Here is a 268,018-nt window from a genome sequence, read left to right as displayed (position 1 = left end):
GTAAACCTGCGCATGGACGGCCTCTTTGCTTACAATCATGTCAAGTACCCGCTTTCATTCCACTTATAGGCACACGTAGTTGACTCGCGAACAACATCTGCATATGGCGACCGTTTGTCGGTGCCCGGCGCGTGGATTGACGATTCCGCGAATGATGGGAAACTTGTAGGATAGCAAGGAAAGGCGGAAAGGATGACATGCCAAAAAGAGAAAAAGAAAGACTCCTCGACGGGGAATTGAACCCCGGTCCCCTGCGAATCCTGGGATTTCCCCGGTGACAAGCAGATATCCTCACCACTAGACTATCGGGGATGTGCTGATATCCGGTACAGCGACTAGTCATACTAAGTATGGTAAGGAACTGGTGACTCCACAACATGCCTCTTGTAATTTCTTCATCCAGGGCTTCGTGCCTGCCGCCAATGCGAAATGCCTCTCGCCTATTGTCTGTAGAACCCAAGAGTCGGCCGAGTCCCTGAATTGCATGGTAGCGCAGGGGTATGATGCACGCACTTCTCATATCACGGTCTCGCCTGACAGGGCAAGATATCAGATGGGAACTTGGCGGTGGTAGCTGGGGGGAGTTCACTTCGAGTCGTTTCTCGAGAAATCTACAGAATCACTCATAGGTGCTAATTTGCTGGACGTCTGACTGCCGCAACCATCAGTGTTGGGGGTTGGTTCCACGGAGACGCGTGGGTGAGACAGTAAGGCGACGCGAGCGTCCCAGGGAAGGCCTCAAACGTTGGCCAGATTGCTGTCATGAGGACACAGAATCTTGTAGCACACATGGCCATATGCGAAACATTGATTTATGTGAGGATGAACGCGATTCTAACTGCTGCGATGCTGTGACCGAGATTGGAGTCGGCTGTCTTGAATGGGGGCTCTCTTACCGACTCACCTACCTTACGTGCGGCATGTACGCAACTCTACCACATGGGAACACCTCTGATGAGTGCATTGTAGTGAACTGTCAATTTTGAATGGCCGGAATACGAAAGGGAAAAGGTCTTCGCAGGAATGTCTCAGTCCTCCATGCTGGGTCTTCTGCAGGCTCGATGGCGTGTGGAGGTGGCTTCCAAAGTCCGAGACTCGAGGCTTCCATACTTCCACGAGCCTGTTATCTCGCAACGGGATGAATCTAGAATGGTGGATCATTGCTGCATTCTACAGCTCCCTAGTGCAGCAGAGGAAACTGGGACTCGGGCGGCCTTGCGTAACGTAGATGGCATGTTGAACCAACAAAAGTGTCTTCAGAGATACACCCTCTCTAGTCTCCCACTTTTCCCCACCCTCTCGTTCGGCCGAGTCCTGCTTTTCGAGGGCTTCATCAACGGCCCCGGCATAGCCAGCATCTCTATTTCCCGTTCAGGAAATTCATCGTGCATGATCGATCTTTGCAGTGCATTCTGCCTCGTGATGAATCTCAGCTCAGCCCTATGTGTGTCAGCAAAGGCAACCCTATGGCACGACAGAATACACTGGGTGCCTGGCCCTGTAACCTGTCAGACTGAGTTGTTTTCGCCCCCACGCCCGGGTCCATGGGCAATGAGTAAGACGCTTAAATCAGCCTCTCGAGTCCTCAAGGGATGCCTTTCTCTTCGGAAACGAATCAAAATGCGCAATTGGCCATGTCGCGCCTCTGCGATGTACAATTTCCTATTCGGGAAACTGGTCTCTTTTCTCTTGGCCCTCCAAAGTAAGTAGTGCCCCCAGCCTGCGGCTCAACGTAGATTTGCCCAAAACGGCAATCGACACTCAAGAGTATATCTTCGTGAGCTTAGCAATTCAACTTTTGCCACAGGACAGGGTGCATCGTCGAATAGACTTTTGTAGAAGAATCATTCCAAGCTGAACTAAAATTCAAGAATGAGAATCATCCACTTTTGCGGCGCGGTCTTGGTGCAGAATTGCTTGCTTATGTCTATAATTCGTTATTCATGGATATTTTCATCCCGTTTCAACACGCAAAACGAAATCAAATCTTCTGACAATGTACCAAGCCAGAGGCTGGCCTCGGCGACCGACCTTGTGCAGACGGCCCGACTGGAAGCTTGACATTCAAAGCCAACCTATCTCGTCTTCTGCCAGTCAGTTTCTCTGCCCTTTAACCAATGACAATAAGCAACTTCCCATTATTTAGGACTTTGTTGACCACTTACGTGAATCAGGCTGTACGACTCGCCTCGATGACTGCCTTTACTAGCGGCAGCAGCCCATATGAGAAGGATTCATCCAACCGAGGCTACGGATACATCGTGTCTCGGTGTAGCAAGCTGTAAGCCCGCTGCCCTGTAGGGCTGACGACCCCTGTTGCTCTTGATTATTTCCCAAAAGCGAAGTCTCATGTCGTTGGCACTCTTTCAAGTAATGCTTGTCATCTCAGTCAGAATGTGATTTGGTGACTAGTCATATCGTAGACCTCAACCTTAGGAAGCGACGAGAGCTGGTGACTGTCTATAATTCGGTATAAATACGATGGCAGTAGCTCTTGAAGTTAGATCTCGACAGCATCAAGCAGCACACCTTCACCTCAATATCAAGACCTTCAGATGAATCATTCTTGATTCTATAAATCTCTTTCTAGATCCAACCACCGCTCACGAATACTCGACAAACAATATGCCTGGTCCCATCGTTCCCGTTTCGGTCATCACTGCACTCTCGGATCCCTCCAAAATGTGCCAGTGTCCTGCAGCCTCGCCGCCATCGACTGCTACGACATGCCAAAAATGTCAACTTCCCAAAGCTGCTGCCTCTAGGGCTTAAGCAGCGGCTTGGTTTTGATACTTGTTGGAATCAATCAAGAAAGAGTTATGGGTAAGTAGTGAGCTTCATCTCTTGAAGTCGAAGTTCTAGACACTTGTGTTGACCTTGGGTAAATGGGCTAGGTCCGACCTATACCAGCGGACTACCAACTTTCGCGGGATGAGATCACGGCAGCGAAGCAAAATTCCTTTATCAATCTTAGAACAGCCCACCATCACATACACGGCCTTCCTTCTTTCGAAGCATTAAATAGGCGTACATCCCTTTTCACTACCTTGAATAGAACAATACACGATTTTTATACGTATGGAAAATGGACGATTCTTAGCTCGCCTGCATCAAGTTCCAGTCGTGTCTTGTGAACCGTTTCCAGCTGAGGCACGCAGCTCATGCACTAGGACCAAGAAGTTGTGGCCGACCACACCGTCGGACCCTTGCCCCTCAGATGTCTCCATCGTGAACCAAGTGGGTTGGTGGGACAGAAGCACCCGCCCCGCGGCCCTACCCATCTCCAGCCCACAGCACAAGCAATCTCGAGAAATGAATCTGCAATCTCTCGCCCCGTCAGCAAGCATACAAGCGATACAGCGTCATCAGCCTTGTTGGCTAAGTGGTATAGCGTCTCACTAGTAATAGTGACATGAGAAGATCGGCGGTTCGATTCCGCCACGAGGCATTTCTTTTGCTGTTCTACTCTAGTAGGCGACCTTTTGCAGCATTTCAATGGCAGGTGGGTGATAGTGGGCAAGATCCGCCTAGAGATGAATGAGAATCAAGCAGGCAGGTATTCGGTGAAGGTGGGTCTTCCATGAAGGCTATTCATATTGTTTCTTAGGCCTAAGTGAAGTGACTACTGTAAGGGGACTTATTCACGAGTGCCATGTGTAAAGGTCATGTTGAAGTGGTATTGAGATTCAATTAGGTGATCAGGTATTGAGAGATCCAGAGTCTAAACAGGGAGGTATAGAAGTGAAGAAAGACAGATGATATCGAGGCGCCTTAGAAGAACAAATCAATCTGATATCATAAAGCCCCGCCATGTTACATGAGAAAACTTCAGTTACCCACCCCATCCTCCATATCTCGTACATGGACATTACAAAAGAAAGTAAAGAGTTGCGCCATTTCTCGGCGTTGAGTCAGTTACACGTGAGAGAGACAGAAAGAAAAGAAAGCTTCAAGACAAGACGCGATAGCAGGATCACGACTTGTTCTTGCCATCCCAGAGGATGATACCGACAGACTCCTCCCAGCCGCGACCGGCCGCGATCTCCATGACGGTGCGGCCAGCATCGTCCTTGGCATCGAGATCGACACCGCCAGCCCCGACGAGAAGCTTGAGGACCTTGGCGTCGCCGTTCTCGACGGCCTGGAAGATGGCGTTCCATCCACGGTAGATCTTGTTGACGTCGGCGCCGTGACGGAGCAGCAGCTCAAGGATGTCTGTGTCGTCGCCGCGGCACCGGCGCACCGCCTTGACGATGGGCAAGTGCTCACCGGGCGCGTTGATGTCGGCGCCACCCTCCTCGATGAGGAACTTGGTGATCTCCTTGTTGTCCTCGCGGATGGCAGAGGTCAACGGGGAGAAGACGCCGCCGTTCTTGTCCTCGACGGACACGCCGGCCTTGAGGAGGAGCTTTACGCTCTCGAGCTGGTTGGCGACGACGGCACGCTCCATCAAACCCTTGAACGAGCGGATGTCCGGGACGGCGGGGAGGAGCTTCTCGAGAACCTCGGGGTAGTTGACGGACATGACGATGGGCCAGTCGCTGCCGCGGACGTTGGGGTCAGCGCCGTGGGCGATCAGCTCGTCGAGCATCTCCATGCGGCCTTCCTTGATGGCGGTCGTCAGAGGGGTGTTGCCGTCATCGCCCTTGTCGTTGGGGCTGACGCCCTGGTCGAGGAGCCAGTTGAGGGCCTCCATGTTGTTGACCCGGACGGCCATCTCGATGATGCCCTTGGGGTTGTGGAGGTCGTTGCCGGCGGCGACCAGGCGAGGGAGGAAGTGTGTGCGGAAGTGCGTGACACACTTGAACGCGGGGTACTCGGCGGAGTTGAGGTTGGGGTCGGCACCGCTGGTGAGGAGGAGCTCAAAGATGTCTGCGCGGTTGTCGCGGATGGATGTGCACAATGGTGTGTAGATGCCATCCTTCTTGATGTTGGGTGAGACGCCGGCAGACAGTAGGACGCGGACAGACTCAATGTTGTTGATACTGACAGCGAGCTCCATGTTACCGGGGGCACGCTTGTTGTCAGCACCACGGGCCAGAAGGACCTTCAGACAAGGTGCCTGGTAGGTCGCGGGCCAAAGCATGTGCTTGGGACCCGGCAGGTTAGGGTTGGCGCCGTGGTCCAAGAGAGCAGTGAGAAGGTCCACTCTTGCGGCCATGATGGTCTCGAACAGAGCAGTCTTACCTTCTCTGTTCTTGACGTTGGGGTCGGAGCCGTAGTCGAGCATGAGGTCGACCAGCTTCTTTGGTGTCGTCTTGTTCATGGACGCAATCAGGACGGTGTTGCCGTTGGCCATGATGTGGTTGGGGTCACCTCCATATGTGAGGAGGATGTGGACAAAGTCGATCTTGACATCGATGACGGCGATGGCGAGCGGGGACTCCTGCGAAGGTCCAGCAGACATGTTGGGATCCGCACCGTACTTTAGAAGCATCTTGGTGATGTCGAGAGAGTTCATCTCTACCGCTGCAAAGAGGGGAGTAATGCCATCCTTGTCGGCAGAGTTGGGATCGGCACCGAAGAGAAGAAGCAGGCGGACTGCCTCGTGATCTTGGCACAGGACGGAATCCACGAGAACGTGCTGATCCGGGCCGGTGTCGGGTGAGACACCGCGGTCCAAGAGCTGCTCGACGAGCTTGTGGTTCTTGCCCTGTACAGCAGCGATGAGGGAGGTCTTGAGTGACGGGTTACCATCGGCGTTGTGACGAGGTGTCCAGCGAGGCATCGTCATGGGGTCGGCCTTGAGGCGAACGACCTTGGTCGGGATGCTGTCGGCGATGTTCTGAAGCTCGCCGATGAGCGTCTCTGTGCCGGATGTTGAGGGTGAGATGGTGTTGTCCGAGTCGCGCAGGTTCCTCCTGTCTGAGATGCGGCTGGGTGCGTCATAGTCGCGATCCGACATGCCACGGTCTGACATACCGCGGTCTGACATTCCACGATCCGAGATGGTCATGTCGTCCCGTGCTGATCTCCTGTCCATGTTGATTCTTGTGCTGACAGGGTGGAGGTCGTAGTGACCGTGCTCTGAGATTGTGATATCGTCGCGGCCGATTCTGCGGTCGGGGATTCTGGTCGAGTGTCCATTCTCTGAGGAGCTGTGGTGACTCCTGTTGGAGATGGATGTGCGGCGACGCGGGTCTGGTGATAGCCTCACCTCCTGAAGAACGAAGTCTGCGGACATCTTTTCTACCAAGGAAGGGGGAGGGATGTGGGGTGCTTGAGAGGGGAGAGCGGGAAGGGGAGGGAGAGGAGGAGACCTCTCGTCTGAGCGATCCGGTAGTGCCGTCGGCTGGACTTCGAAGGACTTGGACTTTGATATCCGCACAGTCGAGTTGTGGTTGCTGATGCGGTCCAATGCAGCGGCGAGGCCAGCATAGCCGTTGCCGACAGCATCGTCCGTCTTTGAGTTTCCAAGAGACCACTGGAAGACGAGAGCACTCATCCTCAGCGCATCCCTTGCCTTGCGTATCGACTCCCTCATCCTCAAGATCTCCTTGTCGGCGAACATCATGCGCCAGCCGCGCTGGATCCTGCCCATGGCACCCTTCTTTTCGTACTCGAGGAACTCGAACATCATGTGGTCGAGGACCTGGAAGTCGGAGTTGGTCGAACGGAACTTCATGTCGAGCTCCTTGATCATGTCGGCGGGGAACTCCTGGTGGGTGCGAGCAGCCTCGGAAAGGCCGGCCTCGATGGACCATAGTATCCGGCAGATGTCGAGGAAGTCATTGGCGAGCTCCCTGAAGCCGTGCGGTTGGTGCTTGACGTTGGTGAGGAACTCGAGCATGCGCACCGAGATGTTGTTTCCGAGGAGCGTGGCCCTCGTGCAGAGGTCCAGGACGGACTCCTTGGCCTTTGGCTTGCCATACATGGCAGCGGTCATAGTGCCTCGTCTTGGTGCCACGTAGGGCTGTAAAGACATGAGGGGTTGTTATCTCAGACGGTGATGTTGGAGGCAGTGGCTCTGGGGTTGTTATCGAGGGTAGCCTTGTATGTTGATCCGCACACGACACTATATGGTCAGATCAATGCTACTGATAAAGGCGGAATGAAGATGAAGAAACAGAGCTCTCTCTCCACCGCTCATGGAGCAACGTGGGAGCTCAGCTGTTTATCTGTAAGTTCCGCCGCGGTGGGCAAAGCTGAACCTCACTCAAGGTGATTGCTTGTCCCAGCCAAGGTTCCTTCTCCTCCTCCGAAGAGCTCTCGGACAGGTCGAGGCCTAGTCTGTGGCCATCGATAGAGACAAGAATCAAGCGGCAAGCCACCAACCACGCCAAATGGGGCTCATTGGGAGAAGCAGGCATTGTCCCGGCTCGGAGCCATGAATCGTGATTGTACCCAAGAGAGACAAACACGGCGTCTACATTGGAGGATCAGGAAGCCGTAGTGCCAGGTACAAGGGATGTTCCAAGCACCAATTCAACGCTAGAGCAGTTAACCCCAGAGACGACCTGCGCTAGGCCGTCCGCTTTGACACAAAGGGCCGGAAATCAGACAGGAAAGCCAGTGCGGCCAGGCCATTCAAGACAAGAGACTGACATATGCCACCACTAGCTGGCATTGGGTCCCAGCGTTAGACCCCCTGGCCCGAACTCTTCAGGAGAAAAGGAAAGGGCTTTTTTTTTTTCTGCTCATGAGTCTTGGGACCGGACGAAAAGACGGGACGATGACTAGAGGAGAAAAGAAGGAAAAAGCAAGTATGACAGCATCAGTGTTGTTGCCGGGCCGGGGACTCGGGAGGGAAGATAGTGAGGCTTACACACACCCTCGCTCCCACTTCAACTCACTCCAACTCCCATATTGCTCTCTGCAATACAGTGCCCGCTTCCAATCCATGTTCATCTTAGCGCTGGTGGCGTGGGGAGCTGAGAACGGTCTCGCCACGTGAGGAGGAGTCCTGGCTGACATTCCGATGCCTCGCACACAGTGTTTCTGTGTCTCTGTGTTTCCCACCCCTCCGGGCCCTTCGTCTTGGCCTTGGGCTTGGCCCCCTCCTCCTCCTCCCCTCTCCTCCCCCCCACCCGGCAAACAGATCTAGCAGAGTTTTTCTTCTTCTTCTTCTTCTTCTCGAATCTGTCGCCTCGAGCGGGAAGCCTTGGAAGGGTTGCTTTGTGAGTTGTGACCGATCCATTTTACATAGCTTTCTGGGGAAAGCAAGCGACGACCCAGGCTCCACGAGCGGTTCGGTCGTTGCCGATCAAGCCTCCATCTTGCCATTGTCCTTTGTTTGTGCTGCACTGCTGATGGGATTGGAGAAGGGGGCGCAGATAGCCCATTGGATTCGGCAGTGTAGGGGACATGCCTGAGCCCTGAGGGGGACGTCATGTCCTTTGCAAATCTTTGGAGAAATCGGCAGTAAATCTTGCATTCGGCAAGTGCGCATTTCAGATACGGATATCTTGACCATCTGCGCTTGTCGCTCCCAATGTGACGTCTTGCCGGGGGGCGTGGCACTGGTGGGTGTTGCTTGACTCAAGTACGCTGTCAAAAGCTGCGAAGCGGTGCGGAGCCGTGAGTGTTTACGGAGTCGACGTCTCGAAGACGTCGAAAGGAGGTCTGTTCGTCCTCGGTACATGACAGGTTCTACGCGTCTGCTATCAGAATCAGATCAGTTTGCGACGGCCTAGGCCAGCTTCAGTCCAGTGTCGTTTGGATTGATCAGCGAATTGCGGGACCGCATGTTCGTGATGGCCTGAGCAAGGGGATCCAGAGGCCCAGAGAGGGCAGAGAAGGGCCATCAAATCACCGTGTCACCCATGTGTAGCGCCCTCACGAACCAGTGCGATGATACGCCGTTGTCCATCAAACCCTGCGTGCTTTGTCTTTAGCTGGATTAGCTGAAGCTGCGTCCCTGGGTTCGTTGCCAGGGTTTGTGGTCAGGGGTAATAATTAGTATGTATAATAGCAAGCGAACAGGCAGGCAAGCAACAAGCAAGAGCAGAAGGGCCAACAATCGCAAGAGAGCCCAGGAAGGAAAAAACTAGCAGCGAACCATCGCGCGTCTGCGACCCTGGGCCGCGGGGAATAAGCTGATGTGCCCCGTTCCAATGGGCACGGGACGGGCTTGCGAACTGCGAGGGGAAAGTTAACCGTGCGTCTTGATCGCCGCGATGAGAATCTGTGGTCCACACTGGCTGGGCGGGAGTCCCTGTCTCTTCCAAGACACTACGTCGGAGGAGGTGGTGTTGTTGGACCTTGGATCTTGGTGGTTGTCGTCGTGATGGTGTGTGGTGGTAGTTTACTATGTGTTTACTATCAAGAAGGGCGCAAACGCCGCGGGCGGGAGGGAGAGAGGATGGGGGGATGATGCCGGCCGCCTAACTTCCAAGACATGAGCCCCAAGACATCGTTGTTCCTTGCACAGACACTCGTGTCGTCAAGACTTTTCATTCTGCTGTGCCACTGTTCGCCAGAGAATGGGTAAGCTGTAAGACTATTCTCCACCACACACCTTGGCCAGGCCAGGTCCGCGTCGTGTCCTCATTTCGGACTTGTTGGCTAGGGCAGATGCTAAGCCCAAGGTTCATCTAGAAAAAACACGGTACGGACGCCGTACGGATACTTACGTCTTGCAGACTAATAATGAGCTGAGAAATTCGGGTTCGTAAAGGAGGAGCTGATGAGTGCATGAGTGGTGGTGGTGGAGGATGCATGGACCGGAGCTCTCTCGAATCGTGTGCCGGGACCCTACGAGCAGCCAAACAGCTAGCTACGTCTAAATTGCATTTGCATTTGCATTTCCACAAGATTGGAGAGCTGGAGAGGGCTGGAGGGGCAGGGGACTTGGGGGACTCGGCCCAGCTTTCGAGGAATGAGGTCAAAAGGAGGAGGGGTGAATGGCACCCGAAGTTTGCGCCTATGATGCAAAGTCACCCCCAAAGATGTCAAGAAGAGGCAAGCTCAAAGGCAAAGCGAAGCGGGCGCAAAAGCCACACAAAAGCCTCGTTTGCGTCCTAGGAGGATTCCCCGAACGCCTCCTTGAGTCTCTATCGGCGAGTCGGTTGCTGGTCGGAGGGTACCACACCAACGGATTTTCGACGCCAACGCCAAAAGAAGCCAAAATCACGTCGAAATCTCCTCAAGGCTCGCCCCCCGTGGTCCCCGCCCGTCCGGTCTACTCTGAGCCTCTGAGCCTATCGCTCCGACTGGCTGACTAGGCCAACTGTCACTTTGCCAGGTCAAATAGCGGCGGTATTAGACTTCGGCCGGGCCGGGTCTACGCGTCCACAAACCAACATCTACCTCGGTTTGCTGATGGCTGCTTCCATCCACGCGGCGCAAGCAATACGTATCCGTGGACTCACAGACTCGAGGAATCTAGAGAATGAGGGTGTGGTGTCGCTCGCAAGCGTCCGGGCTTATCCCAACGCAGCTTTGCCTCTGTTTGTTTGCTGACGCTACTCCCTCCTTTTACTCCCTACTGCCTGTACAGTGTAAAGTAAGGTGGAATATCCGTAGTTAACTTGCCAACTTGCAGTGCTTTTTTCTCTCTGGCGTTTGTCCTAATCACCACTGCCGACATGTTCCCACCCCAAACCATGCCGGCACGGTTACCCGCAAGCGCACCAACGCACACCAACGCATGCAATAACTTATGTCTGCGCTCGGGGGGATTTTCTAGCAGACTACACAGACGGCTGAACATTTGCAATCTCGCTGCCGTTACTAATCCTGGGCTGGGCTGTCCTCTTCTATCGAATTGCCACGTGGAATGGTCCCTGCCCCTTTTTCTTGCCTCTGCCATCTGAAAGATTTCCTTGACCTTGTGCCACACACAGGCCGCCTCTCATGGCGTAGCACTACCAAGTACGGCTTTACGCCTCTCCATGGCTTATCCCCGTACTCCAGTAGGTTATTGCTCGGGAGATGCGCATTGAAGAATCATGATCGTCTTAGAGGATGGTCAACTGCTAAATTCACTGCGGAGTATCATCTCCCGGCAACGCTCCACGTTCTTCTCCTCATCCCTCTCCACGAAAAAGAAGAATAATGAAATCTTTGTTGCTCAGGCTGCTCCATGTTCTACACCCGTTCTTGTGCCGAGCCTAAGAACAGTGCTGGATTTCCAAGGATCCACTGATCAGCTCGTGTGATATAAGGACTGAGACAGGCGCCTTCGGGAGATGCCTCGCGGTCTCAGTCCCACGGCAGCAACCTTTTCGCATTGACTCTTTCCCAAGGGTCTATCATCTGAATTGAAATGGACTGTACAGGGAGAGTGACAGAGTACAGATATTGCGGCTTGCTTTCGTTCGCCGCCTCATCCCATCCTTGCAAACCCTTCGGTCCCCTGCCCAACCCAGCCATGGCTACATGTATTCAGCCAGCGTTGCCTTTACCAACGTCGCAGGGCCAGCAGATCGCACTCAATCCGAGGCAATGGTGTGGTAGATTCATGATTTGTTCTAACGTCGTCAAGTATGTGGTAGGTACCAAGTATGTACGGAAACGCCCAAGAGACCCTTCGTGGTCACACCTCAAAATCCTACGGCGCGCTTTTCCTGCCCGCCATGTGTAACAATACAGTAAAAGAAGAAGAAAATAGAGCATAAAGGTATCTATACTCCAAGAATTACATCCGCCGCCTTCTCGCTAATCATGTACACCGCCGACGCGATGTAATACCCAGGAATCTTGGGGAACACGCTCGCGTCCACCACCCGCAGACCTTCAGTCCCTCTCACCTTGAACTTTGAGTCCAAGACAGCAGTGGCATCGCCGTCTTTGCCAATGGGGCACGTGCAGCTGGCATGGTGGCCCCAGGCTTCATTCCTGACGAACTCGGGCAAGTCCGCATCGGTGACGTTCTTCCCGGGCCAGACCTCGGTGAAGCCTCCCGTGAGGGGCACGACGCTCTCGAACATCTTGCGCGAGAGCTTCATGCCCTCCACCACGGCCTGGATGTCCTTAGCGCCCGTTGCCTCGTCCTGGAATGAGTTGAAGTCAATCTGCGGCATATCCCGCGGATCGGCTGAACGCAGCTTGACGGTTCCGGCCCGGTTGCGGCTGTGGGCTTTGAGGGTGATCCACGTCCAATGTCTCTGATCCGCGGTGCCATCGACGGAGTATCCGGGATAGTACCCAGGGAAGGCGACTGGTGCTCCCGCGATAAAGAGGTCCGGGTCTCCCTCTGCCACGGTCGACTTCTTCACGATACCCAGGCTGATGCCGTTGGAACCATAAATCCCCCTATCACCACTCGCGGCGCCGTCCTGCCACTTTTTCAAGCAGGGATCGTCGGTGCCAGGGCGAATGAAGGTGCAGCCTTCGATGATCTGAAAGTTTGTCGGCGTTTCGCCAATAACGGACGTCTCGTAACCTGTTGTGGTGATGATCAGTCAAACGGCTCTACATTGAATGATCAATTCGTCAGCAGCAAATGAGAAAACTCACGGTCTTGCAAGTTGGTGCCAACACCAGGAAGATCGACGATAGAAGGGATACCGAAAGAGGATAGCTCCTCTTTGGGGCCAACGCCACTGAGCTTGAGCAGCTGCGGGGTATTGAAGGCGCCGGCTGATATGATGACTTCGGCCGTGGCGTTTACGGATCCGGCGACGCCAGAGCCAGCAGCGCCGGATCGGGGGTCGGCGCGGTAAAGGCTCTGTCCCGTAACAAAGTCTACCCCCACGGCCCGGGGCTTCGCGCCGCTCTGGTCGAAGCGCACCTTGGTCACGAGGGTGGTGAGCTTAATGTCGAGGTGATACTTCCTAGAACCATCCGCGTTCTTCGCGTTGGCCGTGTCCAGGACGAATTCGCGCGGTCCATTGCGGACGCCCTTGTTGACAGAGATAGGGACCTGGTAGAGGCCCTCGGCAGAGTCACGGCTGGGCAGGTCGACGTTGAGATCACGAAGGAGAACCTCGCCGAGACCCTGGATCGTCGAGAAGATCAATCCCAGGAGACTCTTGCCCATGGCGGAAGCAGCGGACAGAATAACCGTAAGGAGCTTGACATCCTTGATGACAAGTCCGAGGTCCGTCACGGAGGTGGTAAGCCAGCCGTCGAACCCGTGTCCTACAATACCATTGGGCAAGTATTCAGCGTTCTCTAGGCGCTGGAAGTACTTGCGCATGTTGGACGCGCCCCAGGTGGTGTCTCCGGTCAAGGTCGCGATGCCATCCCAGTCTGACTTGTGCGGGTAGACCGTGATCAACGCGTTGTGACTGCCGCAGCCACCCAGCGTACCAGCTCTAGGATAAAGGATGCCGAGTGGCTCAGCGCCAGCCGGTGGGTTGAGTCCGACGTAGAGCTCCCCGTTCGCAAGTCGGTATGTCATCTTGGAGTCCTTCTTCTGGGCCTCGAGATCGGCAAAGTGTTGAACGTAGTAGTCCCATTTCATTGGGGCGTACTCTGTCGACTGAAGGTTCAACGCAGGGACCTGGTACGGGATCGAGTCTCCCTGGTCGTCGCCGGCGTCGATGAGAAGGACCTTCTTCCCGGCGATGGCGAGCCGGGCGGCAAGTGGGCCACCACCCGGCCCGGAACCGACAACGACGTAGTCATAAGACGCGAGGATGTCGGTAGATTGCCGTGGGACAAAGTGCTGGCTCGGGCTATCAATGTTGTATCCGCGTCAGCCAACCACATTCATACTTTGCGTACCTCGCGTCTTAAGGTTTGGGGTAGGTCAAACTCACACAGCAGAGGCCGTGGCCACGATGTAGCCGAGCAACACGTTTGTGACATGGAGACACCAACGCATCTTGGATGAGATTGGAGGCTTTCGAACTGGTTCTTGCAGAGGTCGCAGCACCAAGCAACTCAAAAAGGAACGCCCGTCGTCAGAAAGTCAGTCTTTCTCCAGGAGCGGCGCACATTCCCCTTAAGAACTTGGTCCAAGAAACCTCACTTGTCCTCCTCGACGCGATGCGCCTGATCGCGACATGGGAAAAGTCGCAACGCCCCTTGCATTTGATTAGACATGTCGCTGCCCGTCATGTACCCTCCCCATCTCGGATGTGACCTGCTTCTTTCCTATGTGACGGTGATCAATGTAGGTGATGCTATGTATGGCAACCTTCCCACTCAAGGTCCCAGAATCGCCCTTCTCGTGGTTCATTCAGCCTACCATCGTCGGCCGAAGGAACGATTAGGGAAGGACGTGGAGGTTGCCCCCCTGGTACGAGCACGGGGGAGAATCTGAGAATGATGCTGGTCATGTGGGAACACGAGCGGGAGGCCGATTAAGGTGAGGAGGATGCCAGGGGCCAGCGTCGCAGTCACGGCGGGCGCGAACTTGGCATGACTGTTGCGGGGGCTGCTTTAAATGAGATTGCGCTGTAGGATGTCTTGAATCGGGAAAGCTATCCGATGCACTTCGGAGCGCCGAGCACGAGGGCAGACGGACGGTCCTGGTTATGCGGGGGATAGCTCAGCCTTGGAGGGAGACATCGGTCCAAATTCTGAATGGGAAAAACGTAAAACATGGCCAGATATCTTCATGACTGGACTAGTTCGTCCGGGGATGACCTTATACGCGCTCCGCGGGGTGTTGTCAAAGCTCCCAATTAGCCTTATTTCTTTAGTTCATGCATCTCCCATGTGTCCATCCTCAAGGTACGATCGATGACATGTTGGATGAACCGGTCGAGTCTCGCAAACCTGCGCCTCGCATTATTCAAACATAAACAAGCGAGGAGGTTCATGGTCCCATTGAATCCGTAAAGACATGAATCAGGCCACCCCTGAGCAAATCTTTTGTTCGTTCTGCTCAGCCGTCCGCCCAGCTGAGTTGCGGTTGGGCATGCAATATGCGAGCCCGGCCTTTCATTCTGCCCTGTCCCCCGACTCCCCGTAGAAACCTGGCTCACTAAAGTCTGATCTTGGTTAGCACCACCTTTATTGCCAAAGAAACCCGGTGTCCGCCCCAAGCCTATTACAGTACAGCGTGTGAGCATCTCACGACTGTAACGGCCCCAATGCAGTGAAGGATACCACCGGCGGGAAAGCCATCAAGATCCCAAGAAACGGGCTGTTGATGATGCGGCTCGCATTGAGTTATTCAGCCAACTTCATCTTTACCACCGAAAATCTTCATTCGTCACATTTGTTGATGTGATAGCGCTTGGAAGAAGAAACTCAGAGTAATGCGTACTATAACTTGAGCACAGCGGACGCACGCAAGCAGCCTGTCACCGTTGCTGCTCGTCATCCCATAAGCGAGAGACATCAAGCAAGCGCTGTCATCCACCTATTATACGTCGCTTTGAAAGAAGCCGGGTAGCCGCACATGGTGATGTGAGCAGTAAGCCCCGTGGCGCTCTCGCCAAAGCAATTGGGCTGGATGCATAATCCGCAAGTCTAGTCGCCCAGACGTTAGCGACGAGAGCTGGGAGCGCTTCCCCGTCTCCGCGACGTCGAGGCCATCCCAAAGTGTGCCGCTTTCGTCCATCGCAAGCCATTGTTTCGTAGTGGCGGCTGAGTGGCGATCTTGCCCTATGGACTTGGTCTCATGAACGAAACTCCGGTCGCCGACATGTAATGCCCAGTTCATATACAGGATGTCTCCCTGATCCCGCATGGGCCCGGCCTTGTTGATGGGGGTTTCTTTCGCCGTTGTGACATCTGTACGCCCATGCAACGATCGGCATCAACCACACATCGCATGCCGTCGCATCGTTTTTGAGAATGAAGCAAATCATGCGGGTCGCAGTCGTCCTGCTGTTTGCTGCGACGGCACAGGCAACGGTGCCTCAATTGAACACGACTGAGATCACAAAGCTACTCGCGACGACGCCAAAATGTGCGGTAAGTCACTCTCACAGTCTCAGTCGTGGTGTTTCACAGCCATCTCATGATTTTGAGTCAGCACTTAGTTACACTCACTGACTTGATTTATTTCCTAGATGCCATGCTTCGTCGATGCGTTCCATTCTGGCAATTGTACCCTCGACGGCTTGACGGACTGCGTGTGCACCAACATCCCTCTGCAAGCCCGCGCCTCCGCATGTATACAGCAAGCTTGCGAGTTCGATGATCAAGTTTGTGAGTGGTGGTACCTAAGGCGTCGTCATGGCTCGATTCTCACTAACATTACTTTGAAGCCACCGCCCGTATCTCACAACAGTTATGTGAGGGCTATCCTTACCCTGACCGCAGAAAATTCTCCAAGGTTTTCTCCATTGGCCTACCCGTTATCACGATCCTCACGGTAGCTCTCCGATGCCTGGCCCGATTACAGGTCACGAACCGACTGTGGTGGGACGACTGGACGGCACTGATCGCCTTGGTAAGGTTCCTGGTGATGGTTCATTCGTAGCAACTGACTCACTAACGGTGGCAGGCATTTTTGATAGTCATGTCCGGCCTTGGCTACACAAGTATGCACTTTCCTTCGTGGCTCAAGAAACTGGGTGTCTAGTGCTGACTTCAGCTGCACATTAGATGCTGCAATGGGATTCGGACTTCATTATTGGGATATTGACCCGGGAAATGGCAAGACTATTTTGCAGGTACGACAACGCACGGCATATCACGAATCTTCGCAGCTAACTGAGACTCCCTTCAGATTTTCTATGTATTGCAGATGCTTTACATCTTTGTTCAGTATGTGCATCGAGACACGATCTGAGGTAGTAAAGGACTATCGCTAATTGTACACTAGAGTCTTTGCCAAAGCCTCCATTGCCTGCTTCTACTCCCGCGTGTTCACCAATCAGAAGTTCCGCCTGGCAATCAAAATCCTCATGGTGTTTCTGTTCGTCCACGGCTTCATGTTTCTGCTGTTGATGGTATTTCAATGCCTACCAATTGAGTCGATCTGGGATCGATCTATCCAAGGTCGTTGCCTCAATGTTTCGGCTATCAGTTACGGAGGCGCTGCTTGCAGTATCCTGGAGGATATTATCTTGATTGTCATCCCTATTCCAGAACTGATTAAGCTTCAACTGGGAAAGAAGAAGAGAATGGCATTGGTTTGCATGTTTGCTATTGGATCCTTGTAAGTGACGTGCCAACTATTGGAGCGGCTTTACAAATGTTAACTCAGGATTGCAGTGCTTGCGTCGCGAGTATGATCCGACTTAAATACTTGGTCTCATTCGCTAATTCATTTGACTCTACCTGTAAGGTCTCCCGGTCATCTTCGTATGAGATTGATGCTAATAGCCGCTCTAGGGGATAACGTCGACGTCGTGCTATGGTCATCCGTCGAGCTCAACCTAGCAATCATCTGCGGTAGTCTCCCGGCACTACGACCTCTTTTCAAGAAGCTGCCAGTATTCTTCACCACTATCAAATCGACAATACAAACCGGAACGCACCGAAGAAAGTCGCAAGCACGGTCTACGACAGCGATTCAAAAATCGCATCATTCCCATGCCTCACATGAATCGAGCACCCAGCCATCGCCCAGCAACTCTCCACAAAAGCCACATGCAGTCAAGCTGAGAGACTTCGGGGGCAGTTCGACAACGTGTGATAACGACACACAGTATACTCTTGAAATGACCGATGAGGAGAGCAGGGATGATTTGGAGAGACAGGACTGGGCACGAGCGTATGGGAAATAGGGGTCTGTTATTTCTGTCTGATGAAGAAGGAACGTCTCTAACGTGTAATGATCAGCGATGTATGTTTGAGCTTTGAAAAGCAAATGAGGTGAATCAGTTGAACATCTCATCAACAATCACCTATCCTGGCCCTTCGGTGAGAACAACAAAAGTCTGTGGGACAGGTGTAAAGACAACTACAACAACACAATGTACCATGCCACATTGCCAAAGTCATAATCACCCCCGAATTTAGATGAGGCTGTCGTGAATAGATGATTTGAGCAATGAAAAATGCAGCTGGCACATCGTTGTCTCTGTCTTCAGGCTTCGGTTCTCGTTATTTTGACCGTGATGCCCCGCATCATGAAGTGTGATCTCAAAAAAGGTCTTTCCTTATATCAGGCGCGAGATATCTCATGAAAACGCAGAGTAAAATCGGGAGAATTTATAGGTCATTGAGTAGGTCCCAACCCAAACTATACAGGGGCCTAAAATCAGTTTGGTTCATCTGGAAATGAATACTAATCAAAGCCCCGTGCTTTCAATGCTTGCGGGAAAATCGTTGGCTGTTCCAATGACAATAGTGGATCTTAATACTGACTCGGATTCCGAAAGAAAAAGAGGAAAACAGCTTACCATCCAGACATTTTACCGCACATCCGCCGGGGTAATTTGAATAGTGTGTCTATACTAATCAGATTCTGCTCAGAGAGCACATACCGGGAACGAAGCTGCAGCCGCCGTACCCACAACCTTGTAGAAGGGCATCAACAGCGGCATATATGTATTAGTAACCTTGTAAGTCTTCATAGATCGGTCGGGATGACTCCAGATTGATGCGAGTCGATACTAATCAGAATTGATTTAAGATCGAACTCGGTGGAGAAGACTAGACGCTCAAGTTGTGAACGACCTGCAAAGACCCAAAAAAAAGATCGATGAAAATTAGTAAATAGAATGGAACTTTGCTTAAGATTGAACACAATTTTGGTTCTCTCATAATGGGACATTACAACTACCAGGAGTGTACGTTGTCTTGTGAGGAGATCTAGATAGGCTCACGTCGCCGGGGATGCTTCTCGCGATCTCGCATGTATTTCTAATCGACTTCAATATTTCTATTATCTTCATACCACCTTGCAGGGATTTACTGATGACAGGTCCTAACGGGGGGCTCCCGGGAGTTCGGACGAATTCGAGTAGCTCACTAAGCGGGCTCAGGGCCTGGCCATACGGACTCTAAGATGGCGACTGTGCCGTATCATTATGACATGGCGCTTTCACTTAGTAGCTTACACGGTCTTGCATTGGGAGAGTCGATTCCTCTCACGGAAGACCGAATTTATAATTATTGATCATCCTCTCACGAAACAGAACATTTGAATCAAGCACCATCACCGATTCCAATGCCAACTTCACCCTGATCAACCTTCAGTCATAATAAACCAACATAGTCTCACAAGATGGACGTTCTTGCCACTCTCGACTCCAGGCTCCATTTCAAAACGGCCGATCTCAACGGTATTCAATACAGATATATCCATGCAGAGCCTGATTCGGGAAAGTCTGTTGGTACTGTTTTCCTCGTCCACGGATGGCCTGATTTGGCCTTGGGCTGGGCCAACCATATTCCCTTCCTCCTCTCCAAGGGCCTGAGCGTCGTCGCTTTGGACAAGATTGGATATGGTGGGACTGATTCACCCGAGGATGTCAAGTTTTAGTAAGTTACGACGCGTTAAGGAGTCAACCAGAGGTTGGATCGGTTAGAGCCTGCGGAAACTAATCATTTTGAACCTAAATAGTACCTGGAAGCGCGCTGCAGACGACATCGCCACACTCGCAAGCCAACTTGGTCTCTCTCGTATCATCCTCGGTGGACACGACTTTGGTGGAGCAGTGGTTTATCGGACCGCCATCTGGCATCCAGACCTCGTAGCCGCCTTCTACGTGCTCAACACGCCTTTCGCAGCTCCCACGGCCTCATTTGTGGACCTCGCATACGAGTGGCCTGGATTTAAATACCAGCAGCAATTCCGTACAGATGCCGTTGCGGACTATGTCGGGCCGGCTGATGCCCAGAACACAACGCGCATTCGACAAATCCTGAACAACGTCTACGGTGTGATTGGCCCCAATGGCGAGCAACCCAGCAACGTCACAGACATCGGATTCTACTTTGATCTGCTCGACCTTGTGACTACAGACACGCCGCTTCTCACCAAGGCGCAGATTGACTTTTATGTCGAAGAATACACCAGAAAGCCAATTAATCACACGCTCAACGAGTACCGTAACAACAAGCTGAATTGGGAAGATGAGCGGGTGCTTATCCCTGACAATACCACTTACAGCGGCAAGTTCAAGCAACCTGCGCTGTACATCGCTGCAACCCAAGATCTCACGCTGCCTCCGTCTCTATCCGAAGGAATGGAAACGTACTTTGACAATTTGAGCCGAGGTGAGATTGACGGCGGGCATTGGGCAAGGTGGCAGAAGCCTCTCGAGGTTGAAAACTATGTTGGAAACTGGTTAGAAACCTCGGTGTTTGGCAATGCTTCCTTGAACCTTACCGCAGGGCTCGGTCTTGGAGCGCCCTGCGTGTAGGTGCTAGATGAGGCGATGAACCAGCACAGGCGTCTGGCCATCATCAACCTTGCGCCTTTGTATTAGACCCGTAACAGTGCCACCTGCCATGTCTATAGAGTTCAAAAAGTCTTCTGTACATATTGAGAATAAGAGAGAAGCCAACATAGTCGTTTAGTGTTTCAAATGGCAGTGGGTAAACATTGACGCCGGGGAATTTGTAATACATTGAGCTTAGCTCCATGATGAAATTAAGAACACCAATCATATGAATGACTAACAGAGTAGACGTTGAAAGATGTTTAACTCAAAGTCAAAGTCAAGAGCTAGTCTGGCGTGTTTGGTCAATTTGCTGACTGGATGCATAGCATGCACGGTGCGTCAGTTCGCATGTGAATAACCTCGTGTGCCGATCTACGTCATTCCGTCATCCTGCAGAAGGCGGGGAACATATCTTATCGATGCTCAAGTGTGTAAATTATCCAAATTCCTCGCAATTGTCACTCCGTCACTCCATGAAACAGAGCTGAATTGACAATGCCTCATTCACCGTCGGTCGTCGAGGAAGCCTCTGTTGCCCGAACAGGTGGGGGGTCTAACATTCCACTCGTTGACCTGAGTGCCCTGAAAGACAGCACCAACCCTGAAGCAGCACTGAATGCCGGCAAGAGTCTTGTGGACGCTTTTAGAATATCGGGCTTTGCCTATGTCAAGAACCATGGAATCCCCGAGGAAATCATCAAGTCCGCCTTCCAGTGGGTTCGTCTACAAGAACGGACTTTCTCTTCATCGCTGTCCATGCTGATAATTCCATGATTAGAGTGAGAAATTCTTTTCCCTCCCTCAGGCTGAGAAGGACAAGGCGCCGCATCCACCCGAGGGATGGTGGCATCGCGGGTACTCCGGCATTGGCCGAGAAAAGGTGTCGCAGATGGTATTTGACGCCAAAGAAATCAGCGAGTTGAGGAAAATCCCAGACTTCAAGGAATCATACGAGATTGGGCGCGAGGACGATGATCACCTGCCCAACATCTGGCTCCCCGAGGAGTCGCTCCCTGGGTTTCGGTCATTTTTCAACAACTTCTACGAGGTCTGCTATCAGCTCGAACTCCACCTGCTCCGTGCTATGGCTCTCGGCATGGGCCTGGACGAAGATTTCTTTCGGGACTACCATGTGATGAAAGACAACCAGATCCGCCTCCTCCACTACCCGCCGGTCGAGGAGAAGCTCTTGCGCGCCGGCAGGGTCGAGCGGCTGGGAGCGCACTCGGACTTTGGCTCCATGACGCTCCTCTTCCAGGACGAGGTCGGCGGCCTCGAGGTAGAGGACCCCAACGAGGAGGGCCGATTCTTGCCCGTGTCGTCCATCCCTGGGACGATCGTGGTCAACATTGGCGACTTCATGCAGCGGTGGAGCAACGACACTCTGCGGTCCACTGTGCATCGTGTACGAGCGCCGCCGCTCGAGACGAACGAGAGCGGTGACCGCGTGACCCGGGCACGATATTCAATTCCGTACTTTATCGGCGCTGATCAGGAGAAGACGGTAGACTGCGTGCCGGGTTGCTACGGCCCCGGTAAGCCGAAGAAGTACGAGTCGATAAACAGCCGCGAGTACATCGAGATGCGACTGAATGCGTCGTATTAGAGCCGGAGAGATATCCTTATTATCTGTGCCTAGCAAATGAGATGATGCTTTCTTGAAGAAGTCTAGGGCCCCGTCGGCCACCCCTCGTTCCTGGTCTTGAGCGGCCGACTCCGTACAACACATGTACATGCTGTCAAGGTCACAGCAGTCACCATTGAGCACGCGGAGAACCAGGTTCTTGATCATTAATGAGTGCTATTCCTTGCAGGTTCTTGCATGCGAGATCCACTGGCAAATGCCGCGAGTCCTCAGCTGGTTGGCCTACCCGCTGACGATCCCCGGCCCCTCTTCCGGTCGTTTCTGGTGATGAGGGCCGAACATGGTAGCATTTTACACCTTTGGTCAGCGGCCTTGGCACATCGCTTGACACGTTACCATGGGCCATGGCACAGCTTAAAGCTGCAAAATTCGGGCGGAGCTGACATGAAGCTGACAACCGGCAGATGAGGAGATGCTCTCCAAGACTCCAACGGGTTGGAGAAGAGAAGCGAAGCAGAAGACCATATCCAATCCGCCCGCCCCCTCCCCGCCCGGGGATAGGGATGGTGTTGATGCGGTGAAGGGAAAATTGACTGATCACCCAAAGAATTGGAGGCGACAAGGCGTGCGCACGTCCACGACCAGGCGCTTTGCCCGGCCGCTGTGGGGTTTTCCGAGCTCGTTGAAGAAGGGGAACAGGGACCGGGGATTTTGTCGTGACTCGTGGCGGGCAAGTTCCCACCCTCTCCCGCTGCCGCTTAAGCAATTCGATTTCTCAGTCTCAGAATTACACACTCTCTCCCTTTCCTCCCGGGATTCGAGCAACAGTTACCCGGAATCTGGGTACAGCAACAGGAAACCCTGCGACGACACGACTAGTGTACAGCTTCACATCGCGAGTGCAAACCCCCCGATACCATCCGACAAATGTGTCCCGAGGGAGACGAGGACCAGACGGCCGCGGCCACGGCGCAGCAGCAGGAGACTGCGGCGAACGCAGCGGCTGGAATTCTACCGGCTGAGCACTGGGTGCAAGCGGCACGAGTCAGTTAGACACCTTTTTCCACCGCGGGGGCGTAGATTCTCTACATGCCCCCCCTTTCAACGGCGGCCGCCCGCGGGATTTTGATGATTGACAGGCCGCTAGGACGCTGCTAACGACGACGATGCCGACTCTGCGCTAGGCGACGACAACGCCAGCTCTACGGCGTCGATCACCTCTACGATCTTGCAGTACCGGAAAATTCACGGGAGGACGTTCCACGGCGAGGTTGGCGACGCCCAGTATTGGTAGTGCCTCCCGCGGGCTGAGAGAACTGAGCGTTTTGAGCGTTGCCGCTAACGGATTGTGAAAGGGGGAGCAACGATGAGCAACAGAATGAGGCTTGGGATATCAAGTGAGATGGAGACCGCCAATGACGAAAGAAGTGAGAGGTCGAAGCTGACGGTCATTAGCCATCACTTACTCACCTTGTCGATGGGCGACAAGCTTCACTTGGCACCGCTAGACAAAAGCAAGGTAGGTGACGGGCTCATCGGCGGTGGCTTGCTCATCGGCCTGAACTAACGAAACCCTAAATAGCTAAACAAAGCGCTGGATATTGGGACAGGAACAGGTGAGCGGCGCTTATGTCATTCTCGGCTCATGAAGTCAGGCTAACGGCATCGTAGGTATCTGGGCTATGTAAGTCCCTGCTCAGAAATTCGACATGAGTATGTGATGCAAGAGGCTGAACTCTGTATAGTGATTTTGCCGACGAGAACCCCGAATGTGAAGTCATTGGAACGGACATCTCCCCAATCCAACCTAGCTGGGTTCCTCCTAACCTGAAGTTGTGAGTACTCGAAGCGTCAAGATCCAGCAGCTGGTGCCGTTGATGACCCCACACAGTGAAATTGACGACTGCACGCGCGAATGGACCTTCGAACCAGAGTCCTTTGACTATGTTCACATCCGCTTCCTGGTCGGCAGCATCGCGGACTGGCCCGCGCTGTTCAAGCAGGCGTACAGGGCCCTGAAGCCGGGCGGATACCTGGAGAGTTTCGAGGTCTCGCCGGCCATTATGAGCGACGACGGGACCGTCCCGGAGACTAGCGCGCTGGGCCAGTGGGGTAAGTTCTTCGAGGAGGGCGGCCGGAAAATGGGTCGGACGTTCCGGGTCCTCGACGAGAACTTGCAGAGGACGTCGATGGAGGACGCTGGCTTTGAGAGCATCACGGAGTGGAACAATAAGGTAGATGAGAGCCCTTTGAAGGATGACCTGCGCTTTCGGTATCAGAGGAAAGACTGACATGGGAAATGATAGGCCCCCATCGGCAACTGGCCAAAGGACGAGGTGAAGAAGGAGATTGGCGAGTGGGCTCAGCTGACGCTCCTGTCGGACATTGAGGGCTACGTTCTTTTCATGGCCAACGTCATGTCGACTTGGTCCCGTGAGGAAATCCACATCTATGCGGCGCAGCTGCGTCGCGAGATCCGGTCTGGTAAGCTGCATGGGTACTACCGCCAGAGAGCAGTCTGGGGACAGAAGCCTCTGAAGACCGAGGCGTAGTCCCGCTCTTCGCTACTACCTTGATTACTCTTGATTTCATCTGAGCTAGCGAGCGTGAATAAGCATATGCAGCAGAGTTCATCGAATTGGATGCCTTCCCACCACATTGGCGTGCTCCTGTCTCATTGTGAAAGGAGTCTAGCCGCCGAGGCTCACACTTCAGAGATGAACGTGACCCGTAGGTGCGTCGGGTCGAGCCGACTCAATCAGCTTATACTATGCTCAGTAAGGCAAGGGCATCCGCATCTGGAAGGTGAATCTTCTATAAAGCACAGGATTCAGGGTGCTGAGTGAGCTGTTCGAGCTTCGAGGTGGAACTCCGCCGGTCTCGATGTTACGTGGAGGTTGACGATGGCTTCAGATATTTCAAGTTTTAGCATCGCTGAAGATGAACCGTCGCCGAAAATGAGTATAAAAGAAGGCTACTTAAGCCTGCTTACTCTGTCACCGAATTTCGTATCATCTTCAACCATCCGGGCAACTTGAACAATCACCACAACTATCTCACTCTGCTTTGCAACATCGAAGCCGGCAAAATGAAGTTCAACTTGCTCGCCCTTGCCGCTATTGTATCACTGGCCATGGCCGCGCCGGTCCGTTTCCCCTCTGGCCGTCATCTGAGTTCATAGTGCCTGTGTCTAACACGTAGTCAACGTATAGGTAGCCGACAACGCTGTCGTTGAGGGCGCTGGTGGCTCCCCAGGTGGAAAGCCCTGGAAGCGCGATGACGCTGTCGTTGACGGCGCTGGTGGCTCCCCAGGTGGAAAGCCCTGGAAGCGCGATGTCGCTGTCACTGAGGACTATCCTGGTGGAAAGGACTGGTAGTGCAACGATGCGCCATCAATGCCTCATGTTCTCTTCCATTGGACTGCGAACAGAGCCTCAGTTTGTTAGGTAGCTCATATCGCATGTGCAAAGCTTCTGACGCTCGAGGGAAATGGATAGACATACTGCAGATCAAAGCTGTATATGGCGTTCAAGCTCAGTTTTAATCCTGAGTGGTTCTACTCATATGAATGACCTAACTTCGTACGACTAAAGGTATCTCGTTTGCTCATAATATCACGTCAAGTATGAATTTCCCACACGTTGAGAATGCCAGAATCATTTCTGGCATGGTGCCCATGCAAACACCGCCCAACCACCATGTACTGCCCATTCCCAGAGAAGGCAGCCGACACCGCGAACCCAGACTCTAACCTCGCTGAGTAGACCACCTTTCCAGTCGCCAGATCCGTGGCATCAGCACCATCGTCTGACCGGTACACAACCCACCGCAGGTCAGGTGAGATCGCCAACGGGACGCCCTCGCTCCCCTTTGCCGTCTCAAGGTTGTAGCTGTTCATCGCGCCGCTCTCAGGGTCCCATATCGTCACCGTCCTGCCCCAAACCGATGCAATCACTCCCACCGGGCTCACAGCAAGCCGGAGCGGGTTCCTCCAGTCCTCCATCTCGATCTTGGCAATGTTCCGGCCAGTTTCGACATTCGTGATCCTCAGCGTCCCGTCCTTGGACGCGGTGACGAGCCTGGTGCAGTCCGCCGTCCACTCCGCGTGCGTGACTTCATCAGTGTGGCTGCGGATGACGCTGTACCCCTGCCCTTTGGCGGCCGTGACGATCTCGACACGATTGCGTACTCCCTTGATTGCCAGAAGCTGGCCGTCGGGGCTAAAGGAAAAGGCGCGGATGCCATGCCACTGCAGGATGAACTTGCGCGCATTGGGACTGTTGTCGTTGACCCATTCGACGACGTACAGGGCCGGCCTCTCGAAGTGGACCATATCGTGTGAGGTTAGAATCGGCTTAGGGAACCGGTTGACGTATTCATCGTGGTGCTCCGTCGTTACGGCGACGAGGTCCATCAGCGGGGAGAAGACCATGTTCACGCCTTTCACTTTGATGGTGCGCCTGCGCTCTCCTGAGGCGGCGTCGAAGAGACTGATGTCTTTGAAGAAGTTGGAGACGGCGAAGGAGGTCGGGTCTGTTGCGGAGGTGAAGCGGATGTCGACAGGTTCCTTTTCCAGGTTCATGGTGATCTTGCCGACGTGACGGAATGTGGCGTGGGCGGGAGCTGGTGCGAGGAGAGTCGGGTATGGGTTCACGTCTCCGTCTACGCTTGGTGCGGCGGACATGGAGTAGGTTGAAGAGCCGGCGTTGTCGGCGGTGACGGAAAGTCTCGCCATGTCTGATGCCGGAACCGTGGTCGACTGGTTGTCTATGAAGGTCCGGAGGAAGTTGAGGAACCCGGCGAGCTTCTGTGGCGATATGCTCTGGTCTGATGCGGGTTGTCGGTTCAAGATCTCCTTGATGGAGTTGATCTCCTGGAGGATCGCGCTGGTAGCATATGGAGGGGACTCGCCGGCCTCCTCTGCTCTTTGAAGATGTCGGACCCTGCTGTGTCTCAGTATCTCACCAACATCTCGTAAGCAACTGAGTGGGCAAGCTTACAGGTCTAATGCATCAACCGCCAGGCCCATTGTCCTCCTGCCCGTGGTCAAATGTGAGTTGAGGGCCGAGGCGCGGCTGGCTGCACTCCTCCACGCATCGTCACCGCGCCGAGACAGCGACCATCGGGACTTCTCAGGTCCCGTGTCAGTGACAGACCCTACGATCTGGCTGATGACCTCATTGCAGAATGCCGGGACGCATCGGATTTCGCTCAAGAGCTGGTCCTCTCCTTCGCAACTCGCTACATTGCGTCGAAGTGCGACGATGCTGTCCGAGAGTGAGAGGACTTGTTCTTGCACGGGGGAGAGCTGTGCTTCGGCTTCAGGATGGGTCGCAGTGAAGTCACGTAAAGCTGCGGTGGCCGGTGACAGACCGGCTTGCAGCTGATGGCATTCTGAATTGACACTGCTGGCGTCTGACGTGCTCATGATGGTGTGATACTTGATCGAATGTCTTGGGAGTACATGGCGTTGAGCTTCATTCCGCGGCGGCAGTTGTCGCGCTTATGAATTAGCGAAATGCTTAACTTGCCCCCCATCAGGCAGCCAAGTTTCGGACCGGCTATGCTCAAGGCTGGGAATGCCAAATGATGTCAGGGGAACTTGAGTGCAGATCTGTCGTGGCACAGTCAGCACTTGAGCTTCTCTTTGGTTTAGTGCTCTTCACTGAGATGACTTCTTAGAGACCTTGCGCCACTGTGGTGGTGTCACTACCGGTGCTAACAATTCTCCAATGAGGACCAAAGGTCATTAACTGTGCTACAGGTAGGGCTGCGTCGTCTCTCCCGTTGTTCCACCCATGCGATCCTGATCCTGCCGGTGATTCTTGCATGTTGTCATCTTTTATGTATGCCGTGACCTGGTTTCAACCATGCCACGGTGGGTGAATTAGGGATGGATGCTGCCGGCTTCTCACAAGATTATCAGGGAGTGCGGCACATTACCTTACCGCGCGCTGCCCGCGTGTTGAGATCGTCGCCTTACAAATTCAACACTAGCCATGGCAACTTCTCGTGTTCGCGCTGCTCTTGCAACAGACTATTGAAGGTGGTTACAAAGTCTCTGAATCGTACTGCGTTCTAGCTCTATTGACGACAATTTGGGGCTTTCAGTTGATGTTGGCTGAGGGCTTCTGGCACCTCCACTCTACTAAGCACGGACATAGATCTATAGGTCTGCTAGACGCCTCCCCATCCAACCAACTATCACTGGATGTCAACATCCACCAATCCCCGATAGTCTAGTGGTGAGGATATCTGCTTGTCACCGGGGAAATCCCACGATTCGCAGGGGACCGGGGTTCAATTCCCCGTCGAGGAGTCTTTTTGCTTTTGAGACCCTCATGATACCGATTTTGCTTTTTCCTATTATGCATTCACTTTTTAAGTCACTTGTGCTTCCGTTGGCTTATTTAGAAATGCAGATATAAAGTAGTTGGTTGCGTGATGAAGCTTCAAACAGAGGACGACCGATTTGACTCCATGCCTACTTCATTCGCATATCCCTAACTATGCCAGAACAAACCCTGCGCCGTTCGAGATAGTCACGTAGTTGGGTCTAGGAAGCTCCTCGTCGGTTTCCCTTGCCTCTTCCTCCAGGCCTATTTCCAAAGTCTTGTCTCCATAGTCGAAGAACCAGGTCAAGAACCCGGTATACTGTATGCCTTCTTGGCAATGGATCCAATACTTTGGTGAATGCTTCCGCTGGATTTTCAGAGCATTAGCTACCCCCTTGGTCTTGAGTCCAACGCCAGCCTCGTTGATTGGGTGCGTCATTGCAATAACCTTCGCGTCGGGGTTCATCTCCATGGCGGCTTCGACGATACCGGGGTCAACTCCGTGAGGGCTGTACAAAATGACTTCGTCTTTTCCATCCGCAGCTGCGATTTTGATGACGATGGCATGGTAAAGGTTCGGGTACTTCTTTGTCTCGTCTTCAAGCCGGAAGATGGACAACCACTCGGGAATCTCTGGCGTAGCGGGCCACGCCTGGCCACGTACAAAGTCCGGAAGAACGTGGACGTTGTGAAAGTGCTTCATTGCAGAGATCGTGGTGGCGGCGTCTTCTACGGCAAGGACTTTGAGTGATGGATCAAAGGTTCGCAGCGTCGGTTGGTGCAGGTGATCCGGATTGGTATGGGTGACGGTCACCGCATCGAGCCAGTGCTCGTCGTCTTCCTTGGAGCCCCCGACTGCCTCCTCAATCTCTCGAACTAAATCTTCGCAGGATTCGATGGTTTCTAGCACCGATTTTTCCTTGAGCGACAGCCGCAAGAAGTAGCTAATGAGCATGTCGCTGACGCCAAAGAGCCAAGGGTCTTGCAAGATATGGTAAAAGACCTTTTTACCGGTCGCTCCTGCAGGTCTGGGGATAGAGATGAGCCATGCGTTGTCGCAGTTTGCGAGGGTTACGATAGGTCGTCTGGGGGTTTGTCTCGCTGCGGCGAGTGTTGCGATGAGATTCGCGCGGTCCATGATGGGGGTTGAGAAATGGTGGTGGTAAGTACGCGACCAAAGATGAATTGGTCATTGCCGGGGGGAACGTCAATAAGTACTATGGTGATAATGATATTGATCAGCATGGCGAAGTCGAATGTGTTTGAAGCACAACAAGGGACAATTTGCATCCAACCAATGTCAACGTCTAGAATCAGCCTGTCAGATTTTAGTTTACCATGTCAGCACTCTCATGGGATTCATATCCAATGCAGTCTCTTTGAAGGATTCGCCTGTGAGTTGGTGCAATTAAATGGAATGATTCTGATAGGCAAATAAGATCACAAACGATAGAAATGTCACAACTTTGCATATGCCCAGAAATCAGGATCCGATTCACCTTGGTGGTTGCAGTTTACGACTTACGCTATTTGTATGGATTATTATAGCGCACGCTGTGAATGTCAATTCTGGTCCATTCAAGATACCTGTACTCAGTAACATTCTGGATCTTCCTTAAATTTGATTGGCTGGGTTAGCAGTCGATGACATTTCATTGTACATCTATGAAGTTGACGATTTGATACCATGATGGAAGCTCATGCCAGACATCATTTGTGGGGCGAAATAGCGCTCTAGCAGATACCGCTAGGTTCTTAGTTCAAAATGTAAGCGCCCCCTCATTCCTCCATGAATCCACGAGGCAACACGTATTACTCAGATCTGAACTTTCTCAAAATCGACGTCTTCATTACAACGTTGAATGCCCGCTCAAGTCCTCACGAAGCAGCGATCTCTTCGAATCCACTCCGTAGTCGGTAAAACCCCACCCTGACTAGGTCTGACCTTCCCATGCTGCATTAGAAAGTCTAGATCTTTAGGGTACCAAATGTGCCCCAGCCATGTGGATAGAAGCTTGGCAAGGTCTGAACTGTATCGTAAAATGACCCGTCAACTCGGGACAAACTGAGGCCACAGCTAGAGAATGTAACCAAAAATACAGAAAAGTCAACTCAGCACAAGCCAAGATGTCAACATATCTTCAAGGTCATGGTTATGTTTTAGTGACAACATCGACGGCATTGCTGACTCGGTTACGTAGTTGCTATTGGTTACAACCTCATAGCGGTCTCCACTTGCCGCTTTGTCGTCGGAACCGGATGAAAGCGGAGCACATAAAACCAAGACACCTCGCCATCTTGGCGAGTAAGGAGTCGTTCTTTTTTCCTAATCTGGTCATGGCTAGACGCGTTTCTCTTCTCATCTACAATTCTGCATCAGCACAAACCACTCAGGTTGAGTTCAACGACCTGTATCATCTTATCCCACCGGAATCACGAACTCAAATCACCTGCAATTTGGTCTGGGGGGAGGGAAGTTTCTATCAACATCACACGTAGCACAAAACCTCACCTCACCTCACAAAATCGGCTAATGCCGGGCGGATTTCAATGGCTGCTCAAGCTCACAGGCGCTCTCGCAACGGTTCGTCAACCCGCACTCGACGAGGCTGACAAACGCGTCGAAGTCTCATCGCGCTTGGCTCTTTCTACCGTCTCTTGGCGTAGGATCTAACTTTTCTCTGCTCTTGACACAGGATGCGGGACATGTCGAACAGCCCGTATCAAGTGCGACGAGGCGCGCCCGTTCTGCAAGCAGTGCGAGCGTCGTGGTGTCGAGTGTGTCGGATACCAGATACATCTGAAATGGGTTGAGATTAGCGATATCAGCCCGGATAGCCAATCTGCAAGCAAGAACGTCATCAAACCCCGAAGTTCTTTGACGATTTGTCCATCAAAAAAGTCGGCCGCGTGTAGGAAAAAAGCTATCCCCCCGACATCCGTAGCACGCAGTCTGTCAGTGGGCCCGAAACTTCATTCGTCCTCAGATGCCTTCATTTTCAGACACTGGGCCGACTCTTTGCCGGATCTTGTATATCCCAACCCTGAAGAATACGCTACCATACGGCAACCATATCTTGCCTTTGTCTGGAAGGAAAATTCCATCCTTCTTCCAGCGGTCCTGGCTGCCGGGTCCGCCCATCTTTACGCACTCGGGAAGCTCAAACATGCAGAAACTCTCGAAAGGAAACAGAGAGCACTCTCCACAATGGTGGCCTGCGTAAAGCAGCCTAGAACCATATCGAATCCCCAGTTTCAGACGTCGTTCCCAGTGTATTTGAGTGAAGAGGCGATTGCAGCATCAGCAGCGCTCGTTGGCATGGAAATCATGCAAGGGTCGCATACACCATCAATCATCCCTCTTCTTCGAGGCCTTAAAGCGCAAATGCAAGAAAGACACAATTTACGACAGAGAGTGGCCCCAAATTGGCCAATCGAAAAGGACACTCCAATGATGGCAGTGAACGTCAAGATGATGGCTTACATCGACACGTTCTGCTGCGTACCTTGCGCAACACACCCGGTCTTTGACGAGCAGGCCTGGCAAGATCTCATCCTCCCAAAATGTCAAGACTACTCTGCCGCCAATGGGCCAGACATTGTTTTCGGCTACTCGATGCGCATCTTGCCGGTGATTGGAGCAGCAGCCTCGCTGGTTGACGACTTCTTCCAAACGATGATTATGCCCGAGGACTTTGTCTCTTCTCGATGTCATCTCCTAGAAAAACTTGAATCAGCTTGCCAAGATCTTCCACCTCCTCAACATCAGCCAGATCCAAATACTGATCCATCGGCTCCGCCAACGAGTCTCAAAATCCGCGATGCCAACGCCTGCATCGCAGCCGCCCGGGCCCACAGCCTGGCAACACAAATCTTCCTGCTCCGCGCGGACGAGGGTGACTCAAGCACGTTGGCAGCCGAACGTCCCACAAAGCATCCCCTGGCTTTGGTGGAGCAGCTATCCGACGCCGTTGCCGCCGTGCCGCTCGACACGCATGCGGCGACCATGATGGTTTGGCCCGTGTTTGTGCTCGGCTGCGAGAGCATGGCGGTGAGCGCACGGCGGTATGAGGTAGAAGACCTGTTTGAGAGGATTATCGACAAGCAGAAGCTTCTCAATATCTCAGTGGCGCTCAGGATGCTGCGGGAAAATGTTTGGACGGGGGGTGTGACAAACACTGCGAGCCCTGCGAGTAATTTGTCCCCTGCAGAAGAGCCGTGTCGATATACACAGAATCAGTGGGTCAAAATGTGTTGGAAAGAGCGGCTGCAACTTTGTTCGGCATAGGAAAACTACATGTACCTTACGAGTTTGCAATGACCGCAAATCTCACGACTGTGCGTGCAATCTACGACGCAGTAACTACATGTACTCGTACGAGAGATGAGATAGAAGATGGGAGGCAAGATTGGACTTTTGGATAATGATGATGATTCTATCTATATTCTACACATTTTGATCGCTCGAGGTTCTAAGTACAGATGTTTGATAAATAAAGGCTATTTGACAAGAATGTAACTGGTGACTGGTTCACAGTACAGTATTCGACATAGGAAAAGGGGGTATCTTTCCGGTTTCCGTAGTACAGAGGGGATAAAAAAATTAAGACATCTTCTTCGCTTGCTCCTCCAAAGTTTGAATAAGTTTGCTTCTCTGCCGAATCTTTTTGCCCCACTTATAAAAGATAAAGGGGACGGGCATGAGCACGACCTCGGCGACACCGACCGTAATGCCCGCAATGCGCGGTGTCAGGGCGGCGTACATGCTCTTGCCGACGAGCACCAACACGGCGCCCAGAATAGATCTGAAGACGAGGTTACCGGCTGAGGCGGAGGTCGCGTACATGCCAAAGACTTTTGAGATGTAGCTGGTTCCGTAAATGAAGACGAGGCCGAAGCCGTAGCCGAAGGGGACACCAGATAGGACACTCCAGTAAAAGGGGATGTCGATGGGTAGGGAAGTCAGAGCGAATGAGAGCTGGCCGACGGGCTCGAGGACCGCACCGATGCAGATGAGAAGGACGACTGCCTCTGGCTCCTGTTGGCCAGTCTCCGGGTTCTTGGGTTGGCGATTGACCAGCTTTCTGAGAAGCGGCTCGGTGGCTAGGACTAGCGCGATACCGACAAAGACGCCGAGGAAGGCGAGACCAGAAATGGCGACGCTCCAGCCGCGCTCGGTGGTGTAGACAATAGGAAATGCGACGTAGGCCAACTGGACGATGGCGTAAATGACAGATATGTAAATGTTCCAGAACATGAGCACGGGCTCAGTGAAAGATAGGATGAAGGGACGGGACACGGCCGTCCTGATCCTGCGGAAGATAGGAACGGTGTCGTCAAAGTCGGACCAGTATCTGTGGTCTTCCTCTTCTTGCCGCTTTGCAGCAGCCTTCTTTCTCAGAAGTGTAGGCCGGTACGTCTCTGGGACGGTCATGATGAAGAGAGCTCCGACGGCTGTTGAGATCAATGACATCCAGTTGAGTGATCTCCAGCCGAAGGCTTCAACGAGAAATCCACCCTGTCATTATTGTTAGTGACCTGGGCCGAGGAACTTGAGTGATTGGAACTTACCATGAGAGGCCCGAGGACGGGACCGTTGAGGGGTCCAAATGAGTACACTGACATAGCCAGCGGCAAGTATTTGGGGTTCGTGATGTCCATGATGGAGCCGCCAACGTTGGAAAGCATGACACTTCCCGCGACAGCACTGGAGTTCGTGTGAGCAACTGATCTTATAAGTGAAGGAACAATGTGAAGGCGGCTTACCCTAAGAAACGTGCCACGATGACCATCGTGAAGTTGGTTGCCAGTGCGGCGAGAGGAATCAGTCCCAAGAATACTGTCAGGCCGCCAATGTACATTGGTCTTCGGCCAAAGGTCTCACTCAGAGGTGCCATGATAAGGGCACCAAGGGCAAGACCGACGAGGTAAAGAGAGATACCAAGGAGAGGTAGTGAAGGGTTGGTGACGTTGAGCTCTTGGCTCATCTGGGTGATACCACTGGAGTAGGCCGTCGAGTAGATGCCCGTAGCCAGTGTCGTCAAGGCAAACATGGCGACGACGAGCACACGGTAGGCCGTCGACCAGTTCTTTGGGTCATCCGGGTCTCCATCCCAAAAGTCGACACGGAAGGCCTTGAGGGCTGTGGGCGGGCCCTCGTCGTCTTCATTTTCTGGCTTCTCGTCATACTTCTTAAAGTCCTCGACATCAAAGTCAAAGTCTGGCACGTAAAAGGACCATCGTGGAGGGAGGGCAGTCTTCTCGTTGAAGACACCCTCGATATACTCGTTGGCGACGGGGTAGTATGATAACCTGCTTAGCCGCGGCAAGCGGGAGAAGCGGTCTGACGGTGGTGGTTCAAGTCCAAGAGGTTGGAAGCGTTGGCTTCTTCGCATCCATGAGCTCCTGGCATTGATGAAGGAGTGCCTACCAGGAGGCGGCGGTGGTCTCGGTGGGAGAGGAGCGAATCTGGTCTGCTTCTGTCCACCTGGAGGGTAGAACTGTAGCCTGGCGGGGTCAGGCACTTGGAGAGAGTCCGACATGGTGATGGATCATTACTGCTAGCTTCCAGACTGGTAGCGGTGAGTGAAGGAGAGGGAATGGAGGTTTTCCTGTCAATGATGGGCCTCATTGAGTGATAACTGCAAGAGGCAGGGAAAGGAGCCCGCCGAGGACGGGGACCGACCCTATCAGGACCATGAAGTCCAAGGGGCGAGAACCACATCATTCTCGCTTGCTGTGCTACGCATGTCTTGGATAATTGACGGGCAGCGTCTAAGAAGCAACGCAGGCCTTACATCCCACGCCCCCCCTCCCCACATGGCATACGTCGTTGTAGCCGCCAGCTCGGGGTGGCTGATGATGAACACAGCTCATCATCATGCTTGGGGACCCCAGGGCCGGTGATCGACTAGGATCACCTTGGGTGCGGATCGGCGGCACCGCAGCGATAACCCAGGAATTATTAATTTCTCTGAGGACTCCTGAATCAACGAGACGCGACGGGGGAGGGATGGGATGGTGCCCACAACGGACGACCGCAGCGGGCAAGCCGCAAAGATGATGTGCCAAAAGGAAAGCCTTTCGGGTGGCCCATGCCCCCCTATCCCGGCAACTACGCGTCAAACCCCACGTGCCGTTACGGGTTGGCGTTATATCAAACTGTTTTAAGGACTTTCGACCCGAATGTGTGTGGGTGGAGTACGTACCCTCCGTTGGATCGAGTCAATGCGACGCTGGTGAGGTTCCTAGTGGGATAAGACTAGGAAGCCCCTGTCGGTCGATTGGTCCGTACTCAAGGAATATTCCCTGGCTATGCACGGGCGATCATCCTGCAGGGGCTCAAGTAGAGATGGCAGGGTCAACGTCCGTCGTCTGCCAATGATAGGAGGAAGGGCGACTGGACGACAGGATCTGAGGGAACCAAGGTGCGGCGTCTAGAACTTGTTGTGTGAAAGAGATTGCAGGTGCCAACTCCAGTCGAGGCGGACAAGCGGGGTTCTGCTTCTCTCTTTCTCTTACTCACTTGCCGTTCTGGGTTCTGGGCAGCAAAGGCAAAACAAACTCATGGAGATTTTTGACTTGTGACAGTGGGTGGGTGTGGGTTGTGTCAGTCCCAGATCTCTGGCAAGAGAGGCAAGCACGGCACTCATTCATCCACCCGCTCACGCCGTGTGGCACATATGCTCCGCAGAAGAAACTCTGGGTTTGGGATCTTTTCCTTTGCTGAGACTTGAGGGGATTATGGAATATGTACTACCTAGCCTTATGTCGGCATCACGGCACGGCAAAAGAGTGCCTGGCGAGGTATCACTGGGCCGGTGGATGAAGTATCAGGATATGTGCAACGACACATTTGTACGTTGATGTGAGGTGTTTGCAAACAAGGAGGCCCAAAGTCGAGACTTTTCAAACATCGATCAATCGATCTTCACCTCCTCAGGGAGGATTGATGATCTCGCCATTACCCTGCATTAGTGTGGCGACAAATGCAACATGCCCTACGTAGCACCACCGAGATGTACGATAAACTGGATTCAATGTTTATGCCAAGCGTGAATAATTTCTAAGAAACAGATGTACATGGAATGAAGTCATCTCGAGTACACTTAGTTCCATTTTATACTTTGTATCGAAATGAGATGGCAAAATGAGATGCCTGCAGTCTATATTCTCGTTCCGGAGTATGGCACATCGTTTTGGGAAGAGAGGTATGTTTGAACTTGAGAGATAATACGAGATATGATCATCGAATTGTGGTATCGAACATAAGAAATGAAGTCTATGGAGTCCCCGAAAACCGCTAGTTTTGCCTAATAATCCCGAATCCGAACAAGATATTTACAATGAAGATTGGACGCCTTATGAGCAATTTGAACTCTGTCCGTTAACGTCTGTGAAGTCCTCCCTGATATCCGACAACGCCCTGCCTCAAAACACTAGAAAGCTTTTCTCAATACAAAAGTCGACAACCAAGTGGCTGTTTATTTTGTCTTGAAAGCCTGGCCAATGGCGCCACCAGGGTGGTTCTTTGCAAAGACTGATGATACCGATGAGTACATCTCCTTTGAAGCAACATACGCCAAGGCATCGCCCATGGCAATGGCCATGGTCGTAGAAGTGGTAGGCGCAGAGACGCCAAAGGTATCCTTCTCAGACTCGGGGATGGGAGCAGGGAGGAGGATGAGATCAGGGCGGGCCTTTGCGATCTCGCATGTCTCCATGCTGGTGGGTGAAGTGAGGAGGATGAGAGGGCACTTCTTGTTGAGGTGAGGCAGGAGGAGCATGAGCTCGGGGGTCTTGCCGGAGAAGGTGATCATGATGAGGGTGTCGTACTCTCCCACAATGCCCAGGTCACCGTGGAGGGCCTCAGTGGGGTGAAGGAAGACGGCGGGGAGACCCAAGCTGCTGAAGGTGGCAGTGAGCTTCTTCGCAATCCAGCCAGACTTGCCGACGCCGATGAAGACGACCTTGCCGCGGTGATCGCGGTGGCGGACAAGAGCATCAACGGAGCGGTAGAAGCCGTCGCGGCAGACGCGCTCGGAGGAGTAGAGCTGAGTAAGGGCCATGAGGGCGTTTGCCTCAGTGCGGAGGACGTGGATGGCGCCATCGAGCCGGTCTTCGTATGATGATGAGGCCCTGCGGTCCTCGTGGGTGACGTCGCGGAGAGGAGATCTGGGCATGGGTGACTTGGGGCCGCGAATCTCATATGATTTGGCGAGGTTGACGTTGAGCTCTACGGGGCCGCGGCTGCGCATGCCCATAGCAGATCCAGAGCGAGGAGGAACCATTTTGAAATATGTGTGGTGGAAAAGGGAGAAAAGGTTGAAAGAAGCGGGTGAGGCTCGATGTTTCTGTTGCTTGGAAGAAGTGAAGCAGTGAAATGGAGCCCGGCTCTGATTTGTTTTAATCAACTCTGTTGATGTTTGATGAGAAGAAGAAAGGCGGTTGGAAAGTGAAGCTGATGATCTTGCTGATGATAGACCCGTGATGGAGAGAGGAAGATCCGCTCTTTAATACTGATCAAAGGTGCTCGATCCATCGGATACCTTGGAGCCATCGATATCTCCAGTATATTCAGTCTAGTGTAACTTGTAAGCCTAGAAAAAAAGAGGAGTTTGGTCGTTGGGCGTAAAGCGGATCCTCAATTTGATGCACAGGGAGGTCCCTGGCTCGAGCCTATCATGGGCGATCTGCCGTCAAAGTTCATGACAGAGGGTGGGCGTCCTTTTCCACAGCGAAGCGGTATCCAAGGTGAACCATGCTTCACCGTGTCGGGGGGGTACAAGCTCACAGAGAGCCCTTTCATTTACTCTGGACATGCACGTTTGGCCGCGGTAAGAAGGCGTGGGAAGGGTGACGAAGTCGCAGTCTCAAAATAGCCCACAATAAACAACGGGCCAAGACTGGTAAACCCCCCTCCCCTTAATCCAATAGGAAACCTGACGCGAGGGTTCGTGCGCCTCCGAAGAGCAGGCATATGCCAGACTTTGCATAATGTAAGCCACCTCATCCCGCGAGAATGCTGTTATCAGTTCCCACCTCGGTTCATCGGTGGTATGTCTTGATTTGTTCCGGGACGGGATGGGGGGTTTGTCAAGCCACACCGACGCGACGGGACGACGTGGATATCCCGTGGACCGTCCATAGTGTATTATTCGTAGATATCAAAGAGAAAAGCTGGTCGAGCCTGGGTTCTGGGCCTCGGTGTACCTGCATGCTGGCAAGGGTCAGAAGAGGACATCTGCAGGTCTTGGCCATCTCCCCCAAACTCACTTCATCTCCGTCTAACCAGGACAAGAGATCGTCCCCTCTGATCAATCTGATGGGCGTCCGTGGCGTCCTGATTCGGGCGAGAAGCTGGGCCAAACTTTAATGTTTATCAATCCACGCTAGACGCATCTCTCCGTAGATTGCTTTTTTCGGTTTCTAAACGCCCCCCTCGTTAATTCCTGTCATTCTACGTACAGCTGTCGTGATCCCCTTCGAGCTGCGCCTGGTACGCCATGGCCCCCTCCCGCCAAGATAGCCGCCTGTTGGACATAGATTTAGACGCTGGGTGGCTAGGCTGGACACGTGCTGGCCGCCGTTGGTAGCACGGCAAGGTGTCTGACTCTGACATACGGTCCCCTTGCATCGCATCCAATGTTGTCCAGGCTCCCTGACGTGCCGAACCTCATCTGAAGAAGCTTTCAGATGACGCTGTCGTACTCAAGGTGAGTTTCTTGCTTATTTGGCTTCTTCTAGAAGGAAAACTACGTGTTGAAACCGTTCCTGTCTCAATCATCAGGCCTACTGGGCATAAGGAAACTCGCTCTCAGCCGCACTAAGGAAAAGACGACGCAATATCGATGGAGTCAACGTCATCCACAATTGCGATGACAAGGCGATTACGGATACCTATTCATTGAAACGGAATATATTTTGAAGAGGGTCTTTTTCTTTGTGTGCGCGCGCTAACGAGCGTCTTGCCGTCCTCCCCGGTGGCACCGCAATATGGGAGATGGAGGGGCTCCTTCGCCTCTTCGGGAAGTGGATGGGCGGAAAGGGTCACACCAGCGAAAGGAGTGGGCGGATGGCGTCTAGGCGCATCGGGGCTTAAGCTGTCTTTGGGCAGCTTTAACCGATAAATGGCGCCCAGAAAGCTGCAGACGCAAGCTGACATGGCAGAGCCTCCTTTCGAGGTGACATTTTACTTTCTTGGAGTCCCTGAACTTTACAGAGCACTCTCACCAGCCACAGAAGAAGGGTGGGGGCCCTGGAGGAGAGAGAGAACAAGAGTGAGTCAGTTTCATGCCCCTGTCCAGTCATCGTTGATCGACTCCTTTCTGGCCAAGTCGGGGCTGGGTTCAAGGGTGACATTCGGTCCTTAGTCCCTGGGTCCTCTTGGTGGCCAAGACACACCACACGTCTTCGAGGCTTTCGAGCACTACCATTAACTTTCTACTCACACACTTGGCTTGACCCGACCTTCTGGTCGGGAGCTGCCGTCTGTGCTGTTCTCTGCTAGATCTGGTGGCAGGGGAGCCTTGATAGCCTGCCCCCCTCCCTACTTTCCCTTCCCCTCCCACCCGAGAGTCAGACAAATTGCACAAGTTGCAGGTAGTGGCGAGGAAAACTCCAGTGCTCAAAGTCAATGGCGAGGAACTCGGATTCGTGAGTACTCAGTAAAGTGGTTTTTGCATGTGCTCGGCTATGATCACCATTCTCTCACACCTTAGCTAGTCTTGGCTCTCAGTTACCCCAACTTACCTGTACAACGGACCAATTTTTAGTCCAGCAGAGAGGTTTATCTGAAGGAGCCGTTTTCTTGGATCTGCACCCCATGGTCTCTTCATCTGTTCTTTTGCTCGCAAATCGGTTCAACGTAGCACTTTCTGGAGGGGGTTGTCTCGCAGTCTACGAGGGCTGAGGCGACCCCGACTCTATTTCCTTTCTTGGCAAATGTAGTCGACACTGTGAATGTGCCCTCCACGCCTCACCTTCAGGCTTCATCAAGAAAGTCAACCGAAACCAGGAACATACTACCTATTGACACGAACCATTAGTGTCTATTCTGGGAATCAGATCGGACAAGCGCGAAAAAGCCACGTCCACTTCACCTCGTCTCAAAACGGCTGTCGCATGTCACCCAAGATGGCAGCTATTGCAGACAGGATGATGGAATGACTGGCTGGTGCTGAGGTGCCTGGTTGGGGTTGGGGGTTTGGTTCGGACGGCGCCCGGCGCCCGGACTTGCGCCCATCACGGCTTTTCCGGACTCATGACGAACGGGTGCTTGTTAACGCGCGCCTTGCCGACCCTCACCCAACTGTGAAACCCGTGAGAAAATCATCGGCAGTTGTTGGCTGTCGTCCTCACCGGCCGTGATAAGAGCCTCAGTCTCAACTCTCTCACGGCATCCCCCCCCTCCCAACTGGCAACAGGATCCAAAACGGGGATTCAGATAAAATTGGAGAGATGGCTCTGCACCTGTGTAAGACCCAGCATGTGCAGAGGCCCAATGATGTCCTGACGGGACGGCTGCGGAACGTTATCGATGGCCCGGGCTCCTTTCTCTCTCCACTGATGAAGCTGCAGCAGTATGCAACTTTGAGTTTCTGCATACATTCACTCTCTACTGAGAGGTTCTCGTCTCCCCCAACACGGCTAGGTCGGCCGTACCCTGCTTGTACTGTGCTGACAACAGTGCAGCAGGACCTGGTCGTTGCGTCTTCCTGAATCCTCCTTCCTTATTCCTTCTCGTCCATGTCAAGCATGTCTGAAAGTCTTGACCACTCTCAACTACCGAGATGGGTGGTGGAGTATTGTCTTGTCTCTCAATTCCGGGGCAACGGGTCGACTCCGGCCGTTCGACTCTTGTCCCCAAAACTCCAAAACTTCAAGTCTCCATCCAGTCTATCTGTCTCCAGGACCGTCCCAGATGGCCGCCCCGTCATACAGACATCAATATGCTATCGACCGCTAACAGTCTAGCGCATGCAGGTGCCATCTGGTTCTCGCCAAACTCTGTTTGAATGAATTGTGAGTGCAAGTAAGGAAAGACGCGCCTCCCGCGGGCTGGTGGGGGGTTGCTTTACCATTCAAGTGTTTACTGTAGCATTGAACTTTACAGTCACCACCAGTATTTGCTTGTTGGGCCCCTTTTTTGCGCAAGCTACATTGATTGCCGTCCACAACCACGTCATTGCCCGCCACTACGGGACTCAACGTAGTAAAAAGCAATCATTGATGTTCATCTGACGTGGCTTCCTTAACCATAGAACCTTAATCATAACGGGATTGACGCGGCTGAGTGCTACTCTGATAGAAATTTTCTTCCTTGATTTGCGCTCAGCCCTTCGGTGAATCCAGAGAGTCGGGAAGTGGGCGCGCTTGGGGGGAACGGAGCGAGCACAGCCAGCGGCGCGGCGGTGAACAGCCCAAAGCTAGATGGCACTCTTTGACTCTCTCACTCCCTCACCTTGCACCGCGGCTCACAAACTGCATGATTATGTGATAACTGGGCATTGGGCAAAAGGCGGCTCAGTTACCAATTTCACGCAAGAGGTTCCACAACACGCAAGCAAGCAAGGACGGCCCCTTGAGTACGCGGATGTTGTGGACAACAATCCTGTTCCCAGCCCAAGGGCCAACCCACCGGCTGTGGCTCGAGCTTGCCGCGCGCTCGTTCGGGAACAGACTTGACGGAAGTTCAGAACACTGGATTGAACCCCCAGCAATCTGTTTGTTATCGGCAACGCAGGGGAAGGGATAGCATCATTGTCGACGAACTGATTCGCCGCTTTCTTTCCATATCACTATCGGATATCCAGCCGGGTACAGTAGGAGACATGGTGCTGCGACGAGCCCCTACATTGTAGATATCCCAGACTACCTGATGGAGTACAGAGTTGTCTGGGCCTGCCAGTGCGTGTGCGCAAACATCTGAGGCTCCGGCAAACACCGGCCGGATCTTCATGCAAGATTGGATTTTCAATCATTTTGAGTTTTTCGTTTATTTCTCCGACTAATATAAGCCAAGTAGATGTTCATATTATTTTCTCTCTCAGACACCGCAGCTAAGGAACCTCAAACAAGGTTGAAATTGATAATTTTTCAATATGGACAGCATTGGCAGTAATCAATTCGGTATCAGCGATCCGAAGACCTCGTCAAACGTCCCGAAGATGCTAGCCATATAGGCTACTCATGAGCACTAAGCTGTTGGTGCGTCCCCTTGCTGCAAGCCATACCGCCAACTAAGACGAAGGGGTCTTCAGATAATGCGCGATTGCGCAACACAGCAGTGCAATACTAATCCACAATCGCGACGCAATGCGACGTTGAGCCTGCAGCCTTACGACGACGTTGATACAAAGAACAAGTGTCCGCGCTCGTCCTCGCCGACCGTCACCGGCGAAGGGGGACGAACGTACGAGCGGCATTGAATTCTGTGCGATGATCAAACTCGCTGATTGCCGCTCACCCGCGCCCCGCGGCCGAAGAACCAAAACTTGAACCATGCCCTGCCGCCCGCCCCTTGAAAAGCCCGAGCGAGAAAAAAGAAGAATGATGTGATGAAGGGTATCCAGAATTCCTTAACTTTGTTGTCCTTCCCAAAGAAATTCTAGAACTTGGGAGTCTCGTCTTGGTGCCCAGAATTGGGTGATCTCGCTCCAGGAGAACACGGACCCTTACCTTGTCTTTCTTGCTTAGCAAGATTAAAGGGCGACGATCTGAGCATCACACAGGGGAGGGGGTCAAGTGTGGGGTCTACGGTCTACCTACCATTACGGCGTAAAAAGCTGTCTTTACACGTATCTGGCATTTTCGGACTTTCATTTATCTACCTACACCACAGACCAAGTACTACGTAGCATCTTGACGGATGCACTGACGGAGAAGACCCCCGTCCTACCCTCGCCTACCGTAGCTGCGTGCCCATGGGGGTGGATGGAGGGGTGGGTTATCGACTGCGCAGAAAAGGAGACAGCTCCAAAATTCAGGGACCAGAAAGATTGTTGGCTGGGAAGGGAGGCATCAACGGAAGAGGCAATGATTTGCACGTTTCATCGTATTCGAATATTGGGAATAAGAACTGTTTACAATCTTACTTTGGATGTAAAATGCTTCCGGGCAGTCTGGGCGGGGTGATGGAAATTGCCTCGCTTGAAATCTATGTGATTGTATTGTAGGAGGTAAATCAATGCTATGAAAGATCCAGATGCCAATTTTCACAGCCCACGCCATTCACCGGGCCAAGAAGTTACACAGTCAGACACTACAGATACTAACTAAGATAGGGTAGCTCATGCCTTGACATCAGCATCGGCATCTTCGATCTCCAGACGGGTGCCGTATACGGTTACACCCCGGCCAGCATCATGCCTCGTCTTCTCAAACTCCTCAAACTTGAGAGGAGCGCTCTTGGGATCCAGCACAAACTGCCGGTGCCAAGGTCCGACGAACAGTCCGTCGGGGTCAACCTCATCGCGGACACGACGCCACTGGACCATGTCATCACCGTACCACTCAGCAAACTCCTCGTTCTTGACGCTGAAGTTCTTAGCCCAGTGCGGCTTGCCACCGAGGTCACGCATCAACCACTCGAAGCCCTGCATCCAGCGCTTCAGGCCGGGCGGGTCGAGGTCGTAGGGTCGGTACATTGTCGCGTTGAGGTTGAGCGTGGGACCGTCCTTGACGGTGCTGTCGAGGAAGGGTCTGTTGCGCTGCTCAGCGCTGGTGTGGACGGTGGCGTCGCAGACGCGGACCTCGACGGGCGAGTGCACGTAGAGGCCCTCAGCAGAGAAGGGAATGCCGTGGTCGACGTAGTCGGGGTCGCCCGGCTTGAGCTTGTTGAGCCAGGATCCGAGACGCATCAGGGCCTCGGGCCCGCGGTGGAGCGGGATGGCCCACTCGTTGACGAATTGGCTGTAGAGACAGTTCATCCACAAAGCCTTATCCATGGGTTGGACGGCTGATGAGGTGTAGCCATCATTGAAGCCGTATTGCATGCCGAACACGAACCTGTAGGACGTCAGTTAGTCCGTTGAGTCCGTCGACGACGTCGGATGAGGTGTATCAAGGAAGGGGCTTCAGCTTACCATTCAACCCAGGGCAGGATGCGAGGGATGTAACGCGATAGGTAAAGGAGGTTGTGGTATATGTGATAACCGAGAGCTCCATCGTAGTAGCCGACTGGCGGATCTCGGTTCTTCTCCTTTCCGGACTCGAGGTCTTCCTTTGTGACAATGTCTGCCTTCCAGACCACGGCCCTCCTGGTATAAGGCAGCCACCACACCCGAACAAAGTCGGACTGAGTCCACAGCTTGTTGTCCTGCTTCCAGGCGTCGAGCATCTTGTAGTCGGCCTGGATCGTCTGCTGCCAGTGCAAGCTAAAAGCCGGCACGGCACGGAAGCTGACCTCGGTAATGATGCCGAGGGCGCCGAGCGACAGCGTGGCGCCGCGGAAGAGATCCGGGTTCTCGTCCGGCGAGCATGAGACCGTCTCACCGTTGGCAAGGACGATCTTGAGGGAGGAAATGGCCTCCGAAAGCAGACCGTATTTCAGGGTGCTGCCGCGGGTTCCTGTGCTGATGACGCCGGCGATGCTCTGCTCGTTGACGCTACCCAGCACAGGGAATGAGAGGCCATGCTTATTCAGCTCCTCAGTGAGCTGCCATAGCCGGATGCCGGCTTGCATGACAACGAGACCAGTCTCTTCTGTCAAGGTGCATTAGCATAGCTCTCATGAGATTACGCGGATGAGTGAATGAGATATGACATGAGGGTCTGTGCTTACTATCGACAGATAACACTTTCTTGAATCCATCGAGGTTGACCAGCCAGTTACTCGTGCACGTGAGGTCCGAAGGTGAGTGTGCATGGCCAACCGTGGTGATGCGCCGTCTGCACCGGCGCGCAAGCTTGACAGCCTTCTCAACCTCCTGCTGCGACTGAGGCTGAATGAAGAGCTCCGGCAGCGATGAGAAGGTGCGCGCCCAGGTGGTGTGGAAGTGAGCCGACTTGGCCCGGAACGGGATGCCATCGGCGGCGGCATCATCGATGATGCCGCGAATGTGAGGGTCCAGGGACGCAACGGCGGCCATTGTGAGTGTCGGAGCCTGCTCTCGTCGACGATGATAATTAACAACTATTACACCGGGCTCGGAAGAAGCAAAGTCGAACTACAGACGACCCTGATGATGATCCAAGGTTGAGGGGCTTTTGTTAAGTGCCGCCCGCCTCTCTCGTTGGCAAAGATTATGAGGGAAAACCCAAGAGTGAATTGGACAACGCACCCTGAAAGCCGAGTGTTTTGGAAATTTTGAGGCTAATGACGGTTTATATGACAAAACAAGTTTAGCGTCCGCAATGGAGCACACCGCATCTTCTGGGTTTCTGACTTTCTGTGGTGCTTTCTGGTGCGACCGTACGACTGGCGCCAGGGATCGGGGGGATCTGTTTGTGGATGACGAGTCAAGGAGGGTGGCTTGAAACGGGAAGTCTCAGAGGAACATGGATACTGGGGGTTCCGCCACACTTATGCCGGCCGGCGAGGCCCGGTAGGAGAAAAATTGCAGTTGGCAAGGATTCTTGCATTTGGGGGTCCTCCCACCCATGATCTCTCTTCTCTCTCTCTTTTGCGGCTTTGCCCAACCTGTCGTTCTGCTGTCACTCTGTCACTTTTGTCTATCAAGTTGTGGCAAGTTGAGACGAGGTGACACGTGCAATCGGTCCAAATTCACTTGGTAAAATAGCTCGCGCCCAAGGGCTTGGCCCAAGATGGACCACGCATAAACCCCACCACGCAACATAGCTTCGTAAGTATTGACGAGTTGATACTCTAATACCTTACCTATGTATCGGCACTGAGTCGAGTACCCTTTGAGCGTACGCGGCTTGAGCCTAGCCCTGGGAGAATCCGAGCTCACGGTTTCTGGGTACGCTAATAGAAGCGGACGGAGAAGAGCGGTCTCAAATGCCCACATAACAGTTATGGTTAATAACGAATTCTTCCTAGTCCAGGAGCCTGGCAAGCAGCGAGGCCCCCCATGCGGGCTTTTTAGACCAGACTTCTGGACCGATCCTGTTGTGACCCTCTCATATCAAGTAGCAAACACCTCACCGGCTCAGCCCTTTCTTCTCACTTCCCGTCTTAAGGCTAGACAGTTTCCTGACAAGTCCCTCTTCTTTCCCGCCCCTCTTCCCGAACTTTTACTCCCTGAGCATATCGAACCATTCTCACTAGCTCTCATCTCATTCTCATATCACCTTTCCTCCAGGAGTCATGGCTACCACAACAAGCCTCAACCCGGCCTCCCGGCCTTCCATCGCCTCTGTCCTGCCACCTGTCTTCCTAGGTACAGCAACCTTCAACACCCAGCATGTAAAGGACCCGCTGCAGATGCCGTACAGGCAAATCGTCTCAAGGGCGCTAGAGCTCGGCGTCAACGGCTTCGACACATCGCCGTACTACGGCCCCTCAGAAGTCCTGCTCGGTGACGCCCTGGCCGCCCACACCGCAGCCACCAACATCCCCAGAGAGTCCTACGTGCTGGTCACAAAGGCAGGCCGCATCGCCGGCAACGAGTTTGACTACTCGCCGGCGTACGTGCGCTACTCTGTCCTCCGCTCCCTCAGCCGCCTCAACACGACGTACCTCGACCTCGTGTACATGCACGACGTCGAGTTCGTCTCCCCCGCAGAAGTCCTTGCTGCCGTCCAGACGTTAAGACAGCTTCGCGATGAGGGCAAGATCCGCTATGTCGGTATCAGTGGTTTCCCCGTCCATGTTCTCTGCAGTCTCGCCGAGATGATCCTCGCTGAGACGGGTGAGGCTCTCGATGCAATCCTGAGCTACGGCCACTTCACCATCCAGAACCCCACGCTCGGCCTCGCAGAGGTTGTCGCCGGACCCGACCACACCGACGAGCAGAGCCCGCTGCGGAGATTCCGCAACGCCGGCGTGCAGGTCGTGCTGAACGCAAGCATGCTCGGTATGGGTCTCCTCACATCCACAGGCGTTCCCGCGCGCACGGAGACGGCGGAGGGCAAGGCCGGCGTTATCGCGTCGTGGCACCCCGCGCCGGACGACCTGCGCTCGGCATGCCAGAAGCTCTCGGCCATCGCCAGCGATGCCGGCGAGCGTCTGGAAACCGTGGCGCTTCACTGGTCAATGGAGGAGTACGCCCGCGTCGGCGCCGCAGCTGGTCTCGGCGTGCAATTGCCGGGCCAGAGCGGCGACGTGCGCGTCGGAGGCAGCGTGATGGGCGTCACCAGCACCGCGGAGCTCGAGCAAACTGTCGAGTCGTGGAAGCTTGTGCTCCAGGGTCTCGCTGCTGGCAGCGAGGCTTCGGCGCGGTATGAGAAGCTCAAGGCTCTCGTGGAGCAGAAGATGTGGCCCGAGTTGGGCGTGTGGAAGGGCTACAGCTGGGCGAGCCCCGATGAGGGCTTCCAGAACGAGAGGAGCGCGGATAAGTTTGGCTTGATCCCGGAGGAGGATGAACTGATGACCAACTTCATGACTAGAATTTCCAGCAATTTGTGAGCGATTAGCGTTACTTGCATGTCTCAATACCTGATAGAAATAGACACATTCGACAAAGTAATCTGCAATGCAATTCCTCACACAGCGATAAACATCTGATTGGTCAATATGCCTTGGCACACCAGCCCCCATGGCGATGCAGGCTACGGAATCGTTATGAGGCGCACCATAGCTGCGACGAATAATTGGACTGGAGTTGTCAGACTGCGGCACAGCCTGCCTTGGGCACACTTCGAGGCATTCTGCCAGCTGCTTTCGGGGGCCATAGAAATCATAAGGCGAGATCTCCCCGCCCACAGCCTGATCGTATCTTCGCCATTCTCTCCTTTTCAAGTACGCGGGTCGCTGCTGTCATCGATCGTTTCAGTACTGCCCTGAGTACTGACGACGGCTGAAAGATGGCAGAAGCCTTCGGTCTTGTGGCGAGCGTCTTCGCAACTATTCAGATCGCGGATAGAGTAGTATCAATCTGCAAGCACTACATCGAGAACGTCCGGGATGCACCCTCCGATCTACGCACGATCCTCGTCGAATGTTCCTCGGTGGGGGCAGTCTTGCAGAACGTCGAGTTCCTCCTCAAATTCGAAGAACCATACTCGGCTTTGCGAAGAGCTTTGGACGGAGATGCAGGGCCTGTTGCAGAATGCCATGGCGCCATCGAACAGCTGGAGAAGTTGATCGCCTCTGACCAAAACCAGGCACAAGGGCCCCCTGATTCGACGAGAAGGAAAGTGCAGGTCACTCTGAGGAACTTGGCATGGCCGTTGAAAGAGACGAAGGCCAGAAAACTGCTCCAAGACGTTGCACGGTGCAAAAATACAATCAGTCTCGCTTTAACCGCAACATCCAGGTAAGTGAAAATGCTGTGTCTTATATAAAAACCACGAGTAGCCCGCGAGAATTTTGAGACTTATTTTCGCCTAGTCATGACATCAAGCTCATACGCGAGGGAACTTCACGCATCCAGCAAGTTCTGACTGGTATGTTCCACTCGACCTCTTAAGCGATGGCCACTGTTACCATACTGATCGTCACATTAATGGTTAGAAAACCAACGAAACGATGTGTACAAGTGGCTCAGACATACTGACCCGTCATCAATTCACTACCGAGCTTGCACAAATCACGAACCTGGAACGTGCGAATGGATGTCACGTACTCCAGAGTGGGCCCAGTTCAGTCAAGGAGATGTACGATGCCTGTGGATTCATGGCATCCCGGGAGCCGGCAAAACTATCTTGGCTTCACAACTCGCTGAGAAAATCGAAGAGAATTGCCGACAGTCTACTTCAAGTGACTCTGTGTCGATTGGAATTCACTACTACTGCTACTTTGGGCACAATCAGGACGAGTCAGCTCCATTTTTGAGATGGGTCCTTGAGCGTATGTGTAGGAAGGTAGATCAGGTCCCAGACCATCTTTGGAAATTGTTCAAGGATGGCAAGGATCCTAGCCTCAGCGACCTGCTCACTGCTCTTGAGGCTGTCTCACGCTACTTCAGCAGTGTTCACATCACGATTGACGCTGTTGACGAAAGCAGTCCCCGAGAAGAGCTTCTCAAGGTCTTGCGAGATCTCGCCACCGACTTGAGATTCTCAAACATCCGGCTCTTAGTGACAAGTCGCGAATATCTGGACATTGAAAAAGTCATGGAAGAGGTTTCGACGGGAATTTCTATGAGGAACAAGTACCTCGATGCTGATATTCGTCTGTATACTGAATCTCGACTCGCTATCAACGACAAGTTGAAGGACTGGACAGAAGATGTACGCCAAGAGGCTCTAGAGGCCTTGTGTATTGGCGCAAAAGGAATGTAAGTATGTCACTTACAACCGCTATCGTCTATGCGAGACTAATCGCTCCGCAGGTTTCGTTGGATCGTGTGCCAGCTCGACTCTTTGCGACGAATCAAAGGGAGCAAGGCAGCTATCATGAACGAACTGAGAAATCTTCCAAAAACCCTCGATGAAGCATACGACAAAATTCTCGAGGCCATACCCGAAGAAGATCTTCAAATTGTGGTTTCGGCCCTTGATTGGATCTGCTTCAACAACAAAGTTTTTGGGCGTAAATGGATCGACTCCAACGTATTGATAGAGGCAATCCAAAAAGACTTGTCACGGCAAAGCCGGTGTGCAAAAGACTACCGCTACGATGTCGACTTCCTTCGCGAATTATGCGGCTGTCTCGTAACTGTCACGGCAGATGTCGAATTTGACTTTTGTGGCGGATTAGAAATCTCATTCTCGCATTACACTGTCATGGAATATTTGGCCACGTCGATCCGTTTTAGTCCTGAATGCTGTTTTCGCCTTGACAAGTCCACAGCCCTAAGCGAACGAGCAAGCATTATTTCCTCGGAAGCATTTCAGTACAAGATCGGCGAGACAAGGACTCTTGAGAACCATCGAACTTCTCCGACCCTTACATGGCAGTTCGACTTTGGAACGTATTGCAGTCTCGCAGTCATGAAAATGATTCGTGATTGTGAAGACGTTCTCCTACAGAATGAGGAACTTGCTATCATGCTTACGACTTCACACCACTCAAGAACACATCCTTTTGACACGATTCATAATATGGAACTCATAGAAGACGGGGAACCAGTCGTGGAGATATTCCTTGGTTGGCACTCGGATATAGTATTCTATGCACCACCGCAGCCTGAGGTTCGCATTTTGATCGGCTTCTTGTACCTGCAAGCTTTCAAGCTAGCGGACTCCATGCTACGCAAAGAGGGTTGTGCAGGGAATCTCTTGCAGACTATAGTACACATGGGTTACCGATTTGATTTTGAGGAGTCGATACAAAATTTCCATCTTCCTCTTATGAGTTTTCTTGCGGCCACTGGTTCGGAAAGCTTCATGGGTGAAGCATTGCACCACCTCTTAACGAACTGGCACGAAGCTATCGACTTTCGCTGTCTTCTCCTGGACTTCGTTGCTTTACATGGCCATGAGGAGTATAGAGAATACCCCTTATCCGCGCTTCCAGCCTGCATTGAGATGTGCAGACTTGAGGAACTGCTAGATCTGGGTGCGGAAACAGATGCACCAGACTTTGTAGTCACGCCACTGCAAGTCGCCGTCGCTTGTTTGGATCAGGACGGAGTGGAAATTCTGCTCGAGGGCGGAGCGAATCCAGACGCTAGAGGGAATCCAGCTGCAATGAATCGGCCAGAGCATACTATATTACGTGCGTGCGATTATCTCAGTGGTATGACCCCACTCCAAATATGTCGATATAAGACCCAAAAGCCATGTCTAAAGGCTTTACTCGACTGTGGAGGAATTTTCAAGGGATTCGTCAACGACCGCCTGGAAAACATCGAGGAGATCTCGGGCCGAATCGAGGCTATGCTACTCAAATACGGTGCTACATAAGCCAAGTTCAGCTCCAACTTGATGGGTGACATCCATATTGGTTGACGAACTTGATGATGGCAGATACTCTTGACTCCCCTAGTAAACACCCGGCAAAATCTTCCATCTAACTACCTTCTTATACTTCTCCCAGTCCTCGCCATACTTGTCCGAGCAAGCAACATCGTCCCGCCCTTCGCGATGAATAAGCAGGATGGCAAAGTACAGCACGTAAAAGTACGTAAAGATCATGCCCCAGCCACGAGCAGCGCCCTGAACGACCTCACGACCGTCAAGCATTGTAATAGCACCAGACACAGCGCTGCCAGCAGTGAGGATCTGGTAACCAGAAACGGCAGTCGGCAAGCTGAACGGCGAAGCCTGAAGCCAGTCGCCAAAATAGTTGATATGTCGGGATCTGCCCCACCATCCACCAGTAAGCAGTCTAGTACCGCGTTTCGTCTGGATGAAGGGCAAATCTTTGACGCTCGGGTGATCAGGCTGCGTGCGGAAGACCTTCTTCTGGTTATTCGCAGAGCGGAAGATATACAGGCCAGTCGCGAAGACGGCAAAGATGCTGGCGACGCCAGCCCAGCCGAGGTGGACGGGGTAGACGGAGAGGTAGCGGGTCTGGGTGGAGTAGAGAAAGGGCACCCAGACGATGTCACCGAACGTCAGCATGAAGCCCAGGCCATCGGTGGTGATATCCATCATGGTGAGCAAGCCGGCCTCCATGAACTGGCCCTCGAGAACATAGTAGCCCTGCACGGCGGTGGTGAGAATGATGCTGTCGGAGAGGTGGCCGTATGTGCGGTACTGCTTTGCGCAGAAGGCAAGGTTGAGAATGACCCAGCCAGTTAGGCCGGGGCGCATCTCCAGCCAGGCTTTGAGGTCGATCTCGCCGAAGAAGGGCAGGGTGATGCGGGGGTTGAGTTCACGGCCGATGTAGATGTCGTAGATGAGGCTGCCGGTGTTGCCGCCGACGGCCAGCTCACGTAGCTCTGGGTTGCCGGGTTTCACGCTGAAGCTAGCGACGTAGACGTAGACGGTGATGATGTAGGCGAGGATGGTGTTGGCGGTCAGGAGCTGGAGATAGTTGTCTGAGATGTAGGTCCAGACGACGAAGTCTGCGCCTTGGAGGTAGGTGCCGATAGCCAGGCCGGCGAGCTGGAAGACTGTGGCGTTGAAAGCTGTTCCTGGGTTAGATGGATCCATTGAATGTTTGAATTGAGAAACCTTACAGTTGAAGCGATACTTCAATGGGCGACCAGATTGAACCAACTTGGTACCGAGCATCTCTTGAGCAGGGAGAACGCGGTACAAGACCAAGCTCACAAAGTAATAGGCGATGCTCCAGCCGAAAGCTTCCCAGCTACAGAAGCCCCAGATTCCATCTGCGGGCCATGGCGTCTCGAGCTTGAGCTTCTCCAAGGTCAACGTGCGAGGGCTTAAAGTGGATGGTGCGGGACATCCGGTCTTGTCATTGCAGACGAAGAAGAAGGTCCACAAGAGGACTGGAAGTCCAAAGACGATGGCAAAGGCGCCGGGACTGGGTGAACATCAAAAAGTCAGCGATTGGGTATGAGAAGCGGCTGTAGAACGCGGAACTTACGGGCCTCCAAACTCATAGTTGTGCTTCTTTGGAGCCATGGTTGTTTAGAATTGTCCCTGACTCAGCACGATGAATTTTATCAGTGTTGACCCGTACTTAAGAGATAGATATCTCAGCTGGCTTCAGAATAGAGAGTGAAACGCCGGCTTCCACTTGACGTGACGCGGTGGCATGAGAAGAGCAAACACAACACGCGTAATGGGGATACCCCTTTCTGTTGGGGCAGCACAGCACCAATCAGCAGAAATTTGCGGCGTGGGTCGTGCTTCCAGTTGTAATTTCCAGTTGCCGAGGCGCTAATCCACGGTGGGCGACGCCGAGCTTTCCTGTGCTCCGGTGCCGGTCGGCTCCACATCTCCGGTGCCCGTGTTTTCCGTGATTCCCTCATTTTCGGACACGGAATACACATGTGTTGAATGCAAGGAGTCTCAATGAGCAGTTCAATTGTTTTTCAAAAGGTGAGGTTAGGGCTCAGTAGACATTATCTTCATTACTCATAAGCTAACTCAACCAAATTGTTGGCTACATCTACATCCACCGTGACCGCGACGCTGCTACATCTGTTAGGCGGTTTGTTCACCATTGGCTCAACAGCACTTAGTAGATCTTCTTCTCATCGTTGTGAGAGCATGTCTTGCCGTGGCTGGTGTGCTCAGCCAGAGCCTTCCAGCGACGCATCTGCTGGAGAACACCAGCGCGGCCCCGAAGGATCGGGGTAGTGTTGGCGCGAGGGGGGACACCCTCAAGAGAGTTGGCAAGGGTAGCAAGAGCGCGACCAGCAGCCTTGGTGTTGACGGTGATGGCATCCCAGTTGATGTTGTCAATCGTGTCGCAGGCCTGGTGGTAGCAAGGATCATTCTCGCCCTCACCAGTGAAGATGGACGCGACCGGGATGCCAAGCTCGACGAAGCCGGCGTAGTCAGAGCGGCCGTCAAACTCGGCGGAGATGGTCTCCTTGCCGTTGGCCTCGAGGTAGTCGGCGATAAGCTGAGGACCAATACCGCTGTTGTTGTAGGAGGCGAGCTCGTAGATGGGGTTGGGGGAGCCGATCATGTCGTAGTTGAAGTAGTACTTGATCTTGTCGGCATCCTCGGAGCTGAGGTGCTCGGTGTAGTAGTAGGATCCAACCAGGCCGGCCTCCTCAGCGGCCCACCAGGCAAAACGGATCTTGTGGGGGAAGCCGCTGTACTTTTTGACGGAGCCCATCAGCTCAAGGAGGGCGGCAGTGCCAGAACCATCGTCGTTGATGCCGGGACCCTCAAGAACACTGTCGAGATGGGCGCCGAGCATGATGACCTTGTTCGGGTCACCCTCCTTAGTCTCGGAGATGACGTTCCAGGTCTCACGCTCCTCGAAGATGGCATCCACGATGAGGGTGACGATCACCTCCTCGCCGGCGGTGAGAAGGGCCTTCCACGCCTCTCCAGTCTCGAGGGTGATGATACCCAGGGGGACGAGGAGACCAATGTTCTCAGCACTGAGAGTGGGCTTGGTGATATCGTCACCAGGGACCTGGTTGTACAGGATCACACCGAGGGCACCAGCAGCCTTCGCGTTCTTGATCTTGTCAGAGACGGCGCATACGCCGCGCTTGATCAAGGCAAGCTTGCCGGTGGCATCGATGCCCGTGAAGGCCTCTGGGAGACATCCGGAACCATTCACGTCGTCGACGGGGGTATCGATGAGAGGAGCCGTGATACCACCCGGCAGGGGAGTGGCGGTGTTGTACTCGGCACTGATGACAATGACATCGCCGTCGGGTCCGGTCACGGAGATGGCGTTGGTCTGCTCAAAGGTGTGGTTGAAGGGCTGGAGGTAGGTATCCATCTGCTTGGCGAAGCGAGTCTGGGCGCGCTCCAGGACGAAGTCGACTGAGGCCTTGTAGCCCGGTGTGCCAAAGGCGCGGGTGCCGCCATTGTCGCGAGCGATCTTGTTCAGGTTCCAGAGAACACGCTCAAGCCTGTTTAAGCCTTGGTCAGCCAGAGCTGCACATCACAGGAGATCGTGGTAGCATGGAATTGACTCACTCAACGGTCTTGATGTCAGCCTCAATCTTGTCAGGAGTGAGGGGATCGGTGGCCAAGGTGGATGTGGCCAGCGCCAGAGCGGCTGCGGAGAGGTAGGTGGTCTTCATCTTGGCGGATGATCTGGTGATGCACTCAGCGAGACCAGGAAAGAGACCGCGAGAAGAACAGGGCGGGTTGAGCTCTCAGAATCTCAGAGACGCGCTCAGGGGCATTGCCCGCTTCTTTATAATGATCATAGCATGCAAACACCGCATGTTGAGTTGCTTTTTCACCCTGGCTTTTCATGTCGAATGGCGCGCTGCGCGGCGACATTGCGAGGTCTTGCCTAGAGTCAGAGCTCAAGCTTCTGGTTAAGCTTGGCATGCATTTGGACCTTGCCGATTGCATGGGTTCTGGGGCGGGGAACATGAAGGCATATCGAATCAGCGGGCCCAATTGATGCAACTGATAAGCAGAACTCGAGCCCAGCAAGTTCTGTCAGCAAAGCCGGGCTCGCCTAGCCTGATTGTTCTGCTAGCCTTGGTCATGCAATAACGGGTGAGTGTTACCGCAAGTAGTTTGCCGTTGGAAAAGAAGGCGAGAGGCATAGAAGAAGCACTTTCGATGCTGCTGCACCCGAGGGCCAAGACGCGGGTCACAACATCTTGGCTCGAATATTCGCACGCCGCGATGTAACCCCAAAGGGCAGGTGCCAAGACTTTTTCATATCGCGGGGTGGCGGGTTGGGACCAACTGTTGCTCAGCACCGCGTCAGTTGGATAAAGGACCTGCCCATCTTGCTCTTCTGCCGATGCCAGGGTTCTCGTTTGGTGGTTCAGTAACACGGTTCTTGGGCCTAAAGTTTCTTCCGTAATCTTGTCCGCCTTCTCGGCTTCCGTCCGGGATGTGGCCACGGCGCACGACAACGCTGCTTCGCGTGGCTTGCGGGGTTGGGGATAATGGGGACTTTTGGAAGCTGATGTCTTGGACGGTCGGCCTTAACGTGCTGCACCTGCTCTCTTGGGGTTCATTCCAGCTTGTTGCCAAGACATTAAACGAGCTTTTGATCGGCAAGCCGGCTCTGTCAGACGTGATGAATGGCAGAGTATCTGAGCGTCGGGGAGTTTACCATTTGCAAACAACAGGGGAAGATAACGCGATAATGACTTTTCAGGCCTACTTATGGCTGAAATATCGTCATGGTCGTGCCTCGTTGGGGGGTTAGACTGGAGAACTAGGAAAAGTTCATCAGTTGCGGACTCTCCTTTATAAGACTCTATGTGTTGAAGTCTAACTCTGGAAAAAGCATATTCAACTTGATAATAGGTAGATTTGCCCCATTAGTGACCACATCTAGGAGTTCAACAACCCAAGTTAAGTACCTTCTCAAGAGTCTCAATTTCGATAGTCTTGTCTTACTAGAGACATCGAGACTCTTGGAATGACACGTTCATTTGGGCAGTAACTGCACGGCTTTAGAAGAAGGGATAGGGTCTAGCCAGTACCGTGGCTGGCTGCAATGTTAGGCAAGAGAGTCCGTAGAAGTTCTCCATCTACACTTGTCCCCAGTGCCAGTTTTCCGGGCCGTCCTGCATTATGCATAGAATGTTGATCTAGATGTACCTTGCTCAATACTAAGCTGCAGAGTCAGCCACATGGCGTCCTGAAAAGTCTCCAAAATCATCACACATTCAATACTTCCATAAATGCCTTCTTACATAGCCTTCTTCAACAGAAACTAGCATTCGTCAGCACCCGATCGATGGCACAGGGCCGGGTCACGCGCTTGCTTCCCTATGGGGCTGACAAGCTTGACCTCGTCACCCTAGTCAACAAATAAGCTTAACAATAAACTTTGGAGTTAGCACTGCATTACTAAAACCTTGGGCACTTGATCAGGAGCTTATTCCCCGCTGCCTCCAAACCTGTGTGACTCTCATTGCAATAACTTATCATAACTTCTGATTGCTTGATGGATTGCGACAGTTTTGTTCTCCTCAGGATGGTACTGCACGTCATGACTCGCTACGCAGTTGCTTTCGAAAACTCTACAGAATTTGGCTACTTTCCAATTACCTCAATCATCAATCAATGAGATTCGCACGTTGATGAAATCGAAAGCAAAGCCAGGACGGCTTACTTGTGGTTGGTTCTTGCCGTGATTTGAATTTGTGGATAAAACCGAATATCAGACGCGCGCATTTCGATCTCTGAGCAGCCTCCGCCCGTTGGCCTTTTTCGGCAGATCTAAATCCAAGTAGATCGACTCCTCATCTTCCACCACTTCGATCAGACCAGGGCACTTTACTCGTCCTCCAGAGCCGGTGTGATGTGATCCCTCCCTGCGACCTGCCAGCCTGGACTTGCTACATGAGATTCGCGCTGATAACTGTGGCGCAAATCTGGTACCGTTGTTCGGCGGTCTTTCGGTATTATTCCCAGCGAGTCGAAAAGCTACGGCAGTCCATTTTGTTCATTACTCGTTATCAACCTGCAGATTAACCTGCAGTCTGGATGTAGAATGCGGCAGTGACAGCGTTTGGAGAGACCATCCACCGTCATCATCAATAAAAGGAGCGGAAGAAGGAGGTCCCGATTGAAAGAAGAAAGTGAGATCCAGTTCAGATATCGTTCAGAAGCTGAATATGCAAACATTTCTGAAATCCGCGTTATACAGTTTAATCGTGCCGAAGTCGACAAAGTACTTAATCAGCGGCCAGACATAACAACGCGAACCGTTGGGTCTGGTATCCCAGTCCGAACATACCGGTTACATGTTCGCATAACAATCAATCGGATCTTGAAGGTGCGAAGGGCAGAAGTAAATGGGTGAATAGATGGTGAGACCCGAGGCTCTGAGGCTCGTACATAATGTCTCCTGACAAGAACTACCTTACGTCTTATGTCAAAGACAACTTCGCTGTGGGGGTAATTTTACAGCATGAGATACACAAGTCTAAAACACTTACATGGATGCAAGAGGTTGACTATCAGCAGTAGTTCAGTGGTAAATATGTGCCTTGCTCACACTGTCACATTCAAATTTCCGAATCCAAAATCCCCATAGTAATAGTAGTAGAACAGATCATAAGCGTAGCTCAGTTTCGAAGATGAAGCAGACGCACTATCGAGGACGAAAGAAGATATTTGAGCATTTCACAAGCCCGCGCACGTCGTCGACATGTAGGTAAGAGAGCCTGACACCAGACCTAGACGCCCTTTAACTAAAGCTAAGTTGACGGCCAAGCCAATGAGTGTCATGTGGCTGTTCAGCTTACTGCATTCTGACTATTCGTGAGCAAGATGTCACATTCCTGTTCGGGGAGAAATACATTAACAACGGCAGAGGGTAGGATGACCAAAAGACGACACGGAGGCAACTCTTGCGTTGTTCAATTCGGCTTCCTAATAGCTCATAGCACAATTCATACATTATTAGTATCCCTATTACAGGGTAGTTAGTTCGAACCGTAGTTAATAAAGAGATTAATTAAATTATATAAATATTTACGTAGTAAGTATAAAAAGGAGGTTCTAATTATAAATTAAACTAGCTATAATAATTATAAATAGGGCCCCTAATTAGCCCCTATATAGTTAGCTATATACCGTAATTAAATTAAATTTCTAATCCGATACTAACTTTTTTTTTTTTATTAATTTAATTATTATAATTAGAAATATAATTTAACCTCGGGCCCGTTTATTAAGCTATTTCCTTTTCCCCCTTTTTTTTATTCTTTTTATATAACATATCCCTTTATTTATATAATAACTTTTTTATTACTTATAAATTACTTTAACCTCTTATTTAGTATTATTTTTATAAAAATATTTACGAGGTTATTTTTATTATTAATTTAATAAATCTCGAGTATCTCGCGCCTTTTATATAATTACCTAAGGGCTATAATATTAATTATAAGCCTCTTTTTTTTTATTATTCTTAATTTAACGAGGTATTTATATAACGAATATAAATCGGTATAAATAACTATTAAAATAAATAAAAAGCTAAGTTAATTAATAATTTTCCTTAGTATTATTAAAATTATATAAGAGAAGTTAATACTGTTAACTATATTATAAACCTTTAATACTAATATACTTCTTGTTACTTATTTATTTTTAATTAATAAGTAATAAATTATATTACTATATATAGTAAATTTATTCTTACTTATACTCTTATTAACTAGGATAATAATATACTTTAATTACGAAATAAGGTCGTTATTATTTATAAATAACCTATTAATAAAGATATAAAGCTTACTAATTATAAAGTTAATTAAGTAATAAATAAGGCCTCGATTAAGATTTATTTATTACTATTTAAGCCGCTTATTAAGTATTTTAATATCTCGTTTAGTTAAATCTATAGTTTATATTATTTTAATATAATTAAAAGTCGTTTTAAGTTAATAAATACTTATAATATATACCTCTTATATAAGCTTAGTTTTATACCGCTTTTTAATATTAGTTATATTTAAATTAACGAGGTTAATTTTCTTACCCTATCTCTTTTATTAAAAAATAATAGTTTCCTTTTTAATTATAAAAATCCTATTATTAAATACTAAAAAAGTATTTATTATAAAGACCTCTTTTAGCTTCGCTACGAAGCCCGCTTTTTAAAGCTCCTTATCCTCCTTTTTTATAAAATTAATATTAAATAGGCCTAATATATTATTAATCTATATTTTAACGATTTTAAATTAGTCACTTTTATACTCCGAAATTAATAAATATAGGTTATATATAAAAATAATTATTAATAGTTAATTAATATAAAAATTATAATAAGTAGCTTATTAATAAGTACCCGATTCTATAAGCTTATATAGTAGCTTAAGTACTTTAATAATTATACTTTTTAGGTACTTATTAGCTATTTCTTTTAGTAAATAAGCTAGGATTTTCTTTATAAGCCCTATAGCTAATTAAATATAGGCTTAGGTAATATTATAGCTCTAAATCTTATATTCCTTTTTTTATAATAATACTATTAGTATTATTATTAATTATTAACTATAGCGCTATATAATAAATAATTATATAAGTAGCGTCGCTTTTTTAATATTACTATACCCCTAAATTACGTATTTAGATTTTTTATATAACTAGGGTATTCCTTTTTTTTTAATTTTACGAACTATTCGTAATTTAAATATATAGAAATTTATATACTTCTCTAAGTTATAAAGGATAAATTAATAAACCCCTCGATTATAAAGAGTATCTATTTTAATAAGATCTAATCCCTTATATAGCTTTTTAATAGTTATAATTACGCTTTTTTTACGTAATTTAATTACTAACTTAAAATCGGCTTTTGTTTTATTATATAAAAAGTATTAATTACCTTGTTATTAATAATAAATTATTATATTAGGGCTTACTATCGTAGTCTTTCGTAACGTTTTATTAATAATATTAGTATTTTTTTAATAATTTCTTTTTCTTTATTATTTATTAATATTATTACGACGATTTTATTAAAAATAATTTCTTATACTTTTATTACGGGTTATATAGTTTTCCCTAGCTCTTTTTCTTTTTATAAGTTAAAAATTACTTTATTAGGATTTATATAATACGGTTTAATTACTATAATTAATACTTTAAATAACTAGTTACGATCTCTTATAATTATATAAGAGCGCTTATTAATAAAAATTAATTTATATAGCCTAGCCTATTATTAAATAATTTCGTACTATACTTATATATCTAAATTTAGTAATATATTTAAATTACCCCCTATATTAAGCCTATTATACGTAGTTATTACTTTATTAACTTACTTTTTTATACTTACCTCGCATAATACTTATATTATTTTTTTAATTACTTAGGCTCGTTAGCTTATATTTAATAATAATAATAAGGCTAAGATTATTTTTAAATATATTCTAAATACTAATAGTATTAATATAAGCTTATTAAGCCCTATAGTATTATTATAGTATTTAAGTACTATTTAGAAATATTCGTTATTAATAGAATTGGGATTTTCTTTTTTAATAATTCTAAACGCCCTTTTTAGCTACTAATATACCCTTTTTACTTTTTTAATATTATAATACGCTTTAACGAGTATAACTTTTAACTATATACTATAGGCCGTCGCATTTTTTTTAAATTTTATTAACTTAAAACTAATATTAATATTAATTTTAATACTATTTAGCGATCCCTAGTATATATCGATTTATCCTTTTTATAAGGCTATTTATACTATTTTTATTTATAAATCCTAAAAGAATTACCCTATTTAAAAAAATATAGCTACGTTAATTATATATAGGACTAGCTAACTATTTAAATAAAAAATATTAATAACGATTTCCTAATTAAAATCAAGCTTATTACGTAATTTAAATTTAAATTTGCATAGGCTTTGCGTATTTATTTAGTATTAGTAATATATTTTTATTAACTACTTTAGCGTCTCTATTTTAATATTATTATTATTTAATTACTTTAAAAAGTTATATAGCCTCGTAATTAACGAGTACCCGAATTTCTAATATAGTTATCTAAGCTTATTTTTCGTTAAGTAATTAATTAACTTCGTATTATTAATAAGTTTTATAAATATATACCCCTATTATTATTTAACTATTTCGAAATACTTATTACTAAAGATTCTATTCCTCGTATTATTAAATATAATACTTAGTTAATTTATATTTTTTAAATATAAAAAAAATAGAATATTAATAAGTAAAATATAAAAAGTTATTATTCTAAAATACGTCTCTATTTTTACCGTACTTAGGGTAATAATTTCTTTATTTAAACCAAAATTAATTCTTATAATACCCGTTATTAACGTATTAAGCGTTATTAATGCGATTTTTTATAGTACTTAGAATTACCCTTTTCTTCTTATTAATTATTATAATACCTTAGTATTTAAAATAATTTTATAAAAATTATTTAAGCCGTATTTTTCGCTTATATAAAATACTTATACGAACTTAGTATTTAAATAATCTAAGTAATATAAAAAGGACCCCTCTAGCTACCCTTAGATTTACTTAGTATTTTATTTTTTCTTTTTAAATATTAAAAAAGGTAGTATCTTTTTTTTAAATATTAAAAAAATAGACTTTAGCCTTATTAAATTTGCTTTTTTAGCTACTTCTATATTTATTATTTAAAGGACCTTCCCTTATTATTTATAAATAAAAGCTTACTTATTAAGAACTTTTATTACCCTTTATTTATTTAGCCTCGTATATCCTTTAGAAACTAATAAAATAAAAAAAGAGTAATTAATATTATTAATTTCGTTATAATTTAATTCGTTAATATAGGGGATAAGATCTTTTTTATTTTTTAAATTTTTTATAGGGAGTAAATACTTTAAGCTACTATTTTAATTACTATTATTAAGTTCTATACCCCTAGATCTATTTTTATATATAATAAAAAATTAATTAAATTAATAAGGGCTAGTTTTACTATTTACTACCCTTAACTTTTTATATTATTTATATAATTTAGTACGCTCTTTTTTAAAATAATTATTTAATTAATATTTTTTTTTTATAAATATAATATTATTTTTTTTATTATTTTATTTACGAATTAAATCTCGGTCTATTTAATAAATCTAGGCCTCCTTATTAATAATTATTATATCTAGCCTCTTTTCTTTTCTTATTATATATTTAATTAATTTAATATTATTAATAAGGGCCGTTATATATTTAGAAATAAGTTTAATATAATATTTTTATTTTAATATTAAAACTAAATCTTAGTTTTAAATAGAGCGTTTTATAATTTTTAAGTACTTAGTATAGGGTTATTTTTATTTTTAATACGTACTAAATTATAGTATAAAAATATTTAATTTTTTACTTATTTATTCCCTTATTTAACTAAGTTTTCGTTAGCTTATTAATTTAATTAATAAGCTTTTTAAGGATTTTTATTTATAATTTACTTTTTATTATTTTAGTTATAAATACGAAAGAAATTATTTATAACTCGGATAGGAGCTTTAAATTTTTATTATAAATTTTAAAACGGCTTTATATTACGTTAATTATATTAAAAAAGTCGTTTTAATTAAAATTACGTACTACTTCGTAATAATAATTAGAGGCTTTATTATAAATACGATATTAATTACTAAATAGTATTAGTATTCCCTAATTCTAACTTTTTTATAATAATTATAAAATATTATTAAGGTTTTTTATAAAACCTTATACTTCTCCTTAAAATATAATTTCTTTTTTAAAAAAATCTTTTTAAAGTTTATAAATTACTTCGTATTTATTACTATATTTTTAGTATTTATATATAATCCTTATATCGTTACGTATTATTAATAACTTTAGGTCGTTTACTTTTTTTTATATTAACTAATTAGTACCGAATTTCGTATTAGTAATAGTAACGAGCTATAAATCAAAATAAGTAAAATTATTAATTATTATACTTTTAGTACTATATTTTATTTCTATATATCCTTTTATAATAATAAATTATTATTAGTAATTATAAAAAGAAAATTTACGTTATTTACCCTTTTTTTAAATTTATTAAAATAATTATACGCCCTATTAACTTATACTTAGTTCTATAGTACGAATTCCTTTTTTATAATTATTATTATTAAGATTTTATATAGTTTTTATAATTATAACTACGCTAGTAATACCCCTTATTTATAAAAAGATTTATTAATTATTTTTATAATTCCTAAGCTTATACTCGCGAACTATTTATTTAGTTAGTAACTAAGGTCGTTTATAATTTTATAAAATAGGGATTACCCCTATAGCCCCTTTTTTTTATAAACCTTAGTTAAATAAATTAATATTACGTTAATTTACTTACCGTTAAGTTAATCCGCAATTCTATATATTTACGTTCCTTAATAATCCGGATTAATATTTACCTATTTATAAGGGATTAGGATTCTATTTAGGATCGGGTTTTATCCTTTTTTTTTTAACTTATTAAAAGTCGTACTCTAGCTTATACTTATATTAATAGTTATTAATATATTTAATTTTAATAAAAATATATTTAATCCGCGTATTAATTATAATAAATCCGTACTTTTATTACTTAACGAATTTATTAAAGTTTAGGAAATTTCCGCTTTTTTTTACTATTTTATTACTACTCTTATTTTTATTATTTTTAATAATTATTACTACCTTTTTAAATTACTAATTATCGTACTTACTAAGATCTTTTTTTTTATTTAATATAAAAAAATAAGTTTTAGTAGTTCCTTTTTTTAATAATAGTAGTAAACGTTTATATTATTATAAAAAAATATGATAATTAATCTTAAGATTTTTATTAATTACTAATCTTTACTATTTTATATATTTCTAACTTCCTAAGCCTCGTACTCTTTATAATTTCTAAATAGCCTCCTTTTTTAACTTATTTTTTTTAAAATAATATTTTATAAAAATAGTTAAAAATAAACGCCGGGCGGCTCGTAAAAGAGCTATATAAACTATTAAAAACTATATAAATTATTAAATATAGTTAACGAAATTAAGCCCTCTTTTTTATAAAATTATAAACTTTAAAAACTTATTAAAAATACTTATTTATTACTTATACATAATAAGGTTAGATATTTTAAAAATCTTATTTTTTATAGCCTCTTAGTACCTTATTTTATATTTTTTAAATAGTTTTTTTTATAACTTAATTATAATTAAGTAATTATTACTTATTAATAATCCTTTTTATTACTTAGTTAATTTCTTAAAATTAGTAATTTTATATTAAGAGCTAATATAAAAAGAAGCCCTTTAATAGCCCTTTAGAGGATTCTTTTTTTTTTCTTTTTAAATCCTTATTTTTTTAACCTTTTTTTAAGTTAATAATAACTCTAATAAGAGGTTATAGAACTATTTTAAAATAATTACCTTTTTTTAAGTTAATTTTTAAAATCCGTAATACTTTTAACTTAATACTATTAGGACCTCTAAATCCCCTCTTCTCTTATTAAACCGTCCCCTATATTATATTCTTAAATAATACTTAAAGAGTAGTTAAGGGAGTTATAAAGAGGTTATTTAAATTATAAACTTAAAATCGTATTTATAAAATCCTTATAATAATAAACTTTTTTATATATTATAAATCTCTTAACTTAATAACTCCTATATAGGTTCTTATTATACTAACTAAAAATATTTATATTTAAAAATCCCTTTTTTAATTACGTAGTACTTTTTTATATTATATTATCGAGCTCGCTTATTATACTAATTAATTAAGTAAGTAATTACTACGTAAGTATTTTTTTTTACTAATTTAACTAATTAATTTTTAATTACGGGCCGGCTATAAAAAAGTTATTTAATAAAAAAGCTATTTAAAATAATAATAAAAAACTAGTTACTTAAGTAGTTTTATTAATTAACGTAGTTTAATATAATAAACGTTAACCTCTCATAAGTAATAAAAAGTTATAATTATTTAATTCTATATAATATTTAAAAATCGCTTCCTTTTTTATTTATTTTTATAAAGTTAATTAATACGAATCTCTTATTTTATATAGTATTAAGAAGTTATCTTTTTTATATAGTAAAATACCTTATTAATTTATAATAATAAAATTTAATTACTAATTAATATTAATATCCTTATTATAAAATAGTTAGTTCGAACTATAATTAATAAAGAGATTAATTAAACTATATAAATATTTACGTAGTAAGTATAAAAAGGAGGTTCTAATTATAAGTTAGGCTAGCTACGATAATTATAAATAGGGCCCCTAATTAGCCCCTACGTAGTCGGCTATATACCGCGGTCGAATTAGACTTCTAATCCGATATGTATCGTATTAGTTAGTATCTGCTCGTTCCAATTTCTTTATTGCATTCTCCCTCTCAATTGGGCCCCTAAATTTCAAGGACTTTATCAACGCGTACGAATCTCCTCAACTTCAAAAGACTCATCTTCAGGCTGGATTATTTGATCTTTAGCTATTTGAGAGATTTTCTCGAAACGAAAATGTTTCCTCGGCATTGCCTGCAGATTTACAAGCATCATGAACCGGCATAGTGACACCGCAGATCCCCCCGCAATCCAAACCCACGGCACACGGCATCACGGAAGCCGTGCAAAAGTTTGTTGCGCTCTGTCGACACAGTAGTAGCAAGATCTAACCTTGCTTATTCGTCTTTGTTGTTCTCTTTTAATTAAAACACGGGTGGCATTGGCGTTTTGACTTGCGACGATGGCTCGGCTGATTAATTGGTGGAAACCCCGCCTCCAAAGTGGGATGCGGGTTTTCCCCATTTTCATTGGCAATGCCCCTTGCCAGAGTTAATAAAGTCGAGCCGTGGCACTCGCTCGTGTGGTTCCGTTGTTTCCTTTTTGCGCTGCCCTCTTAGTTCCCGTGATGAGATTCTAGGGGGGTGGGATGAGGAGGCAACGTCGTTGTGCCAAGGAGTTTGCTGGCTGACTACGCTGGCTTGGTGTCTTGGATTGAGAGGAGTGGTCCCCATTGGAGACGAAAAGGAGAAGAAAGGATGAACTGTTCTTGAGTCGGTGTGTTGATGATATATAGCGCGGTGGTTCCCGTGTAAGAGCAAGTTTCTGGATTTAAAGTGCTCAGCTCCAGGCAGGCAGTGTCAGTCGTTACGCAACTTGCTCTTTGTCGCAGCCGTCGATCTTTTGCTTTTGTCCATCAGACGTTCGTTCGAAATATTCGAAACATGCAGATCGCTGCTTGCTTCCTAGGCCTTGCGGCTCTGGTCGCTGGTCACGGATACGTCGACAATGCTACCATTGGTGGCACCTACTACCAGGTTTGTCATGACATATCTTCATGCTATGGATAATGGTTGCTAACTCATTTTCAACAGTTCTACCAGGTACATTAGACTATCAAAGCCACAAATGTTCTATTGTAAATCTAACAACAGACACGTACCTAGCCTTACCAAGACCCATACACGAGCCCTACTGTAAGTCTAAGCTCTAGCTTCATCCCCCATGCGAGGATATCACAACTCACACAAGTTTCAAATAGCCCCAGAGAATCTCTCGCCCGGTCCAAGGCAACGGCCCAGTCGAGAGCGTCGACTTGATCGATGTCCAGTGCGGAGGATACACAGCCGGCGGCATCTCGGGCTCGACGCCCGCGGCCCTGCACGCTACTGCTGCAGCGGGATCGACCGTCACCCTGCGATGGACTCTCTGGCCCGATTCTCACGTCGGTCCTGTGATCACCTACATGGCACGATGCCCCGATTCCGGTTGTCAGGCATGGCAGCCTGGCACTTCGTAAGTAAAGAGTAATACGTAAATGTGTCTAGGTACCGTGTCTAACCTCTGAGACAGTGCTGTGTGGTTCAAGGTCAAGGAGGGTGGACGCACCGGAACCACCAACACTTGGGCCGATGTATGTTGGACCTGCGATGTCAAAGTCGATTAGTTGGCACTAACATCTGTTAGACCCCCCTCATGGTTGCCAACTCCGGCTACCAGTACACAATCCCGTCCTGCTTGAAGTCGGGCTACTACCTCGTTCGCCACGAGATCATTGCTCTGCACGCCGCCTACTCGTACCCTGGCGCACAATTCTACCCCGGATGCCATCAACTCCAGGTCACTGGTTCCGGCACCAAGACTGCGACTTCGCTGGTTGCCATCCCCGGCGCGTACAAGTCCACTGATCCTGGTATCACCTACGATGCCTACAAGGGTATGCTGTACAATGTCTCTTGGATTCTTGACTCTTGACAATTGCTGACCTTTGACTTTCTCTGAAGCTCAAACTTACACTATTCCCGGCCCGGCTGTGTTCACCTGCTAAGCACCTTCCGATCGCTGTTGACAGTAGCAAGGACTGAGCTCGTCCATTCATTTAAATTCGTGTACATACTGAGACAAGTGAGAGAGTATATACCTTTGAACACGATCGACGAGCTTGATGTTAGGCTCGATCCATCATCCACGTCAGATGCATCAACTCAACTGGGAACATGTCATTTGACGAAAGCTCACAGGGCACCACCCGTGCATTAAATTTCAGTCTCAAGCGTGGCTCAAATCCAAAACCCAGTTCAATCAATGAAGACTGCCGAGGGTGACTAGGAGTGCCATGTGCCAATCATTCTTCTTTGTTCCCAAGGACAGATTTATTGCTATGACTTTCGGATATGCCATCGGTGTTGATGTTGCGCGTTGCATCAGCATAAAGCAACAACGTCCTGTCTACATACTTGGTCAAAAACCTGTGAGTTTTGCACTTCAGCACATAATCAATCGACCGAAGTTGTTTGCCTCACTGTTTGCCATGAAACAATGAGAAAAATCCAGCTTCAAGGGGGATTGTTGGCGGGGACGGTTCGGCTGAAGCTTTGATATAGGCACTGAGGGCGGTTCCGTCAACCAACTATCACTGGGTGTCAACATCCACCAATCCCCGATAGTCTAGTGGTGAGAATATCTGCTTGTCACCGGGGAAATCCCACGATATAATTCGCCGTCGAGGAGTCTTTCTTTTGCTTTTTTTGACCATGTGGGCAGTTTTTTTGTTTTCGGGTTGATTTTGTGTTGATTAAAAAAGTCGTGTGGCCAGGCCCTTTTGTGGTTCTGCTGGAAATGAGGATCGGGGGTCCGGGCCACTTTACAGTCCAGGGGTATGCCATGTAGGGATCCTTGTAACTCGTGTGGAAATGAGCAGTCGTTTATCTCTTGGTTTCTTGGCACAAAGGCTTAAAGCAGAACATGGGTCAATTGCGACCTCGAAGATTTTGGAGTCACGAAGAAAGGTAACAATGAAGTTCATCCAGTATGTGATTGGATTCGTATGTATCTCGCCTCAAGACATCTTGAGAACGACAAAGGAAATTATATACAGGAACAAATTTGCGCCCGGCTGACTACTTTGCAGACACGGCTCAACTCATTACAAGAAAGTCCAGCACAAAACAATCCGCGTCAGCGTTCCCACCAAGGAAAAGAGACTAGCACCCCCGGGTGGGTATCACCGACTCGAAAGAGAGCGGCCGAGAAAACTCGCAAGTGCGAGACGCTTAGCAAGCAGCACCGCTGCCGCTGGGGATGTTGGAGCACTTGGTGGACTTCTTGCCACCGGTGACGCTGACGCCGCTCCACTTCCAGTTGCTGCAGGCACCGGAAGCGCAGAGGATGTAGACGTTGGTGCCGGAGGAGGCGACGGAGCCGGTGATCTTGGAGAGGGTGAGGCCGGTGATGGGGACGCCGTTGGTGGGGGTGCCGGTGGGGGAGCCGTTCTCGTAGTCCTGCTCGATGACGATACCGTACTTAGCAATGTTGGAGAGGGTGATGCCGGAGTAGGTGACGCCGGAGACGGAACCAGTGGCGCCGGAGACAGTCTTGATGCGGACACCGTTGTCGGAGTTGACGATCTTAGAGTTGGAGATGGTGACGGTCTTGACGGTGTTGTCGGAGCGGCCGCCGACGGAGCCAATGGACAGACCGTGGCCACCGGAGCAGGTACCGCCGGTGAAGGTGATGTTGGTGCCGGAGTTGATGGCGAGGCAGTCGTCCTGGTTCTTGACGTTGGCGCCGGAAATGTAGACACCGGTGGAGGAGCCGACGTCGAAGGCGTCGGTGTTGTGGCCGCCGGCGGAGTCACCAGCGGAGTTGTCAATGGTGACATCGTAGACGCCGAGGGTGGTGGCGCTGTTGATGGAGAAGGCCTGGACGGGGGTGTTCAGGACGTTGAGACCCTTGATGTTGGAGCTCTTGAGGCTGTGGGCGTAGAAGAACTTGGGCTTGGTCTTGCCGCCGTTGCTTCCCTTGGAGTCCCACCAGCGGGAGCCCTGGCAGTCGATGGAGTGGCCAGAGGCACCGTTGATGTTGATGTTGGTACCGGAGAAGGAGATGAGGGGTCCCTCCCACTCCTTGTAGCCGAAGGTGGTCTTGCCCTGGAAGGTGACCTTTTACGGTGTCAGCTTAGGTGTTATTCAGTAGCCAGAATATTCAAACTTACAGTGGTGCCGGACTTAAGACCGGTCATGTCGAGGGTGGTACCGGCAGGGACGACGATGCCGTTGAGGATGATGCTGGTGCAGCTAGCCTTGCCCTTGATGGCGGCAGCGGCATCGGTGAAGGTGCAGCTGGCGCGAGCATCGAGGGGAGCAGCGATAGCAGTGGCGGCCAAGGCGCCGAGGGCGAGAAGTGAAGAAACCATTTTGTTGGAAGGAATTTGTTTTGGTAGTAGAGAGTGAGTGACTTGATACACAGTATCAGAATGCTTGTTAAAAAATAAGACGAAAGAATGAATGAGCCAAGACTCTAGAATGGTAAACTGGATGAGATCTGCGGGAGTGATGTCTTGGAAGCTTCTTGGCAATCTGGGGAGGAACTGCAGGATGGTTTATATCCAAATCGACGGGATCTCTTGGCACAGCCTTGCCAAGGCCTGTCAACGAACTGCTCCTGTTTACCATCCTCCTCTGCTCTCTTCCTGTCCAGTACGGATACCTTGTTCCACGTACCGACTGCACAGTCAGTCGTCTGGACGCATCATGGGAACAGGGAAACACTGGCCGAGTCAGTTAGATGGAAGATGGAGCTCGACCGGGCCCCAGGCCAGAAGCAACGCGAGTGCCGGGGATGGCCCTTGCTCGTCATAGTCCCATGCAGGCAGGCAAACCCCACCGATAACTCCTGAATTTCTGGAATCGCACTAGATTCCGCCCAACAGTGCCATCTCCGCGATTGACATAGACGAGCACCACTGCCACCATGAGCTCCGCGTCTGTGGACTACTTTCGTACGCCGCCAAGGCTAAGGCTTGTTGAAGCAGGGTCGTCCGGCCCTTGCACCGATCGAATCTAGGCACTCTATTCAATAGGTGGTTGTATCAATCCTGGATCTCAAGTTGCCGAGTTCCGTGCCGTTCTTCCAGCCGCAACTTTCAACTGGGGCTTTTCGTCCCATTGTGGTAAACATCGAACCTCCCAGCATTTGGGGGGGCATCATACAAAAGGAGGAGGGGACGGGAGCCGCGAAAGGGGGATTGCCTAGGAGCACTGGACGCGTAACGGACCAATTGTTCCCCAGGGATGCCAGTACCGGGGCGGCTGGTTGGTGGAAAGTTTATGGTCAGACAATGTGAGCTTTAAATTGAACAGAGTTCGACTGATATTGCGTGCCCTCAGGGTTAGCTTGGTTGAATCGTTGGTAATGTGATGGTCATGGCCTCCCGAACACGTATAGCTGAAGGGACTTATGGGAGTGGGGTGGGGGGTTGATCACATCACGGTACGGCAGTCGGTTGCAATAGAATTGACTTTCGGGGAGCGTCTACCAAAAAGCCACGAGAATTGGTGCTGCCCTGGAACATTTCTGCCTATTCTGCCCATGATTGGCGGGAAAGTTCAGAGTTTCGGGCCCATCCTCAACTGTTTTGCTGCCCTCCAAACTTCCTCAAGATGGCCTAGTCATGTTAGCGCTGGCCCGTCACGCGTGCAGAATGTGCAGAATATTGCCAGAACCGGGTCCCCGTCGACGAGCTAATTTGAGTCTTGACCATGAAATGTTTAGCATCCAACACCTTCGGCTGCTCGTGCCTTTTCGCTTGACGGCGCAACGTAACTGATGCAGGTGTTTAACTCACTTTGACTTGGCAGATTTTCTCCTTCCCCCCTCTCACGATCCTGAAAGGGAATTAGAGTTTGCGCCTTTCTTCGTGTTGACCATGTTGGATGGCGGATGAAACACAAGTCATCTGAACGGCAGCTAGGGAGTTGACAGTCCTTGAATTTGCACCAGTCAAAACTCTGAATCTTCAATTTCAACGTCGCATCATGTTTGGTTTTTCCGTCCGACTTGCCGGCTCTCTTTCTACATGGCACCCTCAAGTCTCAGCCGCATATCATCATTCAATAGCAAACATGACATCGACATGACTCTTGAATAGCCGGCAAGCGGCACAAGTCTCTAGAGGCAAGACAACGTCCATCTAGATGCTTCAGCGGCTCCATCCTAATGATGAGTTGATGGGGCGCGCGTCCTATCTAGCTGGAATCGTTTACCCCAAAAATAATATGGAACTCGGCACTGACATGTATGCAGGTGGGTGAAGAAAGATAGGACCAACATACGAACAGAGTGCGATAAACTGGGGCGCGAGCGCCCAAATGCTCTTTATTTCCGACTCAATGCGACGCATCAGTTGTCTCTTGTTTCAACGGGCCTTTTTACATCAGAAAACTGGAAATCTCTGTCAATTTCGTACTACACCTCTCCTTTTTTAACTTTGAGAATTTCACAACGGACCGAAAAGTGACGATCACAGATTGGCAGAAAAGGTTCCAACGTGGAAGTTCCAACAACACTACAACCCATTCATCGCAGGAGTGCAGAAAGAAGAATTAAGGGGCCCAGAACTTCGCCTCTCATTGCGGAGCCCGGCGAGAAATGGGCATGATGGCAAATGGGATTATGGGACCACACGGATGATACAGCACACGTGCACTCATGGGAGACCGGATGATGGGTACTGCGGAATCCGGTATCCGATCGAGTTAGTACGGGACCCGTTTGCCTATTTCCTAATCTCTTGCAATATTCAATGTGCCCCCTGTTCAAGCAACTACATGCAGACTAGCCTGCTGAGAACCTCTAGACTCTCAGCGGTCTAGATCGTCGGGCCCAATTCAACTTCCAAGCAAGCAACTCCTTTTCTGGTGCGAAGTGCAGCCAGCGCACTCTCCGTCATGAGTCGATGCCCCAGAGACATGAAGCCATCGTATATCTACGAAAGGAAGGAGCTTCGGAACTGCCGGTACTATTGAAGCTGTCTTGTCCTTCTTGGACACAATGTCTCGGTACTCGACCGGTAGATGTCAGCAACTTTCTTTTGCAGAAGACATAGCTCCGTACATACGCGGAGAAGTGAAAGGCGATGGAAATCTCTGGTGGATCACAACTCCAATGAGCAAGGGATAATGCCGAGGACCACAACGCCTTGCCCACGGGGGGCTTGACAACAAACGGGTTGACAAGGGTACTCTAGCCGTCAGTATTTCGCCGACGGACTTAGTAGAGACCTGACTGATGGATGGATCCCACAACAGCTGATTTCTGATTCATTACGGGACGGAAACAAATGGAGCGTATGCACTCGACAATTTCCCCGTGGGTTAGACCGTTAGAAGCGGTGTAATTATCACGGGGAGCGGGTTCCAATTGTCCGCCGAAGCTTCCAATCTCTCTTTGGGAATGATTACTCTCCGAGCAATAGCACTTACTAACCCTCTATTTACAGAATCTCGTATTTACTCTCTCAACCAAAGTTCCCAAACCAAATGTCATCACTAGGCCGAACCCCTTTCTCGACCCCAGGCAACCCGCAGAGCCTTACTTCCTCTTCGCTCGCCACCTTCCACTCCTTGGCCGTCTCGACTCTCGCTGCAATCATCATTACCATGCCCGCCTCTGCGTGCCATGCGTTGTGGCAGTGGAACGTCCACACGCCCGGATTGTCCAGCACGACTCTGACGACTGCCCACCCGTAGCCTTGGACTGTTACGGTGTCCCTTCTGAGCGGGTTCTCCAGAACACCCGAAGCCGCGAGTTCTGCTTCCAACTCGGCCATGTCTTCGGGTGGGTAGCCCGTTGGGGACTGCTTCAGTACGAAGAACTTGTGCCCATGGATATGGAACGGGTGTGCGCCGTCGTCAAAGTTGCTGATGATGATGTTGACCGTTTGGATGCCCTGCGTCTGGTACACGAACTCATTCTCTGGATTGAAGGTAATGTCGTTTACGCCGGTTGTAGACGGCAACAACGTGTCATTGTCGCTTTTCGCGGCGTCCATGAAGCGATACAGAGCCGGCGAGGTGACGTTGGCGTGCCACGTCGAGGCGTTGAAGAAGCCCCGCGATAGACGCCATGCTCCTATTTCGAAGTTGGCGCGGAGGTACATTGTGGCTGTGACATTGGGTGCTGGAATTGCATCGACAGGTCTGAGTAAAGTTGTGTTCATGTCTCGACAGTCGACATCTATAGCTTCGTCCCAGCTCTTGCTTTGTGGTTCGCTGAGCTCCGATGCCGATTCATACGTCTTCTCTTTGCTAGAGAGTCCTGGTGTGGCATACCGGATGATCCCCTTCACTCCTGAATCGAGCCAGGGATTTTCTCGTGCGAAGCAGTGCGTGGTCATCCTAGCTCGCAACCAGAATGAGTTGGCAGTGGTGAGATTGGTCTCAATGACCACACTGTAGCGCTGTGCCGGAAGGATATTGAGGCGGTGGAAGGGTTCAGGGCGGACATCAGTCCCATCGACCTCGGTGATGTAGAGCGGATGCTCGTCGATTTCGATCTGAAATTCGGCAAAGGCACCAGTGTTTATGAACCTCAGGCGATGTCGCTCATTTGGAGCCAGGCTAAAGGTTTCCAACGAGGATATACGAGATTTCTCGTTCTGGCAACTCCATCCGTCAAAGTTAGCACAATCGCGATAGTTGCGCCCGTTGATGAGGCCACTCGACGGCACAGGCTCTTCATTCTCTTGGTCTGATTGAAGATAGTCCATCAACAACTCGGCCGATGTGTTGTGATAGTGGTCCGAGATCATGACAACCCGATCAGTCGAGTATTGGTCTCTGGTTCCCTGGTTTTTTCTCGGGTGGACGACGAGCGGCCCGACGAGTCCATCAGAAGCTTGGTTGCTGTGATGTGCGTGGTGCCAATACGTTCCTGACTGGTTCTCGACCGTGAACCTGTACGTGAACGTCGCGTTGGGTGCAATAGGGCACTGCGTCACGCCGACGGTGCCGTCCATGGAGTTCGTGCCGTTTTGATACATGCCGTGAAAATGAATGGCTGTGGCATTGACGGCTTCGTTGCGGACGTGGACAACAATAGTGTCTCCCTCGTTGCACTCAATGAGAGGCCCGGGAAACTGGTTGTTGATGAGCATCATCGGCCGAAAGATCCCATCAGGGTTGAAGATCGCATCGCTGATGGTCCAGTAGTGCTCTCTGATGCTTGGCGCGGCGTTGAAGTCCCACGAAGAGCCCAAAACATATTCCGACGAGTCCCTCAATTGTGGCGATGATGGTATCGGTTCTTTGACCACATAGACCGCCGTTTGAGAACGATGCGGTGCAGTCGCAGGGTAAAGCTGATCTGATGCATAAAAAATGAAGAAGAATATGAAAACGCCAAAGAAGCCTGTAGAGACTCGACTCAGTAAAGAGCCCTCTGATTGACTCCTCAGCAGTTGCGGTCTCTCATCATCATCTTGGGTAGGAAGAAATGGCGATTTCTCGCCATTGTCCTCCGTAGCTGAACTATAAGACGAAGATTCCAGATGGTCCAAGTTGAAATCGGTGGAGATCGTTAGAGATGGACTCAAAAGCCTCTTTTGATCGCTTCCTCGCTCAACGTCGTCCATGGCGTGAATCTCATTGCGTCTTGACGAATGGACGGAATAACGCAACGCAAAGAAGAGATTCAAATTCAGACAAGAGGTTGAAAATGCGAACAAAATGCCGCTCACGAGCCGAACTGCCGTTCAAGGCAGGTAAGTTTTCGGAAAATGGGGTGGCGTAGCATTCTGTTTTGTTTCTGCCCGCTCGTTGCCGCCCTCTCGGGAAGCCGGCATGCCTGTCCTCTTACACGTGCGTTGGAAATGGCCCAATCAGACCTCACACTTTGACAACCTGCGTCTGCAATTGGAGTTCGGACGGTCCAAGTCGACTGAGGGGAAATGGATTCAATGCCATCCACTAGATCGAAAAGTACTGACAGGCTCCTTTTTTCGTCCCATCCATCTGTTCGTTTAATGGATCGACGAGCGTTCCCGTGCGCAGGGGTGGCGATGCTGTCAGCCTGTCAGGGATGTGACCTTCCCCATTCCTCGTCTCGATACTACAGAGTCACCGACACGGAGGTGCCCGACAGCAAATCATAGAGAATATGAAATAATCAAGGAGTCCCGGCCTTGAGGCTCTTGGTTTACTTTGTGCTCGCCACGTCGTTTTTTTAACCGCTCGTTTGAAGGCCTTTTCAGCTTCATCATCTTCCACGATGCATTACGCAGTTGCCGCAGCTATCTTCGCGGCCGGCGCCCATGCCGCTGCCGTAGCGCCTCTCTGTGCTCGAGCGACCTCTTCAAGCTCTTCTGGAGGTTGGGAGACTCGGTACACTGCCACCGGCACCGCTGCTGTCGCTGCTGCTGCTGCCACAGCCAAGACTAGCAGCCCAACCAGCAACGTCAAAGGCAAGGCTTTCGACCGCTTTGTCATTATCTGGAATGAGAATACCGATTACGATAAGGCTATCGGTGATCGTTAGTGCTTCCTTGAGCCCTTGATCCCCTCAGAATCTGACCTGTCGCAGCCAACTTTGCCTGGCTTGCCAAGAAGGGCATCACGCTGTCCAACAACTTTGCCGTCACTCATCCTTCTGAGCCCAACTACTTTGCATCGGTTTCTGGAGATTATCTGGGCATGAATAACGATAACTTCAATCGCGCCGATCGCAATGTTTCTACTGTGTTTGATCTCCTGGACACACAAGGAATCTCATGGGCGGCCTACCAGGAAGACATGCCGTTCTCAGGTTTCGAAGGCATGGCATGGGTGAACCAACAAAACGGAGCTAACGATTATGTCCGCAAACATAACCCGCCAATCTTCTTTGACAGCGTCACTAGTTCGGAGCAGCGCCTGTCCCAGGTCAAGAACCTGTCCATGGTCTACCCGGAGCGATCACAGTTCCACAAAGACCTCAAGGCCAATAAACTACCCCAATGGTTATTTTGCACGCCGAACATGACTTCGGACGGTCACGATGCGTCTGTCACTACTGCAGGTGCTTGGAACAGGAAGTTCCTTGAGCCACTGCTGGAGGATAAGAACTTCATGAACAACACATTGGTTTTGGTCACTTGGGACGAGAATGAGACGTACACGCAAAAGAACCGCATTCTTGGCATTCTTTTAGGAGACTCAATCCCTAAAGAGCTCGTTGGCACCACGGACTCGAACTTCTATAACCATTATTCTGAGCTTGCTACAGTTGAGGCCAACTGGGACCTCCCGACCCTCGGAAGGTGGGATGTCGGCGCCAACGTCTACAAGTTTGTCGCAGACAAGACCAAGAGCGTCATTCGTCAGTGGAGCAACACCTCGACAGTGCCCGACCGCTACTTCAACCAGTCGTATGCTGGTTTCTTCAACAGCAAAACCGCGAAGCAGTACCCAAAGCCCAACTTGGCTCTGGACGAGAATGCAGCTGGCAGGAAGATTCTCGAGTCCATCAAGGCGACCTGGAAAGACAGCAAAGCTCCTACGTACTACGAGGATACTGTTCAGGTTTCGGACGGACTTAACCCGCCTCCTGGCTACAAGGCATAAAGTCTCGGGACAAAGCACCGAGTAGATACTAGCATTGTAATGATAAATTTATTATTACGACTTTGAATGAATATGCTCTAAGTAATTAAGTTATAATACAATTACAGTCTAGATATATAGGTCTTATAGGATTTACTTCTAGTAAGAAGTCTTGTTGAAGCCTATTCTTTCTTATAACCTTACTAATTTTCTTTACTAGTTCTCTTTAGCACTTTTCTTTTCTTACTCTTTATCATTATCTCTATTATAATTCTCTAAAGTGTACGTCCTCGAAAATGTGTCCATGTATCCAAGATGATAGACTATAGAGACGCCAGAGGTACCTGGAACGACAGAAGCAACAGTCGCGACAGTGATAGAGATAACAAGAACAACGCCGCTCAGTGAGAGGGCAACGGGAATGGCATCGGACTTGGCCGAGCAAAACCAACCACTCAGTATCTAAAATTCGTCACCCGGATGGTACACGGCATGCAGAATCAGCCCTCGTGTGATGTCGACGAGTCGTTCCACAAGGATGTTCATTGACAACGGCCCGAGTAGGGGAAATGTCGAGTGGAGAAGAGATCGTCAAAGGCTATCCCTGCATTAGGAGCCCAAAATGTCCTTCCTGGTCGGGAAGGTGAGAAATTTGTCTCGATTCATTGGCCCAAGATTGAGGGGTTATATTCTCCGGACTCCACACACGTGGTCGCTCTTGGCATCGCCTCTGGGCGAAAGCTTGTGTCCTGACAGATGTTTCTTGCTCCCCCACACCCCTCTTCGACTTCGATGCCGACTATTTCTCCACTAAGGGAAACATTTGGGTATCACGGCATCTCTCAGCCGACTTTTTGGTTGTGTTGTGGCTATGCTGTATCGTCCACTAAGAAGCGCAGAAACGGCGCGTGGACAGAACCGTTGATGAATGGGAGACTGAGCCATGTGTGAGGGGCAAAATGCAGCCCGTCCTTTGCCGGTCTATCATTCCCAGGATTCTGCTCCCGTTTCTCTACAGCTTGATCCTTCTGGATTGGAACCTCTCAACTCTATGTTTCGATCGCCGGAGTTCAATGCGAAGTTGCCCTAAATCTCATCTGTTTCACTCAAATCAACAACCCAGTTCACCATTCCTAGCAGCCTTGATTCAGCCCGACAAGCCCCTTTCAAAGTGTTGGGTGGTGAACCCCTCGCTCAAATAAACTCCCCAACTCGCAGAACACATACATCGCCTCCACGATGGTCTCTCACAAGCTTTCTCGTTTCCTCTCAGACTTCACGCTCGGCTTCTCAGATGGCCTTACAGTACCATTCGCCTTGACCGCCGGTCTCAGTTCCCTTGGCCGCAGCGAGACGGTCATCTACGCCGGTCTCGCGGAGATATGCGCGGGATGCATCAGCATGGGAATTGGTGGCTATTTGGCAGCGCGGGACTCTTCACATAATGACTCGTCAACGGTGCAACCATCACCGGTAGATGAAGAAGAACAGGGCATGCTGTCGTCGGCAGGAAGACACAGCGAGGACGAAATCGATGACGAGAAGAGCCTGACAGGCGGAGCGATAGACGGAGAGGAAACAGTGCTCCGATATCTCCAGCCACTGGGCTTACCTGAGACAACCGTCGCGATGGTGATTGGGGCCGTGAGGTCCCGGCCGGGAGGGTTAAGCTGGGCTTCGGAGAGAATCAATGGCACCCAAGCTAGCCGACTCCACGCTCTTGTTGAAATTGAAAACGTCGACAAGAGCCATCTGCTGATATCGCCAATCTTTTCGGGCCTGTCAATCGCTATCGGATATCTTTGTGGTGGGATTATGCCCCTGTTGCCGTACTTCTTCGCCTCGAGCGTCGGTCACGGGCTTCTGTGGAGTATCATCGTCTGTCTCATTGCCTTGTTCATCTTTGGAGCCGGAAAGAGCTGGTTATTGGGCGATAGGAAGACATCACGGACACGATGTCTATGGGAAGGACTTCAGATGACGTTGTTCGGATGTTGCGCCGCGGGGGCTGCGGTGTTATGTGTACGGTTGGTTGACCAGAAGTGGACGTGAGGTGGCATATCGATAGAAGAGAGTTGCACGTTGATGTAACCACATTCTTCAGCAATGAGGTGATCGAGCATATGTCGCAAAAACGACGCCGTTAATTGCAGGCAGCAATCAACGCCACATATACCCTACTACAGCATGCAAAAGCCCGTTGGAAATACTGATTAGAAGTTCTGGCTATGCCTTGCCCTGAAGTCATTGTTGAATACTACGATTAGAACTGCTGCGCAATCCGAGGCAGAGGACCGTCTGGATTTGTTAATGGCCAAGTGAGGGTGATTAGTGAACACGAATTGAAGGAGTGGCGGGGCTGACGGATGCGGCATGGGTTGATCACTAATCTTTAGTAATGGGCGATGCCTTGATACAGCTTGAAAATGCTCACAGCTTACGCTTCCAACTTCCAAGCTATTCTGATAAACTTGGGATCATCCGCTTTAAGATATTCTGAGAAAGCTCGGAGTCTCAGCCAAGAAGGCCCCTTACTTGATAGGACAAGGTGAACGAAAGAACAGGTGCTGTAGCGTAGGACGAAATCAGTTCCTCAGCATCCCACGAGGAATATCTTAGAAAGAGGCAGCTATCAATACATTAGACACGAGTAATTCTGAAACCCAGTTGTTTACGTCGAACATCAAAGATTCAGCATCCATGATCGAATTGAATTTATTAAATCGGATGAAGATTTTTTGAGGTACAGGAATGCAATTCCAAAATATACGCTCAAGTTTTGAATCTTGGAACAGGCGCCAGTGATGGTTTTGTACTCGTCTGAACATCCCAATGTTACATTCTCCATCTAGGCTACCAAAATTGGATGAATCGTGCTATGGTGACAATGCTTGCCATGAACGACATGAAGTAACCTAAATCCTTTAAGGGTGAACCAATAAACTCGTCGTCTTACTTGTGAGAAGCTCGCTAACGGGAACTTTATGATCTTGACTGGCTCAGATGATCTTATCGGAATGACAAAGCCCGTAACGCTCCGGAACAGACCTCGAGACTTTCAGACGAGTATCAATAATAAGTAATTGAACAGACTCTTGATATAGTTTGATGCTTTGTAATGATGCAGGTGAGCGCTGAGCCCGCATATTTGGCGGCGCGCACTACTAATCCCAATATCATTCTTAGCTCGTAGCCGTGTTTCTGGATTAGTGAACAGTACACACGCCCAGACTTTTGATACTGCGACAGGAACTCTGCCGTTCCCGAAACTGCAGTCCATCCGAACCACGATTATCAATCTGTTCAGACGCTATGCTCGGCCCCGAAATTGAGTGGAGATGAACCCTGAGAGTGGTGTTCTGCAACACTTCGATTCCCTTCGAAGATAGGCTACTCCACAAGGCGTGCGAGCATGAGATGTGATGCTGCATTTGTCAGTTCATCAGAAACTATGAACGTGTCAACTCGAACGATGGATCTACACAAGTTATTTAAGATGTCTTCTTTGGCCTCGTTCTGCTGTTGGAGTGAATCCTCATCACATCTCAACTTCCACAGCCTCCATCTCAACATCGACTAACTCAACTACAACCGCAACCCTTCTCTTTTTATAACCTCAACTTCCAAAATGTCTTCCGGACTCACTTACCTCATCACCGGCGCCAACCGTGGAATCGGAAAGGGCTTCACCACCCTCCTCCTACAGCGCCCCTCAACAACAATCATCGTCGGCGTCCGCGACCCAGCCGCTGCAGCCTCAAAGGCCCTCTACGACCTCCCCAAGGCCGAAGGCTCCAAGATCATCGTCGTCAAGATCGACTCCTCAGTCGAGTCCGACCCCGCCGCCGCTGTAGCAACAATCCAAAAGGAGCACGGCATCACGGCCCTCGACGTCGTCATCGCCAACGCCGGCATCTCCCACACCTCGGCCGACGTCGCCGCCACCTCCACCAAGGTCGCCCTGGACCACTTCGCCGTCAACTCGGTCGCGCCCCTCGTCCTCTTCGGCGCCACTAAGCCCTTGCTCAAGGAGAGCAAGTCCAAGAACCCCATCTTTGTCGCAATCTCCTCCGTGATCGGCAGCAACGGCCTCGCCGAGACGATTTTCCAGATCCCCAGTCCCGTCAGCCCATACGGTGCGTCAAAGGCTGCGCTCAACTGGTTCGTGCGCCGGTTGCACTTTGAGGAGCCGTGGTTGACTGCCTTTGTCTTCCACCCTGGTCTGGTCGAGACGGATATGGCTGCTGGTTTGGCGGCTCAGACCGGCGCTGACCTTAGTGCTTTCGGTGCCATTCCTGTCAAAAAGAGTGTGGATGATATGGTTGCTACTATTGACAAGGCTACCAGAGAGATCAGCGGATCGTTCAAGAACCACGATGGCACTGATTTGCCTTGGTAAACGTTATTGTTAGCCTAAATTACGAAAAGTCTCGGCCTCTGAGGAGGAGGAGGAGGAGGAGCCTGATGACATAAAGCGCATTAGATAGCAGGAGTGTCTGTAGAACTTTAGTCTAGCTTCCAAGTTTCATAGAATTTCAAGACCTGTTTTGTTTACGATTACCTTTGCTACGAGCCTCAGTGTCCCATGTCTAACGTTGATACGGATGAAATTGATGATAGACTCAGCATTCGAAGCTTTGTCACGGTGGTCACTAGATCGATTCCGTGTTTCTTAGTTCCATGTTTTACTGCTGTCTTGAAGAGGTTTCCCCAGTCTCACTGTGACTTAGGTATTTACTGCTTTTGTTATTGATGACCTTACCTCAACCTTTGCCCCCACCATCTTTTTATTCCTTGGTTGATATATCTTGAAGACGCCTCGAAAAGGGGTTACAAGAATTCTATGAGCCGGCTGGTATGCTTTCCTGTCGCCTCTCTACTTGAGGGGACCTAGATGGACCGATTGCTAAGAAGGCAAGTGGAAGCGAATTGGATGCCGACGTTGTGGGCGGCAGCTGTACAAAAGGCGGCGACGGAAACAAGGTTTGATTTTGCGTTGACGGAGCGTTATTTGAAGAAGTAGTTCACGCTAGGATGCTAAAAGGAGCAGACTTGTGTCAAGCTTGTGTTCGACTAGACAAGGTACTAGTATCTGCATGTATTCAAAGACAGAAATCACTCTAGAAGATGGAAGGAATCTCTCGAGTGCACCGTAATACCGCTCGGCCTTCTTCACAGAGACCGTGTAGAGCGGCGTCTGTACTTGCCCTTAGAGGCATAGAATGTGTCAACCCAAGCCTTCATCTGATCAACCTCAGCAGTGATGACCTCCTGCATATCCTCATTGACAGCGCCGTTTCTCACAAGCAAATCGTTGCAGTGGCGGGATCCCGGGATGAGGTGGACCGGCGCGCCGGGGCGGGACTTGAGCGGGCCGCCGGGACGGAGCTCGCTGGACACGGAGGCGGAGCGCCAAGGGTCGAACTCGCTATGGAAACGTTAGTCACGCTTTCCCTAATTTCTGGGTACGATGGAATGGCTTACCCGTTGGACCACATGAGGCGCGTGGTGTTAGTGAAGAACCAGCCGTCCGTCGCCTTGTTCAGGTCTGCGGCGGTCTTGCCTGCGTTGGAGGCGTAGGTAAACTCGCCTTGCCTGGGGAAGAAGAGGTCGCATTGGCTCTGGTAGTACTCCGGTGTAACGAAGCGCGAGACGATTGAGGGACGATCCTTGGGAGCACCGCTATTCACAGTTAGTCATGAAGCTCTCTTGCACTTCAACGAGTATCATTGAGCCGTAAACGTACGTCTGCCAGTAGAAGAAGGGCTCATTGCAGGTCATCCAGTACCAGGTCCGGCCGAACGGGTTCTCGGCGCTCCAGTCGGTGTAGATGGGGCTCGTGGCGTTGAAGCTGTCGAAGCAGGCGACGTTCATGGGGTCTGACCACTCCTCGATGCCGTAGGATGCGCAAGCTGCATAGAGTCAGTCACCGACAAGACACACACACACTTCAGGAGGGCTGCTACTTACTTCCCGGGAGGTAGTTAGTGCTCCACCAGTTGGCATAGTTGTTCAGAGCCTTTGTAAGGCCGACGCCGTCTGCGCTGTACGTCGCGTTGGGTGCCGAGAAGTTACCAATGGCGCCTTGGACGGTATCGCACATTTCGTAGAAGGCAGAGTATCCCGAGTACAGCTGAATGGATTGCCAGTAGCCAAGGGGTCCTACGAGAGCCCTATAGACATCACAGATGTGAGAATCGGATCCAAAGTCTCCATTACAACCAAGGCTTCAACTTACGAGGCAAAGTCCTCCTTGTGAGCAAGGTCCTGGAGGCCAAACTTCTTCTTCAGAGAGTAGATCTCATCATCACTGCCGGTGAGCAAGACGTTGTCCACGTGGTCGACGATCCGCTCAAAGTCACGACTGCAGTTCTTGGGCATGCCGTTCTGGATGGGGAGGAAGTAGCTCCAGTAGTCGTAGGTCGCTTCGACAGGGCCACTGCTGGAGTGGTAGGCCCAGAAGGTTCCCGGAGCGAGCTTTGCGATGGCTGCGGCCAGGACGCCGGAGTATGATCCGCCGGTATACACCCAGGGCTACGGGTCGTCAGTTTTGTCGGTCTACTTGACAAAGGCCTGGGCTCGATACTCACTGCTTGGGGGGCGTTGCTGCTGCCGTTCTTGTCGAAAGGCAGCTGGACGTTGCGGGCAAGGTTGGCAAAGTCGAGGACAGCATTCGTCATGGTATGCTGCTGGAGGTTCTTGGTGTCTTGGACCGCGTACGGCAGGGAGGTTCCCCAGTTGCGGTCTGCGCAGCATTAGTCTTCTTGGCTCTGCTCCAGTGTCTGTGGCAAGTTCCATACGCTCAACCATAACGACGGCACCGCCGATTGCCTTGGCAATAGCTCCTGTGATGGCCCGATCCGTGAGGTATCCGGTGTAGGGGGCAGCCTCTGATTCTCCAGGCGTGAAGAACACCACCTACAATTCATGTCAGTGAGATGGTCACAGCATCAGGCGAGACAAGTCGTACCGGAGAACCAGGTCCCTCCCAGTACGTGGAGTTCCACCAGTATCTCTGCTGGAAGGTCCCGAGAGATGGGTCATTGTGGTCAATGAGCTGCTCAAAGAAACCGGCTTCTCTCTTAGAGAGGATTCCTTCCTCTTCATCTTCAGCCCTCAGAGGAGGCTGGATGGGTTGGAAGGCGAAATGGGCCTGGGCCACCGCGAGGCAGCTGAGCAAGGCGAGTGAGACCTTCATGGTGACGGAGAGCCGAGGATCTTCAGAACACAGAACGACTGGCTTGGCACGCTCGTCAACCAAGAAGGAATTCCAGCTCCATGATCACGGCCGCGGGGGAGCTGCATCTTTTAAGAGAAGCGTTGTACATGGGTCCAGGGCGCAGACCCCGTATCTCACGGTAATACGAAGCGATGATCGGGTCCGCTTAAGCAGCATGCCATGCAACAGCGCATGCCTTGACATTGTCGACATTCACAGTATTGCAACAGTGAACAGGAACAAGCTTTCCAAGTGTTGGCGGGAAAGGTACTAGCCCCGGTGCGACCCCGGCATCGCACGGGGCCCAAGGGCCAAATGCGACGAGGTCTCCATAATGAGACCGGGGGGTTGTAGGCGGGTTGACAACGGCTTTACGGTCTCTGATAGGCATTTGCAGGTGATGAGAACTTCGTTGCGTGGGCCGACAGGTTAGCCGGAAGCGGAAGGTGAGCGTTGGGAGATGGCGATGGCCCCAGGTCGGGTGGCACGCCTCGGCACTCCGGCAGGAACTATTGTCTCCGGTCCAAGAGCCGACCTGCGACAATGGGAAGGTGTTTTGGGGTTCTGGATGAATTCATAGGAGTTGGTTTTGAGTGATCGGCTCTTGTGCAGAAAAGTCTCGGATGGTGAGCCCCTCAGCTCGGCTTAAGAGGCAAACATCTTTCCCGTGGAAACGTCGAGACGTTCTGCCATTGAGAAGTATGTACTTGGGGGGAAGAAATACCGCACAGATCTCATCGATAATGAATTGAAATGGTTAGATAGACTGAAGGCCGCTGCCGACGATCGACTCAGGGAATGTTACGTTGCTGCAGGCGGGCTTGAAGGGTTGCGCTCACCACCACCCCACGGATGATTTTACTTGGGTACCTCGCCATTCACCACACAACTTATCAGTGAATCAGGGATTTGTAGATAACCAGATAAAGAGACTATCGCGTTCGGGAAGCGGGTATGCTATGTTATGTGGTTGGTTGCGTAGAGACTGAGTACTGTAGGTACATGAAGAGTGCGTACAAGTCGTCGAGTTAAGGGTGTAAGCAGCTACAACTTAGAGCTTGTAAAGGCGCCCGGCAATGTAAAACCCGGTGTAAAGTACTCTGTAGTGCAGTATGTATGTAGTGTAATAAAGTTCAAGTTGGTAGAGACATGGAAGAGGACTGAAAAGGAGGCTTCCTGGCTCTGGCGCGACCGTGCTGGTAATGAACCCACCCAACCAATCAAACGCCCCAAAAGGTAATCAACCGCTTTTAGCCTCACAATCCAGGCCACCAGGGAATTCACCGTCGGAAGCTCCACAATCCAATCCAAAGCTCCGACGACATTTCAAGATCCAGAATCCCAATTGACCATCGACGATAGCCTCATTCGCCCATTACAGCCCCAAATCGTCGTCACAATGGCCGGAGACTCAGCACCAAGGGGTCCGTATCCCCATAATCTCCCCCATGCTATCAACCCACCCGCAATGGCTGACATCCCTCCCCAGAAGCGACCCGCGAGGAGATGCGGGAGGCGAAGCTCCCCCTCCCCTACCGCGACAGCTGCGCCGGTCTCCTCATCCCCCTCAACCGCTGCCGTGTCGACACTTGGTACCTTCCGTGGAAGTGCAATGTTAGTCTTTCTCGCCCCTACCATCCGCCCCTATCCGGCCTCCCTCTCGACCTCTCAATCGACCCGTCCGATCAATCCGAGAACACAGTTTGTCGCTAACCTAGAATCCAATCGAAACAGGACGAGCGCCACAGCTACGAGAAGTGCCAATACGACGAGTTCAAGAAGCGTGTCGCCAAAATGAACGAGCTCCGCGCGGAGAAGGGAACGAGAAGCAATTAGAGTGGCGGCAACGGGACGAGACGAACGAAACGAGCCTGGGACGGCGAGCGTCTGTGTACATAACCTGTTATTTGAGGATCGGGGGGCCAGAAAAGGGCAGCATGGGATGAACCTTGCCGCGAGGGTCATAGATCGAGCCGAATTCACGTCTTTTTGCGATTCCAATTATCAATGATGATGAGGAAAGTTTACTGTGGTACGAGGGATCGACATGGCGAAGAGCGCTGCATCTGCGAGGAGAGCACATCACGAGAAGTCAGTGTCTTGAAGTGCGGAAGTGGAAGGGGCAATCGCCATCATGCGCCCTGGCAGTGGGAGAAGCACACAACAGAGTTACAGACGAATATCCTACGAGGGCTCGTGAGCACGGGGTACTCTAAAGACAAAGCTAAGCAACTGGCCATTCAAACCCAGATTGCCGGCCAGAAAAGAAACGACAGGGTAGGAGAACTAAGGCTTTTGGTTTTATTGCGCTAAATTCCAAGACTCTACAGTGACTCAGGCCGATGTATCAAGATGCCTTCGCCCGATCCAGAAAGTCCAGCAGTCGCTTCTTAAGCACAACGCCCAGGACCTTCGATGTCTCCGGCTCAAGGATGATGATGTACCTAGGGCCCAACTTCCCGAACATCTCCAAAACGTGCTCCATCGGGGCCTCGGCGCAGACTGTGAGCGGCGTTCGGTCAACCAACTCAGTCATGACGCCAGTCCGCAAATCAAGTTCCTCCGCTTCGCCGCCAGTCAGCACCGCATATTCTACTTCTGCCTCGGGCAGATAGCCGAACAGCAGTCCAGCGTCACTGACAAGAACGAGGCCCGCATCCATGAGTCCCCTGGCCTTCAGCTTCCGCAGCTTCTCCGCCAGCACATCCCTACGGACGCGGTACTGGCTGCCCACCCACAGAGTAATCTCCTCCATTGTCCCGGCCGGAGGAACCAGCTCACGGGCGGTGGCTTCGCGCTTCCGCACCACCTCGTGAGCTTGCTCCGCATCAAGAAAGGGGTGGCCCAGCAGGTGCTGCGAGAGATCGTACACTGATTCCCCCGAGATCGCGTCCGCCACCCATTTGGCGGTCAGGATGGCACACATAAAGGCTGGCACGTACGTCACCTCGCCAGTCAGCTCAAACATGATAACAGCCAAGCTCACAGTCATCCTGCTCACGCCCGCGAGGAAGGCCGCCGCGCCGACCATTGCGAAAATACCGGGTGAGATCCCACCAACGAACTGACCCACCAATCGTCCAAAAAGAGCGCCGCCGTCGAGAGCGGGGATGATGATGCCAGAGGGGACTTTACATCCAAAGGTGATGATAGTCAGGAGCAACTTGATGACCGTGCCGCTTGCAAGCTGCAGCATGTACGATCTCTTGTCGTTGCTTCCCTCCTGCTGACATATCCAGTTACCGTCTGGCTCCTTACAGTCAATTAGTAGCCTCGAGAGTGCCACGTCGCCCGTGTCGCGGATGAGCACGTTTGGGTACTGCAGCAGAGCGGTGGCCAATACGACACAACATAGCTCGAGCACGGGATGCTTCTTGACGATGTCGTATCTGCGGAAACGGTTGGACCAAAGAAAGTTGGCCTTGCAGAATACTCCGCCGAACACGCCGCCAAAGACACCCAGCATCACAAACACCAAGTAGTGCACCGGGTCATAGTCGACCCCGTAGCTCGTCTCGAAGAGCACCAGCTTTCCGGTTCCCGTGGGATTCAGCGCTTTGAGAGCAATGGCCGCGATGAGCGAACACAGGAACGCGCGCCACAATACGCGTCGTGGAAAATACGTGCTGATTTCCTAATTAATGGGTTTCGTCAACATCATCAACCCCAGTCCGATTGGAACCACGAGACCAGACACATCAAAACAATCAACAACATACCTCGTAGCTGAACAGCACACCGCCAATCGGCGCACCAAAAGCGACGGACAGGCCAGAAGAGCATGCCACGCTCAGCATCTCCCGCATCTTGCGCGGGTTGTCCCTGTACTTGGGGAACCGGTTGGCCACCAGCCACCCGACGCACGTCGAGATGTGGACAAAAGGACCCTCTTTGCCCAGACACATGCCCGTCGACACGGCAAAGGTTGCGCCCACGGCTTTCACGACCAGGACCTTGAAGTCTAGGAAGTGGGGAATCACGAAGCCCGATAGAATCGTCTTGATCTCGGGGATCCCGCTGCCGGCGGCCATGTACATCGTCTTGCCCTCCGTCATGGCACCTGCTGTGACGGCAGTATCGGCGTCGACGGAGGGTAGGGAGGCTTTGGTGGTCATGGTGACGTTTCCCGCGACGATGCCGAAGAGGAGGGCGAACAGCACGTAGACTGCATAGCTAGCGACGTACCCTCTTCCTTCGCCCTCATCCACCCAAGGTTTCCAAGCATCGCAAACCTCCGTCTCTCCCACCCCCCAACAACACCGTCCACGGTCCAAGAACAAATTCGTCCTGCAGTACCCCTCCTTCCAATCGCTCACCGCCGCCACGGAGACGTCGACGATGAAGGCAACGAGGGCCGTGAGCGCGCCGATGGCCGCGGCGGCGATCCAACCCTGGCACTGGTCGAACCAGCGCGCTGCGGTGCCGCGGATACCTGAGCGTGCGCGGAGGCGACGGGCGCGGGAGGAGTCCTTTGTCAAATCGCGGAGCCAGTCGATGGTGGTGTAGTCGTTGTAGGGCAGGCGGTCGCCTAGAGGGGGCGATTGGCCTAGGGCTTGGTCTGCTTTGGAGAGTGAGGGTTGGTGCGATGGTGTTGAGCTGGACTGTCTGGTTTGGGATGTTGGGAGGAGGGGGCTATTCTCGTTGGTTTCACCGTCGTCTGAGACCATTTTCTCGTTAGTGTTGTGTCTTATCTATCTGCGGTGAGAATGTTTGTCAAGAGCACCGGCAGGAGGGCGAGAAGTCATCGATATTCCAACATTTGGATTCTAAGGTCTAAGGGGGCAGAGGTACTCTAGATATGAATATTTCTACAAACGCCATTTCCATCCATATCTCAACTCTCCCAATAGATTCAGTGAACATCGTCCCGATCCTGCAGCCCGCGGAGAAACAGATCGGCGCGAACGCACATGGTCGAAAGTCTGGAGATAAGATTGGGCGGTAGATAAGGTCGTAGGTCTGGCCTCGTTAGCCCGCCCGTTGCTTTTTGGCGCTGCCCGCTTCCCCCAAACTCCAACCCCAGCATTCGCCCTACCGCGCTCAAGGTAGTTGCCGGAGATCTCCAAATGTGGCGAGGGTGAGTGCCGAGTGTCGTCTCCGCGGGATAATCCTCACGTCGCGATCCCAAATCTCTCGAGACTCACCCCCCCCCCCCCTCTGCTCACTTGCGGTAGACTTGGCGAAGTGGAAGAATGCGAACGATGCCTGCCAGCTAAACTTTTTCTTCTTTTCTTGGGTTGATGCTTCATCTTATATACAATAAACAAAGGAACGGGAGGCCATGCGAATGGGGGTATCTGTTCTAAATGTACAACGAAACAGACGAAATGAAAATGTGCAATTAAATGAGAAATGAAACATTGCCAATCTGTAAAGGGGGCAAAACAAATGAGTGTGAAGCGCTGATGATAGCGCCGATATTTCTCCCACCAAAAACTCCAAAGCAATGAATGAGAATCAAACGCCGTCCAGTGCCAGCACCTTTGGGACAAAATGTACTCCATAAGAAACCTGATTTTACACAAGTTTTTTTCTCTGCGTCTTTTTTTCACGCTTAGTCCTTTTTTTGTCTCAAGTCTCGAGACAAAAACGTATGAATCCCCCCCTGTCAAGGGCGAGCTCAGCAAACAACCTTGACCATGGGCTCCCAAGGCTTCGCCGTGTTCCAGAGATACGTCTCCGGCGGCGCCCCGTCGTCCGAGGTGAGCAGGTACTTCACGTACGCCGGCGGCACGACGGAGGGAATCGGCGGGAGGAAGTCCATCTTTTCTTCCTCGGCGACGTCGTCGACCATTTCGTCGTCCGACATGTCGTAGTCGAAGTCGTAGTCGCAGTCGTAGCTCAGATCGAAGCCGAGGTCAAAGTTGAAGTTGTAGTAAAAGTCGCAGACGTCCTTTTCGTCGCGGCGGACGAGTTGCTGGTCTTCCTTTTGAGAGTAGGAGTATGAATGGTTGGCGAGGATGGAGGCGAGGATGCTTGCGTCGAGGTCTGGTGTTTTTTCCTCTGGCGTCGCTGCTGCTGCTGCCGCCTCTGCGATGATGCCGGCGCTCTCGAGGCTTGACATGAAAGTCTCGACGTTCTCCTTGTAGACCTCTGGCCGGAGGACGTGCGCCTCGTTGATGATGACCTGGAACCGTACGGTCTGAATGTCGATCACGACGCGGTCGACCATTGAGGGGAACCCGTAGCTGCTTCCCGCGCCGAGAACCCAAGACTCGCGGGTGCGGTCGCCGGAGCTGGCGCCGTCGTACCAGACGGCCGTGCCGGTGTGCGAGGTGTCGACGAGGACGAGGCGGTGTGAGGCGTCAAAGGTGATGTGGCAGTGGGCTGGGGCGATACCGGGCAGGGACGGGAGGAGGATGTCTGCAAGAGCAGGGTCGGTGCCGAGGACGAAGCCTGGGTTGGATTTGGGGGGCGATGTGAAGGTTAGGGAGAGGGCTGGGCGGGGTTTGGTGAGAGATGCCTCGAGGCTTGAGAAGGAGGATTTGGTGAGGAGGGAGGGATCGATTGTTGGTGTTGTGGGCGGGAGTTGGTTTGGGTTTGGTGTTTGGATGATGGGTTCGTAGGATGAGGGGATCGTGGAGACGGTCCGGGTTGCATTTTGGGGCATGCGGATTGCTTCGAGGGCTGGCTGGTTTGTGGATGAGGGAAGCAGCCAGGCGATTACGTTGGAGGATTCCATTTTGAAGGTTGTTTGTGGTGTTTTTGTGCCGTTGGTGTGGTGATGGTTAAAGATTGTAAGTGATTGTATAGTGCAGTCGATGAAGTGAAGCTGACGTTTGTCGAGATAATGAAAGTGTGAGATGAAGTATTACTGAATGAAGGTTGGGCGATGAGATGAGTAAGATAGATATGCTCTTATTAGTGACCTTGAAAGTAGCCGGTATTATCGAGGTCCTCGAAATGAGTGGTTTAGTATTTGTCAGATGAGCTGCTGATTCTTGTTTTGGTGAGATGCAAGAGAAAAGCAGTGAGACGAAGAAGTCACTTGATCCTCTTATATCACTCGAGAGTGAGTGTGTGGTTGTTTGAGGGACCTGCCAGTTGGCGATGTTTTCGTATCCTGGCTGCATGGAGCACTCCACTGGACGAGGGCAGCGTGTTGGCCACAACAAGAAACAAGAAACAATGAGGCCTCGACGAACCGCTAGGCCGTCGCATTAGTCTGGTGGATCACTTGATCCATGGAACCGAAAGTAAACAAAAGAGGGGGGTGAAGAGAAGCCTCATAGCTTAGAGGTGGCCGACTTCCCATGATGTGCCTGGCATTTAGCATGGGGGGGACTGAAACGGGATGGGAAGTCTGGAGACTTCGGGAGGAGGCGACAAGTGGTTGCAGCAGGGACGGGAGAGTGTAAGCCAATGGTTCCCGCGCCACCCGCACGGGCTGGTGGGCATGGCATCTCAAATCGGTGATGGGAGGTTGCTGATTGTACTGGATTGAGACGGGAAGAGGCGAAAAGAAACGAAACGGGTTGCATGGGTGATGATGGGGGCGTTGCTGCGGATGTGACTCACGTTTTGACAGCACATCCAGAAACGCGAACCACCAATGCAAGTGGCCTGTCGAGATTTTTTGGTTCGATGCGCGTTCGCGTTGGTTGTTTCGGCGAGGAGCGTCAAAGCATCTGACGAGCTAATTGGTTCGGTAAGTTGGCCAATCTGAATTCGTGGCTTTCATCACTTCAACTCTAACAATTCTATTCTTCTTCACTTGAAAGAAAACAATGGACGGATTGCATAGAGCTCTGAGATGTAGGCAGGTCATCAGCGACATTCGCGATGTTGGTGCTTGGTACCCTGCAAGTAAGGGCAAGTAAGGTAGCCGTAGGAAAAGTCGTCAAAGAGGAACCTCCGATGGTCCAGGAGGGCAAAAGAGCAAGAATGCAGTGCGGCCAATCGAACAACACGCATGTAAGAGTTCGAGTCTGAATTTGGCGACTCTATTTTGAGATTTCATTCCGACTTCCACCACAGTCACTACTTAAGGTACGACTCTATCTTGCTAGTTGTCTTGTTATCCTATCACAGCGATGCACCTCAAGAAGTCGAGTACCTAGTATATGACCGCAGTAGTGACCAGGGGCAGTGGTGGTCGCCCATTTACAGATTCAACTCCACATATAGAAAAGACACGTTTGATGAGATTCAGGTCAACCCCAGCCACATAGCTGCTTTTGAGGTTGTGATGGCTCCCAGGGATGCGGCCGGGATGGAAACATAATGGACGGGAGCCAGGCTGGGATACACCAGAGCCGCACCGATGCAATGCAGGAACCCGCGACACACCGGAAAATAGGATATCGGGTGGGAGCCTTTGTACTTGCACTTTGATGGCCTTTTGGAATAGTAGACGGGACGCATCCCCGTTAACGAGCTCAGGTCGGAGCCGACGACGGATGGTTCGTTGGTGATGGAGAGCTTTGTCTGAAGCACCGCGCGGTTGATTTTTAATGCTGACACAGACATCCTGGGCTTTGGCGGAAACGGAGCACTTGATTGGCTCAAATGTCCGGTCTCGTTCTGAGCCGTCACATTTCAATAAAGGGCCAGAGATTGAGGAAAATAGATTAATGGAGATATGAAATGAACAGATTTTATTAAGTATGCGGAAGAAGACAAGAGTAGATTTCGAGACGTTTTTTTTGGCCCAGGGATAGTATTCCAGAGTAAGGTGATGCTGGATTTAAATCAACCCGACCTTCAGTGCCAGAGTCATCCAGTGCACTTGACAGTGAGGTGCGATTCTTGAATTTGCCGATACCAGGATTTGATGATGTAATCAGGAGAGCCCCACAGACTGCGTGCAAAAAGCTCAGCGCGGAAAAGAGCCGACCCCGCTAAAGAAACCCTGAAATCCAAGTTGGAGACCGCTGAAGTGGACTCAATCCGCTCGAATCTGACCTAAGCAAGGAGGATTACACCAAACACCCCGAAGTCTCCGCGCGCGCGAGATCACCCACCTCTTTGGAGTAGGTACCTCGAGGCCCATAGCCGTCGGATCGCTGGAACCTCGGCGAAGTGCGGTCGAGGGCCGACCTTGCGTGCCCGCCCACTAACTTTAGGAACTTCCGCCTGTGGAGGTACCTAGCCGGCGCAGATTGCCATGGCAGATGCACCCGTGCTGTCATCATCTTCCTGCATGACTAATGCCAGACACAACCACCACCTGCCCACCACCACCACAACCACCGCATTCCACCACCCCTCGCCGTTCGGAGCGGAACCGGTCACCGATTTAATGTTCTTGCCGCTCACGCCGCTGTTCCGCCGTTGAATCTCTCTCTCTCCCGCTCTTGACATCTGGCTTCTTTTCAACCACGTTCTGATTTACTTCCTCCGCCAGTATACCCTGTGGACGATTGTAACCCCTTTGGAATTGACCGTCTCACGTCCCAACGTTACCTGTTCTGCACAGCGCACCAATTCCCTACCCCCACTTCCGCGACTTTCCATCACCAAAAACCCCCCGCCATGCCCGACTTCGAAGGCAAGCCAGACGGCGCGGGAGCGCCCAATGACTGGCGCGAAGATACTCACCAGCTCCCTTCCTTCTATTCTCCGAAACAGAAGACAGTCGACGGCCCATCCGACCATGCCTCGGGCACCGCGCACCCAGAGCCCGAGCAACTAAGCCTCTCCAACCCCGCCGCCGCAGCAGCCCCCGCAACAGCCGACGACGACGCCGCATCGACAACCTCGGCCACCCAGATCCCGCCACCCTCCCTCCTCTCGCCAGCCTTCACACCGCCCGCGACACCGGGGACATCAACCCCCCTCACAGCCGAGGCGGCTCCGCGCGGCGTCCCCGTCGACAGCTCCGTTCCCTCGGGCGGCTGCGGCACGAAGCGCCCCCGCCTCCTCGAGACCCTCCCCGAGGTGCAGTGCATCGTGCGCGCGCGCATCCCCACCGTCAACGGCACCGAAATGTTCCTGCACTTGTATACCAACAACGTCGACAACAAGGAGCACCTGGCCATCGTCTTTGGACCCCACATCCGCAGCCAGTCGCTCGATGCGCCGCGGCCGGGCGAGACCGAGATGGATCGCATGATTCGCGGTGCGTACACGGGTCGTTTGTTCCCCGGACGGTCGACGAGCGGTATGCCGGGCGGCGTGGCGACGCCTGTTGGCGAGGAACCGCCCGCGCAGCGCGGGCCTGCGCTGGTGAGGATTCACTCCGAGTGTTACACGGGTGAGACGGCGTGGTCTGCGCGGTGCGACTGCGGCGAGCAGCTCGATGAGGCGGCAAGGCTGATGAGTCTACCCGGGAACACGAATGGTGGTATCATTATTTACCTGCGCCAGGAAGGGCGCGGTATTGGTCTCGGGGAGAAGCTGAAGGCATATAACCTCCAGGACCTCGGCTCGGATACCGTCGAGGCGAACTTGCTGCTGCGTCACCCTGCGGATGCGCGGAGTTACGGGTTGGCGACGGCGATGCTGCAGGATCTTGGGCAGAGCGAGGTGCGCCTGCTGACGAATAATCCTGATAAGATTAGGGCGGTGGAGGGCCCCAATCGCGAGGTGAGGGTTACGGAGCGCGTTGCGATGGTGCCGCTTTCGTGGAAGGGACGAGGCGGGTTCCGGAGCAACGAGGTTGAGGGGTACTTGAAGACAAAGGTAAGTCTCTGTTGTGTTTGGTTGTGTTTGGATTGCTGGAACTAACAGAACTACAGATTGAAAAGATGGGACATATGCTTGACATGGGTGGCATGCCCCATTGAGGAACGATCAAAGTGCAGTGGGGTCGCATATTTTCCTGATGATTAGTGATTGGTGTCGAACGAAAAGGAGGTGACGAACGTGGTTGAGAATCATCAAGCATATGGTAGAAAACGGCGTACGGGTTGTTTTGATACGAATACCTGGGACATTGGCGTACTTGGCATACTTGTCCGCTGGGAGCCCCAACGACTGGGAATGTTCATAGCATCGTTGGATAACTGGACTCATGGCAATTTACGGAAAAAGATCATTGAGGCGGCGGCTAGTTTTATCTGGCATTGAAGTGTGCATCTGCCAGATACACTTACCTACCTAGCACTTAAGCTTGAGTTGTATCTGTCTACCCAAGGTACATACTTTGGTGCAAGTTACCTAGTGGTTGAACAGAAATGTCGAAATGACGGCTTGCTGCAATCTTGATCCCAGGAAGGCTTGGGAGTGCAGTGGTCAAAATTATCGCAGTATATTTGAGCGCAATATCGGGATTGTCACTGAGATGCAGATGAAGATAAAGCGCGGGCCGGCTCCCCTCCAAAAGTCGCTCCGGGACCCCTATATAGTGATGTACCGGTACGGCGGTGGGTGCACTGACCCGCCGACAGGAAGCTCCAACCAACGTCACACCCAACTCGCCATACGCAAACTCTCACTTATTCGCATCCCAGCTTCAACCCAGATGCTCCCCAGAGCTTCCACCACCAGCCCACCATGTCGCGCAGAGTAGCAAAAGGAGACTACATTGAGACCGTACGCCCTCCATCCCCTCAAAATCACCCCCTTCAACACAATCCACGCACCGAGTTTACCGACTAACTCCCGAGTAAAACAACAGGACACAGGCAACAAGGTCGCCCGCAAAGCGACCCTCGTCGGCACCCAGAATATCATGCTAGGCGGCAAGACGGTAATCCAACCAGAGGTCATGATCCGCGGTGACCTCGCCCGCTCAGCACAGCCCTCTGCCGGCGGCGCCCCGGCCAACAGCACGGCCGTCGCGATCGGGAGATACTGCTTCCTCTCCAGGGGCGCGCTCCTCCGGCCTCCAGGACGGATGTACAAAGGGTACGTTCTCCCCAAACCCACCACCGCAATAGCCGCAAACACCATCGGACCCTATGCTGACTTTCCTACGTTTCTAGAGCCTTCACATATATGCCCCTCCGCATGGGCGACCACGTCTTCGTTGGCGCAAACGTCGTCATCCAGGCCGCCTCGATCGGGAACCACATCCACATTGGCCGCGACAGCGTCATTGGCGAGTTCGCCATCGTCAAGGACTACGTACGCATACTCGAAGGCACCGTCGTGCCGCCCAACATGGTGATCCCGAGCTTCAGCGTCGTCGCGGGCCAGCCGGCGCGCGTGGTGGGCGAGGTACCCGAGGGCGGGCACGAGGAGTTTGAGTTGAGGGAGCTGTATAAGACGGTGGGGAATAATCCGCAGCCTTTGACTGCGTGAGGTCGGGTCGGTGATTTAGTGCCTCGGGGGGTGGGAGGGGGGAGAGATGCGTGTGATAGTAGAAGCTGGTTGACAGCTTGGCATTTGCTTGCGCGATAGAGACGGAGTTTGGCGCAGGTCGAGCTTTGAGCTCAAATGATACCCTTTCTTTTTCGCAGTGAGGACTTTGTTCCTGTCTCGTTCTGACTTCTACGTGTGGCAACATTCCTTGACTTCGCGCGTTAGGGAACTTTTCAATGGTTGGCCGATGCTCCGTCGGAGCTCTTCATCACAGAGGCTTCTGGCAAGGCATGTTCGGTGCAAAGTTGCTGCAGCTATGAGCTATCACACACATAGAAACAACCTCAAAGAAAACATCTGACAGAGGAAGATACACTTCAGCACAGCGGGACCCCTTAAGCCCCATGCAACAACCCATCCCGAACGCCGCTGCTCACCCAACTTTCAAGACTTCAAGGCTCACCCGGCCATATCGAATCAGCCAACTCCCTCACAAGCTTCAACTTGTTCACCATATCCTGATGCGAGACCGAATTTCCCAAATGATGACTCGCAAATCCACACTGCGGACTAACCCCAATCCTCTTCAACGCCTCCTCGCGCGTCTGCCCCGCCCCCTGCGCAACATAATCCGCCGCTTGGAATACCCTCTCCCTCAGCTTCCCAACATCCTCGAGCGCAGGGAACTTTGACGTGATGACGCCCAGCACGACGTTCTTGTGCGCCGGCAGCTCCTTCAGCGGTCCGAACCCGCCCGCGCGGTCGGTGTCGTACTCGAGGAAGTAGGTGTCGGCGTTGATCTCGTTGAAGAGGCGCGAGGCGATGCGGTCGTAGCCGCCCTCGGAGAAGTGGCGCGAGTAGGCAAAGTTGCCGCGGCAGAGGTGGATGCCGAGGTGCATGTCTGCGGGGCGGGAGGTGATGCAGTCGTTGTAGAGTTTGATGTAGGATTGGAGGAGGGCGTCTGAGTCCTCGCCTGCTTCTTTGAAGCCTTGGAGCATCTTTTCTGAACAGAAGTCTGGGAAAACACGGTTTCTGTCAGCGAAGGATGTGGGATAGGCAACGGCGCGTCACTTACACGCCAGGTTGGGGTCATCAATCGTCACATTGCGGACACCGTGCTCATAAAGAACCTCAAGCTCGGTGCGGTAGGCTTTGGCGATATCGGCAAAGTACTCTTCGTCGTTGGCGTAGACGTCCTTGGGATAGGCGTGGCCCTTTTGGTAGCGGAGATGATACCACTCGGGCGCGGGCAAGGTCAACTTGGCCTCCTTGACGCTTTCAGGAGGGATGTTGCTCTTGAGGAACTCCCACTCTCTCAGGTAGGTGCTTCCCTTGTGCTTGATCTTGCCGGTGCAGACAATGGACTCGCCGGGCTTGTGATCGCTCTCAACTGGGTGTCACATAGCGTCAGCCTCCCCAATCTCGAGGGTATCGGGTATCCCGTGGGCCAAAACTTACTAAACGCCGCAATGTCCGGCACGTACATGCGAAATATGTCCCAGCTCGGCGTGTCGACCTCCTCGAACCCCTCCAGTCCGGGGAAGAAGTTGCCCCAGAACTGGTGGCGGCGGTACTCGCCGTCGTTGATGGCGTGGAAGCCGAGGTCCAGCTGCGTCCGGACGATCTCGCGCACGCCCTCCTCCTCGAGGCGGTTGAGCTCCTGGTCGTCTGCAATCTCTACGGCCTTTTTCCCGTCCAAGGCGACGCGCTTGTCAGTGAGGGCCTTGGGCCGCAGGAGCGAGCCCATGTGTTCGGCGCGGAAGGGCGGTTTCTGGTGGTTCTTGGACGTCATGGTTTCTATTTTGCGTAGACAAACAGAACGTTATTGGTATTGCAGTGGAGTAGAGCACGAGAAGAACCCTCTGGCCACGGCGTATATATAGACTTTGGTACTCGCGACAAAGCGTGGGGTTACGAAAGGGGATAGGCCTTCGGCATTGCGAGATCCAATGGCCTAGCTAGGTAACTTTCCTAGGTTGGCCAGCCACTCGACCCAGGTCTCGCGAGGGCGTTCACTCTGGTGTAAGACTACCCGAAGCAAACAGACTTGCGCTTTCTTGGACCTGGACCCCCGTCAGGACGATGTCATCCGGTGCCACCATCACCACTTCCCCCAAGCTGCCCATCCACCAAGATTCCCCGCTTTCCCCGCCCTTTGTCATAGCTTAGTCGAGGGGGTCTGATCATAAGTTGCTGGACGGCAGATGAGTAGAGCGGCATCGGAATCGGTTATCAATCGTTGGCCGCTTAGGTAAATGCGAGTGTTTTGGAATTGGTGCCTGGTTTTTGCTGGGTTGAAGTCATTCTCGAGATTGATTTGCTTCTTCTCGGCACAGTCAAGGCTAGGTACCTATGCGCCGTAAGAGCGCAGCGGTGGAGACGCTGAATGATTGTCGTTCGAGGAAAAGAAACTTGCATATGGCTTGCATTCATTTCAAGATCATAAGTCTTCCGACATAAAATAAAGTAATGCCTGGTATGTAAGTGCTGACTAGACTCTTGTGTAGCTCAAGTGCATCGCCGATTCGTCGGCTGCCGTGCTTCTAGCTATTCGCGGTGTTATCGAGATTGGTACTGGCAGTTTCCCAATCACTGGCCCCAAGACATGATCCGCTTATGGTCAGTTCACGAATCGATAAAAACCCGTGTCTGTCACATGCACTTAACGCCCTTCGAGAGTCTCAGACAACAAAACTAGAGGTACCAAGAGATGTCATGGGAGGGAGGTGTGAAGATCCGGAGCTTCGAACTCGGAGCTTTTATCGTTATCTTATCTCAGGAGCTCTGGTGGAGCACTGTGGCGAAGGCCGCCCGTTCCCGTGGCGGGGCAAACGGACCAGGACCCCGCGGTGACATGTCGCCCCCATCCAGGTCAGGTAACCTCGGAGCTGCATCTCATTGAATGGCAAGATTTCCATAATTGCATCCATCATTAATCCTCTTCTGCTCCAGTCTCTTCAGCCATAGTGTTGGATTGAATCCGGGACTGAGATCCTTCCATCAGCAAACTATCAGCCTATCTCATCCGGGGCAGCTTCATCGCTTCGTCTGAACTTGAAACTTGCCTCGGCCGGGACTATTCCGTGAAACATCGCCCTCTAGGCCATAACCTGTATTTCGTTCGACGACATAGTCACTTCGCATCAATTCATCGAGACGACTTCCGCATCTGCGATAAAATTCTGACAGCCTCTGCTGTAATACAAGCAACGATGGCCACCTCCGTCAATGATCTCCCAAACGAGATCCTAAGCCAGATATTCTCCCACCTGGACCGACCTGCGCCATCAGACTCGAAACTCCATGATCAACCAAGCTCTTTCATGCTGCAGAACCTCTTCTTTGACCGCGATCTCAAGACTACTTCTCTCGTTTGCAAGCGATGGCGAGGTGCCGTGCTCCCTCTGTTGTTCCGCCATGTGGTCTGGACATTCGACCGTTTCGAGTTACCGCTCATGGAAGAGACGGGAAACCCTGCGTCCGCGATCGAGTTTTTGTCATTCCTCCGGGCGAACAATTTGACCAACTATGTCGAAACACTTTCAATGTTTGTCGAAGATGCCATGGGCGGCGTATCGGACGGCACCAGCAGTGCCACTCTTATGGAGACAGGCTTTGCGAACAAGGCCTCGTACAGCGAAGACTACAACTGGCTCTGGACGACAATCTTTGAACATATTGATCCCACCCGACTTACAATGATTGCGTCACCACGGGTGCTGGCCCAGATGCTATCGCGTATGCTCTTCCTTGGGGATGCGTGGAACTTTTCCATGCCTCGGCATGTTCTTTCGCTATCACGCAAAGACAAAAGGACAAAAGAGACGCAACTCGAGGCACCGGTGACAGCATCATCAACAAGTCAGGCATCTAGTTCTGAACTCACACATCAGAAGCGTGTTCCATGTGGCTTATTCACCATCCGCCCATGGCAGGCTCTCTTACTGAACGAAGGATCCTCGACGCGAGTCTACAAGACGTACGAATTCTACCTCAAACGCCCACCTTCCATCCTCGGCGCTCTTCTGGGCGCAGAAGAGTTCCCCAATGACGAATCCATGATCCCCTCCTCGATCCGCGACCTCTCCTACGTCGGCATCTTCCCCCTATCGAGCCACTTCAACACCCTTGTCCAAAACGTCCCGCGCCTCGACCGCCTCTTCGTCCAGCTCGTCCCCCGAAACGACATCCTCTCCGACCACGAAGAAATGCGCAACGTCGACCTCGCCGATCTCTGGATGGAGCGCAACACGGCCTACTCGATGCTGTTCCGCGAGCTCTTCAACCCGAGCCCGGACAGCCCCTGGCTCGAGCTGAGCGTCTTTGAGAGCGGCGACGCGGCGGACAAGGAGGCGTGGGATATGGCGGTGCAGTTTGTGCAGTTTAGCGGCGTGCAGGGGTGGCGGGTCGCGGGCGAGGGCGTCTTTGCGAGGGAAGGGGACGAGGACGACGTCGGTGCGATCCTCGGCATGTCTCAGTCAGTGGCGCCAGCGGGATCGTCAAGATCACAAACATTGTCTGGGTGATGTTTACTAATGCGGCAGGTGCGAGAAAAGACTCCCGGGTAGACTCAGACGGATGGCGTTCAACGGAGTTGCTTCGTTGCCAGTGTCTAGCGTTACGCTTTACATGAGAGACGCAAACGCGCCGTAGAGGGGCGTTTGTGGGGCATATGTAGGAAGATCAGGACATTCCTTGGGCCAGCCGTATCAAGCAGTTTATGACGATTCTGCCACGACCTAGGGCTATGGCAGGCTAGACACACGAGGTATGATGGTGGGAACTTCACATGCTAGGATGTGGGAAGATATCGTAGGGACATGAACCATGGCGCAATCACCAACTGCAAATTCGAAATTACCACCGACATTTCAAAAGTCCCAGGCTTACATTGGCCCATCGAAAGACCATGCTCCCAGCGTTGTCCTCTTTTGTGTCTTCTAGAGAGGATGTACAATGCGAGACCCTCAATCACCTTCTCAGCAAATATCACGCCGACCCCTGGCTATGTAGTTTAGATCGGATCTAAGGCCTCGTATCACCACCCAACAACGCCGAAGCAAATGTTTGATGTCTCGGTCTATCGGAACAAAATCGATAGCCAATGACACTCATCCTCGAGTATCGAGCAAGCGGTGCGGTCGGTGGAGAACATTGGACCATCTCCATCATCAAACGTTTCTCCACAAGCTACCATACGGCATACACGTGGGGAGTTTCAGACGTAAAGTCAAAATCCGAGCAGCGAGCTTCCATCTTTGAACTGAGGTTGAGTTCCGAGGTGGGGCCAAGGTGAGGCTTAAACCAACGACTGACAGCTCGCACCTTGGTAAGCAGGTAAGGAAAGGCAAGCTCTCGGTGAGCTCGGTGTACTCCACATCATGTGATTTTGCCACTCGGACGACCCAAGCTCGTCTGACGAAAAGCGGGCGCAAAGGCATCTCTCAGCCAATCATTAGCCGCAATACCTGCAGACAAAGCCAATTGGCGCCTCCTCTCAGTGGCTGGAAGGACCCGGTGTGGACGGTGCGGCATAGTCGGGGGAAGGAGGCACTGGACCCAGACCAAAAAGAAAGTCGCACCGGACGGGAAGCTTCTTCCCCAAAATCATCGACCTATCGAACGATATACGCACGAGCACTACATCATTACCTACCTTACATCCGCCCTCTCCTCTCCCCTCCCCTCCTCATCTCCTCCTCTTCGTCCTCCTCGTCACCATCTAACCCCCTCTTTAGCTGCGGCCACCTCCCTTTATTCATTTCTCGCATTCCTTCGCCCTTCATACCATTTACGACTGCGGCGAAGACTGGGCGCAGATCAAATCCCGACCCTGACAAAAACCGACGACTTGGTGGCCGAGCTTCCGGACGAACTTCAAATTCTTCTTTTCCTCATCCCTCGAATCAACAATCGATACGTGCATTGGATTGCCATCTCGAGGCTCTCAATGTCAACGCCTCTTGCATTCCGACGAACGTGAGCGCCTTCCACAACAAATACTCGACCCACGACGATTGAATTTCTTCAAGAACACATCGACCCGAATACGCTTCTCGTCAACATGGTCCTCTCTCACACTACGAACCACACCTACTCCCACCCCTTCCCGACCGTGACACTCGCCTACTTCCTCCGCTACTCTTCGCCCAAACTCAACCCGTTCTCCACCCATGTCCTCAGCACCGACACCATCGACAGTCGCCTCGACCCGGTGACGGGCCGGCTGCACACCACCCGCATCCACCTCAAGAAGTCTCGCATGCCTGCGCCCGTCTTCAAGCTTCTCCCTACATCCATCACCGGCGGCGGCTCCAGCGAGAAAGTGAGCTATGTTCTTGAGAACTCAGTCATTGACATGCGCGAGGGTTGGATGCGTACCGAGAGCAAGAACCTCAGCTTCATGAATGTGCTCTCCGTTGTGGAGAAGCAGGACTTCCGCCTTCCCACCGATGCGGCTGACGCGAACACCGACGTCACAACCACATATGTCTACAAGTCGCGTCTCGGCGAAAGGCTTCGCGGCGGCAAGAAGGACCAGATGCAATCTGCCGTCGAGCAGCCGGAGCAAAAGGAGGGTCGCTGGATGCCGGGCTGGATGAGCGGACTCGGGGCGCGCGGCGTTCAACGCAGTATTGAGAGCATCGCTTCGAGCAAGACACAGGATCAGATGGGCAAGAGCCGTGAGGGCATGCGCGTCGTCCTGGAGAGACTTAGAAAGAATGGCGTCGTGGGCGTGCTGGAGATGATGAGACGGGAACGCCAGTTGGCCTGATGGCCGTGCCCGGCTCGACGAATGCGCATCTCGGAACGTGACCTGGGCTGGAGGGGAGAGAACACCCATGTATACCATTCACCAAGGGTCATTGACGACATTGCCCGGTCCGCGGGTCACGTTCGGAGGCTGCTGTACCCCTATCACACCACTTGTTGTACATTATTCTATGACCATAGCGTGGCGTCTTTATGGCTTTTTTTTATGGCGGTTTTTTATGGCGGTCGGGAGGACACGGCAAATATGGAATGGACTGCGACGGATACGGAAAATTCTTGGACTCCTGTCATGCCGTCCCTGTATGACATCCCCTCTCTTGGATTTGGCACTTACGTAGTCAAAAATAACATGTAAAAACTTTGAAATATTTATAAGCTGGGCCAACCCGATCTGTGCAAGTTTTTCTCAGCTGCAGAGTTGTATGTTGGCTCACGGTCCTACATAATGCCATGGATAGCTTGTTTTTTTGTGACCATTTGTCTGCGTATTCTGTTTTGTATTCACTTTGATGGGTATCACCGTTTATTCAGGCTCAGCAAGTCAATCATCTGACCAACATCGACCTTGCCTTGATCATGTCTTCTTTACTCTACAAGTTTACAGTATAGTACACTTCTATACAAAGAGTCGTGTCCAGCGTTCACTTTTGCGCCTTCTTCGCTTCAGCGTTGGCAGCCTCCTCGTCAGCCATCATGGCCTCGATATCCCCAGACACAAGCCAATCCCTGACCTCGTCCACAATCTTATCCAGCGACTCGCCCCCCGCAATCACATCGGGCAGATTATGCACATCGATCCCCGCCCGGTGGTCCGTCACGCGGTCCTGGTTATAGTTGTACGTCCGGATCTTGTCCCCGCGCGTAATCTTGTGCTTGGACAGCACAGAGTTCCTCAGTTGGGCGGCGGCCTCCTCGCGCGCCTCGCGCCGCTGCAGAGCCACCCGCGACCGGATCAGCTTCCACGCGTCGTCCCGGTTCCGCGACTGCGACCGCGAGTCCTGCATGCTGACGACGGTGCCCGTGGGGATATGCGTCATGCGGATCGCGGACTCGGTCTTGTTGACGTGTTGCCCGCCCGCGCCGCGCGCCCGCATCGTCTCGATCTTGACCTCGGACGGGTCGATGAAGAAGTCGCTCTCCGGGTTGTTGATGTCTTCCATGTCGCCGCCGTTGTCGCCCTGAAACGAAGGGAGGACCCAGACCGCCACGGCGCTCGTGTGCACGCGGCCCTTGCTTTCCGTCGCCGGGATCCGCTGGACGCGGTGCATGCCCGCCTCCCCGCGGAAGAGGTCGTACGCGCCCGGGTCCTGGACCTCGATGACGGCTTCCTGGAGGGGGCTCTCGCCCGCCGCAGAGGAGGAGTCGCCCGCCGCGTCAGCCATGTCGTACTTTATAACGTTTGCACGCAAGCCCTTTCTTGCGCAGTAGCCCTTGTACATCTTGAACAGCGTGTCGGCGAAGAAGCGGCCCTCAAGACCGCCGGGACCGGGGCGGAGCTCTAGGAGGCAGGGCATGTGCGCGTAGGGGTCCTTGGGCGTGAGCGAGGCGGAGAGCTTGCGCGAGAGGGAGCTGAGCTGGCCGTTTGTAGCTTGGAGTTCCTCGGCGGCCATTTCGCGGAGCTCTTTATCCTTGGAAAAGAGAAGGCCGTCGAGCTCGGCGATGGAGGATTGTGCCTTTTCCCATTCTCGGAGGGCGGTTACGACGCTCGAGAGCTCGCCTACGCGGCGGGCCGTTTTGGAGTCGTAGTCTGCTTCGAGGGCCGCGGCGAGGGCGTCGTGTTCTTTTGCGATGTTGCGGGCTCGTTGGAGGAGGGCTGGTGGGAGGGTTGCTGTTGCGTCTGGGGTTTGACGACGTATTAGCTAGGGGATCGTAGAGGTTCAGAGTCGACGTGGATTGAGAGCTTACCGGAGCTAGCATGGCGGATGAATTGGGTCGCTCTGGGCTTCAGAAGCCCTCCCAGGCAGCGACGACACACCCATGGTGCTGCGAGCATACTCGGACAGCGAGGTGGACTGGTGAGAGAGCAATTGGGGGGGATTGGGTGACTTTTTGGAGGTGGTCGAAAAAAGTTTGGGACGTCCCAGAGCTTCGGTACAAAGTTCCGCGCCAGTGACATCAATTCCCTTGCAGTCCAAAAAAATAGTGCATTATGTAATACTCTGCATTTCATCTCATCAAACAACTCAACATGAATGTTTCTTCGCACCCAAGTTTTTGTCGGCTTTTCCCCTGTTATTCATCTTGATTCTTATTGAATCCCATCTCTACTGAGATTTATCTTAGCTTTTATCATAGACTTCAGTCTCATCTCACACAGTTCACCGCCAGATAACCACTGCATACGCTCGTTTCTTAATATCATTAACTCGTATTATTCATACCGTCCTTTGACGTTTAGCACTTTGGCTTGTATCGTCCAAAGATGCAAGCCACTCACGCACACGGCCCTTGTCCTCTCCGCCCGAGGGCATAACATATTGATCCAAAGGTTTCTGGACCGTACGGGAGCCTGTCAAGACCCCTTCTCTCTCCAGGTATGCTCGCTTGGCCGCCAGCGGATAGACTAGGTACATCTCGGCCATGCCTGGCTCCATCAAACTTCGGCAAGCGATCTCCAGCCCATCAGGCACAAGTCTATCCTCAAAATTGAACCATACGTCGGCTACAGCCTTCTTCATGATGAAGTCTCGAGGAGGGATCAAGAGCCCTTGGCTTTTCAGGTATGCCCGTTTCTTCGGCAGGGAGAATCTCATGCACACTTCGTCCATTCTCGTCTCGCTGAATTCCGTTGCAATGGTCTTTAGTCCAAAGGGTACCAGTTCGGGCCCAAAATTGTCCCTCACGTCGGTCATGGCCAGCTGAATAGGGTCGCGCATTTCCTTTTCTATGCTCTTCATTATGCCCGTGCACTGATCGAGGATGCGGGTGACCCGGTCACATGTCACCTCCATCAACTCTTGCCGCTGCTTCGACTTGGTCCGCCGCGGTGTAAGCCGGACCGGATGGATTGCGACGGCGTCCAGCGCCGGGCCCATTGAGGCTATTGTCTTCGCCCTCTTTGTCGTGTGTTCACCGTCGGCGGCAGCAGAAGCAGCTGTCATGGCCTGTGTTCTCTTCACACCAGCGATGGACTTCTGCAATTCGGCTTGGCTGCGGTGGAACTTTTGGACGCCTCGCTCAATCGCCATGCGTCGAGATGCGGCGGGCGATGGTAGTGCTGGCCAGTCGCTCAGAAGTGGTACGCGACGGTTCCCGTCCTTGTCGTATTTGGTGTCGCTGTCTTCTTCTTGCGCATCGTCGGAGGACGAATCCTCCTCAGTGAAGTACTCGTCGGACGATGCATCCATCATCTGCCCCTTGAGTATGCCAGTCACCTTGATTGCCGCCGCGGCAGCTGCGCCTGCAATCGCCGTATAAATGACTGGTGTTTCTTCGCCTGAGTCTGTATCTGGATACATTGCTGTGGTATCTTAGCAATCTATTCGCTTTATTCAAAGTAGGCAGATCGTGGCTAGTTTAAGTGCGAACTTAGCTTCCCCTGACAGAACTCTGCGTGAGTGAGGGCGAGTCGCGTGGACCTCGCAAAACATTCACCGCGTTATGGAGTTGCCCAATCATGAATACTGAATCGTATTATGTAAACGTCATCCAATCTATTGATCTGCTCGATGGTTCCCGTTCCGCAAGATTGAGTTTACAGAGTTCACATATATCCTTGCCACCGCACCACTATTTCAACGGCTTTCGATGGAGGCTGAATGAGTTTCAACTCAGCATTCCCCGAGTTCGTCGGGTTTCTTCAACACCAACAGTTCATGCTCATGACTCTGTGTTCATCACGCGCCATTAATGCTTTTCTCTCCCTCTTCCCAAAAGGGCTCTCGTATATCCGTATATCCAAGCCGTGCTTATCCCTTCACTTTGCCCTGCCAACGTCCATGATGGAGGTTTCCCCAGAACTTCTAGTCCCAGGTATGCAACCTCACGAAAGACCATAAAGCCCCTGCTTCGTGCCCAAGTCATTTCGGCACGAGCAGCATTATAGCGAAGGATCAAGCCCATGCAGCTTCAGTGCGGACTCAGGTTCATGGCCGGATGGTATTACATATCCGTGCTAAGAATTTGTATGCCCACGCAACTCGGCTGAGCCACATCCTATCTCCGAGTCAAGCAAGCTTAGGACATAGTCGTAACCTACCGACAACCTTCCGGATATCCGCCTCGTATGGCTTGAAAGGTCTTTTCGTTTACCAAAACATTTTGTTTACTGAATCCAGTTTCGTTTCTGATTCCCGAACTCCGTCGTCGTTTGGACAAGCTAAGCTGTAAATACTCTGCCTGTCCTATCAATGTATTCCTAAGCCTCAGCATCAACTACCCTAATTCCCGAAGACCTTTTTCTACTCGTTCCCCGAACGTGGCTGGCGGGACGTCAAGCTAGCTTGAATGGCGGGCCTTTGCTCACTTAGACACCGGTCACGGCATGCATGATCCGACCTTTGTGGGAATGTTTGTTTCCTCAAATCATAGTTGTCGACTCATTAGCCGACTGATGTCGTCTAAAGTCTCACTTCTGTCTTGAACACCTGACTCCGCTTAAGACATATCATATCCCAGTTTAGTATGAGCGTAAGCCTCCTCCATCGGGGCCAAGGGTGTTACAGTTTTGAGGACGATGAGACCAACATCTCCTCCTTGAAATTGTGACTATCATCCGGAATCATGGTTATAATGGTAGGTCTGTCTTTGTTTCTGGAAAGAATCTCAAGACAACATTATTATTTCTGAAGCTTGTGTTACTCATCAAACCCGACTGTTTGAACTATCATTGAATAAGCAGGGTCCCCGCAACATGGTCGATAATGAGTTCAGGAGATTGACCACATTGAGAGGATTGAGAGAATACTTGATTAACCAGTCTTCAATTCAGGGGTGTCGCATGGTCAGGAACTTCGCGCTCGCCTTTGCGGAGTTTTTTGAAGCCCGGATCGGCTCGAAGTCGGGCATTTTAAGCGGCTGAATCCTTCCCACAGACTAAGTTATAGCGTTGAGAATTAAACAGGTCTGCGAACCACTCATGTTCTTGAATAGCACCAGCACTCCCGTATATGCGGAACTCCCTGTGAGGATTATTTGGGCCAAGCTCTTCTCAGTAAGCGTCAGGCAGAAGCGACGCTAAAAGTGGCTTGACCAGAGTCAGGTGGATATTGTGCTGCTCGTATTCAATTCAGGGCTGAAAGTTCACCCTCCTATGACGCAGCCCTAGCGAGTGAAGATCATCCCTTCAACTGGGGATTTAAGAACTCAGCTAAGTCGCCCCTAAGTAAGTCCCAGAAGCAGTCTATAAGCCTCATTCAGCCCTACAATTCCGCATTCGTTCCTCACAAGATTCAACGGTTTCTAGTTCCGAAGCTGTACTTTCGCTAAACATCACAATGAAGTGCTCTACCATCATCGCCGCCTCCTCCTTGGCCCTCGTGTCAGCAGGAAACTGCAGCCTCCCCCAAATCAACCTGGGTCACTTCTCCTTCCCTCATACCAACATGTTCGTCGCCTGGTCGCCCTACACACCGACCACGATCCAAGAGCTCGACGACGTTTGCGTCAAGGCGGGCGCCATCAAGGGTACTGCTACGTGGACCGCCGTCCGCACCGCGAGCACTTACACGTCGGGACCCATTTGCGGCAACCCATTCAACATCACGAGCGATGAGACGGGCGTCACGTACCGCAACCTCGAACTGGCTTGCAGCGACGACAACAGCGAAGGACTGGCGACGCAGGTCACTGCTATTGTGGACGCGACGTCCCAGACTACTGTTCAGACATGCACGCCTGTGCTGGTGGACGGTCAGCCGTTCCGCTTGGGCGATGGTTGCTCCAACTATCGCGGCAGCTCTCTGTCTTTCGACTTTGCTTGTTCTTTATAAAGCTGAAGACAGTGGCTTTTGGGTCAGCTGCTGAGTTTCAGGTATAACTATGCGCATTATTGGGACAATCATGAAAAATTAGAAAAGTTGGGCTCAGCCTGTTAGACACAAGCCCCAGCTTGGCATGAGGTTTCCACTTTCTCGTACCAACATAGACCTCGAACCATAAAAGCCGATCAAGCCTATATCAGAGTCAAATCACTAAAGTTTTAATTTTCTGATAATTTGTCTGCATGTGATACGCAAGGTGATAGACATAGGATGCCAACTTGGAGCTCAACTCATTGTCAATGAATATCACACAAGCACAGTACCTTAGGTATTCGAGATACGCCAGCCAACGTTTGCCACTTCTCTCGAGTTCCTATAAGGCAGCTAATAAACATCTAATTCATTTCTCATGCGGCACAGTAAGGGGTCTAAACCACTTGCCTGAGCCAATTTCTGGGCATGCTCGATATACACTTGGTGACTGAGAACGGCCACTAATCATCGTTGGACAACCATGTGGAGTCCCTAACAGGTCTGCCCTGTTACGTTAGTTCAGTGCCAAGTGGCAGAGCTTATACGCCTTAGGGCGGCTCTCCGCGTTTAGTTAATCAAGCTAAAGCTTATTGGCACTGAAACCCTCCAAATCGCAACGCCCTTCCACTGACATCCGTCCCACACATTGACTTGGCCTCCACATTTTGCCGGTCTTAACCTGCCTCTTCGGCGTGACCAGTCGTGATACCAGCTCAATTCGTCATAACTTGGCGGAGCTTGCAGCTTGATTAAGAAAGTATTGGATCAACCGAGTTTAAAGCTGTGGGCGATAGGACTAGTGTTCATCATCTGTCCCTGCTTGGCGACCCCCACCGTCACGAGCTTCGATCGAAAGGCGTGACAAGATATCTAGAAACCAGCACTGTTGCATGAGTCAAATCAAGTCGATAATCTCAACTTATATAAACCACATCTAGGGGTTCAACCATACTTATCCGCCCCCGGCTGGTGACCACCCTTCATCAAACGATTACTGTTTACTCCGGTTTTCCGCAAGATCCTCCCAAGCCCCCCACCCCCGCCTAGACACTCACAATGGGTTACGTCCTCTACGTCGCCAACAAGCGCTACTCCAGCTGGTCCATGAGACCCTGGGTCCTCCTCAAAGCCCTCAACGTCCCCTTCGAAGAGCGCCTTCAGACTTTCGTCGCCGGTCTTCGCCAACCCGCGTTCCTGAGCTTCTCTCCCTCAGGCAAAGTCCCCACCCTCCAGGACGGCGACACCACCGTCTGGGACTCCCTCGCCATTGTGGAATACATCGCCGAAGACCACCCGGCCGCCTGGCCGCAAGACAAAGTCGCCCGCGCCTTCGCCCGTAGCGCCGCCGCTGAGATGCACACCGGCTTCGAGGCCATCCGCGACCAGTGCTCCATGAACGTGGCGCTGCGCATCGACCTCGGCGGGCCGCCCGACGCGGCGTTGCAGCGCGACCTTGACCGGCTCGAGGAACTCTGGGTCGAGGGTTTGACGCGCTTTGGCGGGCCGTACCTCGCGGGTGCGGGATTCAGCGCCGCGGACGCCTTCTTTGCGCCTGTTGCGACGAGGATCCAGACTTTTGGGTTGAAGGTTTCGGAGCCTGCGATGAAGTATGTGGAGACGCTGTTGGAGCATCCTGCTGTTAATCAGTGGGTTGTGGAGGGTATTGCGGAGACGGCGAGGGAGCCGTACCATGAGAAGGACGTGCTGAGAGGCCGGAAGGTCTTGAAGGACTTGACTCAGACTCAATGATTTACATGCTGGAATTGGCGATGATGGTTAGGGTTTCTTGTTACATGGCGCAAGGTGGCTATTCGGGTAGGCAGCGAGAATTCGTTCAGCCTAAGCAGCGGTTCTACCGTTACATTCAACGAACCTGGCTAAAACTACATAACGTAAGGGGTGTCGGCGGGGATTTGTGCCGTTGACGGCAGTCCTTTGGCGTTGAGAAGTCTGCGCTTGCAGTCGTTGTTCTGATATCCATTGGTACAATATGGTGGGCGAGCAAATAGTGTCACTAGCCACCACAGGTGGCAGAGGCGGGTTAGCGGGAGCTGCCTATCCGCAGTAACCATGTCGAAACATGCCACGGAGATCATGTCCGTCGATTGCAGTCTTCACGCTAGTAAAAATTTAAACCCCACACTTTAAAGGCTTAACTTAGGATACCAGGGTCATTCAAGATACGGGTTGGGAGAACGAACAGCTCGAAGTTGTTGTTCTGAGCAACAAGATGGCACGGAAGGATGGCTCTTTGCAAGTCGGCAACGGTTGGCATGGCTTAGCCCAAGACGACGCAGAGCTCGCATGATTCAAAGTCCTTCATCAAGCACAATACACTCGCCAAACGTTGATATCGTAAGATGAAGAAGTTGGAGATACGAGCGCTGTATGAGGCATGGTGGTTGTGCAGGTGAGACCCTCGGCTTCGCGTAGCCTGAAGGATTCGAATCCCGACGTTCGCAGCTGCGGTAAGCGACGTGAACTTATCAAGGGGGACCCTGAGCCAAGAGGAGATTACCATTGCGGCGGGTCTAGCTTGGCCAGCTTGGCTGTGCAACGGCCATTGACGAAGGTGATAGGTATAAGGCACTGGCAGTCTGTCCGGGAGTCGATTCTCGAACCTATCGAAAAGATCGAGGTTTTAAGAACTGAAGAATGAGATAATTCGCGGGAGAAAGGCCAGCCAATCTCAAAGAATTGCGAGGTATCCTATACGGACGAGGCATTGTTTAGGAAAACTGCCATCTCGTCATATGTGCGTGAGCGTGCACTTGCATTTGTTGTGAGGAGCGTCAAATGGCTGCGACTTTTCAACTTCGGGATCTGGAATGGCACTTTTTTCGCGCGCAGCGGCACAGCCTATGATCGCGCGCATCCGTAGCTTCATAATTGGTTAACCGAGCGGTATTTTTCAACAACCAATAATCGTATCAGCCCTGATGGTCTAGCGGTATGATTCTCCCTTAGGGTCTTCTCGGCACGTTTGGGAGAGGTCCCAGGTTCGAATCCTGGTTAGGGCCCAATTCTTTTGTTTTTGCCAATACAAACTGTTGACTAGGTTAGATGGACTCACAACTGTTCGCTGGCGTATACTTGGCACGGATATAACCATTTTGTTAACTGGGTGGTGACCGGATGGACCAGCCCACTGACCTCATTTTGTGTTAGTGGTGTTGGGGTTTTTTGGGCTGTGCTTGTAAAGGAATGGGAGCATAGCAAGGAGGATCAAAGATATCAGCCCTACCTGCTGGGCGGTCGAATGTGAAAATGTGATTGAACGAAAGTAAGATCAAGATAGGGAAGACATGTTAATGGCTCAATATTGCCTCCAGTTCAAGCTTCAAGTTCAAACATGAGAGTCCGGACTTAGAGTTCCTTAGGCTCTGATGGCCAGAGGTGTAGAGGATATGCTTCGGAGGCCTGCTGGAGGCCTACCATCAACTGCCAGAGATTGAACTCTGAGTAAACGTTCGAAGATAATTCTCGCTTGCTTGCTGGAGAGAGATATAATAAATCATGAATTGCCCCTTCAATATGTTCCAAACATGTCAAGGAGAAGCAACCGAGATAGTTGTAAATCGTTCTTGATAACCCAAACCTACACGCAGTCCGACGATCATTCTTGCAATGACAACAATCAAGATAGAACTAGGAAGAGATACAATTTCAGCTCCCAAATTCGGCGACATGTTTCGCCTTGCGGAGAAAGGAGACAGAAACCTCGACCACCGCCACGTAGATCTCATGAAGGCCGAATCCCAGACCAAGAAGATCACCAACTACATCCGCCGCAGCGTCAAAGTCTTTGTGCGTCTGCGCGATACCGTTACTGAGCTCTTGAAAGAAGCCTTGGGCCTAGCGATCAAAGCGGGCAGGATAATGCTCGAGTTTGCCAAGGAGCATCCCGTCTTTGTTACCATCATCGCCATTGGCGTGTTGGTTATCGTTGCCCCTTGGGTTATTGAGGCCCTTGGCTTTGGCGAACTTGGACCTATTGCCGGTAAGTCTTGTAATCTCATGCTCTCGTTTCGTTTTCATCGATCAAATTCTTACCAATTTCAATCTAGACACCTTTGCCTCCTCGTGGCAGGCGCGATATGCCGGATACGTTCCCAAGGGGTCTCTCTTCTCCTTCCTCCAGTGGCTGGGAATGACTTGGAAATGACTCCTGGGGTTACTTGGGAAGGGATTTCGATTACGGGCCAAGCTTTAACGCTTGAAGCCAGGCATATTAATGACTGTGGAAAGGACAAGGTATGGCGACATGTCGCTGGGGCGTGTAGTTCTGGGCCAAGTTTTCTGCAAGTCTGTTAGGCCAACGGCTAGCATCCCAATTGAATCCTATTGCCTCGCAGCTCATTTTCACTGCACTACTTGTGCTCGTTCATAGCCAACCGTCTGTCAGAGCGAGTAGCTCGCGGTCCTGAAGTATATGCAAAGTATTGTATCATTGTCAAATTTTCCCTGACCCTCAAAACGCCCGAAAAGTCGACCCACGGGGAATCATAAGACACAGAGAGCAAAGCTTATCTATTACAAAGCCCTCCCTTCTTATGCCTCCTCCGTCGAAATGCCCGTAAACGCCTCCTTTTCACCATCTGCGCCCGCCTCATTATCCGTCACGGGCTCCGTCGTCTTCCACACATCGTTCCTCAACGCCTTGTCCTCCTCATCCTCGACCTCGCCAAACTTGGTGACGCTGAACTCGGGCATGGCACGCCGTTCCTTGGAGAGGATGCCGCCGCTCTTACCGGCTCTGCGTCTGCGCTCCTGCTCTGCGTCGCGCTGGATCGCCGCCTTCTCGCCCGCGGCGTCGAGCATCGTGCCCTCCAGGCTGAGGTACCCGTGGTCGCCGCTGACGCCGACGTCAAACGCCTTGATGCGGAAGCGCACGCGGCCCTTGACCTTGTCCCCGGCGCCGTCGACCCAGAAGCCCGTAGTGTGGATCTGGCGCACGGCACCATGCTCGTCCTCGGCGGCGGCCTCGGTGTTCTCGACGTCAAAGGGGTCGGCCACGTAGGAGGCGGCCTCGGCTGAGCCGGCGTGCACCCAGCGCCATTCGGGGGGGAGACGGCTGGACTCGATGCTGGCGTTGAACTTGCCCCAGCAGACGACGCCGACGTGGCCCTCGTTCTCAAGGTTGATGCTGCCTTCCATCCAGGCGCCGCGGCGAGGGACAAAGAGGTCGACGTCGACGGTCACGTAGCCGAAGCCGACGGCGTACTCGTCGACGGAGGTAAGGTCGCAGTGCTCCGAGTCGCTCTTGGCGGCGTAGCGGCGGCCGGGCTGCTCCGAGACGGCGACGTTGCGGAAGGCGAGGAGGACGCCCTTGAGCTCCGGGACGTAGCGGTTCACGAGGGGCTCGAGGTGCTGCGTCGCGGCGGCGGTGCAGGGTGTGTCCCAGCCTATGGGGTAGATAGGGAGGTATAGCGAGACGGTCTGGGTGTAGAAGGGGAACTGGGGCTTGGAGGGCGCGTCGGGGGGTTGGTGGACTCGGCCTGTTGATTTCGTCTTTGCGGGGGAGTCGACGTCCATGGCATCGGCATCTGCGTCGGCGACGGTTTCGGGGGACGCTGCTTGCTTGCTCTTCTTTTCCTTGTTTTCGCTCGCTGGCGGCTCTGCGGCATCTTCGACTGCTTGCGCTGACTCCTTCTGTTCTGACTTGCGCTTCTTCTTTTTGTCCTTCTTCTCCTTGCGCTCGGCATCCGAACCGTCTTGTTCGGCGGACTCGCCTACTGACTTTCTGTGCTTGTCCTTCTTGGACTTCTTCTTTGCGGATGATGGCTCGCCATTGGTATTGCTCGTCGCGGCGGCGTCCATTGAGAGGTCCTGTGAAGCCTGAGGAGATTCTTCTTCTTCTTCGTCGTTGGCGTCGTTCTTGGCTACACCGAGGCTCTTTGTGCGCTTGTGCTTGCGCTCTTCGACGGCATCGTCGCCCTCCTCGCGCAGGCGCTTCTTCTCCTTCTTATCCTTTTTGTTCCTCTTGTCGGACTTGTGCCCATTGGTCGCTGGTGAGTCGGTAGACGCCATATTTGCGGTTTGGAGGGTTGCTCGGCGGTTCGTGGTTGGGGTGTTGTCGTCGTTGAATCTCGCCCGGCGGGTCGCGAGGTAGCTGCGATCCCGATTGTCGAACCAAAAAAAAAAAAAGTTGAACTTCAAAAAAATTTCTAGGGAAACTTCACCGATCGGTGGTGGGGTTGCCCGTCTCCCGCGTGTGGGTCCGTTGTCCTCTCAGAAAACACCGTGCCGACAGGGATACCTAACATGGTGGGGCCTTGAGGAGTACGTACCCGGCCTGGTCGGAGTCGGGAATCTCGCTGGGCTTCAATGGCGTGCCTCATCCGAACATTTCGCTTCTAGTTGAATCCGGGATCACTAGAGACAAAGTTTCATTCTACCGGAGGTCGGAGACACAATATGGTTGCTTGTGGTGGAGAAGCCCGGTTCCTAAGACCGCTTACATTCGGCTTGTTCACAGCCTGTTGTCTCTTTGAGGGAGTGTGAATGAGCGAGATGAACGGCGTGGGGCTTGACGGCTCTCGCATCCGTTCCCCTCATTGCTTCCCCCAATGCCCCTCCATCTCATAAGCGCACCTTGAGATGGCGTCAGACTCGAGGGGTCGAAGCACAGCTTGCATGTGTCTAGTAGTTTCAGTGGGGTGAACCATTGAGCCGTTATCGCTCTGTGTTTTGTAATACACTTGAAGCTATAAGAACCAAACATCCGGCCACAGGCACTCACTTCCAAGACTTGGAGACCCTTTACAACAACCATATATCTTCTACACTAATAAATCGTATTCGTTCATAACACGACATCATGGCTACCTTCAAAGCATCCAAGATCTTGGTGTTCGGCGCGACTGGCCAGATTGGTGTTTTCATCACAGCGGCATTGCTAGATGCCAGCCCCTCTTTTGACCAAATCACCATCTTCACATCGCCGACCACAGTGGAGAGGAAAGCAGACTTGCTCGATGGCTGGAAGAAGAAGGGACTGAAGATCATCGCCGGCGATGTCGACGACACGGAGCAAATCAAGGCGGCTTACAAGGATGCCGATACCGTTATATCTGCGCTGGGTAGAAATGTGATTGAGAAGCAAATCGATCTCATTAAATTGGCCGAGGAGACCGACTCTGTCAAATGGTTCTTCCCCTCCGAGTACGGAACAGATATCGAATACGGTCCCAAGAGCCCCAATGAGAAGCCTCACCAGGCCAAGCTCAAGGTGCGCAAGTACATCCGCGAGAGTGTTCAGAGACTCAAGTACACGTACCTGGTAACGGGCCCTTACGTCGACATGTTCTTGACTTTGCCGTCGATTGCGCAAGAGGCTGGCGGGTTTGACACAGCTGCCCGTAAGGCAGTCCTGATTGAAGACGGCGAAGGGAAGACTGGTCTTATCACCATGAAAGAGTACGTTTCCAATTCCACACGCTTACCCGTGTCCCCCAGTACTGACTTGAGTGTTCAAAGCGTTGGTACAACATTGGTGGCATCGCTTCGTCACCCCGAGGCATCCTTCAACCGAGCTCTCAAAGTTCAGTCCTTCGTGGCGACCGGCAAGGAAATTGTGGCCGAGTACGAGAAGCAGACTGGAGAGAAGTGGGAAATCGTCTATTCGTCGCTGGAGACCTTGAAGAAAGCTGAGGAGAAGGCGTGGGCTGAGGGCATCCCTTACGCCACCATCTTTACCTTGCGACGCATCTGGGCTGAGGGCGGCACTTTGTACGACAAGACTGACAATGAGAGGATCGGGCTTGGACCAAACGACGTTGAGAGCTTAGAGATCGCTGTCAAGAGATCACTGGGTAAGATTCAATAAGTTTCGAGCGTGGAAGAGACTACAATTAATTTTAAACACTTTTATCCAACAGTTTCTAAATCCAAATTGTGAAGGTTAAGAAAAGATTAATTCCCGAGAGGCTTATGTTTACCAGATCATGTATCATGCTGGACAAACCGAATGTTACTTCTTAAAGATACATTAGTATAATCGGTTCATTGGGAAAGAGATCGATCAAAAACCACCTCATGATTTCAACATTGGCATCGACTGCTTCATAAGATGTGGACTCATCAGCCTGGAGGCATAGGTAGCTTTCTGCGATGAATGATCAGGTACCTGAGAGTGCAGCGAATAACGGCGCTAGGAAATGTACCTTAGTTACTGAACCGGATCCCGGCCCGCTCGCGGATCCTGGAACAGCGCGGCGTGCCAAAGACTGTGGCTGCTAGCGGCGCTGAAATGCGTAACAGCGACGTGTGGCAGCTGTGGCAGCTGTGGCATGTGGGCAGCTTCCCCATGACCACCGGCGACTTCCCCAGCTTTCCCAACTTCGCTTTGTCGTCCCGATTGCCCCCCTCTCGAACGAGGCAGGTTCCTTGTTCTCAACTGATTCAACTTGCCCCAAACACAAACCACCGTCTTCACACAATCCCGAGCTCACTTTAGACGACACACACAACCTCGCAGCATCCAGCGTCGTTCGCCAACATGGCTCCTTCGGGTCTTCGACAGTGCATGCACGATGTCAGCCTATACTTGCTTGTCTTAATTTCTGTCTCGACTTTGGGCCCCCTGCAGTTCGGCTTCCACCTTGTATGTCATTGCATCATTCCGCTCCAACGTCGTTTTGCTTAACCACGAAACGTGACTTGCTGACCCGCTGTGCCTCTCTTCCAGGCCGAGCTCAACGCCCCTCAAGATGTCCTTACCTGTCGAAAGAAGTCGATTGCGGCCAAGGGAGTGAAGCTCACATGGGTGCACTCGAAGGCGCCGGACCCCGAGCCCTGGCTCCCCGAATGTATTCCCATGTCCGACGCCGTGTTCGCGACTGTCTCCTCCATCTTCACTGTCGGTGGCCTGCTCGGTGCTCTTTGTGCCGGCCCCTTGTCTTCGAAGCGCGGCCGACGTCCTGCTATGCGAGTCACGTCCATTTTATACATTATCGGTGCCATCATCGAAACCCTCGCTGGAGGTGCTGCTGCTCTGGCAATCGGCCGATTCTTCACGGGTATGGCGGCTGGCGCGTCTACCGTCATTGTTCCGCTGTACATCAGTGAAATCGCGCCGCCAAAGGAGCGTGGTCTGTTTGGTGCCATGACTCAGGTCTCCATCAACGTGGGCATTCTTGCCGTCCAAACTCTGGGCTTCTTCCTGAGCTACGGGAAGGCTTGGCGCTGGATCTTGGCTGCCGGCGTCTTCATTGCGTTGGCACAGGCTTCCGGCCTCATGTTGATTCCTGAGAGCCCGGCGTGGCTGGCTGCCAACGGCGACGTCCCGAAGGCTCGCCGTACTCTGCAGCGTATCCGTGGCAAGGACTTCGACATTAGAGAGGAAGTCGAGAGCTGGGATGGGGAAGTGAACGCTGAGCAAGAGGGTCTCTTGGCCCAGAGCGACGACGTGCCGCCAGTGTCTCCTGGCCTGCCCAAGCACACCTCGCCTGTCCATCTTGGATTCTTCGACGTGATCAAAGACCCGCTTCACCGACCCGCTATCGCCGCTATTATCGGCATCATGTTTGCCCAGCAGCTGTGTGGCATCAACTCTGTCATCATGTACTCGGTATCTCTCCTGAACGACTTGTTGCCCGTCAGCTCCGCGCTACTGACGATTTTGATTTCTGTCATCAATCTCATTACGACTGCGGCTTGCTCTCCGCTGCCGGACAAGCTCGGAAGAAAGACCTGCATCCTGATCTCCATCATTGGACAGGGAATCAGCTCGCTGGTTCTTGCTCTTTCTATCCAGTTTGGGGTCAAGATCCTGTCAGCCGTGTCAGTCGTGTCATTTGTAGCATTTTTCGCCGTTGGCCTTGGTCCGGTTCCTTTCATCCTCGCGTCCGAAATGGTTGGACAAGAGGCTGTTGGCGCCGTCCAGTCTTGGTCCCTGGGATCCAACTACGTCGCGACCTTCTTGGTTGCTCAGTTCTTTCCGATCGTCAATAATGCCTTCAACAATTGGCTCGGAGGAGCTGGCTGGGTGTACTTCCTCTTCGCCGGCTTCGCTGCACTTTTTGCCCTGTTTGTTTCGGTGAAGGTGCCCGAAACCCGGGGCAAGAAGGACGCAGACGAAGTCTGGGGACGCACTAGACGGCTCGACTAAGACAGTGTCTTGCTTCTTGTAGTGTTTCAATGGTTTGAATAGAGCGATAAAAGGTACGGCGTTGGGAATGGGTGTCAATAGCATGGGTATTATTAATAGATCCATCAGTTTTGGAACAAGCGTCTGCTTCTGACAGTTTGCTCGAGCTGCAAAATGCCAGCTTTGACACCATCCACGATGAAAACCTGGCTGCCCTTCTCTGGACCATAGACGTCGTTGGCTGAGCTGCGAATGATCTCCTCGAGCCCGGCCATACCTGCACATCCCATAACCACACACCGCACATCTCCGCTACTTAGCAGCTTCTTGGTCGCTTGCTCCAGCTTGATCCTGACTTCAGCCGGGCTGACGTGGTGGAAGTCTCCAGCTGTCAAGCCAGTCGACGCAACGCCCCCGAACTTGACATTCTCTGCCTGATCAGATTGACCCAGGTAGCCCTTCACGCCTTGGCTGAGGTGCTTCTCCCAGAACTCGCCAGTCGTGACAACACCCCATTTGGATGCGAGAGAAGGGTCAGAGCTGTGAGGCAAGAGTGAAGTTGCAGTCAGGATGCTGGCCTCGAAGATACCGGTGACGGCCAGCGAGGAGTGGAACTGCTGAGAAAGCTGCTCAACCAAGGTGTGGACACTATAGCATGCGACGAGCACGCCGTCGAAGTCTTGGAGCTTGCCACTCTTGGCAAGATCGTTCATGACGACCTCGGTACTCAGTTTGATGTCGGCATCATCGTTGATGCTTGCTGGACTGGCAGGTGGTGCTGTGTATGTGTGAATTTCGAGCGACTAACACAGAAAGAGGGACGTCAGCCCTCGATCATTTGTGGTTGTGACTTGGCCGCCGTGTCCAGCCTGTTGGTTCATTTTGACTTACATCGTGCAAGGGCATTGCTTGTATGGCTTTCTCCATGCCCCTCGTCATATCCTCTGAAGAGTTGGCGTTGATCACGAGGATCTTGATATTCCGACGAAGGAGACGGGTTGCCATGATTGCCTTATGACTGTGCAGAAAATATGACTAGAGAGGTTGTTCCTTACGAGATGGTCGACACTTTGTGAGAATGAACGTCAAATAAACTGTGCTACTCACCCCTCAAGCGCGTGAATCATCGTGGTCCCGCCGACCAGCGGCCTTCAACGAGTGGAGATTCTCCCGTCAAGGTGGGGCTGCCGGTCCGGTGACGCTGGGTTCCAGTGCACCGAATGAGCCGACTACGGCTCCTCCAGGTCCTTCAGCACCACTTCTTTCAGTGACAGTGCACTGGAGTCCACTGTCATGGACCGTGACGACCGCTGGCTGCGGGGTATCACGTGACACGCACATACGTACTCAGCCACGACCTGGCTGACGATCCAGTGGCAGGACAGCTGGGAGGCAGTGGACTTGGCCCAACCCCACTATCGACGACACAGACGTAACAGCTTCCCGGACGCTCTCCCAACCACACCTCACCTCACCTCACCTCTCCCCCAAATCGAAAGAAGCTCCAATCTCGAAAGCCTGCAGCTTCTGCTTTCACAATGGCAGCCGAGGCCCCCATCGGTAAGATGCAATGCCCCTGATACTGCAGCTACGGCTGCATAGCTATGCCTGTGACCGCTTTCCCCAGCAGTTGATGCTCTCTGTTCGGGAGGTGGCTGACGCAAGATCCACAGTCCTCGACGGAGGAACAGGTTTCCTCAAGGTCGGCTACGCAGCGCAGAACTTCCCCGAATTTCAATACCCATCCATTGTCGGCCGACCGATCCTGAGAACCGAAGAAAAGGGCGAGGACAATGACTTGGTTATCAAGGATATCATGTGCGGTGACGAAGCCGCCGCCGCCCGGACGATGCTTCAGATCAGCTACCCCATGGAGAACGGTATCGTCAAGAAGTGGGACGACATGCAGCATCTCTGGGATTACACCTTTTTCGAAAAGATGAAGGTCGACCCGCGCGGCCGCAAGATCTTGTTGACCGAGCCCCCGATGAACCCGCTGCGGAACCGTGAGCAGATGTGCGAGGTCATGTTTGACCGCTACGGATTCGGCGGCGTCTATGTTGCCATCCAGGCCGTATTGGCCCTGTACGCCCAAGGTATGTTGACCACACTAGCTACGATCGACTTGGATGAGAGAGAGAGAGAGAGAGAGAGAGAGAGCGCGAGAATATGCAACGAGGCTGACCTTGGATGCTCCCTACAGGTCTCAGCTCCGGTGTCGTCGTCGACTCGGGAGACGGCGTGACCCACATCGTGCCCGTTTACGAGTCGGTCGTCCTGAACCACCTTACCCGCAGACTAGATGTCGCGGGCCGAGACGTCACGCGCAACCTCATTGCGCTCCTCCTGCGCCGCGGCTACGCGCTCAACCGAACGGCCGATTTCGAGACTGTCCGTCAGATCAAGGAGAAGCTCTGCTACGTCTCGTACGACTTGGAGCTGGACAAGCGCCTAAGCGAGGACACAACGGTGCTGGTGGAGAGCTACACGCTGCCCGACGGCCGTGTCATTAGAGTGGGCAGCGAGCGATTCGAGGCGCCAGAGTGCATGTTCCAGCCTCACCTGGTGGACTGCGAACAGCCCGGTATTGCCGAATTCCTGTTCAACACGATCCAGGCGGCCGATGTGGACGTGAGATCATCGCTGTACAAGGCCATTGTGCTGTCAGGCGGCAGCAGCATGTACCCTGGTCTCCCGTCACGTCTGGAGAAGGAGTTGAAGCAGCTGTGGCTGACGCGGGTGCTTGGCGGTAACCCGGAGAGATTAAACAAGTTCAAGGTCCGGATAGAAGACCCACCTCGCCGGAGACACATGGTCTTCCTCGGTGGTGCGGTGCTGGCCAACATTATGGCAGACAAGGAGGGTATGTGGGTGACCAAGGAGGAGTGGGATGAACAGGGACCGCGCGTGCTTGAGAAGCTCGGCCCGCGATAGATGAATGGTCTGCCAAGGTGATGGATGTGATGGCCGCGTTGGTAGTAGACGTAGCATGCATGTGGCAGGTTTTAGAGCCTCGTTTTGTTTTCTAACGAAAAAAGTTGATGAACTCTATTATGACACTGGCGTACAGAAAGTCTTTTCTGGTCAAAGGAGAGCTATCTTTGAGTGTTTTGGACAAGGTGTTGATCTCTTTCTATGCTTAAGCTTCCATCGATGAACCGGGAGGCCAACACCGTGTAAGATAACACAACCTCAACACTGTGCCACCAGGCAGCGGCTTCCCGCTACCAGAGAGAGCGATGCGCGTACCTCTACGGAGTACGCCCAAGTCGATGGGAAGCCACGCCGCCTCGTCTGTTGCTTGCCGGTGAAACGTCACTTCAACTCACTCTTTGCTCTCTTCTGGAACTTCAACCTCTCACTCGCTTGCACTCTATCAATCATCCTTCATCCGCCAGCTCGTATATTCTTGGGCCCCTTCTCCGTGATCTATCTCCAGTTCTACCTCTTCCTCAACCTTGCGGCACTTTCGGCCCAGGGGGGGGTTTTCTCCGCACTTCAAATCGTCATCGCTTGTGATCGCACACAGTAAACACCACAGAATCCAGAGACTTTGCGACTCGTGCCCGACGCGCGACGCCGATCATCGCATCGCGTACCTACTCTCACTTGCCTGGCCACCAGGGCGGGCGCGCATCGCCATTCAACGCGGACTGATAGCCTGTCATTGACCCTGTCGCGAATATCGCATTGGTCTTCTTCACTTCGGCAACTCGCGAAAGGATCCGCGAAGCATCTAAGAAGATCCCAGCCAGCCCACTTGCTCAGCTCAGCGGCGAAAAAGTCCGCCGTGTGGGCGCATCTCTACGCAAGCCCGATCTCCGAATTTGAGAGGGGGAACAGGACTTCCAAACCAAAAGAGTCGTTGACCCCCGCGCGCGCACACAGGTTCGCGCCTTCATCGGCCACCCCCAGACAACGTCGTTCTGGATAAGCTCGCCCACGACTCGATTTGGGGTTTGACATATTCCTTTTTGTCGTGTTCAGCGCGGGGCCGTTAGTTTCGGGGCACTACACCCGTCTCCTGCGGCACAGGACCGTCGCTACTCTGAGATAACCATAGCACACACCCACCCACCACATTTACGCGCAGACGCATACGCGAGCACACCTTTGACACCTTTGCGGAATCGGGATCTTGCGCCATTCATCCACTCTTGCGCCGCGCACGAGTCTCTCTCTGGCTGGTCTGGCGCGGACGCCTGTCCCTGAGCTGGAGCTGGTTTTTTGGACGGACTGTGGACTCGACGTCTTTTTGCTGCTCGATCACTTACCTGACCCTGCTCGCGCCGCCGCCGACACAACCTTGACTTATTTGGAGACCCAAAGCCGGAGCTACGGTGTCCCTTTCCTAGCTCAGATTCAGACTTTCGCCGGAACGATATCCACTGACAAGTGTGCGTGCCCCATTTTCGCCACGTTTCGGCGGAGATTTCCTTGGGACACACGAAAGCAAAGTCCTGGTTCCTGGGATAGGGCACTTGTGGTTCAGTCTCACAGGCGGGGGCAGAGACTATTGTGACTGTGAGGTAACTTGGATGAGAGAGGCGAGCCTCACCTTACGGTTGTCGAATTGAGAGTTCCGACTTGAGCCAAGCAAGCACGAACCCGCAAGGCACTCTTTGAAGCGAAAAAAGGACTCCACGAGTTAACTGGGGTTACTTTGAGGGGAGGATACCTAATCGGATACTTTGGAACCTCGAATTTGCGACTCCAATACGGATATTAAAGTCAGCAGCGAACCACCACCCCGACGGATGATGAGTCTGACAAACCCGCCATCCGTTGCATCGGGTCCTGGCTCGGTGCGGACAGGCACGCTCAAGAGAAGCGTCCAGGCAGCGTTTGAAGGTGAGTCTTGATGTTTGCTTGTCGGTTACGTTCATCATACACTTCTGCAAACGCTCTCGTCCGTAACTGCCGTTCACTTTTTGCCCCCTTGGCTTCCCAATTTTTGCCCTTTTTTTGCGGCTTGCCTGACTCGAGTTGAATGTCAATGTGTCGTTCCGGAAGGCAACCCGAGAGTCAAGCGACAAACATCAGGTGCAACAAGTGAGCGAGCATAGCAGCGGCAAAAGACAAAAATTTGGATGAGGAGTGAAGCTAAAGGCAGCAAGCACACTTGACACTTCAGACTCAAAGTGAGAGAAGAGAGACAGAGAGTTTGCACACACGCAGAACACGCAGAGAGTACCTATTGTACATTTCTTGTTCATCCCGCTGCTTCGCTTCCACCATCCATCCGTTGCGGCTGTCACCGCGGCCGCCGCCGTCGCCTGCTCGTACCCTATTTGCAAACCCCGTTTCTTTTAATGTATAATCTTATCCACATTTTCTCCTCTTGTCGATCGTCGACCACCACCCCGGGTGTTCCATCCGTCTTGTGTATCGAATCGTATCTGGTCGAATGCACCCCTCCCACTCGCAATCCTGCACGTCTCTTCCTGCACTGCACACACACTCTCTCACTCACTCCTCCACTCACTCTCACTCTCATTCACCACACGCCATACGCCATACACCACACATTCACTTCCACATCCGCGGTCCTAGGCATTGCGCAGTAGTTAGTTTCACGCTCACTCCTCCGCAAGACCCTTTGGATCTTTGAGGAAACGAAGCTCTCGGGAATCGGGGCCATCATTCAGCGGCAGCTCGCCTGTTATTGCTCTTCCACATTTTCGCCTTCGCCCCATTTTCCGAGAATTTTCATACACACCCATTCAGAGACATATCCCAGCACATATCCTCACTGCGTCTCCAAATTCAATCCAATCCAATCCTAATCCTCCTCGACCTCCACCCATCCTATCCCATCCTACCGGGTATCCCGCCGTGAGAAATACAACCTATACATAACTTTCGGGGGTCCTGCATCTGCCGTCTCCTCATTTTTCCCTTTCCCCACCGCTACCTTGCATCTCACACGATCATTGAGCACTCAGCCGAGAGGAAAAGGGTTCCGGCGCAACTTCGCGAGCTGTGCCGTGCGTGCTCTGTGTGTGTGTGTCCAGTGTGTGTTTCGACGGGTGGCAGGCTGCATTCTTCCGCCGGCGCCGCTTCTCTGCCTATTTGCTCTTTAAAGCTTAGAGCCACCCCGCGAACTCCAGCCCACACTGCCTACTGCCTGCCGCAGTCAGCCCCAGACCCAGACCCCGAAGCCTGAACCTGCTGCTCTTGGATCGGCGGTGAGCTTTGCCTGCTTTTGGAGGTGTTCTTCCTGGCGATTGTCACCACGTGTGTTGCTGCTTCCCGAAAGCCTCACCTGATATTCCATCCCTCCTGGTGTATTCGGGATCAAGAGACATGTGTTGTCTGTAGAGCGAGTGCATATTGTGTTTACTCCCTAAATCCTCTCGTCGCTCGCATCGCCTGTCTCATTTCCTTTTTTTTTTTCACAAAAAGGACCTCTCTCACAATCACATATTTTTTCTCAAACATGTGGAGGGGAATAGGCTACGGCGGCCTGCACAGTCATAGCTCTTGTATATGGCATCCTCTCCCAATTTCATCTCTGCTTTTGCTTCTCACTCACTTTCAACCCCGCTGACACATTTTTCACAGATCCAGCAGACCGCGGCCTCGGCCACATCAATTATCAGCCCAAGGTCCGGGTTATCGAGCGATATAAGGTCGTCGGATTCATTAGCTCCGGAACCTATGGCCGCGTCTACAAAGCCCTTGGCCGCCAGGGCCAAACCGGCGAGTTTGCCATCAAGAAGTTCAAGCCCGACAAGGAGGGTGAACAGATTTCGTATACGGGCATTTCTCAGTCTGCCATCCGCGAGATGTCTTTGTGCAGTGAGCTGAAGCATGCCAATGTCATCAAGCTCATCGAAATCATCCTGGAAGACAAGTGCATCTTTATGGTCTTTGAGTATGCCGAGCACGATCTGTTGCAAATCATTCACCACCACACGCAAAACCCTCGCCATCCCATCCCGCCACAGACGGTCAAGAGCATCATGTTCCAGCTCCTCAACGGTTGCCAGTACCTACACGCCAACTGGGTCCTGCACCGCGATCTCAAGCCCGCCAATATCATGGTCACCTCAGCTGGGGAAGTCAAGATTGGCGATCTAGGTCTGGCCCGCCGCTTCGACAAGCCCCTGCACTCCCTCTTCAGCGGCGATAAGGTTGTCGTGACGATCTGGTACCGCGCGCCTGAGCTCATACTCGGGAGTCGTCACTACACCCCCGCCATCGACATGTGGGCCATCGGCTGCATCTTTGCGGAGCTGCTCTCGCTGCGGCCCATCTTCAAGGGCGAGGAGGCCAAGATGGACAGCAAGAAGACGGTGCCCTTCCAGCGGAACCAGATGCAGAAGATTGTCGACATCATGGGCCTGCCGTCCAAGGAGCGCTGGCCGCTGCTGTCCGCCATGCCAGAGTATCCGCAGCTCGCTACGCTGCAGCCGCCCATGACGCCGCATCACCACGGCCACCACGGTCACCACCGCGGACACGGGTACGGTCACCACCCTCCCGCGCCGAGCGGCTCGAATTTGGAAAAGTGGTATTACAGCACTATATCGCAGGGGGCCTCGAGCAGCGCGACGTCGGCGCCGCAAGGTGGAAACGGGGGCGGCGCGCCGCTGGCGAGCTTGGGGGCTGAGGGGTATAAGTTACTCGCGAGCCTGTTGGAGTACGACCCCGTGGAGAGGTTGACTGCGGCCAAGGCGCTGCAGCACCCGTTCTTTTCGACGGGTGATCGGTTGAACGCGCACTGTTTTGAGGGGTTGAAGAATGAGTACCCGCATCGGAGGGTCAGTCAGGATGATAACGATATCCGGACGAGTAGTCTGCCTGGCACCAAGAGGAGTGGGTTGCCTGATGATTCGCTCGCTAGGCCTACGAAGAAGTTGAGGGAGATTTGAAGGTGGCTTGTTGTGTGTTTTGATCTTGGTGTATGTGGTATGGATCAAGGCATTGGCATGGTACGGCGTTTCCACTGGTGTCATGTGAAAGATATAGACAGTGGTACAATGGCGTTTTTTTTGAGGTTGGGCTTTTTGGGGGATGGGGTTTGCATGAATACCACCATTACACGATTGATAGAGAAATAATTCCAAAGTTTTGAACATGGAGAATGAGTGAATTTTTTTCCCTATGTGCTTTGTGATGGCCCTCTGGGTGAGATTTGGTGTTTCTGGAACTGGGAGGCCTGTGGCTAACGGTTGAGAGATGCAATGGACAGATTTGATGGTGGGGTAGGAGAATGGCGTCGATGGGCTATGCATGGTTAAGGGCGGAAGAGATTGAGTCTTATAGGATTGGTAAAGTGGTCATTGAAACGAGAATTCCGGATACGTTGTCTCTTCCCTACGATATCTACCATGACTCGCAGTAGTCATTCAAGTATTGTTTGATGAATCCCGTCGTTCCGCTACTATTGAACTGTCAGATGAGGAGTACTTTTAAACCCCAGGATAAGTACAAGAAGTCTCTGTAATTCATGTAGCTTCAATCTCCTTCATCCATCACGGCTAGCCATAGGGATGACGAATGGGTATATCTAGACATTTCTGTCTGAGTAGGGTGAACTTGACTCTTGGCAAGTCAAAGGCGGGAAAACCGTCTCATCACGGATTCGCAGGTGGACTACGATCATGGGAAGCGTAGTGGGTGTAGACGCTGTTGATCTGGGAATAAAGACCTTTGCGCTTGAGTTCCGAGAAATTGTTGGATGGGAGAGTGATTTAAGGATTCGAGAATTGTTGCTTGTTGCCAGCTGGGAATATATAAATGGGAATGTCAATGGGGATTACTATTTGCGAGAAAGATCTCGAATAAGATACAATGCCACCAAGAAACCTCTATTATCGATTAATGTATTTGGTAATAGTAGTCAAAGGTAAACCTGTGTATAGCAGCATACCGGGCATGGAACTGTCATGTTTTCGTGGCCCCAGTCGTGGTGTTCGTGGTGATAGTTCGGTCAGAAAGTTTCTCCACTTCCACTGCACGAGCATCGGTTAAGAGGACGTGGGCGAGGCTACCAGACAAATGGATATCTCCGATGAAGAACCTTGGCCGCCAAAGAGCTGCTGGTGGGAGGAGGAATGGGCTTCATGGCTCTTCATGGCAAATTAGACGGGGAAAGATAGCCACCCCGCAAGTGGCAATATCGTGCACTCAGAAAAAAAGTGTCTGAAAAGAGCATACCGACGTTGAATGGGGGTCGTGATAACTGCTACGCACCTCCAGATTCATCAACCCGAACGCTGATGAAGTATGGCTACTGGCGGAGGGCGATGGAAGTCGCGGTGACACTCAGACGAACAAAGACACTCACCCCGCAAGTGGTAACGTCATGGACTGAAAGTAGGGGGGACCATCGGGATACGTGTTTTTGATGCATTTCATATTTGAGAGAATCATGAACCCATTCCCCCGTATCACGCCGCGTAGACTCTAGTTGTTTTTGCGTGGCCGACATAAACCCAGCCGGACCGACGCATGGGGATGATGCAAAAGCCGCATTTGTTTCATCAAATAAGATGCACACAGCCAGAGTTGGAACAAACTCCCCATTTCGGAAAAAATGAAAGGACATCCCCCCAAGCGGAAGAAGAAACAACCACATTGGCCCAAGACGACATTTTGAATTGTTCTTTTTTGATTGTTCCACCAACGCCGCCCCACGGTCTCTTGCGGATGATCCGGGGAATTCCCCTCGTTTTGTTGGCCTGACCCCAGGCAACAAGGGCGAACCGCTTATTCCTTCTTCTTCTTGGCACCCTTGACCTTCGCCGTTCCGCGCAGGGTCTTCTGGCGGTTCTTGCGCTGCTTGCCTGTAGAGCGCGAGTAGTGTTAGTTATCAATGCTTGATGTGGGAGGGTGGTATCAGATTCGCCACCGCGACCTGTATCACGACAAAGTTTCGGGACAGACGAAAGAAGTCTTGTCCCGATACCCAGCGATGCGATAATGCTGCGGTGGCAAAGTGCTGACTGGAGGCTCGACGTACGCTGCTGTCTGCTGGCCTTCTCGATCTTGCTGGCGAAGCCAACGCGGACCAGTCTGTAGTGGGGCTCGAACTTCTTCATGGCCTCGGGGGAGTCGTAGACGAGGGCGAAACCAGTGGTCTTGCCGCCACCGAACTGGGTGCGGAGACCGAAGACGTTGATCTGGTCCTTAGTGGCCTTGTACAAGGAGCCGAGCTTCTCGCGGAGCTCATCCTTGGAGATGTTGGCGCGGCCGGGGTGGAGGATATCACTTTGAGAAAACCGTCAGCATGCAGTTCCTCTGTCTCTCGAAATTCCCATTGACAAAGTCCCATCGAGTCCATCCATCGCGCGCGCGTCCGTCCGTTTCCCAATCCGAGTCTCGATTCAGTCGTTGTCGATATATCGCAGTGTCGATTGTTGGTGTTCCTCCTCTCCTCCTCCCATTCGATATATCCTTTCGTACGCGCGCAATTCTCTCTCGGGGAAAAATGATGATAAATCTGGAGGGGCAAACTCACACGACCATCTGCTTACGGCCAAGCAGGGGGTTACGGATGAACTTGCGAGTTCGCAGGGTGACGGGGGTGTCGACGTCCGCCATCTTGTCGGTCGGGGGGCTGATCTGTCTGTCGAGATGGGTTGGCGCTGAGACAGAAGAGTCGAAAGGTGTGATATCGTCAAATTCGAGAGGTTTGTGACGGGGCTACAGACGTGAATTTTCCTGGGCGGGGATTGGTGTCGCTTAATGGGTGGGCAAGCCCTAGAAAGTGCCTCAGGATCCGCCGCACCTGCCTGGGTCGAAAAATGGAAAGTCACGTGGGGTCAGTGGACGCACGGGCCAGTATGTTTTTCGGAATTGGTCATGTGATGTTTGGCTTCCCAGGCACGGTGTTTGCACCGTGGTCGACGTTCCTCTGAGTCAGCATCCAACCCTTGCGCATTTTGTGCACTGCAAACCAGAGATCAAGAGCATTTCCAACTTCAAGCTCCGACTATCACCGTCTTTTCAATAACCCATGTCTCTGGGATTTTGCTGATGGAACCTGCAGGATCCTTTGTCCTCGGAAATTAGTTCCTCATGCAAAATCTCATATCTTGGCCAGACGATCATCTCTCTCCGGAAAAGACAAATCGGACCATCATCCAGAACTGAGGCTCTACACTACACCGAATCAGGCAACATACGATATTTATCAGAGTTTCACATCACCAACCCCAATCATGGCCGGAACCCAACGCATATCAGAGTCCGTGGACCGCTTCTGTTACCAGTATCTTCAACTGGAGCCAACACTTGAGTATCCTACCGCGGAGATCATTCGTGAAGCCTCCGCCCAAGATACCATTTACAAGAAACTCTTCTCGGATGAAGCACCACGTTATAGCCCTCCTGCAAGATATCGTCTCCGGGTTCTAAAGGAACTGGTCGCCAGGATAGAGTCCAGCATCGAAGATTGGGACCAACATGTAAGTCTTGACTCCCTGTAAACGGCGCCGTGGCATGACGTTCTGCTGCCAGCTACCGGCATATTCTAACTATGACCAGGAAGTTTCCGAGGATCTCATGACGGTCTTGTCCGAATCTCTCGCGACTCCAGTCCCATCTGAGGTGTCCTCTGCCCAGCAGAAATCTTACGTCACGTATCACCTGAGTGGTCTTGAGCAGAGCCCCCGGTCACAGCACTCGCCTTCCCCTGACATCACACTGCTTGAGGCCCGCTCGCTGATCTCTGCCTCTGGCACCACGGGTCTCCGAACTTGGGAAGCCGCGCTGCATCTAGGGCAGTTCCTGTGTGAAGACCCAAATCTCGTCAAGGGAAAGCGAGTTCTCGAACTCGGTGCAGGTACTGGATACCTGGCGATCCTCTGCGTCAAACATCTCGGCGCCACGCACGTTGTCGCTTCCGATGGATCTGATGATGTGATCAATAACCTACCAGAGAGCTTCTTCCTCAACGAACTGCAAGAAAGTACGCTTATCAGACCAATGGAATTGCGATGGGGACATGCTCTCGTGGGGACAGAGGACCAGAAGTGGAACAACGGCGAGAGCGTTGACGTTGTGATCGGAGCAGATATCACCTATGACCAGAGCATCATCCCGGCCCTCATCGCAACCGTCGAGGAACTATTTGCCCTATTTCCTGCCGTGCAGGTTTTGATATCCGCGACGCAGCGGAACGAGGTCACGTTCGAGGCCTTTTGTAGCCTTTGCCGTCAGCGTGAGATGGGCTTGAGCTACATCGAGTTTCCTATACCACCGAGGGAACAGCAAAAAGGACCGTTCTATAACGACAGCGTACCTATTCGGATTTGCCGACTCTCAGCACCGCCAACCACCAGGGCGCTGTGGTGAGGCGGCATGTCAGGCGAGGCGTGATACCTTGACCATGAACACACCGCATTTCTATCAGCTTTGGCCATTGATCATGATCAAATAATCACACATCAAACGGAGACCCGTTTATTTTTACACGGACTTTGTCGAACACGAAAAGGCACGCGCGCAGTCTGGTATAACATAAAGTTCAGAGCGCCATGTCGGTTTTCTCTTTTTGTGGCGAGTTTGCCTTCGCACCCCACCATTGAATACGTTGCTTAGTGAGCAGCATCATAACAAGCAGGCCGTAGTGTAAGGTGCAGTAAATACCCGTAAACAATCAGGAGAGTTCACGGGCAAAAGTAGCTCGCTGTAATACTTCGGGGTTGCATTCCACCACGCAGCCTGTAGGGAGGGCCAACAAGGGTCTGCGATGACTTGCGTGGCTACTACGCAGGTCACAAACAAAATCAGGGTCCAAGCCGAGCTCCGGAGCAGGCGATTCGTCGTCTCACTAACAGCAAGCCCCCCGAAAACCTAGGATGTGCAGATACCTACTGCGAAGAGGGAAGTGGTGAGTTGACCTTGGATCAGGCGCCTCGAATACCTAGCGAATAACACTCGTCCTTGGGACAAACGACGAAGAGTCGGAACTGTACTCAGGCCACGGCTAAGACCGAAGTCACAACTATGAAGATGCACCCCAAGTTTACAATCATCATGCCACCATGAACAAGATTCATTGGGAATTCTGGGGACCAGTCGATTATCATGTTATTGCCTGTCAACCTCATGCACACCCCAGTGCCAGCTTCCCCGCATTCTGGGTCCAAGAACGAATGGTCTGATGCTTCGGCAGTCTCAGGACGCGGAGAGAGTTGGAAGGCACCGGATGCGTTCTGAGATGAGGGGTCACCTTGTTCGATGGCCACCCTCGGTCTGCACCCCAGAAACTCAATTCGACGCGGAAAGCTTTGTTGAGTACATAGAAATGGACTTTACGTAAGGCTCAGGCGCTTCGCTGGCAACCGGGAACGGACATGACGCTCCGGCTGGTTCGTGAACAACGAAACGACCTTTTGATGGGCCAGCTGGACGTCATCTTGTCGATTTCCAGATATGTGGCTGAAAGTACGATCAGAAAAATGAAGGATGGCAAACACCACGCAAGCAAGCTCAGTCACAGTGACGTTAGGGGTTGGTCGTGTGGCTCGCACGAAGGAGCTGACCCCTGCACATCGGCCAAAATGCCAAAAGCCTTGGGGCGCTTCATAATTGGGCGGACTGGCATTTTCCAGAGCACAAGCGTATTGCCAATACACCGAGACTCTGGTCTGGCCCTTGATGATTCCTCACTTGCAAGGTATTCAGAGAACGGGGAGTGAGCATGGCCTCCTGGAGGTCAATACAGCGAAGCGGGAACGAAGAAATGCGGAGACGAGCAGGGCACCGTGAAGCGGTTGAAACGAGGCTATGAAGTCATCGCATCCGCCGAGGATGAGCATCAAAATGTCTCGGCTCGAAAGGGCCGGCGCTGGCCCTACGAGAAAAGATCGGTCAGTTGATTGTGTGCTAGTACTCAGGAGGGTGTGGTCCGCGACTTGTCAAAACATGCTTGGATCGACCGCCAGCCGCTATTCCTTCTGTTGGGACCCGAAAGCCGCCTTCTCTGCAAGGTACGAACCCCGTGCCTCCAGGCTCTTGGTCTTGTGGTTGCGGTTAGGTTGCGTACGCTGTCCGTCGATCGCAGAGCCTGGACTGTCAGAGCTACCTGGCGCCAACCGATCATTTGACGATGAAGCAAACCCCAAGACTTGGTCGAGCTACGTATACAGGCGCCAGTAAACCGAACTGAGAAGGTGAAGTTCTCTCCGGACGTATGTCCGGTTGCATACCCACTTTCGACCTCGGTGTTGAACCACCACAACCCCATGGTACCCATCCCATGCACCCACACACGAGGTTGATTTACCTCCGACCTGTCAGAAGTTCAGAACCGAAGTATCTTATCGCCCCCGAGCCGCGCGGTGTGTACACCTTTCAGACACTCACCGTTCAGCCGTTTTTCTTGGGGGCCGTCATATTTCCCGCCAGTCTCGACCCTGGGCTGTATTTGAGATCATAGACCAACCATATGGCTGAACGAAGGCGTTCCGCTCAAGGGATCTCCCGCGACACGAAGTGTGAGCTTTCATCTAAAATGAGAGCAAGAAACCGGATCCTACCCTTGCGCTTGCGGGAAGACCTAACACCTTCCAGCATTGGCCACACTCTGTCTGTTCGGAAACGTGTGCCGGCCGGGGAGCTTCCATTCAAAGCGAGTGCTAGCGGGCCCATGAGCCATGGGCAATACCTAACCTGGGGCCACCAAAGAAACAACAGAAAAAGAAATTGCCCGACGAATACCTCATCGGGGTAAAACCAGGCTGGAAAACGTGGGATTGAAATTCGTACCTATGTGAGACCCCAAGCGGTGTTGAGCCACATGGGCTTTTCTAAGGCACGTACGTCACTTGTGCTCAGAATCATTTCGTTAGGGATGAGACCTATCCAGAGTTACCTACATAATGCCACCAGCCTCATCAGCGTCAAGCCCCCTCTCGACACAGAGTTCACATACAAGTCATCTATACCAGACCTCGACGAGACATTGTTGATTATCGCCAGTCTGACCTGCATTGCTATGTATCACTGTGATATAACTTGGATCACCCCCGAACGACCCTCGGAAAACCAGCAAAAACTTGAACACGGACCACAATTCCTGCATCAACAGCGACAATCACGAGAACAAGAGGCCGTCTCCGCAGACACGAGAACGCATAGCCACCGGCCTGCGCAGCATCAGCAACAGCATAAACAACGCAATCATCAGCTCAGCTTCGTGAACTTCCTAGTCTCCAAAAGCCGCGGGCAAGAGCTGAAAGAGACCCGGTTACCGTTTGCCAGAGACTTTCTGGCATCACATCATCGGGACGGCAACAACATTGCTAGCGAACACACGAGCGGCCAGCTGAGGTCGATTTCGCTTCCAGAGGTTCTCGCACCTAATCAGCAAAGTCTGTTATCGTCTCTCCCGACCGCATCGTCGGTATCACAATCTTCCCAAGTCGGCACTAGCAGCGCCACGCCGACACGACCCTGCGTATCATCATCACGTCGCCCCTTTGGGTAGGAAACTCGTACCAGGGCGCCAACAACCAGCAAAAAGGACAACCCAAAGATAGCGCTATCGTCTCCGGCGGGCTGCGCTACGGAAAACAGAACAAGGCCTAGCCACAACGTGGACCAACTAGTCGCGGCGTTTCTCGCCCCTGAGCTGCATGAACCAGACGCACGCCGTGGCCGTTCTTATTCTTGTCGGAATAGCGCAACATTGAACAGGTTTATTGCACCACCGACAGCGAACCGGCCTCCACCCTCTCCCCTCCCAGCCTGGGACTGAGTGACAGACCGACCGGTGGCAGCGTCTACGACTTTTGACGCAGCCAGCACGCAACTTGTCAGTCTCTTTTCGCTCCCAGCGGTGCCTCTTCGTATTACGCTGTTGTTCCCACTCTGTTCAGCATCACATCCGGGCTGGACCGGGTCTATTAATTGGACCAGGGGCTGTGGAGAGTATCTCCCTCCACACCCATTTCCCAGACATCCATACCCCCGTCCCATCCCGTCTTACGCTATCGGCCGCCATTGTTAGGTAGTCGGGCTCCCCTCATTATCGGTATCAGTATCATCACGCACAAATCAGAGGCAGAGACAGACGCACACATCACCGAGACACACTCACACACAACCCAAAAGTTGTCTGTCCAGGGGTTACCTACACCTCCCCTTCCCCAAAAAGCATAACTACCAACTCCAACAAGAGGAGAGGGGAAAAAAAAAGTTTCCGGATCCCCTCTGTCACGGACGACGAAAAACACCGCCAACCACTTTCAAGCTAGCAAAGTTTTTAGTTGGTTGGGCTTTGACTCTGCGGCGACAAACCTGAACCGGTCTACCCAAGGCATCGTGGGTTCTCAAAAAGGTTTCCAGACCACCTCTCGGTTGTCGGCCGGCGCCATTACACTCCCCTACGCACTTGGCAACCAAGCTCGCGCACACATATTCTGTCTTAATTTTTTTTTTTTCCAATTATTCTTTTACTCCTGAATCTTGGTCTTGACTACCGAGTTCATTACCCACCCCCATTATTACCCTGTTTTTCTCTGCAACGCGGGTACTCCGTACGTCGTATATTAGCAGTGGGACTTGTATACACAACCTGAACCGGGACCTGAACATTGTCAACCACATCCCGGCTGGTGGTTAAACGCCGTGTGGCTTGCAGTTTTATTTGGCGCCATTGGACGTGCCATTTCCACGAGGGAGTCCAAGCTTTGATTGCTGTACCTGAGTCTTGCCATATCCTGGAATACCTTATTACACGGCCACACACAGAGAGACGAGATCGGAGACCGGCGACAACGCGATTCTTACTGAGAGTCTCCAGAGTTCTCCTCTTTCCGCATCGCCCACGACTCCGCTTATCACTTCCGGGTCATCCACAAGTGCCTATTAATAAAATACAACCAAGAAGACCAAAAGGCCATCATCAGCTTCGACTGCCGGGGAAGCTACCTAGCTGGCTGCGTTATCCTGCATCTGTCTGCATCGAGTCTGCATCGGACGTGCACACCGCAAACTGCAAAAGGAGGAGAGAGGCACATAATAAACCACACCGTCCACTCACACGCCTATCGCAAGAGAAACAAAACAAGCACACCTTACCACACCTTACATACATATTACTTGATCTTCCATTCCCCCCTTGCCCTCTACATTTCCCCAGAAGAGGCCCTCAATCTCTGACCAAACATCTGCCCGACAACGGCCACGCCCTCTTGTCCTGCTGCATCTACTCCTCTTTTTCACATTTATTACCGACAGCTGAGGGGGGCTTTTCGAGACCGTTTACCAGCGACCCCCGCAAGCTCCAACGCACGCCCGCCCGCCTTCTCCTCTTCTCGCACGCCAACGGGGGTTCGATTGAAAGGAGACAAAGGACGCCGGATCCACCATTGATCGACACCATCGACAGGGCAGTAGCTCCAGGAGTCGCAGAAGGCTCAAAGTACCTCATTTGGTATTAGTACTCGACACCTGCTCACTCACACTCGAACGATTTGGCCCCAAACCACGAGTCAACTACTCTTCCCGTCTCTCAGCCATAACGCCAACCTGAACCGACGCCTTTTTTCTGTTCCTTATCGAAGGCGAAAAGAAAAATCATAAACAAACCAACAGTGCCAGCACTCTATATAAGTCTTATTGAGAACCGTTGCGGTGTTCACTCGGCCACATCACATTGACGACATCGGATCGACTTATCCACCTCCGTCACTACGAGAGCATCACTCATCAAGGCACGCACACACTCACACTTAACCAAGCACCTTTCGATATCACTTCCGAACATTGTCTTCGCCTGGGTTCTTCAAAAAGCCCATATACTCGTCTTATCCACACCCTCAAACACACATATTTCCGATGGGCTCGTCAATAGCCCAAAGACACATTACTTGCACACTATCATTACCATATCCACCAACATCAAAAATGGCCGCCGCAACCACTGTATCCTCGCAGGAGGAAACCTCCAACTTTGCCCTCCAGCAATATCTAGTTCTTCAATCTCAACATGAGGAGCTCCGCCAGCACCTGGACACGATCCGCCCCATGACGACCTCCAACACCTCGCTCTCCTCATCACCGTCCGTGTCCCCGACGCGTAGCACCTGCTCGCCCTTTGGCCAGTACCCCAACGGCGGCGGCGGTAAGAGGCACCACAGCCGAAGCCGTCGCTCGTCGCTATCGAGCCCCAAGACCCGCCGCAGCAGCTCACTCGCGCCCATCGCGGACGAGACCACCATCTGGGCGGTCGCCGAGGAAGAGCAGCGCCTCTTTGACGTCAACGAGGGCATGAAGCGGGCTCTGATGGAGCTCCTCAACTGCGAGCAGGTGCGGAGCGACAGCTCGTTTCGCATGTGGGTGCAGTGCCGTCTTATGGACACGGAAAAGGAACTTCGTTCTGAGAGACGACGCAAGAGCGCGCCATGAGCTTTCTAATCAGATGCATCTCACGCTCTCATCTTTTTGCGGATCGACACAAAAAGCGCAGCATATTTTGAGCCTTTTTGGTCCTACCTCTTTTTCAACCTACCTAATTATGCACCGGATTCTTCTTTTTCATGAGGCGTTGGATTTGACAAGGAGATTAACCATCTCGTCGAATGGCGTTGAGAGGGGATTTGTGTGGGAATTTCAACATTTTGCCGAGGACAGGCATGACATGGATTATGGCACGACATGGGTCGTTTTGCCCATCACAGAGAGGGAAAAGCTGGGTTTGCATACAGGCGAAGATGCTCTTCTCATCTCGCCTGTCGGATATTTGGTGTTTTACTGGCGAAGGCTTGTTGGAATACACCACAGCCAATCTGCCTTTTTTCACTTCTGGTTTCCTTTTTCTTTCATCGGTGGTTGCAGGAATATCACACACAAACAGCCATCTGGTCCATAGAGTTTGTAATGACTGAAACGACACCAATTACCAACTTTTACCATACCTTTCACTCCATCCTTGACATTTGATATCATGTCTGAATCGGCCTGGTTAGACTCGTGATGAATGCATAGCTTAGTGGTGCTGAGGTGGTGTTGAAGTGGTCTGAGCATGACGGGACCCGGGAGATCACCATGATGCATGCGGAGTTGGAGGTGCATGTCTAGTATTATAACTCACCTACCTTTGGGAGCTCCATGATGTGGAAATGATCACCATTGCTCTGCTGCGGTGCCGAAATAAGAGAATGGACGAATCCAAAAACATCAGACTTTCCCACAAAGCCTATTCGTACGCCCAATCGGCCAAGGTCCAAAAGCTCTCAAACTGCTGAAAACCGGGGCACGCAATCCGCACAAGATTCTAAACATTGTGACATTGTCCCTGCCATCCTCTAATTCGCCGATCTTCTTTACCGTGCAAATGAAGTATAGTTTGGACGCACGCACTATGTGACGAGAGAGCTGCTGCCGTTGGCGTTGCCTCGCGGACTGGCCCGCACCGCACCTACATCACTTTGACTGCAAACATCTTTTTTCAAGCTGGAAAAAAGCCAACACGCACCTCACGCACGAAGCTGCAACCCCCACCACCGAACGCCCGCCCGCCTGAGCCTAGCGGAAAGCTTCGCATTTGGGATACCTCTTGTTGTTCTTGGCGAAGAGAGACGATTCGAATTCACCGATCTTTCTGTGTTTGGTCAATCCGCTGCGCCCAGGGCAAAATCCACTTTGGAAAGCTCCGTTCAGACCAAACCTGCCTACGGCTAGACAGACGACGACGACAACGACGGCGACGCGATCGAGAGGAGGCTCCTACTGCCACCATGTCAGTGCTTCTGGAAACCAGCTCTGGCGATATCGTGATTGACCTGCTGGTCGATTACGCGCCCAAGCTTTGCGAAAAGTAAGACGCGATTCACCGCCAGCGCTACAACGCTCTTGCTCAGCTAACCAAAGACCTCTAGCTTCCTGAAGCTTTGCAAAGTCAAATATTACAACTTTTCACCAGTCCACTCTGTTCAGAAGAACTTTTCCTTCCAGACCGGCGATCCTCTTGGACCCTTATCGAAACAGTCCGATGGAGGCACCTCTATTTGGGGCCTGCTGTCGGGCGACAGCTCCAAGAAGATGTTCCCGGCCTTCTTCCACCCGAAATTGAAGCATCTCGAGCGAGGCACCGTCAGCATGGCGACGGCGCCCCTGGATTCCGACCCGGATACGCGCGTGGCGGCTTCTCAGTTCATCATCACCTTGGGCGATGAGACGGACTACTTGGATGGCAAGGCCGCTGTCTTTGGCAAGGTCGTGGAGGGCTTCGACGTGTTGGAGAAGATCAACGAGGCCATCGTAGACGACAAGGGGCACCCCCTTATCGACATTCGAATCAAGCACACCATCGTTCTCGACGACCCGTACCCCGATCCCCCCGAGCTGCGAGAGCCTAGCGCCTCGCCTCCTCCGACCAAGTCACAACTCGATACTGTTCGGATCGCGGACGAGGCTGCGCTACACGAAGACGATGATCTAGATGAGGAGGCGATCGAGAAGCGGCGGAGGGACCGCGAGGCACGGGCCCAGGCTCTCACTCTGGAAATGATGGGTGACCTGCCGTTTGCCGAGGTCGCTCCCCCTGAAAACGTCCTATTCGTCTGCAAGCTCAACCCCGTCACGACGGACGCCGATCTGGAGCTCATCTTTGGCCGATTCGGCAAGATTCTGAGTTGCGAGGTCATTCGTGATGCCAAGACAGGCGACAGTCTCCAGTATGCCTTTATCGAATATGCTGACAAGGCGTCCTGCGAGGCTGCCTATGCCAAGATGCAGGATGTCCTGATTGACGACCGGCGTATCCACGTGGACTTCTCGCAGAGTGTGAGCAAGCTGCAACAGGTCTGGAGAGACGATACAAACCAGAAGCGCAGAAAACACGCGTCCAGGGGTGGATTCGGAGGTGTTGACGAGCTCGAAAAGAGGCGGCAATACCGTGACGAATACGAGCGAAATGGAGATGATTACGATCTGGTGTACGGAGACGAGGAGATGAAGGGTCGCCACCAGCGCGCCAAAGACCGTCGTCCCGAGTCAGATAAGCAGCAGCAGCCTGAGCAAGACAGAGATCAACGGGAAAGAGATCGACCCAGATCGGAACAGGTGCGGAGACGCAGTCGAAGCCCCGGACGCTCAAGGGCCATGGATAGGGACAGAAGAGGAGATGGAGATCGATACCGATCCGATGATCGCGGTTCCGGCCGACGGCACGATCAATACGAACGGCGACGTGACGATAGGGATTCGGGTCGCAGAGACCGCAGAGACTGGGACAATCGGAATCGAGGTAGGGATCGAGACTCGGACAGACGAAGATAGTAACAGCAGCAGCAGCAGCAACAGCAACTGCAAGACGCGCATCTCATTTTCTTCTCGTCTCCGACAATGCTCTTTCAAAACTATACCCAGCCGCCGTTGACCAGACCGCACTTTGCAGCAGTCCGGTCAGCCACAGATGTAGACCCCAAGAAATACAAAAACAATTGACACCACTATCGCCACTGCCGCCCGCGTAAGGCTCGTGTTTCATGAACAACAACAATATCTCGTTGACCTGTCGAGATGCACCGCGGCAACCTGCCTGTAAGCCACCCCTTCGCATCTCGTCGTCGACCAGGGAAGTCCGGATGTGGGGAACGAGGGAAGGGAGAGAGATTGCCCTAGCAAAGGCCGTGGGGCTTGACTACACAACTTGATGTCGCACATGGCGAACGGCTTGCCCCAAGTAGGATTGGTCTCATCGTTTCTCGCCGTTGCAAACATGGCTATCGAGCCCTGTTCCTTTTCCACACTCGCAAGGGGCCATGTAAGTAAGCGGCCGGAAGCACCGCGGAAGTGGGGACCGACACACATCCTTGGTGTTGCCGAGGGGAGCTTGCATCAGCCTGCTGCGTTTGGTGAAGCTGTCATCTGTCAGTTGTCATATCTTCAAGGTGGTTCCTGTGCTATGGGAGAAGCTGCAACGGAGCGGCATTGAGAGACGCACCATGGGCCATGGACCGCCATCTCAAATGAAGTCCGCAGCCGCCTCGTGCGAGGTCGGCATTGTGCGACAACGTCTTCGACCTGTCAGGACAATCTCCGATCACATCCTCGCATCCCTCAGAGTTCAGCTCTACGAAGAAGACCATCTAGAATCCTAGAACGAGGTTGCCTTCGGGACGAGAGCTGATGAACTTAAGTTCGCGGTAATTCGTAAAGTTGCTTCCGAACCTGACCGATTTCCTTTATCGTTCGCATTTCGTCGTCGTTCTCGTTGCCGCTGCCGCCTGCAACCTCATCGCGGCGTCTAATAGATGCGGTCTCCTGGTGTAGGGCCTCGCAAGTTCCCCCCTTCAAGGCGTCCTGTATCATCAGTTGCTAATGTCGCACAGGATCACGAGAGTGACAGCACGTCGAGTCTCGCTGCAGAGCTGCTGCAGTTATTTCTGTCCGTTCTGGCCCGCTAGGCATCAACTCCCCAATCCTGTGCGACCGCGTCTCTCTTCGCCTCAGTGCGAGCGAGACATGAATATCAAAGCTCGTCAGTTGTGCTACTCCGTGGGGCTCAATGGGCCGGTCGATGATGCTGAGGTTGAGGCGGAGGAGGCCGATTGTCTTCCCAATGCAGAATCTCGTTGCAGCCAAACCACGGAACGGCAACTTTGTTAGCACAGTACGTCGAGAAAGGGCACTTGGACAAACTGGAAAGGGCCCAAACCAACGGATCTGATATTCTCCATCGCCAATGTGTTAATTGTGGAGGCAGCCCGGCTCGGCTCGTCTCGTCTCGTCTCGTTCTCCTGCGCCTCCTTCGCCTCCTTCAGTGCCTGGCCATGGTGGCTGCTCTCCATCGCTGACGACCTCAATCAATCTGCTCCGGACGTGGCCGGCCCCCTAGTATGGGCTGTCAGATGATATTGTGTCCCTAGAAGCCGGTCCAATCGCTTACGTCCTGTGTCCCTGTTGCAAACGGCTGCCCGCATATGGATGGGAGAGGGAAAAAGAAAAACTGGTTCTGGCTATGACTGGCAGCTCCCCCAAAAGTACAGATGCAGCGCCCCGAAGATGGCTGCAAAAAATTTCCGTTGTCAGCGAAGCCGTCGAGCCATGTGCGTTCTGCTTGCTGCCTCCCGTCCCAGAAGCAGGCACGCACAAGAAATGCCCGGTAACAGGTGAAAGGTGAAGAGAGGATCTGCATCACGACAGCCTGATCGCCGGCATGACGGCCTCACCTTGTTGGGCGAGGCTTTTGTTGCTGCATATGATATCAGTCTTGACGCTGTGCTACGCTGCCAACAACATCTCAGTCGACTCTCGATACGAACTGCTCTCCTAGAGTTTCAGCGAGGGCAGCTCGTTTCTCTTGTCTTGGAATTGCGGCGTAGGCTTTTCTATGAGAGCCAGACGAGAGTGATCCAGAGGCCTGCGCGCTTCCAGACCATCATCAACGAGGCGAGGACATGTCTCAAACACTGTGAGGGTTTCTCTGGCAATAAGCTCATGCGGAAACACAAGTACTGCCTGGATCTTGAGACTTTGCACCTCGTTGACCTTGCACGCCGTGAGATGATGGCAGGACAAGACTTTGCAGCGGCGACAAATATGTGCTTCACGATTCCAGTCCCACCAGCATGTCAAAAATCAACGGCAAGAAGAAAAAGAAGCTTCTTACACGGATCGAAAATCATCCCTGAGAAACGCATCATTACGGACGTTAGGATCACGATGGAGAATAGGATCCGTCGGCTTCAAGCATGGGCTTAGCATCCATGACAGAATCCTTTTCTCCTAGTTGCTAAAGCGCCATTGGGAACGACGACGCCACGCTGGGCGAGTTTTAGTTACTTAAACTCCTGCAGCTGGACATCTACCCCTGATTCAAATGCACGGGGATATCGGACGACGTAGTATTGCAGCCTTCTTCCTTCCTCAAACCCTCATCACCAATACCGTCAACGGTGAGGGACCGACCGTCCTCTGATGCGGGGGCCTTTCGCGGCAAGCAGGCGGAGGAGAGTGCATCACGTCAAGAGAAGGCAAAGGCATGGCACACATGCCTAGCTATTCGTACAGGATTCACGCCAACGGGCATGCATCACCAGCTGGCCGCCCACGGGCGAAGCAACAACGGCAAAGCAGGTGCGGAAGGGAAAGAGAACCACACACACCGACACATTACTACGCATACACGCGCACATCCCACCATCGCTCTGTGCCTCAGCGGCCCGTTTGCTATTTCTGTCCCTTCCTTGTTTTCCTCCAACCCCCCCCCCCCCTTCGCGTGCCGTGTATCGAAGCTCTTCCCGCTATCTTTATCCAAAAGCAGAGGCGCGGCCGCGGCCGGAACTGCAACGTTGTGGAGGGGGAGGGCGAGAGGGGGGCAGCCAAATCCCGGTCGCCAAGTCGCGGACGATCAGGTTGCAGCACAAGCGAGGGCGAGGGGCCGAGAAACGTGTAGGAAGGCACCTCATCTGCCACAAGGAAGAGTGCGAGGCTTGGGGAAGGGGAGACTGCTGCTGCTGCACACCGAGGCTGGCTCAAGAAATTTCCAGAGCTACTCCGTACAACGGCGCAACAGCAACAGATGGTCTTGTTTGGCAGCTCCCCCATCCCAATTCGGAGCCAGGTGTGCGCCCCCTTCGCCCCTCCTGGGCCTGTCGAGGCAACCTTGGGCGGCCGTCTTTGGCGGCCATATTCATGCATCTCGTTTGCCCATGTAAGAGTACTTTGCAGTGGAAGCAAGGCAAACACCGTGACCGCCGCCAGCTATTTTGGAGGGGGCATCTCTTGTGAATCCTCCTCCGGCCGTATCTCTTCGCCGGCTGAGGGCTCGGTTTGCCTGATAGAAATTCTTCGCGGAACCTCCCGGCACCGGGCTGGCAAATCATGGCTCAAGTTTGTTGCTTGTAAATGATGTATGCAGATGACGGGCTTTGCAGCATTGGCCCCCCATGAGTCCATTTCTCCAAGATGCTCATTTCTTACAGGATTCTCTATCTCGACCGGCCAGGGAGATGTTTGGCGAACGAAACCGATGCACGTACCATGCAGCATGAAGCATGCAGCAGCAACACCGTTGATTTTCCTGCTTTTCTTGCTTTTTTTCTCTCTTCGTCTTGCTTTCGGTTCGGCCTTTGAGTCTTTCTTGGCCCCCCTCTCCTTGAATATTTTTTCTTCTTCTTCTTCAGCGAGTTGGCGGTGTCACACTTTGACCGGGCGCCAAGTGGTAGCAGCCCAGTAGGTCCAGTACTGCTTGATGGTTTGTGCTGGGGGTTGACGTCGCTGTTGGTTTCTGGCTGGAGAGATCTTCGGCCAGTTCTCTGTCCTTTCTGTATTTGGCTTTCTCGGTTCTATCATACTGAACTGTGTGTGTGTGTGTGTGTGTGTGTGTGTGTGTGTTGCAGCAAAGGCCGCTTCCGCTGTGTGACACAGGGGACAGCGACACCCACCACAAGCGTATTCACTGTCAATGGCTTGCGTCACGTAACCTTCAGCTTTGTGCATTTTGTGTCTCTCGCTCTCTTCCTATCACTTTTGTACATGAACCGGGGGAAAAGTGTGACTTGCCCTGATACAACCCAATCTCTCGCTGGTGATGGCTCTGCTCTTTTCCATCCGTTAGTTATCGTGGTAGGGTCACACGATCAAGCGTCCATGGTTTGAACCCTCCAAGTGGGACCGAGATGGCCGTTTTGCCCGACGAAAGGTCGAGCCAAAAAAAAGTGTTTGTCGTGTCGGTTTCTTCGGTGTCATTTTGGAAAAGATACCATTCCCATTTCAGAAGTCTTTTTGCCTAAAGCAGATGCTACTTCTATGCTTCTGTGCTTCCTCCTTTCCCGTATCCCACTTTTGTTTCTGTTGACGACTGGTGAAGTCTAGAATCTTTGGAAGATAGAGTGGTTGTTGTGGGGAAACGAACAGCCTGGCTGTTGTTCCCATGATACATGTACCTCGTCATCGTGGGAGGATCATCCGTCCAATACATGTTGTCTTCTCCGTTGGACGCGCTTGCACCGAGCGTTTATACAAGTCTCGGTTACCATACGACAACTCGGCAGTTTTCTTCAGCAATGGAAATTGCGCGCGTGGGGGGTACATTGAGGAATTGAGTGTTCTCACGGGGTTGGGACACCTGCCTCCTCCCATCACCTCTAAAATTGTTGTCTCGATCCCCAGCAATAGGCCTAGGATGGGAACTCTCCTTACGCGATGGTGGCGATAACATAGGAACAGCAGTCTCGCTTCCCCAAGGCAAGACGAATATCAAACGTCAGTCTGATTGGATGTGCAGGGGTTTCCAAGTCATCTTTACGGCTGAGAAGAAGATGATGCAGTCTCAAAAGGTCTAAGACCGTTCTTCTCACACTGTCATTTCCTCTTCTCTGAAGTTGCCAATGAGCTGTGCTGCAAATGGAACGAGGTCCTTCGGGTCTAGCTTGGCCTAGCCCCCGAGAACCCCAGACCCTTTTTTCTCCTCATTAAGAGTTCCAAGATACACCCAAGATGAGATCGACTTTCCCTCCCGGCTGGCCCTACAAGATCTTCCAACGCAGGACTGGGGGCCCCCCCTGCTCAATTAACCTGTCCGCCCCTCGTCCTCCTACCTCTCCGCCGTCGCCGCCCCTCTTCCGTTTGCTCTCCACGTTCCGTCCCTCCAGCCCCAAAGTACCTCCCCCCCGAATCTGCGTTATGGAAGAAGAACTGGAGACAGGAGTGGAGGGGTGTTGATTGTATGTAGACGCTCTCTCTTTCTCTCTACCTCGCTGGGTGTATCCATCCCCCCACCCACCCCAGTAGGCCATGCTTGTTTGTCACTGACTACCAGAGCCGAAGTGAGGTCTCCTTCTCCCCCGTTCTAATGTACGTCTTTCTGTGGCTTCCCGCGCCGTCGGTGCTACTGCAGCACCACATGAGTCTCTTTTTTTCACTCTCATCTGTTTATGTAGGTAAATCAACACTACATCTGCTTCTCTGTTGCTTCGGTCTAGTTCAAGGGACCCCAAAAAAAAAAAAACATGCTGTAGCAGCCTTGTCTTCCTTCGCCCGTCCGATGACAGATGTCGTGTCTGTGTGGTCCGCAAGCTTCCATGGGGGGAACGAGAAGAGGGGGGAAAGGTATACGCGCCAATGTAAAAGGAGAGAGAGGTGAGAGGGGGGCGTGTATGGAACAAATGACCTGATTTTCATATCCATGGGAAATCAACTCTGTGTAAAGAGAATATTCAAGATGTGGAAAATGCCTCTGATGGATGTATTCTGGACAGACAGTCGGAGGGTGTGGATACGTTTGAAGGCATGGTGCAAACACAGGAACAACCAAGCTATCTCTCCTGCGTTGCCGAATCAAAAGATGCGTTCTCCAAGACCAGGATGCGTATAACACTCGCTGGCTGCAGCTGCTTCACGCCTGTTTTCTCGTCGGTGTTGTTTTATTTATCTTTTCTTTTTTAATCCGGGGGGTTTTTATCAATCTTTTCTCCCCATCTTCCCTCATAAGCTGGCCTGGCTCATGTCATTGCCTCTTCTCATTGACTTATTTTGTTTTTTCCGGACTTCCATGCGGAACACTGAATAAGTCTCGAACCTTTTTTCGCCCTGACAGATCTCTACACCTGGGGGAGGCATTCCATCAGCGGACTTGTCTCAACACTTTCCTCTTTCTTCAAGAAAGTAACGTCTCACAAAGAGGCGTGAGGAGAAAACAAGAACAAGATCTACCCTCATCCAGCAACTCACCTCTTATTTCCTCCTTTCTCCTCTTTCTCTTTCTCTGTTTCTGCCTCTACCTCTGCCTCCTACACATATCAACCAGGTCCCATCCCAGTTAGTCTCGAATGAAATCAGACTTGCTGAAGAAGGGGAAAAGCAAAGCACGACGTCCCCCATCCTTTTCTGAAACGAGACAAGGACTTTGACGCCTGGTCACGACAGCATCAGCATCAGTATCAGCAGCATCGAGAAAAAAGAGGCTTATTGTCCCCCTCATCGACGAATGCGAAGCACAGCATCCCTCCAATCCCACATCTCTCCAAAGAAAAGACTGACCACACACACCGAAACAAGAAACAAACAAGAAAAGCCCAGTCCAGCCCCTCGCTTCCTGTGACAAGCGCGCCAAATCTTGCCCACGCTACCAGACATTGCTACACGATCGAAGCCCACCACCCCAATCGTCATCGTCATCGTCTATTACACTACCTTACCTTCTCGCTACGTCTTTAAGCCTTGTTTTAGAGCAAGATCATCCGAGAACGAAGTAATATTTGGTGCGAATACAACAACGATGGTCAGCCCAGCATACTACGCAGACGGAAGACGATATAGCCGCGTCGACCCGACATACGTCTACCCGGAACGGCAGCAACGACATCACTCGCATTCTTCTGAAGCGCGGACATCTAATATGACGGAGCGAGAGACTGACACGGATACACCCCCCCGCAAGCGTATTGCCGTTGCTGTAAGTTCCTTTCCTTTTCCTTTGTCATTCCACTCCTTTCTCATTAGCTTGGATATGCTTTACATCTCTTGTTTGTCTCTTCTCTTTCACGTATGTTTCTATATCAAAAACGAGCCAGTCCTCGAAAGGTTCAACTTGAACGCTGGAAGCCGTACAAACTAGGGGAACTTGCATACCCGTTGTTTGATGTAACAAAGATGGGGAAAGGAGAAAAAAGAAAGATCTGACAAGATTGACAGTGTGGCCGTTGCCGGAAGCGCAAGATTCGCTGCAGCGGAGATACGGGCAACGGACTTCCATGCCAGAACTGCAAGGCCGCCGGCGCCGAATCCTGCATGTTCTTACGAGTAAGTCGAACAATGCCTATGGGGGTCTCGATGCTGCCTGCCCCCTTGGAGTCCTGGACTAACACGGAATTTCCAAAGGTCGCCTCAACAGAAGCTCCCTGGGTATCTACAGATCAAACATTCACATACGATCTCAAAGCCGCAAGAGTATACGCCCACACCGCCATGGCCTCACCCCTGAACTCGTCCCCGCCTCACCACTACACTTCCGACATCCACGACGGCCTTCCCCGCTACTCATCAACATCAGCCAGCTACTACGGCGGAAAATACTACGCCTCGCCCGCGACTATGCCGAGTTGGTCTGCCACGCCGGGCTACTCAGAGGACGCCGTGGACTACAGCCCCGCCGCGGTGGCCTCCATGGGATACCCGTACTCTTACCAGCAGCCCTCGGACACGAGCTATTACTACCGCGTAAACCCCACCGCAAAGGTCGCCGCAGCGGCACCAAGCGCGGGTGACTTATACGTCAACACGGCGGACGCCGTAGCAGCGGCGGGATACGCCTATGGCAGCAACGCCGGCACCGTCACCCAGCTTCCTCACCGGCCCGCTACAAACGTGGCAGCGGCAGCAGCAGCAGCAGCCGCGGTGCAGCAGAGCGAGGGCCAGAATTTCTCCTTCACCGGCGTCGCCGCTTCTTTGCCCCCCGCCGGTGGCGACCGTCGACTACCCGACCCGGCTACGCGCCAACCCGTCGCCAACGCAAACGTCCTAGCCTACCGTACAGAAGGCGCCGCTGCTGCTACATCCTCAACGGCATCGGCGTCGACAAAGTCCTCAGGTAGCCCGACGTCTCAGCCATCCCCAATCTCAGACGTGACGACAAGCTACACAACTTCGGGCCCCAGCGGATCAGGAAGCTTCGAGACGTCGCCCGTATCAGCGTACCCTCCGCCATCGCACACCGTTCCGTCTATGACGCATCAGCAGCAGCGTATCTCCAACGCTGAGATGGCAGGATACCCGCCCTCCACGACCACGAGCGGCGGCAATGAGCCCATCTTCAGTGCTTCGGAATCGAGTCTCCGGTCCGCGTCTGATTCCGACTTAAGCTACAAGTACACAGACTCTTCCACTGCACCGTCAGGGGTAGGCAGGGACGGCAGCGGTCGTCGCGGAAGCGGCGAGACCACGAGTTCCACTTCCTCTTCGTCGTCCACCACGCCTGTGGGCGGAGGCGGCTCGCTCTCCAACGGGCAGCAGTATACAGTCACCACGCCGTCGCCGGGCATGTACGCCTCCGTGGGTCACCATGGACGGCATCATATCGGGCAGTACATGCTCTCCGAGGAGGTCGCGGCCGAGCAGCACCATCACCAGCATCATCACGATCATCACCATGGTCACGGTCATAGCCACCACCACAGCAGTCATCATCACCACTCGGGTCGCAGGTCTGCGGGTGGCTTGTCCGCTTCCTAGGATGAAACCTTGCGCTCCGGTCGGCCGGCTGGGGCGCTTGATGCTCACTTATTGGTGGTGCCAGCAAAGGAATCGGGGGCCCCCTTTTCCGCCATGGCAATTACTGCTTGCTGCCACATTCTTTTCGCAATCACTTTTGTTTTATTCGCCCACTCCTTTTATTGCACTTTTCGATTCTAAGAACAACTGCGATGCTGTCGGCGCTCATTCTCGCCAAATGAGGACACATCCCGTGACACTAACCAGTGAGAGAGGGGATCCCAGCTCGGTGAAAGCGGAATACGAGCCCAGGGTATGAAAGGTGAAGAAACGTACGTCACCGAGTTCCCCAGATCCGGCATTCATATTCCTAGATGCTATTCTGGGGTGTGAGAGAACCTGCAGCGTAAGCCGTGGCGGACTTTCGACTTCCTGGGTTCCTGCACGCCTTTTCATCAACACGAAACATACCGGCATGCATACTCCAATGATGAATGGGAAGTGCAGGTTGTCGTTGAGGAAACAAAACCGCCTCCTGGCCGTATACTGTCGAAGCAGAGTACGCCACAGCCTTGTTCCCCCTCTCGTACGTCGTCGAAACACAAGACGCCATTGCAGGGGAGAAGCTTTCGTTTTCAGGCAGGGGCGGTACATCGCCCACCCTCTATTCTTCTCCAGCAGGAAGCGAGACGTGGCTTGCCCTTTTGTACGAAGTCCAGGCACCGGATTTGGGGGTTCCTTTCTTCCCCGGTGGAGAGGGTGTGGTCCGCTGCATGCGTGTGGCCCAGCCTTGCTTGGCTTTATCATCGACGGTACCCAACGACAACGACAACGTCTACGCCGCCAACGTACATACCGTTACCGGAGGCCAAGAGAACCGAGAAAGGTTCCATCTCTGCAGGCAATGGGAGGCCCAAGAATGAAGCCGTTGGAAAATACTACCCAATGTGGCCTTGCGTCCATCAATGACATCTCAGAACACACTCCGTTCGTGTCTTTCGGTGTGGCGTGGTGGCTGTCATCGAGAACGAGAGGGGGGAGGCAGGAAGCCGAATAGGATCTCACCTCGAGATCCCGGCGGCATGATGCGGCTGCCCGAACCCGGGACGCCCGCCCCTGACACCCGTCCAGTCCCGTCCCGTTTCCTCCCTCCATTTCCCGCCTCGCAGGTTCCAAGTCAGATTTCCCCAATATTGGACCAATACCTCTCGACCGGAGTTATGAGCCCCCTCCCCTCTTCACAACCCCCCCCCCCCCCCCCCCCCCCCCCCCCCCCCCCCCCCCCCCCCCCCCCACCTCCTCTCCCCCCCCCCCACCCCCCCCCCCTCCCCCCCCCAGTCACATTTCCCCCCCCCCCCCCCTTCCCCCCCCCCCCCCCCCCCCCCCCCCCCCCCCCCCCCCCCCCCTTTCGTGTTCCCAGAGAGCATTAGTTAACTTCTTCTCGCTCGTCTCTCCTTCAATAGTACCCAGCCTCGTGTCCGGCCGGCTAGGGTCACTGTCGAGGGATTTGGGTTCCGATAGGAGAGCAAAGTCTGTGGTCTCGTTGGGTTGTGTCTATGTTTTTGGTTATTGATCCTGCAATTCACGCCTACACGCATGTCATCATCCTCTCTCTCTCTCTCTCTCTACTTTTACACATCCATCATTCATTACCTTTCCCCCCTAGTCACTTCTTCAATTTTCATGATCTTTGTACCTCATCGCACGTGCGTGGTCTACGTTAGGTAATCGTGTACCAGTCTGCATATCTTCCTTTGATGTCCTGTGTTTTCTCGCTCATCTGCTACGGTTTGACTGAAACGGTGTAATAACTGAATGTTGGGGGAAAGCATTCGGGTGACGGAACGGATGGACGTTTACAAGATCTCCGGGGAAGGTGTCTCGTGACAGGAACCTCATGGAAACGGCGATACAAAAAAGAATGGCAGTATGAATTAGTGGACATTGATACCTGGACAAGAGGGGCTAAGGGGTATGGGGTCAGGGAGCTTTGGGGCATGGTACTTCATAAAAAAATTGAGGTTTATCAGGGGGGCATTGTTTGGTCTTATCATGTTGCCTGCAGGCATCATGGGGCATTGGGCTGGCTGAATTCTTTTTCTGTTACTCTTGACTTCCCTTTTCTAGTTCCCAGCCACAGCAAGCCGTATTACAGGTGCAGCTTAGGCATGGGGTGAGTATAATTAATCAAATCACCAAAAACGGTGCGGTCCCTCAAAAAATCGCCAGGTTAATCACGCTGAAAAAATAATTCGTATGCCCTGCTCGTGAGCCCCCCATGTCCAGCGCGTGATTGTTCTCAGTGCGATATACCGAGGCTCCTGTGGCATGGGCTGTCTAATCGGAGATAGAGAAGAGTCATTGAGGTCAAGAAGCATTCATCCATACTGGCGTCAGAGACAAGGCCCCTGTTAGGATCGGACTAACGCCTTACACGATGGGCAGGAATCGAGCAAAAATCAAATAACCTCTCTCATGATGCTTTTCTTCGTGGTCTTCTTGTATGGATATTGGGTATGAACAACTTGCTCCCCCCTCGTCTCAAACACGGAGGGAAACATGGATAGTGTGTGCGCTGGCACCTCTGCAAAAAATCCCCTTTTACAACTTTTCCTCCGGCTTCTCCTCAATCTCGCAAAACGCCTTGAACGTGACAAACTCGTCATCGTCGTCACCCTCGGACTGCAACACCAACTCCGCCGTCGATCCGACAAAGAAGACGTTACCCTCGCTAATCTTCTGCACTGTCGGGCCAACGGAAATGGTGCCCTTGCCAGAAGTACAGATGATGATGCTGGGACCCTCAATGGGCTCAAAGGTGACCTTGGCCCCGTCGCCATTGAGCAGCGACCGGACGACGCTGAATTCCTCAATCGGCGGATCGTACAAGATGACGGCAGAGCCAGAGCTGTAGGCGGCGCGGTTGAGGGTGGCGTAGGGGTACTCGGATGGAGACATCTTTTGCTCGTCAATAGGCGCGTAGTTGTAGGTGAGCATGTCGACGAGGGTGGGCACATCCTTGAACTTGGGGGTGAAGCCGGCGCGGACGACGTTGTCTGAGGCGGCCATGCATTCGATAATGTCGCCCGAGAGGTACGCGTGGATGTCGTCGGCGACAAGGAACATGGCCTCGCCGGGCTCCATCTTGACGTAGTTTAGGAAGAAGAGGACGAAGAGCCCAATGTCTGCGCCGAATTCGGCGTGATTACGGAGGATCAGCTCCGAGAGGGTCTCGCCGTCTGTCGTGGCAACGCCGCCGCCGGCAAAATCGCTGCCTTCTGACTTGGCGAGGGCGACAAGCTTCTCCGTCTGCTTCTCAATCTCTTCGGGTGTGGCGGACAGAAGGGCGGCAAAGGCATGCTGCAGGGCCATCTTATTCCGGTCCCTAGTCTCGGGGTTCTCGGTCTCCTCCTCACCCTTGACTGTATTGATGAATTCGTCGGCCTTGTCTTCGACGACCAGGCTCTTCAAGGGAGGAACCGTCGCGAGGAAGTGTGAGATCTCGGAAAGGGGTCGGAATCCACAGAGACCCTCGAATGGGGTGATGGCGATAGCCATCTCGGGTTTGTGGTTGTCATCGGGGTAGTTCTTGGGGTCGCGAGCGTGCAGCTGTTCGGCAAGCTTCTTATTGGGGTGGGCCTGTATCGAGAGGGCCTTGTTGATGGAGAGGACCTTGAAGAGGAAAGGAAGCTTCGAGTCGTACTTGGAGGAGATAGGTGCGGAGAGAAGTTGCTGGTTGTCTTGGACGAGTTCGAGAAGGGTGCGACCAGACTGCAGGTCTTTTGAGGGGTTTGAGGGGTGGGTGCCCATCCAGAGCTGCAAATACCAGTTAGCAATGTGATTCTGGGGCTTAATACAGAAACAAGGTTGAGCTCACCTCTGCGTAAGGCTTCTCCGATTCAATGCTGAAGCCCTCAGCTGGCGTTGTCGCCGCAAAGCGCGCAGCTGCTGAGTCCCCTCCCTTCTTTCCCCATTCATAGGAGTTCACTCCGCATTGAAGCTTGAACAGAGGGACCTGTAGGACCATTGCGACTGAAGTGATGGAGCCAAATCAGCTCAAAGCAATTGAAAGAAGGCGATGAACAAAGGTTTCAAGGGAGAGGAAAGACGCGACGACAATGGCGTACTAATAAAGTTGGGAGTGCGTATGCTCACCCCACCATTAGATTTGACGTCAGGGAGAGCTTCACTTGGGGGGACCCCGCAGAATGGAGCCAATACCTCCGGACCCCTCCAAACGATCATCCCGTGAGGTCGGAGCACGGGCCCCGGGCAAGTGGTCGGGCCGCATGGCGGAGGGCCGTTTGAGGAATCCCCGACTTGATTGGCTATGGCTGGCCAAAAGTACGAGGTATCTTATCGATTGACCCACTTCGGTTGTATACAATGCCGCGGCGGATCGCAGCGGCACATTGGAGCAGTCGCGTTAATGAACCAATGAAGCTCTCAGCACTCCGCTTTCCTGCGCGTCACCCGATACCGCCCGCATTCTGCCATCAGCATCTCCATGATCCTTCCCCCAACTCCAAACACCTTGATTGCCATGGCATTCAGAGACCTGGCCAATTCAAAAGCTTAAATCATTGCCTTTTTTCTTTTTGGTCGCGTCATGGGCTAAGGTTTCTTGGTCGATTTCTTTTCTTGTTTCCTTACATAGCGTCTTTGCGCCTAGATACCCCAGCAACACCAGAGAGAAAGAGCTCAAGGCAAGCTCTACCGAGCTTTGGAACTGAACGTGACCCCCGACCTGCCTGCGACAGCTGGCGGAGCAACAGCCAAGTGAACGTTACGCTTTCCCTGTAAGTGCCTTCATGCTCGCCTTCCCTGCTTGCGCTTAGCTACCTTGCCTCCACCTACTTGTCTCGACTTCCTCCTCCCGCATTTCTATACTCTTCCTCTTCCACCTTATCATCTCTACACCCCACTTATGCATCTCCATCGTCAGCTCGATCCGGAACTGATATCAACATGCCACAGAAACGAAACGCCGAAGCTGAGCACCCGCCTCGCAGTGGTCGGAGACGGAAACCTACCGCTGCCGAACCGAATCCCGGGAGCACATCCTCGAGCATACCTACGAGCACATCTTCTGCCTCGGCTGCCCGAGACGAGTCCACCTAGAAGAAGCGCGACTCGCCCAAGGTCCAGCCCAGCCCTTTGGAATCATTGCAAGCCAAGATGTCTCAGCGAAACCGAAGCGGCCGCGGCTCAAACCGCAACAATGGCAGCGGCCATGGCGAAGAGGTGCAGCTATGGGAATCTGCGAAGGAAAAGTTCCACGAGGTTGTGAACGGTGTCAACCAAGAAAATGACAACTTGGCCGAGCTATTGAAGCTTGACAAGAAGGCAGCCATGGCCAGCATGGACGGTGGAAACCCATCAGGCAGCGATCTTAACAAGATGGAGCAGAACTGCCGTTCTGGTGTCAAGCTGTCGGAGAACAACTCGAACAACATCAAGAACCTCATTGAACAGCTTAAAATTCTCAAGGCTGTGCAGCAGGCCAAGGAAGCAGCAGAGGCTCCAGCGACAACCGGCGCTTCATCACGGACCGGGAGCTCGACCCGCAATCGGGACGCTGCCGCGGCAGCACTCTACGACTTTGACGGAGCCGGTGACTCTCCGGTGCCTAGCCCCATCGGCGGAAGCTCGCGCAAGTACGGCGACCGGGGTAGCAACCGCGACAGTATGCCTCCCAAGGCAGATAGCGTCGAGCCACAGGGTTCCACGGGCTCCAACACGGCAGGTTCATCGTCAGGCGCCTTGGGGTCAAGCGCTTCCTCTGCCGCTCGAAGCAAGATATCGTTCTCCAAAGGAGACAAGGTAGCGTTCAAACGGAAGAAAGATGAGCCGCAGCAGGGTGAGGCACCGTATGATTGGATACTAGGTGAGGTGGTCGGCGTCATTGGCGAAGGCAAGAGCCGGCGGTACAAGTGCTTGGATGTGGAGCCGGAGGACAACGTCAAGCCGAAGGAGTACAAGACCTTTGCGTCGGGCATGATACCGATCCCGGCGGAGAACCAGACACACAATCTCGCTAAGCTGGAGGGGGGCAGGATGGTCCTCGGGCTCTACCCACAGACAACGGCATTTTACGCAGCAGACGTTGTCGGCACGGAGCCGGACGGCAAGACGGTCAACCTCAAGTTTCATGGCGAAAACGACTCATCGACTACGCATCAGGTGGAGCGGCGCTACGTGCTGGAGTACCGGCCCTGAACCCAAGAGGACAAGGTCCCCGAGATGTAGATGTACCAGATGATCCAGATCTGGTGATGCGGAGAAGTAGAGGGCCAAACGCTCAAGTTGGGAAGTGCATGACGTTAGCGAAGTGTTAGCGAAGTGTTAGCGAGAGCCATGAGCGGGCGTTCGCTTAAAGTATTGAGTTGAGAGTGTGTGTATTGGCCGAGAGATCAACGGCCCGGACATGGGATATCTGGTGTGTCTATCGCCAGGTCTCATTAAACAAACAAAAGGGGACATGACATGGCGGGTCGAAACGGAACTTAACATGCTTACTATGCATCCAAAGCAGGGGTAGCAGCTAGCGGGTATCCGTACCAGTGACAGGCTGGCAGTATTAGTAGTACGGATAGAAATGACTATGAACGTTTGCATGCTTTGAGTCTCTGCGCTGTGCCGAGTGTATTACGTAAGATACAGACGAGTCATCTCTTGTTTGGTGGCTTTTGAGTCTGTCACTCGTGATATGCGACTCGGATGTTTACATGCACCGATATGCGAGGCAAGGAGACGCTGCAATCAAACTATCAGAGCCTTCAGAGGTTGGCTTCAGAATGTCAAATTTCGCCCCTGACTCCGGCATGGCACGTGCATAGATATTTTATTCGAATGCCGTGACTTGGCCATGGCAGATATGGAGTGAGGTGGTGGTGTACCACAGTATGTATCCGTACCTGCAGGTCGCTAAATACGCCTATTGGCTAGAGCAACAGCCATGGTAACAAGGGGCTTGGGGTATGGAGGTATGTAGTCTCATCATGTCATTGACGGGAGAGATAGAAAGGTATCCCATTTTGTTGTTAGGAAAAGGAACGAATGGGGCTACGGATTGACCCGAGTTGAAGAGAAAACACCAGATCGCAAGTCGAACAATCAGAGATGACAAGGAAAGAGAGGAGAGAGAGGCAACCTGAAGGACACAGGGGGGGAAAAGAAGACTCCTTGGGGCCCTTGCTGTTTGGGATCCACCTCGAAAAAAGGTACACGAGCAGGCTGATTGGCTCCGGGGCGGCTTGCATGTCTCCGTTTGGACTGGAGATGTTCTGGTGTGGGAGCGGGAGCGGGTACGTACCTGCGTTTGAATCTCCGAGAATTGGTGTACTTTTTTATTCGTACCTTGCCAAAGATGGATAGACCAGGGGGCAATATCCATGGAGGGAGACGCAGAGACTCAAAGAGAGACAGAGAGAGGAAGAGAGGGAAAGAGACAGAGGCCATCATGTTCCACAATAAAAAGCTTTGGAAAAGGTATGGAGTGATGGAGTCTGCGTTTGTTATTGTTGACGATGACTGATGTGGATTACGGTTGAGAGAGTTGCTGGACGGAGTTGTCATGTCATGTGCAATTTGCATGCGCCCCGGAGCGAGCGCTGCATTGCTCGAGATTCAATATTTCCATCTAAACGTGATTGCGAATATCCATACATCCATACGGATTACTTCGTACAGATGCGGCCCCTCTCGCTTCCACTGAGTCCCCCGCTTCGCTTCAGAGAGCGTTCAAGTTACGAACCCGAGGCAACTTTCAAGTGTTGAATTGCTGATGTAACCACCCATGGTGAGTGGGATGGTTCCATAGTAGACGATGAGGTGAGAAGTGTTTGATGGTCTGTGGTTCGGTCTGTGGTTCTGCCCGCCTGACCAGTCACTACCAACCAGCTGGTGGGCAAACGGTTGAAACGCATGAGAAGCCGAGCCGCATATGCCCATTGCCATTGCCCATGTCGTAGGGATTTCAGACAATAGCCAAAGACGGCTCTTCGCTGGTTTCTGTCAGATAATTCGGAAAGGAGACAGGCTGTACGTACGCTCATGCCTCATATCTGGAGTCAGCAGCCAATATTCTGTAGCATGGCAGGTTGCAGGTATTCCCGTACCCATGAAGCACGGATGGTTTAAAGTATCTGTACTAAAGTATCTGACATGAAGGTACCTACCTGACCTTACTCTGTACGTTTCCTTACATGAGTGAGCGCACTCACTTCGTTTCGGATGACGGCTAGCATTAATCACAGCCCAAATATAGCTGTCCATTGGCCCGTTTCGATACCGTCTTGGCGTCGTTGCTCCCTCCCTGCTTCTGCATCTGTCTCCCAGCCATCCTTCAGTGTTCACACACACACACACGTCTCGGTTCCTGTACGGTGTGGTGTACTCCAACGTCCCACGCAACGCCCGAGCGAACGAAAGGCTGCCCGGTCGCTACAAAGTGGAAAGTGGAAAGTGCCCAACTCCATTCGACCCCCAACCTCCGATCCCCGACCAGGTAGTCAGGTACACCGCACAGCGCCTGCACCAACAACTATTACCACCACTGCCCAAAGTACCTTACTCCAGCAAGTCGCAAAGTTGCTCGTGTTTTTTTTTTTTTTGTGATAGCTTCTGCCATTCACCACACACTCCTTCTCTTCCGCAACTCTGCTTCGCTCAACCCCGGAACCTTCTCCCACCACCCCGACGACCGCTGCGTCTTGGGATTCAATCGCGCGCGACACTCTCCGAACCGTCAATCTCGCCCGTCGTCCCCCAAGTTTTGGAGGCGAAGAAATCCAGAGTCAACGATCTATCATACGTTGCGACGACGTCCCCTTAAAGCCCGACACCGCACCACCGGTGGCCACCCCTCCCACCCACGACAACAACAACGCCGACCGACCGACTCGACCCCTACCGCCACGAAACCCACGATAACGATCCCCCGGCAGTCACAATGGGTGGTCAACTCTCAAAGATGATGGGCAAGATCTTCGGATCAAAGGAGATGCGCCTGCTGATGCTGGGTCTCGACGCCGCTGGCAAGACCACCATCCTCTACAAGCTCAAGCTCGGCCAGGACGTCACCACCATTCCCACCGTCGGCTTCAACGTCGAGACCGTCACCTACAAGAACGTCAAGTTCAACGTCTGGGACGTCGGTGGTCAGGACAAGATCCGTCCCCTCTGGAGACATTACTTTAGCGGTGAGTTCTTCCCGCCCTGTCTTCTCCTCTCCTCTATCATGCCCCTCCACCCTCCAAGGGTAGTCTGTTCTTTATGTGATTCAGTTGTGCTGACGATACCATTACCCTCGCACAGGAACTCAGGGTCTTATTTTCGTCATTGACTCGTCGGATCGCGCGAGAATCGAGGAGGCCAAGTCGGAATTGCACAGAATCATCAACGACCGCGAAATGAAGGACAGCTTGCTGCTGGTCTTTGCCAACAAGCAGGACGTCAACGGAGGTAAGTCTAAACAAACCGCACCCTCGAATCCAGCGGGTGGCCGTACTGCCCATCGGCTCGGGTTCTGCCCCGCTGGCCCTCTTCATCAGGACACGTTTGGAAGGCTGACCATGCGTCACTGCAATCACAGCCATGAAGCCGCAAGAAGTCACCGAGGCCCTGAACCTCTCAAAACTGAAAGACAAGGTCTGGTACGTTGTGCCCAGTTGCGCGACGACGGGCGAGGGCCTGCTCGAGGGCCTGGCCTGGCTGTCCAACAACGTCAAGGCACCGCCTGCCCCGGCCAAGAAGTAGATGACGAGACGACCGGCGAATGCCTCTCTCGAACACCAATCCGACTCTTTCACGATTCACCGACTCACCGATAACTCCAAGCCCACCGCCTGTCTACCCTCCCTCGCCTTCCCCGATCCGTGTTCCCATCGAAAGAACGCGTACCGAGGCACTCAGCGATCCCGAACCGAGTTCGACGGGGGGAGGGGGACGTTCTAGATCCCCAACAAACGTCCAAGCACCCACCGCGGCCCGGGTAATGGATACAGGAAAAGATCTCATTGCAAGGACGCGCTGCCAGGGACCTACTTCGAAAAACAGAGCGACTCATCCCTCATAATCCATTTTTCGGCAGCAAGGGAATTCCGCTAACCACGCCGAGACCTTTTCTTGTTCTACTTCTTTTACTAAACCAAACCTCTTGATGTAACGTTTTTTAACTACGCTGATATGGAGAAAGAGGCGGAGAGAAAGGGGGGAATAGGAGGAAGAGCCAAAAAGGAGGGAGAAAGGGGCGGCTTTTCCAACATATCATCATACGTTTTTCTCTCTTCCCCTCGGGCTGCTGGCTTATACTCTTCTGTCGCCCCCCCTTCCAACATTTTCGTTTCTCTGGTTTCTCTGTTCCAATGTTGTTCTGAAATACCCGAGCTTTAGAAGGTGAAAGAAAAGAACGTAGGGATTTTTTTTTGGGGGGCGGGGCCTAAAAGGCAGGTAGTGAGTGTTCTTTCTCTCTTCCCTTTTTATTTTTTATTTTTGTGTTCTCTTATCTTCATAAGCTGTATTCAAATGATGTACAAGAAACTGTCCAAAAATGCCCGTCTGCGGTTCCCATCCTCGTCCATTTCATCCTTCCCGTGAAGTAGGTCTCCCTCGGCATTTGTGTGCCATAACCGTGAGGCATGTGGACTGTCTATGCGGTTCATACTAGCCCAGCCAGCTGGGCGAATCGGTCTTATTCGTCATTCATTATCATCATTCGTCAGGGGGCCCAAGGGAGGGAGGCTAAGCTTTTTCGCTCCCTCATCTCCTCCCCCACCCGCTTTGACATTGTGTCCAGCCGCACGAGGCTATTACCATCGTTGGCATCTCCGCCCGACATCTGTCTGGCGCCTCAGCCACGGTTCCTGCCGCTTGTATCGTGCAAGTCTTAGCCCCCCGTGAGGCGCGCTAGTCGGATTTTCTCCGAGGAAGTTCAGGGGGTGGGACAGGACGCTACCAGCACCCCGAGGACCCGGCCGACAGCCGGCCGGCTTCAGCGTATAGGTCAAGGTCTCGCTAGGTAAGAAAGAGAATGATTCGTCAGGTGAGTTACGTCTTCCGCCGCCATTGGGTCGACTCATCTGCCCACGAAGACACCGACGACGAAGGCGACGACCAACGCCCCGACGCCGGCTTTGCGGTTCATCGCGCCGGCGCCGGCGGCGGCGTTGTTCGCGGGCGCGACCATGATGGGTCTGTGCCAGCCGCAGTGGGTCGAGGTGCCTTGGGTCGCGCAGGAGTAGTACGTCGTCTGGTAGTATCCCATTTCGGCGAGGTTCGGCTCCGGACGGGGGGTCACGCCGGGCGCCGGGGGGATGAGGGAGGCGTAGTCTCGGGGGCCGGAGTCTGTGGGCGTTTCTACTGCTGCTGCGGCGGCGGCGACGGCTGCGGCTGCGGTAGCTTCGGCGGGAATTGTGGTTTGAGGAGTGTTTGTTGGCTGCGGAGGGGGCGATGGTAAGGAGGTTTGGGTGTGAGGTTTCTTGTGGAGGCGGGCTGGGCCTAGGCGGAGGGGTCGGCCTGATGCGCAGGGCGATGTGGAGTTGCGGTGCCCTGATGGGAAGGGGGAGGACGAGTTTGAGGGGGGGAATTTGGGGGTGAGGGTTGTGTAGATTGGTGATGGTGCTGGTGATTGTGATTGAGGCTGGTTCGGGCTCGGGCGTGGAGAGGCGGGGATGCCTGTTGGGAGGAGGGCCGCGCCGGTGGTGGGGAGGAAGGGCTGGATTGGAGGTTGTTGTGTGTCTGTTGAGGATGTTGATGTTGGTGGTGGGGTTGTGGGTGTTGCTGGTGTTGCTGGGAGGGCTGCTGTTGAGGTTGCGAGGAGGATGAGGGAGAGGATGAGATGGGAGAGGGGATGCATCGTGAGTTTCGTTGTTCCTGGATGTACTGGGTTTAGAAGGCGGATGGGATATTAGCTGGATGGGGGTTTGAGGTGAGTGAGACCGGCTCTCTTTTTGATATAAGTCTGGTAAGAAATGAACAGGAATTGCGCCTTGAGGCTATTCGGTGTTTAGGAAGTATGTGTAAGGTTAGAAGAGAATGATGGAATGCTTAGTTGAACAATGGGTGGTTGAACATTGAAGTGTCAACGTCAATGAGACAAGGAAACAAGGCGTTGTAAATTTCGACCGGCCACGTTTGTGCCTTTATCACTTTCTTCGTCATTGTGGTCACTGAGTTTGGGGGCGAGAAGCACCTGGAACATTTTGATTGACGGTGAGTCGTGACGCGGAAAACCAAAGAGTGGTGGATGGATGGTAGGTGGTGGTGGTGGATTGGATGTTTCTGTCCTGCGCTTGGTATGCGGGAGCAGTCACTGGGATTCGCGTTCCAGAGGATGGATGGATGAATTGGGGTGGGTGTGTCACTGGACTAAAGCGCGTTTGGCATGTTGGTGGGGTGTCAGTCAGGCACCTTTTCCCCCGTGCCTTTTCTAGAAGGCGGATGGACAAATTTACGTGTTTCTTGTTTGGTGATTGCGTGGTATTGGTGGTTTGCGTGGTGTCTCGTGATTTTTTTATTCGCGTGCATGTTTGAAGGTGTTGGTGTTGGATGAGGAATGATTGGGTGGGAGGTCACTGCACGGTTTTTGGGGAGGGGAGGATTCGCTAGTGCGATGGGTTACTGTTCTTGCTCTATTGGAAGTGATTACTTTGGATTGGAGACGGCTCTAATGCAGCTACATGTAGCATCTGGGTCACTGTGGACGAACCGGTTCAGGATGGGTTTCTTGGGCAGGTGCCCGATATCTTCACCTCTCGTCCGCTCAGGATGAGTACCTCTCCGAATACGGGACGGGAGAGTGGCCCCCACCGGCGACGGAAAGATGGGGCCGACCGGGCCCGGGCCCACACGGATCATGGGTCCCGTTCCGTCTTGGGAGAAGAAGGCCAATGTACCTCAATCACTTCAGCGCACCTACTAGGACTCGGTAGTTGAAAAGACGAGAGTAGCACGTGAGAGGACGCTGGAGAATCAGAGAATCCGAGCATATCTGAGAGCGACCGCACATTACACCACGATGTGTTACGCGAATCGCGGAAAGTACGGCGTTATCTTCCATCTTTACACATGCACCAGGTCAAGGTAAACGAGAAAGAGCTCACAGAAGATTCGTATTGTAATTTCTTGGCGCAAGTTCCACTTCAAACACAATGCGAAACACAATGCGAAAGTTGGCGCGACTTCGTCGCCTGCTGGATCTAAAAGCCCACGCTGCAAGGCAGGTAGCCCTCAATTCCTGGCCCATCCGTTCTCTCCCTTGAATGATTTCACAACCCCAAAATTAAAGACCAATTTCTGCTGGATGCTCTAGTGGCTTCAGACTCCAAAATATTCACAATAATTAATTAAGGTAGAAGATCTAAAAAGACAAAAGAGTTCACCCCCCCGGTGGCGAACGGGGGCTACGTCTCTGGCGCACATGCTGGGATTTTTATCGACTTGAACTCGGGACCTCTGAGCCTTCACCGATTAGGCTGTTCGTGGACTTCAACCACTCCACCACCCAGCCAGTTTTGACCTGACCCCCAAGGGGGCGCCTGCTGGCTGGTGACAGGAGTGGCGTGGAGGGGGGGTATATACCCTTCTCGTTTAGTCAGTTGGGAAGGTAGGGTGCTCACGTGAATCGTTTGATGCCTTGGAATAAACATAGGATGAAATCGCCTACCGACTACGAGATGCGAATTCTTCTTAGCCTCACTATCTCATCCTGCCTGAACCCCCGGATGCTACCAATTCTACATCAAGCCCTTTCCAAGAGGTCAAATGCATCGCGAATGACACTGTTGTCGTAACTGAATATTTCAATGTCCTCAATAGTCTCTGGATGTCCCGAGAAGAAGAATCGGTGATTAGTACAGATACTCGAACGACATAGATCCAAGGAGGAATATCCTTACGTGGGACGTTGCCGTCAAAGTACTGTCTCTGCTCCTCGGAAACACGAGTGGGGTCCCACTGGTGCATCGAAGACGCGGTCTGCGTTGCGGCGACGCGCTTTACCCGCAGCTGGTTGAACATGTCCAGTCGGGTTGAGATGTCGTCTTTCGATGTCACGTTTGAGAGAAGCACGCCTAGCGCTCCGGCGTCTTCGATCGCCATGGCTGCACCCTGAGCGCGCACTATATGAAAATAGGGATTGTCAGCCATCATCGAGACCCTGGCTTGATACTGGAGTTACTGGATTCTGTGGTGATATAGTAGGATCCTGCTTACCTGGGGGCATGGGATGTGCGGCGTCTCCTATGAGGACCACTCGGCCTCGGACGAGCCTGTCGAGCGGCTTTCGGGTGAAGACCTTCCATTGTCCGACGCCTCTTGCATTGCTATGAATCATGAGATTGGTTAATGAGACCTGTTTCTGTTGCTGGAATTTCTTGGAAGCTTGAAACTTACATGCAGACGGATTGTACAGGCCTCGGATACTCTTCGACGACTTTGTAGACAAAGTCTTCTCTCGCCGAAATGTCGTTGCCTTGATAATGAGAGGTGAGCAGAGAGCTCTCTCATGGAAGTTTGGCCTGAGTCGCTTACCTTCTGAATCAATGGCAAGGTCAGGATGGTATAGCAAGCCGATGTTTTGAAGCGAGCCTCTGTAGTGCGTGAACCTGTCAGCTCCTGGGAAATACAGGGGGCAAGCGGCGGAGTTGACTAGGGTGACGCCTACCCTCGACATCCGTAGATAATGGCACTTCGCATGGTCCCATAGCTGATGCGAATCGAAGTCAAACCATCTTTAAAAAGAGCTACGACATCCGGGTCGTCACGGAGGTCCTCTACTGGAGCCATCAATCGGAGCATCGACATGTAGTGCTGTGCTTGCGGGGCGTTGTCCACGACCTTTGAGATGAAGGAAGACTGGGACCAAAATTAGTCGTTACAAAAGGCTCTGCATTTCTGGCTTTCATCTGCTTCAGAGTCAGATGAGTGAGACTTACTCGTATGCCGTCGGCCGCGATGAGTATGTCCTTTTGCACACTCGTGCCATCTTCAAAGTGAATGGTGCCATCGGTGTCGATATCAGACACCTTGACGCCAAGGTGCAAGCGAGCAACGCTCTTCCTCATCGGTGTCGGCTCCGTGGCTAAAAGCTTGAGCTCGTTATGGAGATCAACGCGGTGAAAGAATAGCCAGGGGGCGCCGTATCTGGGTGTGTAATCCGTGCATGTTATCATTCGCGTTTTGTCAATGTTGTTGGGGTCGTCGTAGTAGATGTACTTTTCCATGCGAATTAGAATTCAGATAATTAAAGGATCTCTTCATTGTATAAGTGGACTTGAGGCGTAGTGATAGAACATACCTTCTCCGCGATGGTGGCCCTGGCCCGCTCGAAGTCAAACCCGTAGTAGTCGAGCACTCTCGTGGAGTTGGGAGGTGTCGAGATCGCAGCCCCTACCTCGCTCTTGAACTGAGACCTTTCATAGATCTTCAAAGGTTTTAGTGATTTCTTAATGAAGGAGAGGTAAGGTCTAGCCTAAAGGGCTTACCTCGACATCGTGGCCACTCTCCAGTAGGGTGATGGCGGCCATCAAGCCTCCAATTCCCGCTCCAATGATGCCAATCTGAAGCCTCTCGCTCTTTTCTGTCGGGTGGAGGGCCTTTCGAGGCGGGAGCCTCCATCGTTCATCTCGCGTATTGCAATAAGACGTCATGCTGGTGAAAGGTACGAGTACTTTTGGCGGGTATGAGTAACTCAAGAACCCACACACCAGGATTTCCTTAGGAGATGGGGTAGTTCATAGAAAGCTTGACCTGAAGTTTATTCAGGAGTTATAATCACTAAAAATTTCTCGAAGGATTATAACGTTGACACGTTGACGTAAGAATGTTGCTTACCTTCAACTAGGAGGGGTCATCCGGAGGTGGAGAGCCGAGCCGGCGATCTTAGCACGGAGGCTAGCTAGCTGGTTCGGCTCAGCTGCACCACCTTCCGCAGATGCCGTTAGCGTCACTTTGCATAACTGATCCGATATGTATGAAATTCGGTGAAGGGGAGGAGAAGTAGCGACAGAGGGATGAAGGTGCTACGTGTTTCGTTTAAGCCGCTGCTTAACGAGTGGATTGATGAGCAGCCCCAAGGTTGTATCGCGTGTCTCTCATTCAACTCGATTGTGAGGGGGAATGCAGTCACCACAATAACAATGTCTCCCATTTTGGCTTCTATGATATGCTTCTCGGATGGACCGTTCATGACGCTGATCAGTAAAAGTATGCATCAACTTGTTCCAGAACGCGACACAAGGAACAGAAGCATTCCAAGGAGAAGCGGCCTAGGAGGAAGAGGCATAGGTGGGAATGTACACGTAGTTCTTACATAAATAGTCAAACAGTGCCCAGAGAGCTGTTGATAACAAGGCAAAATCTTGGACTCAGAATCGGCTGGTGGAGTGAAGCCGATCGGTGTCCCACCCACGGTAGTCTGCTGAGTTGCCAACTGCCGCCTTCAGCTAGGAGACGAGAAGGAGGTATTGATACGGACTTCCTGCTGAATGACGCCACACCTCATCAACAAATGCAAGTTGCTCTTTCACTTTGCCTTCTTTCTCCCCCGGCGACATCTCATGGACCGGACGCCTTCCCAAGACCATCCAACAAGTAATAAACCTCCTCAACACCGCCCGGCATTCTCAAGCCTCTCCAATTTCCCTCAATAATCCTCCGCGATAGCCTCATCACACCCGCCATGTCCTCGAGCGCCACATTATCCTCTTCCGTTCCGGTACCACGCAGCACAAGGCGAACGTTCCTGTCCAATACCTGATACTCTGGCACATCCTCCTCTCCGTCCAGCACCAACACAGCAGCCGCGCCAATACCACATCTCGGCACCGGACGATACTGCTCTATCGCTGCTTTCTCCCGCAAAGAAATATTCCTCCCCGCTCGCCAAAGGAGAACAGTAGCATCCCGAAGAGCAACGCAATAGACCCCACTCAACGTTCCAGGCTCAAGCTGCCTCGCCGTACGAAGAACCTTACCCGCTCTCCAAACCGCGCTCCGGTCCTCCGGGCTTTCCTCAACCCCATTTATCGAACCCTCGCCGTGAACGTGTTGCGACAGTGGGGGTGATAAACCAGTACCACGGAACTCATCCCCGTCGAGCGACGTCGAGATATACATATGAAGAACTTCATACATCATCTCCGCACCAGGAGACACCGCCCACCCCGTCGCTCGTAAAGAGGAATGAAAAAGTTTGAGAATCGAACCCAGCTCCATCCGCCGTGAGGATAAAATCATGGCGCTCCATTTTCCGTGGCCGCTGATAGCCTTCAGCTGGCGGCATTCTTCGACAAGCACCCAGAGACCAGCATAGAAGCCTAGAGTGGCGAAAGTCTTGTCCACCTTACTGTGGTGATGGGATCTAGCAACCAGCGTCGGATCACCCATCAAGTCCTTCAAAGACAGTGACGGCGATGGCGAGGAGGAGACAGAAGAAGAGAAAGGAGGTCTCGTTGGACCCGGCATCAGCCGTACCATCTCCTCCCTCCACTTCGCCGCAGACTCCGCCCTCCACAACCCTTCCGGCGCAGGGAGCGGAAGCCTCATGTCTCCGTACCTCGCCATCCCCCTAATCCCATGCACTATCCCGACATGGCTATCCATGATGTACGTAGCATACACCAACCTCCTTCTTCCTTCACGGACAGACCACCTCCGCCAGACGTCTTCAAGAGCCCCTTCATCCAGATCACAAAGATTCTGGAGTTGAAAGAGGGCCTGATCAGTCTCCATAGCCCCTTGGATATGCCCTCCGTTCTTCATCATCACCTGCATACATCCAGAACAGGCTTCCGCGAACGCAACCTTGCGCTGATCACCACTGAAGAAGGCGACGTGCTGCTGCAGGAAGAAGGCCTGGGATAGACTGATGTCGCAGAGGTTCGCGTTGTTTTTCTCCCACTATCAATCTCATTAGTGAGTGAACAACGACAGGAAGAGCATATTTTTATCCCTCCTCTAAGATGAACAGAGACACAGGAGAAGGCTGAGGAAGATACTCACACACCGAAAAGAAGAAACCCTCACGACATCCTGCATTGCGTAACCGAAACTCCTTGCCACAACCGAACCAGTCCTGATGGCGCCAACGGCAATCAACGCACCCAACAATTCCGGTCTCTGCTGATCAGGACGTAGTGTAGGGAAGTGTACCACGTCGATGATCCCGTACTTCGCTGTCGCCGCCGAGGAACAATGTACTGATGATGCTCTCCCCCAGCAGTCGCGAGCATACACCTCCAAAAGCGCATTGAGCGCCTCCACCGACGGGAAAGCAGCCAGAACAGGTCCAGCGTTTGCACGGGATGTGTTGTCGAGGATCATACCGACAATAGCGTTCCGCGCCACTGGCGAGATGGATAAACCGACAACATCGCTGCCATTTCCAACACTGAAGCTACCGAAGCAAGGCGTCTTTGATGTCCAGGATGTTCTCCCTGCCTTCAAACTCTCCTCGTCCGCCGCGAGGTGCGGTCTTTCCATTTCGCTGTTCTCATCACTCGACGGCTCCCAAGATCCAGTCCTATGGCTTTCCGGCGTCATGGGTGGCGATATGGACATACCGGCTAAGCCGTTCTGCTCTTGCTCCTGTTCCTTCTCCTGTGTCTGTCTCGAACTATCAGATGCGATGGCATCCAGCCCCTCCAGCCCAGCCGCATCGAACCGAGTCTGCAGGTACGACAAATCCGACATCGCGATGTTCCACTCCGCGCCAAAGGGAAAGTCATCCATAGTCATCATCGCCGGCGCCGTCTCGTCGAGGGTCCCTTGACTATCCAGTCGCGTTTGCGTGTAACTTTCCGATCCACCTTGGACCTCGTCCAAAAAATCAGAACCAGAACCAGAATCGGGGCCACCAACGCAGTTCTCCCCCTCAACCTCACACAAGCCTCCCCGTCCAATACACCTCGCACAAGGCTTTCTCTCAGAACACTTTACCTTGGCAGCTTTGCACGCCTTACACGCCGATCTAACCCTCTCGCCCCCATCAACCTCCCTCGACAACTCATCAGCCCCGTTCCTCTCCCCTTCCACAACAATCAACGCCGTCTCAGACTCAGACCGACTACCACCGCCATCATGAGCGTTTGTCTCATGCCTCCTCAAAACATCCAATCTGCCAAACCCCTTCCCGCAGACCCTACACGTATACGGCCTCTGCTTAGTATGCACAGATCTGACATGGCGCGCAAGATGCTCCGTACGATGATAGCGGCGTCGACATCTGGAACACTGGTAGAGAGCCTGTTCCTCACCCCCTACTTCCCTGCCAGTTATCATCGTTTATCTTTTTCGAAATCGGCAAGGAAAATGGTCCAGTCTAGTTGGGATATAGACTCCTGTCGTTGGCTGATTGACGGAGTACAAGGTTCGCAAACGTGAAAGTTTATGAGAATGCCAAGAATAAGCTTATTCGTCGTCGTCAAAAAGCAAAAAGTCAAGACGAACCACGAAGCTCAGGGATCCTTCACTTCACGGGTGGCACGCACAGGTTCATCAGCTCAACGCAAGTCGGCGAAACAACCGGCCCCAACCACCGACCACCAACGGACTGATTTCCCCAGGCTCGGCCATCGGCTACCCTCAAACTCCGTGGTCCGTCCATTTCGGACCCGATCCGCAGCCCATACAGCGGGACTCGTCGCATACAGCTGACAAGACGCCCACATTGAGTGATTTACACGCAACAATGCAGGCGACAGCGTCCGACGCGATGTTACAGCGGCAAGCACACCCGTAGATCTACACCCTACTAGTCCGGAATTCCACAAAACCTGTTTCGATCAAACGGGTCACTTGCACGATTGCACCGCAGCTCATGCAAGAACGGCGTGAATGGATAGCGGACGTTGACTTTTGCACAATATGTTCCATTGATGCAGAGTACCCTGCCGGGTACGGGTATCCTTATTTCTCAAAGCAAAGAGAAAGCTAGTAAACATGTCGAGAGAACTTCTCGACCCCCTATTACATACACATGCAGACGCCCTGCCACACTATCTGCCTAACGCTTCCTACCAGACAACATTTCCTAGAACCTTGCCGATGACTTGCGTGGCCCCTTCCCCTTTGCGGCGGATCTCGTGGGCATTGAGCTCGACGGAACGGATCTACCCGCAGTCGCCGTCTTGGCCGTGCCTCTCGCTGCCGGCACACTCTTCGTCCGCGGGTTGTTCTTGGGGGGCTTGCTTTTCTGCGGCCAGCCGGATCCATGCGGAAGACTACTGCTGTTGTTTTCCTCATAGTCCTCGTCAACATCGTCTTCCGCGTAATTTTCCTCCAGCGGCGAGCTAGGCGGGCTCGAGGATAATGTAACTACCTGCGATCCAGGAGGAACCACAAATGGAGAGGCTGTGCGGACCCGCTCACGTAGTCGACGGGGCTTGATGTCCTCCACCTCGACGAGTGATGAGGGCACTGACTTAGTCGGCTTGAGATCTGGCAAGTCTGGTGACTCAGAGAGAGTCACTCCCTCTGGCTGGCTCGATTTGGGGAACAGTTTCTTCCGTGCTTTCCCAACTTCATTGGGCGACTCATATTCTTCTACCTCATTTTCACCGTCTTCATTAGCCTCGTCGATTTGGCGCATGGCGGCTTCGTATTCTTCATCGCGAGAAACAATGGACTTCCGTGACTCTGCCACCGACAATACCTGGGACTTGGATGGGCTCTGTGTGGTCTTCTGCGAATTTCGCTGCGAGGCCGTTTTGAACAGGCTCTCCAGTGACGGAAGAGAAGACTTCTCGCCCGAGTTCGGCTCAGGTGTGTCATTACCTCTGGTTGGCGTGCGGACCTGGGCTCTCGGAGTCGATGCGTCCACAGAAGGGGACCCATGACCAGCGTCGCTCATCAGCTGGGTGTCGTCGTCTCCCATATGAAAGCTAAAGTCATCCGGGTCGAGTTGCCGACCACTGCGAATGCTACTCACAGATGACGGCGGCGGAATGACCTCTTCAGCGGCAAGTTTAGTAGCCGCATCTCCACTATTATCCGGCGCTGGCGCAACGTTTTCCGCAACGCTGTCTTGGGACAGCGGGGACTTTGAAATGACTCGGGGTGTATTGGCAGCTTGCAGCTGGTCGAGCAACTGGCGGGATGGGCTGCTTGTTTTGTGACGAATGACTGACGGTGACGCATCTTTGCGAAGGCCTGCTTCTTCGATCATGATGCTGATCTCATGGCGACGATCCGACGAGATGGAGAGGGCATTGGCATTGGAGTTCTGAGAGTCGTCGTCTGTTGTCGGCACTGTACTATTGTTTTTCGATTGGCCTTTGGCCCGGGGGGTGGGCACGTCGCCTTCGTTCATACTGTCGTCATTACCATTCAAGTGTGTATCGAGTTGAATAGACTCATCGCCGTCCGCGGATGCATCAAGACGGGGGTCACTACCCACGACGACTTGAGGCTGTTGTTCGTCCGTATTAGCCCTGGCTCGACTTCCCTTTGCATCGACTTTTGACTGACTTCCAACTTCACCCACCTCGGACTGACCGGAAATTTCTCCATCAACCTGAGACGGCTGGCTTTGGCCGTCGTATATGGTTTCGTGAATGACGCTGTCTGTAGGGCCACTTTCGCCCTCCGAGGCACCGGATTTTTCGTTTCCGGCCTGTTTTGTGTCATCTTCCAGAGGAAACTGTACAATCTTGGGCTCGATCAGTTCTAGATAATTCACGCGTCGATGTCCTTCTTCGAGTTCGTTTTCTGCATCCTCATCATCCTCGTCATCATCGGGGGCTTCAAAGCGATCGTAAACTCTCTCCCCAGTCTCTTCATCGTAGGTCTTCTCGGTCCGATCGACGCCTCGATCACGATGAGCCAATATGAATTCAAGATCGGATGCGTCCTCATCATAGATCCTGACGAGAACGCCGGTCAAGCTCACCACTTGGGGTTGCCAGTTGGTTTGTGATGACAAGACCAGTTGCTTCCAAGTGACAACCATGCCTAGTTTGGCTTCTCCTGGGCGAAGGTCCGGAAGAGTGGACAGATCGGATGGAAGTGAAGGGAGATCGTCAATATCCGTCGCCTGGCTTTCCTCAGCTGGTTTCTTGGTTGCTGGTGGATCGTCAGACGGATCGTCATAGTTGAGTGTCGTGTCTCCCTCTTGAGCAGACTCAACCGCGTCGGAGAAGGTCACACCAAAACTGTCATCGGTTACGCGACGCTTCTTCGACGATTGAGAGTCGGCATTTTCTTGATATTGAGCTTGATCGCGCTGTACGCGCTTACGCTTGCCCCCGCGCTTATTCTTCGAACCGAACCATTCTTCCACCTGCTGTTGGGGGTCCCAACGCTGGACAAAAGGAAAGGGCGGTTCGGAAAGCTCGACCCCGTCGTGGCAGCATTCTACGGCTCGGTAAGCGATTTTCTCGCGCCATGCTTCGGGATCTTCCTGTACCGATTCTTGGGTCTGTGCGGATTCGCTAGGCTGAGAAGCCCCTTCTGACAGACGAGCGTTGGTGTGAGGCCGGACACCCTTCATCAAATCTTGACGAATCTTGTCTTCGTCATCCTTGTTCTTCGGGTTCTTGAGCCCCAAAGATCCCATGAGCATGCGGCGGGCAGCTCCAACGTTGGGCTTCATGCGCCGCTGAGAGGCAGCTTCTTGCGCGACAGGGCTCTGTGAGACCTCCATCATGTCGGCATCAGCAGTTGATGTTTCAACATCTTGAGGTGCAGAGTCGGGTATCTGAAGGGACTTCTCTTGGCTAGTCTCAGCTGGGCCGTCGGATGCAATAGCGTTCAGTAAGGCTTGCTTTCTTGCCAAGAATACTGCCTGCATCTCAGACATCTCCGCTGGAGAGAACTCTTCGCTATTCTGAGCCGACGGGGACCTCTTCTGGCCGGCCATTTTCTTGGCAAGTTTGCGCCTCGCATTTCTTTTTTGCGTCTTGCTCAATCCCTGACCAGGAGGCACATTGGGCTGATCTTGCTGTGTCTGGGCTGCGGCGACTGGTGCTGCTTGTTGCAGCTCCAGGATTTCGTTGGATTCAAAACGGATCCGTTGGGTAGAGAGGGTCTTGCTGGGAAGCTCCTCAGGTTCGGAATCCGAGCTAGAATCTTCGCTGCTGCTGTCGTCTGAAGATGAATCTGACGACGAATCGGATGAGACCTCGACGATCGCGGCCTGTTTTGCGGACAACCGGTCTTTTGCAGATGCCACACTTGACTCATCGCTGGATGAATTGTCGGAGCTCGATTCGTCGTCTGAGCTCGAGGCTTCTTCGTCGGCCGAGTCTGAATTGTCTTCATCCGCAATAGGCCCCCCGCCTCCCGGTTGACTTGATTCGCTGTCGGAATCGTCATCGGAAGAAGAGGCAACTGTATCATTTTCGGAAGCGTTGCCCATCTCCTCATCAGACTCAGATGTTGCGCCGTCGGAACCTGATTCGGAGTCCGGAGTTGAGATTTCGTCACTGCCAATCGAAGCACGATCGGCGTATGCATTATGATTTAGGGTCTCTGAAGCTTCATCGCTATCCTCATCCTCTTCCTCCTCTTCATCCTGGTCATGGGATGTGGCGTGAGAGGATCGAGCAAGTGGGCTCGATTCCCGGAGAACGAGCTCACGCCCCGCGTTCGAGTTCGCGTGTCGGATTGGACTGCTGGACAGACTCCTCGCCTGATGGTCCAAAGTCTGCTGGAGGTTGAGACGGGATTCGAATGTCTTGTTCAGTTTGCGATATACTCTAGCGAAGTTCGCGCCGTATCTCAAAAGCGCCCTTTCGATCGTCGAGACCTGAGCGCTAGGGAACGCGGCTCTCAGTGCAGCAATCTTGTCGAGCGTGTCTAAGTTTAGCTGGAACCTATTTGACCTTCCTCCAGATCTGACTAGCGCATTGCTCGCTGACGGTACTGGAGAGTTATCAGACGTCTCCAACGAGTGCCTGCTGCTAGCGGTTCCACTGGATGCTCTCCTGTCTCTAATTTTTCGCAGCTCTTCGAGAATATCGCCTTCTCTAACGGCGGCATTGTCTTCTCGAAGCATACGAAGCTCATCCTGAATATCATCATTATCTGAGTCCAGGCCCTCATCGTCATCGTCGGCGGCGGCAGGCTCAAAATCGTCCTCATCTGTTTCAGAGTCGCTGCCTACATCTGCATCGTAGAACCGCGTGCGGAGCTGGACGCTCGAGGGATCCTCCTGTGCTCTTGTGGATTCGTACTCCAGCATCGGCCGCTCTGCCTCGGCCTCAGAAGGGGAGTCTTCATCTTCGCTGATGTATGTGATTCGAGCCTTCTTTCTCGGAGGAAGACTGACAGTAGGGCGGTCTCGGGGGGCTCTGAGCCAGGGGCGCCCGAAGGCGAGGCCGTCGACAAGGTGCTTTCCGTCGGCGGAAATCTGGTGTCGCCCGCTGAGTCGCCGTCTTTTCAGGTCGCCGGTCAGGAGGGGGCGAATACTAGTAAGTGTTAGCTATCGAAAGGCACTTGAGAGTCGATAAATTCGTGAACCTACATGACTTGATCATCGTCCTTAAGTACCTTGGAGACAAGGTGATAGTGGACGCATTCGAAGCCGTCGCCAGAGGCATCCTTAAGCTCAACGGCGTAGTCCTCCAGGCCCCATTCGCCGCTCTCGAGGGGAACGACATCGTTGACCAGGGCGAGGAGCTTCGAGATGGTGAGGTCATCGTTGGCGGTGACGTTCCAGAGAAGCTTGACATCGGGCACGGCATGGCGCCGAACCACAAGGCGCAGACGCAAGTCCTTCTCCATCTTCGCCAAGTCGATTGATATCCTGCGCTACGTCTGATCTATTCCATGGAGGGTAGAGCTCGCCGACTGCGTTGTAATGTGATGGGAGTCGATGAAGAAAATGAATGTGGAAATATTACTAAAGGGTGATGCTGGCAAGAAGAAGGGTCGGACGGTGTGAAAGGGACCTCAATCAGAGAGCTCTGTAAAGAAGGCAACCGCCCAGGATTGAAAGGGCCTTCTAGGTTGAGTTGACGCGCATGGGGAAAGAGAGCTCCAGACCGCGACTGACGCAAAATTCTGGAAGGTGGGGCCGGGCCGTTGCGGCGGCTCCAGGGGCGTGTGGAGCCCAAGCTACGGGATGCCTTAGTCAGCAGACCTCTCACCTCTCCAGGCTCCCGACCTCATTCACTCACTCACTCACCTTGCTTGATTCAGCCCGAATGATCACCACCACCACCATCCGTGCATGCAGATAGGTAAGTAACCCCACTTGGCCGAAAATCTTCCCTGACCAAAGTCTGTTGGTAAGAACAGCAAAAAGCGAAGATGCGGCCAGTGTGGATTGAACACACGACCTTCAGATTGATTGAATGAAGTTCTCCGAGCTCTCTTTCGAGCGACCCGCTTCAGTCTGACGCTCTCCCAACTGAGCTATGTCCGCCGTTCATCTTCGGGTGTGGGTCTGATCTTTGGGTCTACTTCATTCCACTGGCGAGCCGTTTCACTACCACGCACCGCTGGTACTGAGAGTTCTTCTGATGAAGAGACTGAAATAAGTAAACCAAGGTTCTCTTCAACTTTCTCCAGTCTGTTAAGAGGTATACTATATGAGACCTATAGAAACTAATATCTTCAGGACATAAGTATCAAGAGAGAGACAGTGGGACTTCGCAGGAGCAGCTGGTTGTTGAGTATATCAAAAAGAGTCCACCACCGGTATGTCTACATCTCTTGGCGGTTATCGTAGTGCTCATGCTGGAATCGTATGCGGACTCGAACTCGTAGCTAGTCGAATAGGCTGAAAGGGTAATCGATTGTTGAATAATTCCACCACCCAGCCGGTTTGTCCTGACCCCCCGACCTAAAGGGGCGCCTGCTGTTGCTGGTGACAGGAATGGGATTGAGGGGGTATATATGCTCTGTTTGTGGCATATTGTGTAGACATGGGTGACGACCATGAGATGATTCACTGTGGCTAGGTAGAGTGAGACCCTGGCTGTCCAGACAGGCAATCATGCACTGGCCCTAACGATTTGAGGAAGGTACCACCTGCCAATTTGTGAAAAACAACGCGAGCGGTTTGAGGCTCGCAGTGTGTGGAATGACTAGAACCTCACCTATGTTGCGCTGTCGACTTGCACTGCTTATAGCGGCATGCTGCTCGCACAACGGTAGAAGCTTCTTGGTAATCATAACGCCTATCAAATACAACATGGTATCGTGAAGTGATTGAATTCCAATAATTGCTTTCCAACACAATCATGTTCCCGAGAATGAAAACAAGGGTGAGAATACGGAGTCCAGGATTGGACATCAGTCTGCGTATAATCTGTGGTCAGGCTTACACCAAGCTATAACACTCCACACGTACACCCCGTGACTTCAGGGCGTCCATCGTCAACCTTGGATCCGAGTTGATCACTTCCCTTGTCTTCCGACTGCGATATCGAGCAAAGTTCCACGGGTCATTGCCCGTCCTTACAGCCTCAAGCCTCTCCCAGTCTGCCGGGTCTTCGCCGAGTCTCGGGTCCTCCTTTGTCGTCTTCTCCGCGGTTGTTGAGAAGAAATGCATAGAGTCAAAGAACCCTGACTCCCTGGCCATACGTACCCTCCAACCCTCTGGTAAGGGACCGAGCAGTGCCTCTGTATCCATTAGGCCATGAGTGTACGTCGCTCCTACGACCCTGTACCGTTGGTCCTCTGAACTTGACGCCGGATCCGGTCGTATGAGCAACGGCGATGGACAACCCAGCAGGACTACAAGCTTGTCTCCAATCTCTGGCCGTGCATGAGATGTACCCATGTATCCCGTGTCCGTTTTGATGAAGTACCGGTGCCGCACGCGGATGAAGTTGAGCGACTCATGGGAGACTGCATCGCCTTTGGCATTGATGAACTCCTTGCCGTACAGGTCTGCCGCTTCGGGTACCGTGAGAAGACTGTTGCACTGCGGCCACCTCTCAATCATATATCCCAAACCAAGAAGAGTGACGAAGGCGTCTATGGCCCTCTCGTTTGTCGGTGCGTATTGCTCTGTTGAGAGTGCTTCTGCTTCCCAAGTTTTCACGGCGGCGAGAAGACCGTCGGAGTCAGGGGGTGACTTTTGACCTACGAACGATACGGTACCGCAATGGACTCCTGCGGCATCCAGGGTCTTGTCGTCATTTACGCCATTTCCGGACTTGAAGCTGACTTCTGCCGCTGAAGCTCCGGCTGCGTAAAAGATATCGGCATACGGAAGCCGTACGGCTCTATCGACGGGGACGGACCAATCTGGAATCCAGGTAGGCCCATCAATTTCGCGAGCGTCGATGTTGCAACGGTCAAGGAAGTCCAGCCTCTCCAGACACTCGAGATATGCCTTACAGAACTGGCCATACACCTTCTCAACTGGCAGAGAATAATCCGGCGTGATGCGCTCCCTGATCGCCGCCGGAGCAGCCCCCAATGCTCCGTAGATCTTATCTCGGGGGTTCGCGCACCCCTTCCAGTTCAGAGTCTGCAGCTCTCGAAAGAACGGCTGGTTGGAGAATGGCAGCATCACCTCGACAGCGTCAAGAATCAGCCCGCGCACCTCGTTGCTCGGAAGGAACTTCTTGTCGCTGGCACAAAAGATTGCGCGACGGAACAGAGAGAGCGAGATGCTGTCGGGGCCGCATAGCATGAAAGAGCGCTCATCAGCTAGACGAACCTCTTGCCATACCCAAAGACGCTCGAACCAGGAACGCTGCAACAGGTTCGTGATAGACCGCCAGGTCTGCTCGTCGTATGGAAGCGGCACCGAAGCGCGAGCCAGCTCCGGGTTACTGCAACCGGGCGGATTCGTCCTCCACGCCCCGCGCTCGGTGTAGACGGCCTGCTCGCCGAGATGCCGCAGAGCAGCCATGGCGATCTTGCTGTCCTCCCTCTCCGGCCCCAGCCAGACGACGACGTGACTTGCACGGCGGTAGATGTCGCACATGATGTGGACCTGCCTATTGCGCTCCTCGAGATCGGTCTGATTGATGCACAGCGCGTCGATCCACATGCGCCTTGGAATATCGCGGTATCGCAGGTGACGAAGAGCCGCGGCGAGGTTCGGCCTGATGCTGAGGCTCGACGAGGCCGCGCCCGTGGACGGGGCTGTTGGTTCTAGGACGAGAGCATCTTCTTCGCTGCCTTCAGGGGCCCAGACGTACGATAGACCTTCATACTCGAGTTTGTTGTCGTCGAAGCTCACGTTTGGGTCGACGCCCGTCACGGGGTGCAGCCAGGATGTCTCGTAGGGCTCTTCTGGTTTGTAATCCTTGATGCGCTCGAAGATGAAGCGACCATCGAGACAGACCCGGACGATCCAGTCTGATGGAAGGGTCTTTTGGATTTCATCGCGACTTGGGGGCAATCTGATTGCGGAAGGCCGCCGCGGTGCTAGAGCGACATGGTGAAACTTGATGCGGATTCTCTCTTGGAAAGTACCGGGCAGAAGCTCGACTACGCGGATTTCCTTTGCGGTCCAGTCAAGGTCTCGATACTGGTATCTTGGTTTATCAACTGGACTCTCCATCTTGAAAGAATTCGGACAAGGTCTGGCCGGTGGAATTGCGTGATCAAGAAAAGACCCGAGAGCTTAGGCGACAGCAAGGAGAAATAGTTGATCGCTTGGCTGGCCTCAAGCAGCACAGAGTATTGTATGCGGCATGCTGTGATCAATCACGACAACGAGGCAGGCTGCCCTTCAGTAAAGAGGGGGTAGATACACTTTGCATGCCCTCTCATGCAGCTAGCAGCGATCCTTCGCAGCCTGCATATCACCACCTCAATTCGAGATGGTTTGGCCAATGGATGGCTTCCCCCAAAGTCTTGTTTTGGTAACTAAGATATCAGTCAACTGCGCAACGTTGGGCTGGAGCATTCTAGCGCACCATGCATCGTTCGGTAGCGACTGCTGCAGTAAGCACTATGCACTGATGCAGCCACAACAGTTGGCACAAGGCAGGCTTCAGTCACCGGATCAAAGTCTCCAGCGAGATGTGTGCATTGGCGGCCTCTAAAGACACTGCGAATCTCTACTAAGACCTATGGCCTCAACTGTTGTTTATCATTGACGAGCAACTACTGTAAACTCATTCTTCTACTCCAGAAGATCTGTCTTCGTGTAAGTTGAGACTGCCCAGACCACGTATTTGTCTGCCTGTTGGGTGGTTGGTCACATGTAATGGCGCCGAATCTGACGCCCGTTTACATTCGTTGTCAAAATAGAAAAAGTTATCGATGCCTTCGTGTCTCTCCGATCCTTTTCCCAGACAGTCGGAACTGCCTGAGGTGCGGGCTCCCTCTTTTGTCGAATTTGCTATCAAGGCCTCCAAGCAACAAGCCATCGAGACATGATCGGATCCGCGTTCTCAAACAATGATGCCTCACGCGGGGGATGACTTACACCAACGCAAGCCATGTCACCTCGGGCGACGCAGAAAAGCTTGGCAAAGAGATCACGAGAACGAGAAGCGTATTCTCAATACGCGCATGGTCAAGCTATCAATTTCCATTTCACCAGTCTCCATAGTGCCGATCTAAGACAAGCATTCACAGGAGCGGGCTCGTTATTCTATCCACAGAACCCTGAAGCTAGGCTAGTAGCCAGCCCGCCGCCAAATGCGGACCGAAGATGAGATTTCAACAACTACACAAGTTGGAGACAGTAATGAGTGATACAGTGCACCGTCCTCGACAGCTTCATTCTCGTCTTCTGAATGAGGCTAAAAAGGGGAGGCTAGTGCCGGCGGGGCAGTTCCGAGGGTTCTTAAGCCAAGCGGAAGTAGCGGCCCGGATGGAGCTTCGTGTCATGCCAGTGCAGCATGCGTTTTTCGCAACCGTAAAGCCGGAAGCCCGGTTGCCGGCAGGTTGTGGCACTGAACGGCTCCATAAGTACGGAGCACTCCATACGGATAGAATGTATCTTATTACCTGAAAGTAAGTTTAATTGCCAACTCCTGTATGTTGTGAAACAGACCCAGATCCAGCTACTGTATATGATAACTTGCGATGGAACTTCGGAACATGCCCGCGCTGAGCAGATTTGCACCAGACGGATTGGTCTTCGGCGTTCTGAGCCTCCTGCTGAGAATGGAGTCAGTTGCGGCTCATTGCTATCTGTAAAAATTGAAGAGTATTCAGACGATCTTCCAGCAACACGTCTTTCAAGTTGGATCAGACCACCAATCGCAATCTTTCGTCCTGAAGCGCTCAGCCCTAGCCTAAGGCTTTTCACACTGAGAGCCCTAACCTTGGCTTTCTTGGGCTGATTACCGCGTACTGACAAGCATTTTGACTCTGGGCTGGTCCGCATCACTCAAAATTAGCCCTGACTCGTTACCGGGCTGCCTAACAGGGGCTCAGCGTCCAGCAGGAGTCAGGGCTGCAATTTCAGGGGCATCTCATAATGACCCGCCTGTGTCATGGTCTACCTGCCGTACCGAGTACAGTGGCACCCCACTGTACCTCCAGGAGAATGAGTTAGCTGAGCAGCCCATCCGTACGGGCACGGGGGTCATAGTCAGCGCTAGCACACAAAGTCAATGAGTTTGCAGTACAAGCGGGCAATGACTACTGGAGCAGTAATCGACAAATTGTTACAATTTTCATGGCGTACTTTTCTACCCAATTCCGGCAATGCTTTCCACTAGGATTGTAATGCATTTGTATCTAAAGTTTAAATCCCACTTTTCAACCCTAGTTCACCTCCAAACGAGGTCCTCGTACAAGGTAAGAGGCAATTCCCTGTAGCCGAGCATGTGGTCTACATTGAGGACCCATGAGACTTACATATAGTAGATTAACCTTTCACACACCTGCGATAAATGACTTTAACGTTGTATGCTCAACTGATGTCCACGCCCATTGACAAGTCCCATGCATCAGTCAAGGGTGTACCACTGCGATCTTTCGGCGGGAGTTTGCCGTAATAGCCGATATCGCCGTCACGATCTCTGTTCATACGGTTGCGTACGTGGCAGAGGATGAGATTGGGATACCAGTGTAATACTTCCGGAGCTCGCGGGGTCCTCTTGTATCCGAGTTGACCGCCTCCCCCCCCCCCCCCCCCCCCCCCCCCCCCCCTCCCTCCTTCTCATTTATCGACGAATATCGGCGCCTAAGGCGCGGTGAGTGGTAGACGGTGAGATTGGTGCGGCAGGCGGCTTTTGCCCAGCCCGCGCGGGTCCCTTTTTGTGCCGCGCTTGCCCCCCCCCCCCCCCCCCCCCCCTTCTCGGGTGATATTATAGCCGCAAAATTGAATGATTCGTGCGCTCGACTAGGTCTACTGTTGCAATATGCAAAAGTGATTTTGGTTGGGTGAGAATAGCCTGAGAAGCCATCATTAATCTAGGCTCCTTGCTGGGCCCATCAGCGAGCCTTCATGTCCTTGGCGTCAAGGAGTTGACGACAGTCTAGCGACATAAGTATGTTTGATCAGTATTCAGGTATTTGCCCCCACGGAAAAACTACAAGAAGGCGCAGGCTCCAGTATCAACATTAGAGATGTCCATCGCCCAAGCAGCTTTCCATGCCACTTCGCTAGAGACAATTTTTCAAACCAAAGGTGAGCAGCGCCGATGGTGCATCAAATTTGCCGGGTCCATGAAGCTGATGGTATGATACCAGAAACAACTAGCCCGCAATGAAGTTCACTGCCGCCATCTGTCTTGTTGCAGGCTATGCCAGCCTCGCTGCTGCTGCCGGTTGCCAGGTCGAGCTCCTTAACATTAACCAAGCAGTTGTTGGCACTGGTTGCGTGCAAATGAACTACTACGCCAACATCTACGACTCCACCAGACGCGCAGGCTACACTGTCAACGCTAACAGCAACTGCGGCCTTAGCTTCGGCAACATTCAAGTTATCCCCGATGGGTACTCTTTGCGTCAAGCAGGCTACTGTTAAGTGGAGAGGCGTCGGCATTAATCTCGATGATTCTCATGGAGAAGGTTCTTGGGTATTATATAATAAAGACATCAATTCTAGTAAAGCATTGTTTCGTTGTATGCAATCCCATCAATCTACAGTGTGTTGGCTTATCGTTGTCATCAACTCATGTCAAGATCGCTTTGCTGGCTATCAAGTTGACGGAACGAGTGCACATAGCACAACGGTTCCTACTCGCCTTCATTAATGATTGCCATAGAATGAAGATTCCAGAAGGAATAATCGACGCTGTAGAGACAAGTCCTGTCCTCTGCTTTCTTGTCCGATCTTGCCGACGCTACTAGTAACATATGCATCGGTAGTTAACTATCTAGAAGTGGGTTGCACATCGTTAGACGCTAAAGTACTTCCCGGCACTGAAACTCAAAATCCCGTCATAGTAGACTTCTTTGAACTTAATTATGACATAAAATATTGAATCCGATTTAAGCTTAACTTTAGCTTCCTTGAACCAAATTCACCACTATCTTACCCCAAACAAACGCATATGAGACTTGAGTCTATGTCGGGATAATTACTACTAGACAGTCCGAGATCAACACTGCCGAATTAAATCCGCCTACCTACCTTATGCTCACTATTATGCGCAAACATCTTTTTTCATGGCCCAACATGTAAGGTGATGCATACTCTTTCTCAGGCTTAACGGATGTCATCCTAGTAACGTGATTGATGGGCGGCTTGGAAGGCTGGGTCATCATCTTGTCTTGGCTCGTCGTACGCATCTTTCACGGTTTGCCATCCCACTTCACAAGATCCACTCAATACTCAAAATCGGGACACTTTGCGGGATACCGTCTTATTGCGAACTTCATAGTTGCGAGAATTTCCCTGCTCGTCTCAGTGAAATGTGTTTGCGCTTAGTGCCTGGAGCTATCATTGAACTAGAGCAGCGTTTTGGGCACTGATTGTATTGCAGCTTCTCTTCGTTGGTTCATTGCTACCGGTTCTCTCTTGCTAAGACTTCAAGGCCGCTCTCAAGAGAAAGGCCAGCGGGCATACTTCTGTACGCCAGGCTGCAACATCCCTACTTGTTTATCGCCATAGTAAAGGATCTTGGCTCAGGCGTCTGGGGACATCGTATCCTAGCTTCATGTTGTTTAAGGTCTTCTCTGGTTCGAATTATGATGACACATGATTATATGTATTCACTTCTACATAGTGTCACCCGGGCATGGACTTGCGAGCTCAAGACCTTGAGATAGTAGGTCACCTGCAGCCGTTTGGTTTGGTTGGGAAGCCTGGCTTGACTGCGGGTAACTCTCAGAGGACTGCAGGTGTGCATGACTCTTGCCCCGGTTACGGCACGGTCGAGCAAATAGAGTGTTCCTCTTCCGCAAATGCATCTTGCTGAAGTGGCTCCTCTGCATTGGTATCGTCATTAGTGAAGAGTTCATAGAAGAGGCCACTGGAGCTGAATAGGACAATGTCTCCGGATGGATGCTTGAAAGGGCGCGGAGAACTCACCATGTTATCCAGCCGGCTGAACAGCCTGCCACATAATGCGTAGGGGCATGGAATGCTTGGTTTGTGAGAACGAAGATGACGCCTATAGTCCTTGGGGTATGTGAATCCAATACCGGATGACGCACAGTCGGGGCGCGGACAGAAGAAAGTCTTGGCGTGTGTTGAATGGTGCTTCCGAAGGTCACAGGCACGCTCAAACGCAGCGAGGGATCGGCATGCAGCGTAGCTGCACCGCCAGTCACCATTTTCATCTTGAAAGCCTATCTGGTAAACGTCCTGAGGGACCCAGCTGTCGTCGACGTCCGTTGGTTCGGAGCTGTTCGTCTCGCTCGGACTGGGGTAAATATCGCTAGTAGGAGCGTCAAACCAGTCGTCAGACAGAGCAGTCATGCTCTCGTTCCAACCCGCGGTGTACGTCGTGGGTGATGTATCGAAAGAGAAATCTAGCCCTGGGTCCAAGTCACCCCCTGGCGTGGTCGGAAGTTGATGAGTGATGTCGTGAGTCCCTCCAACTGTATCGTAAGTGGTGGCGAGGTTGCTGCTAGTAAGACTGTGGTGCGTGGCTGTATGCATTACGTTCATCAGACCAGATGTTTCTACGTTGACCAAGCTTTGCGGCTCAGGCAGTGTGTCCAGGCCAGACGCCATGGTAGTCTGAAAATCGAAGTGTCGGTCAGATGCATCATCTCTCTGTACTCGAGTAAGTCTCGCCGTTACGAGTAAGATCAGCAGTACGTACGATTGTATCCGGAAACTCTCCATCATTGAAAGAGAATGTAGCAGCAAAGTAGTGGTATGCGTTTAGAAATGACGCGTCGAACATGGTGAAATAGAAGATTTTGTCCCGTGGAAGATCCGTATCAACGTGGAAAGTTGCTTATACAGCACGGCGTAGTAACAAGAGGCTGGTTTACTTGGAGGCACTCGATAAGATAAATGTGCAACGGCATTTTGGTTGAAGATCTCTCTTAGTTCCTTGGTTTGCGAGTCATTGCAAGCAGGGCCTTTTGTTGATGAGCATGGAGGAATAATCACGAGGGCCAGGTTTCGCGGCATTCCCGTCAGATGAGTCGCGTGCCGTAAACGAAATACAGCTGTAACTTAAGACTGGCAATTGATAGGATGAGCGGCCTCCGTCAAGGGGTTCCGAGATCGAGTAAACAATTGGTTGGCTTGGTTCAATCTAATTATCAAGTACTTGAAGTATCCGTATCTACGAGCCGTAATCGGGGTTATGGAAACCCGCCCCTATGGTTCAACAACGATGGAAGATGATCGGCGAGAATAAGCTTTGCTGGCGTCAAACCATGATGTTGAGTCAATTTGCTGCCTAATTTAATTAAATAACCTAAGCTCTCAATCCATCTACTGCGGTGCCTAGCGTCAAATACCACGTTACAAAATCCTCAGCCATGAGCTTTGCAAATGTATGGTAATTCTAGGGTATTAGACTGACTGCCCAGATCCAGGTTACTTTCTGCCTTCTCACGTTGAGGCTGTTAGTGGGAATCCCGTATATCTCTCATCATGGGAGACACGGGCTGAAGTCCGCAGATAAAGAACATTGATGAAAGCCTGAACACCGTGGGGCATCTCGCCATCACACTAAAGAGCTAAAGAATGCTCTGATTCTTTTGCGACCTCTCTTCCATCATATTGGAGTTACTTGGGGCTTGTGCTCTCTGGCATAGAGAGAAGGACGCTTTTAGGGGTATCAGGGGTCTAGCCTTGATAATCCTCCTTTCGAGAGGACTTGATGCGACTTTTGGCCTTTCGTTTCTTAGTTAAGGATGACCGCAGAACTTTTGACATGCGGTCACCTCCGCCGATCTCGTAGAATAATTTCTATGGCGTAGGTTCACCTGTAACTTTGTGGTTAATGTGGAGAAATGACTATAGTAGACAATCCTGTCACCGCTGCGGTTCGAGGATTTACGAGTTGCTACGGGAGGTAGGCTAGCCACCTGCTTCAGCGAATCCGGACACCAGTTTTTGCTGTTCGAAACCAACCTGATAGTCGTTCTACCGCGTCATTCCGCGAGACCACGCTGGCCGGTTCTAATTATCATGTGGCGATTGATGATGCAATCGAGTAAGTAAACACACTGGCCCGTCCCGAACTGTCGAGGAGACGGCGTGTCGCAAGGTGAGGGGTACTGCACGCCTAAGTATGGCAGGTCGCAACAGAGCTCCTAAGCCAGAACTACCTAGATGGGTGAAGCGTAGAAACAGTGCTTCTTAAAGTTGAAAAGCATGGCAAAATACAACGCAGAGAGGTGTTCCGTGACTCGAAGCCAACAGAACCTCTAAAGGTCATTTTAGTGGCTTCAAGGGATACGCAGAGCTTATGGAGTATATGCAGGGCAACAATGCCAGAAGCTCGTCTTGTGACGTGATCAGATTGGTAGATTGTGGATGGCCGTGCCATCAACGCTATACACATTAGCCTGTCGTCTTTTCCACCTATGACGCTCTGGAAACATGTTTGAAGCAAATAGAAAGGAGAAGCTTCAAGCAAAGAAAGACACCGAGTTGTACGAGTTATTATCGATGCTTCAAGTTTGTTAGTGGAAGTGCTGTGTGCCCTGTGCCTTGATGTGTGTGGAGGAATAGTCACTTAGTAATAATGCTGCTACTCTGAGAGTTGCCGTGAACAAAAAGGCGATCAAAAGCTGGGGAATCAAAAGACCTTAATGATTTCGACCCTTGCACTTGATCAATGCGCCCGGCAAGCGGAAACTGATGGATCAGCGACGCGGGTGTCTCCAGCTGCTTCATGAAGGTGGGCCGACGGAGTGCTGGCCGCCAGTATCGCGCGAATCATGAACGAATCCGACCGGGAATAATCCACTGAGTACACCTCTTCAACGTTGCGGCCGATGCAACTGACAAGGGTACGATTTGCTTCTTGTTCATAGACAGACTACAAGTCTTCAAAATGTATATAAATCTTTGGCCGACAACGAAAAGGACAGCCAGTCAATCCAATTCAAATCATCACTCGTTCTCATTCATTACTTCTACGTCCAAAAGAACACCATGTCGCCCAAGTCGAATCCCCATGTTCTCATCATCGGTGCCGGGCTAAGCGGCCTCACACTTGCTCAGATACTCCGCAAGAACAACATCTCTTTCTCCATCTTTGAAAGGGACAGCAGAGCCGATGCTAGAGCTCAAGGATGGGCCATCGCCTTACACGGCCCTCTACTAGCTGAACTATCGGCGTCGATGCCCGCAGACCTTGGCCCCATCGAACAAACCAACCATCTGAGCCCTCTCGACCATATTCCGGCACAGTTCGTATTCTACGACGTCAGCAAGCCCTCGTGGCGAGTTGGTGTCACGGACGATGAGACTGGGAAAATTGTTCGTGCCAACCGTCAGCGTCTCCGTGACTGGCTTCTACAACATCTGCCGGTGCAGTTCAATAAACGTCTAGTACGACTCGAGGAGCAAGACGACAAGGTGGTGGCACACTTTGAAGATGGAAGCTCGGAGACCGGAAACATCCTTGTTGGGGCTGAGGGAAGTCGGAGCTTGGTGCGTCAGCACATCTTGGGCGGGCAAGATGTCATGACGCCGCTCCCTGTGGGCTCGCTAGTTGGCGAAATTGAACTCGAGGTTAATGAAATGAAGCATCAGCTTGAACTGGGTCATTCTGCCTACATCGTCTTGGACTCATCGCCCGAGAACCGATGGCAAGCAAGCCTTTTCGCCGCCATGAACAAGATCAGCCCGGATAAGAAGACGGGGTACTTCTACTTCATCCTTCACTGGATCGACCAGGAAGCTGCCAAGAGCACAGAAGAGAAGCCATTTTGGACCGTTACCGCCTCACGAGAGGAGTTAATGGCATTCGCGAAAGAAAACACGAAGAATTATCCCGACAGTCTGCGCGTGTTAGTCGACAAGGTGCCTGTTGAGAGATACAAGAAGCCGGGGATTGTGCTTCAGAGTGTGCAATTGACAGTCGATCAACTGCCTGCTGGCAGGATCACTCTGGCCGGGGATGCCGCTCACTCGATGACGCCATGTAAGTATGCAATCATGGATTGAAGGGAATTCAAAGCTAATCCAATCCCCATAGTCCGAGGAGAGGCCGGTGTTTGTGCACTGACAGATGGCTTGAGGCTGGGCGACGCCATCACAAGCATCCACAACGCTGGGGGACAGGGTCCTGATGTGGTGAAGTACATCGGCGAGTATCGCGACGACATGATTGCCAGAGGAGCAAGAGCTATCAGTGTGTCCAATCCGGTGCTGGAGGATCATTCCAAAGACGCTGAATATGAGTTTTACACGTGTGGAAAGAAGGTCTTGCCGCTCTCTGAAGAGACTATCACCATTTGATGTCTAGTTGCCACTCCCGTCTATATTTTTCCTTCTCTATTAGTCTTCTATTCAGATTTTCTCTCACTGGACCTCACATACATGAGTCGTAAAACACCTTGTTTCAAATCGATCCTCAAGTTTGTGTCTTACTTTGGCCATGTATCCTGCGTTTATCGGCATGTTTTGATGAGATGATAGAATGTTACACTACTTAAGCATTTCGTTCCATTAGTACAGTACACTCAGCACAAGACTTTCCCCATTGTCACAATAATCAAGATACAACAAAGGTAGTTTACCCGCAGATCCTAAATGCGCTATCTTGTAATAATAGGCAGGCAGGACTGAGAGGGTGTCAACAGCATGGTGTTACACATCATCCAGCCGAGCTCCCGCCTGCTTGTTATTTGAAGCGCATGAAAAACGGAAGGAGTGGTTTCACTGTTGTAACTCTTTCTTCAATTCAACCATGGTGTTAAGGCACCACAAGGAGCCTAAGTAGCGGGTATCTTGCCGCAACTATTTTGTCCCCCTCAGATAAGAGTTGTAGATACGACCTGCAACTCTGCGGCAAGTGGGCGCGCTATAGGCACATAGTCAAGGCGACCCTAATGCTAGCTGGATACTTCATTTAGGGCAGTTGGCCACATTGGAAGACCCAGGACCGTTTCTCGTGCAAGACTGTCCTTCCTTCCCGTCACAGCTGCCTGAAGAGCAAAACAAGCGGACGCCGCTGATGTTCTCCTGACATTCTCCCTTGGCCGTGCATTTACCCTCCTGAGCCTATTTGACGATCCGACACGCAAATTAGTGGACTGATTTAGAGAGAGCTGGCTGGTTTGACGACATACCAGAGCAGTGGTTGCAAAACCAAGCACCGCAGCGATGAGAAGCTTGTTGACCTGCATTTTGATGTCTGATTAGGCGGAGTGGTGGTGCGGGTAGTTAACGTTAGCCGCTGCGGTGCTCGGGAATTCCAGTGGGTTCTTATATGCTCTGTTGACGAGGAACATGATCTGCATTGCGAGAGAGTTACAGCTCGGAAAGTATGGACGGCTTTGTGTTTGAGGCTTTGATCACTCTGGTGTACCACTCAATCTATTTCAGACACGACCACCTGGTTAGAGTTCATAAATATTGGAGCATAGCCACAGGCCTTCATTCCCGACGAAATAGACAACTCGTTGATTAACTCGTTGATCAACCAGTTTTTCGAGCCTAAGAAGGAAACAAATTTTGATTACCTTTCAGTTATTGCAATACAGAATCCCAGACGAAGCGTTAGTAGTTACATCACAGCTAATCAATCAACATAACCAGCGTAAACCTTCGCAGCCCAAGCTTTCTCTTATGACTAGCTGTACTCTATAGAACTCTGCCGCCATCAATGCTCCCGTGTTCAACAAATGTGTAAGACTCTAGAACAGAGCTACTAACACCAGTCACGAGATTCACATTCGATACCCATAGCGAGACTTCCCTCTCGCAGGAATCGTCTCCAACAAACTTATGGCCCACTCTCAAAAGGTAAACAACCCGAACCTTCTTCAACTGCTTGAGGAAAATACCGTGCATCTCTTTGATCAATCTCTTCCACCACTCCTTCGGATACGTAGCACGCAGGTTGTCGGCAATCAGCATTACATCGTCCTGTAGCCGATAGACACGCCAGTCTCCCGAACCCACGTTGTCATTCGTAAAGAAGCCTGTAGGGGGTACAGGGATGCTACCGGGGCCTTTGGAGCCTCTGACTGAGCCGAAGTCGTGTCCAACGGTTGTCTTGATGAGCATGACCGACATTCTCTGTGCAGTGGTGAACGGAACGATTGAGCTTCTCTCGAGGCGAGGAGGCTCAATAGTGTCTATCTCTTGTGCCTGCAGTGAATAGATCAGCAAGAAAGTTTCTCCTCGGGAACTAAGTTGGCCTGGACGATGAGACTCGGGAAAACAGTGTTCAAGAATAATAGGATATAGATAAACGGGGAAACTGAAGCCATACCTTAACTCCATGCTGGTAAAGCACAAGCCGGGACTTGTGCAGAGAACGCAACAGCTCAATCTGACGATCCATGCTAGCCGCCGCGATGTACGCCTTCATGAAAACCAGCTCGATAATGGCGATACTCCGCAGTGTCACATAATCCTTCAGCCTCATAGTCGTCGAACTCTTCAACACCACCGCGATATAAATGAGCGAGAAGAAGTTGACAAACGGCGTATCAGACCACACAAACCGCCCCGCTCGTCGCAGGGCGAGGATAAACCGCAACCAGCTTCGACGGCACGAGAAGACAGACACGACGAAGCAGAAGCCAAATGTACAGGCGACGAAGACGTTGAGAACCATGTCGGACAGGAAGAGGTTCATGGCGATGGCGGAGGCAAGTGATGCGCTCAGGAGGAGAAGGCCCGTGTTTGTGAAGTACAGCTCGGCGAGGTCGCCATCATTGTCGTTGGAGAGAATTGAGGTGTACCCGTCTAGGAGAACCGAGCGAGAGTTTGAAATTCCAGGTTGAGTCTTGCGGCGGAAGGGCGCCAGCCTGATGACGATCGTAACGAGATTGAGAAGTTCTTTAATGAGAACGGTCAGGCAACTGTGCAGAAGCAAAGCGCTCGCGAAGTTGATATCTTCATCCCAGGTGACCATATCGTCTTGGTTTAGAATTGCTGTTTTCGCGAGGTTGAGAGATAGAAGGAGTGAGACCAGGCTGGATGATGATGATGAGCAGCAGGCTGCCGAAAGCCGAGGGATTCCCATCCTTGCACAGCCTGCCTCGAAGCGAATAGATGAGGCGTCACTCTAAGACACATTTGTGAGCTTCTATGTCCACTGTTGTTCCTCTTGGCTGAAGTAAAGCAGTCCGAAGTTGGTGAGGATATTTTAAGTGTATGCTCTTGGGAATTGAAACCCAGACAATTTGACAAGAAGAGGATGGCAACCACTTCATAATCATGACTTAGAGGTTTTTCTAGTCTGTCTTATACGTTTCAGCTGGCTTGTCTTTACGAATTCACATGAGTGAGCCCCATTGCAGACAGAATCTCGCCTGCAACCTACAAGTTCTCATTCCCAGAAGACATTGAGACCTCCACAACCCCGGCAGTTCAACATGTTTCCGCTGTATCTGGCTCTAGAACGCACTGAATCTCCCATCCCCAGTCTTGTAGCCTTTTCCCCATCATTTCATTTGAACCCTTTGGCCAATCAATGTATGGTAGGATGAACCTACTGTGTAGATGAACTTCGGTTTTCCGCTCGAGGCGATCTAGGAGCAACTGCATTATAGAGCTCTTGTCGCCCTTGCCTTGTGTATCTACTAATTACTTCCTGAACTGGATCGACGTCTCGTTGCATTTAGTCAAAGAAAAAAAAAGAAAAAAAAAGAATAGAACGTCTAAGTGGTCATTGGCATTGTGTAAGGTTCTCTCTGCGGTTTGTTTGTCATTAGCTCGACAGCCATGTATGGTGAGTATTTCAGAAAAGGAACCCACTGATGTATCATCTCCTCGTGATGAACGTAGGCTGGCTTTTTGTTCAGAGAACGGAACGACCGGCTTCGTTGCACTTCACCGAAGCTAGTGTGTTAGAGTTCAAGGCCACAAATAGCTCATCTCTTTCAGCGCTCGGTGGTGATCCATATAACCAATGACAAAGGCATTTAAATCATCTTGCATCTATGTCAGGTGCAGCATGTCGTCAACCTCGAGAAGAAGCTGTACGTATCGCAATATCTTTCTCAAACGACGTCATGTTGCAAGTCGGTTCGGATTCGTTTCTTACCACCTTCTCTAATGAACAATCCTTGCAATGGGGTGCTAATCGACCCCTCCGCCAATCTATCTTAACGAGAATACGAAGTCTTCAAAAACCTTGGCAAAGTGGCTACGCGTCTGCCGTTATCCCCTAATACCCCGGGTCGAATCTTTATTCGACTTCCAAAATAAACATCGTCACTCACTGAGAGAACCTGCCCTCGCCGGACTCAAAACAGTCTTTACCGTCGCAGGAACCGCATTACAGCCGTCGCGATGCTGTTTTCTCTGCTCTTGAGTGCCTCACTGGCACAGGCATCCCTGCACTCTCTAACTTCCTTCTGCGGAACCCCGGACCCCAGCGATCAGCAAATCGCCAAATCGCTAGCAGGCAGAGACGTGAGCAGCGGGAGCAGCATTCTCGCAGCCAACATTTCCGTTCCGGTTTATCTCCATTCAATTGCCCCCAATGAAACAGCTCTCTTGAGTGTATGAGCATACTCATGTATTGATGATAGGCTGCCGAACTGACCAGACTCCAGCAAGCCACCCTCGAAGCGCAATTCCAAGTCCTACACGACACCTTCACCAAATACGGCATCACAATGACCCTAAGCGGCACCTCGCGCACCGTGAACGCAAGCTGGTCAACAGTCACGAACCCAACCGACGAACTCGCCATGAAATCCGCGCTCCGCAAAGGCACCTACCAAGCCCTCAACATCTACGTGCAAGCCATCCACCCGACCCTGGGCCGCTGCTTCTACCCGGAAGCCGACGCCTTCCCCGGGTCCGAGACGTTCATCCTGGACGGGTGCCAGATCGACGCCAACACGGTCCCCGGCGCGGACTCGCCTACGGGAAACGACCGCGGGTACATGGCGGTCCACGAGGTCGGACACTGGTTCGGGCTGCCGCATACTTTCCAGGGGGGATGTACCGGGACGGACTATGTGGATGATACGCCCGCGCAGGCTACGCCGTCTTGGAATTGTACGGTTGGGCAGGATACGTGTCCCGGTTTGCCGGGCGTGGATCCTCTTTACAACTTTATGAATTATCAAGCAGAGTAAGTCTTGTCACCTGGAGATATGTCGGCCAAGTTGCGCGGTGGACTGACGAGATCTGTAGTAACTGTTGGAACGAGTTTACGCCTGGACAAGTGCAGCGAATGCATGAGCAGTGGGCGACATTTAGGGCGAACAGCACAGTCTCAAAGTGAAAAGGCTATCCTTCAGCCCTACACTTGAAAGAACATCAGCTTAATTAGAGACATCTTGCACTTGATTCGATACTTGCATATCCCCACGGACCTGCCACGGATGCACTTGTTGAGGGGGATCGCGAGTATCCGCGGCATCATATCAACCTCAACGACGCGCCATCAGGTCGTCCGCAAGCCAAAAAAATCATCCGATAGCATCTTAGACCAAAAAGAAATCCAAACATGGTGCAAAAAGGCAAAAGAAACTCCTCGACGGGGAATTGAACCCCGGTCCCCTGCGAATCGTGGGATTTCCCCGGTGACAAGCAGATATCCTCACCACTAGACTATCGGGGATTGGTGGATGTGGGCATCCAGTGATAGTTGGTTGGGTGGAGAGGCGACAAGCTGCTATATATAGTGTAACCAGAGGATGGGCCCACAGGCTTCAGCGCACGAGCATGCAGCGACCTGTCTACCGCCCCTCAGAAATCTTGCGCATGACAGAAGGGTAACGAATTGCTTCCTGATGGATGTAACGGAAAGTGCGTTCTCTACTGAAAGCCAATATGGACTCTTGATAGGATTAGACATGCTCTTGGTGTTGTAAACAGGATTGTGCATCCCACAACCCTTACCTTTTGCCAATAAGTCCGGTCAGCACACACACCTCATCCTTCAAAAGCCCACCAGTCCCACGACGAGCCAAATATAAATGGCGGGGTTCATGGTAAAGCTCATCTGTCAAGAGAAAGAGGTGGCTTACATCGCCGGAGATGGTGGCCCGCATGCGGCACCTATTGGACCCGTCAAACGCTACCAAAGAATCAACCATGTATGAGGCGACCGAGGCCCCGACGTGCCTTGCACATTCTCTTGCTCGGTGATTTGGAAGTTCTCCTGCAAAGCCAGGCAAGAATGCCAAACGCATCAAGTCTGCCTCGCGGCCATTAACCGGCCGCAATAGCCACGACAGGGAACCTGAAGCCTCTGTGGCCATCAACCGTCACTGCTAAACTGCGGACCAACAAGTCCAAGCAAGTCGGAGTACGCCTCGCCGGTGCAGGTAGAATCAATCATGTGAGAGCCAGGCCAGGGTTCAGACTGCCATGCTGGCCACCTTCCTGTTCATCCGGTTCGGCTTCCAACAGTGTCAAGACTATGAATCATGAGCAAACATCCGACATCCGCGTCGCTAGCGCCAACACCACGACCGTCGCCTCACCGCATCATGTCCAACGTAGGCGACAAGCGCATTCACGCCCGACCCTCCTCGTGGCCAAGTAGGCCAAGCAAGCTAAACGGTCAAAAGGAACAGAAGAGGACTCCGACTGACAATCGCTAGCGCGATAATGGCAAGCAAGCTCGGCAGACCGCGGCTGTAGGCGGTGTAAGCGAGGTCAATAGCGTGCGCTGGGGAACGATGGACGCTCTGTCGTGATACCTACACTGCAGCAATGCAGCATTGCAGTAGGTAGTCCAACGTTGGCATGCGACGTAAGCGCCCATACTCAAAACCATGAACGTGGGTGATTGGCTCGAAGAACGCCATGCGGCCGCCGCGGTCCACTGCCGCGATAGTCATGAGAGACTGCGAAAATTGGAGAAAGTGCTTTGTCGATTATCTGCAGATGTGCTACGGCAGGCTGTGCCTTAGTCCGCCTGCGTGCTGCTAGAAGCGGGAAGACTTTCTGTCTGTGTGACATGAACTAGCCGTCTGGTGTGCCTGTGAAGAGGGGGTTGGGACCGCAGAATCGCGTGGTGGTTGTGACGGCCTCATGGGCGAGCCCCTCTTAAGAAATCGCCAGCCATCTGATTCAGAACAATGTATCTCGGAAAGAGTCCGAGCAACGCAGAAGACGTAGAGGAGAGAAAAGTACTGTCCAAATGCCATCGGAGCCGCTTCGGCGTGCAAATTCGGGTTCAGAAAACTGGTGTGCTACTCTGCGCGACCTCATCTGCGCCGCACGTAGCGTCGAGAGCTCTTGTGGAGGGAACATCGGTCTCTGGACAGCTTGCATACCCATCCGTGGTGTATTCGAAGTTCCAGAAAACGGTGAGAAATGCAGGATTGCGGCACGTCTCTCGGCCACGTTTTGAACCTCAATCTTGTAAGTCGAGAACACTGCAGTTTCCAGAAGCTTTGCTGTCAACGCAGGCAGTGCTGTATTTGACAATGTGAATTGGATGCTTGACGTCGATCAGACGGTCACAAACACAAGGTACCGCTCTCTTGGGTCAACCGGCCGGAAGAAAGAAGACCACGGCCCAACGATCCCCCAGCAAAGAAAAAGCTGATTCGGCAGACTGCGCCTCGTTTGTCAAGCCGACTTTCCAAATATGATTGTCTCGAGGGGCTGGCATCAAGATCAATGATTCAGACTCAATTCCGACCTGCCGCCTTCGTCGCTTCAAAGGCACCGCGCAGCACGATGGAACTGTTAGGGGTTTCCAAAGTCGCATTCAGTCCCTGTAGTTCAGGAGGTACTGATTGCTATCATTCAAGGATGTGATGCTCGGTTTGATCGCCGACACACTGGCGAAAATATGGACGAACCCCAAATGTAGGGCTTCGCGAAAAGGGTGATCCTCCGCGTACAAGTGGGTTTGTTGGGTCGTCTGGGGATGAATTCCTGGAGACCAACAGAGTTGAGCAACAGGGACAGCTGGGAACCTGAAGGGATTCGCAGAGGCTGTGGTCAGTGCGCTGTGCTCTGAAACGTAGGCTAAGGCTTAGTGGCCGTTTGAAACGGGAAGTTTCCCCTCGCTTGGAGGCCCCGAGGGAACGAATCTCAGCTCGTCATCTTTCTGTCGCCCGCAACGCGACACTCCGGAGGAATTGGCTTTGGCTTCTCTGACAAGTCACGCCTGATCAGACAATCTGCGGGCGGCGCGGAAAATTTGAGACGCCTTCGAACACGAGGACTTCATCCCATGTCAATGTTTGCGATCGGCTCAGGGGCTTAGATTGCGTGCAAGGCTGCCGGTAGTGCTTGTCTTGGCCCGACCATGTCGTTGGTCTTTGTCCCTTACCGGCCAGCCAAAGTCCTGGTTGATGGATTGGAGCCTTGATCAAGTCCCAATATGTGGAAACTTTCACTGAACTCATGTGGAAAGTCTTCGTGCCTGAAGCCATCGTGAGAGCGGTTGCTGTAAGCCTCGAAAGCTGATGATGATTGCGACATTTGTGATTCAGGTGTTCGTACGTGAAGCTTATTTCCCAACGGAGATTCCGCAGCCCTGTTCCCACAATTTCGCATTCAAAGTTCAGACCTGAGGGAAGTGTGTATTGAATCTTCAGGACACGGAGCTCCGTGTGCGCCCGTCGTCAGCTTCAAGGACGAGGCTGCTCCGAGCTTGAGTCGTGCACAAGGAACCGTTGAATAGGCACCGGTGGCCGGCACCGTCAGATTCTACATTCCGGAGAGCGACTTTCCTACTCGATTGCCCCTGAGAAATCTAGCCGAATCTGTAACACTGGAGCTGCCCAAAGTCGGTAGCACTGGAAATGTCACCGGCGTGGCATTGCAGATCCCCAAACATTGTGACGTGACTGTACGAGGTTTCAGGTTCGCGATGTTGGTTCGTCGAGCTGTAAAGGAGTTGCCATGATACCATGGAGGAGTTGGATCAAAGATCTCGTCAGGAGAAGGGAGTTCCAGTCGCGTCTGAATTAAAGTGCTGTCGTGATGTGATGGCACGGAGGAGATCAGTGGAGCAACGGCCCTGTCCGCCACTGTCCCCGTGGTGAACAGTGCGCTTTTGCGAGGTTGCAAGGAAACGAAACGTTCTGGATGCAGGGAGAAGGGCGCCGAGAAACGGGAGAAACGGCCGGTTGAGTCGGAACTTACGGACGGTGGAGCTCATAAACGGCAGAACCTTCGTAGAGTCCTCCGGGGTTTACCAAAGGTGAGGCCGAGGAGTTCTCGGAACGAGATGACTCCAGATAGCCAAACGAGATTGGCAAGTCTTTTCGCGACTGCCACGTTTTTGCGTCCATGTGTATTTTCGGCCTGCAGACCGAAAAGTGATTGCTTCCCAAAAATAAAGAGACCTGCCTTTGGTCAGAAGCCCGCTTATTGAGCCAGTAAGCAACAGGGTGGACCTCTCAAGATCTCGGTCCTCCGAGTAGCCGTGCTATATTTCGAGTGTCTGCTTAGCGGAAGCATGGCAGCCGACCCCCGCCACCGTCAGCCAGTCATCGTGGCTCGAATGCGGATTAGCGGCGGGCAGAAGAGGCGCACGAGGATGGAGTCGTGAGGGGTTGAATAGACCGCCTAGCCGCGCCCACCCGCGATGGTCGAACAGCCTCGAGGAAGAACGGAATGGTGAGGTGACATTATAGACGTTCAAATGACAGACCCGACTCCTGTGAGGGTACCAAAGGCGACCCTGGCACGCCTCGAGCGCCACATTGAAGAGAACCGGTGGGTTGCAGTAAAATAAATGAGGTATTTTGACGACGCGAGAATGAAATGGAACGACAAGTACGAATTCTGTATGCGTATTAGCGGACGTCTTAGTGGGACTCGAGGCTTTTCGAGACAGCTACAGCCTACATGGAGAGCGAAGGTTTGCAAAACAGGCGACAGAGTTGGCACCATGTCGGCTATCTTGGACCCAGTCCCATAGGATCTTGGAGGGGTTCAAAGATTCCACAAAGCCAAGAACGGGCTCGGAGACAACCAAGAGTCTTGGCTTCTGGAGACCCGCGCGCTTTGCAACGTATTACGACGTGCTTCAAGAGCCAAGAGGGTAACCAAGAATGACTGTCAGCGACTCGCTGGCAGACGCCATCTGCTCTCTGGATGACAGCGCCGTCCAAGTGACTCAGCCGCGCCGTCTATTTTGTTGAAATTCCTTTCTCTGATGAGTGGGACTAAACCCGCGCATCACCGCGCCAGGGTCAGCACTTGGTTCGTGATCTTCGGAAGATGAGATTGCCGCGGCGTTGGTAAGTTCTGACTTGTGGCTGTGTGGCACGTAGGATTGTCACTCTGCTCTCGGTGTTGTGTTCTATGATTCCAGACGCAGTCAGACGGGTGGGACTTGAGCCATGCGATGCCATGCCATGCGATGTCATGGACTCGAGGTCGCCAGGCTCACCGTGCAGGGTCCTGGTATTCCACAACTTGTGGCCGCCTTCTACGAGGCCAAGATCAGCATAGGCCGGCCGAACTCAGGTTGACCGCAGGAAGAAATGACTGCCCGTGACGGTGTACGATGTGTGGACGTGCAGCACTGCAGAGAACGTGGTGTGCCCTGGCCGTAGACTCATCCGCAGTAGAGGCAGAAGAAACGGTCGGAATTGTGAAAAGTGACGGTTGACGGAAGAAGCTGCAAAGGGCCGGCAAACAGGCCCCTCCCAGCCACTGGCAACCCCACCACTTTCTCTCCTGCCGTCTCCAGGTCCGTTGGTCAGCTGCCTTGGTGCCTTGCGACCTTAGACGCGCATTGCGCCAGGCATCTCCGCAGTCTGCCCATGTACGTACCACTATCCTTGAGTGTACGTACCTCTCAGACTTCTGCCATGCTCCGTCCTCCTCCTCCGCGACCTGCCGTTTTCTTTCCATTCTCCTTGGCCTCGACCCCCTTCGTCTCATGTCCCACCAGGAAGAGGACAACCTTCTTTTCTGCCTCGAGGGATTTGTCCAAGGACCCTTGTCTATCCATTCTGTCGGCCTGCCTTGCGAGAAACCGACTCTCTTCCCCCTTCTGGGTGGCACAGGAAGATGACACACATTTCCATCTTCATCGCGAAAGATACCCTCCCGCCTCGCGTTCTACCTCCAAGAGTCTAAGTACCTTATTATTAAAGAAAGTTAATTCTTTCTGAGTTATAAGTATAAGAATATAGTTTTAATAAAATAATATAATACCTACTTAGTACTTAAATTAAGATACTTTTTTAAGCTTATTATAAAAAAAAAATAATTATATTACTAATTACTTATTATTAAGGTTCGTAATATTATAGTTTTAATTATAATAGCTTTATTTATAATAAATAAAAAGTTTAATTATAAGTCCTTTAAAAGCCTCTTTTTAAAAGTTATAAAAGTTTTTAAGTTAAGTTAAAATACTTACTAAAATATTAATAACTAAACTAACCTTATAATAACGGCTTTAATAAAAAAACTAAAAAATAAACTAAGAAATAATACTAAAATTCTCGCTAACGTTAAGTACGATTTATAAAGAATAGTAACGTAATTATAAAATATTAATAATATATTTTATATTAAAAAAATTATTATTAATATTAATAAAATAAATAGGGCCGTATTAATATAATACCTTAGTTTTTTTTTATAACTCGAGGATTATAACTTTAAATAGTATTAAAAGTTTATTAAAAAGCTTTTTTAAATATTTTAATATATTTATTACTATTTTTATAATAATAAAACTTTTAATACTTATATATAAGCATAGGTTACTTATTTTTAAATAATAATATTAGCTTATTAATAAGCTATTAAAACTACGATTCTAGCGATTTTTTAATAAGAGAGAGGGTAGAATAAAAAAAAGGATAGGTAAGAAAAGGGTTAAGGTTAAATAGTGCGGAATTCGAGGGTAGGGTAGCGTTTATATGTACTGCGGTAATCCTCTAGTAATGCAAAACGATGGAGTTAAACAGTGACCTCCAAGAGTCAAAGCCACCTACCTACCTTGGATCAAAGGATGCCCTCGATGGTAACGGCAGGGTAACCCTTCAAGACGGCAGCGACATGAACCTCCAAGCATGGACCAGGGGCAATGGCACGGTAGGTAGCATCAGCAACACAAACTGAGCATTGGTACATTCTCAATGGGTTGCGTCCGTGATTCCTTGCCTCTATCCGGTCTGTCTTTCTCGCTCTCTCTTCAGTGTCTCCATCCTGCTGCACTCATTCATCATGGACTAGATCCAGATGCCATCATGTACCCTGGCCAGGAGTCCCAAAGGCACGATCCCCCCTTGCTCCGCCTTGCATTCTGAGAAGGAAGCCTACCTTGTCAGACCCGAACCCCAAGTCTTAGTGCGCCTCCTTCGGGTGTGTGTGTGTGTGCAAGTGTGGTGTGGATAGATGGATCTCTACCCTCACCTTCACACTGAGATGGGTGGCAGGGTTCGGTCGTCCGTCCGTCTCATCCACAACAACTCTCTTTAGTCTTTTCTCCCCCTTCCTACCAAGCTTTCGAGCAACGAGCAACAGACTTTGATGATATAAAGTCCATCTCCCAGTTCCGTCCCGTCTTCTCCATCTCCCGGCCCGTCTCACAGCATAAACCTTCCTCATCTCTTCGACGATTTCCTTGTTTCCAACTCTCGATTCGAATCACTGCTTCTCAGAAAACATTGTTCATCCATCCTCATCTGTCTCCCAATTTCATATTTAGTAGTACCCGTCACCCACGTTAGCTCTGCATCTCTGTCTCGGTCAAAGAAGCACCACCTCAACCACCCCAACCCCATCGCAGCGCGTTTAAGCGCCGTACCTATTCTCAGCTCAAGGAATTGCTCCACACACCAATCCCGTCCCCCCGGTCTTGTCTCTAAACGGCCCGCCGCATTCCCCATTCCCTGACCGGAGCCGACGCAACCAGCCTGTTTCCCTCCAAGGAAGCGATCTAAGAAAAGAAATCACTCCAATCTCTTATTCCGGCCCTCGTGCGCGTGTCGTGCATATTTTCGGTGTGGTGGCCTGGTTGCTACTGCATATATCTTTTACTCTCCTCCCGCCTACTACTCGCGTTTACACATCTAATCATCCTTCCAACACCCGCGGATCACCACCCTCTTCTCCACCTCCTCCTCCTCCAACAGCCACCCAGTCAACAGCCAACATGCTCGCCAAGACATTCCTGTTGCTGGCCTCCCTGGCTCTCGTCTCCGCCGCCCCGGCCAAGAGACAATCCGGCTGCGTCTCCAAACCTACGGCTCCGACCCTCCCCGTCAACGGCAATGGTATGTAAACCAACAACACCAACTTCAAGCTAAGAAGAAAAGCATCACTAACACCCACACCTCAAGGCGTCGAACTCCCCTCCCCGGCAGCAGACCTGGTCCTCAAGCACATCGCCCTAGGCCACGGCATCCAAAACTACACCTGCACCTCCGTCAACGCAACCGCCATCACCGCAACGGCAACCGGCGCCCTTGCAGGCCTCTACGACGCTCAACCCCTCTACCCCGCCACCGGTCCCGCATCCCTCGCCTCCGTCGACATCTTCAACGGCCTCACCACAAACGCAGTCTGGTCCACCCCTCTCCCCCTCACCTCCGACGGCACCTCCAAATTCGGCGCCTCCGCCACCTCGCCCTTCCCGGCCAAAGCCGACCTCGTCATGCCCGGCATCGCGCCCATGAAGCAGCTCGGCGTCCACTTCTTCGACAACACGGGCGTGCCCACCTTCCAGGTCGGCGAGGACTTGTTCAGGGGCGCAAAGCTCAACGGCACAAAGGCCCCGGCCTCCGCTGACGTCGGCCCGGAGAAGTCTGGCTCCGTCGACTGGCTTTTGCTTGGCGACAAGGGCGGCAGCAAGGGTGTCACTGCCGTCTACCGCGTCGTCACTGCCGGCGGCGTCGCGCACCAGTGTACCACCCCCGGTGCCACCGATAGCGTTCCGTACGCGGCGTACTACTGGTTCTACGGTCCCAAGGCATGAAAAGAGAGCCTTGAATCTCTCACTGGGATGACTCTCCAGGACGAGTCTGGCGTTTAAAAAACTAAATCGGGGTTACAACGGCGTTCAACGGTTCTCGGATACCGAGGATTCTTTTTCACAGAACCCGGAACAAACTTTTCTTCTTCATCATTCCCTCACCAAATTCATATTTGGATTATATACCCCCAGCACGGACGGATCACGGGTTCGGGTACACTTAAGACATAATGTGGCTATTGACTTACTCCACTCGAGGAGGGAAAGCATCGCAGATAGATGTTGGGGCTTCATATGCTATCACTCTCACTTTTTATTTCAACTGTATCTACTTTGGCGTTTGACGGTATATAGTCTCATCGGGGGCAAACAAACTACTTATTTACATCTCACACCTCTCTGGTTACGAATCGTATTGTGCAGTGACAGCCATTTGGACTCCGACCCGCTCGCTCTGCGTTACTGCTTCTTCCTATCATGGTCATGACGTAAACTTGCTTGACGATAGCATGCTGTCAACTTGTCAAGAGTCCAGGACATACCAGCAGAACCTGAGAAAAGCCCGCCTGATATTCTCAATTGGAACTTGCATGAGTATGCCACCATCTAGGCCACCAGTGCACCATTCCACATAACCGAGATGGGTAGAAGCGTTCAATCCCTGCGGACACATCACACACGAACAAAGATCAAGAACCGACAAGTAGCCGCCCAAGGGGCGATAGCACTACAAGCGCGACATCGCATGATAGGGAATTAAGTAAATTTGGGGGCTGCTGTCATCTTTGTCGTGTTCATTCAACCCCTCGGGCGATCCAGTCTCCCAGTGTTTCGACTTTGTCCTCCTCTTTTCTTCTTCCTTCTCCTCTCTCCTCCAGATGGAAGAGCGGCCGTCATCAACATCAATTCCACCGTCTTCTAACGCTGATCTCTCTCCTGCTCCCCACCTGACGTGTAAAATCGCGGAAAGACATCACATCCAAAACAAAATTCTGAAATTGCCCGCCAGAGTCTGCAAACCAAACACCGATTTTGCTAGTCGTTCATGCGCGATTCCGCGCAGCGCACCAATCCATGAAGAACTCTCGACGGCTTTATCTCCGGTGATCGAGGCCGCCAGCAAGGTCCGCCTCCAGGCCGCCTCCTTGGCCGCCGTACTCCTGAGGCCGAGGGTCCGAAGAGCTCCATCCCTGGTTGCCTCCGGTGGGAATTGGCACTTGGCCGCCACCCTGCTGTCCAGCAGCCTGCGTGCCGGCCTGGGTAGCTCCGGGGACGGTGCGAACCAACTGGCGGAAACGGTAGACCTCATCCAGGATCATCTTACGCATGTCGCCAACATCTTCAACGACCTCAAAGTCGAAGTTGAATGTCGTGGGGCAGTCGGGCTCGTCGGAAGCATCATGCCAGATGTGCAGGTAGGGGTGCTCAAGAGCTTGCTCGACGCTGATACGGCTCGAGGGGTCAAAGGCAAGCATGCGATCGAGGAGGTCGAGGGCGTCAGGGTTGGCCTGAGGGAACAGGCTGGGGAAGGTTTTCTTAGGCATGAAAGGAAGGTTACGGACGTATTCCTGGGCGCGGGGCGAGCCGATGCGGGACAAAGTCTCTTCGTTGGGGGTTCCGAGAATGTGCAGGATTTGGTTCAGCTGGTCGACGTAGTCACGACCCTTGAAGAAGGGACGGCCTCCGAGAAGCTCGGCCAAAATGCAGCCAACGGACCAAACATCAACTATCGCGTGGTTAGCATCTCACTCAAATGCAGTTATGCAACGCCTTCTGGGATACGTACTAGCTTTGGTGTAGCTTTGGAAGCTCAGCATGATCTCGGGAGCACGGTACCATCTGGTAGCAACATATTCCGTCATGTAACCAGCATTCTCCTCAGGATCGACGGAGAAGCCACGCGCCAGACCGAAATCGCAAATCTTGAGCTCGCAATCGGCGTTGACGAGCAGGTTACCGGGCTTCAGATCACGGTGCAGGACGTTGGCGGAGTGGATGTACTTGAGACCACAGAGGATCTGGTAGATGAAGGACTGGAAATGGGCGTCGGTCAGCGGCTGGCCGGATCGGATGATGGCTGCCAAATCGCATTCCATGAGCTCTGTAGCAGAACAAAAGAGTTAGCACAGCTGATTCGACCGGGGCGGCGGATGCACGCGATAGAAAGCGTACCCTCGTAGAGATATGTCTCGTTGAAGTTATCGGGTCGGGGGATGTCCATATCGTAGAGGCAGGTAATCTGTCAAAGCGGGCAAGTCAGCTTTCATTTTCTGGCGTGGGCGGTGGTGCAGCCGCGTGGCGATGAGGCTGCGCGGGGTTCTTGGGACAGCTTCGAAAGCGGGCATAGGGGAAGACTCACGTTGCGGTGTCCCCTGAAGTGCTGGAGCAGCTTGATTTCGCGCAAGGCGCGCTTGGCCAGGATCTTCTTGCTGAACACATTTGTGACCTTCTTGATGGCGACGCCCTCCTGGGTCTGGTTGTTCACGGCGGCGCTGTGTGAGGGGAGTATTCGTCAGCTTCTTGGCCAAATGGCGGGGCAGCGGTGGTGGCAGCAGCATCAGCATCAGCGCCAGCAGCGCAGACAGCGACAGCCGATGGGATGAGGGGAAGAGCAGGTTAAAGGTCGCACGCACCAGACAATGCCGTAAGCTCCCTGACCGAGCTCCTTGGTTACGGTGTATCGCTCGTCGACGATGAAGTCCTGGTTGAAGACCTTGAAGACCTTGCGTCCTTGCAAATCAGCCATGTTTGCGAGGTTTGTGTGCTGTTCGTTTGGGGGAGGTTTTCGAGTTGGTGTTGGGGTTGGAGCTGTTGTTTTTTCGAGCTTGGAGGATTGGCGTGTCGGGCTTGTCGAGAAATCGAGGGGTATCTTTGGCGAGTCAATCGAGGCAAAGGTGGGGAAGCAAGCAAGGAATGCGATGCGATGCGACAGTTGCGGAACAGACAGGGTAGCGGGATCAACCGAAAAGAACGGCTCGTCCAAGCAGTGACAACAGCAGCAGCAGCAGTGACAACGCTCGACGCGAGTGGGCGAGGGGGATAGCAGGCTGTATTATAAAGGTAGGCAGAGCAGCGTCTGTTGTTTTCTTCGGAATCTGTCCTCGGTGAAATATGCTGGATGACAATGCGGTGTCGCCGGAACAATTCTCGTCTTTGTCCCGCAGTGGAGGGGTGAGTTGGGATGAGATGTGAAAGGAAGAAAGACGGGAGGAGAGGAAGCGAGCAGAGGGAGGAAGGTCCAAAGATATTGTGCGATTCCTCAGGTACCTAAGGTACGGTAGGTAAGGAAAGTAAGGCCAGGTTAGTTAATGGGCAGGAGCAAGAGATAAAGTAGAGGTACCACACCACAAAGTGTACCTTTCACCTTACGTCTTAGGATAGGACGACGGGGAAATGGCCTTGAGGGGAATTGGGGAGGGGATGATGGGACTGGACAGGATCAAATGGGATGGCCAGACCGGGAGACAGCGCCTTATGGGATGGAGCATTCACAGTTTGAGGCAAGAAAAGGCGATAAAATGGTCAAAGGCACGAGCCGAGGGGGAGGGTTCCATTTGGGAGGGACTGTCATGGACCTGACATTTGGATAGTGGACTTAAATGGACCTGACCTTCTGGGTCCTTGAACAGGGACAGAAAGCAACAAGGGAAAAGGCAGATGGAAAGGGGGGGCAAGGCAAGCAAGCAGCTGTATTGACACACTCCATTTCATTGAAGACAAGTGGGATCTGTGGGCTGGCTTGACTTGAGGATTGTAACTGGACATTGGATGCTTGAGTCCTGACACCTGGAGATGATGAGACTTGGCCCAAGGCTGAGTGCAGTGAAGTATTGGTAGACTACCTACGAATACCTAGTACCCTGGATGATAATAATAAGTGTGTGGATGTATCCGTACTTCTTCTTGGTACCTTGTTCAGATTGATGGTAGGATATTAGCAGGAGAATGGATGGAAGAGAGGGGTGAGAGGGGTATGGGTACTGCGTAGTGGGCTGAAGCTCCCCCCCATCCCGTGCTCTTGTGTCTCTGCCTTACGAGGAAGCCCCGACCACGTCGCAGCACTCAAGGTACTGGTGCTACAGTAGTACCTGGTGCCTAGCTACCTTACTTGAGTAAAGTATCCGTAGTTAGTCGGCTGTCTTGAATCTAGTCTAACCAATATCAAGCAAATGGATACATCAAGAGCTCAAGATCTTGAGCTTCCTGCGTGGGAACATGGAAAAACTGCAAGGCAAGGTACAAGGTACAAGCTGCTGCTGACGTTAGGCCGGAAGCGACTTGGCGTGAAGGGACGTGTGGACCCACACTACGATCCCCAGTCCCGCACTTGATTTGCTGGCTGGGTCTTTGTGAGGCCTCTCATTGGCTCCATCCTCAGATGAAAGGCTCCATTTACCTCGGGCCAGTAACCGCTGAGCATCGTGACTGGACTTTTGGAGATGCAGCTTTTCGCAACCGCGCGACAAATCATCGCCATGGATCGTACAGACCACCCTCACTCAAATCCTCGGTTGAGAATTGAATATGGGTCCAAGGCTGGCCTGGCGGCTTTTTACACGGGCAGAAACGACCTCATTTTCGCAGATATATGCAGCGTGAGTACCTGCACCAATGACCGGCTCTAACACATCAATCAAGATTCTGCAATGGGGAAGAGAGTTTGGGACACGAATACTGCAATTTCTTTGCTTGATGCCTGGATGCCGCATCCCAACACAAAAGGAACAAAATTTGGTCTTTGGATTGCAGTGGCAGCTCAGCGCCGGCTGAAGAGCCCCAGGACTTTGGACCTGTAAAGTGAGACACTTTTGACTGTCAGACCTTCGTCCTGGCCCGCATTTGGCCCAGATGTGAGCACCGTCAAAACTTTGAACTGAAGGCCGATTCAGCCGCGCCTCATCCACAATCATATAGGTCGGAACGAGACGAACCAAGCAACTGCACCCAAGGCAGGTTGCTGAAAATGCGAGCTTTAGGCTACTCCTCTCTTCCATGGTCAAAATGCGCCATTGCATTATCATGTAAGCTTAGAGGCGTCAGCGTCAGACACATTAAAGATTCCTCATTCGCAGGATCCCGAAATATCGCACATCATCCAACATCACAGCCCTCGAGGGATCTAACGTAAGCAGCTCGTCTACCGTCTTTTGCGCAGTCATCCTCGACGGCGTAGGTAAGCTACCTCCCGTTATCAGGCAGCACTACCATAGCAACCCAGGTACATCGATGTGTACTGGACAAATAGGGCTGAAGGATCTCTGATCCATACCACGAACATCTGCTCAGACAGTGCTGGTTTCCAAATATTTCTTTCCCTTGGGCCACCTGGTGCTCTGCCATCTTCGTATGCGATGCCAAGGCTCAAGTGCCTAGCTGCTGCCGCCGCCAATAACGCTAGCTTGCGTGTAGCCGACATCTCGAATCCTATTTCGCTTGGGCGAGGATATTCTGCCAGCAGCTCCCGCTATCCCGCCCCCAAGTGTGGCTGCGGCAGGCCCTACCTCCGAGCCTGGAGGCTAGCTGCCCATACCTACCCACTTACCTACCTACTTACCTACTTACCCACCTATAACTACTACTTCGTCGACCTCGCCGTCGCTACCGCTACCGCTATTACTAATTAAAACTATTCCTAACGTTAATATATTATAAAAAAAGAATAATTATAAAATTAACGATCTTTTTATTTACTAATATATAGCTAATTATAATAATTACGGCTATATAAAGTACGACTACTTACTTTATAACTAATAATTCCTTACCCTATTTAATATTAAAATAGTACTTAACGAGGCTATTTACGAGGCTAGTTTTATAATCCGAATTATTTAATATAAGCTCTTTATTAAAATACTAACTACCGTTACTTATTATTATAATTATAGCCCGCGTTACGATTAAAAATAGTAATATTTCGTAAAGTTAACTTATTTAAATAAGTATTATAAATCCTTAACCTTATCTATAAACTATTATTAATAAATTACTATTAGCTTTTTAAGTAGTAATTAGCTCTTTTATCCTATTATTAATAACTTTTATAACTATTATAACTACTTATTTAATAATACTAACGCTTTTATATATTATTACTATACGCTACTATATAATAAAAAAGACTAAATCGTTAACTAATAAAATAAGAGTATTTAACTTATTTAAATCTTTTTAAGCTTATAATTAAAAAATAGCAATTATAATAGTATTATTACCCGTAATATACTTAATATATTAGCTACTTACTACTATAACGAATTAGGTAATAGGACCCCTATTAAGTAGTTATTTAACTAATTATATAATTTAATAAAGTACTAATACCGCTTTTAATATAATAACGCGAGCTATATTATAAGCTTATTTATCGTACTTATTATTACGATTTCCTTATTTTAATAATACCCGGATATTCTATTAATAAATTCTATATATAAAACTAACCGATTTAATATACCGTTATTTAATATTTATAAAGTAACTAATAATAATTATACTTTTTAAGTTACGAGCTACTTTTTATTTAATAAAAAGGAAGCTAATTATTATTAAGTTATTAACTAGCTATTAGTATTACTCCGGGCCTACGAAATTCCCTTTTTATAAGTTATATATACGGATTATAAAATTACTCTATTTAATACCTTTAATAATAATACCTAATTTAAAATAATATTATATGTACTTTATTATTAATACGTTAATCTTAACGTACTAGCCCAGACCTAGTATTACTTTAGCCTAGCTACGAGGGACGAGACTAGTATAATTATATATAACCTTTATTTTTAGTAATTCCTTATAAATTAAAATAATCTCTTCTATAGCTAATTAATAGCTATATATTACGACTAATTATTCGAATTTTAAATTACTAAGTACTTTATAATAATAATTAATTATATTATTAATACTTAGCTTAAGCCGTAGTATAAGAAACTCGTACTTACTTAGGTTAACCGAATTAAGTACTTTAGTTACTTAATTACGTTAATTATTAAATCCTTATATACGAATATTAAAATACGAGTCTATTATTATATAAGCGACTTTAAAGCTATATTTAATAAATTAGTTATTTTTTAAATAAGTTAAGTAGCTATAATTAGTACTTATTAAACCCGTTACTAAACTAAAATATTAAGTATTATTATGAGGTTATTTTAAAAAAAAGTACGTTTATATATATATTATAATACCCTTAAATAACTTTTATAAAAACTTAGTACGCTAAGTAAATAGCTAAATTTAGGTTTATTAAAAAAACTATTAAAAAAGTGCGTATACTATTTAATTCGAACTACTTATAAGCTACCTTATTACTATATTCTTTAGTAATATATTAAAAATAGTACTTTAATATTATTAAAAGAGATTTATTTATATTAGTTTTAATAATACTTAGAGCTTATTATTAATAATAATACTTCTATTTTTTTACTTAATCTTTTATAAATCTAAAATAAGGGTCGCTTATAGGGCTTTATAATAAATATTATAATAGTTATAATAAGTAAGTTAAAAAAGCTAGCTATTAATTAAAATACTTTTTTTAAATAAGAGCCCTTTATGTTTAAGTATAAAGAAGTTACTAAACGTATAAAAATAGTACTTATATTAGCACTACTATTATTAATAATATTTTTAATACTAAGTAGGGCTACTTTTACTTAATAAGGCCTTAAAATTATATATAATTTTAATATATACAAGCTTAGTATAGAGATATAATAAAAGTACTAATAAGCTATTACTAATAAAGTAATTAATATAGTTAATAATAATACGATTAATTTTATAAAAGCTCCTTAGTTATTAACGTTTATAAAATTACGATCCTAATTAATTAGTAATCTTACGTAGTTAGATATATTATAAAATCTAGCTAACGAGGATTATATTTATAATATTAATTTTATAATAAAAAGTAAAATAAATAAACTTATTAATAAGTACGAGGCTAAAATAGAGTATAAGGCTAAAATAGAAGAAGTTATTAAATTACGGGCTATAGGCTATATAAAGTAATTAATAATTAATTAAGTAGTTAATTAAGTAGTTAATTAGGCTACTTCGTTAATTATATTAAATTAGGCTAATTCGTTAATTATTATACTTTTTACTAAAATAATTTAATTAATTATAAGTTAATTAACGGCCTTTAATTAGTTTAATTTATTTAAATACTAACTATGTAGAACCTAGCTTATGTATATACCCAAGACCGGCGGTCGTGTGGCGGCCGTAGCTATACTTAGTAGTAGAATAGCGGGAGCTGCTGGCAGGATATCCTCGCCCTTTCGCTTAGGCACCTCGACCCCTCGAGCTCTCTTCAACGGCGTCTACGGCTCCATCCTCATCTGGCCGTCTTGCCGTTGTCCTGCACTTGGGACCTACATTGGCTGGCAACTGCATGGAATCTAATCTTCTATATGCATCTTGTAGCTGTGGAATCAATCAAACCAAAGACACGCTTAAATGCTCCTCTTTTCTCTGCCTTTCCTTCTCTAATAATGCAGCATGATCAATCGGGCAGCGCGGCAAGCTGTTCCCAATGGCCTACCCATCCCTCTTGCCCCTGTCCTGGCGCCTTGTCGTGGACAAGATGATCGTCAACGACAAACCCATATTTGGCACCCAGCCAGTCAGATCTCTGCTGGAACGCGTGACGCCGCTCCCAAGTCGTGTTTCGCGGCGCGTCGCCGGCCCTTTATCCTCATCCATCTGGCTCCAGTGCTGTCTCCACCGCGGTCGCAAACCCGCGATCCTTCTATGCTTTAGGGTCGACATTGGGGAAGACGTGCTTTAAAAAGTTGGTCGAGAACCGCGTGCACTGCTCATAGGCCTTTGCGAAGCCCTCGTCGCCACCGTAGTAAGGGTCGTTGACCACCTCCGACCTCGGTCCTCCTGAAAATTCGCCAAATAACATCACCTTGGCCTTTGAATCGGTGTGGCCTCGTTGTTGTAGGTTTTGGAGGTCTCGTAGGTTGGATCGGTCCATAGCGAAGACGTAGTCGAACTTGTTAAAGTCTGAGGGCGACACCTAAACATTGTGAAAGCGTGACGGTCAGCAAGTCTGTTCTCTCTTCAGACCCGCCCGGGCGCACCCTGTGAGAGAGGGAGCACCATCGTACCTTGCGACCAGCGTGGTAGTAATCCGTTATGCCGTGGTCTTCGAGCGTCGCCATAGTTCTGTCATCTGGAGGATCGCCGACATGGTAGGCCGCTATCGTTGCGCAGAAAGACCGCGTCAGCTTTGCTTTGCGCACGAGAAGTGGTAGAGGAATTGGGTTCATCATGACGTATCCGCCATAATTCGTACCTGTGCCGCAAGAATCCACCTTTGAGATGAGGCCCTTGTACTGAGGCTTTTGCGCAAAGTTGCGAAACACGCCTTCTGCCATTGTCGAGCGGCAAATGTTGCCGAGGCAGACAAAGAGGACTGATACCGGTTGTTCCGTCATGATTTCTCTGTAGTTGTCTAGGGGCAGTGTGATGTGAAGGAGAGTGGAAGTTGTCGCGCCTTTAGCCAAGGTGGACTTTGTTCAGGTCCGACTGCCCCGCGGCCGCCAATGTGGGATGGAGGGGCACTGGTGTACCGTGTCTGAGTAATCAGACCTCGCACGGCAGGCGCTGTAGGTGGGTCCGCCACTTCGTCACCGACTTCTTCGCGGAGCCAACGATTCCGTCTTATCATCAACCACCTCTCCAATCCCGACTTACATATATATCGCTCGCTACCAGACTTCGCATGCTTTGCTATTCGCCTCTAACCCAACTTAACTTTGCACTTGTCTGCAAGTAAGATCGAAAGAGTCTGGCAGCTCGCCGTCACCCAACTTTATGCTTTCTAACCCCCAGTACGAGAGAATACGATGTTACCCACGCGAAGCTGGGCTAGAGTCGTGGCACCACTGAGAAAGGTTTTCTCATATCACAGATTGAAGTAGTTCTGTGGCTCGACAGCTATGCCGAGGAAACAAAGTTGGGATGGCTCCAATTCGAGAGCCGAACTCTGCAGTCTACGGTCGAACCAGCAACAAGACAGGCACCCGCTTCGGCCGTGCACCCGTCTAAGTTATTGAGCTCGAATTATCGTTCAGCATGCGTGGCTGCAATCAACTGTGAAAACGGTGACCACCTCAAGTGGACGTCGAGAATAGAGGTGAACCTCCACGGCCGCTGTGAGGGCGGCTTGCGAGGAACGAAACAACATCCCACGTGCTAACGGCTTCGGATTCGATACCTCATCTCGCCGCCAATCTTCTGCCCGGCACTCCGTTTGCATTCCTATGCTCTACAATCGCTGAGCAACCCATCGGGTCGGGCACCTGCCAAGCTCACGACAGATTTCAAACTGCTAGGTACTCGGATTGGGGCAAGTTGGTAACTGGAACGGGAGTGTATGGAGCAACGACCAGCTTGAGACTGTCGCTACGGTTTGACATTTGCCAATCCTCCTGAGTATGAGGAGTCTCGAGGCCCGGAACAATCAGTTGCTTGCCCATCTAGCATCATATCTCTGAGTAACGCGTTTCCTACAAGCGCACGACAACGTGAGAGAATCCTCGTGGCGCCTCCCATTCGCCACAAGGATGAAGGCTTTTTCCAGCTGAAGGTCAAATGGCATTCTATCAGGAGAAGAAACTGCTCAAGGCAGACACTGCTTGGGCAAACACGATGAAGCTAGCGGCTCACAATGCGTGAATGTCCGCTAGAGGTAGACGCTCCACGTTGGTCGATTGGTGGATAAGAGTGTGCAATCAGAGTCTGCGAGGCTAATGAAAAGGATGAGGAAACCAATTTCGCGTGGCCAATAGACCCGGAACGCACGGCCTCGGTCATCCGGTTGATAGCTACGCCTCCGAAAACACCACGTCGGTTGTTCTTCACGTCTGATCATGCTTGACTCATGATCCCCCAATCTTACGTTTGGGGTCGATTACATTTCTCTCCACGAAAGGCCGCTGGCTCGATAGCTGAAAAGTGCGACTGGACGAGATAACTCGCAGAGACTGGCAAGCATTCGTCCGATATTCTGGTCGAGGCACGGGAGGGCACGGGAACACAGGCCACACACCATGCGAGAAGCGTCGGACGGCTAATGCAGGTGTTTCTCAGTGCATTCCCTGCACCCACGAATGGAGCACTTCGATTGGCCAAGCGTCTGATCTTCCTCTTTCCGACCTGCAGGTGACAGGGGCCTGCGGGAAGCTTAGTTGATGCCGGATGAGCTTAACCAACTTCCCCTGAGCCTGCATTCCTCGGAGCGAAGACCCAGGCAACTGGTCGTCAACGTCATGTATCTGAGACCTTGAGGGCGCATTCGTCGGGAAAGATGAACAGCTACTCGGAAAAAGTCCAGACTCCAGCGATTTCACAAGAGAGCATCTCAAACCTCAAGCTGTTCAGCTCCTTCAGCCTCCAGGGCCCTCGCATGCGCTTCGGTTTCCGCGCGCAGACGTTTGCGGAAGATCGACCACAGCTCGGAACCGGAGGATGGAGGATTGATGCTACCGACTGACCCAGAATCCCCTCTAGCCGCCTTTGTTCACGGTCAGAGGGAAGACTAGCACCTGCGCCACGACTACTAGACAACACTGCAAAACGAGCCAGTCCGAGCGGTGCATTTGGTGAGGGCTCCAGCGGCTTCACGCCAAGTGAGCTGTGGCGGCCGATCATCTCTAGACTGACAGTAGACGTTCTGCCACAGAACGGATGACAAGGCTCGAGTGAGCAGCTGTCTGAGGGGGTTTGGCCCGCTCGGTTGAATCCCTCACCAATAATTCCCATCACTGTCCCATAATCCCCATCCGTCGTCTTGCCTGATCCGGGGTGCGAGACAGCTATGGCGCGCCGGCGTAGACCGCGTCTTGGCTACGTTTGGAGCTCTCGGCGGTTTACCTCTATGAGCTTGTGCCATTCCGGCGACCGGTTGCTGTTGATGCCACAGTCTTGGCGTCTCTTCCGATGCTCTTTATAAGACCACTTTGTCCTCTCTCGCGATCGGTCCGCTACTTTATTCTACTTTGCCTTTGCTCCTACACGCCTTAGCAGCTACTTCATCACACCTCGACATCCCGAATTTACTTCGATCCAACCTCGGCCCCGAACCATCACAGCCAACCGCCAAGATGAAGTACACCGTTGTCGTATCTCTCCTTGCCGCCCTTGTGGCCGCCGAGACCATCGATCAGCTCGTTGCCGAGATTCCCACTTGCGCGGTCACTTGCATCCGTGATGGTGCCCAGTCTGTCAACTGCGATATCACAGACTTTGCCTGCTCTTGCGGAAAGGTCGAACAGCTTACAGCCAAGGTCGTGCCCTGCCTTGCTTCCTCCGGCTGCAGCTCGACAGATCAAGCCAGTATGTGATCCCACAAAGCATGAGGAAGGCATTCAGGTTTTTGAACAACAGAGCTAACACATCTCCAGCGGTACTTCAGCTCGCCTCTCAGATCTGCGCCCAGGTCGCCGCAGGAGGCACATCTTCCGGCACCGCCTCTGCTGGCTCCGTCACCGCTGCCGCGACTACGGCTTCCGGCACATCAACCTCCTCCCGCAGCGGCACCGCAACAGGAGCTGCCGTCACCACTACAACGTCACCGGCCGCCGCTGTTCGGGCTCAGGTCGCTGGCTGGGCTGGAGCCATCGCCGCTGCCGCTGCGTTCGCTCTCTAAATTCGCCTTTCTCACCTACCAGTTGTGGCTTTGATTTAAACAACATCTTTACTTCATCCCTTGTAATTGATATACCCAATGCAAGAGGAAAGATTGTGGATTGCGGAGTTTAGCGGGAAAAAGAGAAATAGCCAGCACACCTGACGATGGAAGTCTTGATGTAGTTGTACGCGCATGCATATCTAGTTCTATCAGCTGATTAGTGGCAATGTAAACCCGAACCCGAAGAAACATTGATATCCCAGATTGAATCATCTACGATTCCGTCTTTGCCCCCGTCTCTATCGTCATCTAATGTCAATACCGTCCAAGTCTATTGGGTATCACGAATCCCACCATCTCCGTTCGTCTTATCCAAGTCCGAATTTGCCCAAGGCACTTCCGTCACCGCCATCCGCACCGTCCAGCCATCCATGCAAGTCATCCATGGCAGCAAACTGCGCAGCATACCTCATCCCCTCGCGCCGCCTCTTCTCAACCATCTTCCAGTCCCACGCGCCGTCGTCCGCGACATCGCTCAGATCAACACTCTCGTCCCCGACACCGTTCTCGCCGCCCTGCCATCCGCCCTCGGTCGGCCTGTGCGGCAGCAGCTCGCTCGCCTCGAGAGCGACGGCCGGGTGCACCGTCAACCGCCCAATCTTGAAGACGTACTTGCTCACGCCCGTGGCGTAAATCTTCTTCTCCCAGTCCGCGCTGTTGCTGCTCGCGTCGCCGCTGGCGTTCCTCCGGACCCGCGCGGTGCCGAATTTCGGATCGAGCCACTCTGTCGGCCGCGCGGTGCCCTTGGGGACAAAGTGCGTGACAATGTACAGCCACTTGCGGTCCCACGAGAGGATGCGGGACCACATCTCGTAGGGGGCGTAGGCCGTGATCTCGCGGCGGAAAGAGCAGTGCACGGCGCCGAGCATGATGCCGAGCGGGCCGCGGGCGGGTTTTGAGGTTTTGGGGTCGAGGACGAGTTTTGTTGTCGCGTTGTGGGTGAGTTGGCGGAAGCCGGGGCGGAGGAGGTAGGTGCAGAGGTGGGTGCGGGAGACGTCGAGGTCGGAGAAGTAGGTTGAGTTGGACTTGTGGATGTTGTAGTCTATCTCGGTGATGGGGGCGTGGGATTGGGAGATCATGGGGCGGAAGAGGGAGCGCGGGCCGAGGCGGGGGGATTTGCGGATGAAGAGGTGGTAGATTATCGCGTGCCATACCCGGTACTGTTTGTGAAGGTGTTAGTCTTTTGGCTGTTCTTGTCTTCTGTCTGTAGACAAGAGAGAGGTTGAACATACGGTCCAGACAAAGGGCATGTTCTTGAGGTTCAGCAGAGCAAAGATGAGCATGAGTATGCGGCTGAATTTGCCCGGGCCGGTGAAGAAGCTGGCGAGGACGATGCGCCAGTGAATCTTGTAGGCGGCGTACGCCAGACCGCTGGCGCCGGCGAGGCGGATGAGGCGGACGACGCGGACGGGGACGCGATCGAAGTCGGCCTCGGTGCGCGAGGCCTTTGCGATTGCGGACGCCATCTTGTGTATCTGGTTTGCTGGTGTTGTCTTCTCCTTGAGTGACTGAGACCTTCAGGAGGCGGACGTCTTCTTATCCGCGACGACCGGTGCTTCCCGTCGCCGTCTGGTCGGAGAAGAAGACGGTGAAGATGGGAATATGCGCTGGCGGAGCGCGCCGAGGAGGAGGACGACGAGGACGAAGGCCCAGAGGGGGAGGGAACGGAGGTGGCACCAGAGGGTGGTTGAGCATTGGGCGAGGAGAGAGGTCGCCATGGGTTGGTGATGGGATTTAAATTTCGAAAGGAAATGTAAAGTACTCCGTACGGATATGGATTGCGCGCTTGTCTACCGGGTCCACGGAGCTCGTTTTGCGGGCCTCGCACCCACCCCCCGGTCGCTTTGGTTGGGATCGTTTGTTGGTGTTGTTGGGGTCGGAGCGCGAGCGCAAATTATCGTCGATTGGCAGCGATAAGTGACGGAGGACCCCCACTCCCCAAACGGGGTTCGGTGTTTTTTTCTTAGTGCCAGCGTGCCTGTTTGCCCTGGCGTCACAGCGTGGGATGCGTGCTGCACTGTCATGGAAAGTCTGGGCGAAGCTGCTGGACCTCGGCTCAGCCTTTTAGGTTGTTTGTCACCCCCCCTGAAAAGTTCGATTTCGTGAAATTTCTTCTAGAGCCAAGAGAGAAGCCTGACTGTAGTCGGCCTCGGTCGAATCAACAAGGTTTGTGCCATCGGAGAGTCGGGCTGAATTGGCATTTGATTGCTGACTCGGATCCCTCGGTATTGAAGCTTCTTCATGCCCATCATCTACAGTACACTTTCTGAAATTTTGGAGTTCGTCCACTACGGCAGAGGTGCAGAGCCATACTATCATTGTCTAACTCGAAAGCGCACATATGCTCATTTATCCAGGCAAAGGGCTCGCCGGCGCAGTTCCTACTGGAACATCCCGTTGACTGTCTACCTACCCACGCATGCGCTACCTTAAGGTGAGGATTTGTCGGCTCCGAGATTGCAAGATCCGGCCGGGATACGTGGACCAGTAGTCGGCTCGGGTTGTGAATGGCTGGCGATGACCCATTCGCGGCCTTGCGATCCTATGTCATCGCGCCATCCTACTCACATATGCTAAGCTCCTTTACATGACCATATGACATCGTGTAGCACTATTGAACTTCCCATTCGGATACTCAATTCCATGTTTCCATAGTCTTTCTTGCGAAAGAATTAGGGCTACGAATAGGATCATAGGATGCGCTTGAGGTATGTAAGACATTGGTTCAAGTTGGGAGACTACGGAGTGCACTCACTGCGTAACTACACCACTCCCAATGTGCCAGGGATGATTGAATGATCCTTGCCATGTTTCATCACTAATGCAGTCATGTCCAGATTCGCCGAACTCGAAAACCTTTGCGAGTTCGACTAAATAGGAAATTCACTGCATTTTTAACCCATCTGAGGGATGCGAGACAGAAACAGAGGCCCAATCCCCAGGCTACATGATCTTGTGGAAGACATGACTACCATTCCATCAACATGAATGACAGCGTATGTGGCTTTCTTTTCGATCATGACTGCTCTTGTTGATGATGGAACTTACTGACACGTAGCACCGTCATGTCAGGTTCTCTCAAGCGCCATTATGAACGGCTCCAGAGGCATGGAAGTGCATCAATAAGTGAATATCGCCAAGTTCATAACTTAGGCTAGTTGTGAACCCGCAACCTTTATCTAGAACGAATCTTACATGTACGACCAGCACCACCCCTAAGGGAGTTTAGAGGCAAGTAATGTGAACATGAAGTCTGCCTAGGAGGCCAGAATCCAATTTGACCTCAGCTCTCAAGTCAGATCGCATAGTGACTGGCCGCTGCAACATCAATCTTGATAAGTGGACGATACCAATGAGGCCCAAGGGTCGATTTCAATGCATTAAAGACTAGCAGGAACTATTCCCAAGACATCTCACAGGCTCGTCTCAACAAGTTGTATGCCCAACTGACCGCTTGCCCGCCTGTCAGAACAATCCCATCCTCTCCCTCGCCCCGTCGTCATCCTCAACTTAAGCAAAGCCAGTAGCGATAACCCAGCTCACGTCCGCATTGAAAGAAGTAGCAGAGTCAAAAGTGTGAACACCGCCGTTCCTCGCAGCGTATCCCAGGTTGTTGTAGTGACGGAAGTAGGTGGTAGGGTAGCTCCACGCACGGAACGAGCTGCCGGTGCCGCTGATTCCAGACTGCGTGCAGAAGGTAGCATCCTCCTTGAACTGCTTGGTGCCATCGTTGGCGTTGACGGCCAGCTCAAAGTTGTAGTGGCGGATGAAGCTGCCCGGCGTGTCCTTGGACTCGAATGAGTAGCACCCGCTGTTGCCGAGGCCGGTGCGGACGGTCCAGCTGGCCTGCTGCTTCAGGGCCGTGGTGCTGGACGAGGTGACGACCTGGGTATTGACGGTCGAGCCGGTGTGCGCGAGGTAGCGGTCGGTGTAGCCGGAGGTCGTGGCGCGCAGGGAGATGGAGTTGCCGACGGTGAGGGCGGTACCGCTGTTCAGGGAAGTGGTGGCGTACTTTGCCGCGACAATGTTGGCCTGGACAGAGTTCTCCGTCGCGTCGGAGGGGTAGCCCGAGGTCATGACGCCCTCGTAAAAGGTGCCCTGGGCGCTGACGCTGTTGTCGCCGCCGATGCCGAGGATGATGGCGCCCTCCTTGCTCATGGGGTTGTAGCCCGACGCGTTAGGCCGCACGCCGCTGTAGTACGTGGTCAAGCCTCCCGAGGCGGCGTTGGCGCCGCGGAGGGCCCAGAGGTTGGGACCGCCCTTGACGACGGCGGTGAAGAAGCGGTCCGTGATGGACGGGTCGCCCGCGTTGTTCTTGGGGTTGACGCCGGAGAAGAGGCCGTTCTCGAGATCCGCCATCAACCAGGGTCCGCTGCCGGCACCAGTGCCCCAGCCGGTGCTGTCGCCAAAGTAGATGGCCTCCATGTGGCCGTTGCCCGTGTCGGTGCTGCTGGTCTCGGCGTTGCCGTAGTCGAAGCAGCAGCCGCCGTTGTAGTGAGTTCCGTCGAGGACGGCGTACATGCCCTCGGACACGTCGCCGATGGCGGTGCCGACGGCGGCGTTGTTGCGGTAGCCGGTGCCGGGGGAGATGAAGACGCCGTAGGCCTTTTGGCCGTTGAGAGTGACGGGGGCGCCGATGGCACTGGCGAGGTTGTCGTTCCCGTTGACGTCGGGGCCGCTGAAGGCGCCGCCGGGGGCTTGGGTCAGGTGGTTGCCCTTGCCGGACTGGTCGTAGATGACCGAGATGAGGCAGGTCGTTCCGGAGCAGAAGGTGTCCTGAGCGGCCGCGTTGGCGACGCCGCCGGCGGAGAGGGGCGCAATGTTGGTCGTGGCACCGTCGGAGCCGCGCTTCACCTGATAGAGGGAGCCGGTGTAGGCGCTGTAGAGGGCGCGGGTGGTGCTGTGGGCGGCGATGCAGGGGTTGCCGCCGGAGGCGTAGATGTCACAGGGACCGGCGGAGACGAGGGAGCCTGTGGCCACGAGGGCGAGGCCGAGGGCGTAGCCGCGCTCGCGGATTGGCTTGGACAACATGGCGAAGAAGGAGGGACGACCTTGGATTTGCTGACGGAGAACGGGAGGGGAGTTGTCACTGACGAGGGGAATGCCTGTGAGATCCTGGGGAGACAACTCTCATGATCCGACGACTCGGGGTCATCGTGTGTCTTTTAAACACCGTGAGGTGCTTCACGATGGCACGTTCCTTGTGATCCATCTTCATCTCATTTCGTTGACAATGTCTGTGATATTGGATGAAGGGTCGCACGAGAACCCCAAGCGTCAAGAATTCCCTCCAATGAGCAGAGAGCGCATGTCAAATGCCGCGCTATTACGACCTTCCGAACTGGTGTTATACGTGCGCTTCGAGTCGTAGTGGGATTCGATGGCATGCGTTTGGGTCGTTTCTCCGATGAAGACTCTGGTGCTGGCGGGCAGCGGGGAGGGTGGCCAGATTGGTTCTAGAGTGCGGGGGAATAGTGCGGATGGCCGGCACTGGAGAGTGGTAAGTCTAGAAATGAAGCGATGGACCGATGGAGAGGCATATGGTGCGGCTGTCCGGTAAAGGTCAGAGCGACATCTCTTCTCCCACGTCCTGCGCGGTATACGTCAGGGGAGGGGGCTTGATGGAATCGTGGTATAATCGGAGCTAGTAAAGGTAAGCATTTGCCCAGTCACCTTAGTTGCGGGACATCAACAACCTCCCCGGAACGTTCGACCTGCTTTAGTCTCTGATCTTGGCTTTTGCTTGGCTGTTGCGTCCCGCTCCGCGTCCTCCACACGCGCCTCGGCATCAGGTACCAAGCCCTCAACTGCCATTCATCTTCGCGGTAGTCGTTTTGAAGGTCCAGATGTCATCCATGGCCCTGGTCTCCCCATCATGTTGCCAAGTTCATGCCAAGTTGTTGCCAAGTGAGTAGGCCAATGTGCCCCAGAAACTCGTCAAGTCTTGGCTTTGGGGAAAGAAGAAAGGCCGCGCGGACAAACCCCAGAACCCCAGATGCGACCCCAGACTCGGAGACAGGGGTGGAAAAAGACAAGACGAACCATTTTACCCCGCCGTCGGCCCGTATTCTGGGCAGGGGTTAGGTTCACGTGAGCTCCCTCCCTTGTATGTTTAGCTCACGCTACCTGACGTGTCTAACCTGGAAGCATCTGAAAGTTGGAGCGTTTATTTCACGAACCAAGGAACCCCTCGGTGTTTCCAGCGTGTCCTTGACGCACGAAAGAGGCTTGTTAATAAGCGCTTCCTGGAGAAGCGTAACGGTTCCAAGCGAGCCAACGAACGATCAGTTTTTTGCGACTTGGAGTGACAGATCATGAAGCTATTGACCTTCCTTGCGTCAACGGCTTTCTCAGTAGGATTGATGGATGGTTTCTAGTAGTGGAGAAGGATCACTTAGACTGATCCCCATGCCCACGTCCCGGCGCCATGGGGCGAATGCCGAGGGGCTCTTTACCCCGCGTCCGTTAAGCTATCCAATAACCTCACATCGCAACTTTGATCACTAGACTACTTAGCCGCTACTGTTCCCATGTCTCACCATTGAGCAGCATCATTAAGAATTCTTGCTGCCTAGTGACAAATTGGCAATCGCAGAGAGCAATGCAAACGTTTAGATTCAAGCGTGAGATCGGCAAGAGAAGCACGCCGGAATATGATGGGACGAGGCCAGTGATGCCATGCGCTGAGCTATGCCTGCGCTGATCTCCCGTCTGAATGTTCTTGGCAGGAGCCGAGCCAATCATAGATGCATTGAGAAGACTTCGACAGCTGAAATCCAGCAAAGCGTTGGCGAGACCACCCTTTCGACAAGTTTACTGAACTAGGGACCCGGGAAGGATCGAAAAGATCCGTTTGAATATGCGCTCCATCCCAAGTCTGTAGCATTGACATCCGCAGTGGGTAAAGGATGCAGGTTGAATCAGAGTATCATTGAACAACCAGTTACCAGGAACACGTACCGCCCCGAGGACAGGTTCTAGTGTCGCTTAGCAGACATTGAAGTCACAGAAGATTTCCTTTAATGATCTAGGTTCTATCATATTCTTCGGGCCAGACCTCTCGATGCCTTGGGGTAAAGCTGCTGAAACATGACGCTCTTGACAACAGTTCATGCCCTTACCCGCCTCTACGGATGCTCTCTATTGGTTTATCGCCCCTGACCCTTGACCCTTGACCCCATATCTCAGAACGTAGTCCAGCCCTGAGGTCTCTTCGCCCGTGCCTCTCCGTACCTCAACCAAAACGCCGCCGACTCCACTGAAGCCATCCAACACAGGGCCGTCAACATCTGTCTCCTCCGTCCTGTCCTCCAGCTCTCATTCTGGAGAAGCCAGCGCTCGATCAGGCAACCAACGCCTTGCACCATGAACACAGTCCACAGGCCCACAGCCTGTACCCACGCATACTCGTCCAGCGTCAAGACGACCCCGCACCAGGCATGCCAAACTCCGCTGAGACCAAAAGCCGCGAGGACACCGGCAGCCTTGCCGGCATCTTTCCCAAACAGACGTGTGAAGAGGGCTCTGGCGGGAACGTACCCTAGGTGTTGAAGGAATGGCTGTGCCCCATGGTGCCAATGAATGGCCCAGAAGCTAGAGAAGCTATCTGCTGCCCACGGCTGGAAGAAGAGCTTGTTGGGGCAGTGGGGATGGAAGATGAAGTGAATGCCCTCTAGTCCATACTGAATAGCAAGCAGGCCACACATGACCTTTAGTTCCGTAACGGGGAATAGATATGTCAGAGGGACCACGAGCAGCGGACCGTAGGTCCAGGCCGCGCTTTTTGGGATGCTCTTTCGCTTCGATTCATCCACGGCGATATTGAAAGACGCATACCTAGTCTCCGACCCAAGCCGCCAGACATACGAAGCAACAGGCCTCCAGCTCGTCAGCCCGTAGACCACTTCCTCTTTCCCATCCCGTGGGACAGGCGGCTTCCTCGCTCGCGCGATTGTCAAGTCCCAGCACTTGCACGCGTAGAAAAACGTCGGTATGCGCAGGCAGACCTGGGCAATCACGTCGTCAGTCGGCATGAGCAGCGGGAGCGCCATGACGTAGGCGCCCGCTGCCAGGCCCGTCGCCCGCGTCACGAAGACTGCATGCTCTTTGGGGAAGAATCGAAAGGGCTCGAGGCCACGTCCCTTCTTCCGTGCGAGGCGCGCTTGGAGTCTCCAGTCTTCGATGGCGGTGAGAGCAAGGCCGATGAGGGAGGTGAAGTAGAGGACGATGCTCGTGGTGAGGTGAACGAGGAACGATGTGCTCGGGTTGGTGATGAATTCGGAGTTGTATAAGGAGCCAGTTGTCAGAATAGCCGATCCTAGGAAAATGACAATGTACCAAGCCAGCATGTCCCCCATCATGAAATTCCGGAGAAAAGAAATGAGCGAAAGTGCATGAAGTTGAAGATCCCGTTCTGGTCACATCAATGACGCGGGTCTCGTCAAGTAAATAACAGGTGGCTAAGTGCGTTACTTTAGGCGGCCAAGTGTAAGCGCTAGTGACTATTATGATAGTAGTACACGCGTTAGAAGGGTATACTCTCTACTACGATATCTGACAAGGATGAAGGCGGTAATTTGAACAGGCCAGAGGTTCCACAACATTGTACCTGACGGAGAATTGGATGTTAGGATGAGGAGGTAGCGAGGAAGTTAAATATCTACATGGGTGTAGCCAAGTTCTGGTATTACTTAGTACAAGCATTTTGGTGTCTATCGAACATTCTGGCATGAACTTTTCTGACGAGCTATTCAAGTTCCAATGTACTTACTCAACGTTAAGTTCAGTTTCAACTTTCATCGGAACCAAGCTCCCGAGGATTTCAACTTTACAAAACATTCGTCATGGTAGTTTTCACATGGTAGATCAGTGGGTTCAAGATTGATAAGGGGCGGGCAGTTTTACACGTCTCAACGGCTGAGCCCTATCTCATCAACTACAGAATATCGTCAGTAAAATGATTTGTATAAATTTAGAGTACGGAAGAATAAAACGTTGCTTCGAGCCTGTTCCTGCTATACTGTTATATTAAGTTCCGTAATGGAAGGAATTTGAAGAAAATTTGGTTGGAAGTTATTGTGCACACGCCATTCGCAATTGATAGGATAATTAGCATTTTGGGTAGAATTGATAGCACGCACTGAGGTAGCTGAATGGCTTTATGCAGTATAACTGAGTTGTCTGCGTCCTTCAGACTTGACTATCAACAATAGCAGAGGACTACTTGAGCTCATCCTCGCGTCTTTGGAGCAACAGCACCAGAGTTGAGGTGTTTGTTTGTTTTGCCGCAGCTGGTGTGTCATTTTCAGGTCCAATATCACACACAACATGATACATTCAGCTTACGAACATGCTTCCATTGTCATGGAAATACGTTCGGCAGAAATTATATTCTTACAGAGCGAAGCATATAACGAAACGTATATGTCCCCCAGCCAAGTTCGCCGCCTGTCCCTACTGGTGCCCACTGAGCAAGATCATAGTCACTCTTCTCAACCTCTTGGAATCCAGCCTTTTCGTAAAGTTTGTAACTTGAGGGCGAGGCATGAATCCAGCATGCAAGATTCTGTGAGTCGACTTCCTCAAGTCCATGCTGGACCAGCCTGGTCCCGATGCCCCGACCTTGGAACTCGGGATGCGTCGCCAAGGCTTGCAGAACCATGTACTTGCTCCCTCCCATGTGTTGAGATTCCCATGAAGTCATCTCTTTGTGCATGATTCCACCCAACACTCGCGCAGGGTCTCGAGGAGCATCATCGGCAGGGCGTGCTTTCTCCTTGCGATGGTTTGGATCAGAGGGTGCCTCAGAGGACTTGTTCTCCTCCAGGTTCTTCCGTTCTAGTTCCTTCGCAACCCAACACGACCAGCCGAGGATGTTTCCATTCCCCTCGACTGCTTTGAAGATCTTGGTAGTAGAGGGGTTCGATAGCCAGTGAAGGATCGACTTGCGCATAAGGTTTTGGTGGGCGCCTTCTTCACGACCCACAAGCATTAAGTTCGAAAACGGGTCGGATGTGAACGCGGCAGTATGGATCGTGACGAGGTCATCGATGTCACTGGGTTCCACCGCACATATTGATACGTTGTATTGGGGTTCTTTAGAATCTTGATCGCTCATGGTGGTAAAAGCTCCGTGCTCCAGTGGTATGAGAAACTCAGCGAGGGTAGTATCCAGTGTGTACATCCAACAGTCGAATTCAAAAGCGTGCAGTTGGGAAAAAAGAAGGTCAAGATGCGGGGTAGCTGTGCAGTAGGCAGCAGGCTCAACGCAAAGAACCCCGGTCACATAAGCCCTGAGGTAGAATTATGCCATTCAAGATTAGAACCAATGTACCTATTACCTATCTGTTGATAAATGCAAGATTCAAGTCGCCTCACTCGCATAACATTCAGCACAGTCTGAAATCTGAGGATCATCAACAATGCGTTCATTGTAGCCCTTGAACTCCTGATCCTTTTTCAAGCAATCATTTCGTGGAACTTATGACAGCTTTACAGGACCTTCGGAGTTGACGCAGACCTAATCGGATAAGCTCGCTGGGTCGCTCAGGTATATTCTGATATGCCAACGTACTCTGCACTCGACTTCTTCCACACTCGAGCTGGTGATAGCAGCAAATGCCACTGAAAATTTAGCTTGATCGCAGAGAGATGCTTCAGGGCATAAAAGGGGGTTTCCCGTAGTACTGAAATATTCATCTCTTGGTGGGTTGAGGGGAAGAGTGATCGCAGCAAGCGATTTGTAACGAGAGGAGACATGAGCCTTTCTGCATGTGTTCACTGGAAATATGACAACTCCATATGATTTCATAATCGGGCCTGGCTTCTCTTTGAACCACTGCCATTGGTTTCCTGTCTTCAGTTTGCAACTTTACACAAGGTTTGGTGCTAGGTTATCGGGCCGACGTGACTATCAATAACTAAAGTGAGTACGCTTGGCAAAATTTGTCACTGCCAAAACCAACCCACCGGGAGTGTCGTGCAGTCGCGACAGTTGTGGTAAGTTCCGCGAAATGTTCAAGCCTACCAGGGTCTGCAAGTCGAATCAACTTGACAACTAGAATAGCCTGACAATGGCACATGCTGCGAAGTCCTAGCCTCGCGCGATGTAATGACAGAAGCCCATCGTGATGTTCCCGAGGCTAAGAAGAACCATCAATCGTCAACCCCGACCTACCTAGAGAGGAGGCATCGAGAGAAGTCATCCGTCCACAACATCAGACTTGCTCAGATGATTAGTGAGCCGATAGGTCAAGTATATCATCATTGCTGCCACCAAAAAACATAATTGAGGTTTGGCGTTACCTAATAGAGGGACTTGGTCTGCGAAAACAAAGGGGCTTGTGGGGTCATCGAGCACGAATGATGCAGAAGACCGAACCTTGAACTTGTTAATGTGCATTTGCCTCTGGACTACTGCAGGAACCGGTAGCGTAGATTGATTCTCAAAAGATCTGGTGAAGCCTGGTCGGACCATACGTTCATTGTTACACTGCACCGAAAGAAAAAGGAGAAAAACTAGCAATGGTACCTGACCAGAATTGCCAAAAATATAGATAGCGTGGTGGCTTGCCATGCAACTACGATGAATCTGGTCTAGCTTCGGTCAACATCAACACAGCTGGACAAGCTACCTTACTCGATGAAAGCAACCAGCTGCTATTGTGGCAGCTTCCACAGACCATTGAATCCGAGTCGTCATCCCGATTTCCGAGGGCTTCTGTTGCACGGTCGCTGACGCGTGTTCATCACTGGGACGACGACGGCCCGTCGAGCATCAAAGCCACAAGAAGACCCCGACTCTTGGCTTCGCTGGGCGCCATCGGCAGCCAGCTCGCCGTGCACGCTGACATGCTTGGCACGGATGCCAATACCTCGGATTCTGCACAAACAATGTTTACTTGCTGTCACTCAACGCGGGCAAACAACGAATATGGGCCTTCACGTTGCGGCCGCAAGCCCAACATATGACCCTAAAGCTTAGTAACGCGCATAGATAGGCGGCTGCGAAAAGCCGTTTTAGGATTTTGAGGGTAGTTTCTCGCCTTGACCGGTCAGAGTTACACGGAGTCTCATCGTCGAGAAGTGGATGTGTGCATAATCGTATCTGCACCGTTTAGGTAGAGCAGGCGAGACTCACAAGTGACTCCACCCTCTCTCGCGGTTGATCTGATGATTCCCACCTTTGCCCTCAGTCGGCCATTCTCCTCATAGAACCTCAGCTCACCTGAAAGATGCTAATTGATGCAGCGTCTGTCTAACGGCTAGCTAATGGGGTCATATCATGCTCGGTCAACCTAGACTAAGTCTAGCTTACAGGAACAAGGATCAAAGCGCTACAGGAGATCCCGAGTTACCCGCTCTGGCGTTTTCGGGACGAATTGGGACAAAGCCATCCATTTAGAGCCGCTTCACAGTTGGTTCGATCAATGAATCAGGGATAGGGCAACAAAGGAAAAGTTTCCAGATCCCAATAGAGCAACTCTTGAAACATTCCACTTTCTTTGTGGGATCGACATACCCGCTGCCCCAGACTGCCGTTACTCGCGAATCGCGAACGCAGTAAGCGGGACGGTGCTTCAGGAGAGTGACGATGTGGACCTCACTTACACTGGCCTTTCTCGACTCCGGTCAGGTTGCCGACACTATGGATTGGACTGCACGGAGATCGGTCTCACCGTTCACTAAGAGCTCTGACCTCTGGTAACCTGAACTACGGATACGATGGACCACACTTCTGGGAGGTGCTCAGAGCTTGTACGAGGCGCCAGTCGGCCAACGGGTGCCGCAATACGCTCCAAAGAAGAAATGTCAGCTCAATGTGGTCTAAACCCGCGATGTCAAAATACGCCGCCACATATGGCCGCAACAACGGTATATAACCAGCACTCTTCTCTAGGTTCATGTTGTTATTCTCTCTTCATCCCAGCAGCTTCGATCACTTCTCACCTTGAGCATCACATTCTCTTCTGAGCCAGAGTATCTCCTTCAACAACATTCATTCAAAGTTTCTGCTTCCAGCTCAACGCGAGCCTCGTATCATCAACATGCGTTACTCCTTGAACATCATCGCCCTCGCGGCTCTCGCGTCGGCCGCGCCCACCACCACCGCGCCCATGGACTTCGATGCCATCATCGGTGCCGCTGCACCCACCCTGACTGGACCTCCTGCCCTGGCCACTGGCCAGACTGGCGTCTACGACGCGGCTGCTGCATCTTCATCCGCCGCCGCCGCTGTCACCGGTGTCGCTTCTGCCAGTGCCACTCAGTCCGTCGCGGCTCGTGGCCTTGACAAGCGCACTTTCTGCTTCTTTGGCTTCTGCTGGGGATCTCCCTCCACCACTTCGTCCGCCAAGACTACTTCGATCTGCACTACTTCCACCACTCCCGCTGCCGTGACCACTCCCAAGACTACCGCTCCTGTCACAACTTCGGCCGTGACCACTGCCACTGCCGCCACCATCACCACTGCTCCTACCGCGCCTTCGACCTGCACCCCGGTCAGCTGGACCAACACCTTCGCGTTCACCACTGCTTCTGGTTGCGCCGAGCCTTTCGAGGTCGGCACTTACTGCGGTTTCATTAACCCTGAGGACCCTTGCGCTGTCCAGCCCGATGGATACGGTACTAAGGTCCAGCCCGACACTGTCGAGGCTTTCCAGTCTTTCGCTCAGTTCCACAAGGAGGCTCAGTCGGCCGCCAACCCTTCCGGATACGCCAACACCTTCAAGGACCTGAGCGCTGCTGTAAACGCCAACAGCTACCTCGGCCTCTACACCCTCAAGAGCTACGACGTCGCCGCCTGCGCTGCCAAGTGTGACGCCACCAACCTGTGCACCGGTATCAACATCTACGTCGAGCGTGACCCCTCCATCAACCCCTCCGGCTGCTCTTGCACCAACCCTGCCTCCATCTCCAACTACAAGTGCACTCTCTGGGGCTCCGGCGTCGACAAGGCTGCTGCTGTCAACACTGGCCAGACTCGTGATGGCTTCCAGGTCGTGATCACCGGCTCCAACGGCTACGAGAAGACCAACACCACCACTCCCACCACTCCCTCTGGCTGGACCAACCCCCAGGGCTGCGGCGGTGTCGTCCACTCTCACCCCAGCACCTGCATGGGACAGAAGTTCTTCCCCGGTCCCTTTGATGCCAGCCTCTGCGCTACCTACGCCGCTGCCCAGAACGTCCAGAACTCCAAGTCTGTCGGCCTCGGCTCCTGGGCCAGCTTCCTCGGCTACAGCCCTCTGAAGTGCAACTTCTTCAACGCCTTCATGGTCAAGCAAAACGGTATCGCTAAGGGTACCTACTGCAGTCTCTTCACTCAGCAGTACAATCCTTCTGCTGCTTCTTACACTCCTTCTTTCTCCGCTGGCTTCTCCTGGAGCATTGAGAGCTCCTGGTCCTTCTGCTCCAAATAAGCGGGGTTTCCGACAGATTCGCCTGTTATTCACTCATTGATCTAGAACATGGTGTCGGTTGTAGACTTTGCATAGTCCGGATTGTTAGTCACTACGTTCGTTGATACTGTACATTTAAAGATCATGGCAACTAGAGTGGGGGATTTCTATCACATATTTAATTTAATTAACCTTCGTTCTGCAAATCTGTCTCACTCTTGCTCCGCAATGTGCCATTAGCTTTGGGGACAAGCCAGACTCACTAGCAAAAGCCTGTTCGATCTCTCACATCAGAGTGAACTAATTGTAGGCACCAAACTCAAAGCAGTATGTGTACGAGTCTCTTAGCACGACACTTAAATACGTAGATAAAGGCACATCACGCTCTGGTGATATAAAAGGGAGAGTAGAGCCCCCTACCTTCAACAAAAAGTGTCTCGAGTGTCACACGATGCGGGGTTCATTGAAGCGGATCGACATGCAAGTTTCTTAACAACCAGTTTTATATACACCCTATCTAGTGTAGCCGGCAAACCGACTGCAATCAACACTTCAATGTTCTCTTACCACGTAATACAGAATCCGTCGCGTAACGAAAGATCGTATCATAGGATCCGCAATGATACGTAACTCTCTTTGACGTAAATTGGAAGACTTTCCATTGAGCATGAGCAATCCTCGTATACTTCCAGGTCTCATCGACCAGATTAATACTCGATGAGTATGTCCAAGACGAACACTTACTGCAAAACTGCGAGTATTAAACCTTTAATCTTCTTCTATAGCATTTTGGCTCATTGCAGTCAATAAATCTGAGCTCTTGGTACGACTCAATACCAACCTGCCAATTCTGCAAACTTGGCCCCTGGGCCTGCCATGCCACTGCTGACGACATGGGTGAACACCCACCTTGGATTCACACTCAATAATATCGAAGCCTTTATGCCCGTAGCCTTTATCATCAAAGAAGCCATTCCCGAGAAACCCATCGCGGAAACTTGGGTGACCGTGGTGACGGGAGCAGGAGGCGATCTCAAGGATGCTGGCGGCGTCTTTCCTGATGTTGCCATTTGAGACGACAATGGCAACAGAATAGGACGATACCGCACCAAGCTAGGCGACAAGAGAGCCCAGAGCAGCGCGCGAGCCGTCAAGATACCGAATAATGAGAACAACGGGCAGATATCCGATCCCCAATATGTCATGTTGAGTCACGATACCGACGCAACATGCATTGCGATGGTCCAAGTTTCCAACGGCCGACTCAGTGGGACGGTCTTTGGAGACACTTGATACAAATGCGACCAAGCATGGTACTACAGCCAACGGAAGTCCAAGTGTGATAACCTCATGACCAAGTGTGTATGGTTGGACTCAGATCACTCCCATCCCAACTTCAACGCCAGGGCTATGAGTTTTCACCTCAGAGACATGCTGCCTTCGCCTGACAAGTAGAAATTGTACAATAGCGAGTTGTACTACCTGTGTAAAAGCACACCTCGGTACTCTTATTGGCGGCATCTCATACCAGACGGCGTTTTCCCATTCTTCTACCCAGTCTTGAAGTACAACAAGGACACCGTCAATCCGAAACTAGAAGGCACAGATGAAAATTCTATCGAAGCACTGGATCGCTTCAAGTACAATAAGGACGTATACAAACAGCAGGGTGAATCGGAAAGGGAGTGTCGAATGAAGAGAACTCGTTCTACACGCTTGTGCAAGAGACAAGGCTCGGACATGGATCCTGACAACCAAGTCTTGACTGGAATACCGGGTCAGACGGCCCGGGAGGTCTGCGAACACCCCAACTCAGTCGGGTATGACATTGTCTCGTTCGTCGATAGGAAAAACTGCGATCTCACAAAAAGGAATTTCTACGATCTTTGTGCCGGTAGCATCACGACTAATTGTTTCGACGTCAACAATACGACTGTCATTGGAGCTTAGGGTCTCACAGGGAGGAGCAGAAACACCTCCAAAAGGCAAATCGCAAAGCTTTACAAAACACGAGCTCACTGGAAATGAATGTTCGTACATGTTGTTTTTGGGCTTTCCGTCAACTTGTGAAGCGTTGTGGGCATTCTTGGGTGATATGGGAAGATATGCGTTTCTAGTTCGATGTTACCATACCCAGTTGAACAAAATCTGAGTCATACACACGCTTACTACTTGTCCATGTCACTAGATGTCTGATTCAGGAAGACATGGAGGTTAGAGATCACGCAAACTCGTATGCATGTAATAGGGGTACACTCCGGCAGCAGCTTGGGACTCGGAGCAAGTATACATGCCCATCCTCCTGCTGTCTATCCGTTCCCACCTTCCTCTTCCGGCAATCGAGCCGGCACGGAGATCGAAACCCTCACAGTTCTCCCCACCTCTCGGCTCTCGGGCCTCGCCTTGGCGGACGAGTTCCTCAAAGTATTGTACGTGACGAGCAGCATTGGTACCTGTTTGATATCAATGGCCCGCGATAATTGCTAAATAGTGACTGAAACGAAGGAAGAGGTAAAGCAAGGTAGCGAGTGTTCAACGAGATCGAACTAGGTGTCACGAGTTTGCGGGCGGTGCAGTCAGTTGGCCTCTCTAGAACGCATAGTATCGTTCGAGGGCGAGCGATTCGAGAGTTAACGAGCTTCATCGCAAGTGCATAAGCCAATTTTGGTGGTTGGATATTCTCTATATGCCGACTGTCATGAACGTAGTAACTCCCGCATGGTCTAAAACAAAGCGATTGGATTCGTTGAGTTGGCAGTCCGTTGCTGCGCCACGTCCCAATGTTCCATAACGCAAGTCCCGTTGAATCTGAAAACGTCCACCACGGCAAACGGCTGCCCTCCACCCACGAGATCCATGCGGTAGTGAATAAATGCGATGTTGTCCTGGAAGTTCTTGTTCATGATTGTGTAGTTGACCGTGTTCGGGGAAATGAAAGGCTCGAGGACGGCAAGAGAGTTCGCGCGGCCGGAGAGAGCGCCAGGGTTGTGCTGGATGTAGTCCTCGGCGACGTGGTTCAGGAGGGCCTTGGTTGCGTTTCTTTCTTCGTAGAAGGCTTGCATGAATTCTCCGAGAATGACCTTTTGCTGTTCTGGTGTTGCCGGGCGAGGAGGGCAGTACGGCGCGGAGCCTTGACGCGGGGCGAGGGCACTTGTTGTCCAGGCGAGGGCGCTGACGCCGAGAGCGAGTAATGAAGATGTACGCATCGTGCTGTGTTTTTGTGTGTTGCGATCTTTTGACGTGTTTTGTTTTTCCGTGTGGTAGATGCGTAGAGCGATGTCTTCGAGGGCGTCGATCGGAATGATCTTATACACGAGGCGGGCTGCAGAGGAAAGAAATGCCGATAATCAGATAGATTAAATGGCTCTTGGTAGGAGAAATAGCAGGTTGCAACACTGATAGGAGTTCATCCAAACTGCGCCATGTGCCTCAATGCTAAGAACTTTATTACTATAGACCCTTGTTGATCCCTGCTCAATACCATTGGCAAGGACCAGAACTGGGAAGTCGCAGTTGGATTAGGGAATGACCAATGGTTGAGTGAGCGTTTTACTCATGACATCCTATTTGTAAAGCCGACGGGATTACTTGAATTTCGAATACTCAGTGTCATTCTGGTGCTGCCTCGAAGGAAACGATTATCTTGAGAGAACATCGACCCCTCAATCGCTCAGAACTCAGAATTGTGTTGCAATAGTGTCCGATCGTATACTTCAATCCTGCAAGATTGACTATTCGAACGATCTGAAGTGCAACAGACGAAGCATGAGCTCGATTCTGGAAGCATTAAAGAATGGGGTCCCCTGGTGACGATCCTCAGCCCATCGGCACAGTGCCGAGCAAGGCCCGCGGTAGCGCATGGTTTCTAGGTTTCGGGAGTGGATACCGAGGCAGATGTTCCTGGACTAAGTCATCTATATCTTTCTTGACACCGGTTGACTAATCTGATGTGATGACAAAAAGTGCGGGAAACTGGCATCAAATTGATTCCGATAGGCGGTGTTCGCACCTATATCGAGACCGCAGAGAAATCCTACCTCACTAAAGGTACCCAGTAAACAAAGCTGCATGCATATGACACTAAGACGGCCCAAGTTCTAACGTGGGCTATCTGCAACATGCATGAAGACCACATCACCAACATCGCCGGGATTCTCATTGTCAGAATATCACAAAGCAAAACCCAAAAGGGCGTCCCGAAAGCTACTCACGCGCGGTTGTGACTCGAAATATGTCGACTGGCTCCGCGACGGCCACTTTCGAAACACAGGCAAGGAGCAATGCAACATAGACGCTTCCCACGCCGAGAGCGCCCAAGACGAACACCAGATCGGAACACTTGACCGCAGCTGTGCCATACGCACAAGGGAACTGGCTGTAACTGTCACCGCGGTGGAATTTCCAACTTCCGACTCTTTTATTGCGATTGTGAACCAGCTCCGGGTCATTTAAGTCTCCACTCCGGTTCTCGAGTCAGCATCGGCGTTTGCAACGTGACCGGGCCTGAGCACGCAGCCATTGACACGGCATCTTAAAGGCCGAAACGAGTCAACAGAAGCAGGCAGTCGCTCGATAGCTCGTTTCAGGGGCTTCCGTCTTGTGAAAGTGGAGTGACATATTGCTAAATACTAAGCAAACAGTATATCGAATCGTGTCTTTAGCTGATGAAGACATTCTCTGACGGGCTGACGGCGCATGGATGGGAGGAAAGCCAGTTCTCGACGCCTTCGACGTCTTTCTTCCGAGAAATTCATGAAACATATCAGCCGATCAATGCTCAGTACCTTACTACTGACTTATCAGCATTGAATGATTATAGAAACACTCACCATTGTCCTCTGAATTGCCCAAAAGCTCGTCGAGCAGGTTAGAGCAACTCTCTATATGCTCATCCCAGAAGGCACTGGTTAAAGGGCTTGGCATCACTGCACTGTCAATCAATCCGATCAAGCATTCATTTGAGGCCCAACGTTCAGTTGAGGCCCAAGAAGGAATGATGCGCAAAAGTGGCCGAACTTGGAGTGAACTAGGAAACTTGGCTCTGACCCCCGCAAGCATCAGGAGACGTCATGCATCGAATGTTTTCTAGGTCTCAATTACTGTTTCCAGATTGATTGACGAGTCCAGCTTCTCTTGTAAACAGGATATTGTTCGCATGTGCTGACAGGGATTCATTCTGAGGCTGGTGTGCGACGATTTCGTCATCTGGTCTTGGTGTTGGTGAAGCTGAAGGCATTGTGTAAGTGAGAATGAACAGATCCATTTTGTACGACAATGCTGGCTGCCCCTCCCTTCGGAATTGAAAGCGCATGTTTGGGCTTAGCCTGGCCAGGTTTCCTTGCAACATTGATCTCGAATTGGATGCGATTAGTCTCGCAGCATCTATGAGGTAGGACGTAAGGGATGAATGTGACCGTTTTCCTGTAAGGGGTGACATGCTGGTGACTACACCTGTCTGCTCTTGGCATTCCAGAAAGAAGTTCTCCCGGCAAAACTCAATAAAGAGCAATGATTTTGCTGCTTCGCTCATCTGAAATTCATTGAAGGACTATCCGGCTCCGAATTCCGCAATATCCGAGCGGCCTGATTTAGCTTCCGCTTGGGGCTGAACTATTGATGTGACGGCGGTGGGATCTACGACAGCGACAACTAAGCTAACCATATATGTTCATTGAGACAAACGCGATAAGTTACCAACAACGCGTCTGTTCTAATCATGAAAGGGGTGAGCCACAACCCTTGGGCGATACTCTGGAACGCAGCGCTGGCATACAAGGGATGAACACTCCCTCGGAGGAAATCTCTCAAAACCTCACCCAAAGCCTTTTCTCTTTCCCAATGGGGATCCTTTCTAAAGGCCGCTTGAATCGCAAGTCTACACACAATAACCACATCATGGGCATCATCGGAGGGTACCCGAAACGGCGCTTCGGCCGCTTCGGCCGCTTCGCCAATGCAGCTGCAGTGGGCGTCTTTTTCCTATTCTTGTGGATATTCCGTGAGCAGCTGGGCCTCGATCGTGTCGGCATGGATTCGAGCATGGTGCCATGGATTCCGCGATTGGCCCATCAGGACATCTTTGACTTCGAGCCGGTCAATTCAGACGTCATCCGGGGGGTTTGCGACAGGACAGAGTGGGATGCAGGGAAGGCGATGCAAGTTGTGTTCACATGCGACAACAATGTCGGTGGGATTGGAAACATCCGTAACTCGATCTTGAACTGTGTGCGATACACGATGCTGGCTGGAGGCTCATTGGTCATGCCACGCATCTTCAAGCGCAACGACTCGGACATCTCTCACATCCGGACGGGGCGGCGGCAGGAGATGGAGTACCTCTTCGACAGGCAACACTTCATCGACTCGCTGCACCTCTCGTGCCCACAGTTGCGCCTCTACAACGACACCGACGAGGTCTACGAATCCCTTGGACCAGCGCGAACATGGTCTCTCGGCCTCTTCCCAGAATCCCTCGTCGATGAGGAGCACATCGCCAGCACGGGCATCGAGCGCCCGCAAAAGTGGCGGTCGCAACTATACCGGTGGCTGGAAGACATCAACAACACCACCGACGCCGCGCCGACCGGACGCCTCACAGAGGGCCCGATGATGGTGGACCTCGGCCGGTCGTACCTCACGTACCCGATCCACAGCGACGGCGAGGTCTTCGCAAACACCTTTGGCACCATCCTGGAGTTCCGCGCGGATGTCCGGCAGCTCGCGAGCGCCACGATCCTCAGCATCAACAAACGTTTCTTCGGCGCGCACTTGCGCACCGAGAAAGATGCTCTAGACAACTGGAATCCAGCGGACCCGACGTGGGAGTGGTCCGAGTACAGCAAGCAGACGAACGCATTCTTTGACCAGGCGAGTCGGGCGGGTCTATCAGTCATGTACGTCGCGTCTGGAAATGAGACACAGGTGGCAATGCTCGAGGAAGACGCTGTGCCGCGCGGGGTGCGGGTCGTGACGAAGCAGGACCTGCTGACGGGGAAGAACCGCAAGAGGCTAGATGCGTTGACGTGGGACCAGAAAGGAATGATTGACTTTCTGGTCATGTTGGGAGCGGCGCAGTTTGGAGGCGTGGGACATTCGAGTTTTGCATGGAACGTCGCGCTGAAGAGGCATCTCTTTTCCAAGGAGATTCCCAAGGAGAAGGACTCGTTCTTGAAGGGGCCGCAGATGCTCAGTGACGATATGAGTCAGATTTATGGCGTGCCGGGGAAATATCCCGAGTATGCGTCTTGTTTGTGGCCATGATATTTTTGCAGGTAAGGTGTTAGTCGAAAGAAAATGACTATTTACTGTTCACCCTTGGATGAAGCTGTATTCTCACATTACCTAAGCGCCAGCATGTCCACAAACAGGAGGCCAGGGGGAGACTTTTTGATCATCATCCTGGAGGCTTACTAAGCTGCAGGATGCGCGGGGTTTCTTGAGTGAACAAGCACTCTCTCCCGATCACTCTTTTACACCACCCATCACCCGGATGCCAAGACGAATGCCAAGATGGAGGCTATTCCGGACCCCAGAGATCTCCCACCGGACCCACGCCTTCCGGGCCAACAGCCTCGATATTCCCGTGACAACATCATCACCTCTCTTGCGAATTTCTACCAAAGTCTGCCGCACATCGACCCCTCTCTAGTTCGTCGCGCCCCGTCGGGGGGTTGGCCAGAAATTACCCCTGAGTCGCTCGCGGCCTCGGGAATGACACATCTGAACGAGCGAGTGGTAGACTTAATCAAGCATCTACCCTACATTGATGGCAACCCCCTTTGGATCACTCCGGAAACGTTCCCCATCAACTACCTTACCGCCGTTTCTTTGATACCAACCGTTGGAGTGTTCAAGCCCAAATGGCTGCATGCTCTGTCCCACGACCTTCAGTCGTTTGAAGACTTTCCAGCTTGGGTGATCGCCCTCACTATGAGTGTCAACAGGGACGGTGACATATGGATACTGGACACGATGGATGGCACAGTGACCAAGTACATCATCACGGGCGCTGTTTACCCCGAACCGGCAGGGAGATATGAAAAGGGCGACCCTAGGATGTGGAGAGAGACACTGTGCGATGATATCACTCTTTCACTGGAAGCGTGGCTAGAAGAAATCATCGACAAGTACAAGACATTTCAGTACTTTGGCCTTCCCCGTTATGACCACCCAGGTGTCCTGTCGCAAGGCCACTGGGCCGAAGAAACAAAAGTAAGCTGCCGCGCACCTAGTTTCGATGAAACCGACTAACTTTTCTACAAGGCACTTCGAGAAATTGTGGTCGAAAACGGGTGGCCAGAAGACTACAATGGCGAGGAGGGCCGCAGGCAACTAGCGGAATGGTTGAAGAAGGCAGCAATCTAGTGTAAGGATCAATCAAGCAGCATAGGCACGTTGCGAGAAGAGGTACGAACAGCAGAGTTTGTCAAGTTGTATTAGAATCTACAGTCAAGATCTAAACATATCAGATACCAGTATACATAGGAATATCAGAGTCAAACGACCGTCCAGGTTGGCTCGGAGGAACGGCTTGGACGACGCTGTGTTCATGGACGGATGTTGCCTCAGGTGCCGGCGCTTCCGCGGGCGAGTTAGCCGCCCTCTCAGCCTTGTCCCTGAACTTTCTAGCGACATCCTTCAGCTTCTCAATCTCTCGTGAGCAACTACTATCTGTGCACTCATCGAAGCCAAGGTGATCGCGCAGCTCCTCTGGAGTTGCCACCCTGGTAGAGTTAACGCCCTCCACCACTAAGCCTGCTGGCTCAACCCAACGCTTCTGTGCCGGACCATTCGGCCAGGTAGCTCTCAGAGCTGCCTCTGCGGCGTGCGTATCAAAATATTCATCCTCGTTGAGGAGAGCGTAGCCGGGGTGCTTCACTCCGTTGATCGTCGGCACACAGATATTGTCCGCGATACCATAATCGTCAGAGTCATCAGGGAGACCATCAAAGTCGAGCTCCCAAACGAGACGTGAAAGTGCCACCTTTGTCAAATGCCACTCGATGGGCACTCGGGCATCTGGGTTGATGACGGTGGTGGTCTGATGCATATCACTGGCCACAGGCGGCTGACGGCACTTGTCGAAGATCTTTCCGGCTTCTCGGTTATCGACCAGGTCGAGATAGCGCACCATCTGTCCATCTACCGAGGGCGGCTTTGCACTGAGCAATCTCCGTACCTCTGTATCACTATCCTTGATCATGGAGGTGAGCAAGCTGTACCCATCGTTCACAGGTGCCATGACCGCTGGCGGGTATTCGTCTGGAGAGCATCCGTTAGGCGCATTGATGACGGGATCCCAGAGGGCTGTCGACCGCTGTTGGTTGAAGACTCCTGTGATTGGGCGTTTCTTGTCGTCGATCTTGCGGTAAGGGCAGGTGATGGTCTTGTACTGGGGGTAGTTGTCCACAATGGACTTGTAGTTCTTGCAAGCCTCCGGATAGACGCCCCCATTACCATTGCAAGGAATCTTGTAGCCGTTGCCTGGAAGCTTGCTCGTCGAGACGACAATTTCACTGGTTCGATGAGATGTCATGTAACGCTTTTGTCTCTTGCAGGGTCTCCCATCATCCGCACGCTTGGCGTTTGAAGGACACGAAGAGGTCTTTGCCGGTGACTGTTGAATATTAGCATTTGGCTGCGTGTGAGAACCAAAAGAAAGATGGTGAAAGAAACATACATGAGTAGACTTTGGCGGTCGTGACACTGTCTTGGATGGCTTGTTGAACGAAACGGAGTGTTCCTTGCCGAAAACCTTGAATACCGCTTTGCCTTCTTTCTCAATGCCATCGGTACAAAGTTGAATCAGGGCTGGAGTCGCGGCGATCTCGGCAATATCCAGAATTTCGCCTAGAATCAGTCAGGTTAAAATGCGAAATGCAGGGGCGAAATGAAAGAGTCATGGAAGTCGTGGGACATACCAATGATCGGGATCGCAGCCTCAATCAACTCCAAGGGTGCTAAGAGAGCAGGAATAGCGAGTCGACAGAAAGCCTTGGCTGCAATGTCGAGAGCTGCTTGTTCAGCCGCTTCTTCGGCCAACTCCTCGGCCTTTTCTTTGGCTTCCTCCTCCAGCTCTTCTTTCGTTGGAGCTGATTCAAAGCCCTTGCAGCAGTAACTCTGAATACCACCAGTGCACGTCTGGTCGCCATTCTTGCTGTGGTTGTTCGTATCCTGGAGGACCTCGGTCTCTTCATCATCACAGCCACCCATGCATGACAGACCCAAACCGCGATAGCCGCGCCACTTGCAAGTGCCCATAGTCGTGCCGTCATCGCAACAGAGCGTGCGATACTTATTCTTGTCGCAGCGATCACTGGTTGAGAGCATGCCGGGCTGCCCATTCATCTGGGTGACCGGATTAGTGCCCTTCTTGCAGCTCGCTCCGCAATCTGTCGTGTAACATGAAACTCCGGCGGCCAGTCCTTGAGCCATTTCCTGGGCGTCTTCTTGCTGACCAGTGGTGACACCGGAAGCGGGAGCCAATCCATTGTCTTCTCCCTGGTCCCTTTGATCCATGGCCCAGACCTAAATCACCGAGTCAGCTTGGCAATTACTTTGGGCAGAATATAAGTATTACTTACCATTGTGCCTCCCAAGCAGCGGGAGTTGGCAAACTTGCGCTTCTGTTCAAAGGTGTCGTCGTCGTCGTAAGAGACCCACTGGTTGTCATCCCAGGTAATCCATTTCACCATGGCGTCCTTGTCCCATACGGGCTTTACGCCGTTGTAGTCAATGACACCATTGATCTCTTGCAGGGTCAAGATGCCCGATGCATTCGAACATTGCCCTGCCAAGGCACCACCAGAGAATTGGCACACGCCGTTGGGCTTATTGCAAGAGGGATCAGAAAGCGTGAAGCTGCGTCCGTACCACCCGAGGCCAAGTATGACCTTGGCAGGCTTCACGCCAGCTCTCCATAGGAGATCGAGGCCCATGTCGATCTCAGTAACATTAGTATGAGGTGCAAGGTAAGGTCCGACGAACTTGGACGCAGCGTCCCAAGTTCCGTGCACTTCCAAGTTATGTTAGTCCAAGGTTGAGTAATGTTGTGTTGGAGATTGAGTGAGACTCACAGTCATAAGCCATGAAGTTGAACCAATCGACATCTGCTGCAATAGATGCAAGATCAAAGTGCTGAAGATACCAGTATGACGTCGGCAGCGTCATTGAAATTCCGTAGCGTGAGCCTGGCAGAGGTCAGTCGAGCCGAAATGTCATTAAACTAGATAGGAATCGCACCAAAAGCAGCCCTGAGCTCTTTCGTAAGAAGAGCGTAGTTCTTCTTGTCTGCTGTGACGCCGCCTCTGTCGTCGGCTTGAGGGTATTCCCAGTCAAGATCAACACCGTCGAAACCATACTGCAAGTTCATAGATATCAGTCTTAGGAAACAATCCATCCAATGACGCTATTCAGACTGGACTGTTGATGGTATCTTACGTGCTCCATGAAGTCAATCAGGCCAGAGATGAACTTCTGCCTGTTACCAGATGTGCTCGTCATGTCGCTGAAGGCTGTCCTGGTAGCTCCGGGGTCGGTGAATGACCATCCACCAACAGAGATCCAGGCCTCTAATCCGGCGTTGTTCTTCTTCAGTGCTGTGAATCGGCTGTAAAGCTTGCCAGTCTCGGTGTCCATGGGAGCAATCTGGAAAGTCTGTGGGTCAAAGAATGCAAAAGCAAAGTTGATGTGAGAGAATCCGTTGAGGTTGAGGTCCTCCGGCGAAACTGCTTGGCAACTGCGAGTGTTGGACCATCCCTCATAGTAACCAATTGTGCGCTTAGAGACAGAATTGCCTGAACAGGATGGTCTTGTGACATTTCCACAACCGCCGAAATCCTTTTGGCAGCCTTTACCGCAGAAATCACTTGTAGAACCACAGAACCTGGTTTATTGATCAGAGAATGCATGCTTGATATGGGGTAGTAAAGGTTCATCAATTCTATCACTTACCCAAACTCAGAACAGCAGACACTCAAGGGGCATTCCTGAGAGCCTTCTTTGCCGTATTGTCCACATTGAGCTTTGGCATCACAATTTGATGTGCAATTGCCCTTGCCACACTCTGTTGGAGAGTAGCCGCAAAGCCCATTGGTACCACAGCAAGCCGCATTCTCACATGGAGTGTCTGCATTGCATGTGCCAGTCGGAAGGGCTCGTCCGGTAAGAAGGTGTTCAAGAGAAGGAATTGAATAAGGAGTGATAGGCGCGACGTGATTGTTAGAGTCTAAAGGAACGGCTGAGATGAGGAAAGGAATGGCTGCCATAAAGGCGTAAAGAAGAGTGAGTGAAAACATCCCCGCGGCCTTGAACGACTCTTTGGAGTCTGGAATGATGGGTGACTTCGAAGCAAACCAGTTTCTAGAGCAGAACGGCAGCTCCCAAGACACAAATATTGCAATCGTGTTAACCCAAACTCAGCTCTTGGCAGTCGAGAAGCGGCGTGTTGTTCATCAACAGGCAACAACAGCGTGCTCGCTTGCTGGCTCCTGATCCACCCCGGGCTGCAGGGGTTATGGTCGCATTTCGACTCGGGCCATTTGATGCAGAGTGAAATTAAGCTGATGCTATGGGTACATGAAGCGCCGAATACCGCCCATTTCAGATAGATTTATGGATTGCAGGTTGCTAAAAGCTCACCCTTGAACACCCTCAACATGTCGATCCAGGCTCTGATGATCAGACTGTCTCGGCGGCTTCGACCGGCTTGGCAGGAATCCCTCGTCAGCCTGACTTGAGTTGGTATCAAATGACCCTCTTTTGACTGAATTATCATCTCACCTGCTTCCGAAGCCATCCCAAATTCAAGACCAACGGCCGCAGGGAGTAAGCAGGTTGGTTGCATAGAGTTGGCGATGTCACCCTTCAAGCCTTGTTGGGCGGAGAATGTCATCTAACCCCCGGCCCCTGTCACAAAAAAGCTTACCTGGACTTGGCTACTCTTGGCCATTCTTGGCTCCCCTCGGCACAAAAATGCCGCTGACATGAACCACTTTTTGAGTCCAGATGACTGCTGTGCCGTAGGCTACTGAACGGCATCGGGCCGCTGTGCTTACTTGGAGGCAAGAAAGATTGAGACAACTCCTTTTCCTTGCAGTTTGGACTAGCAGGCAGACCTATCAAAACGCGTCGCAGCTCGCGTAAAGGAAGAAAGATGCGATTGCCGACTCAGTTGCGGGACATCCGACTCCGGCAAGGATTTCAACCCTGCAGAATGAGCTCCCGTCGCGTGCAGTTCTTCAATCTCCTCGGCTTCAATATCACACGGCCAAGATAGAGCGTTCCTTGCAGGCCCCATACTTAGAAGCTGCAGCCTGCAGCCTAATGCAACTTCCCTGAGCACTTTGGTACCACTGCTGTCAGACCAATTTCCGGTCTACTAGTGCCAAATCTGATGCCGACAACATCAATGAGAGACTCGTACTAGCTGATCATCTGTCGGTGTCTTTCTCTTCCAGTCAATTGTGAATGAGTCCAAGGTCCATATACCGAAGGCTTCGCACATGAGATGAGCCGCAGCACCAATCCCGTGTCTGTCCATTCCTTACCAGCACAGAGCCCGCCGCTCTGAGCAATTTACTTCATCATGGAGAGGCACTCATTGTGGCTTCTGTTCGTTGCACTTAGTTTTCTGCAAACATGTCACTCATTCAACCTTTACCCAGCTATCAACGGCGATAAGCTCGCCAAGTCACTGAACGTCACATCAGACTGCATCGCAGCGCTGTAAGTACTTACGTTGAACTCGAGACCTCTCATAGATGCATCAGCTCATGAGTGAGATAGAAATCAAACTATTCCAGAATGCGATCAGACGTTACTACAGATGACGATGAACGTAGAGAACTACTGGTGGACTGATGACAACCTCACGGCTGTCTGCGACTCAGGCTGTGCTGAAGCCGTTGGATCGTGGAACTACAATGTCTCTGATCCTTGCTTCGAGCAGTCTTTCACTGCATATGGAAAGCTTGTGCCCATTTGGACAGTCACTGAGCGAGTTGTTGACAATCTCATCTTTGCCTGTTTGCCGTCTCGGTTAGTCTCATTGCTTGAAGCCATCTCTGGAAGATCATGCTGATTTTTTAAAGATCCGACAACTACACATACTGTCTCACAGAATCTCAGGAGTGGGTTGGAGCCGATGTGTTGCGGGTCGACTGTGATGCCAATCCCTCAGATCCAACTTGCGGCGGCAACTCCACGGACATCCCCGAGGCGAATGTTCGCCTAGCCAACCTGTACGAAGACGATATTGTGAGTTGGACTTCTGTGATGTCATCGTACGACTCACTGACATGACATCAAGTTATGCAATGACTGTTTCATAAATCAGCTTTACACTCGCATCTCGTCCATCTTCGTGCCGGATACCGACTACTCAGAATATCTCGCAGATCAGATTTTTGATATCTCAGACGTTTGCAACAAAACTATTCCCGACTTCACTGTGGCACTGCCTTGGGATTATCAGACTGCATCGACCCTGTCTTCCGTAAACGTGGGATCTTCAACGAGTGTCGTGGCCACTGCCACCTCCACTGCCGCTGCTACGACCACATGTGTTGGTCAGACCCTTGGCTCTGCCGCTGCATCAAAGAGAAATAATGCTTTGGACTGGATCAAGAGGTCCACGCCTGGGTTGGAGCCTAGGCAGGCATCGTCGTGCGATGACTTATCGTCTCAGTATGGCGTCAGCACTGGCGCACTTCAGTGGTTCACCAACAGTGAAACCTGCGCTGTCTCAGGCTCGGTGTGTCTTCCTCAGCGGTGCACATTACAGAAAGTTGGAAGCAACGAAACGTGGTGAGTATCACGAACCAATCTTTTCCATTCTATGCTACTTTCAGAGCTAATGATCATCCTCAAAGTGCGAGTATTGCGGCATCCATCGGCGGTGACACTACTATCATCCAGTTTAAGAAGTGGAATACGTACATCCTTGGACTTTGTGATAGTCTTACAGAAGGCCAGTGGGTATGCATAAGGTAAGGAGGGTTTCGATCTACTTTATAACAATTGCGAAATGGACTGACCAATATTCCCGGATAGTTCCCCTGGAGTCAACGCTACATACACGTTGCCTGCGCCACCCTTAGGCACAGAGGCCAATGCCGGAAATCAACAACGAGGAGGCGCTGGTGGCATCGTATCGGCCACGACGACCGCGACAGACATTGTCAACCCTGTGTCAGGAGGAACAGCCCCTAGCCCAACCCAAGACGGGCTTGTCACCAACGTAAGACGAACCATTGATGATATTCAACATGAAGATGCGAGACTAACTCTTAGATTTCCAGTGCAATAATTACGCAAGTGCTACTGCTGGAGACGGATGCGAGGCGTTTGCCACGCGCAACTCGATTGCGCCAACACAGCTCTATGCATGGAACCCAGTCCTCGGAACTGCTGGTTCCGAATGCTCAACCGCTCTGTGGGCTAGTGAGTATTACTGCATCGGCACGTGGAAGCCGACCCAGACTTCTGCCGTAACTGCGCCAGGTCCAACCCAGACTGGAATCACGTCTAGCTGCAACAAGTACGCAGAGGCTATCTCCGGTGACGTCTGTACCGTCTTTGCCTCTCGAAACAACATTACCACCGCTCAGCTGTACGCTTGGAATAGCGTGCTGGGAGCCAACGGAGAGAACTGCGCTGGCTCCATGTGGGCGAACGAGTACTACTGTGTTGGTGTCTCTGGATCATCATCCGTAGCGACCACGACACAGGCGACGACTGCCACGGCTGCAGTCTCGACGACTGCTTCTCAAGTCACAGCTCCTGGCCCGACTCAGACCGGCATCGTCTCGAGCTGTTCCAAATTTGCCAAGGCTCCCTCCGGAGTAGTCTGCGGCGACTTTGCGAGCAGCAATAGTATTTCAACCGATCAGTTGTATGCATGGAATACAGTTCTCGGTTCCAATGGAGAGAACTGTGCGTCTTCAATGTGGGCCAACGAGTACTACTGCGTCGGCATCACTGTGGCCGCCCCAGGCCCGACGCAAGATGGCATCAACTCTAACTGCGCTCGATATGCCGAAGCACCTTCGGGAGCGACCTGCACCACGTTCTCAAGCGCTAATGGAGTTACTTTGGCTCAATTGTATGCTTGGAATCCGGTCTTGGGAACAAATGGGGAGAATTGCGCCACGAAGATGTGGGCGCAGGAGTATTACTGCATCAGTGTTACTAAGTAGAACGCCATTCGACCTGTTCACCGAAGGCACCTTAATACGCAAGACCAGATGTCTTCAGTCAACGCTGAGATTAAGGTTCCACTTGAATGCTGGACCTAAAACTTTATCAAAGCTGATGTGATATTGCTGAAAGGGCAGGAAGCTCAAGCAGCTGTAGCTCGTGGTAATACTGCAGTACATCAACATCTGTGCTAATTCTCTGGAAGTAATGAAACTAGTCTTGCAGAAAGATAAGGTGAGCAGAGGACATTAAAGTATCATCCATGACCTGCATGATAATTCACAAATACGATATCTTCTTTTCTTTTCTTTCCTTTTCTTTGTCTTATCTATCAGAACTTCACATTCTTTGAATCTCCCACAATCTTCGAGCTACAGGGCTCTTCATCTTATGTCCCCATGTCTTCATAGTCTCTCTGATTCCCAAATAGACATTCTACCTTGATCCATAAATTAGACAACAAAGGAGTAATCTACACAAAGATCAATGATTAATACCAGTTCTTGTCTAATTTGAGACTTCTATGTTTGAGAAGCCAGAGGCTGCCAAGCTTTAAGTCAATTGCTAAGAGCACTTGGAGGTGGTACACACACCCCACAAATGTGACTTCGACATGGTGAAAGTAGATAAAGCCTCACTTTTCATGTCATGCAAGTTCAGAAAAATCATTGGTCCACATGTCGTCGCATTCTTGGCTTGCATTTACTGTTAGTAGGTGGCGACAGGCTTTAAGCGCCGACACGTACGTTCCAACGAAAGAGGTGCATTCTCGGGCTGGTGAAAGGCCAGACATCCTGCCTACATCAGGCATCAATGGCGCAGCAGGTCGCATGTTCTCAGCCAGAATAACGGGCACGGGAAGATCAATAGGTAGAGTTTTGCAGCAAAGCCCCCAATCCTAAGTCGGATTGAATTTTAAAGAAGGTGTGGCCTGACAATTTTCTTTTGGAACGCCGCACGTTGAGACGGAAGCTGCAGGAGGCCAACCATCTGCTGCAAGTTGCAGCAATCTGTGTCTCAGTACGCTATGAGACTACAAAACTACAATAACGCCTCGAGTTTGCGTCTTGGAATCTTTCCCATCTGCCTATCCTGATACCCAACGCTCAACCTCTGCTACTCTACAATCATCGCTATTCTCTCACGAAAGAGAAAAAACATGTCGGAACAGCAAGACGTCTACCGCATGTGCAGAGCACTATTCAAGGGGAAATCCAAAAAGCTGAAGAAGACGAGGATTCGCGAAATTCTCATTGAAAACCAGAGCGCTTTGCATCGCCTTTTCACAAGCTATGGCGAGGTGAGGCTTACCGCAATAATCCAGTCTCTCCTCAAATCTGGGGCTTTCGAATCGGACAGCCATGCCAAAGCTCTGTTCCCCGACATATTTCAGACTACCCCGCAACAGGATGCGCATAGGGAAGCATCTGAAGCCGACGCAGCAAAGTCTGTTGCTGACATCTTGGGTGGTATGAACCATCTCGAAGACATGGAGTCACCCGAGACAGTGGCGACAACGGCACCAACGTCGTCAGCGTGGGGCTACGAGGTTCCGCCTATGCCGGTTCCGGATGATGAATCCCCAATGCAAGATGCTGCCGCTTCAGAGACACATCTTGAGACGAACGGCATTGACGAAAGTATGTTGTAGCTCGTAGCGTATTATATGCAAACACTGACGTTCAAATCGCTACAGCGCCATCTCAGGTACATGCCAAGATCCCTTCCCTCTATCCAACATATCTTCCATTCACCACTCAACATTCCATTCTTACGGCTTCGCAGAGGCTGCTTGAAGAGTGTTGCTTCGATTTCGCAAAGAATCGATTCCCCGACGTGCTCCAACGCAAAGGCTGGGAATGTGCGTCTGCGGTCGAGTTGACGAATTGGACCAAAGTCTTCAATGCGGAGGTCCTCACGCTTCCTCCACAGCTCATCACCGTGACAGATAAAACCATAAATGAGGTCTTTGCGCCGACCCATAAGTTGCGACACACAGCCGTTCATAGATTGCCAACGACAGCCCGCGAAGTTATCCGACTGATCCGAGCAGGAGTAGAACTGACGGAGACTCTGCAAGACTTCACACGGGCATCTCAGCTAGAGGATCTGATTCTTGAGGTCGACGAGAAGATCAAAACGATGGAGCTCACGAAAAACGTTTTGGAGGATCGTGCTGCCGCTCAGCTCGAGGATATCCGCCGGCAGCGAGAAGACCTTGATAGACAAGAACGCGAGTTTATCGAGAACATGATCAAGGAGGACCAGGAACACAAAGCTCTCATTGGCAGCCTTCTTGAGACTGCTGTTGCTGAGATTCTGGAAAAGAAGAACGCCAAAAACCAGGTCTCCGATGAGGACGAGACTGATGGCCAGGATGTCTACCTCGAAGCTGGCGAGGGCACAAACAGGGATTCCGAAAGTTTGGAAAACAAGGATGACTCCAAAGATAGCAATGGGCTGTGGCGGAAACTGACAGATGCTTGGTCCGGAATGACTTTTGGTCCGAACAAAAAGTTTCTCTTTGGGGGTTTCTAGGGGTACGAAGAGTCGAATTAAGACCACTTTGAGGCTTCTACTCGGGCTTGTTGGCAGTATGTTTTGCCGAGAAAATAATGATTGATCATCAAGCCAGAGACTGCAATCTTCAGCATGGGCGGAGAAGGATGTACGTGTGTATTTAGTTTATTATGTTTTCTCTTGCTACATGTATTGAGGATATCGAGGTTGTGATTATCAGCTGAACTATTCCACCGCGGCCATCAAGTCTTTGGGTCCGGCTAGTTCTCAGATAGAAGTGACGGGTAGCGACGCAAGGCCTCCGAGGATGTCGTTCGCGCCTTACGGTGGGTGAGTGCTTTTGGACCTCGCGCTCACCGAGACCGCCGGCTGGCCGGAGGAAGAGTCTCGGAGGACCGACCCCGCACTAGGCCAAATCAAGAGTGATGCGGGGCTGTCAGGAACCAATCAAAAGAGTCAATCTCAAGATCCAAAGGTCAATGCCCGTGCTTCCTCAGATCGACCTTTGGGACCCCTCATTGATGCTGTGTTCCCCGTTTGCGGAATGCAAAAGATAAAGATAAAACCAAGACCGATAGCCAGATGGAACCAAAGATTCTCTGATACTGCAATTCTACGGTACAAAAGATACCCGGATGCCACAGCCGGCCGTACATAAGCGGATGTCACGTGTGACGGACAGCAAGTAGCGGCCCCGCCGTCGCCACCTTCCCGACCCCCCCGGCTTTTCAAATTTTCGTTCGGTCCAGAAGGAAGGAAAAAAAACAGAATGGCGAAGGGCGTGGGGCAATCACGCAAAAGGCGCTTGCCATGCCGCTTTGTTAGCCGGCTCCTACTGCCTTACCTTAGTCGAGTGGTCCCTTCATCTAGCCGCCGCTCATTGTCACTGCCTTAACCTTTTTCTTTGACTGAACATACTTGCCGCGTTTCTGTTCCTAATACAATTCTGTCATTGGAATCCCCGGCCGACGACATGCCAAACATGAACGAGGAGCAGCCTCTGCTGGTTGAGGACCCCATCTGCGAGGAAGACATCTCGAAGCACTTGCTCGACTTTGATCCCAACGGCGACCCTGAGAACCCCAGGGAATGGCCCGCACCTTTCAAGTGGACTCTGGTCGCATTGCTGGCTCTCACCGCGTTCACCGTGTACGACAACCATCAAACCTGATGTGTATTGCATCAAACATCTCGCGACCACATTTGAGCTGACATATGGCACAGCACTTTCACCTGTATCTCAGTCGTCCCTGTAGCCGCCCGCATCATCCAAGACCTGGACCAAAATGAAGGCACAAACTCACCGGCGAGCGCTCTGCTCGTCACAATCTGGGAGCTCGGTGAAGCCGCCGGCCCTCTCCTCATCGCGCCCCTTTCCGAGATCTACGGACGCTACCCCGTCATGAACGCCGCCAACATCCTCTTCATCATCGCCACCGTCCTCGCCGCTATCAGCACGAGCACCCCGCTCCTCATCGGCGCCCGTTGCCTCACCGGTCTCGCGGTCGCTTCTAATGTGTTGAACCCGGCCATCATTGGCGACATGTTCGTTCCGGACAACCGCGGCTCGGCGATGAGCATAGTATCTCTCGCCCCGCTCATCGGCGGTGCGGTCGGCCCCATGATTAGCGGCGCGATTGCGCAGACCCTCGGCTGGAGACAGGTTCTCTGGATGAGCGCTGGTTTGGCGACCGTGTGTGAGATCTTGTTCCTCACTTGCTTCCGAGAGACGTATAAGATGACCATTTTGAGACGACGTGCCGCGAAGCATGCGGACGAGCACGGGGCACCGCTTCACCCTGCCGGAGTTGATGACCACAAGAGCCTTATCAAGCTATGGGAGTCGATCAAGCGGCCTTTCTATGTCTTGCTCAGGTCAAATGTTCTGATGGGACTGTCGTTCTTTGGGTGCATAACTTTCGCCTACTTTTACGTCATGTCCATCAGCTTGCCTGTCATTCTCCAAGATGTGTATGGTTTCTCGCCTGCCCTCACTGGTCTCTCATTCATGTCCTTCAGTAAGTCCTACTATGAGCTTTTGCACGATGCGTTTGTGTTCTAACGGTCACAGGTATCGGTTCATTCATCAGCGTCATCGTCAGCAACTTCAGCCTGGATAGGATCTACGTGAAGCTTCGCGGCAACGACCCCGTCGGACGTCCCGAGTACCGCCTCCCGCTCGTCATCATCGGCGCATTCACACTGCCCCTCTCCATCACCGCCTACGGCTGGATTGCGGAACTTCACCTTCCTGTCGGCCTTCTTCTCCTGTCGGTCGCGATGCTCGGCTTCACTCTTCTCATGGCCTCCCTTCCTCTCTCCGCCTACGTTGTCGACGCCACAGGCCTGTACTCTGCTTCCGCCATGACTGGTGTCATCGTGACGAGATGCCTAGCTGGAACTTTCCTACCCCTTGCGAGCGGACCTATGGTGCAGTCTTTCGGTTATGGTTGGGGTTTCACTATGCTGGGAGCTTTCAGCATCTGCCTGGCGCCCATCCCGGTGGTTATCATGAGATACGGTCATGTTTGGCGCCAAAAGTCCGAATACACGAGAGATGCCTGAAGACGTCATGAGTTACGATACAACTATCATTAAAGCATATTGCCGGGAAGAAAAAGTGATTTACAACGCGTTATTGCTATATACAGTTTGGGAGGGGGTTTCTACTTAACTTAGATTCGGCGTTATCGAGAGGCATATTTTAACAGCTTTGTGAATAGAATGAATTAATAGTCAATCATCATACAGAAGCATTGTCAGGCTTGTTTTTGTTCCCACTCTTGGAAGGCCTCAATGGCTTCTGCTACCGAGTCCCGCCCCATCAACTCCATCCGATAATCCTCATCCATTAACCGCCACCCCGTCGGCGACAACCCGTCTGTCAGCGGTGCACCCGTCATCTCCGCATCGCGAGCCTCCTGCTCCGGCCCATCACGAACATGATACCATTTCCGATTCGAAGTCGCGCCCTGCACGTTCAGCGTCGTCCGGTCTTTCCGAAGCGTCTCATACAGCTTCAAGATCTCGGGAATCTGTGGTACCATGTTTTCTATCCCCAAGGAGCTCTTCAAGAGGCCCAGAAGCCTCCCAATCACGGCGCCGTCTTCGACAGCCATGGCTGCGCCCTGAGCTTGGTACGGGAGACTTGGATGGCACGAGTCGCCCAGGAGAGCGAAGCAGCCCTTGGTCCACGTCTTTAACTTGGGGTGTGTGCACAGCTTCCACTTTTGCACTCTCGGTATCAACGAGATGAGCTTTGTCAATCTACGAAAAAGATTAGTAGCCACACGGGATGCGTGGAATCTCACCTGGTAGCTTCTCAAGCAGCTAGAAACTTACGTATCATCCCATCCGCGATAGCTTTCCCTCATCTCTTCGATGTCACCCTGCACGCGCTTCTCTCCCGGTTCCATTTTATCCGGCCTGATGAGCACGAGGTTAAACTCCCGCCCGCCTCTGACGGGGTAGAACACGGTGTGTTTGTCGGGTCCCATCCACACGGTAGCTTGCTTCCGCGCACAAAGATCGTCGACCCGGGGATCATTCAGAGCTTTGAGGTAGTCAAACGGAAACGTAGCGCGATACGCCAGATCCCCCGTCTCAACAGGCGGCGAAGCCGTTCCAAGAAGCTGATCACGACAAATAGACCAGAGCCCTAGCGTCCATCATCAGCAAGCACAACGTCCCAGCCTGCACATCATACTCACCATCAGCACCAATAATCACATCCCCGCCGATATCATCCCCGTCCTCGAGATACACCCTCTTTTCGTCAATATCAATCCTCTCCACATCCATATCGAGACACAGATCCACGCCAATCTCCTTGCACGTCTGCCACAGGATGTAATGCAAATCGGCCCGGTGCACAACCATCCACAGATCGCCGTACCGGGCCTGCGCGTCCTTGGCCGAGAGCGTGTGCAGGTGCGCGCCGTCTGCGTACCTGCGGTACTCCATCCCGTCGATGACGACCCCGCATTGGAGGAGTTTGTCGAGGTAGCCTAGTTGTCTTGCGATTCTAGTCCCGTTGGGTGGGAGCTGAAGACCTGCGCCGATCTAGATAAATGTTAATTCAGATAAACGAGTGTATCACTGAATGCGGGAATGGGAATCGTGAATGGCACTTCGGTGAGCTTACCGGGACCAGTCTATTCGCCCTCTCGAGAACAACCACCTCAAACCCCTCTCTTCTACAGGCTATGGCGCAAGCGAGGCCGCCGAGACCTGCGCCGATGATGAGGACTCTCATGTTGGCATTTGGCCCTGGACGAGTAAGATTGCAGTTAGTTGGACCGGTGGCGATCACCTTGGATCATTTTGTTATCATTTAGATTCACAAACTGTCCTGTCCCATCACGTCCGTAGCCCACCCCCACTACTTAAAGGGTCTTCGGCCTGAACCTGCATCATGCAGGAAACCCCGCGCCGGATCTCTGCCGCGCCCCACTACCGAACCGCTGAGTGTCATTCGCGCCGAACTCTGAGGGGCAAGTCATGCAGCGAGAAACAGTTTCTACGGAGTAAGAATCTCTTGAAAACCACCAATTTTTCGAAGGCTGGCGAAGTATCACCGGTAGACATCGCTTTCGGAGAAATATGATTGGATAGGGCCTACCCTCGACGGCCTCGCGGGTTCTTACTTGCGGCCCGAGTCTGCTCACTCTGCCGCCCGACCTTGGATAACTGTTTCGCTGTTCCTTGAATAAGCAAGTTAAAAAGGCAACAAAATGCCCCCACGCTTTTATCCTCCTGCGGTTCAGAACTTCAATCGGAACGTTGGAGCTTGGTCTGGTAATCGGAATACCCGAATCTTCGCTTTCGGGGCGGGGTTTCCCGAAGATGCCCATTACGTCGAAATAAGAAAGTACGGTAAATCCCCTCCAGTAAGGGAATCAACACCTTCTGCCATCATCCCTTCGTCGGCACGAGCATCGGTGTCCTCGATTACTCATTCAACCTAGGTAAACCACCCCGGATTTCCCACTCTACTTTCTCGGTGACCTCTGGACTGGCATATCTCCGTGTCCGACATCTCCATGGGGACGTGGCAAAAACTCATCCGAACATGAATAGACTCCAAGATCCCCAACCCCGCGAGATCCGCCACGTCCTGCCCCAAAGGTGATGATTTTGGTGCCTTTTCCTAATGACTCCCAAAAGCACAAATTCCCCGAAATCGCCGAACCGGTCTTTAGTTTTTTCATCTCAATATTCCATGTGCTGCTCAGCGGCCAGCCGCACGCTGCCGTGCACGGGTACAGGGCATTCACGCCGCGCCGCGAACAATGTACAGATTGCCATAAAGGTCATGAGGCCCGTGATAGACCACCCGAGTCTGCCGACGGCATCTTCGGTCGCCAGGGGGGCGGGGGGCGGAAGAGAAAATAATCAGTTAACGACCGCCCAAGATGCATCAAAGACGAGCGATCCGCAAGGTTCCGAACTGAAGTAAAGTAGTTTGCTGGAATCGAATATAAAAGCACGGTGCCGCGGCGTCGTGGAGTTGCGATTGCTTTGTGGAGAAAGGCAGTCCTTTTCCGATGTTCCTCGAGCTTATCGGGAATGGTGTCAAGTGTGCAACGATGGAATTCCAGGCCCTCGTGAGATATGAACACCAAGGGAGTGTATTTTACGGCAATCTCGTACGAACTAGTGAGTTTGGCTACACTATTGAGCGACTGAATGGGAATCTAGATGTCGGACTAGAGAGAACAAACATCAGAGACACGGCGGTAAAAGTGAGTGTGAGAGAACTCGCGGCTAGCTAGTCTGTGGTTTTTTCCTTCCAAAATCGCAAAGACCAATGCTGATTCGACCCATTCCGCAATGTAGCTGCTTTGCCCGTTGGAAAGAACGCCCATCATCATGTGCCTGGGGTTAAACTATGCTCGATACGCGATAGAATCAAATGTGAGTGAAGATGCACATTTGAAGTCTTTTGCGAGGTTCTCTAAACCAATGGCCCACAGCTTCCCGTATGCGCCTTTCCCATCATCTTCACAAAGCCGCCCGACGCCCTCGCAGGCCCCCACAATCCCATCATCGTCCACCATGACGCGCAGGACAAGCTAGACTACGAGGGTGAACTCTGCGTCATAATTGGTCGGGACGTCAAGAACGCGACTCTCGACAACGCCCTGGACTATGTCCTCGGGTACGCCGCAGGGAACGACGTGACCGCCCGCAACTTCCAGATCCCCGGCGCCTCGGGCGGCCAGTACTCCTACTGCAAGTCCTTTGATGGTTTCGCTCCTATCGGGCCGGCCGTCTGGTCGCCGAGTGTCATTCCGGATCCGCATGCGTTGCGGTTCCGCACCAGGGTCAACGGGAAGGTCGTCCAGGAGACGGAGACTTCTGATATGATTTGGTCGGTGGCGCAGGTTATCGTGCATCTTTCGCGAGGGACGACGTTGAGGAAGGGGACTGTGATTATGATGGGCACGCCTGGGGGCGTTGGGTACTCGCGCGGTGTGTTTTTGAAACATGGGGATGTTGTTGCAGTTGAGATTGATGGTCTCGGGAGGATCCAGAACGAGATTGTGTTTGAGGGAGCCCATGTAGCGTAAGCGGAGCGCTTGTCGTCTAAGACCGGGAAGCCGGGATGATATTCTGTGGTCAAAGGAGGGCTTCTTGAACTTTTAATGTTTTCATTGAAGGCCGACTCCTTTCTTGAATTCAGCTAGCCATTCAGGGATGTCTGCAGCCGTTTGATTCCACGGGTCATCACTGGCAAATGTGAGTCAGTTTGCGTGATCTTACAGTGTCATGCAGGGCAGTACTTACTCATCGAAAATTACCCATCTTGCATGGTATCTAAGCTCATCATCTGAAGGGATATGCATGTTAGGGTTCTGAGGCGAAATGGTGGTCGCAACGAATCGTGATAGTTCCCCTTCCAAACGAGCATATCTGTTGGGGTCGTTCAAGAAGAACGGCATATCAGTGCCTCTTGAACGCTCAGATCGTCTAAGTGAGTGTCCAGATCCTTCAAAGATTGACTTGGCCGTTTGCAACCGCGTGTATAAGTCACTGGGCTTCCTTGACATAGATTCAAAACTGAAGTCTGTGGAGGTGTAATCTTGATCGTCAACGGGGTCGCAATAGCTTGAAGACATCTGTGTGTGAGCTGATCCGAATTGAATGGTTGCTCGTGCTTTGCCAGCCGACATTGGTATAAGCCTCTCTGCATCTCCCGTCAACTGGTTCAGCTCAGCTAGCCCTGTAAAGAAGCTGCTGAGTTGGCTATCAGACGTGTTAGCCATGGAATCTAGACATGGTACTAGTTCCCCATAGGAGTCTCCTGCAAAGGCCTCGACCCTCTGTCGTAGTGGTGCCAGCCACGATGTTGACTTCCACATGAGGCGGACTATAAATCCAGCAAATCTTCTCGAAGGGTTCGTCGATGCCGACTCTATTCTGTTCAGAATGACGCAAGCTTCCTGCTGAAGATCGTCATCAGAGGGCGTGAGACCTAGAACGAGGTGCTCTCTGAGATGCCTGCACAGCTGAGCCTCTAGTTCGCAGTCCTCAAAGATGTCCGCCTTGCCAATTATCTGGAGTTGAGTCGCGCGAAGTTTGGCTAGTTGATAGCATTGGTTCATGGGACGTAGGCGCGCCTTTTCAGATAATTCCGTATCATTCATCAACAAGTCTCGAAGCCAGGATGACGCATTCGGCGTGCCGCTGGGCCTGAAAAACTCGGAGGCGTACAAGATGGTACAAGCCTCGTAGATGACCTCATCGTCCGAGGGCAGTCGTTCGTGTTCCTCAAAGTAGTTACGAACAAAGTATTCTACTTCAAGCTTGAGGAGTTCGTATGCGCTCGGTGCGGAACCAGCCGGCGAAACACTTGCGCAGTAGGGCACCGGCGCACTTTGCTCAAACTGGATTACGCCTTGGGGAATGGTGAGTTTTGGAGGTTTAAAGACTGGGCAGGTTTCACTTACAAGGAGGCACCGCGTTATCGACTTTTGCAAGAATTTGGGGCTCAAAACCCCAATCCCCTTTCCAATTTGACATAGTGTTCCCGTCGTCTCGATAGTGATCCGCAATATGGTCCCCGCGCGTCGCCCATGAATCAAAGGTGGTTCCACAGAAGCCACATCTTGATCGAATCTTGTCCGTGGTAACCTTCCAAGTCTCTGCGGTTTTAGACATCTGACTTGTCTTGTGTACAAGTTTCAAATGTTGCCGGAGATGGTCTTTTCGGTAGTACGTACGCTCTTTGACCGGTCGTTCCGAGCAGGCTGCTTGGTGGTGGTCGTCAAGGTGCTGTTGGGTTGGGTTGGCCTCGTCGCAGAAGACGCAAATCACCCCTTTCTCAGGGTGTTGTGTGGTCGACCCGTGCGGAGAACACACCCATTCCTCAAGTGAGAGATGAAGGGACTTTTCGTGTCTTTGCCAGTCGTACTTTGTCTTGAAGGTTTCGGCGCAGAAGGTGCATTGGTAGGTATTGATCTGTCGAAGGCTCAACCTGTTCCCCCTTTGTTCTTTTAGCATTGCTCGTCTTCTCCGACGGTTCGAGTCCTTCCGGAGTGCCTCCATAGGGGTCGGAGATTTTCTAGAGCCATGGGAGTATGCCGAAGCATTGGAATGCGATCCCCCACTTGACTGAGATGTGCCAACGCTACTAATGCTCGAGGCGTTCTCCCAAGATCCTGCCGAAGACCGAGAGCGGCCCAAGAGTCCCGGACGTTTTGATGATGCAGCGACTGCGCGAGAAATATCGGCAGCTAAAGCAGGCTCGCTATCTGGTGGAGAGTGCTCCCATCGTTGCATCGGGTTCATTTGTTCGAATGCCATGGGCGTCGGTCGTCGAACGGGCACGTCTATGGGACTAGAACCAGCCTCGGTCCTGGCCGGTGTGGAGGCCCCGCCTGGGCGAATCTTCCTGCGCCGACGAGTATTGGCGAACCAGTTTATTAGTTGCTGCTTGCTCAACCCTGTTTGCTTCAGTAATCGCTCGGCCTGATCCGGGGTCGGATACGGATGTCGCTCGTGGTTTTCGAACCATGTTTTCAGGACTCTGATGTTTGCTGATGTGAAGCGACTGCCCACTTTCGTTCCGCCCTCCGTGGTATTCGGCGTGTCTTGCGGTGGCTCACGTTCGTCGAAGAGTGGGACACCACCAGACACGCTTGAAGATGCAGATATCCGTCCGTCCTCAGATGGTGTTCCATTCACTGCATCGTCGGGTTTTCTCGAGTCTTTGGGAAACATATCGGAAAACGCTTCGTCGGAAAGGAATAGGCTGAGGTCGAAATCATCGTCCACCTCATTGGACCGCGCATTTGCCAGAACATTGTCGGCCATTAACAATGACTTTTCCATCGCTTCTTCCCGTTGAATGACTTGAAATAGTCACAGCGAGCGCAGATATGAAGGTTCTCTAGTCTTGACAGTAATGCCTCAACGTGACGCAGTGAAGTTAGCCGATGTTGGTCGAGAGTGGGGGTTTGAAGCAACGGGGATGCATTGATCACAGTGAGGTGGGGAGGTTGTCAAAGAAGGGCGGTGATACGGGGCGCTAATCATGCAGGCAAGATCCCAACGCCATTCCGTCGGCGCCTTACTCATCTCGGACTTTGCTGACCAAATCCTGTTGTACTTACCCCAAACGTGATTGCCTTTGGTTCAAATGGAACAGATGATAATTTATGCAATGGGCCTAGATGGCTTGAGAAAAGGAATAAGACGACGATTAATGAGACAAAACGAGCAAAGCAATCAGCAGATGGCTGAAATTCCGTGCTTTCAACGGCAAAAGAGAACAAGTTGCATGTGCTGAAGTCTATTGTTATCTTTCTTCTTACGAATGGTAATCGACAATTTACACCACAAATCGCTCAACAACGAGAGCAATGAACAAACATTACACAAGGAATAGACAAAATATGAGCCAGGACTTACTGAGGCATCGGAAACAAGACAGAATAATACTGAGTAAAGCGAGAGACAGCCGTGACAGAGACAGAGGCAGGCTGTCTGCTTTATAAACCTCGCTTGCATTCGCATCACTCGTGGTTTCCTCATGGGTTTTCGGGCCTTATTCATGCTCATTCCCTACCCCAACTCAGATGCACTCCATATTTCCACCCCCTAGCGCGATTGAGGGTATTATAACCCTTGCTCACGATGGACCTCGTTAATGCCGCAGCCCTAACGATCCACAACTCTACAAACATCTAACACCTGCTATCAACCGCGTCGATGGTTTAGTGGTAAAATTCTCCGTTGCCATCAAGCAGCGTCGGGGAGCCGGGGGTTCGATTCCCCCTCGACGCAGCTTTTTGCCTCGTATTGTCACGAGTCAGTGTGCCAGTATAGGAGATGATTTTATGTCGAGTCTTTGCTTCATCGACATAATCCTAGCTAGACTGGCGATAGACGTTAGTCCTAGCTGACCATAGGAGTAGACTGAGGATTGCAAGCATTGACTGGACGATAGAGGTCTTCAAGAATGGATAGTATGCCATCTCGAACTCCAGTCGGCTTGGCCATTACATGCTGTTAGTGCAAGTAGCTCCTGTATATGCTCTGTGCATCCAACTAGTAATTAACGGCTATACGTTGACGCTTTCGATCGGCAAGGATCAGCTGCGTCGCAACACTTCTTCAATATGCATCGAATAAGCCGACTAACATTGCGTCATTATCAATATGCTCATTTAGAATGAGAATGCTCAATACAGTGATAAGCGAAATACTTGTAAAGTCAATCATGTACTCGTTATGTACCGTGACGCAACTATGCTTCTTGAATGTGAGAAGCCTCAAAGATGTATCTCACTCCAATTTGGTCAGGACTGTCTTCTTCCTTCCTGCTTCTAATTTGAAAACACTGCCCGACTGCGATATTTGGGTTAAAGGAGTATTAATATCTGTTGTAAAATAACTTTGACGCTGTTGAACCTTGACAATCGTCGAAGCCCAGGGGTTCATCTTATCTTGCCTGGGCAACCCATGTCATGGCGCTATGGCGATCCTATCACACCACTGTCACCTGCCGGTTTTGGTGACTTTGCCCCACCGGACGTGCATCCCGCCGGTTGCCGGACTCCCGCTCTTCCATTACACTCTCTTAAACCACGCCCGTCCCACCTTCTGAATGTCGCCGTCACCAACTCTTTGCTCATTTTGTCTCTGTGGTAAGGCATTGAAGGTGTGTGCTTGGCCATCAAGTAGTCAAGAAAATTTCCTGACGAAGCAATGGGCACAATCAACAACCAGACCGGTGGCGGTTGGGGCTTGCTCAAGGGACTCCTCCTCCTCGGGTCCCTTGCATCCTGGGCTTGCGGAGAGCAGTTCCACGTCCAGCGCGCGGCGCAATACCAAGAGCTGGATGTGCGGAGCCCCAGAATCGGGCATGTCTTGGCTCACATGGATCGCATCGCATACGACGCAGATGTCACGCCTAGTGCGACCGCGCCGCCAGCCTCTACGAGAACACCACTGCTTGACACCTTTCAAGTGGCCGAGCCTGTCCTGGAGCCTACAGGGCAGGCAGTTACGGTCACGTTGATGGAGCACCAATTTGCCAACAGCTACGGTACACCTTTCGTTGGAGACTATTCGCCCCCAGACTTCGATTTTGATCACGTCGTGCTCAACTTCACCGTCGAGGTTAGGGGCAGGCAATTCGATCGCTGGGGCTCCGTGTACTTGGGCGATGTCAACATCTTCGCGACCTCCACCGCCGAGCCCACGTCATACGGCATCACCTGGACCTGGTTGAAGGATTCCACGCCGTATCTGTCACTCTGGAAAGAGCCACAGACTCTCATATTCCAACTTGACAATGTCATTACAGACGTCTACACAGGCCTGCTCAACTCCACTCTCACGGCCACCTTCTTCAAGAGTCCCGTTCGGACCGGAGGACAAGCGCCAGCAGACCTCGTCCTGCCAGTTTCTGCCAACAAGAGTCCAGTCACTGCCAGCTTTTGGACGTACCCTGAAGAGAACGCCACTGCTTCTGTCCAATTTCCTCGTAACGTCAACCGGGCCGTCTTCTCCACGTCTGTCAAGGGACAAGGGAACGAGGAGTTTTGGTGGAGTAACGTCCCGCAGTCAGCCGTAGATGCTTTCGTGCCGGATGTGGGTAGCTATCCGGGATATTCGCCTTTCCGAGAGGTCCAGGTCCTTATCGACGGTCAATTGGCGGGCGTGCACTGGCCCTTTCCAGACATCTTCACAGGCGGTGTGGTGCCCCAACTCCATCGCCCGATTGTGGGTATCAACGCGTTCGACTTGCGAGATCACGAGATTGACATCACCCCGTGGCTGCCCCTTCTTTGTGACGGGAATAACCACACAATTGGCATCAAAGTTGTCGGGCTAGTGGATGACGGCAAGTCAAGCGCCAGCCTCACAAATACCACGGGTAGTAGTTGGTACCTTGTAGGCAAGGTCTTCCTATGGCTTGACGACGAAGGAAGCATCACGACGGGCGTCATTTCTAAGAAGACAAACCCTGAGCCCTCTATTGCATTCTCACAGACGCTCAAGCAAAACGCTACCGGCTTCAACTCGACCCTGGATTATTCCTTATCGGTGCAACGCGATTTCACGATCACCTCGTTCCTCACTACGCAGAAGGGTAACGGCACAGCAACTTGGAAGCAGAGCCTCTCATACTCCAACGTTGGAGGCCTGTACGCCAACGGTTACGGAGGCATCAATACGTTCTCGACCATTGGCGAGGAGACGTCAAAAGTTCCTGGTTGGGACTACAAGACAACCTTTTCGTACCCGCTCTACTGCAACACAACCACCTCGTATCTCCCGGCAGGAAATTTGACTCTATGGGCACAGCTGGATCAAGGTCTCAAGCTTCACGTCCAGGGAAACACCGTCTACCCGACCGGCCTTGAAGCCTTTGAGGGTGAGGGATCGAAGTGGGTCGGCAGCGTCATTGATACGGACAGGAATGGAACCGCGAACTATTCCAGATACGCAGACAATACCGTTACCTCGGGAGCCGGGCGTACACACCAGATTTTCCATCTCAGGGGACTGGATAGTGATGGGACTTACGAGACGCCGGGGACAGAGCTCTACTTCCGGGATGTGACTGCGTACAACAACTCTGTGATAGCCGACAAAGAAGTCATTGCAGGCAAAGTTGTGACGGGGCGCGCTTAGGAGTGATCTCGGGGTTCATTTGACATCATATTCGAATTCGAAACACGTGTAATAATTCAAATAATATTTCTGGAAATAGGCTTGAACAAATATTGTAACCAGTGCACGGCTTGAGTTATGTATACTCATTGGAAGGGGTCTGGAATCCCTAAGAGTTGCTCAAGCGTTGAAGGTATGGTGCACCGTCGTTATTGATGAGATTCTCAAAGTCAATTGTTCAAGCACATTAAATAGTCCCGCGTCATCCACGGGCCGCGCGGGAGAATCAGGTGCAACGGCTGTTATCACCCGGATTGCGGCACATTGTCTTGCAGACGAGACGAATTTGGCAGCAGCTAAAACCCGAAACTTATCTAGCAAATCAATATAAAACATTACGCCTATGGTAATGTTATCAAGAAGTGGGCAGACACACTTTGATGGGAGCCTCGGTTGTGCCTCTTTGAGGTAATCGTTTATCTCCGCATTTTTCCAGAGATGGAACTCAATCGCAATTACCAACCCATCTTCTGGTCTTAATACCCTCCAAAAACATGCCTTGCTAGACCTTTGAGGCTTTGCTTTCGACTCTATGGAAGGCTCGCAAGCACAACAGTTGAGCAACCTAAGGTAAGATCAAATGCAAGAAATCTCAACTGATGAAGGAAATCGGGTGTAGTATGAGACCTAGCGAGATGCAGCGTCAGCTCGGGATTTACGTGATACTTCTCACATCAACTTCAATCTTCATCATCTATCTTTCTTTTCATTGCCACAAGTCACCTAAAAAAAAAAAACTTCTCAGAACTTACAAGATGTCTTACACTAAGGCCAATCACAACGCCAGCTACCCGGCCATATCTGCCTCTAATCCCGCCAACTCCGCTGCGGGTAAAGTCGTCCTCATCACCGGAGCTGGATCAGGCATCGGACAGGCAGCGGCCACCTCCTTTGCCCCCGCCGGTGCCAAGGCCCTGATTCTCATCGGCCGCCGCACGGAACCCCTGACGAAGACAGCAGCAATCATCTCTCAAAAGGGCCCTGACGTGCAAGTTCGCCTTCACGGAGCCGACATCAACGATGTCAAGACCTTGAAGTCTGTCATGGCTGAGACTGTGTCTACCTTTGGACAAATTGGCATCGCCATTCACGCCGCTGGCGTGCTCCTGGCTCTCGGCCCAATCTCGACAATGCCTGTCGAAGAACTTTGGAAAGCGCTGGAAGTCAAAATCAAGGGTACTTTGAACGTGGCGCAGTCTCTATTAGCAATTGGTACCTCGGAGAAGAGTGCCGGTTCGAAACCTGTTCTGGTCAGCCTCAACACCGCAGGCATGCTTATGCCTCCTATCCCTGGAATAGGCGGTTACATCGTCAGTAAGGCGGTTCTGCCGAAGTTGGTGGAGTATCTGGCTGCCGAAAATCCCGACAAACTAAGAATTGTGACTATTCACCCCAGTCTCATCCGAACGCCGATGGCGGTGGAACTTGAGGAGGCGGCATTGAAGTTCCCTTACGATGATGGTATGCTCTCTTCTATACTCTCACCTCTTCCATGATACCTCAACAGTAGAGATGTTGTAGCCTATCTTTTAATTGTTGACTCGATTTAGTCTCTCTCCCTATAGACTACCTCGTCTGGGTCACCAGCCCCGAGGCATCTTTCCTGAATGGCAAGTTTGTGTTTGTGAACTAGGATGTGGAGGAGCTTAGATCAACTTCGCCTTTGCTACTATCGACCCATCCAGCTTCAGGGTTCAGCCAGCGTCACCGACGGACGTGGGCCTTTACAGACGTCTTATGCACTTGAAGAAAAAAGATCCGGGCCTGAAGGGTTTTATCGCTATTGGTGGCTGGACATTCAACGATCCAGGCCCCACGGCCAGGACCTTTTCTAATTTGGCCGCATCTGTCACGAAACAAAAGGCTTTCATCGAGTCTCTCATGTCGTTATTTCTACCTATGGATTTGACGGCGTTGATCTGGGCTGGGAGTATGCTGTAGCCGAAGATCGATCAGGAAGGGGCGTTGACTACCCATGTGAATTTCCCCAAGTACATGAGCCGACTAAAGGCGTCCTTGGATTCAGGTCAAAAGGGGATTTCTATTACACTCCCGGCATCTTTCTGGTATCTTCAGCATTTTGATATCATAGCACTGGCTAAAACAGCGTACTGGTTCAACATTATATCCTACGACCTACACGGAACTTGGGACAAGAACAACACCTGGGTCGGTGCCTGTCTGAATGCGCGTAGCAACCTTACCGAAGTCGATCTAGCCCTCGATCTTCTTTGGCGCAACAATATCAACCCCAGTCAGGTCGTCATGGGCCTTGGATTCTATGGGCGAATCTTCACTACCACTAGCCCGTCTTGCCTCGAACCAGGTTGCACATACGAATCCGGGGCATAAAAGGGCAAATGCAGCCGAGAAGTGGGTGTTTTGCTCAACTCCGAGATCGACGACCTTGTCAATCAACACAACATAAAGACAAAACTGTACAAAAAAGAGGTTGTGAAAGTAGCTGCTTGGGGCAGTCCGGCCCAGTGTGTGGCCTGCGGTGACGAAGAGACCTTCCAACTCAAGTCCGAGTACGCTCAGAGTATGTGCCTAGGCGGCTTGATGGCTTGGGCAATCAGTCACGATACGAAAGATGTCGTACAAAAACGGAACCGTAATTGCCGGCCAGCAATTACGCCTTATTTACCACAAAAGGTTAAGTACAATAAAGCGCTGGAAAAGGTGGCGAACCGCAAGATCCCCTACTGCTCGTGAACGTGGGTATGAAAGATGACCTGATCGGGTTCGTCGACATTCCCAACGAACAATGCAGGTTGGCCAACTGCAACGTTGGCTGTGCTCCTGGATGGGGGATTGTACCGCGCAGCGACCCAGGGGCGCGAGGCAAAGAGTACATGTTCGATCAGAGGGGCTGCGATGGTACGGCCTCCCATGCTTTCTGCTGTCCAGCGACTTAGAAGCAGCCAAAGTGCGGTTGGTACACGCACAACAACGGGAAATGCACTGGCAGCTGCCCTGATAACATGGTCCTCATTGATTCGAAAAAGAGGTATTGCAACAATGGGCAGTTCCAAGCAGCTTGCTGTACAAAAGATACTCAACGCATCAAGCTGTATACGCTGTATGAACTAGGCGCGTTTTCGAAATGCGACGATCAAGCAAGCTGTCCTGCTCAGAGCGGCGACCAGTCATTGAAGACTTTATTGGCTTCATCGTCTATTGGTATACACAAGCAATAAGAAGATGACCTTCTCCGATTGCGAGTGGTATTCCAACACGGGCTCTGGTCCTGCTAGCAGCCGCGAGGACTTTTGCGCAGCAAATTGCCCAAACGATCGCGTCCGCGTGGCCATGGACCTGAGAGCCCCGGGGTGCTCTGGTGGCGGCAAGGCAAGATGCTGTATCCCTAGCTACTACGAAGCCGTTGAAGTAGAAATCGAAAAGCCGGGCGTATGGAGGGACTCTTTGAAGGTGAGGTATTGAGTTGGAATTAAAACTGGGTAAATAATTGAAGAAAAAGACTAGGAGTCATGAATTAATATTTGAGTATAGACACAAATATAGCATTTATTAGCTAGACTTACTTAACTGTATTTCAGAACTATCATGGTATTACTAGGAACATTCCAAAGCCTTTGCCGCTAACACATTTCACAGAGTTATTATCTATTCGCGATTCAACCCTTATACTTACTTTGTACTCACCCACATCGCCCGTCCTTACGGCGGTAGGTGATCCGGCCGCACTTGAACGCCGTAGTAGCTCTTGACTTCAGAGGGTTGTAACCAATATGCCGTCAATAGAACGAAGATACAGACTCCCGAAGTAAAATTTCGTGATGTTTCCTCAGAATAGGGCAACCTCGACATTCCGCCTTCTTGCTTGCTCATCAATATCATACGCATCATCTCCTGAGTCCCAAGCTTCATCTAGCATCTCGGTAATGTTACGCGCGTTCGCTGTCTTGCCGTATGGTTGATATTTCTCTGTTACTCGCCGGAGTGATTCCATCCAGGTGGGCTGGCGAAGCAAGATAGCCACTTCAAGCCTCGCAGCCACATAGGGATAGAGCAGTGCATTAGTCGTGAGAAGCTGTGAATATTCAGGCCGGCTGGTCGCATCGCAGAGCGCGTCCATGGACGCGACTAAGCGGCCTAATAGTACCTCGGCAGAAGGAGTGGCAGGGCATGATGTTGATGCAGCTGCCGTAATGCCTGTGTTTGCACGGATGCGTAGTCGTCGACCAGTCAGAATACCTGCTAGACGGTACGCCTCCCACAGATGGATCTGCGGTATTTCCCCCGTTTCTCCAAACCATTGCAAGAAATATGTGTCAGAATCTTCGTCCTGAATATTCGCAAAAATATCGAGCAAGGATCTTGGGAGGCTTGAAACAGATTGAATGCCGCCCCTTTCCATACCTATTGATCCTTGTGCAACCCGCAATCTTTTCCAGATTCCCAACGACAAAGTTGAGCGACCGCGAACAAAGGTCGGCATGTCCATGAGACCCATTAGCTCTAAGGCAAACCGCGCTTCAGGTTCGGATAGAACAGGTGAGTTGTGGAGGTCTTTGTTGAGACCGTAGACTGTTGTCATGAGCTCGAGGTGGATTGACCAAGGAGCACTCTGAAATAGCTGTGTTCATCAAGGATTAGTATTTCAGTCTGATAGACATAAGCTTTTCCAAGACATCAAGCGTCGGATATAAAGCTCAGGAGACGAGACATAAAAATTTCATGCATCACGGTAAGGCACTGTAGTGTAATATTGACGGCTTGCAAGATAACTCACATTCAGGGTGCAGATGAAAAGCCCAGCGTACATTGCGCCAAGATCAACACTCCCATTGAATGATTCCAATTGGTTGCGGAAGAGCGAAAGGCCTCGAAGGTAGTACTCTTCGAAAAGTTGTGAAGGATCATCTGGGTTTGAGATGTAGAGGTGAGTGGCCAGCAAAATAGCACAGAGTGCTTCAGATCTCTCTGCTAGCTGTCGAAGCTTCGATCTGAATAAGCCATCCCGTCGACTTGAATGAAGCATAAAGACAGTAGTCTCATTGACTAAAGTAGGATACTGTCAGTGGCTAGCACAGCGTAGGGTATGAAGTTCAGATTTGAAGCATGGAGTAAGGTATTCAATTTTGGCATGCCACCAGACCCGTAAGAGATTTTCACAGGTATGATAAGTCGCGCCTATGATCATTTCACTTACATTCTTCCAAAAGACGCCTGTCTTGCTCTGTACGGCCCGGCCAGATTGTCTCGGGTGGCGCCGCGCCGAAACCAGCCGCGGCTGTGAGTGCTGTTGATGGAACTGCAACAGCATTTGGATTGAGCTGTTTCAGAGTCCTAGACGAGCCTTCTCCTGCAAGGCTGCCAATTTCTCTTGTTTTTTCATCGAGCTTAGATTTCTTCTTGCGCTTGGCGGGCGGAGGCGCTTCGATTTCGACAGGTACGAGCGCTCCAGCAAAGCGCCCCCTCGAGGCAATACCCGAACCCCATCGAAGGACAGTCTGGTATCCTTCGCATTCGACACCTTGACCTATACACTGTAAACATTCGGGCCGGCCCTCGTCGCATTTGCGGTGGCGGCGTTTGCAGTTCAAACAGCCGCTCCGCGTTCTCGACATGGCCGGTGCAGTTGAGCTGCCATCGATGTTTCTCGATTCTGAGCTGCTTCGACGTGTACTCTCGGCTAACCGGAAGGCTCAGCTAACTCAACGCAGTTCGCGGTCGTGGAATGACTTTAGTGCATGGATGAATGACGATACTCCTGTTTGATACTCTTCCCGCCTGGGGCTCCGGTATTTGGAGAGATAAAAATACTTCCACTACCGAAACTTAACATACGTTGGCTGGTAGTCAACCCACTCCAGTGGCTATGCTGACTCAGTGAGGCCTGTTCATCCCGTCGGCTGTGGCACGGTCGTCCGCCGAATTCGGGCATTATTGACGCCCGATTAGCGCTCACCGCAGCAGCCCTAAATGCAAGCCTGGCCACCAGGGATCTTTCGGGAGTTGTTCCGGTTCTGAAAAGGGGGCTGGAAGGTCACACCACGCCTTGTCAACGAAGTCTAACCCTCTGAGACTTACGGAAGAGCTCATGGTGAATGTTGAAATAATCTTTGCATATACTTGTTTGATCGTGCTAGGATTGCACAAAATGCTTTGCAACCGCTCATTACCCGTGATCCCTTGCCACAGTATTGCGACTGTACACCCCCAGATCCTGTAACCAAGTCATTCCAATGACTCTCTCATGCTTTTGGCGTCAACATCAGACGCCAGGATGTCGATGATGTCTTTTTCATTTTTTTCAGCAAAGTAACCTCGCACAGCTTTGGGGGGAGGTGAATGAGAGTCATTGGTGTGAAAGGAAAGTTTGTGAGGTAGATTCTGAAATAGCCCGAGAAAGTCGAAGGAACAGCCAGTCAACAAACTTGCTAACCCCCCAAGCTACGTTACCCAGTCGGGAAAAAGTCTTGGATACAACAAGACTGAGCAACGATGCACATCAAATTTTTTTTCAATCAAGATGTTGTCAGCTGTTGAAGAGCTGCATTACCTCCTCTCATTCATTGGGTTGCTGCTATCTCAATTTTTAATTATTCAGGCATTGTCTCTTGGAAGAGAATCCGCGGTGAGATGATCGCACTGGCTAGACGGCATTTTTCATGTTTTGCATTCTTTTTGTCTATTCCATTTTATATGCAACCGTAGTCAAATAAGCAGCTTCTGTATCTGTCTATCCAGTTGTTTCCGATGTGCCTCCCCTACAGGGCTCGGCACGTCTGCCAAAATATTCTTGATCCTTTCCATCAAAAACCCCCTGGGATTACACTCGCTGTGATCGACGCCGCCCTTATCCGACGGCCGCCCAATATCGTGGATCACCAGGTTCATCAGTGTCGAGTATAGCGTCAATACGCTCTCGTCGATGTCGTCGGCCTCTGGAATCGGCCATAGACTTGCCCTCATGAGACAAAAGGTCATGCTGCCAAGTATCATGCTCTCGCACCGGTGTGGCCCCATGTATGACGCATGTCTGCACCACCGAGGCCCTTCATCTACGCTGACAAGCTTCTCTGCCAGAGTGCTGAAGACGTCCATGATGGACTGGATTGTCTGCGTCCTGATGGCAGCGATTCGTTCTATGGAATAGGTGTCAGTGAAGAGGTTCTCATTAAAACTTGAGATCTAAAGAGAAAAAAGGCAAGTAGGATTGCTACAGTGAACGGGGAAAGAGACTCACCGATGACGTCCGGCGGCATACTCAAATCGCCAAGCCCGCTCTCGTCACCGAACAAATTACCACTACTCTCCATTACCATTCGCCGTGCTGTCGACTCAAAGAGCTGTTTATGGCCCAACTCCCACGAAATCCACAGTAATTTGGGCATCAAAAGCTCTCCCTCGGGTCCGGCGATGCTACTACTAGTCGTTTCTGGTGACTCTGCGATGCCCGAAACCCACGTCTGTAGCCAAGGCGACAATACGGGAGTTGCATCATAGTAGTGCGTCAGTACCGTCAACTCGTAAAGCTTAGCAATCGACAAGGCTCGCGGTATTCTCTGGAACTGGCTGTGAGCGATGCTCGCAAGGAGGTCAAAAGAATCGGGCCTGTCGTCGCGAAGGTGGACGATCCAATCTTTTGCCGGCGATGTCGTCGTTCCGTTGATTCCGGATGATGAAAGGCTGATGAGATCGGAGCTCGGTGCTGTCGGTTTAGACTCGGCAAAGCTGCCGTGTAGCATGCGGTCAAAGACGGGGGAGATGCGTGCCATCGTCCGGGAACAGACGCGGAAGCTCCGGGCAGGGGTGTTGTCGACTGCCGTTCCGACGACGAAGACAACGTCCCCCCTTTGATCCATTTCTGTGAGAGCGGGAACGCTGGGTTCCTGAATGGGAGACATGGTTTTGCGGACTGAGTTGTTGGGGGTGGAAAGAGAGAAATAATGAAAGAGTGGCTTCTCTGCCCGTTGGCGAGTCATACTCTAATGGTACTAGACCGCTGGAAACAAACACCTCGTTCGACGTTATATCTGTTGAGGCTCTGGAGAAAACATGGCCTGGCTACTGGACCATTTCTCGTATCTTCTCAGCCTTATTGCTATATAAAGCGCTCCGGTCCGTATGCATTGAACAGAAATTGATCTTGCCCCGTGGCGCAGGGCTCTTTTCAGAGCAATTGCGCCACTCTTGGCCAGGAGCTCAAGGCTAGAGGGGGCTCATCCGTTCTTTATTCTAGTGGACCCGATCGGACGGGTCAGTCAATCGGAGATGTCACCGGGTGGTTCAAGGGGCTACTCGGAGGGCGCGGGCGCCGAGCTTTCGGCAGCGTCACGGTGAATACCAAGAACCGATCGCTTCTGCCCTGGAACCCGATTGAAACAAGCGGATTTTGTCCATTACTCAGACTCGCTGTTTAATACCATTGGTTTCCGTCCCCCCCCCCCCCCCAACCAGCATCTTCACGTC

At 51.6% G+C, this 268,018-nt stretch overlaps 95 protein-coding genes across 95 annotated transcripts in view; 49 read left to right on the top strand and 46 right to left on the bottom strand.

Annotated features, from left to right (window-relative positions):
• Positions 1-4, top strand: part of CABS01_12058 (uncharacterized protein) — a gene marked incomplete at both ends in the record, with an annotated part of 828 nt that extends 824 nt beyond the window's left edge. The window contains one exon of the mRNA XM_060545412.1: positions 1-4. This exon is cut by the window's left edge and continues 824 nt beyond it. Coding sequence (XP_060396928.1) covers positions 1-4 — 4 coding nt within the window.
• Positions 5-3,973: 3,969 nt separating this feature from the next.
• On the bottom strand, positions 3,974-6,925 carry CABS01_12057 (uncharacterized protein; the record flags this gene model as incomplete). The annotated part of the gene is made up of 1 exon (XM_060545411.1): positions 3,974-6,925. One exon carries the CDS (start codon positions 6,923-6,925, stop codon positions 3,974-3,976), a length of 2,952 nt encoding a protein of 983 aa, XP_060396927.1.
• A 1,115-nt stretch (positions 6,926-8,040) lies between these two features.
• Positions 8,041-8,331, bottom strand: CABS01_12056 (uncharacterized protein; the record flags this gene model as incomplete). Its single annotated transcript, XM_060545410.1, has 1 exon — positions 8,041-8,331. The coding sequence occupies one exon, from the start codon at positions 8,329-8,331 to the stop codon at positions 8,041-8,043; it is 291 nt and encodes a 96-aa protein (XP_060396926.1).
• A 2,875-nt stretch (positions 8,332-11,206) lies between these two features.
• On the top strand, positions 11,207-11,524 carry CABS01_12055 (uncharacterized protein; the record flags this gene model as incomplete). Its single annotated transcript, XM_060545409.1, has 1 exon — positions 11,207-11,524. One exon carries the CDS (start codon positions 11,207-11,209, stop codon positions 11,522-11,524), a length of 318 nt encoding a protein of 105 aa, XP_060396925.1.
• A 40-nt stretch (positions 11,525-11,564) lies between these two features.
• Positions 11,565-13,711, bottom strand: CABS01_12054 (GMC oxidoreductase; the record flags this gene model as incomplete). The annotated part of the gene is made up of 3 exons (XM_060545408.1): positions 11,565-12,325; positions 12,400-13,562; positions 13,647-13,711. The coding sequence occupies 3 exons, from the start codon at positions 13,709-13,711 to the stop codon at positions 11,565-11,567; spliced, it is 1,989 nt and encodes a 662-aa protein (XP_060396924.1).
• A 1,937-nt stretch (positions 13,712-15,648) lies between these two features.
• Positions 15,649-17,519, top strand: CABS01_12053 (uncharacterized protein; the record flags this gene model as incomplete). The annotated part of the gene is made up of 9 exons (XM_060545407.1): positions 15,649-15,756; positions 15,855-15,993; positions 16,053-16,237; positions 16,292-16,328; positions 16,393-16,460; positions 16,517-16,554; positions 16,613-16,948; positions 17,005-17,072; positions 17,125-17,519. 9 exons carry the CDS (start codon positions 15,649-15,651, stop codon positions 17,517-17,519), a joined length of 1,374 nt encoding a protein of 457 aa, XP_060396923.1.
• Positions 17,520-18,964: 1,445 nt separating this feature from the next.
• CABS01_12052 (epoxide hydrolase) lies at positions 18,965-20,105 on the top strand (the record flags this gene model as incomplete). Its single annotated transcript, XM_060545406.1, has 2 exons — positions 18,965-19,221; positions 19,304-20,105. The coding sequence occupies 2 exons, from the start codon at positions 18,965-18,967 to the stop codon at positions 20,103-20,105; spliced, it is 1,059 nt and encodes a 352-aa protein (XP_060396922.1).
• Positions 20,106-20,621: 516 nt separating this feature from the next.
• CABS01_12051 (uncharacterized protein) lies at positions 20,622-21,732 on the top strand (the record flags this gene model as incomplete). Its single annotated transcript, XM_060545405.1, has 2 exons — positions 20,622-20,843; positions 20,905-21,732. 2 exons carry the CDS (start codon positions 20,622-20,624, stop codon positions 21,730-21,732), a joined length of 1,050 nt encoding a protein of 349 aa, XP_060396921.1.
• A 906-nt stretch (positions 21,733-22,638) lies between these two features.
• Positions 22,639-24,263, top strand: CABS01_12050 (methyltransferase domain-containing protein; the record flags this gene model as incomplete). The annotated part of the gene is made up of 9 exons (XM_060545404.1): positions 22,639-22,755; positions 22,859-23,001; positions 23,067-23,108; positions 23,167-23,230; positions 23,294-23,327; positions 23,383-23,395; positions 23,457-23,546; positions 23,603-23,945; positions 24,018-24,263. 9 exons carry the CDS (start codon positions 22,639-22,641, stop codon positions 24,261-24,263), a joined length of 1,092 nt encoding a protein of 363 aa, XP_060396920.1.
• A 536-nt stretch (positions 24,264-24,799) lies between these two features.
• CABS01_12049 (uncharacterized protein) lies at positions 24,800-25,088 on the top strand (the record flags this gene model as incomplete). Its single annotated transcript, XM_060545403.1, has 2 exons — positions 24,800-24,856; positions 24,924-25,088. 2 exons carry the CDS (start codon positions 24,800-24,802, stop codon positions 25,086-25,088), a joined length of 222 nt encoding a protein of 73 aa, XP_060396919.1.
• Positions 25,089-25,330: 242 nt separating this feature from the next.
• On the bottom strand, positions 25,331-27,139 carry CABS01_12048 (ribosome assembly protein 4; the record flags this gene model as incomplete). Its single annotated transcript, XM_060545402.1, has 2 exons — positions 25,331-26,654; positions 26,712-27,139. The coding sequence occupies 2 exons, from the start codon at positions 27,137-27,139 to the stop codon at positions 25,331-25,333; spliced, it is 1,752 nt and encodes a 583-aa protein (XP_060396918.1).
• A 1,079-nt stretch (positions 27,140-28,218) lies between these two features.
• CABS01_12047 (uncharacterized protein) lies at positions 28,219-29,184 on the bottom strand (the record flags this gene model as incomplete). Its single annotated transcript, XM_060545401.1, has 1 exon — positions 28,219-29,184. The coding sequence occupies one exon, from the start codon at positions 29,182-29,184 to the stop codon at positions 28,219-28,221; it is 966 nt and encodes a 321-aa protein (XP_060396917.1).
• A 2,070-nt stretch (positions 29,185-31,254) lies between these two features.
• Positions 31,255-32,334, top strand: CABS01_12046 (uncharacterized protein; the record flags this gene model as incomplete). Its single annotated transcript, XM_060545400.1, has 1 exon — positions 31,255-32,334. The coding sequence occupies one exon, from the start codon at positions 31,255-31,257 to the stop codon at positions 32,332-32,334; it is 1,080 nt and encodes a 359-aa protein (XP_060396916.1).
• A 315-nt stretch (positions 32,335-32,649) lies between these two features.
• Positions 32,650-34,588, bottom strand: CABS01_12045 (major facilitator superfamily transporter; the record flags this gene model as incomplete). Its single annotated transcript, XM_060545399.1, has 3 exons — positions 32,650-33,564; positions 33,618-33,753; positions 33,813-34,588. The coding sequence occupies 3 exons, from the start codon at positions 34,586-34,588 to the stop codon at positions 32,650-32,652; spliced, it is 1,827 nt and encodes a 608-aa protein (XP_060396915.1).
• Positions 34,589-36,529: 1,941 nt separating this feature from the next.
• CABS01_12044 (SIS domain-containing protein) lies at positions 36,530-37,336 on the bottom strand (the record flags this gene model as incomplete). The annotated part of the gene is made up of 1 exon (XM_060545398.1): positions 36,530-37,336. One exon carries the CDS (start codon positions 37,334-37,336, stop codon positions 36,530-36,532), a length of 807 nt encoding a protein of 268 aa, XP_060396914.1.
• Positions 37,337-43,336: 6,000 nt separating this feature from the next.
• Positions 43,337-45,136, bottom strand: CABS01_12043 (sugar 1,4-lactone oxidase; the record flags this gene model as incomplete). Its single annotated transcript, XM_060545397.1, has 3 exons — positions 43,337-44,054; positions 44,132-44,750; positions 44,830-45,136. 3 exons carry the CDS (start codon positions 45,134-45,136, stop codon positions 43,337-43,339), a joined length of 1,644 nt encoding a protein of 547 aa, XP_060396913.1.
• Positions 45,137-45,709: 573 nt separating this feature from the next.
• Positions 45,710-46,018, bottom strand: CABS01_12042 (uncharacterized protein; the record flags this gene model as incomplete). The annotated part of the gene is made up of 1 exon (XM_060545396.1): positions 45,710-46,018. One exon carries the CDS (start codon positions 46,016-46,018, stop codon positions 45,710-45,712), a length of 309 nt encoding a protein of 102 aa, XP_060396912.1.
• Positions 46,019-46,317: 299 nt separating this feature from the next.
• On the top strand, positions 46,318-50,960 carry CABS01_12041 (L-galactose dehydrogenase; the record flags this gene model as incomplete). The annotated part of the gene is made up of 7 exons (XM_060545395.1): positions 46,318-47,573; positions 47,703-47,910; positions 47,976-48,314; positions 48,404-48,427; positions 48,924-49,390; positions 49,445-50,772; positions 50,866-50,960. 7 exons carry the CDS (start codon positions 46,318-46,320, stop codon positions 50,958-50,960), a joined length of 3,717 nt encoding a protein of 1,238 aa, XP_060396911.1.
• A 78-nt stretch (positions 50,961-51,038) lies between these two features.
• Positions 51,039-52,589, bottom strand: CABS01_12040 (ergosterol biosynthesis ERG4/ERG24 family protein; the record flags this gene model as incomplete). Its single annotated transcript, XM_060545394.1, has 3 exons — positions 51,039-52,129; positions 52,181-52,488; positions 52,552-52,589. The coding sequence occupies 3 exons, from the start codon at positions 52,587-52,589 to the stop codon at positions 51,039-51,041; spliced, it is 1,437 nt and encodes a 478-aa protein (XP_060396910.1).
• Positions 52,590-53,148: 559 nt separating this feature from the next.
• On the bottom strand, positions 53,149-54,685 carry CABS01_12039 (peptidase family M28; the record flags this gene model as incomplete). Its single annotated transcript, XM_060545393.1, has 2 exons — positions 53,149-54,511; positions 54,579-54,685. The coding sequence occupies 2 exons, from the start codon at positions 54,683-54,685 to the stop codon at positions 53,149-53,151; spliced, it is 1,470 nt and encodes a 489-aa protein (XP_060396909.1).
• Positions 54,686-55,000: 315 nt separating this feature from the next.
• Positions 55,001-55,471, bottom strand: CABS01_12038 (uncharacterized protein; the record flags this gene model as incomplete). Its single annotated transcript, XM_060545392.1, has 1 exon — positions 55,001-55,471. A coding segment is annotated over one exon (471 nt), but the record flags the coding sequence as incomplete, so codon positions are not given.
• A 10,815-nt stretch (positions 55,472-66,286) lies between these two features.
• Positions 66,287-67,389, top strand: CABS01_12037 (glycosyl hydrolase family 61; the record flags this gene model as incomplete). Its single annotated transcript, XM_060545391.1, has 7 exons — positions 66,287-66,379; positions 66,437-66,445; positions 66,509-66,538; positions 66,604-66,857; positions 66,915-66,975; positions 67,029-67,278; positions 67,346-67,389. 7 exons carry the CDS (start codon positions 66,287-66,289, stop codon positions 67,387-67,389), a joined length of 741 nt encoding a protein of 246 aa, XP_060396907.1.
• A 1,225-nt stretch (positions 67,390-68,614) lies between these two features.
• CABS01_12036 (endopolygalacturonase 1) lies at positions 68,615-69,756 on the bottom strand (the record flags this gene model as incomplete). Its single annotated transcript, XM_060545390.1, has 2 exons — positions 68,615-69,502; positions 69,556-69,756. The coding sequence occupies 2 exons, from the start codon at positions 69,754-69,756 to the stop codon at positions 68,615-68,617; spliced, it is 1,089 nt and encodes a 362-aa protein (XP_060396906.1).
• Positions 69,757-72,858: 3,102 nt separating this feature from the next.
• On the bottom strand, positions 72,859-74,973 carry CABS01_12035 (multicopper oxidase; the record flags this gene model as incomplete). Its single annotated transcript, XM_060545389.1, has 1 exon — positions 72,859-74,973. The coding sequence occupies one exon, from the start codon at positions 74,971-74,973 to the stop codon at positions 72,859-72,861; it is 2,115 nt and encodes a 704-aa protein (XP_060396905.1).
• A 635-nt stretch (positions 74,974-75,608) lies between these two features.
• Positions 75,609-76,939, top strand: CABS01_12034 (phosphoesterase; the record flags this gene model as incomplete). Its single annotated transcript, XM_060545388.1, has 2 exons — positions 75,609-75,870; positions 75,921-76,939. The coding sequence occupies 2 exons, from the start codon at positions 75,609-75,611 to the stop codon at positions 76,937-76,939; spliced, it is 1,281 nt and encodes a 426-aa protein (XP_060396904.1).
• A 1,218-nt stretch (positions 76,940-78,157) lies between these two features.
• On the top strand, positions 78,158-78,970 carry CABS01_12033 (uncharacterized protein; the record flags this gene model as incomplete). The annotated part of the gene is made up of 1 exon (XM_060545387.1): positions 78,158-78,970. The coding sequence occupies one exon, from the start codon at positions 78,158-78,160 to the stop codon at positions 78,968-78,970; it is 813 nt and encodes a 270-aa protein (XP_060396903.1).
• A 1,576-nt stretch (positions 78,971-80,546) lies between these two features.
• CABS01_12032 (short-chain dehydrogenase) lies at positions 80,547-81,317 on the top strand (the record flags this gene model as incomplete). Its single annotated transcript, XM_060545386.1, has 1 exon — positions 80,547-81,317. The coding sequence occupies one exon, from the start codon at positions 80,547-80,549 to the stop codon at positions 81,315-81,317; it is 771 nt and encodes a 256-aa protein (XP_060396902.1).
• Positions 81,318-82,090: 773 nt separating this feature from the next.
• Positions 82,091-84,116, bottom strand: CABS01_12031 (serine carboxypeptidase S28; the record flags this gene model as incomplete). The annotated part of the gene is made up of 8 exons (XM_060545385.1): positions 82,091-82,346; positions 82,403-82,600; positions 82,665-82,830; positions 82,889-83,091; positions 83,157-83,452; positions 83,509-83,663; positions 83,719-83,836; positions 83,889-84,116. The coding sequence occupies 8 exons, from the start codon at positions 84,114-84,116 to the stop codon at positions 82,091-82,093; spliced, it is 1,620 nt and encodes a 539-aa protein (XP_060396901.1).
• Positions 84,117-85,536: 1,420 nt separating this feature from the next.
• Positions 85,537-85,973, top strand: CABS01_12030 (NADH-ubiquinone oxidoreductase B18 subunit; the record flags this gene model as incomplete). The annotated part of the gene is made up of 3 exons (XM_060545384.1): positions 85,537-85,561; positions 85,627-85,751; positions 85,872-85,973. 3 exons carry the CDS (start codon positions 85,537-85,539, stop codon positions 85,971-85,973), a joined length of 252 nt encoding a protein of 83 aa, XP_060396900.1.
• Positions 85,974-86,484: 511 nt separating this feature from the next.
• On the bottom strand, positions 86,485-88,804 carry CABS01_12029 (voltage gated chloride channel; the record flags this gene model as incomplete). The annotated part of the gene is made up of 2 exons (XM_060545383.1): positions 86,485-87,771; positions 87,857-88,804. 2 exons carry the CDS (start codon positions 88,802-88,804, stop codon positions 86,485-86,487), a joined length of 2,235 nt encoding a protein of 744 aa, XP_060396899.1.
• Positions 88,805-89,757: 953 nt separating this feature from the next.
• Positions 89,758-90,819, bottom strand: CABS01_12028 (uncharacterized protein; the record flags this gene model as incomplete). The annotated part of the gene is made up of 1 exon (XM_060545382.1): positions 89,758-90,819. The coding sequence occupies one exon, from the start codon at positions 90,817-90,819 to the stop codon at positions 89,758-89,760; it is 1,062 nt and encodes a 353-aa protein (XP_060396898.1).
• Positions 90,820-93,611: 2,792 nt separating this feature from the next.
• Positions 93,612-94,864, top strand: CABS01_12027 (GTP cyclohydrolase II; the record flags this gene model as incomplete). Its single annotated transcript, XM_060545381.1, has 2 exons — positions 93,612-94,760; positions 94,817-94,864. The coding sequence occupies 2 exons, from the start codon at positions 93,612-93,614 to the stop codon at positions 94,862-94,864; spliced, it is 1,197 nt and encodes a 398-aa protein (XP_060396897.1).
• Positions 94,865-95,573: 709 nt separating this feature from the next.
• On the top strand, positions 95,574-96,323 carry CABS01_12026 (dynactin Arp1 p25 subunit; the record flags this gene model as incomplete). Its single annotated transcript, XM_060545380.1, has 3 exons — positions 95,574-95,612; positions 95,698-95,927; positions 96,005-96,323. 3 exons carry the CDS (start codon positions 95,574-95,576, stop codon positions 96,321-96,323), a joined length of 588 nt encoding a protein of 195 aa, XP_060396896.1.
• Positions 96,324-96,775: 452 nt separating this feature from the next.
• CABS01_12025 (5-methyltetrahydropteroyltriglutamate-homocysteine methyltransferase) lies at positions 96,776-98,115 on the bottom strand (the record flags this gene model as incomplete). The annotated part of the gene is made up of 3 exons (XM_060545379.1): positions 96,776-97,338; positions 97,399-97,713; positions 97,782-98,115. The coding sequence occupies 3 exons, from the start codon at positions 98,113-98,115 to the stop codon at positions 96,776-96,778; spliced, it is 1,212 nt and encodes a 403-aa protein (XP_060396895.1).
• Positions 98,116-99,535: 1,420 nt separating this feature from the next.
• CABS01_12024 (F-box domain-containing protein) lies at positions 99,536-100,849 on the top strand (the record flags this gene model as incomplete). Its single annotated transcript, XM_060545378.1, has 1 exon — positions 99,536-100,849. The coding sequence occupies one exon, from the start codon at positions 99,536-99,538 to the stop codon at positions 100,847-100,849; it is 1,314 nt and encodes a 437-aa protein (XP_060396894.1).
• A 1,538-nt stretch (positions 100,850-102,387) lies between these two features.
• Positions 102,388-103,098, top strand: CABS01_12023 (PRELI-like family protein; the record flags this gene model as incomplete). The annotated part of the gene is made up of 1 exon (XM_060545377.1): positions 102,388-103,098. The coding sequence occupies one exon, from the start codon at positions 102,388-102,390 to the stop codon at positions 103,096-103,098; it is 711 nt and encodes a 236-aa protein (XP_060396893.1).
• A 640-nt stretch (positions 103,099-103,738) lies between these two features.
• CABS01_12022 (RF-1 domain-containing protein) lies at positions 103,739-106,555 on the bottom strand (the record flags this gene model as incomplete). The annotated part of the gene is made up of 2 exons (XM_060545376.1): positions 103,739-104,934; positions 105,535-106,555. 2 exons carry the CDS (start codon positions 106,553-106,555, stop codon positions 103,739-103,741), a joined length of 2,217 nt encoding a protein of 738 aa, XP_060396892.1.
• Positions 106,556-108,532: 1,977 nt separating this feature from the next.
• CABS01_12021 (uncharacterized protein) lies at positions 108,533-109,027 on the top strand (the record flags this gene model as incomplete). Its single annotated transcript, XM_060545375.1, has 1 exon — positions 108,533-109,027. One exon carries the CDS (start codon positions 108,533-108,535, stop codon positions 109,025-109,027), a length of 495 nt encoding a protein of 164 aa, XP_060396891.1.
• A 1,080-nt stretch (positions 109,028-110,107) lies between these two features.
• CABS01_12020 (glutathione S-transferase domain-containing protein) lies at positions 110,108-110,800 on the top strand (the record flags this gene model as incomplete). The annotated part of the gene is made up of 1 exon (XM_060545374.1): positions 110,108-110,800. One exon carries the CDS (start codon positions 110,108-110,110, stop codon positions 110,798-110,800), a length of 693 nt encoding a protein of 230 aa, XP_060396890.1.
• Positions 110,801-112,678: 1,878 nt separating this feature from the next.
• Positions 112,679-113,216, top strand: CABS01_12019 (uncharacterized protein; the record flags this gene model as incomplete). The annotated part of the gene is made up of 2 exons (XM_060545373.1): positions 112,679-113,051; positions 113,119-113,216. 2 exons carry the CDS (start codon positions 112,679-112,681, stop codon positions 113,214-113,216), a joined length of 471 nt encoding a protein of 156 aa, XP_060396889.1.
• Positions 113,217-113,602: 386 nt separating this feature from the next.
• On the bottom strand, positions 113,603-115,081 carry CABS01_12018 (RNA polymerase Rpb7-like domain-containing protein; the record flags this gene model as incomplete). Its single annotated transcript, XM_060545372.1, has 1 exon — positions 113,603-115,081. The coding sequence occupies one exon, from the start codon at positions 115,079-115,081 to the stop codon at positions 113,603-113,605; it is 1,479 nt and encodes a 492-aa protein (XP_060396888.1).
• A 790-nt stretch (positions 115,082-115,871) lies between these two features.
• Positions 115,872-116,879, top strand: CABS01_12017 (NmrA-like family protein; the record flags this gene model as incomplete). Its single annotated transcript, XM_060545371.1, has 2 exons — positions 115,872-116,470; positions 116,531-116,879. 2 exons carry the CDS (start codon positions 115,872-115,874, stop codon positions 116,877-116,879), a joined length of 948 nt encoding a protein of 315 aa, XP_060396887.1.
• A 672-nt stretch (positions 116,880-117,551) lies between these two features.
• On the top strand, positions 117,552-119,162 carry CABS01_12016 (uncharacterized protein; the record flags this gene model as incomplete). Its single annotated transcript, XM_060545370.1, has 2 exons — positions 117,552-117,656; positions 117,741-119,162. The coding sequence occupies 2 exons, from the start codon at positions 117,552-117,554 to the stop codon at positions 119,160-119,162; spliced, it is 1,527 nt and encodes a 508-aa protein (XP_060396886.1).
• Positions 119,163-119,266: 104 nt separating this feature from the next.
• On the bottom strand, positions 119,267-120,146 carry CABS01_12015 (hydantoin racemase; the record flags this gene model as incomplete). The annotated part of the gene is made up of 2 exons (XM_060545369.1): positions 119,267-119,944; positions 120,033-120,146. 2 exons carry the CDS (start codon positions 120,144-120,146, stop codon positions 119,267-119,269), a joined length of 792 nt encoding a protein of 263 aa, XP_060396885.1.
• A 533-nt stretch (positions 120,147-120,679) lies between these two features.
• Positions 120,680-122,075, top strand: CABS01_12014 (actin-like protein 2; the record flags this gene model as incomplete). Its single annotated transcript, XM_060545368.1, has 3 exons — positions 120,680-120,701; positions 120,815-121,237; positions 121,345-122,075. The coding sequence occupies 3 exons, from the start codon at positions 120,680-120,682 to the stop codon at positions 122,073-122,075; spliced, it is 1,176 nt and encodes a 391-aa protein (XP_060396884.1).
• A 3,505-nt stretch (positions 122,076-125,580) lies between these two features.
• On the top strand, positions 125,581-127,018 carry CABS01_12013 (serine/threonine-protein kinase SSN3; the record flags this gene model as incomplete). Its single annotated transcript, XM_060545367.1, has 2 exons — positions 125,581-125,626; positions 125,706-127,018. 2 exons carry the CDS (start codon positions 125,581-125,583, stop codon positions 127,016-127,018), a joined length of 1,359 nt encoding a protein of 452 aa, XP_060396883.1.
• A 1,840-nt stretch (positions 127,019-128,858) lies between these two features.
• On the bottom strand, positions 128,859-129,794 carry CABS01_12012 (ribosomal protein S24e; the record flags this gene model as incomplete). Its single annotated transcript, XM_060545366.1, has 3 exons — positions 128,859-128,935; positions 129,112-129,359; positions 129,610-129,794. Coding segments are annotated over 3 exons (510 nt in total), but the record flags the coding sequence as incomplete, so codon positions are not given.
• A 518-nt stretch (positions 129,795-130,312) lies between these two features.
• On the top strand, positions 130,313-131,447 carry CABS01_12011 (uncharacterized protein; the record flags this gene model as incomplete). Its single annotated transcript, XM_060545365.1, has 2 exons — positions 130,313-130,558; positions 130,638-131,447. 2 exons carry the CDS (start codon positions 130,313-130,315, stop codon positions 131,445-131,447), a joined length of 1,056 nt encoding a protein of 351 aa, XP_060396881.1.
• Positions 131,448-133,950: 2,503 nt separating this feature from the next.
• Positions 133,951-134,586, top strand: CABS01_12010 (uncharacterized protein; the record flags this gene model as incomplete). Its single annotated transcript, XM_060545364.1, has 1 exon — positions 133,951-134,586. The coding sequence occupies one exon, from the start codon at positions 133,951-133,953 to the stop codon at positions 134,584-134,586; it is 636 nt and encodes a 211-aa protein (XP_060396880.1).
• Positions 134,587-137,009: 2,423 nt separating this feature from the next.
• On the top strand, positions 137,010-137,510 carry CABS01_12009 (uncharacterized protein; the record flags this gene model as incomplete). The annotated part of the gene is made up of 1 exon (XM_060545363.1): positions 137,010-137,510. One exon carries the CDS (start codon positions 137,010-137,012, stop codon positions 137,508-137,510), a length of 501 nt encoding a protein of 166 aa, XP_060396879.1.
• A 932-nt stretch (positions 137,511-138,442) lies between these two features.
• On the top strand, positions 138,443-140,384 carry CABS01_12008 (RNA recognition domain-containing protein; the record flags this gene model as incomplete). The annotated part of the gene is made up of 2 exons (XM_060545362.1): positions 138,443-138,921; positions 138,983-140,384. Coding segments are annotated over 2 exons (1,881 nt in total), but the record flags the coding sequence as incomplete, so codon positions are not given.
• Positions 140,385-141,242: 858 nt separating this feature from the next.
• On the bottom strand, positions 141,243-141,898 carry CABS01_12007 (uncharacterized protein; the record flags this gene model as incomplete). Its single annotated transcript, XM_060545361.1, has 2 exons — positions 141,243-141,410; positions 141,770-141,898. The coding sequence occupies 2 exons, from the start codon at positions 141,896-141,898 to the stop codon at positions 141,243-141,245; spliced, it is 297 nt and encodes a 98-aa protein (XP_060396877.1).
• A 1,252-nt stretch (positions 141,899-143,150) lies between these two features.
• On the top strand, positions 143,151-143,840 carry CABS01_12006 (uncharacterized protein; the record flags this gene model as incomplete). The annotated part of the gene is made up of 1 exon (XM_060545360.1): positions 143,151-143,840. A coding segment is annotated over one exon (690 nt), but the record flags the coding sequence as incomplete, so codon positions are not given.
• A 3,490-nt stretch (positions 143,841-147,330) lies between these two features.
• On the top strand, positions 147,331-149,282 carry CABS01_12005 (uncharacterized protein; the record flags this gene model as incomplete). The annotated part of the gene is made up of 3 exons (XM_060545359.1): positions 147,331-147,507; positions 147,747-147,854; positions 147,933-149,282. 3 exons carry the CDS (start codon positions 147,331-147,333, stop codon positions 149,280-149,282), a joined length of 1,635 nt encoding a protein of 544 aa, XP_060396875.1.
• Positions 149,283-149,322: 40 nt separating this feature from the next.
• Positions 149,323-149,580, top strand: CABS01_12004 (uncharacterized protein; the record flags this gene model as incomplete). Its single annotated transcript, XM_060545358.1, has 1 exon — positions 149,323-149,580. One exon carries the CDS (start codon positions 149,323-149,325, stop codon positions 149,578-149,580), a length of 258 nt encoding a protein of 85 aa, XP_060396874.1.
• A 2,282-nt stretch (positions 149,581-151,862) lies between these two features.
• On the bottom strand, positions 151,863-153,288 carry CABS01_12003 (phosphomannose isomerase type I; the record flags this gene model as incomplete). The annotated part of the gene is made up of 2 exons (XM_060545357.1): positions 151,863-153,077; positions 153,139-153,288. The coding sequence occupies 2 exons, from the start codon at positions 153,286-153,288 to the stop codon at positions 151,863-151,865; spliced, it is 1,365 nt and encodes a 454-aa protein (XP_060396873.1).
• A 1,151-nt stretch (positions 153,289-154,439) lies between these two features.
• On the top strand, positions 154,440-155,480 carry CABS01_12002 (SAGA-associated factor 29; the record flags this gene model as incomplete). The annotated part of the gene is made up of 1 exon (XM_060545356.1): positions 154,440-155,480. The coding sequence occupies one exon, from the start codon at positions 154,440-154,442 to the stop codon at positions 155,478-155,480; it is 1,041 nt and encodes a 346-aa protein (XP_060396872.1).
• Positions 155,481-157,004: 1,524 nt separating this feature from the next.
• CABS01_12001 (uncharacterized protein) lies at positions 157,005-157,220 on the bottom strand (the record flags this gene model as incomplete). Its single annotated transcript, XM_060545355.1, has 1 exon — positions 157,005-157,220. One exon carries the CDS (start codon positions 157,218-157,220, stop codon positions 157,005-157,007), a length of 216 nt encoding a protein of 71 aa, XP_060396871.1.
• A 994-nt stretch (positions 157,221-158,214) lies between these two features.
• Positions 158,215-159,020, top strand: CABS01_12000 (ADP-ribosylation factor 6; the record flags this gene model as incomplete). The annotated part of the gene is made up of 3 exons (XM_060545354.1): positions 158,215-158,464; positions 158,580-158,726; positions 158,857-159,020. The coding sequence occupies 3 exons, from the start codon at positions 158,215-158,217 to the stop codon at positions 159,018-159,020; spliced, it is 561 nt and encodes a 186-aa protein (XP_060396870.1).
• Positions 159,021-160,338: 1,318 nt separating this feature from the next.
• CABS01_11999 (uncharacterized protein) lies at positions 160,339-161,118 on the bottom strand (the record flags this gene model as incomplete). Its single annotated transcript, XM_060545353.1, has 1 exon — positions 160,339-161,118. One exon carries the CDS (start codon positions 161,116-161,118, stop codon positions 160,339-160,341), a length of 780 nt encoding a protein of 259 aa, XP_060396869.1.
• A 1,884-nt stretch (positions 161,119-163,002) lies between these two features.
• On the bottom strand, positions 163,003-164,911 carry CABS01_11998 (uncharacterized protein; the record flags this gene model as incomplete). Its single annotated transcript, XM_060545352.1, has 9 exons — positions 163,003-163,082; positions 163,160-163,381; positions 163,476-163,585; positions 163,656-163,734; positions 163,794-163,852; positions 163,927-164,117; positions 164,198-164,476; positions 164,560-164,685; positions 164,747-164,911. The coding sequence occupies 9 exons, from the start codon at positions 164,909-164,911 to the stop codon at positions 163,003-163,005; spliced, it is 1,311 nt and encodes a 436-aa protein (XP_060396868.1).
• A 907-nt stretch (positions 164,912-165,818) lies between these two features.
• Positions 165,819-168,002, bottom strand: CABS01_11997 (uncharacterized protein; the record flags this gene model as incomplete). The annotated part of the gene is made up of 2 exons (XM_060545351.1): positions 165,819-167,162; positions 167,289-168,002. The coding sequence occupies 2 exons, from the start codon at positions 168,000-168,002 to the stop codon at positions 165,819-165,821; spliced, it is 2,058 nt and encodes a 685-aa protein (XP_060396867.1).
• A 39-nt stretch (positions 168,003-168,041) lies between these two features.
• Positions 168,042-168,644, top strand: CABS01_11996 (uncharacterized protein; the record flags this gene model as incomplete). Its single annotated transcript, XM_060545350.1, has 1 exon — positions 168,042-168,644. A coding segment is annotated over one exon (603 nt), but the record flags the coding sequence as incomplete, so codon positions are not given.
• Positions 168,645-169,293: 649 nt separating this feature from the next.
• Positions 169,294-173,984, bottom strand: CABS01_11995 (uncharacterized protein; the record flags this gene model as incomplete). The annotated part of the gene is made up of 2 exons (XM_060545349.1): positions 169,294-173,668; positions 173,725-173,984. 2 exons carry the CDS (start codon positions 173,982-173,984, stop codon positions 169,294-169,296), a joined length of 4,635 nt encoding a protein of 1,544 aa, XP_060396865.1.
• A 1,543-nt stretch (positions 173,985-175,527) lies between these two features.
• On the bottom strand, positions 175,528-177,729 carry CABS01_11994 (uncharacterized protein; the record flags this gene model as incomplete). Its single annotated transcript, XM_060545348.1, has 1 exon — positions 175,528-177,729. The coding sequence occupies one exon, from the start codon at positions 177,727-177,729 to the stop codon at positions 175,528-175,530; it is 2,202 nt and encodes a 733-aa protein (XP_060396864.1).
• Positions 177,730-180,840: 3,111 nt separating this feature from the next.
• CABS01_11993 (uncharacterized protein) lies at positions 180,841-181,101 on the top strand (the record flags this gene model as incomplete). The annotated part of the gene is made up of 1 exon (XM_060545347.1): positions 180,841-181,101. The coding sequence occupies one exon, from the start codon at positions 180,841-180,843 to the stop codon at positions 181,099-181,101; it is 261 nt and encodes an 86-aa protein (XP_060396863.1).
• A 1,341-nt stretch (positions 181,102-182,442) lies between these two features.
• CABS01_11992 (C2H2 type zinc finger domain-containing protein) lies at positions 182,443-183,433 on the bottom strand (the record flags this gene model as incomplete). Its single annotated transcript, XM_060545346.1, has 2 exons — positions 182,443-183,264; positions 183,350-183,433. 2 exons carry the CDS (start codon positions 183,431-183,433, stop codon positions 182,443-182,445), a joined length of 906 nt encoding a protein of 301 aa, XP_060396862.1.
• A 2,216-nt stretch (positions 183,434-185,649) lies between these two features.
• On the top strand, positions 185,650-186,960 carry CABS01_11991 (early conidial development-2; the record flags this gene model as incomplete). The annotated part of the gene is made up of 2 exons (XM_060545345.1): positions 185,650-186,643; positions 186,698-186,960. 2 exons carry the CDS (start codon positions 185,650-185,652, stop codon positions 186,958-186,960), a joined length of 1,257 nt encoding a protein of 418 aa, XP_060396861.1.
• Positions 186,961-187,569: 609 nt separating this feature from the next.
• CABS01_11990 (uncharacterized protein) lies at positions 187,570-187,850 on the bottom strand (the record flags this gene model as incomplete). The annotated part of the gene is made up of 2 exons (XM_060545344.1): positions 187,570-187,725; positions 187,794-187,850. 2 exons carry the CDS (start codon positions 187,848-187,850, stop codon positions 187,570-187,572), a joined length of 213 nt encoding a protein of 70 aa, XP_060396860.1.
• Positions 187,851-188,307: 457 nt separating this feature from the next.
• CABS01_11989 (uncharacterized protein) lies at positions 188,308-189,700 on the bottom strand (the record flags this gene model as incomplete). The annotated part of the gene is made up of 2 exons (XM_060545343.1): positions 188,308-188,817; positions 188,942-189,700. 2 exons carry the CDS (start codon positions 189,698-189,700, stop codon positions 188,308-188,310), a joined length of 1,269 nt encoding a protein of 422 aa, XP_060396859.1.
• Positions 189,701-190,971: 1,271 nt separating this feature from the next.
• CABS01_11988 (metalloprotease 1) lies at positions 190,972-191,917 on the top strand (the record flags this gene model as incomplete). Its single annotated transcript, XM_060545342.1, has 3 exons — positions 190,972-191,184; positions 191,238-191,764; positions 191,827-191,917. The coding sequence occupies 3 exons, from the start codon at positions 190,972-190,974 to the stop codon at positions 191,915-191,917; spliced, it is 831 nt and encodes a 276-aa protein (XP_060396858.1).
• A 7,815-nt stretch (positions 191,918-199,732) lies between these two features.
• On the top strand, positions 199,733-200,554 carry CABS01_11987 (malate dehydrogenase; the record flags this gene model as incomplete). The annotated part of the gene is made up of 2 exons (XM_060545341.1): positions 199,733-199,853; positions 199,920-200,554. 2 exons carry the CDS (start codon positions 199,733-199,735, stop codon positions 200,552-200,554), a joined length of 756 nt encoding a protein of 251 aa, XP_060396857.1.
• A 1,091-nt stretch (positions 200,555-201,645) lies between these two features.
• On the bottom strand, positions 201,646-203,297 carry CABS01_11986 (uncharacterized protein; the record flags this gene model as incomplete). Its single annotated transcript, XM_060545340.1, has 5 exons — positions 201,646-202,277; positions 202,338-202,652; positions 202,724-202,790; positions 202,911-203,043; positions 203,185-203,297. The coding sequence occupies 5 exons, from the start codon at positions 203,295-203,297 to the stop codon at positions 201,646-201,648; spliced, it is 1,260 nt and encodes a 419-aa protein (XP_060396856.1).
• Positions 203,298-209,321: 6,024 nt separating this feature from the next.
• On the bottom strand, positions 209,322-210,015 carry CABS01_11985 (phosphotyrosine protein phosphatase; the record flags this gene model as incomplete). The annotated part of the gene is made up of 2 exons (XM_060545339.1): positions 209,322-209,594; positions 209,686-210,015. 2 exons carry the CDS (start codon positions 210,013-210,015, stop codon positions 209,322-209,324), a joined length of 603 nt encoding a protein of 200 aa, XP_060396855.1.
• A 2,670-nt stretch (positions 210,016-212,685) lies between these two features.
• On the top strand, positions 212,686-213,230 carry CABS01_11984 (uncharacterized protein; the record flags this gene model as incomplete). Its single annotated transcript, XM_060545338.1, has 2 exons — positions 212,686-212,917; positions 212,986-213,230. 2 exons carry the CDS (start codon positions 212,686-212,688, stop codon positions 213,228-213,230), a joined length of 477 nt encoding a protein of 158 aa, XP_060396854.1.
• Positions 213,231-213,580: 350 nt separating this feature from the next.
• Positions 213,581-214,738, bottom strand: CABS01_11983 (uncharacterized protein; the record flags this gene model as incomplete). Its single annotated transcript, XM_060545337.1, has 2 exons — positions 213,581-214,432; positions 214,505-214,738. The coding sequence occupies 2 exons, from the start codon at positions 214,736-214,738 to the stop codon at positions 213,581-213,583; spliced, it is 1,086 nt and encodes a 361-aa protein (XP_060396853.1).
• Positions 214,739-214,789: 51 nt separating this feature from the next.
• Positions 214,790-214,990, bottom strand: CABS01_11982 (uncharacterized protein; the record flags this gene model as incomplete). The annotated part of the gene is made up of 1 exon (XM_060545336.1): positions 214,790-214,990. One exon carries the CDS (start codon positions 214,988-214,990, stop codon positions 214,790-214,792), a length of 201 nt encoding a protein of 66 aa, XP_060396852.1.
• Positions 214,991-216,782: 1,792 nt separating this feature from the next.
• CABS01_11981 (alpha-L-arabinofuranosidase B) lies at positions 216,783-218,303 on the bottom strand (the record flags this gene model as incomplete). The annotated part of the gene is made up of 1 exon (XM_060545335.1): positions 216,783-218,303. One exon carries the CDS (start codon positions 218,301-218,303, stop codon positions 216,783-216,785), a length of 1,521 nt encoding a protein of 506 aa, XP_060396851.1.
• Positions 218,304-220,456: 2,153 nt separating this feature from the next.
• CABS01_11980 (uncharacterized protein) lies at positions 220,457-221,632 on the bottom strand (the record flags this gene model as incomplete). Its single annotated transcript, XM_060545334.1, has 1 exon — positions 220,457-221,632. One exon carries the CDS (start codon positions 221,630-221,632, stop codon positions 220,457-220,459), a length of 1,176 nt encoding a protein of 391 aa, XP_060396850.1.
• Positions 221,633-222,657: 1,025 nt separating this feature from the next.
• CABS01_11979 (acetyltransferase) lies at positions 222,658-223,389 on the bottom strand (the record flags this gene model as incomplete). Its single annotated transcript, XM_060545333.1, has 1 exon — positions 222,658-223,389. One exon carries the CDS (start codon positions 223,387-223,389, stop codon positions 222,658-222,660), a length of 732 nt encoding a protein of 243 aa, XP_060396849.1.
• A 2,929-nt stretch (positions 223,390-226,318) lies between these two features.
• Positions 226,319-227,692, top strand: CABS01_11978 (uncharacterized protein; the record flags this gene model as incomplete). Its single annotated transcript, XM_060545332.1, has 1 exon — positions 226,319-227,692. One exon carries the CDS (start codon positions 226,319-226,321, stop codon positions 227,690-227,692), a length of 1,374 nt encoding a protein of 457 aa, XP_060396848.1.
• A 2,702-nt stretch (positions 227,693-230,394) lies between these two features.
• On the bottom strand, positions 230,395-230,877 carry CABS01_11977 (uncharacterized protein; the record flags this gene model as incomplete). The annotated part of the gene is made up of 1 exon (XM_060545331.1): positions 230,395-230,877. The coding sequence occupies one exon, from the start codon at positions 230,875-230,877 to the stop codon at positions 230,395-230,397; it is 483 nt and encodes a 160-aa protein (XP_060396847.1).
• Positions 230,878-233,335: 2,458 nt separating this feature from the next.
• On the top strand, positions 233,336-236,035 carry CABS01_11976 (uncharacterized protein; the record flags this gene model as incomplete). Its single annotated transcript, XM_060545330.1, has 3 exons — positions 233,336-234,906; positions 235,120-235,882; positions 235,934-236,035. 3 exons carry the CDS (start codon positions 233,336-233,338, stop codon positions 236,033-236,035), a joined length of 2,436 nt encoding a protein of 811 aa, XP_060396846.1.
• Positions 236,036-236,135: 100 nt separating this feature from the next.
• Positions 236,136-239,554, bottom strand: CABS01_11975 (glycosyl hydrolase family 18; the record flags this gene model as incomplete). Its single annotated transcript, XM_060545329.1, has 7 exons — positions 236,136-237,287; positions 237,351-237,520; positions 237,592-238,198; positions 238,255-238,685; positions 238,747-238,860; positions 238,913-239,030; positions 239,111-239,554. Coding segments are annotated over 7 exons (3,036 nt in total), but the record flags the coding sequence as incomplete, so codon positions are not given.
• Positions 239,555-241,256: 1,702 nt separating this feature from the next.
• CABS01_11974 (LysM domain-containing protein) lies at positions 241,257-243,867 on the top strand (the record flags this gene model as incomplete). Its single annotated transcript, XM_060545328.1, has 7 exons — positions 241,257-241,396; positions 241,457-241,708; positions 241,762-241,927; positions 242,007-242,476; positions 242,542-242,658; positions 242,723-242,909; positions 242,971-243,867. 7 exons carry the CDS (start codon positions 241,257-241,259, stop codon positions 243,865-243,867), a joined length of 2,229 nt encoding a protein of 742 aa, XP_060396844.1.
• A 1,160-nt stretch (positions 243,868-245,027) lies between these two features.
• On the top strand, positions 245,028-246,406 carry CABS01_11973 (uncharacterized protein; the record flags this gene model as incomplete). Its single annotated transcript, XM_060545327.1, has 2 exons — positions 245,028-245,508; positions 245,565-246,406. The coding sequence occupies 2 exons, from the start codon at positions 245,028-245,030 to the stop codon at positions 246,404-246,406; spliced, it is 1,323 nt and encodes a 440-aa protein (XP_060396843.1).
• A 964-nt stretch (positions 246,407-247,370) lies between these two features.
• On the top strand, positions 247,371-248,953 carry CABS01_11972 (major facilitator superfamily transporter; the record flags this gene model as incomplete). Its single annotated transcript, XM_060545326.1, has 3 exons — positions 247,371-247,537; positions 247,613-248,406; positions 248,460-248,953. The coding sequence occupies 3 exons, from the start codon at positions 247,371-247,373 to the stop codon at positions 248,951-248,953; spliced, it is 1,455 nt and encodes a 484-aa protein (XP_060396842.1).
• A 194-nt stretch (positions 248,954-249,147) lies between these two features.
• On the bottom strand, positions 249,148-250,643 carry CABS01_11971 (uncharacterized protein; the record flags this gene model as incomplete). The annotated part of the gene is made up of 4 exons (XM_060545325.1): positions 249,148-249,655; positions 249,731-250,046; positions 250,099-250,450; positions 250,533-250,643. The coding sequence occupies 4 exons, from the start codon at positions 250,641-250,643 to the stop codon at positions 249,148-249,150; spliced, it is 1,287 nt and encodes a 428-aa protein (XP_060396841.1).
• Positions 250,644-252,259: 1,616 nt separating this feature from the next.
• Positions 252,260-252,960, top strand: CABS01_11970 (fumarylacetoacetate hydrolase; the record flags this gene model as incomplete). The annotated part of the gene is made up of 2 exons (XM_060545324.1): positions 252,260-252,304; positions 252,364-252,960. The coding sequence occupies 2 exons, from the start codon at positions 252,260-252,262 to the stop codon at positions 252,958-252,960; spliced, it is 642 nt and encodes a 213-aa protein (XP_060396840.1).
• Positions 252,961-253,041: 81 nt separating this feature from the next.
• On the bottom strand, positions 253,042-255,724 carry CABS01_11969 (uncharacterized protein; the record flags this gene model as incomplete). The annotated part of the gene is made up of 3 exons (XM_060545323.1): positions 253,042-253,120; positions 253,178-254,288; positions 254,341-255,724. 3 exons carry the CDS (start codon positions 255,722-255,724, stop codon positions 253,042-253,044), a joined length of 2,574 nt encoding a protein of 857 aa, XP_060396839.1.
• A 1,878-nt stretch (positions 255,725-257,602) lies between these two features.
• CABS01_11968 (uncharacterized protein) lies at positions 257,603-259,537 on the top strand (the record flags this gene model as incomplete). Its single annotated transcript, XM_060545322.1, has 1 exon — positions 257,603-259,537. The coding sequence occupies one exon, from the start codon at positions 257,603-257,605 to the stop codon at positions 259,535-259,537; it is 1,935 nt and encodes a 644-aa protein (XP_060396838.1).
• Positions 259,538-260,331: 794 nt separating this feature from the next.
• On the top strand, positions 260,332-261,928 carry CABS01_11967 (uncharacterized protein; the record flags this gene model as incomplete). The annotated part of the gene is made up of 4 exons (XM_060545321.1): positions 260,332-261,037; positions 261,127-261,196; positions 261,262-261,506; positions 261,603-261,928. The coding sequence occupies 4 exons, from the start codon at positions 260,332-260,334 to the stop codon at positions 261,926-261,928; spliced, it is 1,347 nt and encodes a 448-aa protein (XP_060396837.1).
• An 852-nt stretch (positions 261,929-262,780) lies between these two features.
• On the top strand, positions 262,781-263,020 carry CABS01_11966 (uncharacterized protein; the record flags this gene model as incomplete). The annotated part of the gene is made up of 1 exon (XM_060545320.1): positions 262,781-263,020. The coding sequence occupies one exon, from the start codon at positions 262,781-262,783 to the stop codon at positions 263,018-263,020; it is 240 nt and encodes a 79-aa protein (XP_060396836.1).
• A 364-nt stretch (positions 263,021-263,384) lies between these two features.
• CABS01_11965 (uncharacterized protein) lies at positions 263,385-265,487 on the bottom strand (the record flags this gene model as incomplete). The annotated part of the gene is made up of 4 exons (XM_060545319.1): positions 263,385-264,176; positions 264,333-264,601; positions 264,753-265,235; positions 265,391-265,487. The coding sequence occupies 4 exons, from the start codon at positions 265,485-265,487 to the stop codon at positions 263,385-263,387; spliced, it is 1,641 nt and encodes a 546-aa protein (XP_060396835.1).
• Positions 265,488-266,260: 773 nt separating this feature from the next.
• Positions 266,261-267,531, bottom strand: CABS01_11964 (uncharacterized protein; the record flags this gene model as incomplete). The annotated part of the gene is made up of 2 exons (XM_060545318.1): positions 266,261-266,691; positions 266,793-267,531. The coding sequence occupies 2 exons, from the start codon at positions 267,529-267,531 to the stop codon at positions 266,261-266,263; spliced, it is 1,170 nt and encodes a 389-aa protein (XP_060396834.1).
• Positions 267,532-268,018: the final 487 nt, after the last annotated feature.

The sequence above is a fragment of the Colletotrichum abscissum genome (assembly GCF_030869225.1).
Source record: "Colletotrichum abscissum strain IMI 504890 chromosome Unknown Scaffold_35.1, whole genome shotgun sequence".
NCBI classification, from domain to species: Eukaryota; Fungi; Ascomycota; class Sordariomycetes; order Glomerellales; family Glomerellaceae; genus Colletotrichum; species Colletotrichum abscissum.
Note: the sequence above shows the minus strand (reverse complement) of the source record. Positions and strands in the feature narration are given on the sequence as shown.